Source organism: Desmodus rotundus, chromosome 4 (genome assembly GCF_022682495.2).
Source record: "Desmodus rotundus isolate HL8 chromosome 4, HLdesRot8A.1, whole genome shotgun sequence".
NCBI lineage: Eukaryota > Metazoa > Chordata > Mammalia > Chiroptera > Phyllostomidae > Desmodus > Desmodus rotundus.
Window position 1 is genome coordinate 108208351 of NC_071390.1, and position 264622 is coordinate 108472972.

General features: G+C 41.5%; 3 protein-coding genes, 3 long non-coding RNA genes, 1 other non-coding gene and 4 pseudogenes across 15 annotated transcripts; 5 read left to right on the forward strand and 6 right to left on the reverse strand.

Annotated features, from left to right (window-relative positions):
- Positions 1–18254: 18254 nt before the first annotated feature.
- On the reverse strand, positions 18255–19778 carry LOC123478552 (uncharacterized). Its single transcript, XR_006653776.2, has 3 exons — positions 19597–19778; positions 18791–18895; positions 18255–18641 (listed from the first exon to the last, which is right to left on the reverse strand). It is a non-coding gene; the product is annotated as an uncharacterized lncRNA (long non-coding RNA).
- Positions 19779–21102: 1324 nt separating this feature from the next.
- LOC123478553 (uncharacterized) lies at positions 21103–38366 on the reverse strand. Of its 2 annotated transcripts, none has more exons than XR_006653778.1 (3): positions 38261–38366; positions 23923–24006; positions 21103–21284 (listed from the first exon to the last, which is right to left on the reverse strand). It is a non-coding gene; the product is annotated as an uncharacterized lncRNA (long non-coding RNA). The 2 variants fall into 2 exon arrangements; XR_006653779.2 differs by lacking the exon at positions 38261–38366 and adding an exon at positions 33830–33914.
- A 4583-nt stretch (positions 38367–42949) lies between these two features.
- On the forward strand, positions 42950–43043 carry LOC112296466 (U6 spliceosomal RNA; annotated as a pseudogene).
- A 21734-nt stretch (positions 43044–64777) lies between these two features.
- Positions 64778–65995, forward strand: LOC112321110 (guanine nucleotide-binding protein G(s) subunit alpha pseudogene; annotated as a pseudogene).
- Positions 65996–72493: 6498 nt separating this feature from the next.
- On the forward strand, positions 72494–72613 carry LOC112296482 (small nucleolar RNA SNORA61). The gene has a single exon (XR_002973923.1). It is a non-coding gene; the product is annotated as a small nucleolar RNA SNORA61 (small nucleolar RNA).
- Positions 72614–73279: 666 nt separating this feature from the next.
- Positions 73280–105153, reverse strand: ASB13 (ankyrin repeat and SOCS box containing 13). The gene is made up of 6 exons (XM_024580685.4): positions 104872–105153; positions 90123–90310; positions 88775–88925; positions 85727–85861; positions 76381–76572; positions 73280–75134 (listed from the first exon to the last, which is right to left on the reverse strand). Exons 1-6 carry the CDS (start codon positions 104912–104914, stop codon positions 75007–75009), a joined length of 837 nt encoding a protein of 278 aa, XP_024436453.1. The 5' UTR covers positions 104915–105153; the 3' UTR covers positions 73280–75006.
- A 3912-nt stretch (positions 105154–109065) lies between these two features.
- LOC112321261 (DDB1- and CUL4-associated factor 13 pseudogene) lies at positions 109066–114535 on the reverse strand (annotated as a pseudogene).
- A 3922-nt stretch (positions 114536–118457) lies between these two features.
- On the forward strand, positions 118458–187938 carry TASOR2 (transcription activation suppressor family member 2). 8 transcript variants are annotated; one of them, XM_045186685.2, is made up of 25 exons: positions 118730–118862; positions 120887–121014; positions 129966–130099; positions 134338–134483; positions 134776–134871; positions 135907–135979; positions 139462–139553; positions 144079–144216; positions 144347–144471; positions 144554–144573; positions 144672–144771; positions 146598–146701; positions 147479–147582; positions 150725–150797; positions 150895–150957; positions 154940–155656; positions 158751–158993; positions 164515–165385; positions 167288–167717; positions 170532–174317; positions 181381–181506; positions 182140–182293; positions 183411–183516; positions 185884–186065; positions 186804–187938. In XM_045186685.2, the coding sequence occupies exons 3-25, from the start codon at positions 130087–130089 to the stop codon at positions 186920–186922; spliced, it is 7881 nt and encodes a 2626-aa protein (XP_045042620.2). In that variant the 5' UTR covers positions 118730–118862; positions 120887–121014; positions 129966–130086; the 3' UTR covers positions 186923–187938. The 8 variants fall into 8 exon arrangements, with proteins under 8 accessions (XP_024436409.2, XP_024436393.2, XP_045042620.2 ...); XM_024580641.3 differs by lacking the exon at positions 120887–121014 and having other exon boundaries at positions 118458–118862; XM_024580608.3 differs by lacking the exons at positions 118730–118862; positions 120887–121014 and adding an exon at positions 122350–122368.
- Positions 187939–189807: 1869 nt separating this feature from the next.
- On the reverse strand, positions 189808–221140 carry GDI2 (GDP dissociation inhibitor 2). The gene is made up of 11 exons (XM_024580666.4): positions 220794–221140; positions 210767–210874; positions 208703–208802; positions 205596–205730; positions 197551–197749; positions 197163–197294; positions 194345–194444; positions 192757–192928; positions 191103–191247; positions 190854–190908; positions 189808–190770 (listed from the first exon to the last, which is right to left on the reverse strand). Exons 1-11 carry the CDS (start codon positions 220836–220838, stop codon positions 190624–190626), a joined length of 1338 nt encoding a protein of 445 aa, XP_024436434.1. The 5' UTR covers positions 220839–221140; the 3' UTR covers positions 189808–190623.
- A 53-nt stretch (positions 221141–221193) lies between these two features.
- On the forward strand, positions 221194–231252 carry LOC112322975 (uncharacterized). Its single transcript, XR_002976671.3, has 2 exons — positions 221194–221312; positions 228921–231252. It is a non-coding gene; the product is annotated as an uncharacterized lncRNA (long non-coding RNA).
- Positions 231253–252519: 21267 nt separating this feature from the next.
- LOC112321067 (chromatin target of PRMT1 protein pseudogene) lies at positions 252520–252714 on the reverse strand (annotated as a pseudogene).
- Between the last annotated feature and the right edge of the window lie 11908 nt (positions 252715–264622).

A 264622-nucleotide genomic window follows, 5' to 3' on the forward strand; every position in this document is an offset into this window, starting at 1 on the left:
AGTGTGGGTGTCCCTAGGGGACATGGAACAGTGTTAGCGTGACCACCATCAATACTGTCAACCATTCACAGACTGTTATGGACTGAATATTTGTGCCCCCACCCCCCCGCAACCAAATCCATATGTTGAAACCTACCCCTCTGTATGCTGATATTAAGAAAGAGGGGCCTCTGGGAGATGAGGAGGTCATGAGGATGGAACCCTGATAATGGGATTAGTGCCCTTATAAGAGAGACTCCAGCAGCCCTCTTGCCCTTCCGCCGTGTGAGGACACAATGAGAAGACGCCATCTACAAGCTAGACAGCAGGCTCTGCGTCGAATCTGCCAGTGTCAAGACCTTAGACTTCCAGCCTCCAGAACTGTGAGACATGAATGTCTGCTGTTTGTAAGCCACCCAGTCTGTAGTACCATTTTATAAGTGAGAAACGAGCTCACACTTACCTGTCATTCTAACCATCCTCCATGTGTGATGACCATGAGGACTGGTCCCAGAGAGAGCTACACTGTCTAAACTAATGCTCACCTCTCTGATGAACTCCAATCCTTCTTTAACACTGACTTAAGCATGTAGCCGAAGACACAAAGAAGCACAAGACAAAATTACTATCCTCAAGAAACTTTTGCTCAAAATGGGAATTGAAATAGGCACAAAACAGAAAATGCAGAATGTTACACTCTCAATTGTGTGAGTGTGTGGTTACAACCCAAATAGTATTGGAGTTTAGAGGGAAGAGAAGACGTCAGCATCTGGAAGTCTAAATTATAGTAATCGGGGAGGCTTCCTGGAGGTGATGAGGCCTGAGTGAGTCTTTGAATGACAGGTTCAGGAGAGGGGAAATGAAATTCTAGGTGGGAGGAGCAACATGAATAGTCAGTCCTGATACATAGTTAGCTCTAGCCATAGGAGGTTATGCATTTCTTGACCCCACAATTACATTCTACTCAAATAGTAGATGGTAGTATGATAGAAAGCCTTGAGGAGAATGAGAAGTTGTGTTTCATAAAAAAAAAAAAAAAAAAAAAAAGAAAGAAAGAAAGAAAGAATGTGTGTCTCTGACAGACATCTCTGCATTTCAACTCAAAAATAGACAGGGCAGATTCCATTTCTTTACTGTCTACCATGTGCCAGAAATTAACTTACTTAGTTTTCACAGCACACCTGGGGCATACTATCATTATTCCCACTTCCCAGATAGGAAAACTGAAGCTTACAGAGATTAGGGACCTTGCCCAAGGTCACACAGCAGAATGGCAGAGAAAAAAGCCACAATCTGGGCCTGTTGGTGCCCTTTTCACTGGGCTCCTGCCTCCCCAGCCAGTGGTGGCCAGCTTACCTTTGACCGTTGCCAAAGGTGACTTAGGGGTAAATGCTTTTTCCCTTATCCCAACCACCACTCCCTCCAATGCTCGTCCACTATGAGGTCCTTCCTGACCTCTCTTCAGCCAGCCTTGCTCCTGCCTACTTTGGATCTGAAGATCCCTGCGATCACGGTGCATCTTAGGATGGAATGTATCTTTAAATTAACATTGATGGTGGTTCCCTGGGCACAGGGGCAGGAGAGGCACGAGTAAACTTCTGGGGGTGATGGTTATGTTCATTACCTGATGTAAGTTGATGGTTTCACTTGTGTATTCACATGTCAAAGTGTATCAAATTGTCCATTTTAAATATGTGCAGTTTTTGTATGTCTGTTATTCCTGAACAAAATGGTTTAAAAGCTTTCTAACTTGGGCCATCTTACTCCAAAACAAAAAGTTATGATGAGCAAGATATTGCCTTAGTGGCACGAAAGAATGGTTGTGCTGGGCACAGAGACAACCCCGGTGTTGCCCCTCAGGTCCCACTGAGGAAGCCTGATCCTGTGTCAGTGCCAGCTTTCCCCGCAGGGACAGCCGGGCACTGTGCCACACGGGTATGGTGACCTCAGGCTCTGCCCAGTGATATTTCAGAAAACCCAGCCCTTTTCAGCTCTGTTTTTAAGAGCAGGTGTGGGAGAGGCTCTGTTCTGCCATTTTTTTAACAGATAAGGAAATGGAGCCAGAAGAAAAAAGTCTCATAAACTTTCCTGACGTCACCTCTGGGTCAAGACAGAAACAACAACTGACCTTCTTCCTTCTTTTGCTGCCTTGGGACGAAACCAGAGCCTGGTGGCTCCACCCCATCGGAGCCCCCCAGAAACGCCCTCCTGTCTGCCCACCAAAGGACCAGTTCACCTGGTACTCACTCAGAGCCACCAGCCCAGACTGCTGAGAGCACAGGTCTGCCTCCCGCAGCAGGGTGTCCAGGAGAGGGAGGCCCTTGCTTTGTTGCCTTGCTGGTTTCTTTCAAAGCAGCTGGGCTCAGTTCCTGGGTAATGTGACTTAGGACCACCAGTCTTAGGAGCAAAGGCACACTTTCCCCCTAAGGACACCATTCCATGTGCTGGGAGGATGAATTTTTACCATTGGATTGAACCCGGAAGCAGGATCGCTACATTCAGTCTCACAGGCTGCACACTGCACAGTGGCCAGGGGTGCCAATCACAGAGTGACTTGCCTGGAGGGATTTATGATTTAATGGGAACAAGCTGTAGTATAGACCTCCCTTTACTGGAGACTATAAAAGAGTTAGGAACAAGCAGACTTGTCCATGGCAATGTCAGGAAAGAAAAGCAGTGTAGGACAGGAGGCTAAGCCCAGGCTGAGGCCCAAGGGACCTGGTTCTAGCCCCAGCTCAGCCAGGAACTAGCTATTCGACCTCAGGCAAGAAGAGCCTTAGTTGCCTCATTCCCAGCTATATAAAACATATACAAGTACTGCAGAAACTATGTTAACTTAGTAAGTATATATATCATTATTTTGAAAGTTAAAATCCAACTGTACTAAAATGCCTTCAAAGTCCCTGCTGGCTGGGTCATTCTACAAGACACAAAAGGTAGAATTAGAACTGGTAGAAAATTCAGTGATGGGGGAAGAGGAGGGAGAGCCAGGTGGGGCTAGTCTTACCTAACTACTCTAAGAACATGGAAACCAGTCCACGCCCTCTACCACTTCTGATTTCTTCACCCGCCTCAGATGGAACAAAGAGCCTTTCTGTGAGTTTAATGGAGGCTGACTTAACAAACTTTTCCGTCTCCTTCTGTAGGAGAGGAAAAAAAAACTTTTTATGCTAGGCTCCTTTGAAGGCCTTGCAGCTTTGGTTTAGGCAAACAGGAACCTGGCTGGGACCGCCCTGCTAAATGAGCTTTTTGGCAAGACTTTCCAGGAGGCCTCCTGTGTGCAGAGACTGAGGAGGGGGCAGCAGGAGGGACATGAACCATGAAGGGGAGAGCAGGTGCTGTGCCAAGCACATGGGGCTCTAAGTTATTGTGGCTGGCATTTCTGAGCACAGGTACTTAGCAAGCCCTTCATTGTATTCATTTATTGGAACCTACCTACATTAGCTCATCTAATCCTCTCCGCCAACCAAGCTGGTGAGGACCACTGTCCATTTTCCAGATTAGGAAACGGGGACTCCAGAGGTTGCGTTACTTTGCCAGCGGCCATATCACCAGGTGAGTCAAATCCAAGGCTTGTGCTCCTTCTACTGGCCATGTCTGCTCTCCAGAGAACCCTCAGGCTCTTCCCATTCTTCTCAATCCCCCAGAACCCAGATCGTCCAAGCAGGCAGCTTAATAGTCATGCCTGAAATCATCTCTCAATCACTCGAGCCAGGGCACCTTTTCCCCCAGGAAAAGAAGCAAGTTCAAATTCCAGCACAAGCACCTGTAAACTCTACCTCCTCCACGCTGGCCTCCTGCTCCAGGGGGTGTCAGCCCCTACCTGCCTGCCCCACTCCACACTCATCTACAGTCACACTCACTCCTGCACATATACACACTCTCTCACACATACACTCACAAACACACCCCTCCCAGCACACTACAGTGAGATAAGGCAAGGGCACCTTCCAGGAACAAGCTCTCTATCTCCAGGTGACCTGCGGCCCTATAAACAGTTTGCCCATTCATCCTGAGTGACTAATGATGGGCGTAAACTCAAGGGGGAGGGATGAAGTCACTTATTTATTTAGGTTTCCATCCCCCCACTCACTTCCCCCTTGGCAACCCCAGGTATATCTATTTGTCTGTTTCTATTTTGTTTTGTTTATTCATTTGTGCTTTTCTTATTTTTAAGATTCCACATATAAGTGAACTAATTACATGGCTTGGTCTTTGTCTGACTTATTTCACTTAGCATAATACACTCTAGGTCCATCCATGCTGTCACAAATGGCGAGATTTTCTTCTTTTTACGGCCAAGTAATATTCAATTGTACATATGTGCCACATCTTCCTTATCCAGTTGTCTATGGATGGACATCTAGGTTGCCTCCATATCTTGGCTACTGTAAATAATGCTGCAATGAACATAGGGTGCTTACATCTTTTCGAGTTAGTGTTTTTCCTTTCTTCAAATGAATACCCAGAAGTGGGATTGCTGGATCATATGACAGCTCTTTAATTTTTTGAGGAATCTCCATACTGTTTTCCATAGTGGATTCTCCCATTTGCAATCTCAACAGCAGTGCTCGAGGGTTCCCTTTCCTCCACATTCTTGCCAACACTCGTTTGTTCATTTATAGATGATAGCCGTTCTCACAGGTGTGAGGCGATATCTCACTGTGGTTTTAATGTGCATTTCTCTGATGATTAGTGATGTTAAGCATATTTTCATTTGTCTGTTGGCCGCCTGTATGTTCTCTTTGGAGAAGTATGTATTTAGGTCTTCTGCCCTTTAATTAAATTGGGGGTTTTTTTGGTTTTTTTGTTTGTTTGTTTAGGTTTTTTTGGTGTTAAGTTGTATGGGTTCCTTATATATTTTGGATATTACCTCCTTATCAGATGTATAATGTTCTAATATCTTCTCCCATTCAATAGCTGTTCTTTTCATTTTGTTGATGATTTCCTTTGCTGTGCAAAAACTTTTACTTTGGTGAAGTTCCATTTGTTTAATTTTTCTTTTGTTGCTCTTGATCGAGGAGATATATCAAAAATATTGCTAAGATTGATGTTAAAGAGTTTACTGCCAATGTTTTCTTCTAGGAGTTTATGGTTTCAGGTCTTACAGTTAAATCTTTAATTCATCCTGAGTTTATTCTTGTATGTAGTGTAAGAAAGTGGTCCAGTTTTTTTTCATGTGTCTGTCAGTTCTCTCACCACCACTTATTGAAGAAACTGTCTTCACCCTATTGTATATCCTATCACCTTTATCATAGATTATTTGACAATATAAGCAAGGATTTATTTCTGGGCTATTTTATTCCATTGATCTATGTATATGTTTATATGCTAGTACCACACTGTTTTGATTATTGTAGCTTCATAGTATAGTTTGAAATCATGGGGCACGATACATCCTGCTTTGTTCTTTCTCAAGATTTCTTTGGCTATTTGGGGTCTTTCGTGATTCCATATAAATTTTAGGATTAGTCCTAATTCTGAGAAGAATGCCATTGGTATTTTAATAAGGATTGCATTGAATCTGTATATTGCTTTAGTTAGTAAGGACACTTGAACAATATTAATCCTTCCAATCCATGAACATAGTGTATTCTTTTATTTATTTGCATCTTCTTCAATTTCTTTCTTTAATGTCATGTAGTTTTCAGAGTATAGATCTTTTACATCTTTAGTTAAATTTATTGCTAGATATTTTATGCTTTTTGATTCAATTATAAATGGGAGTCTTTTCTTAATTTCTCCTTCTAATCCTTTGTTATTGGTGTCTAGGACACAACAGATTTTTGCATATTGATTCTGTATCCTTCAACTATACTGAATTAATGTATTAGTTCTGATAGCTCTTTGGTGGAGAATAAAGTCAACTTAATGCCATTTCCTATGATTGGATTTGCTCAGAAATAAGGAGGGGGAAAGGAAGTACTTTCAGAAGCCCACATTTGAGGTGGGGGCATGTGAGAGTCCCTCACAGGAAATTCTCTTTGTGAGAGGTACTGTACTGATAGATTCAGAGACTCCACGCTGCCCCAGGACCACCAGTCTCATAGCCCACCCTACACACATGCGCACAGGCACACACATGCTGCAGCAGCATAGCCTGCTTGGTTCCCCATGCACTGTAGTGCTAAGCAGATGAAAGACTAGAGATACTAAACGTTATCATTATGACTAGCATTTACTGCACACTCAGGATGTGCCAGACATTATGCTAAGCTCTTTCCATGCAAAAAAAGAAATTTCCCATTAATTCTCACAACAACCCAATGAGGCAGAAACCATTATTCCCATTTTCCAGATGAGGACATTGGGGCTCAGAGCTTGGGTAACTAACTCTTAAGCTCCCACAGCTAATGAATGGCAGAAGAGCCCCTGATTAACCAGCTGACTCTTCCCCTCCCATATAGGGACCTCTTAACACTATAAAAGCCTCCACCGTATGGGCTACCTACCCTCAGGTGACAAAGCTATTTGCCCAGTCTCTGGCATTAAATAATTACTTTCAGTTTCTTTGCATGTCTAATGCCTCAGTGGATGGAATTCCAGAGCAGGACTAGACCAAGACCAACCCAGGGCCTTTTCTGCCCTCCTTCCCTTTCCTCTGCTCTGTTCTCCATGGTTTCTCATGGACTGCACACAGTGGACACCAAGTGAGGGTGCAAGTGGTGGCCAGGGTGGGAGGCCAGAGACCCTATTATCTTTTGTTTCCTGGCTAACTTCTGATTTTCCCAGCAACTTCTGAGGACATGCAAGGAGGTGTGAGTTAGGGAGCCAGAGTGGAGAGGGGGTATAGTCTCCTGAATCACACCTCCCCACCAAAGATGTCATCATCCTAATTCCTAGAACCTGTGACTGTTACTTCATATGGCAAAAGGGACTTTGCAGATGTGAATAAACTAAAAATCTTGAGATGAGATGACCCAGTTTAATCACAGGGTCATAGGACATGGGACCCCCATCTTGCCCTGCCCTTGCACAGCAGCTCCCTGGTGCTCGGGCCTTCAGGTTTGAACCGACCACACCATGGGGCTGTTCCTTACAAGAGCCAGGTCAAAGGGTCAGAGTCAGCAGTAGGGGTTCACAGAGGGAGGAATAACTGTTTCTAGAGGAAGAGGCCTCTAGAAAAAGGCAAGGAAGTAGGTCCTTCCTCGGAGCCTCCAGAAGGAACCAGCCTGCCAAAACTATTCTTGCATAGTTCTGGAGGTACTTCTGACCTCCAGAACTACACAAGAATAAATTTGTGTTGTTTTAACCACAAAGTTTATGGTAATTTGTTAGGACCTCAATAGGCAACCCACACAGAAGAAAACCAGAACAATGGAGATTTACATCAGGAGAAGATAGTGGGGAATCTCTCAGTCAGCTAGGGCGCCATTTACATCAGGAGACGATAGTGGGGAATCTCTCAGTCAGCTAGGGCGCCATAACAAAATACCACACCATGGCTTAGACAACAGACACTTTCTTTCTTACAGGTCTGGAGGCTGAAAGTCCAAGACCGAGGCACCAGCAGGGTTGGCTTCCTCTGCGTTTTCTCTCCTGGACCAGCAGACGGCCATCCCTCTGTGCACTCGCACTCCTGGTGTCTCTCTGTGTCCTAATCTCCTCCTCTTATCGGGACACCAGCCCAATTGGACTATGGGCCTCGTTTTGTCTCAGTAACCTCTGTAAAGACCCCATCTCTAAATCTGATCACATTCTGAGGTCCTGGGGGTTAGGACTGTAACATGTGAATTGGGGGGACATAATTCAGACCAAAGAGGGTTCCTCCATGCTTGCCTCATTCCTGCGAGGCCCTCACAACTTCCTGAGGGCTTGGCTTGAGCCCAAGCAGCCACTGCTGCAAACTGGTGTCAGCTTGTCCCAGGGAACCTTGTCAGGGTAGGCCAGGGGGACTGAGGATCCTGACAGAAGACTCAGGTGAGGGCAGAAGGACAAAGGCACCAAGGGTTCTCAGGGAATAATTTAGTCTGTCTTCCAGGAAGACCCTCACAGCCTCCTAGTCCTTCAATGGCCCCTGGAGTGAATGAGCACACATCAGAATGGCTGCTGCTCAGCACCATGCGGAGGGGCCGCGGTTTAGACCTTCTCTGACTGAGCAGCTCTTTGCAGGCACAGTGGCAAAGGGGAGAAGAGACATACCTATCAGCAGTCCCCACAGCAAGCCCAGGACTCCTAAATCCTGAGAGAGGAGTATACCTAATTTCTCCTCCCCAAACCACCCGTGCCCCCTGACTGACCTATGCCTGGCCTCAGGCAGGATTCTCAGGCAGCATAAGTGACTGAGCTGCCTTCAGAGCTCGCTCCTCCTTTCCTGCTCTTCACTGACCGATGAGGCCTCTTGCCTCCACAGGGGTCCCAGCAATATCTCCTCTCTCCCCTCCACTGCAGGCCTCCTCCAGGCCAAGCGGGAATCACTCCCACAAACTGGGAAGCTCTGAAGCTCATGGTCATGCTTCAGATAGGACACCTGCCCACGCCAACGACTTGAATAGAGAAGAGTTAATACAAATACTGGCATAGGTGTGAGATTGCTAATCTGGTGACTACAAAGGTAAAATGAGAACTCTCTGTATCACCTCTGAGGCTGACGGAGCAAAGGGGAAAGGCTGGGATGATTAAAACTTGCCAACTTGGAGAGGGGCCTGTGGGCCTGGGACCCCACCTCAGAGGATAGGCTTCAGCTGGTGCTGGTATGTCTGAAGTGGGGTGCAATGAAGTTTTTATAAGTTTTGTAAAAGCTGCAAAATGCATTCAGCTCTCCTGGCTGACCCTCTGCCTCTTAGATGCTGAGTATTTCCATAACCTCTTCATAAAAACACAACTCACATTCATATTGGCTCCTTCATCCTGCATCTTCAGCAGCCCACAAGGCTCTGCCAGGGTTGGAAAATCTTGCAGCCCACTAAGATGATCCTAGAACCCAACTCTGACATTTTTTCTGTCTTGCTACTTCGGCTTATGTGATGATAAATTTGACATGTCTTCCTTATGGGCCCAACGGATATCCAGAGAGCTGATAAAACATTATTCTTGCAGATGTATGAGGATGTTTCAAGAAGAGACTAGCATTTGATCCAGTGGACTGAGCAAAGCAGATCCCCCTTCCCAATGTGGATGGGCCTCATCTGAAACATCGGGGGCCCAAATCAAACAAAAAGAAGAGCAGATTCTCTTTGCTTGAGCTGCTGCATCCATCTTCTGCCATCAGACATCAGTGTGTCTGGTTCTCAGGCCTTCAGACTTGGACTGGGCCATATCATCGGCTTTCCTGGGCCTACAGCTTGCAGATGGCAGATCATGGGACGTCTTGGCCTCCAAACCATGTGAATCAATTTCTATCATAAATATCTTTCTATATATCTGTATATAATATTGGTTCTGAATCCCTGAGGAGCCCTGGCTAATGCACCAGCAGGCTCTCTTTAGTCTGACATCCCCCTACCTGTGGCCAGGAGGCCAGTGCACACAGGACCATGGGAGGTTTTCAATGCAATTATCAGACAAAAGATTTCCATTTACTTGCCAACAGTCAGTGAGGGATTCCAGGAGACAAACTGGCACTCCTGTTCTTATCCACCCTTCTGTGAAATGGATAGAGGCCACCTCACCCAGAGGCTCAGCCACAGCTGTAACACTACTCGGCTTGGATATGCAGTCTCCCGACCCAGCATCAGACCACTGATACTGCAGCTCTGTTCCCCAGGGTTTTAAAAAACTTTCCCACCAGTTGTTCGCTTTCCAACACATATGTTTGAGGAGCTTTGTCCTCAGAGAATGAGACTGTCAAACCTCACTGATAGAAAATTCCAGAAACAATAGTTTTCCAATTGGGATAATTTGAGAAGGGCATACTATAGGGACTGGCTAAGAAGGTTACAAAGCATGTAGGAAAACCATGGGGTCAAGTTGTGCCCCATACAATAATGTCAGAGACCCGAGGAGATAGGGGAGTGGTCAAGGGAAAAACAGAAAGAGGGTTGAGAGGAGCGGTGACCTCTGGGTGAGACACAGGAGCCTGACTTGACTCAGCAGGGAGGGAGGCAGAATAAATACCTGAGCCTCACTCTCCTCCCTCTGAGCTCCAGCTGGGGTTTCCCACTGCACACCCCAACCAGAAGGCAGAGAGTAAGTGCATCTGAGGAGACAGCCCACGCAGGTCATCCTCAGGGGACGGAGCAGGATGGACCTGGAGCGGCGACTAGAATGTACCCAGGACACCCAAAGTCTCCTGGAGAAAAACTACCTTTCTGTAAACAATGGTCCCTGGAAAATGTCAATTCTACCTCCACAGTGACCCTAAGGGCTCTTATCCCAAAGGCCTGGTGGACACAGGCACAGTCTGAGTCCTCAGAGGAATTCTGGAGTGACAAGGATGGTTCTAGGGTCTGAGAGGGATTTGGGCCACTCTGTGGGATTCTGACATGCCCCAGGGTGCCCTCACTTCCCGCAAGATTCCACAAATGTGCTTGGCACTGCCTGTTATGAAAAGCACAGCGTCTGACAGCGCTGCGTCGCACCCTTCCCTCCCCAGCAGTCAGACTGGAGCTGGACACCAGTTACCCAGTCCCAAACCGAACACAGTCCTGCAGGAAAACTCATCAGGCTCCACTCCAGGTCGGCCAGTTAAAAATGGATTCTGATCCCTTGGAGGCGCACACAGGTCGTTTCTGCTAATTAAACAAATATTTTTCCAGAGCTGTCTTGGTTTCCGCTGTTGCCATTGGCTCAAGTTGCTGGCACACCACTGGAGCCATGCCCTGAAAAGCAGCACAGATGAGAGGAGCTTTTGGCAAAAGACAAGGAATATGTCTTCTGAGCAGAGGAGCTCTGAATCCAAACAGAAAGAAGGGGGAGGAAATGAGCGTTCGAGCTCTGAGTCACAGCCAGCTTACAAATGCCTGCTCATTCACAGACACACACACTCACACACGCGGATGGAATGCACAGTCTCTCTCTCCCTGAACTCCACTGTCCTCCTCTCTCCCCCCCACACAAATAGGCAATCCGGTACAGAATAACAATCCCAAATTTGGATGCTTAAGAGTGGCTTTTGTTCCCACACTGAAGGAAGTACAGGGTCAGTTAAAGAAGTTACTAGGAAGAAAGAATGCCAAGGTCTGCATTTGGTTCTTAACCCCTGTGACTGTGTGATTATCACAACCGCCCAAGCCTCCCCCACCTAACAACCCTCTTCCCAGAGAAGTACCCACACACAGTGTTCCCGTACAAGGTCAGGAAGTCCGGGACTTTCTGAGGCTGGCTTAGAGTGGACCACTGATGGCAGCTCCAGGACCCCAGTGTCGGAGCAGTCAGTCCCTGAATGCTGAGCAGAGTTGTTGAAGACCCAGTTTGTCTTCTCTCAGCACACCTTGACTGCAAGCATGCAGCATCCTGGATCCTTCCACTGCCATGCGCCCCCCCACCCCCAAACACACACACACTACCCAAGCTGCCATTTTAAACTTGGGGCCCTGGCTTTTCTCAGAGAAGGCTCAGTATCTCACTGGTCCTTACATCACACAGGAGCATTACGGACACCTGCCAGGCCTGCCTGCTCTGAAGGCCCCTCCGGGCCTGCCTGCCCTAAAGGCCTGAGCACGGCCCCAGCTCTGCACTAATGACACAATACCCACAAACCTTTTCCCCTCTTGACCTCCAGACTCCTCGTCTACAACATGAGATACACGGGCTGCACCAGCAGCTTCATGCTCTTTTTAGCCAAGAGCCCTTGCTAGGCCAGACTATAAAAGCAAAGCAAAGCAGAGGGCCTCTACTTGAAGGGGTGGGGGGAGGGGAGGAGACCTCACTGGCCCCTAGGTCTTTGGGAAACACAATAAGAAAATGCTGGACTAACAGATTTCCTGCTAAGTGCCCTGCAGCCTAGGAATGTTACAATCCTGGGTTTCCTTGGAGACCTGCATCTAGAACATCCCCCTCCCCACCATCCCACCACCCATCACTCATAAAGCCATTCCTTCTTTCTGTCCATTTTGGGTAATCTGGTGAATAGCCAGGCTCCAGGGCTCAGAGGGCGTTGTTAGGTTAATAAGCCAGCACCACCCTTAGAAGCCCTATTTTATAAGATGGATCACTTCACTCCAAGTGAGAAATGTTAAAATGTATTTTTTGCATTTTTAAATTTAGTGAGGACCATTATTTTTATAAGCAACTGCTATACTATGGAAATATATTATGAAAGACTTGAAAAATTCCCCCTTTGCTCCTCCCCCCACCTCCCACCCCACCCTCCTGCCAAATCCAAGGCCTTGAGATAAAGAAATGCTTGAGTGACAAGCAGTCCTAGCAAGGCCTGCTGGGGAGAACTGGGCAACTTCCCCTCCCCGGGGAGGTGGCTACCTGCACCCTAGGGCTCTGGCCTGTGCAGGAGCTGCTGGGAGAGCCTTGCTCAGGGGTGTGTGAATTCCAACCCTGAGCCCTTCGGGTCATTCCTCTCTAGCTGTTACCTTCCTGAGATAATGGGTTAACTCCCACAAGGGTGGGAGCAACACCACAAAAGAATCAGATACTTCCTGATGAAGAAATGGTGATCTAGCTCATTAAGACCAGATAGTCAGGGTTGGATAATAACCAGAGCTTCCAAACCACCAGGGATCTGAGGGCTCTAAGGACCTTTAAGCAGCTTTCAATTTAGTAGGGTTGGTGAGAAGCATCAAGTCTGGGGCCTTGTAATTGTGCAAAATCGGCTTAAACACTTCTGGTGAAAGGGAGCTTCCTACCTTGCACTGGAAGAAGGTCCTTGTAATTAGGAAGACCCTCCACCTCTGCTATGAGTACCTTTAAGGGCTCCTGCTGGGCTCTCCATGTGTGGAAGCATCCAGTGGACACCCAGGGACACCCTGATCCCTGTGCTGTACCTCGATATTTCACCTAATAAACAATTCCCATCAAAGAAACCTCGCAGTGTATGAGCAGCTCAGCATCTTTCAGGCCAGATGTTTTCTCCCCTAATAACCAGACCTTCCCTTGAGCTCAGCTCTGCCAAGTGTTTCATCTCCATGTCCTGTTTGTGGAGCAGGGGAAGTATGGGTACATCTGATCTTAGCATGTGGACCTGCCACCAAACAATGCATCAAAGTCTACTTCATTGGAAAGCAGAGACTTCTTGTTACAATTCCAGAACAAAGTCAACCTAGCATTCCAAGAGGAAATCTCAGCTGACCTCTTGTTCCCTGAGTTCCTAAGACATTTACCTCTCTGCCTGTACTGCCCATTGGTCACTTCGTCATGTGGTTTCTCAGAATCTTTTCTCTTGGGAGAGAGTCCGGGTGGACAGAGTATTTCTCCCGTTTCCTTCCCAGCCCCACATCCTGATGACAAGCTAAGTGAGGGTCGCAGAAAACTCCCCAATTAGGCTGCAGGCTGAAGGGTTTCACCCCAGGGTCCCTCCTGGCATCCACACTTCCAGAAAGAAGACCAATCCCAGTGCCTGCCTGGGGGCGTCTCCTGCCAGGACCAGGGGAACTGGCTGCCATGGTCTGAGGGAACTCCTGCCATTTGGCATGGTGGGTAGCACGAGTCTTCCCATGTGCCGAGTGGATTCTCATCTCAAAGCATCCTGAGGTGCAGAGGTGTGCACTGGAGCAGAGCCAGAGCAGGAGATGAGATGGCTAGAGAGGGCATCACCCACGTCAGGGAATGCTGCTGGGCGGGGACCCTGAACGTGTGTTGCGGGGCTCCTAGGTAACAAATGTTCCCTCTGGAGAAGGCCAACAATGGGTGCCTGGGCAAGAAGGCCACCCAGGAACCCATGGCAACACTGCCCCTTGAGCCCTTCTTCATTCCGACCCCCAAAGGAGCCCAGGGCCCCAGCAGGGGCTCCAGTCCAGAAGCTGGGAGGGCAGCTGTGAAGGCTGGGTAGAGCTGGATCCTGTTCTGACACTGCTGGGAACATCTTTCCATGCATGCCCGTGCATGACTGGTGCCCCCAGCCTCCTTCCAACACAGGAAAGGGATCATGCACTAGAGCTTTCTACTCTGGAAGCAGGCTGCTGGCCAGCAACGAAGGGCAAGGCCACTGTCTCCACAGGACCTTGGAAGGAGACCAGCCCTGCCTTGGTTCCCTCAGGCTTGTGCAGGCACAGAAAGGGCCTCCACCATCCTGCATGCCCTTCTCCAAAGACACCTTGGCCAGAAGAAGAGGGTCTTGTTAGAGCCCTTATAGCAACGGGGCTTCTCCCAGGGGACTTACTCGGTGTGTGTTGGATCCCATCATCTTTGAATCCCAACTGCCCTGGACAGAGAGTCTCCAGCACATAGAAAGTGCTCAAAAATATTGATTGAATTGAGTTTAAAACAAGGAGCCCACTGTCTGGGGACGGCATCATGGAATTAGCAGCTGTGTGTTTCTATTGTCCTCTATAAGTGATAAGGGGCAGCCTGTCCCAAGTCCCTGTCTTGGAGGCAGGAGAGACTTTGGAGGGCATAGGTGTTGTTCCAACTCAAGATTGTTGCATGTTTCAGTGCCTTTGGACCCCGATAAATCACAAATGATATAAGTCAGAATTCTCTTCCAAGAGTTTCTTATGTGAGAGATTCATCCAGCAGCCATAATTCAGCTTTATGTAGACGCACGTTTTTTTTAAGTGCACAAACTTTTTAATGAGACCTCCCCTTCAGAAAGACTGCCTCAGTATCATGCTTAACAATGGAGAACAATGTGTTCACACACATTTTCCAGTGGTGACCCTCGTGAAAGTTGTGCACCGACTTTGCTGTCTAAGAATTTCTAATCTTTGACCAAGAGGCATGGGCACTTTTTTACTCATCCAGGATCCACAATACCTCTGGGAACCTGGACGGAATCAAAATTTAATCAAATTGTACCACATGGGAATTTCAAGTATGAATGATGCAATCTCTCTTGTAATAAAACTCTATTATTTCCTGATCTGGCAGTCACACCACCCTCCGCAGACCCGCACACGCCGCCTTTCCCTTACCCCACACACACTGTCTGGAGAGAGAGCCAAGGGCCCTCCTGGGAAGGAAACCGTGGAGAAACAGAATGTCTAAATAAAGTCAAGTCTTCTCTGAGCACCTTGAAGTCATTATTCAAAGAGCCTGCATGCACACACACTCGCTCTACACACAGGACACCTTCCTGGGTGGCTCGGAGACTTACAGGCAGCGAGGTCTCATCAGGAGGCACACAGCTCCTAATTTAACTGCAGTCTTGGAGGAGAAATGCAAAGAATATTTAAACTTTAAACACTGACATGTAACCAAAACTAACTGGCAGGGCTTAAAGGGCTAAGTTGGGATTTATCTAAAATTAGACTCTATTCTTTGAAGAGCTCTGACTCAATCACTCAGGTTCTTGTCTGAAATACATCTGAGTCTTGGCCTCTTTCTCTTGGCCCTTGGCTTTGTCTCCAGACAGAGTGTGTGATGGGGAAAAGGTCAGCCAGGCCTCTGGGGACAGGGGATGACCACAAGGCCAGGAATAATAGATTGTTCTTGCCCAGCAATTCTTTGGAAACAGGTTGGAAATGACCTTCTATGGGATTTGGGCGCCTTAAAAGAAACATATTCTATTTTACTTACAACAGTGTTGTGAGTCAAGCAATCAACCAATGGCTGTTTACTGAGAATAGCAGAAAACTGAAGCCTAACATTGGCTCTCAAGATGCTTATGATACAGTTCCCCGGGGGTGAGGAGCAGAGTTCACCAACCCAAAACTGAGGGAGGGTGAGGTCCAGCTCTGCCACTTACAATGTCTGCATCACGCTGGGCCAGTCACTGAACTCCTGAAGCTCTGGTTTCCCCATCTATGAAATAGGGATAATAATGGTTCTTGGCTCAGAGCTTTGTTGCAAAGGTTAGATGAGGAGGTACGCATGAGGCCTGGCACATGCAAGTTCTCTGTAAAGGTGGGGTATTACTATCATCTACAAAATAAAACCCCAAGGCTCCATCAGCATAGCAAATTAAGTGGCACAGTTATTAAGCTGTGGAAACTCAGGCTTGGAGAGATGGGAGGGGATTAAGGTGACACAGAAACCAGGGAGGAAGATGCCCACAGAGGAAATATTTAACAGTGACTATGGTTTTTAAAAGGTCTGATGAAGAAGCTGGTTACAAAGCATCATAACCATGACCTTTATTCTTCCTTAGACATGGCCAGGCAGAATTGCTTTCTTGTAAAAGATGGGATTCTGGGCCATCTTCTTCCACTCTGCTGGCTTGCCTTCCTATCCCAGACACCACACCCAAGGAGTGACTCTCAATGAGAGGGATCCTCAAGGTGCCCCAGGACAAGGCTGCAGAATGTCTTCAGTGGGTGAAGTGAGACTCCTCCCAGGGGAGATGACCCCCATCTTCCTTCCCATCAGAAGAGGTAGACATGAGGCGAGAAGCAGAGTGGGCAAATTTCAGGCCGTGTCCTACAGTTCGTACTTCTTCAGCACATCCTTTCCCACCACCTGTCTGGCCCTGGCCCAGACCTGGGGAGAAGAATGTAAGCAGACCCTTCTCAGAGCTCCAGCTGTCCTAGAAGTCCTGCAGGATGGCTTAGCCAAGGGTCATGGTGTGTGGTAGTCTGCAGAGAGCCAGATAAAAATCTCAGTTGAGCTAACGCTCTCTTTTATGCAAAGTGCTCATTGAGCGGCTGCTGATATGTGACAGTATGCCTTGGGGAAGATGCGAAAAATCAAGAGTTCACTCCTCTGGGTTATCAGAAATCTTGGTTCACATCTCATTTACCTGGTATTGAATCTGTTGACCCACTGCTTTCACAATTGGATGTTCAGATCTGGTTGCATCTTTCTCCTTTGAATCCCAGTGCCCAGCTGAGGGCCCAGCACATGGCGGCCACCACTTAATGTTTGTTGGATTAAACTGAGTTTGTGTCTTCAGGACTTACAGTCCTATGCTGTGGTTAGCATGGTTCTCAAAGGCATAACACAGTCACATCGGCCATGAAAGCAGAGGCCATAGGAGTTGGCAGGAAGGGAGCTCGTGCTCTACAGAGAAGGTGATGTGTGAGAAAGCCCTGGAGAAAGGATTCAAAGTGAGAACTGGAGTTGCCATGGGTGGAGAGGAGATTCCTAGGAAAAGAGGCAGGAAAAGGGCACCAGGGTGCATGAGAAACAGCAGGTGAATCTGTTAGGAAATGATAGGCAAGGTGAGTCAGAGCCGGTGGGAGTTTGAGCAGGTGCTGAAGGAGCTGGACTTTACTCAGCGGACATTGTTCCCTCTTACTTCTTATCCTCATTTGCCAATACTGATAACATTAATAAAAATAACAACAATAATACCTAGCATTGCCTGAGTGCTTAACATGTGCAGGGTGCTGTACTAAGCATTTTGCATGAATTAATCCTTTAATCCTCAGAAACACTCCACGGGGAGAGCCTTCAATTTTACAGATGAGGAAACAGGTGCAGAATGGAAGCTTCCCAAAGTCAAAAGCTCCAAGTGGCAGGGTGAGAGTTCAGCTCCAGACCTGCAGCTACAGAGTGCACTTCCTGATTCCCCTGACCTTCTCTCCCAAGGTCATGATTGCCTCCTGTGGCTCCTCCTTGCTCCCAGCCCAGGCCACCACCCTGTGCTCCAGTTCTAATCATCCTCCTGGTTTTATCTCCATACCGGATCCATTTTCACCACACCTTGCTCTCAAGGCTGGAAAGCAGACTGACTGACACAGCCCTGTCTCAGAATGATGTAATGGCTCTTAGGGGTGTCACATATGCCCTCTTCAACTAATCCATCAGCTTCCACCAGCAGCAGTGGCTGCTGTATCCTGATTGTCTTATTCCTGAAGCCCTTCATTATCTTCTGCTTGAAGAACAGCCTTTCGAGCATCATACCACAACTGCTGCTGCTGCTGTCCCCCGTGAGAGTAACACAGGCTGCTGCCTCCCAGTGTTCCCAGAGCCCAAATCTCCAGGGCCTCTTTGGTGCCAATACATAATGCCTGTCCCCACCTGCAGGGTCTCAAATGGCTTCCATGAATCAGCTGCTTAAACTTCTGGCTGAAACTCTCTTACATGGGGCACAAAGGTCAATTTATAGGACCAGGGTTGACTACCCGCTATCCTCCATCTCTGCCTGAGGAACCAACAAGCAGAACTCCTCCTCACTGCCCCCCACCACTTGAATTCCTCACCTCGACAGCCAGAAAGGAGCGGGTGAGACTTTTGGGGCCCACCCTGACTTAGCCTCAACAGAGATCACCCTGCCACCAGCAAGCCCCCCTTATTTATGCGTAAGACTTCAACATGAATCATCAATGTCTGTTTTTCCTCTTTTCAACCTTTATTTAGCATAATAAGAAAAATTTAAATCACTTAATTTTCTCCCTACCCAGCAATTCAAATAAAAAGCTTTGATCAAAGTTCCATACTGAAATTTTAAAGACTGAAATGATGAGTTATCTAGATTTGCTTAAAAATAGTATGGGCATTTAGGGGACTAGAGATGAAATAAGGTTGGTTATGAGTTGATCATCGGTGATGGAATACAGGAGTGGTATATAGAGGCTTTGTTCACTTCTGCATGTATGTAGAGTCTTCCAAGTACAGCAGAGAAAATATAGTCAATATGCTTTAATAATTATATGTGGAGCCAGTTGGGAGCCAGAAATGTCAAGGGGAACACTTTATAAAGTACATGATTGTCTATCCATTATGCTGTACACCTGAAATACAAAATACAAAATAATACAAAATGATGTTAAATGTAAACTGTAATTGAAAAAATTTTTTAATTAAAAATAAATAAACCTTCCAACAAAAGCAAAAGGCATGAAATTTAAGAAAATATTGTGGGCAAGAGGTCCAAACTTACAGCAATAACACCATTTTGGAGTTTCTCTTTTTGATTGCATTTCTTCACAGAATCTCTGGCATCCTTTTAGCCATAAACAAGTGGGCCTTGGCTGGCTGCGTGTTCCTGGTTCAACAAAACCAGACATAGTTAGAGTGAAATCTGTGAGTTGATGCCTCCCAACCCGCGATCCCAGAAGTCCTGCCTACAGTGTCCCCCAGGCCCAGCGTTACAGCAGTTTCATCAAAGCCACTGCCCTGGGTCCAGACACAGGTTGAAGTGTCAGCGCTCCAGCTTCTTCTGGGTCAGTGTAATGCTGACATCGACAATGAGGTCTGTGATACATCTCAGAGGAATGACATCCTGGAGGTGGCCGCCAAGAGCAGATGCCAAACTAACAGACTGCCAGAAGGTGTTGAGATGGAATGTTGAGAAAATAGTGTCATAGGAGTTCTCTCTTGGGCTATTAAAGTGTCCACTTTCAGATGAAGGAGCCAAAGGGACATCTGATGGCTCAGTTGAAAAGGAATTCCAGCCCCCTTGGGGAAGCCAAAGCATCTTAAATCCATAGCTTTCTGTGGTCCAGGCCTGGCCCCTTTCGTAAATATGGCAGGATGGTTCTCAAGAAGCTGGTGCTGGCCTTGGGGAAATCTCAAGTTGAATTAAGTTGGTGTGACTCTAAGAATGAAGTGCCCCAGCCAGTGGGGCAGCCCATCTGCTTGGAGGCCTGAGTCTTCACCACCTCACCCAGCCCTGCTGCCATCTGTGAGTGCCTTGGCAGAGGGCAGTGCCTTGCCTCACCTACTTAGAGCCCTCCCACTCCTGACCTTTTGGGTGCTATCCTGTGACTCCACCATGAAACCAGAGGGCACCTTCCCTTTGGTTTCTGAGGGAGTTTCAGAGATGTGAGCCACTTCTGCAACAACATTGTCTGAAGAACTGGGTCCGGGCTGTCCCCTTCCTCCTCACAGAGGCTGAAAGAAACATGGAGAGGAGACAGCAGAGAGTCCAGCTTGCGTCTGACCCACACCCAAGCCTGACCCCGGGCGAGCTCCTAGCAGGGGTGTAGGTGCCTTAATTCAGTCTACTGTCATCTGTCACCAGGATCACTGCAAGGGGTCTCCTTGCAACAGTTTTGATTCCTCCATTGTGTTCTCTCATAGCAGCAGAATCATGTGTCTAAATGGCAGGTCAGATTAGGTCACCCCCAACTTGCAAACCTTCAGTGCCAGCTTATTGTCTCAAGCTCCCTAACAGAGTCCTCCAGGCCCAAGAGACTCAGCCCCACAACTGCAGCCCTCCTCACCCTCCTCTTTACTGTCCTCCCTGGTTCCTCTCCTCCCCTAAGGGCACCTCTGCTCTGGCCTAATTGGGACCCACTCTTTGCTTTGCCTGTGCCCACCAACACCAACTCTCCAATAGGGTTCCTGATCTCCAACATTGGATTAATGCTATTCCTTAGTGGGTGATCCTGTGTGACCTGCACAGCCCTTGTCATGCTGTGCTGTAATTGCTGCTCTATTTCCCTCCTGCTGTAGACCGAGTGTCTGTGTCCCCGCAAAATTCATGTGCTGAAGCCTAACCCCAAAGTGATGGTGTTAGGAGGTGGAGCCTTTGCAAAGGGATGAAGTCTTGAGGGTAGAACCCTCAATGCAGATTAAAGAGAATTAAGGAGTCTGTCTGTGGAGATGAAGCCATGGAATGGGGTGTCTGGCTGAGAAGGCGTGACTCAGGGTGGAGTCATGGGCTTTAGAAGGCTGGTGCAATGAGACACCTCTGAGGTGAGAGGCAAAGGCCTAACTCTTTCTTCCTCCTCTCTTCTGAGGCACGTGGATGTACTCGGGGAGGAGGATAGATAGGGGTGTGTTGACCAACAACCCTGTGTCTTGGGGGCAGAGACTCGGTTCTAGATATGAAGATGAGAATGGGTGAGCTTGTAGGGATTCAGACCATTCTCCAAGGAATGAATGGAGCTTAACTTCTACAGATAAATCAGGAAAAGGTAAAGGAAAAGACCTTTGAGGGGGCCCCATCCCTACCATGGTCCAGTGCTTACTCATCTCTGAGAGTTTATCCTCAAGGCTGATGACTTTGCTGCGCGATTCATGGATTACTGGCTCTGTTGTCCAAGAGGGGCCCCAGGACTTCCTTGTCTTGCCTGGGGGAACCTATTGCTAATACCACTATTTGTTAAGGCAGCACCAAGTTCCGGTTATTCAGTGACCCCTCACACATCCAGCTTCCTCCTCCCCACCCCCATCTCACCAATGCTCTCTGGGGACATACTACCCACACCCTGGACTTCTTGGTGCCTGCACCCATGGGTCCTTCAGGCCCCTCAGATGCCTTCTCCCCATACCTGTTTCTCACTTGTCTCTTGGAGGATAAGCAGAAGAGCAGGGAAACAAAGCCAGGAGAATCCATTCTCTGGGGTGATTGTGGTTCCTTTATCTCCTACAGTGTGGAAGGTGAGGAGGCCCAGGCGATCTTTAGCCTGACAAGAGGTGAAGAGCCTCTGGTGATGAGAATCCAACAGTAAGGAGAATGGACATACCAGGGGTGGGCTTTCCTGTTACATTTCCAGAAAAGCCACAAGATGGAAATACACATGTGTTCAAATTCAATCCGGACAAAACTGTATGGACCCTAACACAAAAGACGGGGACATGCCTGCCGATTTCTCATCTAGCTTCAGGGCACCACTTCACTCCGACTCACTTTGATGGCCGTCTAACGGCTATGGTTTCTGTTCCACAGGCCAGTTATTTTAAAGGCCAAGTTTCCATAACTATGTGATAGACCCTGTCTCTAGGCCATCAAATACTCCCACTGCCTTTCCCCCAGCTTTTCCCATATCCACGCTTTCTCCCTTTAAGACTCATATTTCATTTTAAACCAAATTTCTCTTTTCTCTTTCATTATGTTGGCTGGCAATCACCATGGCAACCCTCCCCACCTCATCAATCTCCCTTAGGAATGGGCCCCTGGGCAGGGGCTATACTCATCATTGTATTAGTCACAGCAGTGATGAGCTCAACATTCACCCATGATCACCACCACCACCATCATCATCATCATCATTGATGAGTGCTCCCTCAGTTTGTTTGTTTGTAGCTAGGACAACTCTGTGACAAGTGAGCTTTGGGAAGGCAGGAGAGTCTTTCCTGGAGCAGGAATTAGGTAACTTGCCTTTGGCATTAGCTCCTCCAATGATAAAATGGAAGCTGCTCTGGGTCCCCGCACAGTACAAAACGGATAATACAAGACCATTAACCATATGTGTTTTTTTAAAAAACTGTATTTTGGGAGTGGGGTCGAGGGATGGGGAGAAAATGCAGACAACTGTAATTGAATAACAATAAAAATTTTTAAAAATAAGAAACTGTATTTTACTTATAAGGAAAACTACTTTGAAGATTTTTCTCACACTCATGATCACAAACTGCTTTGGTGGGTGATTTTTCTCAAAAATAAAGCTAGCCATAAATCCACAAAAAACAGGTATGAATCAAGGTCATTTTGCCAACCTTGCTGTATCTTCTGAGAGAGAAACATATTGCAGTTGACTCCCCAAGATATTATAAAAATACTTGTGAGCCAAAAAGTACTCAGAAGGTATAGAGTTAAATAAATTTTGTTAAAGTACTCCTCTATAAATATTTAGTCAGTGATAAGGGAATATACCACCTTGTTCAAACCTTGTATTCCTTAAGTAATAGTTTTAAGAGACTCAGCTAATTAAATAATACCAATATCAATTTCTACTGATGTGTGTGCACATTTTGTTTTGTTATATGAATGCTATCACATGTTTTATGAATATATGGCCATAATGAGCCTAAATAGTAAAACCACACCTCTGCTATGGGTGTGGGAAGTGAATTCTCTCTTGAAAGATGAGGTCATTCCTAATGTCACTTGCCAGGTATAATGAGGTCTGTTGCTCAAATCTAAAATGATCAGTGGAATATTCTAAACCTTGATCAAAATGGTGATTTCACAGGTATACAAGGAAGGACCCACAAAAAACCAGAATTACCTTCTGGAAGGTGGGTGCCTTGTTGTACAAGCTTCCCTTGCTAGGTGAATGTTCTAGGAACACATTTGTATTGGTGTACCAGCTGGCATTGTTGTGAGAGGCTACATTAGGCTTCAGGGAATTTTTCTGAAGACTCTTTCAATGCGTTTGCCCATTTCCTAAGGGGTGATTTACGAGCGCACCTGCCCACACTGCACTGAGTGTTCAGTAGTCTTTGACCAAAAACAACATGACCCCTGTGCCCCACCCTCCCTATTCACCTGATCTCACCCTAAGCGACTTTTTGTTTGTTTGTTTTCCTGGGTGAAAAAAAAACCTCAAAGGGAAACAGTTTTCCTGATATGGAAGAGATAAAACAAAAAACAGCAGAATCACTAAAAGGCATCAAAATCAATAATTTCAAGAACTGTTTTGAGCAGTGGGGAAAAAGTCTTGATAGATGTACTGCATCAAATGGAGATACTTTTTTTTATCTTTAAATTTTTTTTAATTGTTGTTCAATTACAGTTGTCTGCATTTTCTCCCCACCCCTCCACCCTACCCCAGCCAAACCCACCTCCATCCCCCGCCTCCACCCTCCCCCTTGGTTTTGTCCATGTGTCCATTATAGTAGTTCCTGAAAACCCCTCTCCCCATTGTCCCCTCCCCACTCCTCTCTGGCTATTGAAGGTGACTGAAGTTTAAACATGTAAGGGTAAATACACAATTTTTTATAAATAAAAATATGTATACATGGGGGGGTCACCCTTCGTATACATATGTAAGAATCCATCACCCTATATAACTTTGTACACTTTATTATGTCAAGATCCTGTAGAAAAATAGAAAAAATGATCAGGGAGAGTGCCGAAGGTGAACCTGAGAGGTGTCAAAATACCCCTGAACTGTGGAGGGAGAGGGGTGGGGTTACATCAAGATGATGATGGTACTCCGGATGTTAGTTTCTCTCACAAGATGTGACGGTGAACTGTCCATCTTTTTTCCGTCTTCCCCTCATCTCTTTGTACAGGTTCTTAGCCTAGTTAATCAGAGTCATCCACTTTGCCTCAAAGAGGGTTCAGATTTTTATACAAGAATTCAAGTAGGAAGAACTGCCCATGGTCCATTTTCTTACTTTCCAGTACGCCTCTTGACGCCCAACTCAGAAACAGCAGTTTTGAAAGTCGAAACTTTTGATTAATTCCAAGAGGTGAGTCGCCTTCAGAAGAGAAAAAGGCTCCTTGATAATCAAGGGGGAAGGCATGGAAGGAAGTAGGCATAAGGCTTGCCCTATAACAATAAGCCAGAAACTCAAGAGGGAAACCTGGCTGCCCAACCCTGGAAATGGTCCCTGCCTGAGGGGACAGAGGATGGGGTGGGAAACATTGGAGGGGCCTGAGATAAGGGATCGGATCTGGTGAATCTCATCCCTTGCAGCCAGGATAGAGTTGGAGACCAGGAAGCCACAGTGGAACTGAGCTCATGCCCACAGCTCACAGTCTGATCATGCAGGGGAACCCGCTCATCCCACTGAGGGTACACTCTCTGTCCTCAGTGCCACTGGCGAGGACTGCCTACTCCCCACTCATTGTGTGCCCTGTGGATTACTTTGCAGAATGGACACAACTTTCCAGAGATTCATCAAAATTCCTGCCTGTATTCCTTTTTGAATAGCCCGGGGCAGCTTTAAGTTCCAAACCAGAAGGTCAAGTCCTTGTTATCCAGACGGGAAGGGTAGTAGAAAAGGGAAAGAGTCCCAACACCTAAGCTCTGGGGGACAACCCTATGACACCCCTGAATGTGGCCTCTGTTAGAGGGGCCCCAAGGCATTTCACCCAAATGTGAGGCAGACACTCATGAAATGAGTCTTTTGTTAGAAACGGGGGATAATAAAATTAACCATGGGGAAAGGGTTTTCTTCCCTCTAAGTCAAAGAGCAAACAGGTTTCCTGCCTATGTAACTGGGCCTGGGAGAAGGTTCTGAAACACAGGACAGAGCAGGAATCAGGCCTTGCCACCCAACCCAAAGTGTCCAGGCCTGGCCCTAGCTCAGAATTCCTCTCCCCTCAAAGCTTCAGTCTCCCTGCCCCAGGCACTAAGTTTTCTTCTAGATGACAACTAGCCAGAGATATTACAGAGTGAGAGCTATAGAGAGCCAGGGGTCCAGTGACCCAGAGCACCACCTAGCACAGCCTGGAACCCTCCTTTGGGCCCTGTCTCATTCCATGCAGCCCCATAACAAAACACCAAGGGTGAATGCCTCCTCGCTACTCTTCCATGCTGCCGAGTCCCACCCTGGGAATGAGACCATGGGTTATGTGGCCTCAGAATGACAGCCTGGGAATGTGAGGTTATAATTACACTGAGGGACTTCACACAATGTATGTCAAGAGGGCCCACAGGAGCAAATTCTCAAAAGAGAACAATTTTTTGAAGAAGGTTCAAGAAGGAATTCAACAAGTTTTGCTCCAAAGAAAGACCTGGGTGGGGACCACCAGCACTGGAGACTTCCACACAGGAGACAAGCCATCCAGAATGATGCCCACACAGTGGTGTGAGTGACCACTGGTGCCGGCCAACCATGCATCTGAAAGGAGGGCTGGGGAGAAGGGAGTGACTGAGAGAACCATGAGAAGTGGGACGGTGGGCCTGCAGCCCCAGCTGGTGTCTCTGGTCATGGTCAGAATTCCACAGCAGCCACCCACTGTAGGAGATGACAGTGCCCCACTTCTCACTTCTGTGTCCACCCCAGTCCAAGCAAAGATGCCACCTGCAGGTCCTTGAAGGTGGCAGCAAGTCAGGTCAAAGAGGGGAACCCAAACAAGGCAAAGGTATCTGGTCCTGTGGAAAGGGAGGCTACGCACTGTTTCTCTTTTTTAATAGTAATTCTAAAATGTCCATGGCCTTTGTCCTAGCCGGGGGGGTCTCAGTTAGTTGGAGCATCATTCTCTAAGGTTTCAAGTTAGATTCCTTGTCAGGGCACATACCTAGTTTGTGGGTTAGATCCCTGATCAGGGAGCATACAGGGAGCAACCGATCAATGTCTCTCTCTCTCTCTCTTTCCCCCATCCTCTCATCCTCCCTCCCTCCCCCTTCCTCTCACTCTCAAATCAATAAATATATACTTGGGTGAGAATTAAAAAATAAAATAATAAAATAAAATAAAATGTTCAAGGCCTTTAATGCAGTCATTTCACTTCTAAGGAACTATTCTTAGGAAATTATCAGAAATAAGGACAAAAGTATATACAATGATATTGTCCTGTGTTGTTTACACTAATTGTTAAAAACTTTCAACAATGGGGCAATGGTTAAATAAATTATGCTGCAAATAGCCAATAAAAGATATCATCAGAAACCATTTTTAATGAATGTTTACACTAAAGGTTTACTTCTTTATAAAAGTAAGATGCCAAACCATCTATGTGGCAATTACGTTGTCATGTGTATTCAAAGTAAAAAGACTAGTAGGGAATACACCAACATACACCTGGGTGCCAATGATTGCTGTCGTGATTTTCTTATTTTCCAAATTTTTCTTATTGTTATCTTACCTTGGATTTGTTCCAGAAAGCAAAGCCTAAGGCTGAGGGCAGGTGGTTTATTTTGGGAAGTGATTCTAGGGAGCAGGGTAGTGACTGAGCAGTGAATCAGGGCAGGAAGAGATGAGGTGATGCATAAGGGAGCCGGTCACTACTGGGGGAACTAGGTCTCTAGTCCCCTGCAACCCTAACCTCAAATCCTCGCTTTGTGACCCCAAGAGCAACCATGTTTTTCTCCACAGAGGCTGTTGTCTGGGTGTGTGCTTTACAGCTTGACCACCAGCACAAAGGTGCCCATATCCTCATAAATTCTACATCGACTGCACAATACGCCAGTAGTAATAATGGCTAACACTTAATATATAGCAGGTGTTTTTCTAAGCACCTTGTATTCATTATCTCATTTAATCCAGACTACAACCCCACTGAGGAAACCGAGGCACACAAGGGTGAATAACCCACCTCTGCACACAAACTGACCCCCAGATTCAAGCTAGACAGTTTGACTCCAGGCACTGTAACAATTACCTTGGCACCCCTTCAAATGGGCCCATTTAAGGTGACCTAAGGTGGAATCTGCAAAGAGAGACCTCCACCAACCCGAGCCTGCTCTTCTGCTGTGCCAAGGACTGATTTGCCCCTTTCTCCTCTCTTTTGAACATCACACCTAACAGGAGCCCTGACTTCTAATCCAGCCACATTTGGGGTCTCAGCTGCAGAGGTGTGACTTTGAGCTGGGCCTTGCAGGTTTCTTTACACACAGTGGTCACTCAGTCAACCTCGGGTTGCTGACCGTTGGTTTATTCATTAGATGAATTCATGAATTCTGTGCTACAGAAAGCCTACCTTCCCCCAAATCTCTTCCCCACCAGTCTCAAGATCTGCCATTTCTAGTATTAGGATCGCCAGTTCAAAAGCTTAATGGAAACAAATATTTTCACTGGATCACAGAATTATTTTCTCAGTGAAGTTGGGAATATGTAAACAAGCTAATAAATTCCCCAGGACTCATTTCTCTAGTCCTTCCTCCTTTCCACCCATGGCACCCATACCAAGGATAGGCGCACAGTGGGTGTGTTTTGATGGAAAGGAGGGAAGAAGTAAGAAAAGGCCTGGAGCAAAACTTCCCACACCAGTTCCAGAAAAACTGGTGTGTATTCAGCTGCTTCTCAAATGAGCTTTTATGTTCTTCTTTAAGTGATGGAAATCTGTTGTCAGGGCCCATGCTACCTTTTTTTAAACATCCTTATCCAAGGACATGTTTATTGATTTAAGAGAGAGAGGAAGGGAAAGAGAGAGAGAGAGAGAGAAATATCAATCTCTTGCCTCCGATATGCATTCCATGCCCCCCGACTGGGGATGGAACCTGCAACCTTTCGGTGCATGAAATGACGCTCCAACCAACTGAGCCACCCAGGCAAGGCAAGGTCCATTCAATCTTTAATATGTTACCATGATCACAATTCTCCCCAGAAGAAGAATTTCATAGGCAAAATTTCTCAAAAACACTTCACCTTAGAACCTCAGCCCAGCAACGTGCTCACTTTAGAAGCCCAGCATGGGAAGTGTATCCTCAAGCAGAGGGTTCAGCCTGGTGGTGGCCTGGACCCCACAGGACTCTCCCAAAACACAGATTTCCAGGCCCCACCCTAAACCTTTGGGAACAGTCTTTAGGTTGGGACCAGGAAAACGTCCTACCCGATGATCTGAAGAAGAACCATCTGGGTATCTCAGCTGAGGGCCTGGGACACTGTGTGAAGGCCAGGGTGGAAGAAGCCATGGGGATGAAGTGTCGGGGAGAGGGGAGAGCTGCTTGAGAGACCAGAATGAGGAATATACTCAGAGGAAGGGTGTCATGTGTCAGGGCCAAGCTCCGTGCAGCTGACAATCTCCCTGCCCTCTTAGGAGCAGAGTGGGGGCCACAGACTTAGAAGGAGCAGATCCCCCACTTAAAGTGAAGGGTACAGGAAGAGTGATGACATGTTTTCTTCATAGACAAGCACAGACATGATGTCCACTGGCTGCTGATACAGCCAGGCCAGCCTTGGAGGAGACGGTGGGCCAAGAGCTTTTGCCTACTCCTCGTCTTTCTCCATCACACACGATGGGTTGGGAGACAGCCTCAGGTGCCTCCAGGCTCTGGAACAGGTTTCAGGCTGGGGCTCAGAACCCGTTTGGGCTGATGGCACCAGGAGGACTACAGGTCCATGTTGGGATGAGACCAAATGCCCAGAACTTTGCATTGTGATTCTCTGTCCTTGACTTTGGTCAACCTCCCTCGCTGCCCTGCCAACCATTCCTGCCTTACTTTTTCAGGTGCCCGGTGCCTAGCACCAAGCCTGGCTGGCTCACAGTAAGTATGCGATAAATACTCACTAAATTGAGTTGAATTCTCCTTTTCAATTGGCCTCAAGCTCCTCCATCTCTCTCATTCTGGCTTCTAGCATTGTGCATTTGGCTGGAAGAGAGCCGTGGTCCAGCCAGCATTCTACACACAGGAAGTGCTCAGGGTAAGCTGGAATTCTGGACTTGGAATGAGCATCTGCAAAACCCTCTCCCCTTTAGTGTGGCATTAGTCTGGATCTCATGCATCCTGGTAAACTTAGCTGCCATTTTTGCTGGGGGACACACTACCATGTTTTCCTGTCTTCCCCCCTTCTGTAACTTCTGACCTTAGTGTGAACTGGCAAGAAGACTGTATTGTTCTTGTCTCTATCTGATCTGGGGAGAGGCAATGAAGCATCTCTGTTCTACCAGCTGTGTGATCCAGGACAAACTGTTCAACCTCTCAGCAGTGCAAGGGCTATGCATGAACATCACTCTGCAGGTCAAGTTGTATTTACTAATAAACATGTGGTTCACAGATCATTGCATTTTTGTTCATGCATTTGCACCAACGTGTTTTGTTCTTGTTTGTAAACATGGGTGGAGTGTTTCTTGTGGGGAATGTGCACCCTCCAGGCTTGGACATGCAAACCAACTGTCTCCCAGGCCCAGTGCCAGGTCCCTCCTGTACAAAGACCAACATCCTTGTCCAAGGGGACCCTGTGTTCCTAAGTCACAGCCTTTGCTCTCAGGACCACAGGGGATATAGGTTGTTGGCTGGCAGCTGTCACTCTCAGGTGGCAGGGCTGGAGGGAAGAATTCTTGGAGCAGAATTAATTCAACAAATATCAATTGAACACCTTACATGTAGTATGAACTGGACTTATACTCTTTAGGTGAATGGGGACTGAGTCAGGACATCAGAGCTATTAATGCTTTTTTAGAGATTTGATACAAGTTTATTGATAGTTATTGAGCACTAACTGTGCCTGGGCTTTTCAAAGCAGAGAAAGAAGAACTCGAGCTGTGGACATACCAGGGCCCAAGTTTTCACAAACCCTGTAGGACCTGAGAGCAAAGGAGAAAGAGCTCCTTCTGCCCACTACACCTGTAGAGGTGTAGTCACATCTGGTTTCACACCTGGGGCCCATGTGTAGGTTCACAAAGTCCTGGATAAATGCACCCTTAACAGTAGATTCTGGGCAGGGGGAAAGGAGAATAACCACAGATCCCGAAAGCATTCCTTCGAGATTTACTTCTCCTGCTCCAGGCCATGGACTTGATAAGAACAGGCCACCTAGCAGAGTTCTTTCAGTAACACCTGCTTAGGCAATGGGAGAGGGCTCAGACAAACCCCCCTCCTCCCCTGCAGAAGGAACTGCTCTTATCTTTCCTGAAATTGGGTTGGAGCAATGGGAGAGGTTCCTCAGAGGACAGCCAGCTCAGCAAGATCTGTGCCAACTCCTTCCCCCAGGAGGAGGAGGAGGAAGGCAGGACAGCAGTGGCCTTTTTGAGGACAGTGATCAAGGTTTCCAAAGAATTGCAAGTCTGCTTGGGCCTTGTCCGTGGCAGGAGATCCTGAGAGTGTGCGCGGGGGGCAAGGAGGTAGGGGCTCAAGGGTTCCCAGGCTTAAGGGAGACATGTCAGCCCTCTAACCTCTCTCTCATTGTCACCTTTATGTCTTTTCAGGACTCTGAACAAGTAACCAGACTCTCAGGTTAGCCTGGCCCTTAAACAGACAAGACCCTGATGGTAGAAGGTGTCTCTCTGGGCCTCCTTGTGGGTCGGTCCCCATGGGCCCAAGCACTTTCTCCCTCTTCCACTCATCCCTTCTCCATGCAAGCACTCCACTTCTTCCTCATGCCTCTCCCTGGGACGTGAGTATAGAGCAATTATTCATGGAGCTTTTAGGCCCACAAAGTCTGGACCTGATTAGTTGTGCCACGCCTGCCTGCATTACAGAATCTAAAGTTCAGGGAGATTAAATACATCACTGAGGCCATGCAAATGGCAGTCCACTGAGTCATCCAGCTGCCTCACAAATGCTGCTTAAACAAGGACAGAACCTGAGGCCAGGGCCCCCAACAGAAATTAGACATGAAGGGAGAGAAACTATGCAACGAGCAAGTGACTAGCCAAAAATAAACTGAGACGTGTAATTATGAATACGCACTGCATCTCAGATGTTTTTATCATGTGACTGGTACTTTACAGGAATTGTGTGACAATTGAGCAAGCAGGAAGGAGAGGACTTGAAGGCCAGTGGAATATGTAGGTATTTAAGTCAGTGTAATCGGGTCTTCCCGGTCAGAGAGATGGGAAAATGAATGAGTGTTCAACCCAGAGCTTGTGTGTGCTAAGCTTTCTGTGTGTTAGCTCAGAAAATGTTCACAGCAGCAGTAGCAGATGGTTTTGTTGTGCAACCAGGAACCCCTGGTGATCAGCTGTGGTTCAGATGTACAGGGGCCTTTTAAAGTGCTCCCAACAGCAAATCTGGCCTCCAATGTGCCTCAGAGGCCCCATCGCTGGTGTAAGATGCTGACTCCGTGCCTGTCACATTTAGAACAACATCTCTCCTCCGGGCACGCCTGAACCTACTGCAGCGTGTACCCACCCTGTGACATTCACCCCGATGAGTCCTCTCCTCCCAGCTCTGAGGTCAGCCCGGAGGAGGCTGAGGACACCATGCAGCTTCTCCCCCTGCAGTGACCAGCACATGGTGTTCTTGTGCCTGAGAAATATACCAGGAATTTTATTATCTGATGAGGAAAGCTCCGGGCTACCCACGCTTGCTGCAGAGCCAGCTGAGGAACCACAGCCAATAGGAAGGCTGGGCATGGCTCTGTGATTGAATGTCCCCCAGTGAGGCCAGATTTCTGTGAACTAGTCTCACTCTCAGCATAAGGGACCAATGGGGACTTTGGAGAAGTCTGAGGTGAGCTGAGAGGTTATGGAAGTATCACCAGCTGGATAAGAATCAGAAACAAGATGGGGACCAGTATTCGACCTTGGTAATGCAATACCACTCAACACCTGGAAAGAACAGCTCTTGCTCACACCTATTCAGTCCCCTCAGCAATCCTGCAAGTCCAGCACTGCTACTGTCACCGTGCCACACACGAGGAACCCAAGGCAGAGAGAAAGAGGCTTGCCCAAGGTCACACCAGCTAGTTTGCCTCTTTCCCATCACGGCCCTGTGGTTCTTCCCTGATCCTGCAAAACCTCAGCCTCCTAGCCAGGGGGCCACCTGGTTAATAATTGGCGTATTCTTCAGGATCCCAGGGGCTCAGGCAGCATGCCCAGCTGGCGGCTCAGCAGAATCTGCTGTTTCATAGGAAATCATAAATGTCTTGTGACCAGAAGGACACAGGTTAGGAGACTCTCAGGCACACAGCCAGCCCAGGCAGACACTCAGACACTTCCTCCTCTCATCCAGCCTTTGCCCACACACACGCTGCACATCAGGAGTGGTGGCACACCGTCCCCCCGCCCACCCATGCACGACGCACGTCCCCCTTCTTCATGCCTGCCTCCTCCAGAGCACCTCCCACTGTGACCCTCAGTGAGCTGTCCGTTCTGCTTGAAAAACCTTCCCTGGCCCTCCACTTCCACAAGGCCACAGGGGGCAGTGCTTAGGAGCATGGCTTGCCTCCAATCTAGTTCACTAGCCATGTGACTTTGGGTTTTGGAAGCTCTAAGACTTCTGTGCCTGAGTTTCCTCATTTATAAAAGTTGATGTCCATTGGATTAGATGACCAAGTGTGTGTGAAGCAGGTAGTAAGCCCTGTGTCAGCATGACACTCTCTCTTCCTGGCTCCCTTGGCCCCTGTCAGCACAGAACTGGTCTCTGTCCCAACCCAGCAGACCCCTGATGTCAGGGACTGTGTCTTACCATCTCCCCACAGAGCAGGGGCCCAGTAAGTGATGTCTCTTTTAGTAGAGATCATTCTTGAATATCTGTGCTGAGGGAAGGAAGCATAAATACCCATAAATAAAAAGCATTCCTCTGTCCTGGCTGGTGTGGCTCAGTTGGTTGGGCTTTGTTCCACAAAGCAAAAGGTCACCAGTTCGATTCCTAGTCAGGGAACATGACTGGGTTGCAGGTTCAGTCCCCAGTCAGGGCAAGTACAACAGGCAACCAACTGATGGTTCTCTCTCACATCACTGTTTCTCTCCCTCTCTTTCTCCCTCCCTTCTCCTCTCTCTAAAAATAAATAAGTAAAAAATGAGAGAAAATGTTCCTCCTTAATGACAGGATTGTGCTCATGAAAAGCAGGAAAGAGCACTTCATGCATTCCCAAGTTAGAGAAGGAATTTTCTGTTTTCTCCTGGTAAGTGTTCATCCTTACAAGGCTGTTTTCAATCCCTTGTAAACTGATGGGGCAAATGATTCATACGCAGGCTGTTGTGCATCCTTCCCTAAAGGGAAACCACCTCAGTTTCTCAAATCATTCATCTAAATGCTCAGTGTGACTTGACATAAGGCTACCCCCTCCCCCAGGGGCAGTGTGGTGGCCCCCAAAGCAGGGCTGGCAGAGAGAGTCTGGATTCACAGGATAATCTTCACAAGAATCGGATATGCTCACAGAAGGCACCAGGCTGGAGGATGGGCTGCCAGCTTGCACAGCCATGGTGAAGATGGAAGAGCTGTGGGAAAGGAACTGGCGTAAAAGTTACAAGAGGGACACTAACGAGGTGCCTGCCTATCGTAGCTTCTCTCCACGCTGCACTCTCACATCCAACACCCTCCAACTGAAATCCGGACCCAGTGCCTGAGCTCATGCACATTGCTCAAAGGAACCATGGGCCTCCCTGACTGCTTTGTCAGTGGCTGTGGCCAGGGTCAGAAGGGACAGCTGTCCTTGTTTGCAACCGGCCTCCAAGCAATGCCCTGCTCTGATGAATGGTCCCCTGCCCTATTTGCTTGGAACTGAGTTCGGTCAGATGAGGACAGGGTGGTCTCTGCCTCAGGGGGTACAGGAGCAGCTCAGGCAAAGCCAGGCCCATGCCTCAGTGGGCTGTGCTGCCTGCTGTGCCCCCACTGCCCTCTCCCCTCTTCCTTGTGCCCCAGGCCCTCAGGCCTGCTGGTATCTGTCCATCTCCTCCCTCCCTCCTTCTCTTCTCCACCCCTGTTTTCTCCTCTGAAGAGGCCACAGCCTCCGCCAGACAGCTTACTTTGCTCTTGGCCTCCCTCCAGACATTTGTTTCCATTTCTCCTCAGTGGGTATGGTGGGGGGCTGTGCAGAGGGGGAGAGCCGAGACCTGCTCTCCTGGATTTTCTCTGAAATGTGAGCATTTCGGGTGGGGTTACTCGGCCTTTGCAGAGAGCATCTCCTGTTTCCTCCTCTGCCACCTTCAGATCCGAGGCTCTGAGGCCACATTGGCTTCTGCCACACTGCCTTGTCTGTACATGTCTGTGTGTGTGTGTGCATACTACAGGCACACATGGAAACACATGCATCACAGGTAGGCACTGACATGCTCACACACAATCACACAGGCACAGACGTCTAGTGCAGATCACACAAACACGCAATCACACTCGAAATCTCATACTCACTGACACACTCGCACATGAACACACATGAACACACATACATGCAGACATATGTACAAATGTGCATATGTGTACACTTTGTTCTTCAGCATTTCCATGGAGGTAAAGGGTATACATATGAATCAAACAAGCCTTCCTAAATAATGCAAAATATGCAAAGTAAAATATCCAATTTAATGCAAATTTCAGCAAACCAAAAATTACAAATTACAAAATTACAAAATTACAAAATTACAAAAAACCCAAACTGTGGTTTGAGGCATTAGGTGCCCTCCATTATTCTCTGTCACTCTTCCAGTGACAGAGTCCCCTGACTTAGAGTTTGGAGCCCTGGCCCCTGAACCCTGACCAAGCCAACACAGGTGCACCTGTCGAAACATCACAGGGCACTCTGCTGGGGGACTGGAGGGCAGAGCCAGCAGAGGGACCACACTTGACACTTGAAACAATTGCTCCTGAACGGTGGACCTGGCCCAACCCTTGACCTCCCCTCAACTCTGTGACCCAGAGGCGTGTCCAGAGCCTCAGCCTTTTTTTGTTGCTCTCTTCTGCACCACTGGTTGCCTTGGCAACAGTTGCTGCTGGCCCCTGGCCTCCCAAAGCTCAAACTGTAATGTGATCTCTGGCAGGTTTGTTCTGCTCTGCTGGCTTTGAAGACAAAAGGCGGGTGCTGGGCAGGAGCTCTAGTTTCAAAACCTGTCCCCAAGGACCTCCCAAGTGAGGGGAGGGAACAGGACCTGGGAGGGAAGGTGAAGAGAGGGCCACAGAAGCAGCTCTGCTAGGAGAGAAGCAGCTGGAGGAGCCTGTGTGAGGAACTTTGCTAGGACACCCTTTGCATAAATGGGCTGGATGCAAGTCCACAGTGGGACTGATATGTCATTGATTAAATAATAATAACTGAAGAAGTTGTCTTGGCCAGTCCTGTTCTTTCATTGTTTTAATCAGTGACTCAATGAAAACATGCTTTTAAGGCCACTGTGGAAAACAGTATGGAATTTCCTCAGAAAACTAAATATGGAACTGCCCTTTGACCCAGCAATTCCGCTGCTGGGAATATACCCTAAGAACCCTGAAACACCCATCCAAAAGAATCTGTGCACCCCAATGTTCATAGCAGCACAATTTACAATAGCCAAGTACTAGAAGCAACCTAAGTGCCCATCAGCAAATGAGTGGATCAAAAAAGTATGGTACATTTACACAATGGAATTCTACGCAGCAGACAGAAAGAAGGAGCTTATACCCTTTGCATCAGCATGGATGGAACTGGAGAGCATTATGCTAAGTGAAATAAGCCAGGCGGTGAGGGACAAATACCATATGATCTCACCTTTAATTGGAACATAATCAACATAAGAAAAAAAGCAAACAAAATATAACCAGAGACATGGAAATTAAGAACAATCTAACAATAGCCAGGGGGGAGTGGGGTGGGGACAGTGGGAAGAGGGGATTACAGGAACTACTATAAAGGACACATGGACTAAATCAAGGGGGAGGGTGGAGTCAGGGGAGGGAGGTGGGATTAGCTGGGGTGGGGTGGAGGGATGGGGAGAAAATGCAGACAACCGTAATTGAATAACAATAAAAATTTTAAAAACAAACAAACATGCTTTTAGACTCACAGGTGACACAAAGCTGCGAGGCAGAGCCCATGAGCTTTGACAACTGGAGTGCATTCATAAAGGAGACTTTATCAGGTTGAAGTAATGAGAAGTTTGGCTGCACAAAAATTGTCTTAGGCATGCTAAACACTCATAATATTTTACAGAACAGATGCCACCGGAACACACTGTGTGCCTGTGGTCACCTGCTCCCTACATGTGTAGTGGCTGGCAGTCTCTCAGGTAAAGTGTGTAGGCCTTAGAAGCTCAGAGGGCTGATGGGATTGGAATTCAGCCTTCAGTATTGTTTTTAGAATGTTAGTATGTAATCATGTAACTCAGAAACAGTTTAATATTGCTCTTATAATTAATAAGAGCAAGAATTCTGGAACCAAACTAGCTGGGTTTGAACCTTAGCTCTAGTATTTATAAGCTGTGTGTCCTTGAGGAAATTACGAAACCTCTCTGTGTGTTAGATGCCTCATCTATACAGTGGAGACAATAACACCCCCACCCCCTATCTCCTATGGGTTAACAAGGATTGAGCCAATGACTCTACATAAAACACTTAGAAGAGGCCTGGCACACAGTAAATGCTTATAAGTGGTTGCTACTGGTATTAGTGAGTTGGCTGTGCACTTTTAGAAGCTTGATGATTTATTTTTGCCTAGAGGGCCAAAGATTCTGGATGTGGAGCCAGTCTCAATATGCTTGGACAACTCAATCTCCAAACTCCTTGTTGTCCTGATATGGTCAGGCTGTGCCTGGCCACTCTTGAGATAAGTGTGAGGGTCACACCCAGGAAGCCATGTCAGTAAGGGGGACCAGGACAGCTTCAGGCTATAAGCCCCCAGCCTGCACATTGCCCTTGGTGGACCCACTCATGAGAGGGCCGTCCCTCCTCTGGCTGGTCCACAGGACCCACTCTTCTGAGGGTCACTCTGTGGATGTCAGGAAAGCACATCTTCCACCCCAATTCCACACCCAAATGTCCTGGAAAGGATGGGGAAAGCCGCCATCTCTCTTTTTTTTAATCTTTATTGTATTTTTCCATTACCATTGAGTCACCTTATATCCCCCTCCCCCTGGTAATCACCACACTGTTGTCCATGTCTGTGAGTCCTTTTTCCTTTTTGCTCAATTTCTCCACCCCCTAGCTCCCCCACCACTAGCTGTCATCTGTTCTCCATCTATGAATCTGTCTGTTTTGCTTGTTAGTTCAGTTTGTTCATTAGATTCCACGTATGAGTGAAATCATGTGGTATTTGTCTTTCTCTGCCTGGGAAGCCACCATCTTTATCTCCCTTCCCTAGCTAGTGGTTTTTCTTCCCCTCTGGGTCTTGGGAAGTCTGGAGGGGCCAACACCCAATGGGGATGCAACATCATATAAACATCTGCTTGTCCAGAGGGGGAAAACACTACTCTCAATCAAATCCTACAAGATTTCTCTATAATCATCCCCACACACTATCTCAGCCAAGACCTTTTTCATTGAGAATTTCTCCTCACCAACATGGCAGTGCTGATTTGGGGAACCTGGAACCCTCACTCTCAGAGAAGTGACTACACGATGCTTTGCAAGAATGTAGGTCACTGCTCCTAGAACAGAGGCTGTGAGGCAGGCAGGACCGTGGTCTTCAAGTGTGTTTGGGAATCACATTCCTTCCTATGTGCTTCTCCCACAAACCAAAACAGATTTGAAGCAACTGAAACTAGGCTTAAAAAACAAAATGCATGCTGGGTAACTGCCAAACCTCATCTGAAAAACTGAGTGCGGTCTCTTCCCATCTGTTGTGGCCACGTTTTTATTTTACTTATGTTATTTATTTCACCAGACGCTGTTCTGAGAGCTTCGCAAACAGTGCCTCCTCCTTTAATCCTCCTAACAGCAGAGGGGGAAACAGGCGCGGGGAGGTTAAGTAACATGTCCAAGGTAAACAGCCAGGAAGTAGTAGAGTCAAGATTCAAACTCAGGCAGCGAGCTCCAGAGTCCATGGTCTAACCCACCGTGCTGCCCTTCATTCCACCATGCTACTCTGCATTTTCCATAAGTATCCTGGAAACTTCTAGGATGCGTAGATAGTGGCTTCATAAAAACATTTTATAGTGGGTACTGCAGGCAACCAACAAATGCTTGTGATGCTCTTAACAATAGTGGCAGCAGTGACCAGGCAGTGTCATTTACCTCCACGCCACTGTGGGGAACTGTGGCCCTGGAGAGCAGGAATAACCGGCTCCTCTCCACAGGAGCTGCTACCCCTACAGCTTGCCCGAGTGCTTCAAGAACAGCGACAGCGACTGGTGTCCCAGGGGTCCTGCGCAGGGCTGCGCAGCAGCGCGATGCCTGCTCCAGCAGTAGAGGCAGCTTCCCTGCCGCCCTCGGCCTGACCTCTCCAGGAACTGCAACCACCCCACCCTTCCAGCTTCCCCTGCTGAAAACAGTACCTTCTCTTCATTGTTCTTTGAGGAAGTTTGGCAGCAGCACAGAAAGTGTTTCTTCCAGGCCCCAGGCAGACTTGCCTCTGGACTTCTCTGCCGGGACCTGCTGCTCAGAAAGCAGCCTTTGCTCTTTTGTGGTGACCCATCCTCACCGGAGATGCTGAGCTGGGAGGGGACAGGAGCTGGCTCCCGGTTACAATTTCAGTATTTTGCCTGACCTGAGCCCATGGGGCTGGGAAAGGACAGCGGGGGCACCTCTAGGTGACACAGCCCCTCTTCCCATGAAAGGCACCTACTTGTGGGAGCACAGGCTGCACCGTGCTCGACCCTGTTTCTGTGGGAGGAGTGACAGCTTTCATGTCTGTGTCACTCGGGGTGGGGGACATGCGTCTCCCCGTCCCGGTTCCAGTTTACTCCCTGACCCATTGCTGCTCAGGGGTGAGGGTGATGTGTAGCTCACATGGGTGTTTCTTTTCTGGGAGCCCCTAAGGTTTATAGAGCAAAGTCTGTCCTGAAGAACACAGCAAATGGGAGCCCACCCCTTCTGTAGGCTGGGTGCTCTCCTCCCACAGACTTGCTATCGAGGCTGGTGGGCAAGGATAGATATGTGATCACAGGGAAAATGAGGAGGGGATAGTCACCATCCGCTGCTCTCTGAGTCTCTACAGTCAGCTAACCGGCTGCTTCTTTCTGGGGTTGGACTGTTTCTGTGTCCCCTTCCGGAAGGTGGGACATTTTGCAGGTGCTGCGAACACCTCATGTGCCCCATCAAGTGTCAGGTCATGTGTTCACAGCAACCGTGCAAAGTGGACAGGCAGGGTCACTGTGCCCCTTTCCCAGATGAGAAACCCAGGACAGAGAGCGATCTATCGAATGGCACCCACCCTGGCTCACCCCAGGTAATTGTCCCTTGAACACGAGGCTGTGGCGTGAGGTGACTGTGCAGGAGCTGAGGGACATGAGGAGGGAACTGCACAAACTTGAGTGAGAGCCTCTTTAAATTTGGGGCCCAGGGAACCCTGCTTGCCGCACCCTAGTCTCAGCCCTGTGGAACCCTGCTGCTGTGTAAGTAAAGGCAGACGTCACAATGAGGATCCTGTGGTCACAGGCCCTGTTATTCTCCTTCTCCACTCCAATGAGAGCCCACCCAAAACTTAGCAAATATTTCCTCTCTGTGGGAGGAAATGATCCCCAGTCTATCTCCTCAGCTAGACTCCAGAATGCTCCCAGAAAGAGCCACCTTCCCTTTAGAAAACCAAGGGACACACAGCAAGTTGGCCCAGGGAAGTGAACCTGAGGGACATTGGGAAGGTGCCCTAGATGAAGGGTCAGCATGCACTCCAGGCCTTTGAGTGACAGCCTCCCCATGGGCACAGCTGGGACTATGTGATGGAGAAATGGGTCAACAAGAGGCAGGAGACTGGGTGTCCCCAGTGGGCTTAGCAAAGCTATTTTGAAACCCGTTCGTTTATTGAGCGGCCAGGACAGCTCCCCCACGCTTGTGTGGTGACTCAGGAGGCACTGGGTACAGGGAGGGGATGGAGAGAACAGCTCAGGAGGATGCCAGGGCAGCCAGAGGAGGGAGCAAAAGGCAGAGGTGGTGGGACTTCAGGGGGCATCTCACCAGCCTGCAGGACCACCTAGCTAGCCACCTCCTGCCGGTGGCAGGTGACCAGAGCAAGCAAGCCATGACTCCAAGGGGAAGGTTCTGCCCTGCAAGCGGGTCAGAGACATGCCAAGTGAGGCTCTAGTGGCCATGGTACCTTTTGTCCAGCCACCTCCTCCTGAGGCCTTCCGGGCGGCTCCCAGACTGCTGGCTAAAAAGCCTGTGCCCACCACCCAGCCCTGCCTGAGGTTCACAGAGCTTCCTTGGCACAGGGTTCCATAGGGAACAACCAAGATGTAAAGGTTCTTCTGTTGCAAAGCATTATCTGTAACAGTCTGGCTCCCCCACCCCACACCTTGAGGTCCTGGGGCAGCCGTAGAGGAGTCAGCTCCAGTAGTTCCTGCCTGTCCCCAGTTGCGTGGGCATGGTCCAGCCCCTGAATTGTGATAGCCCTGGAGCAAGCACTCTTTCAGCCTTATCCCCAGCATCCGCCTATTATCCCCAAGCCCCAGGACCGGCCATGTCTGAGAAGGAAATGCCCCACCACCTGGCCTGTGTTGCCTTGATTGGCAGTTTCATGATAATAATTCAGAAGCTAGTGATACTGTTGAGAAACTCTGACTCAGATGTCCCAAAGCTTTGATTGTATGAGACACAGACCTTGACCAAAATGGGACTACCCTCTAGTTGGATAGAATATGTGAGAAAAAAATGAATGGCATTACAGCATAATGAGTAGGAAGAAGCAAACCAGCCATTGCTACAATAAGAGTGGTTACAAGAATTCCAGAAAGGAGCCCTGGCTGGTGTGGCTCCGTGGATTGAGTGTCAGCCTGTGAACCGAAGTGTTACTGGTTTGATTCACAGTCAGGGCACATGCTTGGGTTGCAGGCCAGGTTCCAACAGGGGGCGCATGACAGGCAACCACACATTGATGTTTCTCTCCCTTTCTTTCTCCTTCCCTTCCCCTCTCTCTAAAAATAAATAACTTAAATCTTTAAAAGAGTTCTAGAAAAGGAAAATCACAGCTCCCAACACTGTCCAGGCCTTAGGGAAGATTAGAGGCCTGAACTGAACTCAGACCCCAGTCTCAGCACAGGACACAAAACAGAGGTTCAGAGGTGGGAGGGGAGTGCAGGGGAGCGGAGGGGAATGGAAAATGATGGCTTCACAGTTTCCAGACTAGAAAATCTAATAAAGGGACGCTTGCTAATTGCCCATTCAGATGACTTCAGCAGCGTAATTAAATGGCCTCTTTTTAAACAGTTCCATGAGGAGTGAGGCTGATGCCAGGAATTTCTAACACTGGTGGAGCAGAGTTTGGGGAAAGCTATCCCATCTCACTGCTCTCCTTCTGTGCACAGACAGGACCAGGGACTGCCATCTGGACTGGGGAGACCAAGCATAAGGAGAGGGGAAAACCCTCGGGATGGAAGAAGAAAGCCTTGTCCACCCAGTGGCAGGCCCCAGCCCCAGCGCCCCCGCTCCATGGGCTCCTCCTGTGCCCGCCTTTAGGGAGCACAGGCTGTTTCTGCAGAGACCTCTGTGCACAGAAAGGGCCTGCTTGGACTCGGATGCAACCAGCCCCAGGCCTTTCAGCTAGGAGTCACAGGTTTTACTTAAAGTTTGATTTGATGCCAAGCTTAGATTCACCCCTGCTTTCTATTATTTAGCATCATTCTTCTCACGACCTGGGGACCCAACTCCTGCCCAACTGCCTCCCTTCTCCAAAATTTATTCCCAGTCCCCACCTCACTGTTATCACTGTTACTCGTATCTACTCATTATCATACCCCCTCTTTACTTCTGCATATTTTGCCTCATTAGTGTGCCCTGACATTTAGAATGTTCTCTTTCTCTGTCATATTAAGCCAAGTGCAGCCAGGATGGCTTGAAGTCTTCATCTTACAGATTCTCAGAATTTAGGCAGGATGCTACTAGTGCAGTTCAAACACAATTGCATTTTGCAGTCATTTCTCAATGCTGAATATGTAAAAACGAAGTACCCAACTAACCCATTAGAAAGAAAAGATGACAATCACCACTCTCAAGTGTCCTGCTTGAAGATTTGGGGAGACCAGCTGACCAACTGAAATACTAAGTGCCTCAGGCTTCCTGGCAGGTGCCAGGGAGGCTCTGGCCTGGAAGTGGAATGTGCTCCCTGACCTGCCGCTCTCAGGGCCACTGGCTGAGCTCCCCAGGGACTGTCCCCACCTGTCCCTGCATTTCATCCTGGCCCTGAAGAGGTCCCAAAGCAGCTTCCCAGGCCCAGACGTGGACAACTTTTGAGGGCTGGCTCTGGAACGAAGCCTTTCTGGGTCACAGTGGCTCAGAGAGCTGGCCTCCCAGCATGAAAGCTCTAAGCTGGAGGTCTGCACAGGCCAGGCAGAGGGGGTAGCAGGCGTAGCGAAAGGCTTCCTGGGAACAATGAGCGAGGCCTGCTTTCACCTGTTGTTCTTTGCCCTGACAGCTGTGGGAGATGAATGAGCCGTGAGCTCGGCCAGCTGCGAGGGGAGGCTGGCTGTAGCCCTTGTGTGGCCTGTGGACACACACACACCGCGGCAGTCACATCCTTTGCAGTGTGACTGAGATTCACAGCCTCCAATTCGCAATGCCACCACGTCTAGGAGCTTCTATCGACAGAGCCTGAAGCTGTGTTGTCACGGGATCTTGGGTTGTGTTCCTGCTTGTTGTGCCTCGGAAGGATCCCTCCCATTCTGTTTATTATATAAGCGGATCTCCTGGAGGAGTCAGCATAGCTGTGGCTGTGCTTTCCATCAAGGCTGTTTCGGGAGCCCCTCCAGGCCACACTCACAACAACTGTTCCTTGACCACCCAGGAGGCAGAAGCAAAGGCAAACAGGTGGCATATGATGACTGCAGTTTCATGCCTTTCCCTTATATTTTGCCTGCTAACAGTGTCACAGCCCCACATGCAGAACTCTACTTCTTTTCTGTCATATTTAGCGAACATCGTCCAGGATGCCTTGAAGTCCTTATAGAGTCCCAGAATTTAGGCAGGATGCTATCACCATTGAATTTTGCACTGATATCTCATTGTTAGATGTATATGAAGCACCAAGTGAGGCCATTAGAAATAAGTGCTAACATTGGAACAATCTAGAGAAGAAGAGAACAGCCCCTGTGCAAGGATGACACAAATTATGAGGCATTCCATATTTTTGCATGAGTTAACTGACTTTATTGTGATAATCATTTTGCAATATATACATACATAGTACCACTACTTTGTATACCTTAAACTTACACAATGTTTACATCTCAATAAACATGATGTCAACTATACCTCAATAAAGCCAAAAACAACCAAAAAAAGGTACTTAAAAGGAAGATAACACAACTACCCCTCTCAAGTGGCTTGCTTGAAGATTTGGGGAGGCTAGCTGACAAATGAACCTGAAATAGTGCAAGGACAGCACAAGAAAGAATACAGTTTAGTGTCCAAAGGATGCTTCAGAAATGCTGTAAAAGGACGGAGAACTCACCCAGGCGTGCATGTCAGAAAAATCTGACTGTTATGATGGATGAAGAAATGTGTTTCTATGTGAGGTGCTGATATCAATGCCAGAAATCAGGAGTTTTTGCTTCGGGGGGAAGGAGTGTGTAGAACCGCCCAAATCCCAGTGAAGAGGGAGCAAGAGTAAGCGTGATATGTCGCTGGAGGCAGCAGGAAACCCCTTTCCCTCAAGGTCTGTCCCAGAGCCCGTCCAGGCCACACCTGCAGCAATTGCTCCTTGGCCACCCAGGAGGCAGATGTCCCCCATCCCCACCTCCCACCCTGGCTCTATCATTTCTAAATTACCGGTAACAACTAAATGAGATTAAATTTTTTTCACTACCAAAATAATTCATCCATGTTTATGGTTGAAAATTCAGAAAATTCAAATGAACAAACAGGATAAAGTATAAGTCATGTATATTCTCACCCACGGTAACAATGCCCCTCTAAGTCTTTTCTCTGTATGAGCAAAGTTTTGCTAAATTGTCATTTGTTACCATTGTTTATCTTAGATTGTGCTATTGTTGCCCATGTTCCTAGGTGTCTCGGTGACAACGATGACTCTGTGTGCAGGTGGGCTGGAAACAGTTACCTTTGGAAACGATGACCATTATTTGTCACACCGTCCCTGGATGTATCATCCACCTGGACGTCTCAGTATGAAGAAAGGCAGGCCTCTCTACCCGCCATCCCCTCTGCCCATGCCACAATCATTCACATTATTGTTCCCATTGCACCTTGCTCTCCTTAGTGCACATCTGTGAGAGAGTGTGCACTGTGAGGTGTATTTAAAATACTTCTAATTACCTCTCTGCCTCTTATTTAATCTCTTTGGTTCAAAAGTAGTAAACCTACAAGGGCAGGAAGACCTAGAATAATAACCACATGCACGCAGACGTGGCCCTTGACCTCAAGGCAGCGTCCACACTGGCAGAGGCAGTATGTAGACTGAACAGTCACATAATACATAGCTGAATACGCTCGTCGCCTTGCCTGCAGTAAGAGCTGGAGGGGATGAAGGAACCATCTGGTCTGCCCACCCTGCCCACCACCACTTTGATATCACAGATGAGGAAACTGCTAGAAAGAGATTTACCCAAAGGCCTCTTGCAAAGCCCCAAAATGTCTGTTTCCGAGCCCTGATGTAATTTCTTAGCAGTTTTTGTGCCTTGTGATTTGGGCGCATACGCCTTAGACACATGTGAGTTCATAGTAAGTCACCGTGACTCATGTCCTCTTCCTCCAAAAGGCAAAATCGGCCAGAGCAAGTTGGAGGATGCAGGACCTTCTCCACCCCAACGGGTTAACTGATGTAAGTGGTGAACCCACTGATGTTTGGACAGGAAAGGACCTCGGGGGCTGTTTTTCTTCTCTGAAAGCCAATCCCAGTGGAGTCGCAGGGGGGTTTAAAACTGAATGTCTCTAAAGCTTGAAATGAGAAACCATGACCTCAGCCGTCACACACGCAGCCCCTGCTGTGATACATCGAGCACCACGCGCTCCAGGCATCCTGTAAATAACCCACGTCTGTGGGGCACATGTGGGGCCTATGAGCTGCCATCAGACGTGGCTTTAGCTGGAAGGCTACAGACTCCAGCCCTATGGACGGTACAGTCATCTGTTAGTGATTTCCCACTCCCATTAAAACCAGACGCTGGGTGCAGGCACGTCATTGCAGACTGTCATGAGGGATTCGTTTTTATTGCTGGGACTCTGGTTTCTGAACCACATCAATTACAGCCCTTTGTGTTACCATCGGGGGTGTGACATGGAATGATGACAATCTCTCTGCAGTGGAACAGTTCACAGATTGTATGGAGATGGAATCCCACCTTCGTCATGAGAACAGAGCAGGGATAGAAATCCAGATTCTAGGTCACAGAGAAAAGTCTACTCCCCAAAATACGAACGCCTAGTCACTGTCTGAGCAAACCAGGTCGGGAAGCTCAGTCTGCATTAAACCTAACTTCACCAGTGTCAGGCAATGGGGACTTAAGACCCAAACTTAAGGAGTAATGTTCAGAATTATGCCATTAGTATTATTCATAACAGCATATAAAAAATTTAATTATTATTAACTAGCCTCATGGAGACTAAAATACACAAGGGACCAGCCACAGAGAAACGGGTTTGTCCTGGTTTTCAGTGAATTTGCTCTGTGAAGTTGGGCATGTCGTGGACATTGGTCCTCACTCTCCTCTTCTAGAGATTAAGGGTTTAGAGGATGCAAACTTCCCTCCACCTTTCACTTCCTAGGACTCTAAGAACCTTTAGGAAGTGTGCAAATAAAATCATAACAGATAAAGACACGTATGACTTGAGAAATCCCTGTCCCGCAGCAGTGAACGGTGCAGGGCTACCACCACCCAAAGCAGTTAGACAGAAAGCCCTTTGCCTTCCCAGAGTCCACGACCTAGGACAGCTGTAATTGCAGTGACAAGAACCCCTGGGCACAGGATTAAATTGGGGTTCAAACTCACAAAGTGTTGCATCGTGAAAGCCTATAAAGGGCTACTTCACCATGCAGCAGGGTCTTCAAACCGTTGGCAACCATGTTCTGACTTCAAGGTGACTCCACCCCCACCCCCAAGAAGAGCGAGGTTACACCATGGGAGAAGGGATCTTGGAAAGTATACAGACAATAGTCTTTTGTCTTCAGGGAACTCCTAGACCTCAGAGAATGGGCCTGAATTGGCTAAAAGATACCCCAGCTCCCCCACAGAGGCTCACCAGCCACAACAGTTCCATCAAATCCTAGAAAAAAAGGAGGTTTGTAGCAAAGAGTTTGCAAAACTGTCTTCTCTCTTGCTCTCTTTTGTTTTCGGCAAGTGACGGATGGATGTGCAGGTAAGGAAGGTCAGTGTGATAAGTCATTTCCTCCTCCAAAGGCATTTGACTCACCTCTGCTTCACCTCACACAAGTCTGCGCAGAACCAGACAGCGCCAGGGCTTTTCCTGAGCTGTAATCTACTGTAGTTCTTGACTGAGCCCCCACAAGTTGTGTAGCTTGTGCAGGAGGCCCGGGTCTGGGCCTGAGTCCTAGCCTGTTTCTCTGCTCTTTACTTGGCAGAGACCTGGAATGGGTCCGCTCATCTCATTTCTGCTCCAGGCAAACACAAGGGTAAGGCTGACCAGACTCACGGGAGCATGGAGTCCAGTCACAAGGTCCAGCTGGGACAAGATCCCACTTGTCCTTAGTGCACAGGAGTCCAGGGGCCCTTGCTTGTCATCACCTGGCCTTACAAGGAAGCTCAACAGCAGCTCTCACCAGACTGGACACCTACCCAACCATGAATGTCACACCCAGAGGAAAAAAGTCTTAATTGTCCACCAACCCCGTAACTTGCAGACTTACCCCCAAGGCTTGGCGGAGGGAACTGCACCTGACAGCCTAGGAGAAGGAAAGCAGACACTCCATACTATGCCTTTTTTTCTCTCTGCCATGTGCCTGTGGACACATGTTATCTAGGGGTGACCATGCATGCCCAATCAGGTTGGGCAAAGGGAGCAATGAACAGAATGAGTCTTGGTAAAGACAGATCTGCCCATGGGCTCAGCTTTGTTGGGAGGAGAAGTGGCACTTTCATCTGCATCCCATACAGAATGTTCTCGGCCTACACAGAGACACTCCCTCTGTCCATTCAAACCTGTCATTCTGTGAATCATTGCTGACTGCCTAGAAGATGGACCGTCATGGTCTGTCTGTGCCATAGAAGTGGCCTGGGCCTGGCAGACAGCGCCCATCAGATTGCCAGGGGTGCCTCCCAGAGGCACTGAGCTCAGAACAAATGCCACTGAAAACTCCAAGGGCGTCAGGTTATCCCTTGAAGGAGAACGGAGGTGCTGGAGAGGCTGTCCCTGCAGATTTGCCCACCACTGGAGGGGCCTGAGCACAGGCTGGGTGCCCTCAGCAGGGGACCTGGCGACTGGCAAAATCTTCCACAGGCCCCACTGATTCCTACATTCCAGGATGATCCCACCTGCTAAGCATCTCAAAGTGACCTGTGTCAAACTTCTCCATAAATAAAACATGTGCTGCGATCTGAGAGAGGGGAGTGGCCAAGGAGGCAGAGGGGACTTGGTGACACTTCTCAGTCCTTCACTTCAGCCTTGAGAGGCTACTAAGGCAGCAGGTGAAAAGAGGAACCAGGCAGCAGTGTTACAGGACATGTGGGAATGTGAACTCTGGAGGGTTTTTCTCCTGAATTTCCCCCTTTCCCCATTCAAACTTTGTGCCTTGATATCCCTGAGTAAAAGTGGCAAGAATATTAATAGCAACATTCACAGGGTACCTAGTGTGTGCCAGGAACAGTTATTAGTAGCTCATTTAATTGAGGCAGAGTAGGAAGCAGAAGTAGCCTGCACATTTTTCTGGCTTTTGTTGGGAGAATTGGAGAGAGAGACCATCTTCAAGAAACTTGCAAGTGAAAAGATTTCGCCCTGACAAAAGATTCATCTGGCCTGCGAGGAAGAAACCAAGGGAAGAAAGAAGGAGTGAGAGAGAGGGGCATGGTTTGGGGGGCTGGAAAGGGGTGGGGAACCTGCACCCATGTTCTTGCCAAGGAAGAGAGGAGGTAGACACATGAGCACATGCCCCCCACCTCCAGCCGGACAAAGAAGCTCAAGTCCAGAGTGGTCATGGGTCTAGGCAGTGGCTGTCTTAACCGTTCCCTGGTGCACTGAGCACCAAGGGCCACACAGCCGCCCCCAAAGCTTTTGCATTATTCAAGACCCCCAGAATATGCCACAATCTTTGGATGGGGAAGCCTGAGAAAGATTGAGGTTAAGTTTCCAGCAGCCTGGAAGAAGATGAGAATGAAATCAGGTATTACTGATTGTTGTCTATAGAAAAATAAACTCAGCCCTGTTTCTTTAGTAACCAAAATTTTGGACTAGATTCACATGTGCTACATTTGTCTAAATTTCCAACTTAACACCCAGAAGTTCTTCCATGAAGGTTCACTGAGTGATTGGGTGAGCAAAAGGAGAAAGAGCATTATGAAGGAGGAAACTGCAGATACAGTTCCCAAAGTGTGGTACAGGGACCCCTGGGGGTGTCCAAGGTCCTTTCATAACAGTCCAGAGACATTAAGTTGCTTTTTTACCCTCATCCTCTCCCAGTAGCATTTTCCAGAGGCTACATGACGTGTGATATTGCAACTGATAGGATGCAGAAGCCAATATAACAATCCCGCTGTCGCCTATGAGGACAGATGTTCAAACCACCTTCAAAATGTAGAATAAGGCCACTCTTTTCACTAATTTTTGTTTGTTTGTTTTGGAAAACATAGTTATGTCATAATATATTTTGTGGTATTTTTAATGAATTAACAAAGCATGTTTTTAAAATTTCTCAGCTTTAATTTAATTGATCCCAATTTATTTAGGAACTGTTGTAACAGACAAAGAGTGTGAGGGAATAAGGTGGAGGTACAAGATGGTAGATTTGCAACTGGCTGTTTGACCTTGAACAAGCCATTCAACCTCTACCATATGAAGACACTGGGCCAAAGTCTCCAAGGTCTCCAGTCTTAACAATCTCTAATTTCACATGCAGAGGCAGAGATAGAAGCTCAATGAAGTCAAAGGGGCCCTCCTTAAAATTCCGGCTCCCTTTAGTGCACCATGGGAATGCCACAGCATGGGTTTGCTGGCTAAAAATAATTGCCCTAAGACCTGGGGGTCAGAGGGCTCCTCCCAGAACCAGGAGGGGGATGATGTCAGTGCCTGGGAGCCCTTAGCATTCCTGGGCAGCTCAGGTCTGTGAGTGACTGCTCAGGAATCCGCCATCCTTTTGTGCTTCCAGAAATGTCACCTCTAATCTCTGCCTGAGCTGTGTGTGTGTGTGTGTGTGTGCGCGTGTGTGTGTGTGTGTGTACACTACATCAAATGCTAGGAGTTAATCCAATTTAGCCTCTGACGTCCTTTTAGGGAAGGCTCAACAGAGAAACAAAACACAGAGCGTTATTTTTCAGTCCAGCCACCCCTTGCCCCATGTTTGGCCTCAGCAAGAAGAAATGCCGAGGAGAGGGCAGGGCTGTCCTTCCCAGCAGCAATGGCCTCCTTCCTCTTCTACCCTGGCCCTGCTAGTGCTGGAGCCCACACTCCTTTGTGAGGTTATCGGAAACCTTCTCTGAAACATTGTTATAAATACCCAATAATAAATAAACATGAGTTATTTCTGAAATGTACCCAGGAATAGCCAACTGCCCAAATAGCTAAGGTTGTTCTTCAGATCCTGGGAAAAATAGAAATGTGGGTATGATTTATTTTTCCATTGCCCAAAGCAGAATCATTGCTCGTACATGTCTAATTATAATTTTATGTTTCCATATTTTTATATCTTATCATCGTGTAGCTTGGGGAAAGAGAGAAGAAGGTAGAGGGAGAGAAAGACTATGAGAGGAAACTTTTTAAAAAGCGGAAGAGAAGAGTCTATTTTCCCCTCCAGCTCTCTGATAACACTTAAAAAAACAACACGGTCTAGGTTTTCATATTTCGTTGACCCTGGTAAGCATGAACGGGAAAGGCCCAAGGTTGTGGGTGGGCCTAAGGGGAAAGTTATGAACTTCCCAATGCCCAAAAAAATCAGGAAAAAAAAACAAACCAGAAAGCTGAGAAAGAGGAGAAAGGCCACAATATACACTAGAGTGACCAGAGGCTGTGGGTCACTTCAAACTTCTCGCTTTGCCCCTGTGATCGGTGAGTCACCTCAGGTCCTGCCTTTAAAATGCCTGCTCATTCAGCTGACCCCACCTGGCAACTTCTGGGTTTACTTCTGAGCCACTTAGTCACCAAGGTGCTGTCAGGACCATGTGCAGCAACCCAGACAGGTGCTGCTCACCTCCCCACCGTCAACACACAGCACATTTATTTATCAGGCACTCTCAAGCACAAGTCCAACAGCCACAGCCATCAGGATCCTCCCTGGAGTCCTCAGAGTTGGGGGAGCTCGCCCAGGCCAGCACCTGGCATGTGGTCAGCTACAGTCAGGTCAGATTTCAGTCTGCAGCTCAGAATGTACTTACTTCTTAGGAGGAAGGAGCCGGGCAAGAAGGGGCGGGTGCAATCGATGGTCCACAGGATGCAGCCTGCAGACTGAGGACACTCAGTCACGTCTAAGCCTTGTTTTTCCTCTGGATGACTGTGCATACCGCTCAAATTCTTAATTTATCGTTGGACAAGTTGCAACAGGGAACGTAGCAAGGCTGATGCTTTCCTTCTAAAGAAGAGACAACTAAGGCCCAAGAAACCCAGCAGTCTATCAGTGACAGACCGGAGGGCCAAGCGCAGCCCTCCCACACCCGGGTCTCCCCCACACTTGTTTTAGGAGGCAGCAAGGCCTTGCCATGTTCTGTCCCACTCCTCACTGTCTGTTTGCCATCTTGGACAGCCTCCCAGTAGCAGGAAGTGGCCAGGTTTGCAGTAGAGCCTGAGTTACATCTCCTAAATTCTCCACACACCCCTGTGCCTATGACCCTAATCAGGGCAGAGTAAGGGTCTGACAGCAAGAGACCATTTATCACCTGAACGATGACTTCTCCAGGTCCCCACTAAAATGCTTGGGAGTTATCAGAAATAACCATAAGAGAACATCCATTCCAGCATCTGAGTCCCCAGGCTTTGTTCATCCTGTTAATTGAAATGTTTATAGACTTACGCATTCTTCCTGTCTGCTCACCAGTGCAGGAGCCACAGGGCACCTTTATCCTGATCACGGTAGCACCACAAAAGAGAAGAAGCATCTCAGCAAATCTCTTGTCCACCTGGCCTTATTCTTCCAGATACCCCAGCCCTGCTGGACCAGGGCTGGAGGAAGCATGGGCATCAGCTCCACTGTTGGTGTGTCAAGTCTATACACTTGTGGTTATACACTGTGTGCATGTGCCTGGGTGTATACCCACCACTCCCTGGAAGGCAACAGTGGTGCCAGGAAGAAGGTGTGACACTTCTCTGTACCAGCCTCACAAGCACAGAGGCCTGTCAGGAGCTCTCCAGAGCCAGGGCCTCTTAGTGAATGAGGACTGGCTGTGGACCTGAAGGCCAGCTTACTGTGGGCCAGCGCCCCTGCCCATTCCCTCAGCCATCTGGGTGATTCGTGGCCATGAGAAGAGAATCCTGGTGTCTCTGGGTCTCTGTTTGACTTCATAAGTAAATATGCAGGAAAGACTGCAGAAGGGGAATCAGTGAGATTGAAAAGGTGGGTAACATCCCTGACCTTAAGGTAAGCAGAGACCAACCAGGAGAGAAAGCTTCACATCATGTTGATCATCGGGGGCAGGGGAAAGAGAAACCAAGACCCTGACCACTGCTTTTTGCAAGTGAGCAGTTCAAAGAGAAACGTCTCCAGCTCTGGGTCTTCCTTGGAAACCTGCAGACAGTGCTGGGTATGAGGCATCAGCATTTCCAAACAGTTCACTGCATTGAAATTATATTTGTAAACTTTGTCCTGCCCATGCACCACTGGTCACCCACAAACAACCCTCTTACATGTAGAATCTATGAGATGGCCTCTATGGGGTGGTCCTGCACAGCCAGACCTCCTGACATGGTGACACTAGTCTAGAACTGAGCTGGAGAGATCTGGCACCTGTACACAAAAGCGCAGAAGGAAGGAGGGGAGGCCTGGAGAAGTTTTGAGCCCAGTCCTAGCCCTGGCGTGGTTGTGTGTTCCTTACTAAAGCCAACAAGCCAAACCATCTTGCAGGATGACATTTAACTAGTCAGGAAGCAGGGAAGAGACCTGTGTTCACAACCCCCGTGAATCTGGCAGCTTCTCCATGGGCCAAGAAAGAATTTTCCCCCTAAGCAGTCAAGATGTGGGCAATGGAAGAATTTTTGTTTGCTTATGTGATTTCTTTTGTTCGGCAGGTGGGGGACAGCCTGGAGGAAATCAAGGGTGACTGCTGACTTTTTTACCCAGTTAAGGTCCTAAGGGCCCAGTGCCCAGCATAGGTGACCAGAGGGTTGGTTGAGAGTCTGGTAGCCAAGGGACAGTCAGAGCCCTTAGCCTGGCTGATCTGGAAATGTAATGGAGACAAACAGGCAATCTCTGAAACCCCTGAAAAGCCATGCAGGTGGTCTTCATTTCTGGTTTGAGCAGAATTGGGGTGGAAGACTGGGAGACGGCTCCCAAAGAGACAATCCTTGATCATTCACAGCCTCTCCCACCCGGAAACACGCTTCTTCAGTACTGGAGCCCACCTGACATTGAACCTGATACCTATCCCGTTCTCTCCTCCACCCCTTCCCCTTCCTGCAAGCACAAGGAAAAAAAGAGGCACGTTTACAAGGATGGGTTGAAAGCTCTAGTCCAGGAGGTTATGATCACAGGTTTTCTCTCTCCTTAGAATTCTGGGTGAGCAGGTTCTGGGAAGCCCCAGCCAATTGGAGAGCTTGGGTGGTTTCCCTGGGGGTGCTGGGGAAGGACATAGGCCCAGTCTGTGCTGGGGCCACAAGGTACAGGCACAAACCCAGAGAGCCCACGTGGGTCTGGGAAGGTGAACAAAAAACTCTGGAGGTCTTAAGGAAGCCTTATTTATCACATGCAAATTCATCAACCTCAAGGCTTATAATTATGGGGGTGGGGGGGAGGAAGAGTTATCACGGCCATTTAGCTAAAGCTTTGGGATCACTTTGTGGAGGGTTCTCAGGAAATGGAGCTCTGCCAGGAACCAGGAGTCTGGGTGTGCTTAGCTCTGCACACTGCCCTTGACAGTCATGGAACAGTCCTGAAACCTACCATGCCCGACCTACCACGCCCGACCCACCCTAAACTCAGTATTTTGGTTAGGTTTGTTTTGCACTGTCTCATCACTAACCCTGTGGTTTTTCAAATGCCTCCTCCCTGCCCCTGTTCCACTAGGTTTCTCTGTCCCCACAGGGGTCTGCTGCCCAAAGCCAAAATAAACACTGGGAGTTGGAAAAGAGGAGGGCTGAACGGGAGCGGTTGCCACAGGTCCTTCTCCCTGTAGGGTCGACCCCATCTCCACCTGCTTCTTAGCTGCACACCATGCCGGTCAAAGGCGCCTCCCTGGCTCCCAGCTGCTAAGGCTCCTCAAATTTCTTTAGGTTGACAGCAAAGGGAAAGAGAGGCTGCCATACTGGAAAACGTCGTGTTCTTACATCTATCTCAGACCACAGCTCTGTGATTACAGAGGAATTGATTTCTTCCCTTTCCCCCAATCGTCCCAAATGTAGGATCTCTGCCCTACCTGAGGGAAGAAAAGACAAACCATCAACAGACACTCCAAGTGGTGGGCTTGGTTCACCAAACGGAGCTCCAGGGTGATCTTTGGCTGCCTTGGGGAAGGGTTCTGCTTTTGTTATATTCCTAAAAGGTGAAGTATGGAGCTCCCCAGACCTAAGCTTTCAGAGTCACGGCCCAGGCTCAGTCCATACTTTCCCACAATAACCCAATGCAAGGTAGAGAATCTTAGTTAAGTCAGCAAATATTTATCATAATAGAGTCAAATATGAGCCTGATTAGCAATTGGTTTTCATTCTTCTTGTGATATTCTAGTTATCTCTTTTTTATTTTTAGCCCTAACTTTCTTATTATTTTTAAAAATATTTAGATAAAGTGAGGTCTGGAAAGCCTAATGTCATTCCATAACCACAGTCAGCAAAGTCTAATTTAAATTACGTTGGCAACTTAAATAGGCATGTTTTCTCTCAAAAGCATGACTGTCTGTGTTAAAAAGCCTTAGCTGGGCTTCCACACATGCCATTTGGCATGGACATGGGAAGACTTTGAAACCTAGCCCAAACTTTTAGGAAGAAACAACACCAAAGGGGAAATGATAAAATGCTATCTCAGGAGATGGAGTGAGAATCTAAGAGGTGCTCGCAGACCCAGGGTCGGAGTGAAGCTCATGAAGTAATTCATTGAATAATTGGTATATATAGGGCCAGCCCTGTGCTGAGCAAGTTTATGTACTATATTATTTGATCCTCCCAACAACCCTCTGAAATAAATGTTGTTATATTCATATTCAAGCAAATACATGCAGAGTCTGTGACCTTCCCAAGGTCACACGGTCACTCATAGACAGAGCCAGGTCCAGGCTGAGCTCTCTGGTTCTGAGGCTTGGACTTTTGACCCCTGGGGCCCTGGGGTCTGTATTTGATTCCCTTGCTCATATACTCAGCAACTGGTAATAAATTATTTTTATTCTATGGCTTGAATATCCTTATTTGCAATGGCAGCTTGTCAACCACTCACTCAAGCACTGTTGGGAAGTGCCTGGCACTACCCTGAGTGCTGTGAAGCGGCTCCAGGGTTGTTGCAGAGATTCAACACGATGGTATATGGCGATCAGGTAGCACAGTGCTGGCACACAGCTGGCCCCAAAATGATGGGGGCTAGCTAGTGATGATGACCCCGTGAAGCCTGGCTAGACCGCCCGTGGCCAGCAAACTGCTCTTCTGAACTCACTGTGTACACTCAGTCAGCACCCGCCCTGTGTGCAGCTGTCACTGCCACGACACAGACACAGGCACACCACTCACTGATAAGGTCAGGCTCTGGCTCACCTTTGTATCCCTCCCGCATCTCGCAAAGTGCTAACGGCATAGAAGAGGCCCAGAAATGTTGCTTAGTCAATTCCCAAGTGCCCTCTACCCACAGCACCGGACACCACGCAGCTGGTGTGATGGTTGATTTTCTGTGTCCACCTGACCAGGTGAAGGGACACCTAAATAGCTGGTAAACACTATTTCTGGGTGTGTCTGTGAGGGTGTGTCTAGAAGAGACTCACTTTTGAATCACTAGATTGAGTAGAGAAGATGGCCTTTACCAAAGCAGGTGGGCAGCATCCAATCCATTAGATAGAACAAAAAACATGAAGAGAATAAAAAACTGGAGGAAAGGCAAATTTGCTCTCTCTGAGCTGGAATGTCCGTCTTCTCCTGCCCTCAGATATCGATGCTCCTGGTTCTCAGGCCTTCAGTCTTGGACTAGAACTGACACCATCAGCTCTCCTGGACCTCAGGCTTGCAGAAGGCAGATTGTGGGACTTCTCAGCCTCCATAACCGTGTGAGCCGATTCCTGTCATAAACCTCTTTCTGTATTTGTATACATGTCCTGCTGGTTCTGTTTCTCCTGAGCACCCTGACTAACGCCACTGGGTTCAATTCCCTCTCCTCTTCCCAAAGCTAATATACAATAACCCCCGTGGTAGAGAATAAAATGATTTTTGAATAAAATGATTCAAAAAGCAGTTTTTGCGTAACTGCTTTTTTCCCAGTCATTTTTTCCTGTGGGAATTCAAGTGTTTTTAAGGACCCTTGAAGGGGGAGGAGACTTCAGTCATAACAACTGTGGGAGGGACTTCCTGGTCCCTCCACTGTCAGTCAGCAGCATCAGGTGCAGGCCTCTTAGGAGAGTCCAGGTTTGGGTCTTCGGGCTTGGGACTGGGCAGAGACCCCTGGCCCAGGCTCACCCTGAGGCCATGGGGGAGGGGGTGATGAGATCATGTCTGCAGAGGCCCAGCCCCTTGCAAGGAGATCCCTCTGTAATTTCTTGGAAAGACCTCTCCTTCCAGCCATGTCTGCTCACACCATCTCAGCTTCCCTCATTTGGCTGCAGCCACAAACAGCAGCCAGCACGTTCCTGCCAAATTTCCACGTGCTTGCCCTCTGCTCTGCTCTGCTCATGCTTTGAGTTTCTCCCCTGGGGACCAGGTGCATGCCTGACCACATGAGCTGGGATTCTAAATTATATGGTCTCCACCAGTTATTTATTATTCTTTGGATAACTGTAATAAATAGGGACTGAGGGCTTGGGGTGCATGTTTCATTTTGTTTCTTGTTTGGTTTTTTTTTCATTTCTACACCTTCCCTTGCTCTGTCTGGATATAGGAGTCTGGGGAGTGAGGGAGAAAGAAGGTTCTCCTGATAGGAGGTACTTGCCCATTGGGAGTACAGTCATGTAGGCTCTGGGGACCCTTTGCCAGCCCTCGGCTATGTGTGGTGAACCTCCTTCTGTGGGTTTCCTCTCAGTGAACTGGGGTGGACACGGAGAGGAAGCACTGTCGTTTCCCTGAACAGCTCTAACCAGGTCACCGCAGAACCGAGTCCTCAGGTAGCGCATCCTACCTGTACACAAAGGCTTACAGGCAGGCCCTGGTTCATTGCGCGTCGCAGGTGCTGCATTTTTACAAATGGAAGACAAGGCCTCCACCAGCAAAAGGGTTGTGACTCACTTCAGTGCGATACTCACTTTATTACTGTCATCTGGAACCGAAAACAGTATCTCCGAGTTGTACCTGCATGTCGGATGTATCTCGGTAATGGAAATCAAAGAGCGTGGGTCCTTGGGCCCCATTCTTTTGGAATCACCGCTATGCCACTGACAGGTGTGTGACCTTGTGCATATTCCTGGGTTTCCCTGGGCCTCTGTTCCCTCATTAGCAGCTAGGGGTCATAGTAATATCTACACCATACAGTCTGAGGATTTAATGAGATAATGTAAAATACTTAGAGCCCCACCTGGCATATTATAAGACCATAAAATGAGCTATTAGGGTAATATATTTCTCCAGCATTTGGCTTTGAAACTGTCTTTGGAAAACTGAATAAAAGTGAGCCTTTTGAGAATTTTTGTGGTAGAAACTACAATTATCCCTAAGTTCTGGATGAAGAAACCAGACCTCAGAAGGCTAAATTACATGTAGAATCACAAAGCTGTGCAAGTAGCCAAGGTCAGTTAGGAGGCTGGCACCCTCCTCATTGCCAAGCATGGCAGGGAGCAGGGATGTGCTGGCCTGAGCTTACAGAGTGTCTAGTGTTCAGGAAGGAGCACAGAAATGTGAGCGGCCATGTCTTGGAAGGCTGAGTCCCTGGAGGGTGCAGAGGGGCAGAGTTACAAGAGGCGGCCATGAAGGCAGGACCCTGGGTGGCTCCATCACACCACATGGGCCCATACTTCTCCATAGCTGCTGGCAGCACCCAAATTTCCTCTTCAGAGGAAAAAGGACCACTGACCCCAAGGTCACGGAGCTCTCTGTGCAAGCACGTTGATCGGTGACCAGTCACAGCTGCGACTGTGGGTCAGCCAGCCCCTTGTGATTTTTCAGCCTGGCCAAGCTGTAGCTCCGAGCTGCCACCAGAGCCCAAGTCTCTCCAGCCCTATGTCTGGAACAGCCACCTGTCTATCTAAGAAAAAGCCTGGGTCAGAAATACTGCAATGGTGGATGAGTGACTGAATGAGTGAATGAAACCTCCCACTTCTTCTGTGGCCCAGCTCATGGGCTTTTCCAGCAAGTGCTAAGGAGGGGAGCTGCTGTGCCAGAGGACCCACCCCACAAGCCTCACAAATCAGAGCAGCAGCGGCAGCAGCAGGCCCACCTGAGCCTCCAGCTCCTTCCTCCGGAGTGACCACTCCTGCTGCTGTGCACTGCGCCCCAGCAGAGAGGGCACTTCAGCACCCTAACAGCGTCTCCAAGTCCCAGCATGGGGCCCGCCAGCTGCTTCCTGGGAAAGGTGAGCAAAGAACTCAGGGCTTCCCTCCAGAAGGAGGCAGAGGGGCCAGGGCTAGGGGGGCTGGGCCCACGCTCAGCATGGAGGAAGGGGCTGAACTGCTAAGCCTGGGGCAGAGACACACATGCAGAGAGTTAACAGGAAACCCACAAGCCAGACACTGCTCTCCAGGGAGGCTGGGGTTGGCTGGACAGCTGAGGAAGGGGAGGGGAACAAGAGATTTGATTAAAAAAAAAGGCAGGTCTGACACTTATTCCAGTTCCTCCCCTTGAGTTCCTGCATGTGAAGGAGGCTAACCTTTCAGCACTGCTCGGTGGGGATTGTCTCCTCCCAGCACTTCATTTCCATGCCACCCCCCCCACCCCCAGCAGAGACCTTTCTCTGAGGTAGGGGGACCCCACCAAAGTAGAGCCCTCAGCCCACCCATAGGGGCCTCGTCATGTCCCTCTTTTAAGTGGTTTGGAAATGAATTCAGTTCTGGGTTTTGAGGCCAAGATACATTTTTTAACTTCCCTCCTTTCCTCTTTTGTGTGCTTGTTATGACTGGTTTTGAAGCCTGGGTTATGAAGAGGGAGAGAATGCCCAAGCCGTGGGGGCGGTGGGAGCCTGAAAGGGGTCTGGGGACCCCTGCCTGGCATGGGCGGAGGGGTGGGCAGAGGTCCCAGCAGTGCCCATGGGGCAGGTGCCCCTGGCCCAGATGGGGCTGCATCCCCAGGGCAGGAGGAAAGGGTAGCGGGGGCATCACTGCCTAGAAAGTGGCTTGGGGCTCAGGAGGTCGACCAAGTGAGTGGAGAGGAAGGAGAAGGGAGAAATTCCAAAGAGAGAGGCCTTTCTTGAGGTGCTTCATGCTGTGTTCAGACGTGCTCTGAGCACAGACACTCTTCATCCGCTCTGAACCGAGTGTTTCTCAGATACTTGGGGTAATTGAGGAGCAGGATTCAGGTTCCAAACTCCAAGGTGGTCCAAGGAAGAAGGGCCATGTGTGCCCTCAGCCAGCTCTCGGGGACATACCTGGTGGTGACTTAGCTCCCTGGCCTTTAGGTAGAGCCTGAGTGCCCAGGAGAGTGAAGGGTGCTGGGGTGCACAGTGCCACCAGCAATGCACAGTGACCACAGCCCGGGAAAGGCCAAGAATGCTGCCCCAGACCGAACGTGCAACGGGAACAGGCTGGCTCTGAAAGCTGGCTATTTTTGCATCACCCTTTGCAGAATTCCAAGGTACCAAGATACAATTTAGAACAAAAGAAACATTAGCGCCACCCAGGTAGCTCAGTTGGTTAGAGCGTCACGTGGGTACGCCAAGGTTGCGGGTTTGATCCCCAGTCAGGGCACATACAAGAATCAATCAATGAATGTGTAACTAAGCAGAACAACAAAGCAATGCCTCTCTCCCTCTCTCTCTCTTTTTCTCTCCCCTCTTCTTCTCTCTCGAAAATCAATTTTAAAAATTAAAAAAAACACCAAATAAAAGATAGAAAATAATAGCACCTACTAATGAACATTATTGGTGCTTTGAACAACACTTCCATGGCATTACTTCACCGGGGCAGCTGGTTAAAAGAATGCAATTTCTGGACCCCACCTCAGACCTACAAAATCAGTCTCAGGAACAGGGCCTGGAACTCTGTATTTCAGTCAGCACCCCAGCTGATGTTTTTGCACCACATCTTAGGGGATTGCTGCTGCCCGCCCCTGGGCCAGGGGCTGGAGACTCTGAGATGTCCAAACACAAGAGAATTTGCAGCAACGTGAAGGCACTTCAGATGCAATAAAAGCAACCAGTCAGTGTGACTCACTGCAGTGCGGTCTGGGCAGAGCCAAGTGAGAGCTCTGGTTGGAGGATCTGGATGAAAGGTAGATTCTGTGCCCTGAGCTCAGCTCTCCTGCCTTTTCTGCACCCTCAGAACACAGCAGTTCCTACAGGCCTCAGCAGTGGCAAGGTAGAAGGTTCTAGTTTTCAGGTGTGGATTACCTGGAGGCCTGCATCCGGCCAACCCCCTTCTCCTGACAGGGCCCCAGCCACCCCTTTCTTAGCCAGCATCTAGAAGGGAGGAGGCCAGGGTCACCTGGGCCCCAGGGACACTCCCAACAGTCTGGTGGCTCTTTCTTACAGACGAAGCAAGTGAGAACCAGAGAGGGAAGGTGACTGCCCTATGGTCACCCAGCCAAGACAATGGCACAGCAGAAACAGCAAACCAGCCCTTCTGGCCCAGAGCGGTGTGTGCAACACACGCTCCGCCCTGCTCCATTTCCTGCAGAATTGAAACTTGAGAGCAGAGAGGCCTGAGAGATCTTTGTAGTCCACCCCAAGTGTTTCAGAGTCGCCTCCCTGGGCCCAGGGAGGTGACTCTCCTCAGAACCACACGACTCAGTGGTGACACGTGAGGTGGCCACCCAGCCCCACGTCCCTGATCAATGTTTTCCTGGAACGGCATTGCCTTCAGTGTCTCAGAAATTATGGGGGTTACTGAAGGTAGCAGAGAGAAAGGAGCCTTCTAGACAAATACCCTGCTTGGGCCCAGGCCTCAGACAGGGGGAACCCCAGCCAAACAGATCCAGGTGGGCAGAACCAGGCCTGGGGGTCAGGGCAGCAGGCCAGAGCGTTAGTGCCCCCATGTGGCTAAATACTAAAACACCAGGCTGGGTACCAGTGCTGCAGGGGCAACTTCCCCTGAGCTTGGCGCGCCTTTCACCCTAGGACCATTGGCCAGTGAAGCTGAGGAAGTGCGTGCATATGGAGACTCAGGACATAAATGTGTGCCTACCACTGGCTGACCATTATTTGGGGATGAACCCTCTGCTCATTAATGAAATCTGAACACATGCAGAGGACCCCAAGCTTAAATGAGCTTAATTGTGACATTAAAAACCTAACCTTGCCATGGCTGGTGTGGCTCAGCTGGTTGGAGCATGGTCCTGTACACCGAAAAGCTGCGGCTTCAGTTCCCTGTCAGGACATGTGTCTGGGGCGCAGGTTCAGTCCCAGCTGGGTCACATGCAAGAGGCAACCGATCAATCTCTCTCTCTCTCTCTCTCTCTCCCCCTCCCTCTCTCAGAAATAAAAAAATGTCCTCTGGTGAGGAAAAAAAGAAGCCAACCTCAAGAATCTCCCCTATGGCTCTGTCTTCAGCAGGTACAGAATCCCAGAATAGGCACTTCCCCCAGAGCAGCCTTTAAGACTCATCCCAGCACTGACTGCCCCACTACCAGCCATGGAGCTAACTGATCTCCAGTCACAGTGGGGGCAGTGCCTTGGGCCCATGACACTTCTAAGGACCCGTGAAAATATTTTTAACTTGTCTTTAAATAAGAGGGGAAAATGAATACAATAATAATGAATGCAGCCTATGTCTGGGCAGACAGGCTATGGGACTCGGACCACAGATGTTGAAGTAGTAAGAAGAAACCAGTTACATGCAGGTCCCTCTTTGCACACTCTCTCTTTCTTAGAGTGTAATCTTGGGTAAATGGTTTAATCTGTCAGGATCTTCTCTCATCTGGAAAACAAGGAAGATAGGAATACTTCCCTGACACAGCTACTGTGACACATGGCAGATGCTCAAGAAATAGGAGCTTAATAATAAAGATGTTCAAGGACTGAATATCTGTGCCCCCATGGTTCCTGTGTTGAATCCCTAACCCCCAGTGTGATGGCTTTAGAAGTGGGGCCTTTGGAAGGTGATTAGGATTAGACGAAGCTGTGATGGAGGAGCTCCCCTGATGTGCCCTCATGAGAAGAGGAAGAGAGACCAGAGCTCACTGTCGTGTGAGGACACATTGGAAAGGTCACCATCTGCAAGTCAGGAAGAGGGTCCTTATCAGAAACCAAATCAGCCAGCACCTTGATCTTGGACTTCCAAGATTGGCATCAGGGAGAGCCAGCAAAGGTATATAAAAACCAGGGATTCAGACCACCATCTGGGGACACTCCTAAATCAAGGGGAAAGGCTCAAAGTGTACGTGGTTGTCTCCTATTCCACACCAGCCCTCCAGGGTTCTAACGCTAACTTCGAGCATCTTCTTGTCCTGTCCTTGTCACCACAGACTCAAAAAACAAACAAACAAAAAAAAAAAACCCCTACAACATAAAAACAAAATGCTCATTCTGGAAACGGATAATGGGAAAAAGAACCAAGAGAGACTATTACACTTTAAATCTCAGGAGGGCCTGGGTCTCTGCGGGTCTATGAGTTTAGGAACTTTCTATAGCACAGAGCCATCTTGACCACGGTCCCTTCCCTTCCTGACCCTTCCCTCTGCCATTCGCTCTTCAACCATCTGTGTTTTCCAGAGCATTGCTATGCATGCTGTTCCAGACTGCATCGTGCCCCCCCATATTCCCATGTTGCAGCCCCAACTTCCCAAGTGACAGTATTTGGAGATGGAACCTGTTGGGAGTTGATGAGACGTAAACAAGGACCAGGAGAGGGTCTGCTGGGTCTCAACTCTACTTGGGAAAGACAGAAAACAGAACAAAACCTGGGGCTCAAAAAGAATTCCTGCCTTTTCATAAAATAATTTTGGATGAGGGCGTATCGAAATGATGGTCAAGAGATGCCATGGACTCTGCTTCCCCAGACTCTTGAACAAGCAGGACAGACAGTTCCTGGTCTCTGTCATTCGTCGTCAGTCATGCCCATAGGCACAGCAGCCTGCCATCCCTGCTCTCCTCAGGCTGCTGACGATCACTGCTGCGCCAGCACTGCGCGACATCCTCTCTCTCCTGCCTCTTTCCGTCTCTGTTCCCCACCTGGAAATCTATGTAGCCTGAAAGGAGTTATTGAGGTGTTTTATGTGTCTCTTTTTTAAATGAGGATCAGAAAATTTGAGTAGTCTTTTTGCAGAGTTAGATCATGAAGGTTGTATTCTTCTCTAAGAATTTCATAATGGAGAGAAGTTAGAGATAACCAGAAACAAATAAAATGAGGAGCCTTTAGTGACTGATTAATTGGAGACATTACAAAAATAAATAAATAAAAGCAGTGGTGGTAGGAAATACTAGGTACTACTTACTATTTATTCCTCCTTTTTTTCTTAATAAGAGAAAACATTTGGGATGTCAATGTGTCAAAACTAAAAAGCAAGCACTGTATTTCCCAGTTTCCTTTGCATATATGGGAGGCCAGTGAAATAGAAACAGAAGGCTTAATTAACTGGCAGACACCCCTTTGTCTCTTCTCCTTTTTTGTTTCTTCCTGCCTGGAACACAGACATGACAACTGGAGCTGCAGCAGCCATATTGGGACCATGAGGGCAAGACAAAAAATTTGTAAAAACTTTGGCCCTGGCGTACTTGAGCTTTTATACCAGGCATTGGCAAATTATGGCCCATGAGCTGAATCTGGCCTATAATCTATTTTTTGTAACCAAAGTTTTATTGGAACACAGCCATGCTCATTCATTTGTCTGTGGCTGATTTGCCCTGTAATGACAAAGGAGGGTAGTTGCAACAGGTGACTGACTCTGAAACATGCTAAAAGTTTAAGAAGCACTGGAGTAGAAGATTAGGAAAGTTCCATGACTACCTTCATAAATCAGGGAGTAGGATTTGATATTTCAGGTTCATCTGAACCTGAGTCCTGGAAATCCCAACCTAGCTGTTCTCCTGCATTGCCCCCTGACAAAATACACTGCTTAGTAGGTGGTAGACTACACTACATAGTTTAATAAATGCCAAATTTTAAACTCCGTTCTTTTTTTTTTTTTTTAGATTTTATTTATTTATTTTTAGAGAAAGGGGAAGGGAAGGAGAAAGAGAGGGAGAGAAATATCAACATGTGGTTGCCTCTCACATGACCCCCACTGGGGACCTGGCCTGCATCCCAGGTGTGTGTCCTGACTGGGAATCGAACCAGCGACTCTTTGTTTCATAGCCCATGCTCAATCCACCAAGCTACACCAGCCAAGGCTTAAACTCCATTCTTGCTTGGCAAAAGATGGGTCCTAGGTTGATGTTCAATGGGCACCAACATGTTGAACGATGACAATCAGATTTATAAAATGCTCCTTTCTTGTGTCAAAGTTCTCCAGGGAAACAGAACCAGTGGGTTGGAGAGAGAGAGACAGACAGACAGAGACAGAGAGAGAGAGAGAAAGAGAGAGGGAAGTCCCACCATCTGCTGTCTGCAAGCTGGAGATGGAAGAAAGTGGTGGTGTAGTCTAGTCCAAACCTGGAAGGCCTGAGAACCAGGGGAGCCAATGGTTTAAGTCCTAATCTGAGGACAGGAGAAGGTAGATGTCCCAACTCAGCAGTCAGGCACAGAGAGCTAATAATACACCCTTCCTCCACCTCTTTGTTCTATTCAGGCCCAAAACAGATTGAATGAGGCCCACCCACATTGGGGCGGGTCATCAGCTTTACTGATAAGCATTTACCAATTCAAATGCTTATCTCTTGCAAAAACACCCTCAAAGACATGCCCAGAATAACGTTTTCCCGGCTACCTGGGCATCCCTTGGCCCAGTCAAGTTTACGCTTAAAATTAACCATCTTACTTCTCATAGAATCCCTTTCTTCTGACCCAGCCTGAGGCATCCTCTCCCTGACAAGTACTCTGAATAGTAGCTAAGCTATGCTGGACCAAATTCCAACATCTCTTTAACCTATAAATCAGGGCTGTCAAACTCATGTTCACTGGGGGCCACATCAGCCTCACAGTTGCCTTCCAAGGGCTGAAATAATTTTAGCACTATATAAATGTAACTACTCCTTAACTGTTAAGGAGTTGAAATTACATTTGGTCCTTTGAAGGCAACCACCTCCGAGGCTGATGTGGCCCCTACTGAAAATGAGTTTGACACCCCTGCTCTAAATCATTCCCTTCTCATTCAACCTTTGTTCAATAATTTGAGGAACTGAGAGCAGGGGGCAGTTCCCTAAGATTACCAGCACTTGAAGGGCAGGCAGAGGAGGTGCTGGAGAATCTGACAGAAGCACCATTGTGAAGCAAATGAGGATCCTGCATGTTAATGGGTTTAATGGAGAGAGCATTGAATAGGACTGCAAGCTGCCTGGAGCAACAGGGAAGGTGAGAAGGCCACTAAGGTGCAAGACATCAAAAACAACCTGAAGGAGGTCATTGAAACCATTGTGTCTGCCCCAAGCGACCTGGTGCCAGCTGTGGAGCTGGCCAAACCAGAGAACAAGTTCCAAGTGGACTATATTCTACCTGTGACGAACGTGCCTGACTTTGATTTCCCTCTGGAGTTCTAGGAGCACGCCAAGGGTCTGCGGGAGGACCAGGGAGTGCGTGACTGCTACTAACGCTCCAAAGAGTACCAGCTGATTGACCGCACCCAGTACTTCCTGGACAAGACTGATGTCATCAAGCAGGCTGACTAGTCCCCAGCAATCCGGACCTGCTTCGCTGCCCTGTCCTGACTTCTGGAATCTTTGAGACCAAGTTCCAGGTGGACAAAATTAACTTCCACTATGTTTGATGTGGGCGGCCAGTGCAACGAACGCCACAAGTGAATCCAAAGCTTCGATGATGTGACTGCCATCATCTTCGTGGTGGCCAGCAGCAGCTACAACATGGGCATTTTTGAGAACAGCCAAAGCAACCGCCTGCAGGAGGCTCTGAACCTCTTCAAGAGCATCTGGAACAACAGATGGCAGCGCACCATCTCAATAATTTTGTTACTCAACAAGCAAGACCTGCTCGCTGAGAAAGGCCTTGCTGGAAAATCGAAAATTGAGGACTGCTTTCCAAATTTTCTCACTACGCTATTCCTGAGGATAGTACTCCCAAGCCTGGTGAGGACCCACACGTGACCCGGGCCAAGAACGTCATCCGCGAAGTTTCTGAGAATCAGCACTGCCAGCAGGGAGGGGCGCCACTGCTGCTGTCTTCCTTCACCTGCACCCGGGACACCGAGAACATCTGCTGAGTGTTTCAATGACTGCCACGACGTAATCCAGCGCACGCAGCTTCATCAGTATGAGCTGCTCTAAGAAGGGAAGGCCCAAATTTAATTAAAGCCTTAAGCACAATTAATTAAAAGTGAAATGTAATTGTACACGCAGTTAATCACCCACCATAGGGCATGATTGACAAAGTAACCTTTCCTATCCCCTTTGGGTGATTTTGCAGAACGCCCTTCCTCCTTTCAGCTTGCTTAAATAGTCCACATTTAGAAAGCTTAAGGTGACCTTCAGATAAAAAGGGGAAAAAAAGGCCACAATGGTTCCCTCTCTCTTTAAGTAATTCAAATAATAGCAGCTAACAGAATTAGATAAATTAAACTAAATGAAATAAATATTGTTTTGTGCAGCATTCAAATCAATAAAAATTAAATGCGAGCAAAAGTAATAATAATTTGAGAAACTTATTTTCCACTCTCATTCATTTTATCTCTCACTTTCTTTTCCATTCTTGGCCCCAAACCTGCCTTTCTGGTGATGCACAATAGTCCCGGAAGCACACCTGTGACAAGGAGAAGGAACCACCTCTACTTTGAAGTCACATTAGAGGAACAACCCATGTTACAAACATCTAAAACCCTTCCAAGTACCAAGATGCCTTTGGTATCTTGATAAATGTTTCTATCCACCTCTTGAAACTCCTCCTGTTCTTTCTCAAGTTCAACATAAATCAAAAGTCAATATTTGAAATATGTTGTTTTGTTTAGTCTCAAGTAGATTTGGTCATGTCCCTTCACCACCCAGCCTCTGGGCTCCACGTATATCTCTATGGGAGGCGGCTGTTCACTCCCGACTAGTCTTCCTGGCACCCTGAGCAGGGCAGGCAGCCAGCTAAATCCTGTGTGCAGTTAGCTGGCTGCTGTCCTCCAGATTTTATTCCTCTTGATTTGGCCAGACCCTAACTGAATGCTCTAACCATCGCAGGCAATTGATTAAATGTTTCTGGAATGCAAAGGAATATGTTGTTGTAAGCTGGCCTGGGATCTTGTGACATTTGCTTCCATGAAGAAATATGTTTACATAAGAATAAAAGGCCCCATCTTATTAGAAATGTCATTTGGCTTTATCAAGTTTTGGTGATTGTGTTACCCTGCTTTAGGGCCACTAGGTGGGATAATCTGCAGAGGCCTCACAGTGTTTCAGGTGCAGCTACCTGGGCCTGGGGGTTATAGATGTGGGGATTTGGGTTGAAGTCATCCAGACTTTCAGATAATATCTCTGTAATCAGTTCCATATTGTTCAAAAACTGCACCCTACCACCAGCCCGTTTGGAGGGGAAAGTTCCTGTCCCTGCAGAGCTTTGGCTGGTGTTCCTCTAGCTATGCCACAAAAGGGACTTGACAGACTTGTTAAGCCCGGCAACATGGCCCAGTAACCACCCCCCCCCCCCACCCCGCCGCCTTGGCTTACCAGCACCCTCTCTTCCCTTCCTACCTTTCCTTCCCTTCCTTCCCTTCCTCGGTGCCTCCATCCTCCATCCTCTCCCTCTTCTACCCTTCTTATCCCATTTCCAGTTGGCTATTATGTTGCGTTAAATCATGTTTTTGCTATATTTCTTGAATAAAATGTTATGCTTCTTGCTTTTTCATAGAAAGACATCCCTCTAGCTCCCCAAAAGAAAAAACTAACACTTGACACTTTGAAATTAGCTTGGGATAGATTTTTTTTTTGTATGTCAGTTTGTTTAAATTTTTTTTAATCCTCACCCAAGCATATGTTTTTATTGGGGGGTTTGGGGGTGTTGGGTTTTTGTTTTTTGGGTTTCTTTGTTTTAGAGAGAGAGAGAGAGAGAGAAAGAAACATCAATCAGTTTCCTCTGGTACGCACCCTGACTGGGGATCTAACCTGCAGCCTAGGTATGTGCCCTGACCAGGGATGGAACCCACAACCTTTTGGTGCACAGGATGATTCTCCAACCAACTAAGCAACTCAGCCAAGGCTCATTTCAACTTTTTAAAATCACCCATATATGCTCTGCAAGGTGTTGATTCTCACAGGAGGTAGGGAAAATCCCCATGCTCCTTGTTGTAGCCCACCTGGTCCTTTGTAAAATTCTCTTCCTGGTCTTTTAAATCCATAAGCATAAGAAGGGGTTACAGTAAACTCTTTACACATGTAAAATGGGCTTAAACATCATTCTCTTATTTCAGTGCTTAGGGGGAAGGGTATGAAACAGAAGAGAAGTGCATCCATGAGTCTTTTGTATTTTCACACTCACTCTGAGGAAGTGCTATCAATAACCCAGGTCCTTATGTTAATGACAAATGGCAACAGATGTAAGACCTCAGTCCTTGAGTTCTGGCTGAGAAAGAATTCAGAGCAAAGATGCAGGTACAAGCTAAAGTTTATTTAGAAAGTTATAGAGGTAGAACTGAGGCATAGAAGAGCAGAGCCAGCTAGGCTGTGTGGACTCTGGAAACAAGTTACAATGGCAAAAGAAGGGTAAGATCTGGATAGAATATTCATCAGCTTTCCAGATGTGTCCTCTTAAGGTCGTGGTCTCCACTGATTGGTCAGTTCCAGGGTCATTAGTCATCACAGCTGGTCCTGAAGTCAGCCATGATGTTGCCCTGCCTGGCCCTGCTGCTCTTCTGGGCCTGGAGCTGAAACACGGCTGAGGTCTAGACGTTATCTCTCGTTTGACCAAACCTCTGTTGCTGTGGTCAACAAACCCGAGGCTTGGCTTTATTCCTAAGATTATTTGATGCAGGCCAGAACTTCATTGTTCTGAGGGCTCGAGGCTTAAGGGAGGGGTTGTGCAAGTGCTCAGGTGGGGGCCATAGGAGGCTATTCTCTGGTCCCCTTATTTCTCCTCCAAGGGGGTCTACCACATGACTAGCAACATTCCAGGGAAGGGAATGGCAGGGGAGGGTCCAAACCACATGACCAAGGGATATGAAAGTCAGGGGATCTAAACCACTTAATCAGCTGTATGAAAGGTCAGGGGTTCAAACAGCATGACCAGCAATGTGCTAGAGGAGGAAAGGTCACCCTGAGGGAGAGGTCCCACCCGCAATACTTGCCCTCCCAGTTTTGCCTGTTGCTAGGTGCCCAGGGCCTTCCACCCCGGTGACCTTCTGTACCTGGCCTATTGTTCCTACTCTGCTCATGCCTGTCTAAATGCCTATGATATCACTTACAAAGCTTTGTAAACTACACAGCACTGTGAATATAAAAATATGTTTTTTATACAATTGAATTTATTATCCCAAGATTTGAGAAAGTCGAGGCCATCTTTCTGCTCTTCTCGTCCAAGAGCAGAGTGAGCTCTTCCTTCCTGTCTGTTGCTTCTAGATACAGCACTTGTTCCTGTGTCTGCTTCCTGAGAATCAGTGAGGTCCTTCAGGGCCAAGATTTGTGTTTATGTTGGCATTTCATTTTGTTTTGTTTTGTTTTTGTATCCTTAGTGCCCAGCAGAGAACATAAAACAGAATAACTGCTTAAAAAGGAAAAAGAAAGGATGGGTGGATGGATGGATGGGTGGATGGATGGATGGATGGACAGAGAAAGGGGCCCAAGGAGTGAGTTAATGTTGCTGCTTCTTGTCTCACCTAAACCTCTGTCTCTAACAGCAGAATGAGCCTCAGGATTCAAATCAACAGCAAGAAGCAATGAGAGTTTTCTTGTCGATCACACAGAAAGCAGAGAGCTAAGCTAATTGTATGTTCTGGCTCAGAGTTCAGTTGCTAATTCTCTCTCACCCCTGAAGTCTGTGGTTTACAAGAATCACACACCTGTGGACCAGCTGCTGGAAAGTAACTTTTCATATAAATAAATGTATGTGTGTGTAAGAGAGAGAGACAGCTGCCATGAATCTTTATGCTTTCAAGACATTCGGCTTTTAGGAGGTACCCAACTTAAGACAAATTTTCATTCCAATTGCCAAAGATCACAAGACTTTCACTCCAACATAACTGGGGCCAAGCTGTCAATGCCATGTGGCACCAACACTGAGAAAAGAGAAAAAGCAAAGACTCCAGAGTCTGGAAGTACTTTCCCTCCATTACAGGGGGAAAGGAAATGCAACAGTGCTGCCCAGAGGGGAGGAAGGCACTCCCAGCTGCTACTCCCTCAAGACTCCACAACATGAGCGAGCTGGTAAGCATTGCGTTTGGAGCTAGTTTAGGGGTCATTTTTGTGAATAAAGGACCTCAACTGCTCAAAAGTAACAAATGTTGCACCCTGGAAAGAAGGCATGAGCAGTAGTTCTAACAAAGCAGCCCAGGGAGGGAAATGGACATACAAAGCATTCTTTCTGTCCCAAACAACTTCCAAGCTTCATGCAGACTCATCTAGAAGTATGGATGGATTAAGACATGTGGCATTTTTGTTGAAAGTGTCAGTGAGGAAAGGAGCAGGAGAGGAGACTCTACTTCCCTCCCTGGAGACTAGAGGAGGAGACTCAGGGATGACAGGAGAGAAGGCACAGCTGTGTGACCCACTTCTTCCCTACACCTCCCTCGCCCCACCTGCAGAGGGCAGGCAGCACCCAGGAGCAAGGCTGCATCTTCCGCTGTGAAATGGTTCCTCAGTTTAGAGGAACTGGTTTCTATCTGCCCAAGGGGTAGGATCTGAAACTGGGGATTTGGCCCAGAGCCGCATTTAGAAGCTTCACAGTATCTAGGGAGTGAGTCATGCCAAAGCAGAACAGGCTAGGCAGAGGGAGGGAAAAGGGACTGGACCCGCCACTCCCCTTCCCTGAGATGCAGCCAGGCCGTGAGCCACAGCATGCCCTGGGCTTTTGAAGTGTAGTTTACCTAAGAAAGTAGCTGCAGCCTGTTTCCTCATTCAAAAATGAGATTGGTCAAAAAAATAAAAGGTGGGGGCATCAGCCCCTGTTGTGGAATACAAAATCTTTTAACCCAAAATATGACTTTGTAGCCAATAGGAATCTGAAAGTTATTCTTAAACATAATCCACTTTATAACTGTCACACAAGTATGTTTCTTTCTTAAAAAAAAAAGATTGTATTTATTTATTTTTAGAGAGAGGGGAAGGGAGGGAGAAAGAAGGGAAGAAACATCCATGTGTGGTTGTCTCTTGAGTGGCCCCTATTGGGGACCTAGCCTGCAACCCAAGCATGTGCCCTAGACTGGGAATTGAACCAGAAACCCTTTGGTTTGCAGGCCGGCACTCAATCCACTGAGCCACAACAGTCAGGGCTGTTTGTTTTTTTTTTAAGGGCATTTCTGCCCTTTATCCTTCCTCTGTACATTAAATTTTTATTATTAAAAAAAATATTCTAAAACACTTGGAGAATGACACCTATCTATCCACCACCCACCATGAACAAATAGCATTCTTCATATTTACTTCATATCTTTTTCTAAGAAATGAAATATCGAAGAGAAATGAAGTCCCTTGTGTTCCTGTCTCCAGGTCACAGGTCCCTTTCTCCCTGAGAGAAAAGCACAGCATGATGCTGGCATCGGGGCCCCACGATTGCATACATTTACTACACACATAGGTGTCCTCAGATACCTACGCTGCTCTGTTTTCCTGCTCATACAAATAGATCTCTGGTGTATACAAATATGTTAACAACTTCTTTTTTTATCTGCTGTTATAATTTTTAGGTCTATTAGTGTTAAAACACATACTTCTGGTTCTCCTTAACTTTTGCAGCACAGAGGTGTTGTACGAACATCTTCTGCAACCTCTCCCCTCCTGATGGGGTCTTTCGCTATCACAAAATTGCTGCACTAAACATCTACACGTTCTCATGACATGTCTGAGAGTTTCTCTAAGGTGTGTTGTAAAAGTGGAAGTGCTGGGCACACGTGCTATGCCCCTTTAATGGTCCTAGATGTCATCTAATAGCTCTCCAAAATACATGAATCAACTTATACCCCATTAGCAAGCCATGAGTTCCCATTGGCCTGTATGCCCCATCAACATGAAGAAACTGTCAGACCTTTTAATATTTGTCAAGCTGATGGCATCAGTTTGTTGAATTAAATATTTACTAATTTGCATTTTCCTGGTCATGACCAGCCATCCTTTCCTGTCAGGGGACATTTAAGGTTTCCCCTTTGTAAATTTCCTCTTCATAGTCTTTGCCTGTTTTCTTTTCCTATTGGGTTGTTAATCTTTTTATTACTGATTTATAAATGATCTTTATTTTTCTTTTTTTTAATTTTTATTGTTATTCAATTACAGTTGTCTGCATTTTCTCCCCATCCCTCCACCCCACCCCAGCCAAACCCACCTCCCTCCCCCACCTCCACCCTCCCCCTTGATTTTGTCCACATGTCCTTTATAGGAGCTCCTGTAAACCCCTCTCCCCACTGTCCCCTCCCCACTCCCCTCTGGCTATTGTTAGACTGTTCTTAACTTCAATGTCTCTGGTTATATTTTGTTTGCTTTTTTCTCTTGTTGATTATGTTCCAGTTAAAGGTGAGATCAAACGGTATTTGTCCCTCACCACCTGGCTTATTTCACAATCATTTATCTATGTTGCAAATGTCTTCTCTAAATTTGTCAGCTGCCCATTGAGTTTTAAAACATAAACTGAGAGGTCTTCTGAATATATTCCTCCTGAAATAAGGTACTGTCCCAAAGTCAGAAGGGAGTCATTTACACAGCTATAAGATCTACAAAGACCAACAAAACCACAGTCCAGCCATAACCATATAACTTTTATGTTTGGGGAGCACTTTATATTTTTCAGGGCACCTTTTGTTACCTTGTTTCAGTCTCAAAAAACCTGACCCTCCGGTTCCCTTTCCCATCGGATCTGCACACCGGTCTTGGTGGTTGTAAAAGGAGGGAAAGGAATACTGAAGCTGGCCTCACAGCTCTGGAGCATGTGGGCTGGTTTCAAACGAGGTTAAATTCTTTGAACTTGTTTCTTCCTCCCCTGTAAAATCAGATAAAGGGAAGAGTGATGTGTGTGACTCTCTGGGCAGTTGGTATAGTGATGGCTGACTAATAGTTCTGTGTTTGGAAGGAAGGGATTTATCATTGGTTTTGTTGCCTCTTGATTGAGTGTATTCTTATTTTCTAGAAAAAAACAAAAACAACAACAACAAAAAACCTATGAGGCTCACAGGGCCTGACTTCTCATCTCTAAGATTTGGTGGTTAATCATAAACATCCTTTTAACGATCAAAGTCTGACCTTCTATCCCTCTTCTGCAGGTGGGGAGACCCGTGCAGAGGCACAGAGGAGTGGAAAAACTTGTCCAGAGTCACACCCCTGCTTAAGGATTCAGGCAGGTTATTTGTTTATTACAGCTCACTGAAGCCGGGGGTGGGGGGAGTAACAGACTGGCAGGAGGCGTCTAATCATAGTCACCTGATCACTTGGGCAGTGTCTCTCCACTGCAGCAGGCGGCGAGGGAGACAGGAAGGTGAGGGTCAGACAGGCACAGCTCTATTACTTGAACTTCCAAAGTAGGGGGAAAAAGACAGTGGCCCCTCTGGACTCACACAGGATGAAGCCCATCCAGTGTTTCTGCTCCCAGCAAGAAAAGAGCCGTGTGAACACAAGGATGGACTCTATGCAACACCTTTTATTGAGCAGCGAGTGTGGGGCAGGACTCACTGCACCCACTTATGGAAATGCTACCAGCTCGTTGCTAAAGGCAAGTCCCTGTTACAAACATGAAAGGACAGAATCCAGTGCTTTTCTTTTTTCATTGTTATTAGTACAGAAACACTGATTTACCCAGAACTTGTATTTAAGACTGTAACCAAATGGGAGTGGCTCTTACTCGCAGCACAGAATTATGTAACCATGGGTGGCACAGTGAGATGAAAAAAACCTGCAACCAACCAGCATGAAACTTTCCACCAGATCTGGGGCCCCAAGTAACTGCGCAGACGCTCTGGTTGTGTAGTGCACTTGGCATTGCCTTGGCCAGTTCAGGCTCTTTCTATTCCATACTGTCTGGAAGAATGTAGTGATGGCCATATTTCTGGGGTGTTTACAAGGGGTGCCTTCTCTCTTTCCCCAGAAACCAAATATACATGAACTAATTATGCAGTTTCCTAGTTTAACTCCCTGGTTTTTGGTTGTTTTGTGTTTTGTTTTGTTTTTTTTTAGTTACACTATAGACTCTTAGGCAGACAAATGCAATCTGAATATTCTTTATAGTTCACTGCATGGCTTATAATGTAGAATTACTTGTTTGTGTTGCTACAGGAAGAGATTGCAAAATTCTTTCTTTCCCTGTCTGTGATCATGAGTCTGATTCTTATCCACTTCAGAGCACCGAGACAACGCCTTAAGCATAATAGATGTTCCACAAGTATCTGCAGAATGCACGCATCGATGGTTGATAATACCCACTGGGTGCTGGCAACATCTTCTACCAATTTCAGAACTTCAAGGAGTAAGCAAAATTTAGGGTAGGAAGGAATTCATTTGGAAGCCGTAGAAAGATGAAAAATAATCTCCACAGCATTTCCTAACAATCCTTCACACTGGAAATGATTGCTCATGGAAATATGCGCTGACACGCCTTCACATTAACTTTTGCTTTAATTCATTAAATAAACCTAAGTTACAGCCTACATATCTTCTAAAAGTTTTTTTTTTTTTATCCCTGACATAAACTTTTTAAGTTGAGACCTAAAACTGAAGCAAAACTTCCTGTGAAACACTGTCCTACTTGGGGAATGAAGGCCCTAAGCCTTCCTCCATGAGACCCACACAAAGCCCCTGAGTGAATGGGTACACCTGGGCACAGGTGGACCCCGGAAAGTGCCCACCCTCAGCTCCAGAAAAAAAAGCATCCAAATGCAGGATCATCACCAATGCAGCCACCCCAGGCCATGTAGTCAGGACCTTACCTCCCATGGCCCACCCTCTGTGGCACAGGGCTGCCTAGTGCTGAATGAATCAGAGATGGCATCATGCTCCTGGACCTCCCAGGCATGTGGAAATCAACAGCAGTACCCTGGCCCCCAGCCTTGCCTGGACTTCCCCTCTACTCCCAGAAGAGACTTTCCTGAGAGTCCTTCTGAGGGACGTCAGTGAAAAGAGGACAAATGGACAGCTGGAAACCCCAGAGTTAGAGCAAAGTTCCAGGAGAGCCAGAACAGGGCCATGTCCCCAGCAGAAGCTGAGGCAGCGCCTTTCCAATGCCTTGGAAATATTCTCCAGGAGTCTGTGGAGAAGACAAAACACGATGGCCAACAGACATCTATAGCAGCTGAGGGTTTCAGACAAACAGCACTGGGCTCAGCAAAGCCAGCTCCCACCTCCCATGCCTGTGGCTCAGTTGTAGGAAAGGTAATTGATGAGCCGGGAAGGGATGTTCAGCTTGGCGATTTTCTCCAGGCCTCTGACACCGGTGGCCCTCCTAAAGCTCACCCTGCAGAGCTGTAACAGGGTTAGGGGTGTCTCTGGAAAGAGGGAACAGGAAGCACAGGAGGTTAGCTTAATCTTGTTGAATAGAGATTAACATCCTTCAACTTAAAAAATATCAAGAATTGGAAACACCTCCCTTTCCCTGGAAATAGGACATGCCCTGCAACCCTTCTCTGGAAGGCTACCAGGAAGGGAAGGACAGGTCCAAGGAAGCAAGAGCAAGAAATGAAATTCCAGTGATGCCCAGAGGGATTTAATTTTGCGGGGGGGTTTGTGGGTTTATGCTTTTGTGTGTGTGCACGCGTGTGTGTGTGTGTGTGATTTTTGTCCCATAATATTATAACCTAGCACAAGGATTTGTCAGCCAAGCACTAATCTACAGTTACTGGCCTTGTTTGTCAAACTTCCAGACAATGAGAGACGACAGGGTGAGGGTTAGTCCTGGGCTAGTGCTGGCTGCTAGCTCCTGCTGTTCCAGGCCACAGGCTCTGCTCTGGCTACTGAGTGCCACAGGCCCAAGAGAAATGACACACACAGCAGCTCCAGAAGAATATGCAGTGTATGTCCTAATGCAGAGGGTCAGGACCTCAGGACTAAAGACAAGCCTGGAGCTGTGGCTCAGGAATGCGAGCAAACCAAGGCCAAAGATGGAAGATGCCTGAAGGCACCTGGCAGCTGAGGCACAGACACCCAGCCGCAAGGACCTGTCTTTTAGAATGATCTCTGTTTAACAAAAATGTAAAAACCAAATAGAGTCTTCTCAATTTATCAAAAATTTTTAAATAAGGTCTTTGAAAGAAAAAAATAAGAAGAATTACTGGTGAAATTCATTTTCCCATGTTACCTTTTCCCAAAAAAATTATTTGGAAAAAACCCATCATCTGCCAGGAAATGTTAGCTGACAGATAGGGATGGAGTTTGCCTCTAAGTTCATAATGGATTTTGGGTGGGTAGGGTTGGCAAAAACTTGAATAGTTTTTTTCAACTGGTAGGTGTTTGAAAGCTTCTTATGAATCTAATTCTATGTAAACTCATTTAAAAATTGTGCCACAATTTTTTTCTAAGCCAAAGAAGACACCTCATCCTTAGCCAGATGGTTTGTTTCCTGAAGAGTGAGGGCTGAATCTATATTCTCAGCCTTGTATGGACTTAGCCTGAGATTATGTATTTACTCCTCAATGCTCTGATATATTGTCAGAACAGAGCTTCTTGCCTAAGTATCTCCTGTGCAATTCTACAATGCATTGTGTCATTCAGACAGCAAGGAGAGTGGGGCCTCACTTTCGTAGTGCTCAAAGCACTTGGCAGGGGCACTGCTACTCCACGTGTAGTCAGAGGGCTTCTTCCCCCGGTTGTCCCGTGCATAGATGTTGCCTCCAAACTCAATCAGCATCTCGATAAGGTCCACGTTCTTCACCTTGGCTGCATGATGAAGGGCTGTCTCGTGAAGCTTTGCTGCATTCACATTAGCCCCTGCAGGTAAAGTGGAAACAAGTATCACCAAGGAGAGAACTTGGAGCCAAAAGAAACATCCGCTTTGACTTTTCCCACACAGTATACAAAAGCCATCCCCATCCAGGAAACAAAATCAAGATAGACTCTGCTGCAGACTTTTCAAAACCCGAAAGCACTAATTACTGTTTTTTCTTATGACAAGAAAGCTAAAGAAAGGTAGCAATAATAAAGAAATGTAACAGGAAATAGAGCCAAGAATAAGAAAAATAAAACAAAAACTTCCTTGTGAATTGTGAGACAGACCTAATGTCCTCTACAGTCTGTCCCCAAGGGTCCTGAGCCTGGGAGCTCAGGTTGACCTACTCAAGCTCTCCTGCCTGACCTTGTAAATGCATGCACACACATGTACACTCAGTCATGCACACACACATGTGTGTGCATGGACACACATGTGTGTGTGCACCCTGCCAGCACAGAATGGAGGTTCTAACATTGTGTGGTGCATGAATAAGTGAATATTCCTTAAGTATAAACATTCTTGTACAAAAGGGAAACTCAAAGAGAAAATAGGTGAGGTTCCCCAAACACCTTGGAGTTCAAATGAGAAGTGAGGTCTCATAACCGTGAGTTTAGCTCTGCTATCCACCTCTTTCCCATGATAATAGTAGATATTCAAAAATATGCAAACAAGTAGTAGCTAAAGACAACATTTTTAGATGGACTAAAAAAAGACAGATTTGATAAAAACATGATTGGTGTAAAATGTCATACTTAGGGAACAGTCATCACAATTTTTTTTAAATACCAAGTTTTTGCATCAAAAAAATAAAATAAAATACCTAGAAATAAATTCAACCAAGGCTGTAAAAAATCTGTACTCAGAAAATTAGAAGACACTGAAGAAAGAAATTGAAGAAGATACAAATAAGTGGAAGTGTATACCATGCTCATTGAAAGGAAAATTAACATCACTGACTGTCCATACTACCCAAAGCAATCTATAGATTGAATGCAATTCCCATCAAGATACCAATGGCATATTTCACAGAACTAGAACAAATATTCCAAAAATTCATATAGAACCACAAAAAAACCCAAATAGCCACAGTGATCTTGAATAAGAAAAACAAAGTAGGAGAAATCATGCTATCTGACATCAAACTAGACTATAAGGCCATAGTAATAAAACAGCCTGGTACTTGCATTAAAACAAACACATAGATCAGTGGAACACAACAGAGAGCCCAGAAATAAACCCAAGCCTTTATGATCAATTAATATTTGACAAAGGAGGCAAGAACATACAAGGGGGTAAAGATAGCCTATTCAATAAATAGTTTTGGGAAAATTAGACAAATACATGCAAAAAATGAAAGTAGAACACCTTCTTACACCATTCACAAGAAGAAACTCAAAATGGATTAAAGACTTAAACATTAAACTAGAAACCATAAAATCCTAGAAGAAAATATACGGAGTAAAATCTCAGCTATTTATTGTAGCAATATTTTTCTTATATATCAAGGGAAACAAAAGAAAAAAATAAACAAATGAATATATCAAACTGAAAAGCTTTGTACATCAAATGAAACCATCAACAAAATGAAAAAACCCACTAATGGGAAAGTACACTCACCAGTGATATATCTAATAAGGAGTAAATATCCAAATTTTATAAAGAACTTATAAAACTCACCAAAAAACCCAAACAATTCAATTAAAAAATGGGCAAAGGAACTGAATAGACACTTCTCCAAAGAGGACAGACAGATGGCAAATAGACATATGAAAAGAGGCTCAGCATCACTAATCATCAGAGAGATGCAAATTAAAACCACAATGAGCTATCACTTCATACCTGTCAGAATGGCCATCATCAATAAATCAACAAACAAGTGCTGGGGAGGTTGTAGAGAGAGGGGAACCCTTTTGCACTGTTAGTAGAAATGCAGATTGATACAGCCACTGTGGAAAGCAGTATGGAGTTACCTCAAAAAATTAAAAATGTAACTGCCTCATGACCCAGCAATTCCACTTCTAGGAATATATCTGAAGAAGCCCAAAACACTAATTCAAAAGAATATACGCACCCCTATGTTCATTACAGCGTAATTTACAATAGCCAAGATTTGGAATCAGCCCAAGTGCCCATCAGTAGATGAGTGGATAAAAAAGCTGTGGAACATTTACACAATGGAATACTACTCAGCCATAACAAAGAAGGAAATCTAACCTTTTGTGGCAGCATGGTTGGGTCTGGAGAGTATTTTGCTAAGTGAAATAAACCAGTCAGAGAAAGACAAATACCATATGATTTCACTTACATGTGGAATCTAATGAAAACAAACAAACAAACAAACAAAATAACATCAGACTCATAGATACAGAGAACGGCCTGACAGCTGTCAGAGGGGAGAGGGTCGGGGCCTGGGTGAAAAAAAGTAAAGGGATTAAGAAAAAAAAAAAAAAAAAAAGACCCTCATAGACACAGACAACAGTATGGCGATTATGAGAGGGAACAGGGCTGGGGAAGTGGAAGAGGGTAAAAGGGAGGATAAATAGTCTCCTTGACTTGGGGGAGTGAACACACAGTAAAATATACAGATGTATTGTAGAATTGTACACCTGAAACCTATATAGTTTTATTAAGCAATGTCACCCCAATAAATTCAATTAAAAAATGCCAAGTTCTAAGCTTGCTCCTAAGTGGCTAAGAAGGTTATACAGAAATGGAATAAGGGGAAAGTTTTTTGTTTTTGTTTCTGTTTTTGCATTCATTGGGTTGGACCTTCTAAGTCCTGAAATCCTACTTTTTAAAAAAATTATAACAGATCTGCAATATTTTATTACTTTCAGGTATACAGCATAGTGGTTAGACATTTATATAACTTATGAAGTGATCCCCCTCCACTAAGTTAATACTCACCTGGCATCATACATAGTTGATACAAAATTATTGACTGTATTCCCTATGCAGCAGTTTATATCCATATGACTTTTTTTTTTGCAATTGTTTTTCATTAAATTAATTTGTGTGACACTGGTTTATATAGTTATATAGGTCTCAGGTATACATTTCTATGATACATGATTTGTATATTGCAGTATGTTCCCACTAACCAAAGTCAAATCACCTTCTGTCACCATATATTTAGCTCCCTTTACCCTTTACTATTCTCCCACCCTCCTTCCTTCCAAAACCACCATAGTGTTGTCTGTATCTATGAGTTTCAGTTTTATATTCCACATATGAGTGCAGTCATATGGTTCTTAGCTTTTTCTGATTTATTTTGCTTAGCACACTATTCTCATGGTCCATCCATGTCATCACAAATGGCAGTATTTCATCTTTACTTATGGCTGAGTACTATTGCATTGTGTGTGTGTATGTGTGTGTGTGTGTATACACACACACACACACACCACATCTTCTTTATCCTCTATCAAAGGACACTGGTTGTCTTCATGTCTTGGCCACTGTTAATAATGCTGCAATGAATATATCTTTGTGAATAAATGTTTTTGAGTTTTTCAGGTAGACACTCAGAAGAGGGATTGCTGGGTCATATGTTAACTCTATTCTTAATTTTTTGAGGAATCTCCATACTGTTTTCCCTAGTGGCTGTACCAGTTTACATTTACACCAGTAGAGAATGAGGGATCCTTTTCTCCACATCCTCTCCTACACTTGTTATTACCCATCTTGTTGATAATAGCTATTCTAACAGGTATGAGGTGGTATCTCATTGTAGTTTTGATTTGCATTTCCAGCTAGTGAAGTTGAATGTATTTTCAAATATCTGTTGGCTGTTTGTATGTCTTCTTGGGAGAAGTGTCTGCTTAGGTCTTCTGCCCATTTTTTAGCTGGATTGTTTGTTTGGTGTTGAGTTGTTTGAGTTCTTTATAAGTTTTGGATATTCCCCTTTGTTGGAGCTGTTGTTAGCAAGTATTATCTCCCATTATAATTGGCAATTAGTACTTCTTAATCCCTTCATCTTTTTCACCCAGTCCCCCAACTTCCCTTCCATCTGGCAATCACCAATTTGTTCTCTGTGTCTATGAGTTTGTTTCTGTTTTGTTTACTTGATTTTTAGATTCCACATGTAGGTGAAATCATATAGTATTTGTTTTTCTCTGTCTGGCTTATTTCACTTAGCATAATGCCCTTGAAGACCATCCATGTTGTTGCAGTTGGCAAGATTTCCTTCTTTTTATGGCTGTGTAATATTCCATTGCTTATATACATCACATTTTCTTTAGACATTCATTTGTTGATGGACGTTCAGGTTGTTTCCATATCTTGGCTATTATAAATAATGCTGCAATGACTATGCAGGGGCATAAGTCTTTTTGAGTTAATGTTCTTGCTTTTTTTGGATAAATATCAAAAAGTGGGATCATTGGGTCATAAGGCAGTTAGTTCTACTTTTAGTTTTTTGAGGAACCTCCACAGTGTCTGCACCAGTTTACAATCCCACTGTCAGTGCATAAGGGTTCCCTTGTAGAAAAGTATTTTAAAGAAGTCAAGCAAATGGCCCAGAAGCAGTGAAGTCATCCCTCAAATAATAGATTCAAATCATAATCATAAAATGCCATTAAAGTGAGGTTTTTAAAAATCAGATCACCTGCATGTCACTATGTAATGATAAATTTGGAGGGCCAAAATAGGAGAATATGAGAAAGTATAGGGCTATTAAATTTTGTAGTCCCACTGCTCGAAAATTTTTAAAAATCCTGTCTCTGATTTCTGATTTAAAATAGTTTCATACCCCTAGTAAAACATAAAAACTTGTTCATAACGGTGTTCACCATACGACCCTAAGAATGCAGCAAGCACTCCATCGTGACAACACAAGTGAGGAGTCGTTCTCTCCACTTCCCTCCGCCAAACTCAAACGTTAGGTCAGGAAAAACAATCCCTCAATTAGAAAGAAGGCTAAATTACCTAATTATTTAATTTGGCAGATATGTATTACAAACATAATATTTAAAAGGAACACATTAAATAAAATAAGCATTTTCCCTGCAATCTGCCCACTGTGCCATGTCAGGGATATTGCTCCAATACTTGGTGATATGCATAAATAAGTGTATAGTGCTGCAATTGTAATGCAGATATGAACTTGAATGCTAAACACAAACTTGTAATGAAAAATAAATTGTAAAGTCTACCAAATCTAAAGTTCAAGTAGCTTTCTCTCAGGTCATTAATTCTTGCAATATTCTTGCCGATAGGAAAGGAAAAAGATTGTCTATTTTAGTGTCAGAGAAAGGGACACAGGGGAAGTATAAAGCTACTCTCATGGTCAAGGAGAAAACTATGGCTGGAAATAGCTCTAAAAATCATACCACCCCTTCCATCCCATTCCATGTGGTTTCTCGGTATAGAAGGCCTTGGCAGGGTGACTCCAACAGGTGACCATCCCAAGGTGCCTCTTAAAAATGTGTTCTTGATGTCATTTGATGGGGTATAAAGAAAAGACTGGTGACTAAGAGGGAAGCTGGCATACTCTGCAGCAGTTGGAAACAGCAGACCAGAAGCACACAGGGCAACATGGGTGGGTCTTGAAAACAGGCAGGGCTGAGTGAAAAAACAGGAAATATAACACAATGCCATTTATCTCAATTAAAAATATATGCCTCGACCGACAATGTGTATCTTACAAAAACACATACAGACAGAACACATACAGATGCACATTAGAGTGGCAGCACGGGGGCCAGAGGAAAGAAGCAAGGGAGGGGTGGGAGCAGGAGTGTCTTTGCGGGGACTAATGATCATCATGTGCCTTGAACTGAGTGGGGAGAGGGAGAGAAAGAGGGAGAGAGAGAGGGAGAATCAGCACAACAGCTAAAGCCATCTGGGCATTAAAAATTCTCAATTTCATGCTTCAGAGAAAATGGGTCAAAGTCTGATCATTACCAAAATCCTGATTTAAAAGTATAGGGAACCTATCCACGTGGAATGGCAAATGTAGCCCAGCCCTATTGGAAAGCCCATAGGTGCATGGTGGCACACAGGACACCAAACCCATGGATTGGCTCTCCCGTGGGAAACCAGGCCTGCATTATACCTAGGCTGCTTTGAGACTTGCTCTTGCTAAAACTCCCTCACCCTGAGTTGAGGCAGCAAATGCGTACTGCATATCTTTAAAGTAACTTCCTGAAGTCTATGCTAATTCTCCCAAGGACTGAAGTGTAACCAGACCAATTATTCTTATTGTTCCCTTGCATTTTCTACATTTTTTCCTTGTTAATCTGTAGGAAGTAATCAGTAACATCCTTTCCTTTGCTATCTGTAAAAAGTGATTACCTAAAGCAAACCTAAGCATAATGAATGAGAACCTTCTTTGATGTATGCTATTAGAAAGGCAATAAAAGTCTGTCAAGGCAAGGGTCGAGGCGCTCTCCCCTTGAGCCAGTGGTCATGCTGTCCCTTTTCCTCTACAGGACTTCAGTAGTCCATGTGAATTTGTCTCATCTCATCCACAACACCGTGGACACTGCTGGCCAGAGTCCAAATCATCAAAGCAAAATAAGATTGCAGTGGACTGAGTAAAACTTTAACTAGCAAAGATGAGGGACTGTCATCAGCTTAGCACACCAAGAACCTGGTGCAATTCCTGGGCAGAGCAGGCACACATAGCTTGGTACTCTGCTGGCTGAAACAGTAACTGAGAAACATGTGACAAGCAGTGGGCTGGGAAGGTGGAAGCAAACACTGCTCAATTAGCCCCTCTGAGTGCCTCCTACAGAGTTAAATATTTACTGCCAGTGATCAGATTAAAAATTACCCCACGTGATAACTGGACTTTCCCCTTCCCCAACCCTCCTCCTCTACAAGAATCATCCGCAGCTCAGCAACTTAGCCTCACTGCCCACAAAACACCAACAGCTCCTATCCACCCCCACGGGCCCCCCACAGCTTGGCTCCTCCCCCAGGGCTGGGCCCTGTCTGAAATGGAGTGCAAAAGCTCCTGCATGCTTATTTTCCTAGAGACATGGTCAGTGGCCTACATTTGACTTTCCAAAGAGGTCTGTGACCAGCACCCCCAAAGTTAAAAATCACTATTTTAAAAAGAATCCATATACTGTCCTCTTCTCTCCACTTTTCTGGATGTTTGAGATTTACCATGGTTAAATAGTAGGTTTCCTAAATAAGAAAAAGACTGCATGTGATCTAAGAAGAATGTAGAGGCAACAGACCACCTGAGAAGAGAATAGCAAGTACTGAGTCTACAGCTGACAGCTCAGTGGCAGTCAGCAACAGCACACGATGACACTGACACATGGGGAGCTGTCCCAGGAGATTTCTGGTCTTCCCTCATTCAAGTTCCCAGGTGTATGGAAACTCCCTTTAAAATTTACCAGGTCCCCTGCTTCAGGCTATAATGAACATTATGGACCCCTTCCCACTCCTTTCCAACGCCACTGAACTGCCACCCTGCAGTGTGGAGAGCAGTCCTGGGGTGAGAGAGAGCAGGGTGACCTAACCTCCAGCTCCTGGTGTGGGCCCTGACTGGGTTCATCCCGGTTCCCACCTAGATTCAAGCCAATTGGAATTTGTAGAGTCAGGCCAAAAGGACTGAATAAAGTTTGGACGAGGCACCCAATTCAGGCTGATGGGACATAAGGGGAGGTGTAAGGGACACATCTGGAAGAGTTTTCACTCTTCTAAGGAAGATATCAGAAGCTTCATGAGGTGAAGCTTTTGGATTTCAGCCCAGCTCTGTTGTATCCATCCTACCCCACTGGGGATGCCAGGTGAATGATCAAGTGAACACTGAGGAAAGCAGTAGAATTGCAAAATTCAAAGAAAATTGATGACCCTGTTGAACCCCAGGGTCAAACTGACTCTGAAACTGGCTCTAGGTCTAATCCATTAAGTTATCTGAAACAAGAAATAAAGCCCCTCACCCAGGTGGAGTTGGTCTCTACTAGTTACGAAGGAAAAATCACTGCTGTCAAGACCTAACTAATGCAGAGAGGATGTTGGGGTTAAAACCTCTAATTTGGCCCTGGCCACCATGGCTCAATTGGTTGGAGCATCATCCCATAAACCAGAAGGTCACAGGTTCGATTCCTGCTCAAGGTACATGCCTAGGTTGCAGGTTTGGTTCCCATTAGTAGTGCACAAGAGGCAACCAATCAGAGAGAGACGACCCCTTCCCCTACGTCCCTTGACCTGAAGCTAGTTAATTCAGTTCCTTCTCATATGTCCCTGGACTCTTCAATTAGCTGCCCCCACACCAAGGCCCAGATCAAGTGCATTTGTGAGTGAGTGAGTATATGAGCAAGTGAATATGTGCTTGGGACCCTCAAAAGGTACACTTTGGTCTCCCACAGCCCTCCATCCTCACTCAAGCATAGTCCTTTCTGGGTTTCACAGCTAGATGTCATGGGGACTCCTTGTCCCTGAACTGATGGTCCAGGCTGGGGGAGCCTGATAGGGCTCTGAGACCCCTCACTCCTCAGGGGGGGCCTCTGCAACCAAGATAACCCCCCTGATTCTTAATCACTATACTATCAGTGTGGGGCCTGCCCTTTCCATGTCTCTACCCCTCCCCGCAGTCTTGATGTGGCTTCCTCTGTATATCCTTAGTTATAGGACTTCTGTTCAGCTAGTCCTCAGGTAGTTCTCAGTGATGGTGGTTCTATAACTTAGCTGTGATTTTGAGGTGGTTGTGGGAAAAGGTCAGCATGTTTTCCTACTCCACCATCTTTACCAGAAGTATCCTGAGTACTTTTGGATCAACTGACAATGACCTGGATTCCAAATGCTGTGAACCCCATTTTCCATTAGATCCCCATCTCTTTCTGGTTTAGACAGCAACATTATCAGGCAGGCTTTATGGGTGGTTTCCTGTAGTTACTAAAAATAATTACCAGCATTTGTTGAGCACTACTATGCACCAGGTACTGCGGAAATGTTACCACAAATTCTCCCAACAAACATGCAAAATAAGTTTTTCTTTTCCAGTTTTATAGATATAGAACTGAGGCCCAAGGTCTTAGCTGGCCAATGGGAGAGCTAACTTCAAACCTGAGCTGACTCCCCCACCTAGCTCTCTGCTGGCACATAGTGCGTGTACACACAGCACACCTGCATGGAGCAGCTCAGGTAGACACCAACATGCCTGCATTGAGCAGTGCAGCTACAGACACAACGCACCTGCATTGAGCAGCAGTTTGACACAGTCCAGATGCTCCCGGGCACAAGCAACGTGCAGGGGGGTCCCAAAATGGCAATCATGTGCTTCCAAATTGGCCCCAACATCAATTAGAAGCCTCACGCATTCGGAACTTCCTTAAGAGAAATGGGAAAAATGAAAACGGTCATCGACTATATACCGGCGATTTTCAACTTTTTTCATCTCGTGACACACATAAACTGTTAACTAAGATTCTATGACACACCCAAAAACTATATTTTTTGCTGATCTGACAAAAACTAGGTATAATTGTGATTGATTTACAAAAAATAATAGTAATTACCTACACTTATTTTTTAAAGATTTTATTTATTTATTTTTAGAGAGAGAAGAAAAGGGAGGGAGAAAGAAAGGAAGCAAAACATTTATTGTTTGCCTCTTGCACATGCCATGACTGGGAACTGGGCCTGACCTGGCATCAAACCAGCAACCTTTCGCTTTGTGGGATGATGCTCAACCAAACGAGCCACACTGGTCATGGCAATTACCTACCCTTTTTGCTCCAAAGTGAATTTTTAAAATATCAGTCCCCAGTGCTTGTACATAATGACATCTGATATCAGGAATTAACCAATCAGACGCAACCTCATTATGCAACATGACCAATGAGATGCAACTCTGTTATATGACCTATATATTTATGGTTCAAGACAGGGCATTCTTCACACTGGATGGCTTGATGTGCTGGCATCTAAGAAAAAAGAGGTCAGTGCTCCTGACTAAGTAATCAGGTACTGCATGTTTTAAAAATTCTTCCAGCATGCAGTTGAAAATCACTGATACATATTTGAAATAACAAGTATGACAGAACCAATGGAACAAGAAAGCCCCTTGCTTAGTTGCAGGGGCAAAGAGGAGAACCAGGACTACATCCCAAGCTAAGAGCAGTTCATAAGCCCATGAGCAAGTGGATGGTTGTCCTTTCTCCTGAGGACACAACAGTTCTCCAAGCCTGCCTGGCAGAAGCAAAAATGGAGCACATAGCCAGCCCTGTTGCTGGGAGAACAGAAAGTTGGGAAATATCACTTCAGAACAGCCAGAAGACTCTTTTCATTGCTCCCCAGCTCCTCAGTGGGAGAGAAGGTGCCTCCCTTCGGGGCTTCCTCCTAAGCTGTGTTGGGTGCAATGAGCCTAGAGGTGATGACATAAAGCTGCTGGCATCCCCAGTCCACACCTCCTAGGTGAACTACCTAAACTTTCTTACCACGGGGTTCCCAGCCTACAGACACCTTTCCTGCCTCTTCCCCTGCCACCTCTACGGGTATCTTTAACACGGGTTAGGGTCAAGGTTCATTGTGTATCAGACTCCATCCTCTCTCATTACTTGATCATACTTCCTGTTAGTAGCTACCAAATTTCCTCTTCTAGCCCCTGAAACCCAGCCCCTCAATCTACAGCTGTCTGCTGGCCTTTCTTGTTTGGATGTTCTAACCACTATCAGGCTTTCCCCCTCCCCTCCCTGGGGGCACATCCTCCTGGCCAATCCACCTCAGTCATTGGCCTCACTCCTAGCTCAACTCTGAGTAGGTTTTGACCCCACGCTCTCCTTTCCCTCATATCAAGCCCATTAATTCTTCTCTCAGTTTTCTAAATGAATCCATCCCACTTGAACTCTAAGAGCTTTGCACTTGGATCACTATGATGGCCCTCAACTCATGTCTCTACTTCTAAAATATTCCACCCCCCCCACCACCATTTCAGTCTGTTGAAGGGTAGCAGAACATGACACCCTCAAAATATGCCACTTTAGCATAAGGTTTATTTTGAGCTGAAGATAATTGAGAAGAAACAGATATAAGAAAAGCTCTCTGCCCTCCCCTAAATGGCTTAAAAGAAGGACATATATTTGTAAAAGTGTTCCCCTCCCCTCTCTACCAGAAAGGGCAGAAGTTAATCACCAGAGGCAACTCTAGGTGGAGCTGCTAAAATTAGCCCCATCTACCATTCGTTCCCTCATATATATGCCTCTCCATAACTCATCATCCTAAATCTCCACATCCTTTTCCCTCATCTTATCATTTCTCTAAACACTTATTGTTCTATATAATCCCAAGTTCTAATCATCCCTTTGAGTGACACCTTGCCAAGTTTTCCCCTGTGTATGCACAATGCACTACTCACATTAACAAACTTCTGTTTTTCTCTTGTTAATCAGTCCCTTCTCACATAAGTGATGGAGCCTAGACAGTGAACCTAAGATAGGCAGAGGAAAAACTTTTCCTCCTCTACACTATACATGGCCACTACACTAACCTTTCAAAAAGCTGTTTTTTGGTCATTCAACATGTGCTCAGAAACCTTCAAGAGGCACCTGTAGCAATCCTCAATGCCTGCAAGTGATGACCTAACTGTGAGAATCAGGGAATAAGGCTGCAGAGAACAGCGGCCTTGCATGATGGCATGGAAGAGGGCACAAGTTTGCAATCTTTTCTCAAGAGTAGAATCCAAAATCTTTAGTCTGTCATTTAAAAACTTTCTACCAGCTGCTCTCATCCTGAATTTCCAGTCTTATGTGCAATTGCTTATGTGTTGGGAGCTTCTGATCCAGTGAGACTCGATGTCATTTTTCCCATGCATGGCCTTCCTCTTATCCTCCCACCTTCTGAAGTCCATCCACTCTGGGAGGGCAGTTGAAATCCCACCTGCTCCCTGAGATGGCAGGACCAGCTCCCCCACTTTGAGAGCACCTATCCTTAAGGGTGTGTCTGGGTCTCATCTCCCAACTAGATCAGGTGCTCACAAGGCAAAATGACAGCAAAGACCAAGAGAAAGACTGCATGGTGGACCGAGCTCCAGTGTTAGTGTCTGAAAGGCACTAAGCTTCTGCTAAAAAATAGAATCTTGTCATGGAAACAACAACCCCCTAGTCCTGGGTAAGGACTGTATCTATAGAAGGAAAGCTAAGCATTTCTATGAATGACCAACAGCCAGATACAGACCAGGAGCACTCTTGGGCCAGCAATGGCTTCCACTTCCTTGACCACAGGGCTCCCTTCCACTTAACTCACCGCTCATGCAGGCCTCATGCAGTGGGGAGGCTGTGTACAGGGGTGGGTTGACCTTGGCCCCATAGGAGAGTAAGAGCTTCACACACTCGATGCTGCCCGAGGCACAAGCATCGCAGAGAGGGGTACTGCCATCAATGTTCCGGGCATCCACCTTGTGGGGAGGAAGAAACAGATGTTACAGGGCCAAGGGGAAAACAAAGACACTTCTTAGTTTTTCTAGGATGTGCTAAGACACCGTGCCAGGCAGGGGAGTTTACAGATCACAGAAACTTGGGTTGGAATCGCCTGCTAACCTCTTCAACACAGGCGTCATTCTGTCTGAGGCTCTTTTCTTTCTGGAGCAGGACCAACTCAACCTCACTCTCACCACCACCCTAACACTTAATATGCACAGAGCAGGAAAGGAGAGCTCCAGGTTCCAGCTGAGGCAGGCAAAGCATAATAAGGGGCTTTAACTCCAGTCTCAGCTAGGAATGCCTAAAACTGCTTAACATGCCTCCTCTAGTTGGAAAATCATAGGGAAGGAAAAAGGCAGTTCCCCAGCTGGCAGATTCTGTCTAGAATGTGTCCAAATTCAGCCGCTGTTTGGGTACATGCTGAAGCTTGTTCCATTTCCTCTTGAACTGCCTTCATGGTCAAGCTTTGGGCTCTTTACTGTGCCCTCACCCTGAACCCCAACACCATCCAGTCCAGCGAGTGTCCGGGGCAACTCCCTCAGCCCACTGTGAAACAGCTAGCAATTCTCCCAGCCAGAAAGCACTGGGGGCTGAAATCAGTGTCATGTAAGTATTTACACCAGGAAAAGCAGCAAATCAGACAGAATCTTATTTTTGCTTCTTTTTACCTTTTTTCCAGAGAGCAGTTTGCCAGGATCCTACTTAGTCATCCTGCTGAGCCCAAACCGCAGCTCTTGAACCAAGGCCCACAAGCCCTCCAGAAAGCCTGTGTGTGTGATGTGCTTGGCCTGCCAGGCCCCCTGCCTAGTACAGAGCATGGCACTCCCTCCACCATTTTTCTAAAACTACCTTCTCTTTAGCCAGCAGTGACCCTCTGACAGCCAAGTCTATGACCACTTACTGATCCTAGTCTGCAGTTGACATAGACCTCCACGCTCCTCCCTGGGCTTCCACCATACCCCATCCTGAATTCCTCCTTCCTTTCCTGCTTGGTCATCTACAGTGGTTTCTTTACCATTGTCTTTACAGTGGTTTCCAGTGCATTTAATTCCAGTGCACTTGATGCAAATCCCAAACCACTTATTTTCCTCCCTTTACATGTCCCTTGAGATGGTCCCATCTGCATTCGTAGCCACAGCCAGGCTCAGCAGATGTCCTAAAGTGCCGCTCACCTGGGCCCCAGCAGCCAGAAGCAGCTGCACACACTGTGCCTGGCCCTGCAGACTGGCTGCGTGCAGGGGTGTGATGGAATCCACCATGACCTGGTTGACACAGGCGCCATTCTCAATCAACTGCTGCAGTTCCAGGGCCTCACCGCGATGGGCAGCCTCATGCACGGGAGTGCGCTCCACCCAGAAACCTGGAAAGGAAACAGACCTAATGCTGAGACAACGTCACTTCTATCCAGACCAAATAAATGCATGTACAAGTCCAAGGACCCTTGACTAAACCTAGACACTGCACATGGTCATGTAATTGGTCTTTGGCAGCATATAAGGGCCTTGTTCACCTCCTTGACCTATTTCCCACACTACCCCACAAACCCCATTCTCCAGTCACACTCACAGCTCATCATTAACCCTGTTTTATCATATTGAGTTTCTCTGCATGTATTCTTCTCTGCTTGAAGTGCCCCCCTTTGTCCCTACCCCAATTGTCCATCCTGCTATCTCCCATTTAGATGCCTACATATTCTACATGGACCCAGTTAAAATATGTGCTTCTCTGGAAAACAATTCTCCCACACTACTCACACATACACATTCATTTATGCTGTCCCCCTCATTGCCTAAGAAGTACCTTGAAAGTAGGGACCAGGTATTAGTGACTCAATTTTAGTGGATTCCTCAGGATTTTCTACACAAAATCACGTCATCTGTGAACAGGGATAGTTTTTCTTCTTTCTTTCTAATCTGAATGCTTTTATTTATTTTTCTTGCCTAGTTGCTCTGGCTTGAATTTCTAGCACAATGTTGAACAGAAGTGGTGAGAACAAACATCCGTGCCTGGTGCCTGGTCATTGAGTGAAAGCTTTGTCTTCTTCAGTTAAGGATGATGAGAGTGTGGGTTTTTGTAGACAAACTTTAGCAAGTTGCAGACATTCCCTTCTAGTTCTAGTTTGTTGAGTGTTTTTATCATGAGAGTGTGTTGGACTTTGTCAAATACTTTTTCCGCATCTATTGCAATAATTACACCAGCTTTTTTTCTTAATTCCATCAAAATTGTGTATTATGTTAATTGATTTTCAGATGTTAAACCAACTATGCATTCCTCAGATAAATCCCAGTTGCTCATGGTGTATAACCCTTTTAATATGGTGCTAGATTTGCTTTTCTAGTATTCTGTTGAGGATTTTTGTGTCTATATCATAAGTGTCATTTTTCTTATGATTGATGTATGTGTCTGGTTTTGGTATCAAGATAATACTGGTATGAGTCATGAAGTATTCTCTCCTCTTCTAATTTTTGAAAGAATTTATGAAGAATTTGTATTAAATCTTTCAATATTGGGTCAAATTTATCTGTGAAGACATGTGGGCCCAAGCTTTCCTATCTTAAGCTTTTTAGTTACTATTTCAATCTCTTCATTTGTTATAGGTCTATTTAGATTTTCTATTTTTTGAGTCAGTTTTGGTAGTCTGTAGGTTGTGCCTTTCATGAGCCTGTCTACTTCATCCATATTATCTAACTTGTTGGCATATAATTTTTTATGGATGGAAATTTGCTCCCCCTACCCCGAAATTCATATGTTGAAGCCCTAACCCCTAGTCCCTCAGCATGTGACTGAATTTAGAAAAAGGGCCTTCACAGAAGTGATTAAGTTAAAGTGAGATCATTAGGGTGGGTTCTAATCAATCTTACTGGAGTCTTTATAAGAAGATGAGATTAGGACACACAGAGAGACACTAGGGATGTGCATGAACAGAGGAAAGCCATGTGGTTACAAAGAGAAGGTGACTGTCTACAAGCCAAGGGAAGAGGCCTCAAGAGAAACCAAACCTGTCAGCACCTTGGGCTTGGACTTTCAGTCTCCAGAATGTGAGAAACAAGTGCCTTTTTTTTTAAAGCCATCTAGTCTGTGGTATTTTGCTGTGACAACCCAAACTGACTAACCCACCACTGTTCATACTATTCCCTTATAATCCTTTTATTTCTGTAAGGTCCACAGTAATGTTCCCTCTTCCATTCTTAATTCTGGTAATTTGAGTCTTCTCTCTTTCTTTTTTTCTTGGTCAGTTTAGTTAAAGGTTTGTCAATTTTGTTGATCTTTTCAGAGAAATAATTTTTGATTTTGTGGATTTTTAATATTGTTTTCTGGTCTCTATTTCATTAATATCCTCTGTAATCTTTATTTCTTTCCTCGTGCTTGCTTTAGGTGTTTTCCCATCTTCCAGTGTCTTAAGATAGAAAGTTAGGTCATTGATTTGAGATCTTTCTTTCTCTTTAATACAAGTATTTACCACTATAAATTTGCTCTAAGTACTACTTGAGCTGCATCTCATTAGTTTTGGTGTGTTGTGTTTTCATTTTTACTCATCTCAAACTATAATTATTTATTTTTGCATTCCAACCTCATAAAATACATATTCAACAAATATGTTAATAAATAAACAAAGGCATTCTCCTATCCCAAAATGAAGTAAAATTCTTCCTCTTTCATATGCAATGGCTTATCTCCTCATCACTGCCTACCCATCACCCACTTTCAACTCTAGAGAATGAGGTACACAGAACGCAGCATTCTAACTTCCCTTTAACCAGGAGTGCTCACACTTGAGCACCAGCGTTACCTGGAGGAACAAGCCCCACTACTAGAGTTTCTGAGTCAGTCAGTTGCAGGTGGGGCCTGAGAATCTGAATTTCTAAAAAGCACTCAGATGATGCCAATGCAGCTGTCTGGGGACCAAACTTCAAGAACCACTGCATTAGACAATACTTTTCTCTCTGAATAGAACCCCTTGTCTCCCCAGCTCTGCCTCTTTAACTCAGTCCCCACCCCTCCACCCAACTCTCCCTGCTCATCCTGGATAACCTACTTGCACCTTTCTTGACTGAAATCCAATGGCTATATTTTCCAGGAGGCTTTGCCCACTCTAATCCCCCATCCACCCTGGGTTAGCAGTCCCTCATTTGGGTCCCCTCAGTAAATGCCCTCTGTCTATAGCATTTTACCTAACCCCCCAATTGTACCTATCCATCTTGCCCACTAGCCAGAGAACCTGTGTGACCCCATGAAATGAGAACTTGATCATGGGGGTAGGGAAACAAAGGGAAAGCTAAAATGTGGAGGAAATTTTAATTCCCACAAAATATATAAGCCAAGCTAGTGGGACTTCATACTTACCATCTCAAGAAGGGGCCCAAGTACGTTTCCCAGTAGTACTAATTAACAGTCACCAGCAGGCCTGGCTTGGGAGGTAACAAAAAGTAGCTATTCTAAAGTTATTCTAGGGAGAGCAACATCCCAAGGGCAGAATGAGAAGTTACAACTCTAAAAGGGAGAGAGAAGGGTAAGACCCTGGGACTTGTAGCAGAAAGGGAAGTGCAGCTCAGGAAGGCTGGGCTCTGGGGAAGCCTGTGGCTGAGTGGCAGGCAACCTGGCATGGCTCCCACATGCATCCATCCAGCAGCTACCTAGAGAGATATGGCATCTTCCACTGTGGTGTACAAAGATGAGTAAGATGTGACAATAAGCAGTTCATGGTCATGGGCAAGAGGGACATGCAAATAATTCAAAACAACGTGATGACTGCGATACTGGAGGAATATTTCAAGTTATAGGAACTCAGAAGCAAGATCCCCCAAGCACCCATGGCCAGTCAAGAGAGCACCACAGAGACGACAGACTGCAGTGAGCCTGTGACAAGCATCACTAGTTGGCTCTGTATTCCCAGTACCTGGCACAGAATATAGCTCAACAAAGATGCTCATATTCACCCGCTTGTTGAATGAATTACCAAATGAATGAATGGAGAGAATCACTAAAAGAAATTATAAAGCCTGGACAGAAAAAACTTTAGAAGAAACTCTAATTTTCTTTCTTTATGACAAGTCTGTAGAGGAAATGCAACTTACTGGTAACCAGCAGCAGTGATGCAGGGCAGAGATCAGAAGCAGCAGATATGATAACAAAGCAGAGAAAAGAAACATGTGCACGTCAAAGGGCATGAATCAACAGATTGAAAGGTCACCTATGGAATGGGAGAAAATATTTTCAAATCATATATTTGTAGGGGTTAATATCCAGAATATATAAAGAACTCCTACAACTCAACAACATAAACAATGTAGTTTAAAAATTGGCAAAGAACTTACAGATATTTCTCCAAAGAAGATATACAAATGGCCAACAAGCACATAAAAAGATGTTCAACATCACTAATCATCAGAAAAGTGCAAATCACAATCACAATGAGATATTGCCTCACACCCATTAGGATGGCCACTATCATAAATAAATAAATAAATAAATAAATAAATAAATGTATGTATGTATGTTGGTGAGGATGTGGAGAAATTGGAGCCCTTGTGCACTGTTGAATGTAAGATGGCACAGCCACTATGGAAAAGAGTATTCTGGTTCCTCAAAAAATTAAAGATTTTACCGTATGAGCCAGGAATCTCAATCCTAGGTATATGCCCAAAGGAACTGAAATCAGGATATTGAAGAGATATCTGCACCTCTATGTTCACTGCCGAACTATGCACTATGGTCAACAAGTAGACGCAACCCAAGTGTCCATGGACAGATGAATGGATAAAGAAATGTGGTTTATCCATATAATAGAATATCATTCCGTCTTATAAAGGAGGGAAATTCTGTCACGTGCTTCATAAATGAACCTTGGGGACATTTTACTAAGTGAAACTTTAAAAGTCACAAAAAGACAAATACTTAGATGATTCCATATATAAGTCATGAACTTCGCACAGACAGAAAGTAGAATGGTGGCTGCCAGGGGGAGGAGAGAATGGGCAGTTTAACAGGTGCAGAGTTCAGTGTTGCAAGAAGAAAACGCTCTGGATACCATTTGCACAATGATGTGCATATAGTTAACGCTACTGCGCCATAGACTTAAAACTTAGCATCTTATCAATTTCTATGTGGTTTTTTTAAACTGCAATTAAAACTTAAAAAATTATTTTTTCATAAGTAACAAAAACATAGAGGAGTCCCTCGGGATGAGGAGGTTGTCACCTGCAGCCAGTACCAACCACAGGCTGTCATCAACAGAGGACAATTATAGTGGGGGGAAGGGGAAGTCGGGGGAGAATGTGACTTCAACAGCTTCTGGTGACTCCAGGAAGGGTTGAGAAGCAAGGGAGGGGAGAACTAGTCAAACACAAAGAATGTGGGGGATGCATGTGCCCCACAGAGCTGTGTGAATGAGCACTGGACCTCCATGGGAAGCTCAGCTTTCCCCCAGTGACACCTTAAAGCAAAAAGTGAAGAGCATGGGAAAAGACTACATATTAGTCAGCCCACTGCCAGGCCTGACCTCAGGCTTTGTTTCCACCCCTGTGCCTGAACCCCCAGTAGTGACATGATGCCCATTCCCCTGAGAGAGGGGCCAGCCAGGAAACCTGAGAACCTCCAGTTCTGTCAAGTCCCCTCTGGGATGAGCATTCCCCCAAATCCCAGCCCTGCCACTTAACCTGGCTTCTTAGCTTCCCTCTTCCCATCACCCACTCCCTCTCATCACATCCCTCTCCAGTCTTCCCATCCCTTTCCTGGAGCTAAATCATAATGCAGCTAAATCATAAGTGGGTCATGTGGGGCCTTCTCAGGATCCTTCAATTGTCCCTTTCTTCAGGACAAAATTCATGGTCCTTTAAAAACAAGGTCCACAGGCCCTCCAGGATGGAGTCCTGGCTTCTTTTCCCAGTCTTCCTTCCCCCTCACCCCCACCCTTCCCCCTCCCATCACGCCCCACCACACACACACACACACACACACACACACACAATTGTCTCCAATTATACTGAACTTCACATGGCTCCCATAGGGTCTAGTGGTCCAGAACCTGTGCCTTTGTGTTTGCTGTCCCTGCCTGAAATGCACTCCAGCTCCCCATCCCCCTCCCTCTGCCTGAGTAAATAATTTCCTCCTCACCCAGGAAGACCCAGTTGAATGCTCCTTCAGAAGCCTTTCAACATGCAGCCCAACCACCCACTCCCTTCTGTATGCCATCTCTGTACCAATTGCTGTGCACACCCTCACACCTGCACCTCATTTGCACTCTTCTCCCATCCATCCTCAAGCATCTTTAGGATAGGACAAGCCCACCCTCTGGTTCCAGCACAGAACCTGGCACATAGGTATGAGATGAATAAATACTTTCCAGAAGCAGGTTTGACTTGCCAGACATCTTCCCTCTGCAGTTGGGTCTGCCCTCCCCCGACCCTCCACATGCCAAAGCACAACCACCTTCCCTGCCCCTCACAGGCCTGCCCAGCTCCTGGCACTGAGCCAGGTGCCAGGGCATCAATTAAATAGGAGTCTGTTGTAACAAGAGCCCAGGCTGCAGTCCTGGAAGAGCATCTGGGCACTTGAGCTCTACGCTGATAGCTGCACCCCAGCTTGTTCCTGCCTCTTGCCTGTGCTTTGGTTTGAGGGCATGGTGACACCTGTGTCATTTTTCATGTCGACCAGCTGCTGGCAAGTCCAAGCTCATGAAGCACTAAGTAAGACTGTCTTCTTGAAAACTACAGAGTTTCGCCAGTGTCATCTACAAATCTACTGCCAGACGACAGTCAGAATTACCCAAAGAGGAATGGCAGATGCTTGAGAACACTTTTGCTACCTTTCTGCCCCATAGTATTCTACCCCCTAATTAACTCAGCCTATGTACCTGATGTGCACCTTTCTGGTTCCTAGCTCTGACATCGTCATTGCCTTACCTGTGGCCCCTGACATCTCACATCTGAGGGTCTCAGGTCCAAGCCCATCCTTTGGGAATTAAGAAGCACCAGCTGAGTACTTCAAGTGGTTCTGCATCAGCCTGCCTTGAGGGAGACCATATGTGGTGACCAAGAAGCCTCAGAAATCACCCAACACCTGTCTCTGCCACTTAGGAGCTCTGTGACCTTGTGCTAGTTACCCTCTCAAAGCCTCAGTTTTCTCACTTATAAAATGAAGATACTTTTGTCTACACCACAGGGTGGCTGTGAAAATTGAATGGATGCTGTTTTGCACAGGGCCCAGCCCACTGTAAGCACTCAGTAAACGGCAGGCATTGTGCCTGAGATAGGATCATTACCATCATTATGACTACTTCTGCTAGTCCTGTTGGGATCTTGGGTCCCAGCTCTGTCATCTGTCCTTGTTCCACAATAAGCCCCATCCTGGACCTCAATTTCAGTACATGGATCCTGTGTGAGTCCCCTGTACTGAGTCCCTGTGTGGTTTACCTGCACATCTTCTGGCCCCTCTGACACAGCAGCCTGTATTCTACCAGGTCCTACCAGCTTGCCAGAGCCAGCTGCTAAGTAAGTATCCAGGAGTTCTGCCAACCAGAAACCATGGGGGGGCTCAAAGTCAGCCAACATATGAGTATTTACACCAGGAAAAGCAGCAAATCAGAATCTTGTTTGTGTTCCTTCTTTCTTTCCCCATTTTTTGTCCAGGGAGCCCCTTTACCAGCATCCCACTTAGTCACCCAGACACTAGAACACTGCTCTGTGGGCCCAAACAATAGCTCTTCAGCCAAGGGTCCACCAGGCCTCCTAGAGAACCTGTGTCTATGATACGCATGGCCTGACAGGTCCCCTGTCCATGTAGAGCTGAGGTCTCATCAGCCCTACCAAACTCTCCAATGACCAAAGCCCAAGCCACTCCGTCTGTGCTAGCCCTGTCTGTGGCCCTGGCCCTGCTGCAGACCTCTCCTCCCCGAGCTGGGTGGGCCTCTCCACAGGCAGCAGCCCTACTCTAACAGACTATTTTCCAAATGCCACAAAGAACACCTTCACTACAAAGCTAATCCAACACATTGGCTTTGAGTTGGGGTCAATTTCCACCATGCACTTTTGTATGTTGCTTGAGCCAAGAACTTAGTTCCAAGTACGTCATTAAGGGCAGCCTGAGGTCCTTGCTGCAGAAAGGTCCTTTTCTGCCACAGCTGCAGATTGAAAATAATCTGCCAGCTCTGGCATAAGCCCTTCTACCAAATACCCCAGTAAACATTCTTGAAATGGTGGCAGAGCGAGATAGAAGGGAGGGCAGGCCATTCCTGTGGGGGAGCCAAGTGTGGGGGACATAGCGGCCAAGAACGAGCACTGAAGTTACGGAACATGGTTTTCTGAGGTCTGCTCCCTGGGCTACCTTCAGCTCTCAGGGGAAAGTCAGAGGTCCTGAGTGACTCATTCCCCCACCATTCCCAAAGGACAAGGATGTTTGTGTAAAATCTACCAATGAATAATTTAAGATGGAACTGAAAGGACCTTAGAAATCCTTTACAATCAACACTACCAGAAAAGCACAGCAAAATATACCCATCCCTCTAATAGTAAAGGAACAAAAAAAGAAAAGGGTCATAAACCCATAAGGGCAAAGAGACCAGCATCTACGGATGACACTACCTACCCTGCAGGATGCTCTGAGAACTGGCGCCATAATGTGAAGAGCCTGGCACAAAGTGGGTGCTTAATTAATAGTGATTATCACACCCACCAATTTTGAATAGCACAGTCTGAATTATAGTTTTAGTGTACTGGAAATTACCTTGGTTCTCAAGGGAAAACGGAAATCTTTATTTTTATATGTAGAAACCCTTACTTAGGAATTGGGGTCAAGTGTTCTGTTGCTTTTTTAAAAAGATTCATTTATTTACTTATTTATTTATAGGGGAATGGAAAGAGAAAGTGGGGGAGAGAAACATCAGTGTGCAAGGGCAACATTGATCAGTTGCCCCCTACTGAGGACCTGGCCCACAATCCGGATGTGTTCCCTGACCAGGAATCGAACCACAACCTTTCTGTTTGCCGGACGATGCCCAGCCCACTAAGCCACACCAGTCAGGGCATTCTGTTGCCTTTTAAGAGATTTCTCAGCAAGTTCGTTTTCAATGTTTTCATTATGAATACCCAAAATATTGTTTGTCAGTAAACAGGCGGTCGAGTGGCCTACAGTGTGGTTTAAGATGAGTAAAAATTAAATAGAAAAAGTTACCTTCCCAAGGAGACAAAACAGTCAGGACTTGGTAAAGGAGGTAAGAAGAAAGTGAAAGAGAATAACTGAAAGCAAAAGAGAAAGAGAAAGGAAGTGAAAACAGATTACTAAGAAGAGAAAGACAGCCAGGAAAGAGGTCTTAGTAGGAAGAAGCAGACTGAGAGACAGACTGGGGATGAATTAGTAATCGTGAATGGAGAAAACTAAACAAACAGAACAGAACAGTCGTTAACCTCTAAAAAAAGCAACAAGTTACACAAAGAGAGAAATGTAATCCTACTATAGCAAGGAGTGCAGCTGGGGACAATATTCACAGTCATAATAATGTGAATGCCAGATACTGATTTAAAGAAAATGTAATTATATTAGAGGATCCTGGAGGGAAGTGCATGGAAGTAGAGGAGCACGGAGAAGGCAAGGGCTTCATCTCCCACAACAGGATGTCTGCCAGGAAAGTAAAGTTTGAAAGTCAGGAAATTGCATTTTCAGCATGTTAGACAAATGGAGGTAAACCAGATGAACAGCTGGAGGAGTTGAAGTATGTAGTTGCTTCTAGGTAGTGGAAATCGACGAGGATTGAGGGGGAATTGGAAGAAGACAGAAATGTTTCATGGTAAATCTTGTGGTTCCATTTCATTTCTTAAACTATGTATAGTATTACATCTATAAAATACATGTTAAATACTAACATGAAATCCTTCATAATCTCTCATTTAACCCATTTTAGAAAACAAATACAGCAAAAGGCTTGCCTAAGATCACACAGCATAGGAATCTCTGCTTCTCAAACTACACCAGGCTCATGCGTATGTTTGTGTGTGTGTGTTCCATTGTCTAGGAACTGGCCCATCTGGACATGGGACATATTTCCTGTCCCAACTGGGATTCTTGGCTCTGGCTCCCAGTAAACATGTTAAATATACTCCAGCCCAAATAGTACATACTGATTTCTTGCTTTGCCTTTCCAATCCACCAAAGTCAAATTCTCAAAGCTCGACCACTCAGAAACAACTAATGAATTTCACTGTTTTTTGTTTCACATACATACAATAAGCACAGGTAACTTCAGGTTTGCATCCTTGAACAATTGCTTCCTGTTCTCTTTTCCAGTGGGTTCTGAGTGATCATTCCTATGACTGCACATATGATACTCATTGACCCCTGAACCCTGACCCCTGACAGGCCACCATTTCTAGAATTGCAGGGGCTTCTATACATGGAATATAACACAAGCTTTAGAGCCCCCTTTTCCTTTAATTCTATCGTCTGGAACCATGCAATGAAATTCACCTCACACAGTGGGAAACTCCTTATAAAAAGTCCCTTTTGGCATTTGACTTGCTGTAAGTACCTTTGAAAGAGGCCCAAAACTAACCAACGCACACAAAATTGTGTTGTCTTACAGCAGGATGCATGTGTCTGTGCTCGTGTTAAAAATACACTGCTTCAATTGCAACCATGATGGGACAGGTGAGCTCACTCCAATCTACTTTCGGAACATCTGCTAGCCTCAGCAGGTGGAAGAGGTCATTTTAAATGGCAGGCACGTTAAAGTGCTTGCTCCCCAGCTCTGAGATCTGAGCAGAGGCTTAGAAGTGTTTTCTCAACTTTTGCCTACTAGTAGCCTAATCTCCATCCATACACTGGCCATGAAGGGCGATTCAGAGAATTTAAATTATCTTATCACTTCTATAAACTCTGCGCCTTAAAATATTGGTAGCGATTTGTGCATCTCCAAAGACCTACTTTTCAACCGTTACTTCAATACACTGTGTCAGACCACAATTTGATGCTGTTTAAATCTTTAGGAAGGTAGAAACCGGAGAAGGAAAACATTTCTCCTCCCTTCTTCTTACCTGATGCTATCAGATTACACTGATTAAAATTGTGGTTGACATCAGCGCTTACCTTTGTTTCTATTTCATCAATACAAGTTGCAAAGTGAAGTTTTTAAAACCCAAATATGTATAGTATTTCCAAAGGTGAATCCCAGGAAGGCCTGGGGCCTGCTAGCAGCCTGAGGAATAAACCAGTCCAAAAGGCAAGGAGGAGAAGGCCGTGGAATTTCTCAGCCAGAATTTCACACAACTTCACCAGCTTATCGAGAGTTGTAAATTTACTGAACATACAAATAATTATAAAGAAAAAAGTTATTTTATCCTGCCTGTTTATTTAGATAGACACTGCCCTTTTATAGTCTAAATTCATCACTTTGCCCTTTCATGCCCCAAATTCCTTATAAGCATTAGTACCGATGGGGCAACATGAGAGTCCACTCCTAGAATTTGGAATAAGATTATCCTCTTCATAAGTAAGACTTAGTAAGAAAAACAGAAATTGCGAGCCATTTGCAGAAGCAATTCAGCCCAAGAAATGGGCTGCAAACAAGACCTAGCTAGAAAGGTTTAGAGAGAAAACCCAAGAAGGTGACTGATTGTCTCCCAGGAACAACAATGTAATTTTTCCACAGCAAGCTTCTACGGAGCAGTGAACTAGGTGATAAACTCACTTTCCTGCTGGGCACCCAGAGTCTCTATGAGAGATGACTCTAATTAATGAAGAAGCTTAAATTTCTCATCATGTTGTGACATTCAGCCCAATTTCATTTTACCTATTCCATTCTGAACCAAAAATTTACCTCTTTTTGTGCTGATATGTTTGGGTTTGCTTCACCTTCATTCAGTTGTCCTCCCTGCTTTCATAAAACTCTTCCAGATTTGCTCAAATTTTTCAAGTTGCAATAGGCCAAGACTTCCTCTACTTCAGTGGTTCTCAACTTTGGTTGCAAGTTAGAATCACCTGGGGCACTTTCAAAATGCATGGTAGCCAGGCTCTACCACAAAGCAATTAAATCAGAATCTATGGGGGTGGGACCCAGGCATCAGCATTCTTTAAAGATCCTCAGGTCATTCCAGTGTGCAGCCAAGATTGCAAATCACTGTTTAGTTATTTCTCTACTGTAGGAAAGCACTGCCTTTACCTTCCACTGGGTCCTGGAACCAGTTTCCCCGAGCAGCTAGCTATCCTTTCTCCTTTCCTCCGGGAGGATCTTTGTGGTCTAGCCCACAACACATGCTTTTATCTACTATTCCTTAATCCCCAACTATGAGACTCCCATCCCTTCCCCATTCTCCAAGGCAGGAAAGTTATACCAAACAGTTAAAACTCATTTGTACTGCTACAGATGGCAGGCACTACCAGCCACAGTGACTGCCTCAGAATCCCAGTGGGTGTTAAAACCATCCCAACGGTTTCCTTCAGACGTTTCTGTTAGCAGTATAACACAGTGCCCAGAGAGTTCTCCATTAAAAGACATTTCTAGAGAGTTCTAGAATGCAGCTCTCTGTAAGGCATAAACAAAAACATGATTTGAAAAGATTTAGAGGAAGTTGACTTCTCAGCCAAGGCACTGATTATCTAGATTTCTCAAGGTGCTTTCAGTACAATGGTATTTTTTTAAAAATCAAATTCTGCAGACACAACAGAAGGATGAACTTGTATATAGGTTCCCAGGCACAGGCGTGCTCCTGACTGTGGACCCCTGAGGCAAATACATTTCTCACAGCAGGAAAGGCCATATGCTACAATGGGGAAATGGCAAGTAAAGCACCCCCAGGTCTCCTGAGAAACCCACAACAGGCCTATTTGTCCATGCAGTCGCAAGACCAGGCCAGCTCTTCAGGTAACCTTACCAATTGATTAGTACCTATTTGGAGTACTAATTGTACCTATTAGTACTCCAATGGACCTATTTGATGGGACCAGTGTGAACATTTTAATGTAATACAAGCAACAACCAAAAAAACTAAACACTCCACCTGGGTTTAAACCTCAGCTTTCTTCTTTCCAGCTGTGTGAACTCAGTTTTGCCTTAAATTATCGACGATAACTGTCTAGCAGCTCTCCCAGGGCTTGTGGCTGGTGCCTGGTATATAAACTAGGAACTCAGTGGCTCTTACTGCTGTCCCAAGAGCTGCCTCTGCTTTTTCTCTCTCCATCTCATCTCCTGAACGCTGTAGACAGCAATGAATTGTGTTTAGACTTCTTGACTAAGGATAACTGAAGAACTAAGCAGCTTTGCCTTGCTTAGAACACAAACTCCCTAAGGCTCCCTTTTATTTTCTGCCAGCCTCTTCAAACTCAGAACCTCCTGAGGACAGACGCTGAGTATGGGGATCACTTTTTCAACTTTGCAAATAGACACTTACCTTGGGTCAATAACACTCAGATTCACTTTAGGATGTGACTTGCCCTACAATCTTTGTACTTATTTACAAGGCCATAATGTAAGGCAGCAATCTTCACCTCTGTGAGGTGTTATTTTAGAAACCGGAAGCTTACATCCTTTGGTTGGAGTTCACCACTAGAATTTGAGATCGAAATGTCAAAACAGCCCTACAATGGGCCTATACTTCTGCTGGGATAGCAGTGTTATTTGGGATTCAATAAATTCAGCTTATTCATTAGTGTTGAAATAGAAGTATCAGCAGGACATATCTTGAAGAAATATATATTAGAACACTCAAAAATAGTCACAAACTGCAGAAACTGTTTGTCCATTAGTTTAGAATGTGCTTTTCTAAAGTCTCATTCCTTAAACTCTGCCCCCAAAAAACAAAACAAAAAAAACCTCAGAAGTTATGCTGTGCTACTGAATGCTCTACATGAATAAAAATGTGTTTAAAGTGACTTCCATGATTAGCTGTTTGTTGCTTATTTAATTGATCCAACAAATGTAGATCACATTGGCAGGGTCAAAGTCTTGTGTCTGCCTGGGGCAGAATGTCAAGTAAAAACGGATGTTTATTAAATGCTTTTGATGGAGTTGAAGGTAGTTCTTTTGCAAAATCAAAACACCTTTGCCTCGCTATGACTGCAGTTCCTCTTAAGCTAAATTTACCTTCAGGACTTCTCACTTTTACTCCCACTTGTTTTTACCAGTGTAGAAATACTTCAGATTTTGTTTTCTTTCCAGGCTTTCGAAGTGCTTTCACTGCTCATTTTATTTGCCATTGACTTAAAGTTTGCTCCTGGAAAGAATGTCCCTTTGCCCTCAAACCCATTTCATTCTTGGGTAGCCCGGATGGTAAAGAAGCATCAGTGAAGAACCAAGATTTCATTTTTTACACAGTTTGACAATGTCACAAGGGCACATCCTCCTTCTGGGGCTGATTCCTTCTGTCACACCTGCGTGAGGGGGGTGGGGAGCAGTGCTTATTACACTGCGGCACTGCCTTCTCACAGGGCACCCAGAAGATGTTCCAGCTCCCACCCTGGGCTGGTACCCCGACTGCGTTATAAATGGTCCCTCATGTGCATTACCTAGCTTCTCCTTCAACTTGACCATGACTACCCACCCCACTCCACCCTCATCCGCATCGTCCTCAAGGCTGCCAGAGCTCTGGTGGTGGGTCTGCCGTTCGGAAGTCCCACTACTGTCGCGTCATTATCGTGACCAATACTGTAACGCGCTGGTGGGGGACGGGGGTGGGGCACAGAAACCCCGTGTCTGAAAGCAGGGAATCACCGAAATGTCCTCCTTTAAGGACAAGGCCCCCCAGCCAGGGCCCACCAAATCGCCCCTGACGACACAGGCAGAGGGCGCATCACCGATCACAAAGCCAATGTCATCAGATGCACCTCCTCAGTCTCCCAAAGCCCGCTCCGGCTGTCCTCGCCCTTTTGCCAGACCCCGAGCTCCGTAATCCCTGTAACGCGGCCCCGCGCCCGCACGGCGCGGCGACCCGCACGTACCCACGTCGCCCAGGAAGCAGGCGTCAGCGACCCGGGGCTCCATGCCGCTTGCTGCCAGGCGCCCCCAGCTGCGTATCCCGGCGACTCTCGACGCTGGGGACAAGGGCCTCTGGCCGAGATGGCCGCGAGCGCCGGGAGTTGTAGTTCCCCCGGCGGTGGTGGCGCACCTCCCGGGACTCCGGGCCAGCGCCGCGTGGTGGTCACCTGCGTCCAACTCCGCTGTCGCTGCCGCTGCCGCCAGCTTTGCTGGGCAAAACAGTCCGTGTGCAAACTATGTCCAGGTGCAAAACATGCCCGTGTATCCATGTGCAGAGCGTGTCCATGTGTCCAAGTGCAAAGCATGTGCTGTGTGCAAAACATGTGTCAACGTGTCCATGTGCAAAACGTGTCCAGCTGCTAAACCTTACTACCATCCTTTGCAGTGATCGCACTCAGCAAAGCTCCAGAGTCCCTCCATGTTTTAATTTAATTATGAACTTCCTACTGGAGCTGACATACTAACTGTTTCTTTCATCTTTTAAGAGGAAGACCTAAATTCCAAATCGTTCACATGCATTAGAAACACACACGCACACACGCCTTTCCAAGTCTCGTGAGGGAAATGAATAACCTGTTTCCGAGTGACTCCAAGTTGACAATTGGGTAAGGCTGCTTTTGTTTTTTTCTTCTTTAACCCACCCTGACCTGACCTAAGCCTAAATGTAGAAGTTAGTTTGGGCTGGAAAGTAAAAATATCAGGAACTGTCCGATCTGGAAACAACATAAGGACAAGCAGAGAGTAGAACGTTTGACGGGTCACGGGGGCAGAGGCTTCCGCAGAGCACTTGCACGTCCAGTCCAGAAAACAGGCACCGTATTTAGCAGGGTTTGAGCTCTGTCAGAACCCATAGCTGCTGGGAACTAAGAACCCCATCAGTAGTATGTATTTGTACTGTTGCCACTTTGTCTACCAAAATTAGGCTCTTGAATTTTCTTTGCAAGTTTCTTTACTAAATGTGGTACATTTTTGAATTAATACATTTGGAATGTTACATTTCCCCCATGACAATGCCATGTGCTTGTACATTTGTCTTTTCTTTAATATTTCTTTCCTGACAGAGTATCTAGATCTGATTATAGATCATATGTTTGTATGCATGTGTGTACGCACATATATGTATATGTGCACACGTGTGTGTGTACACACATGTTTATAAACAATACAACCCTGACCAGTGTGGCTCGGTTTGTTGAGTGTCATCCTGCCTGTTCGATTCCTGGTCAGGACACATGCCCGGTTTGTGGGTTCGGTCCCCAGCCAGGATGAGGCACACATCAATATTTCTCTCCTGCATCAATGTTTCTGTCCCTCTCTTATCCTTCCCTTCTCCTCTCTTTAAAATAAATAAATAAATAAAATCTGTTTTAAAAATTTATTTAAAAAACAATACATCTTTATTTATATTTCTATACTTAAGTCTATATATGTACTCATGCAAGTATGCGCTAAAATATTACAGAGCAAATATTTATTAGTTTATTATGTTGTAATTTTTCTTCATTCTGTTGCTCAGTTCAATAGTTAATTGCAGATAAGCTTGTTAAAGTTTTTATGTATTCAGGAATATATTATCAAAGTGTTTCCCCTTTGTTTAATATTCAGAATGTATTTCCCCACCAAGAGTCAGAATATGTATATTATTCTGTTTTGTTGTTATTAAGCCTTTTATCCATGTGGAGTTTGTTGCAATGTATAGGATCTAAGTTAATTTTTTATCTAAACTAGTAGTTTATTTGTCTAATTTTGTGTTAATCTGCTTTTATTGCATATTAGTTTCTTTTTTCTTTTTAATTAAGATATAATTGACAGATAACATATTAGTTTCAGGTATACAACATAGTGACTCTATATTTGTACATATATTTGTATATATTTGTGACTCTATTTGTAAAATGGTCACCAGTCTAAGTCCAGTTAACATTCTTCACCCACATATAATTACAAATTTTTTTCTTATGATGAGAACTTTTAAGATCTACTTTCTTAGCAACTTTCAAGTATTCAACACAGTATTGTTAGTCATCATGCTGTACATCCCCACAACTTATTTTATGACTGGAAGCTTTTACCTTTTGGCCACCTTCATCCACATTGCGCCTCCCACCTCTGACTATCATCATTTGGTTCTCTGAATCTATGAGTTCATTTTTGTGTTTTGTCTTGTTTTGTTTTAGATTCCACATATAAGTGAGACCATACAGTATTTGTCCTTATCTGCTTATTTCACTTAGTATAATGCCCTCAAGATCTGTCCAAGTTGTCACAAATTGTAAGATTTTCTTCGTTTTATGTATGAATAATATTGCAGTGTGGAGTTTGTGTGTGTGCATGTCTGTGTGTGTGTGTGTATCACATTTTGTTCATCCATCATCCATTGGCGGACACTTAGGTTGTTTCCATGACTTGACTGTTATAGATAATGCTGCAACGAACATGGAGATGCATTTATCTTAACAAGTTTAAGTGTTTTCATTTACTTTGGATAAATACCAAGAAGTGGAATTGCTGGGTCATATGGTAGTTTTATTTTAAATTTTTTGAGGAACGTTAACACTGTTTTCCATAGTGGCTGCACCAATTTACATTCTCACCAACAGTGTACAAGGGGTCCTTTTTCTTCAGTGTCGTATCGTTGCTTTGCAGCAAGTTTTTAAGTTTAGAAGTATGAGTCCCTCTACTTTAAAGTTCTTTTTTGGAATTGTTTATTGGATATTCTGGGTCCCTTGCAATTTCATATGAATTATAGAACTAGCTTTTCAATTTCTACAAAGTTATCTGGGAATATGATAGACATTGTATATAATCTGTAGATCAGTTTGGTGAGTATTGCCATTTTAACAGCGTTAAATCTTCTGATCTAAGAAGATGAGATGTTTTTCCAGTTATTTACATTTCTTTAATTTCTTTCAACAATGTTTTGTAGTTTTGAGAGGATACATTTTGTTATATTTACTCCTAAGTATTCTGTTCTTCTGGCTATCATAAGTGGAATTGTTTCCTTAGTTTTATCTTCAGATTGTTCATGCAAGTGCGTACAAATACAGTTGATTTCTGTATATTTATCTTGTATGCTGCAAGCCTGCTGAACTCATTTATTACATCTAGTAGTTTTTTACTGAATTCCTTAGGATTTTCTATATACCAGATCATGTCATCTGAAAATAGAGATAGTGTTACTTCTTCCTCTTTTTTTTTTTTGCTGAGAAAAAGGATGCTTTATTACTGAGACTTGACCATAAATTATAATTATTATCATTTATGAAAGTTACATAAATGCAGGCTGATCATCTTTAAAGTCTCAAAAAGCCAAATATAAAGCACAGAAAATAAATTTGATTGACAAATGTGCTGACATAATTCTTTTACATATCATGTGAAATCCTAGGAAGAATCATTGCAATAATTATTCAAAGTAATGTTGAAGGTAACAAAAGAGATGTTTGGTGTTAAATGTAAATTTAAATGTATAGTGTCTACAATTTCTAACAGAAAAAAAAAATGTTAGTCTGCAAATACTCTGCATTCTTCAATGAAATAAGAAAGCAGATCAAGGATGAACCAGGCTGCCTTTTAAAGATAATTTTTCAGGGTAGCTAAAATGAGTAATGACAAAGCTCTACACATATAATTAAACTGTTTGTTGTACTGGAATCAGTAGAAGAGACCCTTGAACAATGCAGGAGTTAGGGGCACGGAACCCTTGAGCAGTCGAAGATCCACATATGCCCTGCTGGGGTGCTTAGTTAGTTGGAGCCTCCTCCCCTACACCTAAAGGTTTAGGGTTCCATCCCCGGTCAGGGGTCAGGCTCTCTCTCCCTTCCTCTTACTCTAAAATCAGTAAGTTTATCCTCTTATGAGAATTTAAAAAGAAAAAAAATACATATAACTTCAGTTGACTCTCTGCATTCCCGGATTCCCAAACTTGGATAGAAGATACCATTTGGGCCCACGGTTTGTTGAATCCATGGTTGTACAACTCAAAAATATAAAGGGCCAACTGTGTATTTATTGGAGGAAAGTGCTGCATTTAAGTGGATCTGGCCAGTTCAAACCCATGTTGTTCAAGGATTAGCTGTATTTTTATTGGCAAAGTTTGCAAACCAAAATGTTACAAATAATAATACATCAGTATTGGTGGGAATGAATACCAAATATTATTTCACAACTGCCACTATGTGTTTCTTCTCTGGCATGATTGGCACAGATCTAAGCTTGCTATGTTTCAGACATTCACTTCCTTTAGTCGACGAGCTTCTTTCATAATGCACTGTTCTCAAAGCTAGCTGTAGATAGATTTTGGTAGGTGTTGGTGAAGAGAGATACATTTTATATGAAAATGATGTTGACATTTCTTCTTCAACTTGTGGTTATAATCTTTGGCTGACTTTTCTCATGATGTAAGCATACCCAATGTTTCAGAAGCATTAGCTTTCCGTAGATGAATTTTCATTTAATCAGATCCACACACAATGTATTGTACTTGCTATCAGAAGTCCATTTTACACAGATAACGATGTTGCGATCTCTTTGTGTGATATACTTCCCTGCTTCTACTTTTGTCCACAGGAAAGATTTGAATAGATTTATCAAAACTAGTGGACCAAACTCTTTCCCAGAGAGAGAGAGTAACCCCACCAAGCACCACAGATACATCATCCATTTGCACCATTACAGGAGTGTCTAGTGCACCCACATCAAAAGTATATAAGTTGTAATCTTTGTTTGCTACAATAAAAATGAAAGCTTTCATAGGGTTTCAACAAATTGTATTTGTTCTCATATCTAAGATTTCCTTTTCAGAGGAGTAGCTCACTTCATATCATGTAGTATTTACTATATTCCTGTCAGAAGCACAACTTCCCAAGAGAAATGTCTCAATTGGGTTAAATTTAACACAACTTATACTGTCAAATCCCCAGGCCATTAAACATATAGAACTGATTCTTTGTTCATCCCAAATGTCTCCTTGCTGTCCACGTGTAGCAAAACTAACTTCTTTCCAGTGTGATCAATTCCTGTATGCACCATCTTTCCTAATATTCAATACAATGGTACCTCCTCTTCTCCAAAGCCTGGTCCATCCATTTTCCACTACTTCACAGGTTCGTCATCACCAACAGTAAAAAAAGGACTCCCGCAGAAATAAGCACATTTTCCTCATACAAAACCTTTATGTGTTTGTATTGTACAGATATAGTTTCATTTGATCAAGTTCCAGATTCTAACCTTTCCATCACATGCCCCCGAAAGGACATTTGTCAGGCTCTTTGGATGCTTTGTCCAAGCAATTGATTCCATCTTGGTGACCACCCAGAGAGGCAAGAAATGATTTCGAAAATACCTGTGCCAGTTTGGTAGCAATAGCCACATGGCCATGTGACTTTTGTTTTGTGTTCTATTGATATGATTTATTACATTAATTGATTTTTTGATGCTAAATTCACCTGGTATTTCTGGGATAAAACCCACTTGTTCATGGTGTATAATTCTTTTTACATGTTGCTGGATTTAGTTTGCTAGTATTTTGTTGAGAATTTTTGTGTTAATATTCATAAGAGATATAGGTCTGTGGTTTTCCTCTCTTGTCATAATTTTGTCTTTTTTTTTTTGTATCAGGATAACACTGCCCTTATAAATGAGTTGGGAAATGTTTGCCCCTCTTTTATTTTTTAGAAAAGTTTGTGAATAATTCATAATTATTCTTCTTTGAATGTTTGCTAGGATTCAACAGGGAAGCCTTCTGTCCAGGCTTTTCTTTGTTGGTGTTTTTTAAATTGCTAATTCAATCTCTTCACTTGTTAGAGTTCCATTCAGGTTGTTTATTTCTTCTTGAGTCAGTTTTCAGTAGCTTTTTGGTACTTCTTGGTATACACCCAATTTATCTAATTTGTTGGCACACAGTTATTTATTACTCCCTTATAACCCTTTTTATTTCTGTAAGGTTCATATTGATGTTCCCTTTTTCATATCTGATTCTAGTTATTTTAGTCTTCCCTTTTTTGTGTGTGCCAATCTAACTAAAGTTTTGTCAATATTTTCATATTTTCAAAGAACCAAATTTGAACTCATTGATTTTTCTCTATTTTTATTCTATACTCTATTCCCTTAATTTCTTTGCTAATATTTATTATTTCTGTGTTACTGCTTGTTTTAGGTTTAGTCTGCCCAACTTTTATCAATTTCTTGGGGTGATGGTTAGATTATTGATTTGAGTTTTTCCTTCTAAAAAAGCCTCTAAAAACTTTCTAAAGTTTTTCTTTCTAAAAGTTTTTATCTTCATCCAAGGATATGTTCATTGATTCCAGAGAGAGAGGAAGGGAGAGAGAGAGAGAAACATTGATGTGAGATAGAAACATCAATTCATTGCCTTCCATATACACCCCAACCAGGGATCAAAACGACAACCTAGGCAAGTGCCCAGACTGGAAACTGAACCCACAGCCTTTTGGTATATGGGACAATGCTCCAACCAACTGAGCCAATCAGCCAGGGCAAGTTTTTCTTTTTTCTTAACATAGACATTTACAGGTACAAATTTCCCTTTAAACATTTCTGTAGCTATGTCCCATAGGTTTTGGTATTTAGTATCTTAATTTTCACTCAAGGAAAAGTATGTTTTTTAATTCCTTTTGATTTATTTTTAATCCATTAGATACATAGGACTGTGTTCATTTACATGTATTTGTAAGTTTGTTAATTTTTTCTAGCTATTGATTGCTAATTGTATTCCCTTGTACTCAGAGAAACACACTGAATTTATTAAGGTTTGCTTAATGACCTTGTATATAGTAGTCTACTCCATAGAATGTTTCATGTACACTTGAGAAGAATGTATATTCTGTTGTTGAGTGGAGTGTTCTATAGAGGTTTGTTAGGTTTGGTTATGATCTCCTATTTAGTTATTTTATCCCTCATTTAAAATGAAGTATTAAAATCTCCATCAACTATTGTTTATTTATTTCTCCCTTTATTTCTGCAGTTTTTGCTTCATGTGTTTTGGACTTCTGTTTTTCTGTTTATAATTGTTATAAATTCCTATGAATTGGCCCTTTTATCATTATAAAATTTCCCTCTTTATCTCTAATATCTTTTTTGTTTTAGAGTCTATTTTGTCTTATATTAGTACAGCTATTTTTACTTTCTTATGAATCGTATCCACATAATATATCTCTTTTCACCTATTTACTTTCAATATATTTATATCTTTGAATACAAAGTATCTCCTGCAGGCCCATTGGGGGTAGTGCCCACAAGCATGTGGGGGAGGGGACACTGGCACTTCTTCCCCTTCCCAGGGTATCGTGAGCTGAGCTTGAAGAGGAGATAGGATTTGCTCCCACACTGCAATGTAGCAACAAATCTCAGAAACCATCTTGTTCCTGGACAAAAGCTTTCCCAGGACATGCAGTCTGAAAGTGCTGGCTCAGTGGGGCACTCTGGTCCCTGGGATACTGAACTCAGCAGAACAGGGCTGGCCAAGTGATTCAAGAGGTGGAGGAAGGGTGCCAGCTGTGCACTTGAGGTGGGGGAGACAGGCTCCCTTTCTAAAGCCACACAGTTTAGTTACTGAGTCTCTGCCAAAATCCTCCCTAGAAAACAAGGGCCCCTAAAGTCACTGCTGAGGGCAGCCAGCAGACCCCTCTGTAGGAACTAAGTACAGCAGCATGACCTCACCAGCAGTGAGAGACAGAGCAGTGTACTTCCCACGGTGGCACTGTAACAATAGAAATGCTCATCCTTGGGAAGGTGGTGTCTGGGTATTCCAGGCAAATTGAACCACCACTGATTTTCATCACCAGATGCTTTGCAGGCTCCTCTTCCTGCCTTTGTTGCTCTGGTTTGGGGATCCCTGCATGGGGTCAAAACCCCATGCTCCTAGGGAGGGAGGAAGTGTTGCAGCTGAAATATCCCTCCCACTTCTGAGTTGCCACTGAACCTGGGTGCAGGGAACAGCCCTTTCCATGCCTCCGCCTTTCTTACCAGTCTCTGTGTGGCTTCTTCTGTAAATCCTTGGTGATTATATTTCAGTTCAACTACCCCTCAGTTGTTATTCAGATTGATTGCTGTAATTTACCTGTAAATCTTGTTTGGGGCCAGGAATGGGTGAATGTAGCTTCCACCTACTTTGCAGCCATCTTGAAATCTGGATCTTTTTAATAATTTATGTTTATTGATATTTTCCATCTGATCTGACATTGTCATCATAACTTCCTTTACTTCTTTAGACTTTCCTTTAGTTTGTTGAACACATTTATAAAGGTTACTTTGAAGTCGTTCTCTGGTAAATCCAACATTAAGCACTGTCATAGGAGTTTCTTTATTTTCTTTATTTTTAAATAAATATTTTATTGTTGTTCTATTACAGTTGTCCCAATTTTTGCCTTTTGCTCTCCTTCACCCCCCACCACAGACAATCCCCACCCTGTTGTCCATGTCTATGGATCATTCATACGTGTTCTTTGACTAGTCCCTTCCCCTTTTTTCTACTCTTGTCCCCTACCCCTCCCTTCTGGTCACTGTCAATCTGTTCCTTGTTTCCATGCCTCTGTGATGCAGACCCTGGCCAGCATGGTGCAATGTGTTGTGGCTGCGATGGACAAATTCACACGGACTACAGAAATCCTGTGGACAAAAAGGGACAGCATGGCCGCTCTCTAAGTGAGAGAGAGGGTGGGAGGGCCTCAACCCCTGCCTGGACAGGTTTTTATTGCTTTTCTGGGTACATTACATTGAGGGTGGTCCTCATTTACTATGCACAGGTTCCCTGTAGGTGATTACCTTTTACAGATAACAAAGGAAAGAATGTTGCTAATTGCTTCAAAGATAAGGATGTTACAGATCAAGGGGAAAAGTGGTTGAACTGGTTACACTCCCTACTTGGGAGGGTTAGCACAGATTTTAGGAAGTTACTTTAGAGATATTCAGTAAACATTTGCTGCCTCAATCCAGGGTGAGGGAGTTTCAGCAAAAGAAAGTCTCATAGTGGGCCTGATTCCCCACGGGAAAACCTATCCATGGGCGTGGGTCCTGTGTGCTGGACTTCACTCCCCAAGGGACTTTCTGAGTGGGGGCTGGGCTACATTCTCACGACAGGTGGAAAGGTTCCTTATACCTCTGGTTCTATTTTGCTTGTTTGTTTTGTTCATTAGGTTCCTCTTACAGATAAGATCATATGGTATTTGTCTTTCCTGCCTGGCTTATTTCACTTAGCATAATATTTTCCAGTTCCAGCCATGCTTTTGCGAAAGGAACTGGAGCTCTTTCTTTATGCTGCATAGTATTCCATTGTGTAAATGTACCACAGTTTTTTTGAGCCACTCATTTACTGATAGGCACATAGGCTGTTTCCAGCATTTGGTTATTGTAAATAATACTGCTATGAATTGGGGTGCATAGGTTCTTTTGAGTTGGTTTTTCAGGATTCCCAGCAGTGGAATCGCTGGGTCAAAAGGCAGTTCTATTTTTAGTTTGTTGAGGAAATTCCATACTGTTTTCCACAGTGGCCGCACCAGTCTGCATTCCCACCAACAGTGCACTAGGGTGCCCCTTTCTCCACAACCTCACCAGCACTTGTTGTTTGTTGATAGTGATGGCCATTGTGATCAGTGTGAGGTTGTCTGTCATTGTGGTTTTGATTTGCATCTCTCTGATGGCTAGTGATGTGAGCATCCTTTCATATGCCTATCGGCCTGCTTTGTGTCCTTCATTGGAGTTTCTGTGGCATTCTTTTTTCTCAATGTATGGGTCATAGTTTCTTATTTCCTTGTATGCCTCATAACTTTTGGTTGGAAAGTGTACATTTTAGATAGTAAATTACCCTAACTCTGTGTACTGCTCTCCCCTCCCCACACTGGGACTTGTTAGTTATTTATTACTTTATTTATACCTATTTAGTGACCAGCTTATTTATTTTAGTGGTATCTATTTCCCCATAGATACAGTATTGAGTTTCTGTTGTTTCTTCTCAGGGAGGCACAGCTTTGGTTATGCCTACAGTCACCGTGGTATGACAGTAGTATTGGTAGAGGTTTGGGCTGCTGGTTGGATTCCTATTTGTTCTACATATGTTTATCCTGAGGGCCCAGGTGAAAGGGGGAATGGCCACATGAGACATGGTTTCCCCGTGTGCATCATCCGAGCTCAAGAGACAAATAAAACTATGCAAGCATCCTGAGACTCCTGTCCATATAATGTCTGCTTATATTCTAACAGGCAAAAAAAATTCACATGGCTGAGAACAGTATCAATGGGGTAGAGAAGGAAACTTTGCCAACAGTGGAAGGGGGAAGAGAATAAATATTTGTTGAAATAAAAATATAAATTATCATATCCAGCATGTCAGCATGGTATACACCTAATAGTAATGATGCATGTGTGCACCGAGAGACATGAATAAGAATGTGCAAACAGCATTATTCATAGCTGCCAAGAACTAGAAATAACCCATATGTCTATCAACAGTACAATGGATAAAGAAAATATGCTACACCCACACCTACATGTACAGATTTCCCCGATTATCTCAAAATAGAGTGTTCCTTATGAAGCATTTCTTAAGCTGAAATAGTGAAAAGTAAAGAGTATCCCTTGCTTTCCAAAACATCACGTTATTCCATCCTGCTACATTAGTACACCAATGGTTTTTATTTGTGGTGAAAACAGGTACTAATGTAAGTCTTTCATAAAAACAAAGTGGCACCATGCAAACCTTCTGAAAGTGAGGGATACCTGTATGACAATGAAAGTGAAAGAATAAGTTCACATGAAATCATGAGTCTCACAATTTACTCCAAAGAAACAAGGCACAAAATCACTCAATTTATATAAATTTCAAACCACTAAATGATGAAGTTTAGGGATGGTCATTGGCACCAATAACATGCCAACAGGAATCCCCAATTTGAGGTGCAGTGAAGAAGGAAACTTTATTCCATGCAAAACAGCTCAATTGTGGTACAGTGCAGCTATGAGGCAGCCCTGGGGCCAGGCATCTCTCCAGCTAGACAGCTCTGTTCTGCTCCTCCATGGTTTGCACTTCTCACTGTTCTGCTCTGCTCTGTTTGGATAAAGATGTTCCATGTTTCAGCTCAGCCAAGGAAACACAGTCTTCATTGGAAAGGGGAAGTGCATTTCCAGAGCCAGAGAGGAGCTAACTTTTACAGACTCCCTGGTCCCTGATTGATCTGTCATTATGCAAATGAGGACTCCAAATCTTTGCAGTTTGATTGGTCCAAAAGGCACTGGCCTGATTGGCCAGAATAGAGTCATTTTGGTTGATGGGTGAAGAAACTGATGGAGATATAGTTGCACCAGCTGCAGCTGGATGGAGAAGACTTAGTATTCCAGGAACTCCTTCCTATGGGCTGGTTCAGATGGCATAAACAGTGCAGGCAGACATTTCAGTCCAGTGGCAGGTAGTTCAGCACAAGCTTCTCCCTGAACTGCAGTTTGCATGAAAGGCACCTGTGTAGGCATGGCTTTTTTTTTTCTTTTTCTCAAATTTGAGCCCAGTTAAGATGCCAGGAGCCCTTTTCAGTAGGTACCTTCTTTCTCAGGGTCCACAAAACCTATTAAGAAAAGTAAAGAAGAGATTACAATGGAAGTTAGAGTAGTGGTTAGGTTTGGTGATAGGGAAAGGAGGTGGGTATTGACTGGGAGATGTCACAAGAGGGAGCTTCTAGATTTTTGACAGTGTTCTATTTCTTGAACAGGTTGTTGTTTTCATAAATATTTGCTTTGTGATAAATTAGAGATTTGTACAAAATTAGAGATTTTGGTTTTGTATATTTCAAAATATCTGTTGTATTTCATTCTCTGCTTCTACAGCCAGCCTTCTTCAGTTCCTGAGCACATTTAATTTCGCTTCTAGGGCCTTTGCCCTTGTTTTGTCCTCTGTTTGAAAAGCTCTTCCTGTACATCTTCCAAGGACTAGTTTGGTTTGTTTTTATTATTGACGTTTAACCTGAAATGTCCTTTTCATTGAGATTGTATATCTCTGCCTGTTCTGCCCCTAGCCTCCAACCCCATCTTCCAGCACATCCAGCTTTTTTCATAGCAGCATTGTTAAATTAAATTCTATTTTTGTTGTGGTGGTGATGGTGTAATTTATGCCTGTTTTTCACCTACCTCTAGAATAAGTTTAATTATGTGAAGGGTCCTTGTCTAACTTGTACACGGCTGTAATCATAGTGCCTAATTCAGCATCTGGCCACAGTAAACAGGAAAAGATGCTATTGGGTTGGCCAAAAAGTTCAATTAGCTTTTCCCCAGAAAATGGCTCTAGTAGGCTTATCTTTAAGATCATTCAAAACCATTTCGTTAAGTTGTATTGTGATAGCTGTCATATCAGCATACATTAAAAAAAACCTTAATCAAACTTGGTGAATTTTTGTGCAGCCATTTTAGTATTGAAGATGGAAGGAAATAAGTAACATTTCCAGCGTATTATGCTTTTTAAAGAAAGGTTGCAATGCAACTGAAACCAAAAAAAGATTTGTGCAGTGTATGAAGAAGGTGCTGTGATTAAAGTGTCAAAAGTAGTTTGATAAGTTTGTTGGTACTGCTGACAGTCTGGACAAATAATCATGCACTGTTGGACTGTCTCAGGAACTGGAAGACCTATAGGAGCACCCCCAGCCTCTATCCACTAGAAGCCAATAGCAAGAGACAGCTGACATACTCAAAATATCCAAATCAATAAAGTTATTGGTAAAAATGAAAAATGTGTTTTAGAGAAAAAGCTAAACAGACTTTTTGGCCAACCCAGTATTTAATAAATGAATCTTTCTATATCCACCATGTGACACAGGACCCAGTTCACAGTGTTTACAGTATTTAATACCTCTCATTGCTAGAATTAATCTATTTGTGGTCCTTCCAGCCCTCTGCATAGATCACCACTTCTAGAGGTGTTTTACTATGGAACTATAACGGAAACAAGGATTTACCATTTATGTTTCATGGATTTACCATTTATTAAGTTAAAACAAGGGTTAGGTTTCATAAATATAGCTTTTGACCAAAACAAAACAAGGCTCACTGGGACAGCTGCAGCAGACTACAAAAAGGATAGACAAAAACACCACACCTAGGCCAAACGAGCCCCCAAAAGCCAGCGCAAGCGCGCCACAGCAGCGTGTAGGCGGATTCGGGTGGGCAACCGACGACGTCCCAGCCCCGAGCAAAGACCGTCAGGAACGCTGCGCGCGCTAGTTCCGTTATCCAATCCCCGGGCGCGCCGCGGGATCGCGCCTGCGCAGAGGGGAAAAGCGAGCGCCGCGTGGACGCCTGCCGCAGCCTGCGCTTGCGCGTCGGCTTCTCCTCAGTGATTGGTTTCTACCTTGCGCGGGGTACGCCAATAGTTCAATTTTCACTTTCTCTTCCCCTTCCTTCCTGAGGCGACTGTGTTTTACTTCCGGTTGCCAGGTTCGTCACTGAGAGTCGACATGTTCTTTCAGGCCGCGAGGCCTCTTGGGTTCTTTTCCTTTCTGTGTCCTATGAGGGAGAGACGACGCTAGGCTGATTAGCCCGTCGGGGCTTGAGCGTTCCGAGCCTGGACGCCGGGCCGCGTTCCTCTCGCCGGCGCCTTGCGCCGGCCCTTCGAGGCCTTCCCCGAGCTTTGGCACAGAGGCGGAGAGGAAGGTCGTCTTGCGACGTGGTGGATCCTGAGCATCTCTGATGAGCCTGTGCTAACGGGGAGCCAAGGCCACCCACTAGAAATCCGGGTGGAGGGGATCCCGCAAGAAGACAACTCAAGGGCTTCCTTTGCCGTGAAGGAGGCAAAAAACGACTTACTAACAAGGTCCGAAAAATATCTCTTGTCACATTTGGCCGCGAGGGATCGGGAGGAAGGAAGCGCGTGTGTGGAGGAGCGGACAACGTATAAAAAGCATGGGGAAGAAATCGAAAAACAATCCCAGATTCTCGGGAGTGCCGGCAGCACAAAGAACAGGTAAAACTTCCCCTGTGTGGGGACCTCAGTTTGTGGACCGTTGTAGACACCTGGAAGGAATCAGGAGACCCTGTCCTCCAAGACTGAGGTGCATGGTGTAGCTGTTTGGGCGTTTGTAGCTTCTCTATTATAGTTAAAACTTTTCAAGTTGCAATTTGCATGCTTTTTATGAATGATGAATGACTAACGCGTTCTTGCCTGTTTGCCCTGCTCTGGGGTGAGTAGGGTGGAAGAGGACGGTGGTTGTCTGAATCGTTTTTGCTTTGCTGCTTTTTAAATTTCTCCACTTTTTGCCACCTGTGGCCATTCTCAGTTACATATTAATTTGTTGCTAGGAAGTCAGCATTTTACAGGTTGATATGGGGTTTCAAAATTTATCTTTCCCCCTTTTTAAGGCAGAAAGTCTAGAACGGTTTAAGTTATTTCCTTTGAGTTGCTTGTCAGAGGACAGCTCCATTTTTATGGACGTTATGATAAATACTTAAAGCTTTGCTCATTTGGTTTGGACGGGCTGTTTAGTTTTATAACGATTCTCTAATCCTGAAACTTGTGGTTCAGGATTCTCTAAATCCTGAACCACAAGTTTCTTTCTGTAGAGAATGTCAGTACCTAACACTTCGTTCCTTCCTGCCTGCCTGCCTGCCTGCCTGCATGCCTTTCTTTTCTAGGTATTAAAGGAAGAGATCTATTCATAGGGTGGATTATTTAGCGAACAACTGAAGTGGCGCAAAAGGAATGTCATGCTAGTTTGGTACCTGCAACCCAGCTGTTTGAGTGTGGCACCAAGCCGCATTTTGTGGGAGAGCTTGCAAACCTCAAAATTTGAGGAAGATACTTTGAAGATCTTCAAGTTTTATTTTAATCACCATTTGTTTGAAATCCAAAAATTTATGTAGACATCCCTGGCCCTTATTTATTCTCCCTGTAAAGTAAAATTAGAATGATAAAGCTTGTAAACTTAAGTGTTGTACAAGTTTATAGTGTTATTGTAATATTAGCGCTCTAAGGTCCCATAATGTTCCCCTGAAAAACCATTAAAGGGAAAAGGGCGTATATATGATATGTAATATTATTGGATCTGAGCTTGGTACTAAGCCTACTCAGGAGGTTTATAATAAAGGACATATTCCTTGATAGTGTAAGAATAGTCCTGTGTTGAAAAACCTCCTTCTAGAACTGTGTAGCACTATACAATATGTTCAGGACATCAGTAAATAATTCACCCAAACTAGAGAAAACTAAAAAGTGACTGTTTTTAGACAAATATTGTAGGAATGACAAAGAACAGCATTTGAAATTCTGTGTTTTCAGAACATTTGCCAGGTGTTACCAGTTGTCTTTAAAAAGAGCTGTATCATGAGTATCTCCTGTAATCCAAACAGTCGCTTAAGTGAATTAAAATGCACAGTACCTAAAAACTTGCCTGAGACAGTAATTTGTTAAATATATATAGTATATTTATGTAGAACAATTAAATAGATAAGGCATCTATTTATTGAGTGAGCTTTCATTTCTCCATGAATGGATGTTTATTTTCAAGGTTTCCCCTACAACTAACAATGCTGCAGTGATTATATTTTTTGCTAATATAAACCATGCTTCATATGCTCGTGATAGTATTTCTGTAGAAATGATTCTTTATGAGAACGCTGGATAATAATACTGTTAACTTGTCCTCAAATGATTGTACCTTTTTATATTTACTCTCTCAAAGATGTTTTTTTTTTAATCTCCCTGCCAGCCAGCAATGGATGGTAACATCATTTCTTTAATATCTTACTAATTTTCTAATAATTGAAAATATCCCATTTTAATTTTTATCTACTTTGGGTGACAAGAAAGTTAAACATTTTTGGCCAGGTCATATCCTTTGCTTGATTATTTGGGTGGGGGATGTGGTTCTGAACTCTTCTCTGAACCATTTCTCTATTGCCATACTGTTTTAGTTATTATAGCTTTATAATGTATTTTGGTACTTTTTTTTGAAAAACACTTTGGGCTCTTCTTTTGCATTTTTCTTCCAGATGAAATTTAGAATCAACTTTTCAAGTTCTATAGAAAATCTTGTTGGGATATTATTTGTGATTGCTTTGAATTTATAGATTAATTTGAGAAGAGACATTCTTTTGAGTTTTTCCTTCTAGGAGAATAGGTATGTCTCCTTGTTTCTTCTATTATAACATCTGTTGTAAAATATACCATTTATGTGTACTGTAAAAAAAAAAGCGTATGTGTACTCAGCTTCATAGAACATTGCAAATACCGTATTTTGCTGTGTATACACTCACTTTTTTACCCAAATTTTTGAGGCGAGAAATAAGAATGCGTATTATACATGGGTATAATGATAATGTACCATGGGAATAATAATCCCGTGTATAATGCACACAAAGCCGTGGGTGCGCATTATACACAGGAGGACATTATATGCGACAAAATACGGTACCTTAGGAGCCTTTCGCGTGTGCCTCCCCCCAGAAGCAAAGTATTCCCTGCCCCATCACCATGCTCATTTTGAATTTTGTGTTAATTACTCCCTTATTTTTCTTTACAGTTTTATAATATTGTTTACTTTCACCTGTTTTTGTATTTATTTAAATAGAATCATACAGTATATTCTGTGAATTACTTGTGTTAAACATGTTCCTGAGATTCATCCCTGTTGAAGCATGTGCTCATATTTCAGCAATTCAGAAATTTTTCAGTCTCAGGACTCCTTTACTCTTTTAAAAATTATTGAGGACCCCAAAGATCTTTTGTTTATGTGGATTATATCATAGACATTGAAAATGGCCAATTTTAAATATATATGCCATCTATTGGTATATTTATTATATATAACAGTAAAGATAATATATATTTATTGTTACCTCTAAATACTATAAATACTACATTTATTGGGGTCCCCTGAAGTGAAAAGACATGGATTTCCAAGTAGGGCTGGGATTTACAATCTGACCTTTGTTAGTGGTTACCTGTGGACCATACCCTCCAGGAAATTGAAGCTCGGAGTGATCCTCGTAAAATAATAATAAAACCTTCCACCTTCCTCTAACTGGTGTGGCACAGTTGGTTGTACTTCCTCCCTCCAAGCAAAAGGTCGTGGTTGGATTCCTGGTCAGAGCACCTGCCTGGGTTATGGCAGCCTATAGATATAGATGTTTTTCCCATTCTCTTTCTCCCCGCCTTCCCTTCTCTCTAAACCATAAAAAATAAAAATAAATTTTTTACAAAGTCCACTTCTGGGAATTAGAAGACTACGGAAACAGAGGATCAAAGTCACTCTGCTTGTTTTTCCTGCCCTCAGACCACGTTGCAGCTTCCACGAACCCCCCTGCACCCGCTGGCTCGCGGTCCACAGCCCTCGTTGAGTTTTAAAAGGCGCCACCCCGTGCCTCCGCGTGCCTGTGCGGTGCCGGCTGTACTGGCCTTCACTGGCGGGAGGGGTCTGGCGGGAGGGGGCCCGTCGAGGCATTGGCACAGCCCCCTCCCCCACACACCATGAGGTAAGGAGGGCCACTGGGCCTCCACCCCCAACTCTGGCTCCCCTCTGGTGCCTGGGGCACCTAAATTGCCTGCGAGTTGCCTACCAGAACGCCGGGTGCAGAGGAGACTGGTAGAAGGTACAGATTAGGTGCCCAACTGTGTGTAAGGGGGTTTAGGGAGTAACTTTGGTGGGGTCACAGAAATGAGACGGGTGATGACACACCCCACACTTGGTCATATGGTACTTAAAGGTTTACAGAGTGCCTTTGCTCCTAACTCATTGGATTCTGTGAGTATGGTAGTGGGGAAACCCTTGCAGAAGTGCTAGAGAGATGGCATCACTTCTTCCAGTGTTTCTGTGTGTGTAGACTTAACAGTATTTTAGATCATCTTTTGAAATTTAAAACTGATTCCAAATGGGCTTTGCACTTCATATAACACCAAGAAGTATCTTGGTTTTTACTCTTCCTGTACATGATTATCTTGACATTAGAAAACACTAAAACTTGTATATGGCAAACATTTTCAAATGTTCATGAAAATCATAGATTTCTCATTCTATAGTATTTTCTGGTTTTTTTTTAATGGGGATACTTTGTTTTATGGGTCTTTTTACTACTGTTTTGGTTTATGGGAAGTACTATTTCCATTTGTTTTCTCTACTTTGTCTTCATTTAGTAAACTAACTTGCTGCTACTTAGGACTATGGGAGATCTTGTTTTCCAAAATTAAAATAACTTTACTTCCCCCAGGTTATATTCTATGCTTATGTGACATTTTGGATGATAGTACATAAAGCTGTAAAAATGTTAGAAAAATTACTTATACTCACCTGCTGTGGTGCTAGGTGCTCTGCTGGACACTGGGGGACTTTGGTGAATAAGATAAATAGTATTTATCTCTATGGACCTTACATTCTAGTGGGGAAGATAGACCCCCCCAAAACTAATCTTATAAAGTAATTGTAGTTACAATGAGTGCTTTTAAGAAAACACCTACTTTAGGTGATCAGAGGTTTATCTGAAGGGCAACTTACAGATTACACTAAAGGAAGAGAGGGGGTTAAACCATGGGCAAAATGGGAGAAAAAGCATTCCAGTCAGAAATAACCAGTGCAAAGGCCTGAAGAGATGAAAGATCTTGAATTGGAAAGATCAGCGTAGCTGGAACTTAATAGTAACTTTGTTAGCAGGGGCTAGATTTTACATGACTGAGGCAGGAGTGTGCATTGCATCTGAGGGCAAAAAGAAGCCACTTCAGGGTTTTAAGTAGAGAAATGATCAGGAAAATGAATTCATTCATTCATTACATAAATGTTCATTGAAAATTTACTGTGTACTAGACACTATTGTGGGCACTGGAGATACGGCATGGAAAAGGACAGATTCCCTGTGTTTATGAAGTTGTTAATCTGGTGGTGGGAGGATAATCAAACAAAAATATCAGATATTGATAAGTGTTGTGCAGAAGACGATCATTATTTATGTATTTATTTTTGTAATCCTTACCGAAGGACATGCTTACTGATTTGAGAGAGACAGACAAACATCGATCAGTTGCCTTCCGTACGCACCCCAACCGGGGATCGAACCTGCAACATAGATAGGTGTCCTGACTGCAAATTGAACCCTCAACCTTTTAGTGTATGGGACAGTGCTTCAATCAGCTGAGTACCCAGCCAGGGCAAGATGACTACTGTTTAAATTGTGCTGTATATTCTTTAAGACCACACACACACACGTGCATGCACACAGAAACACAAACACACTTTTCTTTCCCTGAATCAATTTATGGTAGGACAATCTTCTGTGATAAACAGCTTTCTTTTATTTGGGAACATATTAATTTTGTTTTAAAGATTAAGTATGGCAAAAGTAATAATACATAAGTGAAAAAATACTGTATAGCAACAAAAATTTACATATAAGGTCTGTCCAGAAGGTATCCAGCCATGTAATATATAAAATAGAGACATTTATTAAAGAAGATAAAAGATACAAGAAACATTATACACAGGACAATGATGCTTCATTCCCCTTCAAAGTAGGCACTTTGGGCCCTCACACAGTTCTGCCAATCACCATCAACTGCCCAGTTGTATTTTCCTGAATCTCATTAACAGTGTGAAATCTCTTCCCTTTCAAAGGTGATTTTAGTTTTGGGAAAAGCCAGAAGTCACAGGGCACCAAATCTGGGCTGTAGGGGGTCTGAGTCACCTGGGTGATTTGATGTTTCATCAAAACACTCTGCCTGAGGCATGATGCATGAGTTACCATGATGAAGCTGCCAATCACCAGTTGCACACAGCTGTGGCCTTCTGCATCATCTGAATAGTTTCCTCAGAGGAATGTTCAAGCTTAATGCAAAATTTGATGCGGATTCATTGCTCTGTTCGCTCAGTCATTTTGAGTGGGACAGCCACACAGTACCCATGCTCACTCAGCGGTGTCTACCACCCCCACACTGAAGTTGTCATTGTTCATTTGTGCATTCCAGTCCTCTCCTTGGCTGCCAAATGTGGCTGGGTACGTCGATGTTGCACAAACTATTCTCACTATATTAACAATGGCTGGACTTTTCCTGGACAGACCTTATATATACCTAAGAGAAATAAAAACATGCCCATGTAAAAACTTGTACACAAATATTCCTAGCACCATTATTCTTAATAGTCCCAAAGTAGAAACAACCCAAATGTTCATCAGGTGGTGATTGGTTAAGTAAAATATGGTTTATCCATAAAATGAAATATTATTTGGCCATAAAAAGGAATGAAGCACATGCTACAATATGAATGAACCTTGAAAACATGCTAAGAGAAAGAAGCCAGTCACTGTGTGATTCCATTTATATGTAATGGTCTAGTATAGGCAAGCCTTTAGAGACAAAGTAAATTTAGTAAGTGACGTAGGCTGAGGGGTGAGCAGGACAGCTAAATGATACAGGGGTTTGGTGGGGGGTGATGAAAGTGTTCTAAAAATGACTGGTAATGGTTGCATAACTGTGAATATACTAAAAGCCATCAAATTGTACGCTTTAAATAGGTGAATTGCATACTATGTTAATTATGTATTTTAAAATAAATTAATGAAGCATAGAACTTATTAAGAAAGACCACAAAGCAGAAATATAAAAATTTGAGGAAAAGATAGCCAGACAGCAGGAAGATGTAAAATGGGAACTGGCAGAACAGAAAAGAAATGGAAGAAAAAGATTAAACCCTTTCAGAAACAAAGAATAAATGATGAATACATATGGAAGACAAGGCGCCATGACAGAGGACATAAAGGTAGAAATGAAATCCTATGTATATTTTGCCATAGTTTTAAAAACAAAAAAAGAAGACATGAGAAATAAAAACATACTTTTAAAAAGTAAATAATGAGATAATGATATGGGAGACAGCCAAAAGAGTTCTAAAATATGCTAAACTGGAGCACCCAAAGAAGAAAATCAAAACCCTGCAATAAAAAATATATATATATGGAAAAGATATATAATTATATACATTTTACATATAAGAAAATAAAGTATATCAAAATATATATAATAAAATGTTATATTTTAATACATGTTATATATTTTTATATATATTCATATGTATATATATGAATCTACCTAATGAAAGGGTACATCATATTCCAAGGAAAACTGGCCCAGCACTGGGACAAGCTGGTAAAAAATTTTGGACTGGCAAAAGATCATATTGTAAGGGAAAGAAAAGCAAGTTGGTGGCAGAACACACCACCAGAAAACTGATGAACCATGTGCAAGATACTCAAGGAAAAGTGAGCCAAGGAATTTTTTTTTTTTGTCCTGCCAAGCTGGCCTTTGGGTATAATGACTATTGATGAGTAGTTTTGAACATTCAGGGCTTCAGGTCTTTTTTATATGAGTCTTTCTTGAGGAAGCAACTGGAAGACAAACTCTAGTTGATCAGTAAATGAGAAGGGAAACTTCAGCCAAGGAACTGACCACTAAAAACCTATAATTAATTAGAAGGTATTACTAGAGATCACTGTCTGTCTAACTTTAAAGGAAGTACTTTTTATGTTACATATCTATTTTTGTTGGTGACATTGCTTTAAAATTTTTTTTTATACTTTGTATTTTTAATCCTTACCTAAAGGACATATTCACTGATTTTAGAGAGAGAGGAGGGGTGGAGGAGAGAGAGAGAGAAACATCAACGTAAGGGAAATACCAATTGGTTGCTCCTGTATACATCCTTACCAGGGATTGAATCTGAAACCCAGGTATGTATGTGCCCTGACCAGGAATCAGGCCCGCAACTTTTGGGGGTATGAGACAATCCTCTGACCAACTGAGCCATCCAGCGAGGGCTTATACTTTATAAATTAATTTTTTAATTTACACAGTCTTACATTGGTTATATTGGTTTCAGGTATACAATATAGTGATTCAACATTTTTATACTTTACAATATGATTACTCCACTAATTCTAATTAATCATCTGTCATCTTTCCCCTTTCATCCCCTCGCTTCTGCTTACTATTCCTTTGGTCTCTGTTTCTGGTCTCCGTTCTTGTTTTGTTTGTTTTATTTTAAGATTCCACATATAAGTGAAACCATATGGTATTTTTCTTTCTCTGCCTGACTGACTTCACTTAGCATAATACACTCTAGGCAGGGTCCAACCGACAGCCCGCTGTGCCCAGGATGGCTATGAATGCGGGCCAACACAAAATTGTAAATTTACTTGAAATTTTTTTTTTTTTTTGCTCATCAGTTTTTGTTAGTGTTTGTGTAATTAATGTGTGGCCCAGGACAACTCTTCTTCCAGTCTGGCCTAGAGAGATGCCAAAAGGTTGGACACCCTTGCCTAGGTCATCCATTTTATCGCAAATAAGATTTCCTTTTTTATTGCTGTGTACTGTTCCCTTGTGCGTGTATATATCACCTCTTTCTTATCCATTCATCTGTCAATGGACACCTAGGTTGCCTCCCTATCTTGACTACTGTAAATAATGCTGCAGTGAATATAGGGGTACATACATGATTTCCAATTAGTGGTTTCATTTTCTTTGGATAAAAACCCAGAAGTGGAATTGCTGGGTCAACTGTTCTTTTCTGGTTTCTCTATCAAGGTTAGGCTAGCCTTATAAAATAATAAGATTTTCCTGTTTCCTGTTCTTGAGAAAAATTTTTATTTTGAAAACTTCTGGGCATGACACTTACATGCCTATAACAATTAAACACCTGTTATATCAGTTACTTAACAATGATAGGTATATTCTGGTTTCCTAATTTTCTTAAGTAGGTTTTGATAAATTGTATTCTAGGGAATTCTTTCATGTTATCAATTCACATTTTGTCATATAATTCTATTATTTTTTCATGTTTATAGTATATATAAATCACACCCCTTTTTATTTCTAATGTCTTATATGCCTTTGTAAAAAATAATTTTATAAGCCCTGGCTGGTGTGGCTCAGTGGATTGAGTGCCAGCCTGTGAACCAAAGGGTCACTGGTTTGATTCCCATCAGGGCACATGCCTGGGTTGTGAGCCAGGTTCCCAGTAGGGGGTGCAGGAGAGGCAACCACACATTGATGTTTCCCTCCCTCTCTTTCTCCCTCCTTTCTTAAAAATAAATAAAATCTTTAAAAGAATAATAATAATTTGATGGTACATTATTTTTTCAAATAACTTTTTTTTTTACCCTACTCTGTTTTTTTCTTCTATTTATTTCAGATTTTACTATTTATTTCCTTCCCTTATTTTCTTTGAATTTACTGTTTCTCTATTTTTTAAGTTCTTGAGTTCACTCTTTAGTTCATTGATTTCTCAAAGGTTTTCAATTCCAAACATGGGCTCTTGAGATTAATTTTTTATGGTTGCATTGTAATTTTACTGGATTTTGGTCAGAGATTGTGTTCTATATACTATCAATATTTAGTACTCAAACACATTTTAAGTATGTAGTTCAGTGAGACTCCAGAAAGTTCCCTTGTGCCTGACTCACTTGCAGTCAGTTTCTGTATTTCTGCCCTCCACCCCAGGCAACCACTTGTATGATTTTTATCACTACAGATTAGTTTTATTCTAGAATTTCATATAAATGGAATTCTGCAGTGTGTACTCTTTTAGGTCTGACTTATTTTGCCCAGTTTAATGTTTTTGAGGTTCATGCATGTATCAGCAGTTTTTCTTTTTTTATTGCTGAGTACCACTATATTGCGTGAATGTACCACAGTTTGTTTATCCACTCACCTATTGATAAACATTTAGGTTGTTTCTAGTTGTAGCCTACTATGAATAATGTCACCCTGAACATTCATATACAGAACATTCACGTACAGCCATATGTTTCTTTTCTCTGGGGTTACTACCTAGGAGTAGAATTTCTGGGCAATATAGTAAGGGTATGTTTAATTGCAAAACTATTTTCCTAGTTGACTATATAACTTTATATTTGTATCAGGAATGTATGAGTGTTCAAGTTGTTCCTCATCCTTGTCAACACTTAGTATTTTCTGTCTTTTTAATTTTAGTCAGTCTAGTGGGTGAGTAGTATTTTATTTTAATTAGCACTTCTATGACAACTAATAATGTTTGCTGTTTCCCTGTGTACTTTTTTATGTCTTTTGTGAAGTATGTCTAAGAGTTCCTTATATATTTTGGACACAAGGCCTTCTCAAATATTTTCAACTTCTTAATGATGTTTTTTGGAGATCAGAAGGTTTTAATGTTTGTAAAGTCTAATGTCTCAGTTTTTCTTTTGTGGTAACTGGTTTTTGTGCCTTTAGAAATCCTTACATGCTCCGCCATCAAGAAGGTTTCTTTCTGTGATCTTTTTTAGAAACATTAGAGTTTTAGCTTTTATATTCAGTCTTATGATTCATTCAGTTGGATTTATAGTTTTAGTTAGGGGTTGGGGTTTGTGGATTTTTCCATTTTTGGTTGTTATAGCACAGTTTGTTGTAAAGAGGCTTTTTATATGGAACTATATTGACATTGTTGCTGAAAATCAGTATCTTAGCTCTCTATTCTGTTTTGTTGATCTGTAGGTATTATCTTTACATCAATACGACAGTGTTGACTACTTTAGCTTTGTAGTAATTCTGGAAATCAGGTGATGAGTTTTTCAGCTGGATTCTTCTTTTCCAAAATTATTTTGGCTGTTATAATTCCTTTGAATTCCCACATAAGTTTTAGAATCAGGTCATCAGTTTCCACAAACTGGGATTGTGTTGAACATCTATTGATCAGTGTTGTATCTCAGCGTCCCCTAGCAAGATCACAAAGGTAGTCAGTGGTGATCACAAAGGTAGGCAGTAGTGTTAGAGGGCACAAGTCCAGGGTGAAGCTGAACACTCCAGTGAGACAAATGGGATTCCTATTAGCATAATTTCTGTGGACAAAATGTTCAATATATTTTTTTCAAATATATTGGAGGAAGAGCATTTCATTTATTGTGTTGCTGCTTATAGAGCAAATTTAGCTCTTAGTTTTGTAGAATTGTCAAAGGGGATAAACATAGAGTAGTACCTAATGCAAATTAGATACTCAGTAAACATTTGTTTATATAGTAGATACGCTGTAAATTTAACTACTCACTTTATGATTTATTTTTTTTTCTTTTTTCATTTTAGCATTTATGACATTAACAGAGAACAGAACTGTGTCAAGAACTCTGGGGGTATACTTGGTGAAAATGAATTAAGACCACCCTCCCAGCTACATTCTCTCTTAGAGAAGACCAAGACAGGGTTCATGTCAGAAAAGAGTGGGTATTAAACTAAATGCAATAAGTTATTAGTAATGAATTCAAAGTAGACCAGTAAAACTTTTAAAATTTTAATTTTGATCATATTAAATGAGAGGACTTTTAAAAAATTATAGTCCCCAATAGCTACAAAGTTCTTATAATCATTACTCCATAAGTGATAAGTGATTAAGTTTTCAGATTGCATCAGAAAAGGTATTTAAGGAAAATTGTCACATTTCCGTATTTGTGTTTTTTTGAAATTATGATTCACTTTACTTGATTCCAAATTAAGATATTTTAAATAGAAATAATACATGCTTATATAGGAAAAACCTAAATTGTAGTAATATGTATGAAGTAAACAGTGTAAGTTCCCCTTTTATCCACTTCGCAATTTCAATAATCATTGGTTTAAACACTGTTAACAATTTGGTTTCCCATTTTTCTAGATTTCTGTCTGTATACTTTTAAACACATAATTTGTAATGTATTTTTTAACCAAAATGGCATGATATAATGTATGTTATTTACTCTGTAGTATGCAAAAGATATCTTTATATGTCAGTATGTGCAGATTTATTCTAGTAGGTGCAATGCAGCAGTTTCCCTTTTGATGGCAGTTTAGGTTATCTCCTGTGTTTTGGCTCTCATGAATGCTGGTGCATGGAACACCCTTGTACATATATCCTGTGCTCTTATGCTAGTATTTCTGAGGAATAGATCTCAAGAAATGGAATGGTTATTCATTGTGCACATTTAAGTTTTGTTAGGTCCTGCCAAATGGTGCTCTATCTTAAACTGGTAATTCTTTAATATTTTAAAAGGTAATATATTTTAGGACTAGATAATTAAGGAATGGGCTAACCCTTCCAACAACTATCCAATGGCCTGCTTAGACTCGATAAAGTATATATAGACATATTAGCAGATGTAGTTTGCAATCTGTAGGGAACATTAATAAGGGCCTTTAATGGCAGGTATTGTTGGTTTTGAGTGTTTATGTTGATGATGAGTACTGTTGTTTAATGCAAAAATAGGAGATGTAGTCATGAAAGTCCTGGGAGATGTAGAAGTGGTTGGTTTTTGTCATTTTGGTGACACCTGAGTTGTTGGCATTAGTTCATGTCATTATTTGATTTCAGACCAGATGCTTATAGAATGAAAAAGATACCTGTGACATAGAATCAGAAATTGATTTATTATTTTCTGATCCCTTTTGTTAGATGTTAAAAGAGGAAATCATCAAAACCAGATACACCCTGTCTCTGTGATGAATTTTCAGAAGGGGAGAATAGCAGGGTGTTGAGCAGATTCCACTTCGTGTTGAACTTGACTTAACTTTTCAGATTGAATCCACAAATAAAGAAATATGCCCAAAGCCAGGGGCTACAGGAAAGCATTTTAACTCAATTTCCAGGGCCATTGTGATTGGACTTAAATTTTCTCCATGTGTTCTCTATTGGTCACTTAAGCCCTTAGGGACACTTTTTCTATTTTACAGGCAGGTACTTTTCAAGTTACCTTTTTAGATGTTTTAGGTGGGATTTGTTTAATTTGGTTTTGTTTTGTTTTGCAATAGTCCCCTCTTCATTCTCCTAATATTCTGATAACCTTGAATATATAAATCATGTGTATTGCTCAGCAAAAATAAGGTCATTAATTTATTTGTGCTCAGATTGTTTTGTACTCTCGTTAGACTCTTAAAGTACATTGTGTTGTGTAAGAAGGGACAATGTCAAATAACATCAATAAATAAAATTCTCATCTGTCTCTTTATTTATAGAGCAAGAAACTTGTGCTTTCTTGAGAGAGTGTAATTGAAGTAATTTAATATGAAGTCATGAAAGATTCAAGATTTACTCTGGTTTTCCAACAACTTGGCTTTTGATACACTTTTCCTTCTAACCGTAAAATGACTGCTCTTATAAATATGTTGCTATTTGGAGGATGCTGACCTAAAAGGAAAGCATTTTTAACCATAAAGAAATAGTTTTAGAAATAAAAATACATATGCACGAAGTAATTTCTTTCCTACTTGTTTCTCCTTGTTTATTTTTTTAAATTATAATTTCTTTTTTTCTTACTTTTTTTTATCCTCACTCAAGGACATGCTTATTGATTTTAGAGAGAAGGGATGGGAGGGAGACAAACAGCGATTTGAGAGAGAAACATGAATCGATTGCCTCTTGCACACACCCTAACTGGGATGGAATCTGCAACCCATGCATGTGCCCTGATCAGGAATTGAACCTGTGACCTTTCAGTTTTCCAGACAACTCTCCAACCAACTGAGCCACACTGGCCAGGACTCTCCTTGTTCATTTTAAACCATTATCTTTATTAATAGCTTTATTGGAAACAGTTTTCTACACACTGGTATAAAGTGTTCTGTGACCCACACATATCAGGGAAACACTATGTTAGATAGGTTTCTTTTTTAATTGCACTACTTTTACAGTTTAAATTTATTGTACATTGACACTCAAAAATAGGAATATATGTAGTATTTAGTGCTTCTAAAACATAAAACCTGTACCCACCTATTAGTATTTTGTGGAATTTAGAGAAGTTGATAATCACAGAAGATTGCTTTTCAAAGCTGTGATAACTTTTGTTTCTATCACTGTCAGCAATATATTTCTCAAATATTGAGCCTCGGAATATACTTACATTTTTAATATATTGCCTTTTTTAAAATACTAAACACAAAGTTTCCAAAATTAAAATTTTTAAATTTTAATTTAAAAACCCTGATTTTTATTTGATTTGAATCCTGATTTGTATTTGAGCTATCAGTGAAGATTATTTGTAAGATGAGTTTGCAAAGGCATAGGCTTCCCAGTTTGTTTTGAGTAATGTAGCTCTCAAAAGCCATAATTTTAATTACCACAGGTGTTTTGCTATTTTAATCTCTTTAGAATATCTTTATTTTGCACAGCACTGGTATACTGATACTGAAGGAGAAAGTAAAATTGAGAAAAAGTAAAACAGAATTGTAATGTATCCGATGTACCACTTGAAAATATTCTTAAGTATTTCATCCCCTTTTCTTTCCTTCCTTGCTATTTATAATCTTTCATTATCGATAAGGGGAAGTTTTGTTTAAACTACCTTTATAATTGAAGTGTTAGGACAGTTTAGCCCAGATTAATTTCACTGAAATGTTTGTTTTAATTTCTGTGAGAGTCTAGTTTCTTTTTTTCTTACCTATCGTTCATAAGTTAATTTTAAATAATATGGTTTTTTTCTTTAACTTTTGAATTTTACCTTGCAGAGTTCTGGTAAGAGTAGGAAGCTATATTAATGTACTTATTTGTACTGTATGAGTTAAACATACAGTGCTATGTAAATTCTTCCATTCTCTTTATTATTTATAAATTATCAGTTTGTACACCCTCCCCTTCCTTGTTAAAGAAAGTAGAGAGGATAAAAATAGAAGGGAGTAAACAAATCAAATGGCTAAACGTCATGTGAATTGATTAGGCTTGGTTCTTGCTAAAGAGTTACAAAATCAAAAGCCACAAAGGCCTCAACATCAGGAGAATTACTGGATTTAGTCAGCAATTCTCAATTAGGAAACATGCCTCTTGTGGGAAGGGCATATCAGAATAATGTGGGATAGCACGTGGGTATGGTTTGAAAAAAGTACTTTAAAAAAGTAATAAAGTTTTATTTTTGTAAAAATGAAAAAAGTGATTTTACAATACAAACCATAAGTAGTAAAGTTCAATAAACATATCTAAATGAGTGAGAAACCCCAAAGATAGCAATGGTTTCTAATATGTTTGCTGAGTAGGCCCCTTAAAAAGAACTTAACAGACTGACTTGAGGATTTGATAAGAAGACGGGAAGAGTAAATTTATCAAAATATGGCATAATTTTTAAAAATCATAAAGATGAGAAACATTGGTCTGAGTGATTGCTGGCCTTCAACTTGACAGTGGAGCCACATCTGCTTTACCAGTTGCCGTTTCAGCACCCAGCTTTAAACCACAAGCCATAGGGATCTGGCAGGGTACATTTACTCTTGTATTGAAAGTAATTCCCCCTAAATCGTGATTCATTTACATTATTTTTTTCACATGAGAGGTCTTTTAAGTTAAGATAGTACATATATGATAGCTAAAACATATTGTGAAAATCTTAGTTGTACAGGAAGAAAATAGATGAAGTTTCAGTGATATTTAGTGTACCAGTTTTAACCCCATCCTTTGGTTATCTTAAACAGTTGCATTATTTTTGTTTGTGTTTTACAGTTTTTGAGACAGTGTCCTTGAGTTCAGACTCTGTCTTCCAGAGGGCAATTTCAATTCTCCATACTTCTTACTTGGACTCTGCATCTGAGCATGGTTTTCAGTACAGTCAAGTGACTTTGGTGAAAAATGACATTTTCTTAAATGAGGTGAGGTGCTTGGTACACACTGTGTCTGTGTGTTAGTTTTATTTTTAGCTTTAAAAAACCATCATTTGTAGTGTATTAGCCTAGTTCTTTTAAGCTGTTACTTTTCAGATTAGATAAAAGATCCTTGGAAACAGTCACTTGAAAGGTAATAATAATATATTTATCCTAGGGAATAGAAAAATAAATTTTATTAGTTTTTTAGCAGGTGAAATTCAGATGATACATTTCTGAAAATTAACTTGCAAGGCAAAATAGCATATTTATAGCATTTGGTTTTTCTCTCTTTATGCAGTATAAAACTTTTTACCAAGAAAAAAAAGCAAGTAACTATACTCAGGAAGAACTTCAAGAAACTTATGGGTTTCTTCTGTTTGAAACTGAAAATCAGGTAAGGGAATTAGGTTGTATGACATTAATTTTGTGAATTAATATATACCATTAATGATTTGTCATTAAACTTAAATATAGGTGTTTTAGTTGTGTAAGTATTATGAAATTACCAGTTCATTGGCCTGTTTTTGTTACTTAGTTTGTTGATAGTGTAAATGCCAGTGAAAGCTAGTTATGAAAGAGATTTGATTTCTATAACTTTTCATAGGTCCTTTTTATTTTTAGATACATTTGTAAGCTCTCATGGTGAGATTTGGATTAATACATGTTTCTTAAGTGTCAGTAATGCGTTTTAATGGAATGAATGGATGTTTCTCCATTCTATCATTGTTTACATAGATAGTCTCTATTCTTTATGGAGGTTTTTCAAGTTTAATGACATAGTTTTGGGGGTAAGATGAACATTTTCAGCATTCTAGTTACTGGTACTTGAAATTGTTTCATAAACATCCACATCGTTGCTTGTATCTAACTTGTGCAAGAAGGAAACTGTGTGCAGGGTACATTTCCAAAGATGTGTTTGGTACCTAGATACAATTTTAACACAATTCAAAGGTAAGGCTTTGGTTGAGTTAATAATTTTTAAAGAACAAGAGTAGATCTGCTTAAAGAATGTTCAATATTAGTATATAACAAAGATAGTAATACCACAAAAGTTTATTTATTGGCTTAATCGTCTACTTCCAAATAAGATATGCTGTAGATTCATACTACAAAACACATTTGGGAGTAAGACATTTCCAAAGCTATATTTGAAAAAGATATCTTTAAGAGAGGACTTATCTGTGATCCTATTTATTTTGGTTTTGGTGGTGATGTTTTTGTTAACAGAAATGGTAAATTTCTTGAAAAACTTTGAACTATTAACCAAATACAGTTGCTTTACATAATCTTGCTTTGTGCCATATATACACACACACACACATACAGGGTAAAGATTCTTTATTTATTTGAAGACCTGTAGATTATAGTGTTATTTCATTACCTCTCCCAAGACTAAAATGATAAGCAAAGTACTATATTTTGTTTAAAGGCAAAATTGGTATGTCAGCGTGGACTCTGTATTGGCAGTAGTGCTATTACCACTCTGGGTGACCCAGCAAAAGGTAAGAAAAAAAAAATCTCTTATTTACAAGATGAAGCAAGTTATAGTTTATTTCATTAAGATACCCATATTAAAAGCCAGTTTCATTAATGATAAATAATCTTTAGGATCAGAACTTTATAGTATAAATGAGCTTTGAGCCTAAGACTTAAGGTTTTCCAATAGAAGTTTCACAATCAGAACTTGTTTTCAAAGGTTGGTTGGACTAGAGCAGATACTGAAGGTATCTTTTGATGCCAAGAAATTATTATAGACATCCGTGGTTAGTGAGGCTCTCTTCTACACCATCATAATGACAATAGGAATAGAGAACAGATAGAACTGACCAAACTTGGCAACTATGGAATGTGAGGAGTAAGAGAAAGGGAATAATCAAAGGTAAGGATTTAAACCTACACTGCAGTGATATTGCTGATAGAAAAGAGACACAGAAAGAGAGGAGATTGGTAGGGAAGCTGATAAAAGAGAAAGGTAATCTATGGTTAAGAGTATGGATTAGCACTAAATTTCTTTAAGCTTCAGTTTTCTCATTTATAAAATAGATAAAACTATCTTCTATATTTGTTATGAGGATATGTGAGACTAAAATGGTGAGCACAGTGCAAACCTAGTAAACTCTTAACAAATGGACTCTACTACTTTCATGAGTTAAATTTGATAAATAATAAAATTTTCAGAAGTGTTTCTGAAAGATACCCTAGTGGTGGTAAAATTAATTGGAAAAGGAATTTGGAATCGAGATTGGGGGTCAAGATGGGAAGGTGGTGTTAGTTGAAGCCAAACATACTGTTACATGGTCAGTATAGAAGGAAAAAGATGGCAAAGAACAGAACTTTTGTGTAGGGGTGGGGATAGAGGGATGTAGAAGGAGGAGTCAAGAGCAGTTCATTGAATGAAGAATCAGGAAATAGTTTTATAGAAAACTGGAGGATCTGTGGAGGGATATTTGGCTGTGCTGGGTGTTATAGAATTTGGAGATGAAGATGGAGAAAAATTGAGCTTCATGACTAGATACCTGCTACCCTTTTTTAAAATACATTTTTGAGGTAAAATTCACATACCAGACAATTCATCCATTTAAAGTGTACAATTCCATGCTTTCTAGTATATTCGCAGAATTGTGCAGCCAGCAGCACATGAATTTTAGACTATTTTTATCACCCTAAGAAATCCTGTACCTGTTAGCACTCCCCATTCCCCACTTCTTTTAGCCCAGGCAGTCACTACTCTGCTTCTTGCATCTATGGATTTGCCTGTTCCAAATAGTGCATATAAATGGAGTCATATATGATCTTTTGTGACTCTTTTTTTACTTAGCTCAGTGTTCTTCAGATTCATCCATGTTGTACATGTACTAGTACTTCATTCCCTTTTTGGCTGAATAATATTCCTTTGTATGGTTTATACCATGTGTTTTTATCCATCAATTGATGGACATTGTTTCTGCTTTTGGTCTATTATTAAAAGGGCTGCAGTGTACATTCACAACAAGTTTTGTATAGATGTGTATTTTTATTTCTCTCTCAGAAGATGTGCTGTTTTCCAGGCTTTGTTGTTCCATTTATAGAGCACAGGCAGAGTAGAATTAGCATAATTGTTAAGGGCTCTATGATTTTCAGACTGGTAAATGAGCATTGGCTTTAACTTAATGTCACCAGCTGCAATAGCCTCTAACAAGAGAGTCAGCCCATCCTTTGAAGTTTTGAAGCCAGGCATTGACTTCTCTCTAGCTGGGAAAGTCCTAGATGACATCTTCCAGTTGAAGGCTGATTTGTCTACACTGAAAATCTATTGAGTATAGACACTTTCATTAATTATCTTTGCCAGATCTGGATAACTTACTGCATCTTCTTTATCAGCACTTCCTACTTCACCTTTCACTTTTATATTGTGGAGACAGCATCTTTCCTCAGAACTAATCTCTGCGGGCTTCATACTTTTCTTCTGCAGCCTCCTCACCTCTCTTAGCCTTTATAGAATTGAAGAGAGCTAGGATCTTGCTCTTTATGCTTTGGATTAAGAGAACATTGTGGCTGGTTTGATCTATCCATACCACTAAAACTTTATAACAGCAGTAAGGCTAATTTCTTTCTTTCACTGGAGTGTCACTTTTAATTTCCTTCAAGAACTTTTCTTTTGCATTTACAACTTGGCTAATTGGTGCAATAGGCCTAGCTTTTGGCCCATCTTTGCTTTTGAAATGCCTCTTCACTAAGCTTAATCATTTCTAACTTTTGATTTACAATAAGAGACATGTGACTCTTTTTACTTGAACCCTTAGAGGCCATTGTAGGGTTATTAATTGGCCTAATTTGAAAATAGTTGTGTCTTAGGGAACAGGGAGGCCTCAGGAGAGAGAGAGAGAGAGAGAGAGAGATGGGGAATAGCTGCTCAGTGGAGCAGTCAGAACACAAAACATTTATCCATTAAGTTCACTATGTTATATGGGCATGGTTTGTGGTGCCCTAAAACAATTATAATAGTAACATCAACCATCACTGATCACAAATAAACATGACAAATATAATAATAAAGTTTGAAATACAGGGTGGGGCAAAAGTAGGTTTACAGTTGATTGTATGTAAAATAATTCAATAATTAGTAAATAATGCAAGAATAAATTCTGTGTATTTTGTGTACTTAACAACTGTACACTACTTTTACCTCACCTCATATTGTGAAAATTAACCAAAATATGATACAGAAGCCCAAAGAGAGAAAATGCTATTGCGAAAATGGCAACAAAAGATTTTTTTCAATGAAGGGTTGCAACAAACCTTCAATTTGTAAAAAACACAGTATCTGTTAAGCACAAAAAATGAAGAGCAATAAAACAAGGTATGCCTGTACAATAAGATATTTTGAGAGATGAGATACCACATTTACATAACTTAATATAGCATGTTATAATTGTTCTATTGTATTATCAGTCGTTGTTTGTCTCTTACTGTGCCTAATTTATAAATTAAACTTTACCATTGGTATTTATGTACAGGAAAAAAATAATATATAAAGGGTGATACTGTTTACCATTTCAGACATCCACTGAGGGTCTTGAAATGTGTCCCCTGTGGATAAGGTAGGGCTGTTGTACTCACTGATATTTTTTTGCAAAAAATAACTTGAGAATCAGATTACCATAGATCTTTTCACAGGATGATTGCATGGAGGGGGAAAAACAAACCAGAAAAACTTAGAATTTTCCAAGAATGTGAAACTATCCCTTTTCAATTATTAGACCCTAGTAGAAAATTGGTTGTCAATCAGGTATGTTCTGTCTTATCTTAGCTGTAATGTTTCTGTGCCTTTAGGGTAACTCAAATAGTTTTTAAAAAGTAAGCAGTTTCAAAATAGTTTTTAATGTTGACTTTAACTTATCTTTTGTTTTGTCTTGTTCAGTTAAAGATAGTCCTTCATGAGAATTGTATATGTGTAAATAGTCTTTTAGCAGTGTAAATTAATCTATATTTTATACTTTTATAGGTGTATACATTTCCAAATACTCAGACTGTCTTCATGCAAGACCATGGTATCATGGAAAGTCTGGTTATGTTGTAATTTTTAATCTAATTAAGGTAAAGCTTAAATGTGCTTCTGTATAATTTCTTTCTGATAATGTTCTTTGCAGATCATTTGCTAAACATAGTACTCACCAAAAACAGCCGTTCAGAGTCAGAAAATGCAATTGATATTTCTGCTTTCCTTTGAAGACAAAGATTTGTTTATGTAACAGATGATCTATGAATACATTAAAAAACCTTGAAATAATACAAAAGGTACTCAGTGAAAAGTGTTCCCCTTACTCCTGTCCCACAGCGCTGCTTTTTAGACATCAAAAACAGAAAACTAGCTGCTTGTAAAACAATATGGATATAGTTATAAATGATGAATTTAGGAAACAGCACTTGTTGTCTGGTTTAAAATGTCAAAATAAGAAATCTTTATTTTCTTTGTCCCTGAAACATCCAGACCTTGTTTATAGCTTCATGTGGCACCTATAAGTGATCTCAGAAGTTCTTTTTTTGTTTTGCTTTGTTTTTAATTAATTTATTTTTTTATTCAAGTACAGTTGTCTCCATTTTCCCATCACCTCTTTCCTCTACCCCATCCACCCCCACCTACCCTTAAATCTTACCCGCTTTGGCTTTGTCCATGGATTCTTTATACTTGTTCTTGACAAACCTTCCCTTCTTTCCCCCACTATCCCCCTCCCCTCTGGTTACTGTCCGTTTATTCTTTATTTCAGTGTCTCTGGTTGAATTTTGCTTGCTTGTTTGTTTTGTTGATTAGGGTCCACTTACAGGTGAGATCATATGGTATTTGTCTTTCGCCGCCTGGCTTATTTCACTTAGCATAATGCTCTCCAGTTCCATCCATGCTGTTGCAGAGGGTAGGGGCTCCATCTTTCTGCTGCATAGTATTCCATTGTGTCAATGTACCATAGTTTTTGATCCACTTATTTACTGATGGGCATTCAGAAATTCTTAAATGCCCTTAATAGTCCTGCGATGAGAATTTTCACTCAAGTAGTAGGAAAGCACTGATTTTAGAGGTTGGTGGGCTTTTTGAGGACATATTCTGTGAGAGTTTTTTGCTGTTTTTGCTTTTCTTTTACCTTTCTAAGTTATATGGTTATAAATCTAACAACACGAGATCAGAGGAGAGAACCAAGATGGCAGCGTAGGTAGACACACTGCGCCTCCTTGCACAACCAGAACTGATAGGAAATCGAACGGCAAGGAAGTCCACGAACACCAAGGAAATAAAAAATAAACATTCATCCAGACCGGTAGGAGGGGCAGAGATGGGCAGCCGGGGCAGAGAGGACTCAGTGGCTGTGGCGGGTCTGAGACTGGCGGAGTGTGGGACGAACGGGGCAGGCAGTCCGAGCACTAGCAGACCCTGCGGCCCCACATTCGCGCAGATAAACCGAAAAGGCCGGACTCAGAGTGGCAGAGAACTGGGCAGGCAGAGTGGCGGAGAACTGGGCAGGCAGAGCGGCGGGTAGCACTCTGCAGCCCCACATTCGCGCACAGATAAACCGGGACTAACGGTGGGGAGCAAAGCAGACCGCGCAACCCAGGGCTCCAGCGTGGGGAAATAAAGCCTCAAACCTCTGATTGAAAACGCCCGTGGGGGTTGGGGCAGCAGCAGGAGAGACTTCCAGCCTCACAGGAGAGGTCCTTGGAGAGACCCACAGGGGCCTAGGGCATGCACAAGCCCACCCACTTGGAAACCAGCACCAGAGGGGCCCAGTTTGATTGTGGGTAGCAGAGGCAGTGACTGAAGTCCGGTGGAGAGTGGAATGGGCGCCATTGCTCCCTCTCGGCCCTCCCCCACGTACAGCGTCACAGCACAGTGACCAGCGTTACCCCACCCAGGTGAACACCTAAGGCTCCACCCCTTTAAGTAACAGACGCGCCAAGACAAAAAAAAAAAAAAAGGCCCAAATGACAGAACACTTCAAAGCTCCAGAAAAAATACAACTAAGCGAGGAAGAGATAGCCAACCTATTGGATGCACAGTTCAAAACACTGGTTATCAACACGCTCACAGAATTGGTTGAATCTGTTCGAAAACCAGATGAACAAATGAAGCCTATGCTAAGAGAAACAAAGGAAAATGTACAGGGAACCAATAGTGATGCGAAGGAAACTGGGACTCAAATCAACGGTGTGGACCAGAAGGAAGAAAGAAACACCCAACCAGAAAAGAATGAAGAAACAAGAATTCAGAAAAATGAGGAGAGGCTTAGGAACCTCCAGGACATCTTGAAACGTTCCAACATCCGAATTATAGGGGTGCCAGAAGGAGAAGAGGAAGAACAAAAAATTGAAAACTTATTTGAACAAATAATGAAGGAGAACTTCCCCAATCTGGCAAAGGAAATAGACTTCCAGGAAGTCCAGGAAGCTCAGAGAGTCCCAAAGAAGCTGGACCCAAGGAGGAACACACCAAGGCACATCATAATTACATTCCCCAAGATGAAGCAGAAGGAGAGAATCTTAGAAGCAGTAAGAGAAAAGGACACAGTTACCTACAAAGGAGTTCCCATAAGACTGTCAGCTGATTTCTCCAAAGAGACCTTACAGGCAAGAAGGGGCTGGCAAGAAGTATTCCAAGTCAGGAAAGGCAAGGACCTACATCCAAGATTACTGTATCCAGCAAAGGTATCATTTAGAATGGAAGGGAAGATAAAGTGCTTCTCAGATAAGGTCAAGTTAAAGAAGTTCATCATCACCAAGCCCTTATTATATGAAATGTTAAAGGGATTTATCTAAGAAAAAGAAGATAAAAAATAGGAACTGTAAAAATGACAGCAAACTCACAGTTATTAACGACCACACCTAAAACAAAAACAAGAGCAAACTAGGCAAACAACTAGAACAGGAACAGAACCATAGAGATGGAGATCACATGGAGGGTTGTCAATAGGGGAGTGGGAGGGGGAGAGGGGGGGAAATGTACAGAGAATAAGTAGCATAGATGATAGGTGGAAAATAGACAGGGGGAGGGTAAGAATAGTGTAGGAAATGTAGAAGCCAAAGAACTTATAAGTATGACCCATGGACATGAACTATAGGGGAATGTGGGAGGGAGGGGGTGGGCAGGATGGAGTGGAATGAGGGGGGCGGGAAATGGGACAACTGTAATAGCATAATCAATAAATATATTTTAAAAATAAGTAAATAAATCTAACAACACTAATTTTTTTAAGAGTATAATAAACACTTTATATTTCTAAATTTGTCCCCAAGAACTGGAGGGAAAGTAACATTGCACTGGCACACAGTCACTGCTTTTCCTCTGTCAGTCCTCCCTCTCCTGTTCGTGATAAGTACTGTAGTTCTGCCGCAGAAAGTATGCCTGTCAGCTCAGATAACAAATGTTTGGTTTCTTAATTATGTCAGATTGCCTTGCCCTTGGTTTCTTGCCCCTGTATACCACCATGTTTGGTGGATTCTGCTATTTAGTTTTTGCCTACTTGCTCTCAGTCCTCCTTACTTTATTGCTCAAAAGCCAGCCATGCTCAACATTGTAAGATAAACGTTTAATGGAGAGAAGATACAGGTTGTGGTACATACTGTTTACATTCCTTGGCTTTTTAAACCAAAGAATTGCCTTCGGTGGTGCTATAAATGAAGAGGCAGGACCCTAACAGCAAAAAACAAAACAAAACAAAAAATTTATTTTAAATAATTAAATTCTTATAAAAATAAAAACAAAAGTTGCAGTCTTATACCTCATTTTGGTATATATTTTGTATATTTTTATTTTTCCCATCTATGTCACTATGTTTTTCAAAACAGCCTTAAAAATCATTGTATAGTATTTCATGATATGGTAAGGTCAACTGCTGTTTTTTTTTCTTCTTTTTTCTGGAAGACATGTAACCTTTGAAAAAGATAAGTCTTTAAGGGGAAATACTGTTGGCTGTTTAAAAATCAGAGCCAGTGGTCTGTTAAGCACTTTATTGTGTATTTTCTTCTTGCCGAATTGTGGGTCCTGGTGTAATAGATGTATCTTGGTCTGTAATTTACAATCGATAACTTAACATTCAGTTTGGAAACTTAGCTTCAGGAATTTTAGATTTCATTTGTCATTTTTTATGTTATAGTCATTGAATAACCAGTCTGTCTGGTAAGCTGTATAATTTTTATTTTAAAGAAACGGTTCTCTTAAATATGGGATAATTCATGTATTCCTTTGATATGGTGATAAAAGAAGTGGATAGATTGAGCAAAAAGGAAAAAGGACTCATGGATATGGACAACAGTATGGTGATTGCGGGATTTAGGGCACTGTAGAAGAGGACTAACTGGTAATGGAAAAAAATAAAATTAAAAATAAAAAAGTAGACAGCTGCCTGAGATGCCCAAACATAGCAATTTTTAAATACAATTTTAAGGGCTTCATGAATAATTAAAACTGTTGTTGATCTTAAAGATAATTTTCCAGGAACTATAGTTCTGACTTTTATTATAGTTAATTGTTAGTTCATATATATCCAAATCTTTATTCGGCTGCTTGTAAATGAATCCTAGAGCAAGGCTATTGCTATTTGAATACATGTGATTAGTTATAATATTTTCATTCTAGGGAAAAGTCAAGTTTGTGTCTGAGAATTATACAGCTAACTATATTAGCCCATCTTCTGGCTATGATTGCCACGTGGCTGCAAATACTAACAAGGTTTCTCACAAGACAAGTCATTTTCGCGCCTTTGAACTGAGTCAGGTATAAATCATTTTTAAGGTACATTTATGTGTCTAATGTGTTGAGTTTCAGGACTGGGTGGGTTGCCATCGGTTTGGCACATACAGTATTCTGTATAGTGCTACCCTGATTATAAATCTTTTTCTTTCAGTATTACCTGTATGAACTTTCAGGCAGCACTGTTACTGAGCGACCTAGACAGATTCATCCTTATGTAATTGTCGCTTTTCAGTACAGAGAACCTAAAAAGATGGCAGCACCGAGTCATAAAAGCATGTAAGTAATTTACGTACATACTTTGTTTTACTGGATTTGTTTACTTTGCTCTTACAAAATTACTTCTTTTTTTTTTTCCTAGACCTGAACTCAGTGAAAATGGTAAGGAATTATTTAATTGATTCTTTTAAGTTTTTTTAAGTAAATGTTTTGTTCATAAATAAAATAATTCATTTTTTCCTTACCCTCGTTTCCTAAAGTCCTCATCTCTCCATGGAAAGGGAAATTAATTATTCAAGGCTGTTTGCTGTGTGAAATAACTCTGTGGTCCTCTTATGGTACGGTGGTTCCAACACAACTGTAAGTACTGAATTTGTGTTCTTTACTAATGCTTGTATAATTTTTTCAATTCTCATTTTTGAATTCTTGCTTGTTGGCACTGATATGAAATATGGCAATTGTATTTGGTTTTAGATTAGAGTACTTCTGGGCCAGATGCATAGAGTATCTAGGATCATGACACAGGAGACCTAAATTCATATCTAAATTCCGGCCTTGGCTTTAAAATAAATGTTTTATAACCTTTGACAGCTCACTTTTTAAATTTTAGTATCTTAATCCATTTGTGGGAAAATGATTTTATACTAGAAGTTTGACTTTCCCCCCCAAAATTGGGTTTGCCTAGATAGTAGATACAGCAGATTATAGCCACTTAATTATATTACTGAGTCTTTTATTAAGATTTTCAGTATCTGATTTTCTAATAGTCACATGATTTTCCTAGACTGGTATAGTATTAAATAGAGTAGCTGCTGTGTATTTACATTATAATGAATTATATTTTCTTCTGGAGAACAGTGAAGGGCATCTTACGAAATATTTTTTAATCTATCCTTAGTATTGAAAACCATTGAAAGGTAGACTTAATTTAATTGAAATATAAGATGAAAAATAATGTGCTATTTGAATTAATTTTTTATTGGCCTTTTTTAAGGAGAGAGATAGATATTATCCATAGGATAAAGTAAGTATTCTGTGAATAAATAAATGACAAAGAAGGGAAAGTTCTTTTTTACTATAGAATGCAACTAATAAGTGTAGACAGAATGATGCAATTAGAAAATCACGATTGGCAACACCATAATAATGAGTGGATGCTTAAAATAGTAGGTGAAAGTTTGATGGTATGTACTTATCTCACAGTGTTTTCCCACAGCTTGCTTACTTATTACAAAGAGAAAAATACAGGTTTTACAATGGAAAAAAACCTGCAGATACCATCTTAACTTAGCACTTATCATTGTCAGAAATGGAATTAGTATTTTTGTGCATCACATCAGAAAGCACGTGAAAACCATGATATCATTTCTGTGGTATTCCTGCCACTCTCAGATCAGGAGGAAACAGACATACCAAGCTTGAGGGACATTCTGCAAAATAAATGGTGTACATTGTTCAGAAATACAGGATCATTAAAGATAAAGACAGACACTTTTTCTGTTTGAAGGAGACTAAACAGACATACACTAAATGTCGTGTTATCCTAATGGGACTCTAGACTATAAAAAATTTTTCTTCTGTCATAAAGGACCTTAGTGAGACAGTTGGCAAAATTTGAATAAGGTCTATAGGTTAATTAATTGTATTATATATACCATTGTTAACTTCTTGATTTTGCTAATTGTTTTGTGGTTGTATAGGGAAATGCCCTTTTTTTAAGGAAAAACAGAGACGTATTGAGGGGGCAAGAGGGCATCTGTAAGTCTATAAGTATTTCAAAATGAGTTTTAAAGAAGGAAAAAATTCAGGTGAAATTATGCAAAAGTCTGAGTGTGGTTTGTTCTGTGACATTGCGTGGTAGGCAGTGCAATATTGTCAAAAGTTTTCAATCATTACAGTATGCATAATTCTTCCACACATTTGAGTATTTTGGTTATACCAAAAATACATATATTCAGAAAAATGTGGGCAGATTTGCAGACCACAGTTTATGGTGTCATATATTTGAAAATCTATAATATTTATTAATATACATATTATTTGACCTGGAGTTTACCAATTTAAAGGTTGTTTTTTGTGGTTACAATATTTTTGTTGGCGTTTATATTAGAAAACCAAATATTATGTATGAAGCTATATATAGTTTCAGTGTTTATTACATTGCATGATTTTGTTTTGTTCTTTAGACCACATGAACTAGATTTTAAGTATGTAATGAAAGTGTCATCTTTGAAAAAAAGACTACCAGAAGCTGCCTTTAGAAAACAGAATTACTTGGAGCAGCAAAAAGGTCTGTTCAAATCTAATGATAACACTATATGTCTGGAGCTTTGTTCCAGTTATTTATTCCTCTTATACATACACTTAATTTTTTGTTTTTCCTTAAGTGATTCTTAAGAGTCTTTTGTGAAAGTTGCAGAGTTGCTATGTGATTAAGTTCCTTGGAGGCCAGCTAGAAAGTATGTAAGGTATTTTCATCTAAGATTGCAAAGTCTAGCTTTAATAGAGTATTGAGGGCTTTAAATAAACAGATATGCTTACAAATAGTTGAAGACTCATAACCATTTCTTTCAAGGAGAACAGTTTTTATGATTGTCACTTTCATTTATGCATGTACTTCTTTTTTATTATTCTAATTAAATTTACTGGGGTGGCATTGGTTAATAAGATTATATAAGTTTCAAATGTACTGTACCTATATACATCACCTATATAGTGCATTGTGTGCTTATCATCCTAGTTACATACTTCTAAATGAGAGGGGGAAAGCAGAAAGAATGAAAAGGAAGTGTCTCTGTCATTTAGATTAATTCACTGAACATCGATGTTCATATTATTTATATAGTGTTTTATTTGCCTTGTTATAGTAGTATCAATATAAATGAAAGCATTGTTTTCAAATACTGTATACAGTAACTTTATTAAGGTGTTTTATAACTAAGAACATTGGTTGATAATTTTTTTGAATCGTATTCTTAGTTTTTCTTTTGTCTTATATAAAATGAATAAATTGATTATTAAAAAAAAAGCATTTTGAAGTAAGAAATGTTTTTCTGATTTTGTCCAGTCTGTTGCCAAGATATGTGCTTCAATATGTATGAAGTTGAACTATCAAACAAACAAGGAGAAAAAATAGATAAAGTAACAGAAGTCATTAAAAATAAGCAATTGGTAAGAATGATCAATTTAAAATAATTTTTTCCTTAAATTAAGAATTTGATGTCAAATTACTAGTTGCTGTGCCTAAATTAAATCATTTTAGCTTGCCGAAAGGATTTTTATCCTTTAATATTTATTGACATTATTGACATAATATTTGTGGACTGACATTTTCATCTTCTTTGCATCTTAGTTTATGCTTCACTAGTCAGTTTATACTACGGATTTTAAGAATAAAAGGACAGTTTTTCTCATTCCTTTTGTTTGTTTTATGACAAAAGAATTGAGTAGATCCCTAGTGGTTTTGAATTAATCAAAGGACCACTTGTGAGACAGTTCTTTAAAAGTGACCTGTGTCCATCCATAGGTTTATAATGGGGGAAAAACATTGCTGCTTCTATTGTTTTCCAGTATAGAAAGTAATACTCTACTGAGAAATAGATAAGATCTAAAGACTTCTGTTAATGTTAACCAGGGTTCCTCAGTGTGAAGGTAGGAGTAGATGCTAACTCTTTCCTGAGTGATTCCTAAACTTCCCAAAGGAGATGGTGTGAGTGTTAGGACAGTGATCAAACAAGTTCTGAGCCCTTTACTGACATGATGGACTGTCCCCCATAGTAAGTAACAAGAAATCAGTAAATTAAAGTAGAACATGTGTAGAAGCTTTGAAGATAAGCTGTCTTAGGGATAGCGTCAGTTCACATACTTTAAGTTGCTTGTAACAGAAACCCAAACTGGCTTAAACAATAGAAATTTAACAGGCTTGACTTTTCAATTCTAGGTGATAAGGCAAGTTGAAGTACTGTTTGCTCAGGATTTTCTCTTTCAGCTCCACCCTCCTCTGTGATAGTTTCATACTGAGACTGCTAGTCAGGGCTACTGCTCCCTTATTTCAGAGAGAGAGAGAGAGAGAGAGAGAGAGAGGGAGATGGGGATGGAGGGGAAAAAGGGGGGAGGAGGGAGGAAGGAGGAGGGAGGTGGGGGAAGAGAGAAAGATCTGTACATCTCTCAGATAGTAACTGCAAAGGAAATGGATTACACTAATTAGCTCAGACCATTCAGAGCTCGCCTTCCAGAATTGGGTATGAAGTTAGTCCCACCCAAACTGCAGTGGTACTCCACAGCAGAGAACTCTCTGTCTGTAGTAAGGAGTTGGAATGGGCAACATTGGATGCGGACTGGATAGCTATTCAGTATCTACTATAGAATTGTAGGCTATAATATTTGAAGAACCATAGTTGATGTTATTTTTGGAAGTTAGAGGAATAAAGTCCAAAGATACTTTAAGAAAATGCATTAGTGAAGGACTACTTGCGAGTGCTTGTAGTATTGAAAATAATAGAGACTTGGTGCAGAACTTGGCTTTGAAACCTGTTAAGTAATAATAGTTATAGAAATTACACATCATTTAAGGTCCTCTTCATTGCTCCATACTTTTCTTCATATATTATGAATAATTTTACATACCAGTCTCCCCAGCTAGACGCTGAGTTTCTTGAAGGCAAGTATCATGTCTTAAGTATCTTTGACACCTTGGTGTATAGTGGATGAGCAATAAATAACCCTAGAATAAACTATGTGTGGGCTTGTACCTAGAACACTGAACTTCAAGAACAGTACAGAGCAAGGTCTCTTTTAAAAAGGGTGTTAAGCACATGTGTGGCTAGATATTTTCTGTGTGTAAGTAACTAAGAGTACACATTTAAAAAATTTTATGATTTCTCCCCACAAAAGTTAAAATAGGAACTTTATGTAGCCCTGTCAGCACATAATTTAAGAGTCTAATAATTTATACTACGTATTTTTGTTTCATTTGCACATTTTTTTTGTAAGATAGGTATGGTTTTAAGTAGATAGGGATTTTACTTTTTATCTATTTTACAAAACTAAAATGCAGAACAGTGTAGAAACTAAATATTGTCAATTTTTTACATCAGTAGAAAATGAAACAAGAACTATACCTGTTTGCAATTTAATAGATACCAAAGCTGTGGGTATATGTAATTATTGATATATTTATTTAGTAATTCTTTCTTGAGTGCTAACTATGTGCCGGAGGCAAAAATAGAAAATAGTCCCTCCCATCAAGGAACTTTAAGGCTGTGGGGAGACAAAGATGTAAACTATTAAGTGCATAGGGGCTATAATAGAAGGGTATGGAAACTCACTATGAGGATTTTTATGTGAATGAATTGTCAGTGTCAAAACTTAGTTCTACTATAGTAATTAGAACTAAGAAATATTAGAAAAATATTTTTTCATACTTGAAATGTTATTAATTTGTCTATTTGCCTTAGTTTTAGGCTTCTGACCTATCAATTTTTAAAATAGAATGTTTTATTGGTATATTTTGTTTAGTTTTTTTTTAACTGAAAAATTATTGTATGAGCTTTGGGTTTTATCTTTGTATAGGCTTTAGAAATGGTGAGTAACGGAAAAGAGGAACTATTTTTATGATTTAGAATGATGGTTTTTAGATAAACTCCCCAATTTGCTGTAAACATTAAAATGTCATGGTTTGTTTCTTTTGTTTTTGTTTATTTGTTTTGTGTGGGGGTTTTGTTTGTTTGTTTTGAGTTCAAGATTCTGCTGAAGACTGGTGGAGGGCAAAAGGAGAGAAAAAATTTATTTTCATCTGCATTTTCTGTTGCCTCAGGAGCTAATTATGTTATTTTCTATTATTTTCCATCTCAAAATGCTGTGGAAAGGATTCTTTCATTAGATAGAATCTTCTAGTCTGTCTAGTTCAGTATTCTGTTGACATGTTGTATGTAAACATGAGCTTAAGATGCTAATCATAGATCTAATTCACCTTGAATTTGTAGTAGCTAAATGGTAACAAATTGGCTACTTAGCTGTATGAAATGTTAAACATCTCAATGAAAAAATGAAATAAGTCTTTTCTGATGGGTTTGTCATCCTAAAACTAACCCTTGATGTCCTAGTTATTATATGTAGCCCTAATTGGGCCAATATTAATTGAGTACTGAAGGGACTTGCAATTCCTAATACTGGGGGCAAAATTCTCCTGGTTCCAATAAACACTAATATTTCAAGATATTTATTTATTTACTTTCATTTATTTATTTTCAGAGAATTTTGAGTGTGGTTGAGGGAGGAAAGGAATTGAATTTTTTTTTCTTTAATGTTTAAGGCACTCATCAAATGCTTAGAAGATCGTGGGATTTTCATTTTACTTACATCATCAGCCTTAATATCAGAAACAAGTAAGGATAATTTTTTTAAAAAACTATTTTCAGCATGTTTACTTTTATTTTATAAGGTCAGCAACCTAACTTGTCTTCTGATTGCCATTCTATATAGATTTTGGAGATGAGCATGTGGCTATACATGGATTACATTTATTCCATTCATCCCTGTCAACAGGTAAAGGCACAGTGTCTTTCATTTCACTAAATCTGTTGCATATTTTTTGTCCTCATCTAAGTTACTGTCAACCCTAGTAAGTATTCTTTTAAATAACTTTTCCTTTAACCTCCCTGGTCAATTCTTCTTCGTCCCCTTTGCGTGCTTACTCTTCCCTCTGAGCTTCATACCCAGATATCCACCTATCAATTAACTTTTTCAGTTAAGATGTCTCTGATGTTCCTCAGATTCAGCATGTTCAAAACTGAATTTATTTGGTATTGAACAATGATAGCCAGGAGAATAATATTGTAATAACTCTGTGTGGTAACAGGTGGTTACTAGACTTAATGGTGATTGCTTTGTAAGGCATATAAATGTTGAATCCCTACATTATACACCTGAAACTAATACAATATTTCATGTTAACTATGATTAAAAGTGATTTGAAAATAAAAACTCATCTTTATACCCTTTGCAACAGCATGGATGGAACTGGAGAGCATTATGCTAAGTGAAATAAGCCAGGTGGTGAGGGACAAATACCATATGATCTCACCTTTAACTGGAACATAATCAACAAGAGAAAAAAGCAAACAAAATATAACCAGACACATTGAAGTTAAGAACAATCTAACAATAGCCAGAGGGAGTGGGGAGGGGACAGTGGGGAGAGGGGTTTACGGGAACTGCTATAAAGGACACATGGACAGAATCAAGGAGAACGGTGGAGGCAGGGAAGGGAGGTGGGTTTGGCTGGGGTGGGGTGGAGGGATGGGGAGAAAATACAGACAACTATAATTGAATAACAATAAAAATTTTTTTTTAAAAATCATCTTTAAAAACACCCTACAATAGCTAGGAGGTGCTTTTATCAGTCTACCAAATAAGTAGGACTCATGGCCTTCTCACAGATGCAGTTCTCCGTCTGGACTACTTGTCCTTCCCTTTTATTGGGTGGTGTTTACCTCCATAGTGCAAAAAATGTTACTTATACAGTAAATAAATAGATATACAACTTATCTGTGGTATTAAAATTTTAGAGGGCAGTTAGGAAATGAAGTCTAAAAAGGTTCTTGGTGTGGGGGACTAGATAATGAATAAAATCAAGAGAAGCTCTGACCTAGTCTGGTCTGTTATTTATACCTGTCAGGTGTCAGTTTAAATATCACTTTATGATTCCCCGTCACCACTCTGACCTCAGTGAGTACCCTAGGCTTATCATTAATTAAATTTAAGTATTTATTTGTATATGATTCAATGCCTGCCTTTCTTGTATCCTGTTGTATCTTTACTGCCTAGCCATGCCAAGCACATAAAAAATAATAAATGTTTGCTGAACAAGTAAATAAAGTAAGATGAGTCATTTCTTTTTGTCATCTGAGGAAATTTTCCTCGTTTTATAATCACACTGTAAACATAAATTTGTGTGTAGCATTTATAGAGCAACAACCAATACAAAAATGTTTTTAAAGTTGATTTCATAAAATTGCATTCCATTATTCAAAACTGAGAACTGCACTTTCTTCGGCATCACTTTTTTTGGACTAAGCAATACATTACCAATTATAACAACATAATTGCAATAGCTGTTTGTACTTTTCGGGCATTTACTATGTCAGGTTTTGTAGGTATGCAGTAACTGATTTAGTAGCCCTTAAAATAGGTATTCTTATTATGACCGTTTCAAAGATGAGGGAACTGAGGCTTAAGTTTGCCCATGGTCAAACAACCAACTCTCCAGCTGGCTTCTAACTCCTTTCCAACACTCCTCCCTCTTCTGTCCAGAGCTCTGACTTCATTCTTATTTTTGAATGTAAGCTACTGCCCTGGCTGGTGTGGCTCAGTGGATTGAGTGCCGGCCAGCAAATCAAAGGGTCATCGGTTCTATCAATTCCCAGTCTAGGCCAATTGCCTGGGTTGCAGGCTAAGTACCCAGTAAGGGGCGAGCAAGAGGCAACCACACATTGATGCTTCTCTCCCTGTCTTCTCTCCCTTCCCCTCTCCAAAAATAAATAAATGAAATCTTAAAAAAATTTTTTTTTAAATGTTAACTACCATTCAAGTAAGAAACATCACTGCCTGTACCATTTGGTGTTTAAGAGCACAGGATTTGTTTGAATAAACATTGGAGAGTTATGTTGTAGTGTGTACCCCCTCCAATTCATTAAGACATTTTCTGTATATGGTTTCTCAGAGCGTCAGAACTATGGTTATTTATTTTAAATTGATAGGTACTTTACTTAGCAGACTTAAAAAGTTCTATTTCATAGGTTTTATAATAGTCTATTACAGATTATTCTGGGTTCCACCTTTCTAAAAAATTTTTTAAACTTACCAGAGAGCATGCTTACTGATTTTAGAGGGGGGAGGAGAGAGGGAAGGGAGGAAGAGAGAGGGGGAGAGAAACATCTATGTGAAAGAGAAATAGCAGTTGATTGCCTCTCGTACATGCCCCTACCATGGACTGAACCTATACCTAGGCATGTACCCTGACCAGGAGTTGAACTCACAACCTTTCAGTTTGCAGGACAGTGCTCCAAACAATTGAGCCACACTAGCCAGGGCTCTAAATTCTTGAAATAATAAAGTTGTCTGGAAAAATGCTACTTTAGTATGAACTGTTGGTAGTACATTAGTACCTTTTTTTTCTTTAATCCTCACCCAAGGATATGTTTACTGATTTGAGAGAGAGGCAGAGAAACATCGGTCGATCGCCTCCAGTATGTGCCCTGATTGGGAATCAAACCCATGACCTAAGTATGTGCCCACACCGGGAATCAAACCTGCAACTTTCTGGTGTACGGACGATGTTCCAACCACCTGAGCCACCTGGCTAGAGCAAGAACCTTTTTATATTTTGTTTTTCTTTACTTGTTACTTTTTAAATGATAAAGAAAGGAATTTTAATGTCTAGATGTCTAGCCACATTTTTGTTTATTCATGTTTGTATTTTTATTCCTTTTTACAATACCTGCTCAAGTGCAGATATATTTAGCTAGGACTAATTTGATGTTTTCTTAATTTTGCAGTTACTTTTTCTTTAAAAATAATGTAATTCATACTTCAGTTTAGTAGGTACCAGAGGTCTTTGACCTGAGGGTCTTTATTATTGATAACTCATAAATTTTCTAGGACTTTATTACTCACTTCTCAGTGATATGGTAACTCTTACTTATTAAGTTATTATGATAACTCTTAATTTTTTTTATATATCGCTCTTTTCTCTTAAGGTTATTGATTTGCTGGCAAACGTGAGCATTTCAAAAAGCGAGAGGAAGTAAAACACAGACTAGTTGATTTAATTACTTAATTTAAAAAAAAATTTTACTTGATAGAGAAGGTGATGAAATTTGGGGCTTACTTAAGGTTCTTACTTTTTTCAGCTCAGTTGGTTAGCATTGTAACTTCTTTTTTTAATGGTCCTAGCTGGGTAGCTCAATTGGTTAGAGAATCATCCTGATATGTCACAGTTGCCAGTTCAATCTCAGGTCAGGGCATATGGAAGAATCAACTAATAAATGCATAAATAAGTGGACCAACAAATCCGATATTTCTCTTTCTCTCTCCCCAAAAATCAGTAAATATTTTTTAACAAAATATTTGAAATTATATAAGGTAAAGATAAATAAGACATTTTAAAAGCAGAAAATGATCATTAAAAAGTAGTATAGTAAATTTGCCAACTCTAAATGCCAGTGCTATTGCTCTGATGGCACATGGAGCTGATGCTGGGCTCCTGGTCAGATGAGATCGAGCTTGGAGGCAGGTCATCCCTCTTCACTCTGACCTGGTGATTGCATTTCAATGCTTCTTTTCCAGTTATCATTTTCTTTGTCTCTCTCTCTCATGTGATTACATATGCATGGATATATATATATGTATATATATTCATTAAATAAGTCTTTTGATATCCATTTGGAACACTGTATTATATTTAACCATCCTATAATTTTGTAATCTAAAACATTGTAGGTTTTTAACGTATGTATATATATTTTAGGGCTTAAAGACTTGAAAGTTGAAGATGACATCTCATTGAAGGTGGTACCTATTTTACCTGCCCTTAATTGTGCCCTGCTAGAAGCAAAGAAATCACTTACTGAAGAAGGAATCTGTCTAAACACATTAGTAAAGCATAATTTCCAAGAATTTTGCAAGATGGAGAGAAGTCCTTTGACTACCACTTCTCAGGATGGAATGAAAGAGACTGCATTTTTTGGCAGACTGTCCAATAGTTTTGACTTGGTTCCTCCAGCTGAAAAGTGCCCATTAAAGTCTTTAACTCAGTTGAAGTCTTATTTTTCAGATCCTAGTAGTTACATTTTGGAAGTATCTATGGCGTTAGATTTATTGGCAGAGTGTCCTCAGTCTCCTTGTATTTCAGATGGAATTTGTGATGCTGGATTTTCTTTAGTTATGACTCCAGATTCTGAATTTCTTGACTCAGAGGCAGAAATAAGAAGAGAAACTGAAACAAAAAAGAATTCTGAAGGAACATTTAAAGCTAGGAAGAGAACTATGGTTCCATTAAATCCAGCATCAAATCTTAGAGTTCAGCCGAAGAGAAAGGCCAGCACGCCACCTGTGGTGCAGAGTAAAAGAATGAACTTGGGCCGTCCCTTCCTCAAAAGAACTCCTGCTGGAGCAAACAAGGGCTCAGTCCCTCCAGCAACCCTCAAATTAGTTAAAGGACAGTTTCCTCAGAAAAGAAAAAGAGGTAAGCATGACTTATGGGGACTATTAAATGAGTTAGTTGTAAGTGTTGTATTCTAACACTGCTCCTGTCTGATCACTGTGGACCACAGCTTCGCAGTATCAGAAGTTTGTTAGAAATGTCAACATTGCTCTCCAGGTGATTTGTGTGCATGCTTAAGTTTGAGAAGCATTAAGGCAGATGACAGATTAAAATCAAGAAACAGGAAAAACTGTAAGATAGCTCCTCATAAGCCCACCCACCAAAAGCATATTTCACTTTAAAATTGCTCAAGCCATCAGTTATTTATGTGCCATTCTAGAAAGATGGTTTTACTGTTTCTAAGCTATACTCGGACAAGTAAGAGTGAAGGATGAGAATTTTCTAAAATCAGGCATACCAATACCAGCAAAAAGTAATAACCAGCAATAGCCTAAACAGGTATAAAGAGGGGAGGAGAAATGCCTGGAACCTCCAAAACTAAACAGTCTGGGGCAGAATTTCTAATCCTTTATCTGTGTCAGAGGTTTTAAAAAAGGTGACCTGGATCCTGCCATAGACCTATTGAAACAATGTTTAGTGGCCCTAGGGACCTATATGTTGAAACTGTTGCACAAGTGGTTTTGTTGCCCTGTAAAAGTTGAGTGAGAATCAGTCTAGAGACATTTAGTATGTAGTTAAATGTACTTTAATGAACATAGCACAACAAACAACACGATTTGGCCTTAGAGCCATCTCAGATTATAGGTAATGTATTTTGTTGAAAAGTAGGGCACTATATATACTATGTGACATCTTAGAGAAGGGATCAGCAAAGTGTGGTCAAAGGGCCCCTCCTCAACCAGTTGTCTCTGGCTACATCACATGACGTTGGCAGAGGTGAGTGGTTGTGACCAAGAACATAGGACCTTCAAAGCTGAAAATGTACTGTCTGGTCCTTCACAAAAAGGTATGTCAACCCTATCTGTACTATTTTGATTCTAGAAATTTTGGTGCCTAGAGAAGAAACACCAGGCCTATGTAGAGCCCCAGGATTCTAGATGATTAGGGTTTTACCCTGTGGTTCAACAAATAGCTATTCTTGGCCTTTTACAGTTTGTGAAAATGGTGTTTGTGTATGTGTTTAGGAGCATGCTGCAAAGTATGGTAATAGAAAGCAGTGAATCAGACATTATAGCTACTTACAAATAAATTCCAGGCCAACCATACTGAGTTTCTGCTGTGTATGAACCAATTTACTTTAAGATGTTAAATAAATTATCTGTAATTCAATGTATATATAGTCTGTTTCTCAAATGTTTTAAATTTCATCCACTATAAGAAATATGTTTTATTTTGTAGTCCAGTACACACAAATTCACACATGACTGAAACAAAAATTTCAAAAGACATTTGCCCTGTGTGTAATACAATCTGATATTTTCTATACCATTCTGTTTCATTTAAGAATGAATCTGGTTGCAACCCATTAAATTTACTTTATAAACCATCAGCTGATTATTGCATGCAGTTTGAAAACAGTGGCATTGAATGCAGAGGAGTCCCTGCAGGACAACCTTGTTTTTTCATGTTTCAGTTTTTCCTCCCAGGACCCGGGTTGTGAGAGATTTCCCTCCCTGTTGTGTATGTGTTAAAAACTTCCCCCTAGGTCTTGGTCATCTCATCTTATTTTCTTTCTTCTTAGTCTTAACTGTTTCCTGCTTTATATTCTTAATTTGTTTATATTCCTTTCTTTATGCTAAAAATTTGTAACTGGCTGAAAAATAGATCTTATTCCTTTTTAAAAAATTCCTGCTTTATTATTTAGTAGGGAGGGAAATAATTAGACCCAGGGACATGGGGTCTAATAGGGGTACAACATGAAGAGATTCTAAAGCTTTTTTAAACCCACTCCTTTCTCTAACTCCCCCTCCTGAAAAATGAAATGAGTTGGTCTCTACATTTCACTAGCAATCATCACAATTTCTTAACTGTTCAGTATCATGTTTTCTGTTCTCAATTAGAAATATTGTTTTCTGTATAATGTAATTTTAAAATACTGATACTTGCCAACATTAATATGTATGATTATATGATACCTTGGGGCTAATTTTTTTTGGTGGGAAACAACTGAAGTTATATAAAGTCAATGGGTACAATGTATTAATAAGTGTCCAAAGGGAGCATTTACTATACTATTTTAACTCATACAAGGTTAAAACACTTTATACTATGTTATATAAGCAGGTGGCCACTAGTTGTGTTTTCCTCTTGTGCCTCCATCTTTAGCTATTTCGTTTTTTCCATGTGAGAAGCAAAGCTAAGCATTTTGTAAGAGAGAGAGCAGTTATAACACATTTGTAGGAAATTAAATCAGGTGAAGACTTTGTTTAGTGTGCTCTTTTCTGTCTTGTCTTTAAAAATGGGTTTTTGGGAGTGGTATTAAGACTTAAATATTTAGGATTAGTAAAGGGAAATATATAAGATGGCACTTTATAAATGTATAATCTCTTCTATGAAGTGTGATTATAGTTTCAACCACATTACCTTATAGGGTCTGTGTTGCTTTTGTGTACAATGCATTATCTATTTCCCAGTGTTATGAACTAGCATATTCAGCCTTAACCTGCCATATTTGGAAAGATGGAGATTTTTTTTAATCTCTCTTAAAGATTTTATTTATTTATTTTTAAAGAGAGAGGGGAAGGTAAGGAGAAAGAGAAGGAGAGAAACGTCAGTGTGAGAGAGAAACATTATCTGTTGCCTCTCGCACACACCCTAATGGGATCGCACCAGCAACCTTTTGCTTTGCAGGCCAATGCCCAACCAACTGAACCATACTGTTCAGGGCAAATTATGGAGATTTTTAGAAAAATTAAGTCAAGTCATGCCTTGTTTTTTAAAGTTAGTACTCTGATAATTTTCTTCTTCACCTGATAGGGATACAGACTGACCCTTAGCAAATTCATAGTTTTATATTTATGTGAGAACTTTGAACTCTTGCTTTGTTAAAAAAAAAATCTTTTAATGAAATATCCAAAAATTTATATTTTATTCCTCATTACTAAAGTTACATCCTAAAAAAAGGAAAAGCTATGCTGATAAATATCTGAGCCCCCTACCCCTTTTTCTACATAAGGTGCTGAAGTGCTGACTGCACTGTTTGTACAGACAACCAAATTGGATAGGAAAAACCAAGAGGCTCCTATTTCTAAAGATGTTCCAGTTGCCACGAATGCTAAAAGGGCAAGGAAGCAAGAGAAATCTCCAGTCAAAACTGTTCCGAGGGCTAAGCCACCTGTGAAGAAATCTCCACAAAAACGGAGGGTAAATGTAGTAAAAGGCAATCAGAATCCCAGAATCAGAAAGCAGCCACAACCTGGTAAGAAATACTCTTCCTGTAAATTTAAACACCACATACAGAGTAATTAAGGTTGCAAGATAGTGTATTGAAATAATGAACAATTAAAAATCTATCAACAATTCTTGCTATATTCTTTAATTCAGACACTAACAGGACTAAGTAACTTGATTTTCTATTGAAACTAAATTAGGAAAGTGCAAAGGATTCAAATATCACAAAATAGACCTACTTTTTAGTTGCATAAAGCCTGAACATGAACTGTCTACAAGAGTCATAAATGGCCATTTTTAGGACTAAATGCACAAGCAAGTAGTATCTCACACTGTTTTTGTGGACCATATCAGTTATAAAATGTAAGCTATAACTTTTATTTGTCCAAGGAAATTGTAAAAAGATTGTTCAAAATAGTAATACAGAATCCTGTATTTGGTTTTAAAAGGCATTATATTTATATTAAAAGCAACTTTACTTTCCTAATTTTGCTAAGTAGATAATGAAGCTTAATTATATGAACAAACAACTGACTGCTTAAGTTCTGTGTTTCAAACTGCTAGACACAGCCTGTTTCCATGAAAGTGCCATTGTCTCCACAGACTTTACCTCTGAAACTGAACACACACCCACTCTTCTCCCAGGTCCACGTCCATTCTTAACTTTCCTTTCTGTGCATATGTAGTTCTACTTATTTCCAGTATTGAGTCCTATTGTATTGTGTGTGTTTTTAAATTTGTTTTATACCTTTATGTTTCTATCAATTTTCTGTCTAATCTTGCTGATATCCTTTCTCCCTTAATGTGTTTTTAGCTTTTCAAAAAATCCTGTATTTAGTGAGATTTTAGAGAAAGAAACTGTGGTTTTGTTGGGGTGATTGCATTAGGTGTGAGCTTGGTTTTTGTTTTCTAAGTTTTTTAATATTGATGACTGAATATTTTTTAAAAGCTCATCATATTGTAAAGCCCATACTGTTGCAATTTTGGAATCCATACCAAAATCTCTGCATCTCTTTCAAGGCAGTTAATGTGCTCTTACCCCTAGGGTCCATATTTCTCTCCTGCTCTTTCTTAACATGTTCCTGTCTTGCCAGTGCCTCCCCACAGGCATCACTCCTCTTTACACTCCAGTGCCCTTCCCCTCTACCACTCCAGATCCTGCTCACCCTAAGTTGTCTCCATAGTGAGTCATTTTCCTTCTGCTCTGATCTTCCTGATCTCTCCCCTTTCTCTTATTTCCTTTTGGGTTTTTGAGAACATTGTGGAATTCATAACTTGTTTTCTGATCGTTTGCTGTGTAACATGAGGATATATTCATATATAATAACTATGTTCTTAGCCATGCCATTTGAATGCTTTATAAAATTGACTCTCAGATAGTTGTAGACTAATTAACTAATGGGAAAAAGGTGTATGCAATTGAGTATTGGAGAAAAGTGAGCGCAGAAAATGAAAAGTTTTCAAAATGTATATGCAAAAATAAGCTGACCTGTGTTTCAAATGTCTGTATATGTTGTTCAGCCCCTTTGAAAGTTAAAGTTTTAAGATTATGACCTTTTAAATAATCTCTTAAAATTTCTTTTATTCCTTAATCATCTGTACTAATCTGTTTCATATTTTATGCTTGAAATATAAAGAGTTTAAGAAGGTTCAATCATTTTATTACTGAAACTAATGCTTTTTCTGTCCTTTCTAAAGTTTTCAATATAGTTTTATTTACAGAACTCTTTATATTTTTTACATAATTCATTTGGCATTCTCTTACCTGTATATTATAAGATAGATATCAGTATTGTATTTTCAATTGAGTGAGAACCTCTAACGAGTCAGTAGTTAAATGATTTACCTGAGACTGCATATTCATTAACTCAAACACTTTTTCTTGACTTTAGTACAGTATTCTTTGTTTTGACCATATTTATAGGTGATATTCTGTATAAGAGCCATACTGTTATCATAGAATGAAATTAGTCTCAATAAGTGTCAAAAGCATAAAATGAATTTTATGTTTCCAATACACGTGGAGCTAATGAGGCAGTTCTAGGCTTTGAGTCACTTTCTTCCACTGAGCCCCTTGGGTTTTCATATTTTAAATAAAAACTGGACAATGATTGATTAATTTTTACCCTCCCTATCATACACGCACACTTTTCTTACCTAGACCAGAGTTTTCTTCTTTTTAAATGTATCAGTCATTGGCTTTTTAAAAAAACTATATTTTATTGATAATGCTATTATAGTTGTCCTGATTTTCCCCCTTTTCCCTCAGGCAGTCCCCCCAACATTGTTCATATCCATGGGTCATGCGTATAAGTCCTTTGGCTACTCTATCTCCTGTACTGTACTTTATATCCCCTATTCAGTAACTACCTATTTGTACTTCTCAATCCCCTCACAACTTCACCCATTTTCCCCCACACCCCCTCCCATCTGGCAGTCATTAAAATGTTCGTATCCGTGATTCTGTCTCTGTTCTTGTTTACTTAGTTTGTTTTTTAGATTCAATTGTTAATAGATATGTATTTATTGCCATTTTATTGTTCATAGTTTTGATCATCTTTTTCTTAAATAAGTCCCTTTAACATTTCATGTAATAATGGGTTGGTGATGATGAACTCCTTTAGTTTTCTCTTGTCTGGTAGGCTCTTCATCTGCTCCTCACTTCTCAGTGATAGCTTTGCTGGGTAGAGCAACCTTGGCTGTAGGTCCCTGCTTTTCATGACTTTGAATATTCCTTGCCAATCTCTTCTAGCCTGCAGAGTTTCTTTTGAGAAATCAGATGACAGTCTTATGGCAACTCCTCTGTAGGTAACTAGCTACCTTGTTTTCTCTTGTTGCTTTTAAGATTCTCTCTTTAACCTTTGGCATTTTAATTATGATGTGTCTTGGAGCCGGCCTCTTTGCTTCCATCTTGTTTCTGAGTGTCTGTGCTTCCTGGACTTGTATGTCTATTTCCTTCACCATGTTAGGGGAGTTGTCTTTCACTATTTTTTCAAATAGATTCTCAATTTCTTGCTCTTTCTCTTCTTCTGGCACCCCTATGAAGAGAATGTTGAACTTCTTGAAGTTGTCCCAGAGGCTGCTTATACTATCCTTATGGTTTTTTCAATTCTTTTTTCTTCTTACTGCTCTGACTGGTTGTTTTTGGTTCCTAAAGTTCCATATCATTGATTCTTGGCTTCATCCACTCTGCTGCTGTTTCCCTGTAAATTGTTCTTTATTTCAATTAGCATATCCTTCCTTTCTGACTGAATCTTTTTTATGCTGTTGAGGTCCTCACTAAGTTCCTTAACATCCTTACAACCATTGTTTTAAACTCTGCATCAGATAGATTGCTTATCTCTGTTTTGTTTAGTTCATTTTCTGGAGTTTTGATCTGTTCTTTCATTTGGGCCATATTTCTTTGTCTCCTCAGTTTTGGCCTCCTCCCTGTGCTTTGATTTTGTGTCTTGGTAGTAGTGTGGCTTAAAGGCATCCTGGAGGGTCCAGTAGCACAGCCTCCTCTCTCACCCAAGCTGGGTACTCGAGGTGTGCCCTTCGTGTGGGCTGAGTATACCCTCCTCTTATAGTTGAGCCTTGGTTGCCATTGGCAGATCAATGGAGGGATTTACCGAGGCCAGTCAGCTGCAAGGATTGGCTGTGACCACTGACCACCAGCCTGCACCCTCTGTAGAGGATCAGCTATGCAGAGGGAGGATGGTGGTGTGGTCTATAGCTGTCCATTGAGTGTGCAGACCTTGGGGTTTCCTAGGTGGTGCAGGCCAAAGTCAGCCCCCACTTGTGTTTTGCCTGGGGCCACCTTGCCTGAGTTCTAAAATAATCTGAGATGGCTGCTACTTGTGCTGGGCTTGGAAATTCCCAGGTGAAGCCAAGCTGTGACTCTAAGCTGGCTGTTGCTAGTGCTGGGCCTGGGGCTTACTGAAGCCAACTATTGTTGATAGGATTTAGGAAGTTGTGGAGCATAAGGCAAGACAAGCCATTCACATAGAAAAGCAGCTTGGGTGGGCTGGTGTTTTGGGTGGCAGGGTCTCTGGGGATCTCCAAGGAGGGTCAAACAGTGTTAGCCAGGTTAATGGAGTCTCAGATATGGCATCAGCTTACTGACTCTGTGGTGGGGGGTGTGGTTTAGAAAAGGGACAATGGCTTCTGCTCACATTGATGGCAAATACTTAGTTCCTCCCTGTATACCATTGGTGCCTTTTAAGCTGTTCCCCTGGTACTGGAGCTTAGAGGGAGTATGTCTGAGTATGTGAGTCTGTGTGTGGGTTCTTTAAGAGGAACTGCTTAGGGATTAAGCAATTTCTTCCACCAACCCAATTCCCACTGGTTTTTGCAGCCAGAAGTTGTGGGGACTTACCTTCCTGGCACTGGAACCTTGGGCTGGAGGGCCTCATGTGAGGCTGGGACTCATCACTTCTGAGATATTCCTCCTCAATTTTTATCCCCCACAAGTGGGTGTGGGACTGGCCTGTTCCTTGTCTCTGCCCCTCCTATCAGTCTGGATATGGTTTCTCTAATTCTGTAGTTGTCAGACTTCCATTCAATTTGATTTTTGATGGCTCTGAGTGATGGTGGTTCTATATTTTAGTTGTAATTTTGATGTGGTTGTGTGAAGAGGCGAGCCATGTCTGTCTATGCCTCCATCTGGACCAGAAGTCATCATTGGCCTTTGCAGGGAGGTTAATAATAATTCATTCCAGACTTGCTGCTGTTAATTATGAAGGGGGCACAGTTAGCTTTTTTGTCCATCTACCCACTTGCTACAGGGAGTCGTTGCCTAATACTATGAATTTTGTCCTTCGTGATAACTGCAATTAAGAAGGTTGAGTCTATGTCCTAAGAATGGAGGTAAACCACTTGAGATCGTCAGTTTTCTAATTAAAGGCAAATGGGTTAGGTAGATTTGATTATCAACAGAGAGTATGATCAGTAGACAAGGGGATTTGCTGTTTTGCAGATAGAGAGGAAATGTTTTCAGTGCAGAAATTAAAGTTTTAAAAAGGGATGAAATTGGTTAGCTATTCTGAATACTCATGACTTTAAAAGTTTTTATTCATACCATTGCATATTTTAACTAAACATCAATATGGTTAAAATATCATCTCCAGTGAACTTGGGTGATTAATCACTTGTCAAGGGAAATGATTTCTAAGAAAGTATGTTAACATACAATTCAAACTTAAAGATTACTATATTTGCACTAGATTGTAAGCTCTCTGAGGGCAGGACTCTTTGTTTTCTGCTTTTGGTATATTCACTCAGCTGAGCGGGATGCCTTGTATGTAGTTTGAAGGGTGATTTCTTGTTAATATGCACATTCCTTAGGACTCGTTTCTCCAGTAATTACATTATAATAGATCAGAGTGGGAAGAGACCTCAGACTGATAGTAAAATTTTAATATACCATTTATGCAGCATATCAAGAGGTTTTTCTTGAATGTGTTGACTTAACCATTGATTTTCAGTAAGCCATAGTAATATATATGGTAAAGATTTAATTATATGGAAATCAAATGCTATGCTTTTTTGTTTGTTTGTTTATATTGAAGCCAAAGGAGAAACTGTTTCACAGCCTCAATCAAAAATTTCATCATATGGTCAAGAAGATGTTAATACTATAAATACAACTCAACCAGAAAATATCACAGTGGCTCAGAAAGCTCCAGCTGAGAACTCCATTGTCAGTTGTGACTCCCAGGCCCTCAATCTGTTAGCTGATCTAGCATTAAGCGCTGCTACCTCTACCACACCACCATCCAAGCCCAGAAACCTTCCCTGCTCTTCTGAATTGCCACAAAACAATGTTTTGCTTTCCAAAGAACATTCTCTGAGCAGTACATCTGACCATGAATATCATAAAGGAGTTAGAAGTCTAAAAGGTGGACCATTACCTCAGCCCTCCTCTGAAAGGAAGAGTAATCTGACGTCAGGCTCCAGTGTCAGTCAGGAGGAGGTTTCTATCAGTCAGGCCCCTGCTGAAGCCCAGTCAGCACTTCTTGAAGAGACACTAGAAACTTCTGGTGCAAGCCAAAGTTCGTTTGTTGCTGTGGAACATTCTTATGCCCTGCTCCTTGCAGAACATTCAAAGAAGCTGCTGCAGCAGAGAGGAGTACCTGGCCCTGCCTTCACCAAGAATGGCACAAAAGGTCCTGAAGCAGGAACCCCAGTGGGGAAAGTAATGCCATTTCGGCATCAGCAGAACATCTCTCCTCTTCAAAAGCTTTCTGAGGACCCGGTACTCAAGCGCAGGAGCAGATTGCTGTCCTCCAGCTTGAGAGACTTCTACTGCTCTCATACCGTGTTCAGCTGTAATGGCTCCTTCAAGGTCACTTTCAAATGTGAAACAAACTATGTATTCAGCTTAGACAGCAAATACACCAACAACCCACTGGAGAAAACTATCCTAAGAGCATTGCATGGGTAAGTAGTAGTGAAACTTGATGAAATGGAGGTGAATTTCCTATTGAGATAGGTGTAGTGAGTAGAAATGCTTGTGCCAAACTTTGGGAAAGGAGAAAGCAGTGTTGTATGTAAATTCAGTGAGTCAAGCAGTTGTGTTTGCTGACACTGAAGAATATGAGGCTGGTTCTACCATTATCTATCAGTGATCACATGGAGAACTTTTTGCAGGGTAACTTTAGCCCTGTAAATGGCTTTCCACTTTGAGATGTTCTTTCACAAGCCTTTGCAGTCTTTGGATTATATTTACATGAGATCTCAATGTAAAATAGTGAGATACAGAAATAATGCTTTAAAGACTGAATTTCAGAAGACACATTTAAAGAATTGCTTCTAACTTGTGAAGTTGATCATATTGCTATGAGTGAGAGGTTTTACAAGGGGTTGTTTTGTAAATCTTCCTCAAAAAAGGGGTCAAGGCAGTAATAGCAGAGTGGCAGGAAGCATTGGCTTTGGAGTGTGGTCTAATGCAGTTTTGGATCTAGGCTCTCCCACTTACTGGCTTCTGTGACCCAGAAGTTCCTGTGTTTTAAGACGGTGCTTCTCAGTCTTCATTATGTGCACAGCCCATTTAGGGATCTCCCTGAACTGTAGATTCTGACAGTCTGTTTGGAATGGGGACTGAGAGTCTGCATGTCTAACAAACTTCCAGACAGTGCCAGTGGAGCAGTAAACACTTCTAAGTATGAGTTTAGTAGTAGCTACATTATGAGGATGTTAACAGTGGTACCTCAGTACTCATTGTTAATTGTTTCTGGAACTCGTGATAAGTGCTGAAACTGACAAGTTCCAAGCAAGCAATGAGTGATGAAACATTTTTTTCTTGTCAAAATGTGATGAGTACAGGATTTGACGAGTTCTGAAGCCAGCGAGTACCGAGGTATGACTATATGCATTAGTGATTTGCACAGTGATTGGCACACACTAATGAATGGTAACCCTTACTATCAATAGGAAGCATTAGCTGTATTAAATGACATTGAGCTACCTATAGTGGAATATTTGATATGTGAATGACTAAATTTTGTGTCAGATTTCTTTCCTTGCTCCAGTTACAAGCTCACACTCAGAAGAGCATACATACATTTCTGTTCCTATCCACTGATGAGGGCCATTTCAAATCTTAGCCTTAACTCTGCTTAACTGAAACCTAGCTCTGTAGACCCTCTGACTCATCCCAGTCCAGCTCTTTGCTATCCTTTTGTCTGGCAGTGGCCAGAACTGTTTTTGTATCTCCCTTTTTGGTTTCAGGAGATTTTCTAGAACTGACTAATATTAAGTCAGTATAGTTTTAGAACTATACTGTTCTAAAAACAGTGTAGTTTTAGAACTATACTGTTCTAAAAACAGTATAGTTCTGCTGAATTGCCCACAGAGATAATTTAATCTTCATTCTTTCCCAATTATTGGAAGAGAAATGCAAAAGTAGAAATGAGTAAGCCAGACTTCTCAAAAGCAAGGAAATGAGGATTTGGGTAATTGCTGAAACCATTATCCACATAATAGGTATACTGTGTCCAGGAGAGTTTGCGTGTTAGAAAAGAAAAATCAGAGGCTAGCAGTTGGAGACCTAATATTTGATCATGTTTTCTACCGTTTACAGGTTTTGTGATTTGAAAGAAGTCACTTAAAGCTTTGATCTTCAGTTCCCTTCTCTGTCTATGTAAAATGAGTAAATTAGATTCATCATAATTACTTGTTAAATCAACTTCATTATTATTTTATTCATTGTTTCATGTTCATGTAATTTTTAAAATAAAAACACTAAAAACTAAGGTTAATAATAAAAGCACTTGCTTAGAAGATAATCATCTAAAATAACCATTTTCAGTGATTTTTGTGTTTTTTTCTTTACAATCTCAGGCCCTGGAACACTGATTTACCTGATAACGTGGAAGAAGTGAAGCTTTTACTTCATACGTGGGTAGCTTTGTTTTACAGCAAACAAAACAAAGTCATACGATCATCCCGAAAAGTAGTAGAACACAGCAACCCCGCTAAATATGTGTCTATAAATAGCACAATAGAATCTTTTGAATTCAGTGAAATTGAGGAGTCCCCCAGTGTGGAAAGATGTTCTGTAGCCCCTTTGTTGGAGACAAAGAAAGCTCCCAGAGGTCAAAATGCTGAAGCGTCCTTCCCTGACACTAACTCCTTGCTTCCTTTCATTAAACCACCACCTACAAGAGGCCTGGAACTCTGGGTACAGAATGAACAGAAAGAAATTTTTGCAAGAGAAGGTCATCCAGATACCCCAGAAAACCAGAATTTTATCTATTCTTATAATAATGAGGTAAGTAAAGCTGAATACTACAAATCCTAACATTACTTTTGAAAACATTTTCTTTCCTTTTTTTCCCCTTTATATGTAAAATCACATCCAAAACAAGGCATTCATTTCTTTTAGGAAAGTAGATCCTCTAGTTTTTGTAAAGGATTATAATATCCAAAACTTAGTTTTTCTAAGTGTCTCTCTAGATAGTTTGCAGGTGGAGCTTATTTGTCTTCTGATGGAAGAAACAGAAGTAAAAAATCATGGGGTTCACGTGATCTGGGAGCCAGCCATAATTGTGTCACTTGTTTTTTGCATAACAGGGCAAATTACCTGTTCAGTCTGAGCTTATTTTTCTTATAAAAGAGGTGAATAATACCCATTATGTCTTCCCAGAATGGTGTTTAAGGATCAGATGTGATATTAGAAATCTTTGATAAACATTAAAGTAAATTAATTGAATATATTAAAACTATTTTTGAAAACAAATACTAGAATAGTAAATAAAATACCAGACCTCTCATAAGTCTATAGATAACTAAATGCACTTTGTTTCATTCTACTTTTTTCAAATGCTGTTTAGCTAGGCCCGATAATTAAATTTTAACTGGAGCAAATAAAAAAGTTGTATTAAGATTCTAAGTAAATAGATTGACAAACTACCTGCCTTTTAAGCTTTGGGCCCAGATTTATTTCAGAATAATTTTGCATGGGTTTGTCTGTCCTGTCTTCACATGAACAGACAGTGTTTCTATACCTGGGGTTACTTGAGAATTTGCAGGTAGGTCCAAGGGTCTGTGAATGTCTTCTAATGCTCATATTCATCATCAAAATGAAGACTGATGGAGTGCTATAGGCCAGATAGTGGTCTGAGCCCCTGCCTCATATTAAGTCAGTTAATTCTCACAAAATCTGATGAGGTAAGGACCATTCCTCCTTCTCTCATAGACAAGAAAACTAAGGCATAGAGGAGTATGGAAATTACATTGTAAATTGTCAAGCCAGGGTTCAAATATAGGCAGTCCAATTGTTTCTAAATGTCAAAGTCTGTGCACATATCTGTGTTTGCGTGTGTATACATATATATGTTTTATGTATGTATATGATTTTTCTCTTGATGGGGTTCACAAATATCATTTGATTCTCAGAGAGACTCTTTAAAATTCAGTTAAGAATTACTACCTTAGAATAAGAAAATATTTATGGTTTAGTCAGGCTGAATCTAATACACACACTAAATTCTTAAAAAGTATTTTTTATTGTGGTAATATCTAGTTAACTATCATCAGTACTAATTTTAGGAATGGTCTTTTGCAAACATGAAATATAGAATATTAAGGAGGAGGAAGAGTATTAAAATTAGTGATTCCTAAAACTTTCTATTGTATATAGTTAAAATTTTTTCCATCATCTTCCTGAGTACTGTACCTGTACTTTAAAGGTACACACACATGCGCTATACCAGTCCCTTATTCTACAAGTGGGCAAACTAGGATCCAAAAGAATGCTAGCACAATGGGTATTAGAAACCAATATAGCATGTTGCTTTTAGTTGTGTGTTTAATTCTGCAGTTCTTTCAAATGATCACACTTTACTTTAGAAACATTCTACTTCACCTGTAGTCAAAAATATATATATCAGTCTAAACATATCAAGATGATCACAATTTGCATTTTCCTAAGACTACAGGCACGGTGAGACTCGGGACTTTGGTCAGAATTAACAGTCACGGTGTGATTAGGTGGGAGGGTCACAGAAAAGTTCTCAGAATGACTCTTAGCATTAAGATTTTTCTGTGTTTGTGCCTGTCCAGTCATGTTCTCTGAAAACTCTGAGTCTCTGTCTTGGGTCAAGATAGAAACGTTTTTAGTGAGGTTTGAAACACGAGTCCTAACTTCTAACAGGGCTGTCTCAAGATGTGGCAGGAAGTCTGTGACCGTAATGTTCCCAAAATTACAGGTGTATGGTCAGTTGTATGATCAATCCATTTTACCCTGTTCTGTACAAGACTATGCTTCAGCCTTTAAAAAACAAACAACAACCTGTGTACAAGGGGTACGAGGTTTTGAACAACCTGTGTTCAAAATTATCCAGGGGTAGTAATGTTTAACCTAGATCCACTTGACCATCAGTCTCTTTGGTTCAGTTTATTCATGTAAACTGTGCTTTTGCTCTGTTGAATAGGAGGTAACAGTGAGTGAGAAATTACCTCCAGTTATAAGCAAAGAAGATAGCTGAGGATAAGGGGCTTCATTTACTAGAATGGTACTGATACCACTGTATTCTGTGTACAAGAAATAGTAATTAATTTATGTTCTTATGGGAAATTTCCGGATGACAGTGTATTTATAGTCTGTTGAAAGCTGGTATTCAAAATAAAGTTGTTCTTTGCTTTAAAAAGTTATCTTTTAACCTTACTAAAAATAGTGAAAATTAGCTGAGTACTTTTTCTCTAGAGCTGCATTTCCAAATTAAGCAATGCTGTTTAGCAAACAAGCTACATTTTCAAGGCTTTAAAGTGTCAGTGGTCAAGCCACTTTCCATCCTAAAAGTCCTTTTAAAAAAATGGGCTGTGTAATTTAAAAGTTTTGGATATACAATCTTTGTGTTGCATGTTTAAAGAAAACAAATTCCTTTTTGTGGGGTATTTTAAACCTGTCTAAAAAGAGAGGGATTTACTTGATCTTTACCCTGTCTTGTTCTTATAGATTAGAAGACTCAAAAGGCTAAAATTAAAATTAATCCTTGTCTATTCTGTTTTTCACATGTGTTTTTAAATCTGTTTCAATCTTGTTTTTTGTTTTTGTTTTTGTTTTTTAATTTGGTCATTTCAGATAACTGAGGAGAAAGCCAAACCAGAATCATCAGATAAACTAGAGACTTCTACTCTGGTGCATTCTAACATTGGAAGTACCCAAATTAATGGACCTTCTACTCCTGGTGAAGAGAAAACCTTTGAGCTACTTGATAGCACAAGAGTGACTTCTTATGATACTGTCACACAAACAACATTCACCAAGACTTGTGATGGGATTAGCAAGCAGTCAGTGATTTGTCAAAAATCTGCATATAGCACCCTTGAGAGCAAAGGTGATATTTTTCATGCAACAGTGCAAGCAAAAGCAAATGGTTTACAGGCCCATAGCCCCCAAACCAAAGACTGCCAACCTTCATTGGAAAAGAAGGATGATATAGGGTATGTAATGATTAATCTGGAACCAGTTACTCTCACTTTTGAAAAAAATGCCTGTATACCAATACAGACAGAAATTATAAGTAGAGCTGATAAACCTGTGACCTTTAATATGGAATTGATTAAACAAGTATCACCTGCTACAAGTCTTAGACTTCCTGTGTCCACCTTTGAAAAGGTACAAACACAAAGTCTTAAAGACATTCTGTCTCTAGCAACATCAGGAGAAAAAGGTGCTAAGTACCTTTGTGCTTCATCAGTAAGTGGAGAGACAGTAGCTAATAACAAAACGTGTTCATTACAGAAAGAGAGTCCTGTTCCAGGCACATCATCGTCATCTGAAAATTCATTGGAAAAGGAGTCATTACCATTGATTAAAAGTTCTAATTATTCATTACCTAAAGAAGAAATGAATCTCTCTCAAGAATTTTTTCTGCAGCCGAAGAGTCTCGTAAGCATGTCTTCAGAAGAGATTCTGGAGTCATCACAGACTGAAGAAGAAGCCTCATCATCAGCCTCTGCCCTGCTGCAAAAAAATTACTCACTTAACTGCATTCCATCAAGAAGTAATACATCAAATGGCTCTATAGAATTAAAGAGTGACAAGAGTGGTCTAAATGGTGAAAATAGGAACTTTGAATCATTTAATTCAACATTTGCTAAACAAACCAGCCTATCTGTAAGTGGAGAGGAGGTCAGCCTGGAGTTAGAGGAAGATTCTGACATTGACCTAACTCTCACAATATCACCACCTACAAGTCCCAGAGAAGAAATTCCAGCTGGTGAAACAGTGCAACATCAGGAGGCCCCATTATCAAATTTAGAACTCCAGGATATGGATGAAGACATAATTGAGCCAGAAAAGATGACTTTCATAGAAAATAGAGAAGTGAATTCTGCTAAATACATATCAGTGTCAGAGAAACCATTAGAAAAGGAGAGAAGAGATAATTTAGAAGGGGTTACTTTAATGCTTCCTAAAGAAACTTGTGCTCTTGAGCCCACAGAGGAAGTTAATGTTATCTCAGACTTTCCCTTTGGTTCTTTAATTGAGGAAGTATCACCAGCTTCTAGTCCTGACCCCCAGGTACCAGCTGAAGAAATAGAACTGTCTCGGGCTGTGTCTCCATTTAGTTTAAAACATCCTAATACACAGTGTGAGAAAAGTGAAAAATTCTCTCGGATTACGTCATTAGATTTGGCCTTAAGAGAAAAAGAAAATTCTTATGTTGGTCCTATCCATCCAGTGGGACAAGATAACTTAACTCAGGTACAACAAATACAACTTTCTGCTGAAATACCTCTAGTATTAAATAATCATCCAGGAAAAGAAGATAGACATTTAACATTTCTGGGTAATGTAACTGAGGAAATTGTCCCAAGTGAGTATGATAAGGGTTTCTCTTTCTCAGAAAAGGTGCCATGCTTCCATACAGAGTTAAACCAGCCTGCATCAACTGCCACTTACCGAACTGATTTCAAGACTTCTCCGGAAAAATTGATGATGTCAGGAAATCCATTACAGCCAATTAGTTTAGAGAACAGAAATTTGGACTTAAATCACCTTGCGTTGGAGACCAGTAAGCCTCCGTTTAGTCCTAGAAAGATTATGGAAAATAAGTCTTTGGTTGACACATTTGTTTCTACAAATGCTCAAAGTGATAGAGAGAAACGCATTAAGGAGACTCTCTTTAGCAGTGATTTCAAAACAAATGAAGGTGATTACATGCAAGCTCAGTCCTTGAGCTCAGACTCAGTTGATGGAGCTGATAATACACAGGTACAAATGCATTCAGACTTAGGTGGCACTACCTTAACCTATTGTACAAGACCTATAAACATGGAGGAAGGGTTTCAAACACAGGAAATATCAGTAGTCAGAATGGCCAGTTTGCTTAAGAATAGTGAAACTGAAGCTGAGTTACATGAAAAAAACATGGATCTCAGTTGTGTTGGCTCTAAATCAAACACCATGTCTCCAAAAGGCAAGCACAACATCCATATGCTGCAAGATACGTCAACATGCAAAACAAAGGATCTGTTGAATGGCAGGCTTTCCCCCATGTATTTATATGCTGATTCGTACCAAAGTACAGCAGTCACCAGTGAAAATGTCAGTAAAGAGCCTTCTGCTTTTTTTGTTTCCAAATCTTGTGCTCCTCTTGTTTGTGGAGTCTCTAAAGAACAGATGGAGAATAAAAGCTCTGGTGACCATGTCAGGGCTGAGGAGGACTCTGAAACCCTGGGTAGAGACATGGATATTAGTGTGAATTCTGACATCCATTATGAACCACTTTCTGGAGACTCTGATCAAGACTCTCTTGGTGATTGCAGAAATTTCAAATCAGACATGGAGGGTTCCTATACTTTGCAATGTAGCCACAACAAGAAAGAAGGTGCTTCAAAAGATGGTTATGACTCTTTCCTGAGCCCAAACAATAGTGATAATGAAGATAGGGGCTACTCTAATCGAGTTCCAGGGTTGGAGACCAGTATACCTCCCCGAAACTGGTCTGTTGGATTAAAAAAAGAAAATAAGTGTGTGCCATGTTACGTACAAATTAGAGATCTTCATGGTATCCCTAGGACTTATGCTAACTTTACTATAACTAAAGAGCTCAAAGATACCAAGAGAACTTTACACAGCCTGAGGAGGCATTCAAATTTCACAGCTAAACATGGCTTGGTTAGCTCCTGGACAAATACTTGGCAGGCGGCAGATGACCTTACACAAAACACTTTAGATCTAGAATATCTGCGCTTTGGACAGAAACTGAAACAAATCATAAAGAGTGGCAATTCTAAGCATTCTGCCTTTTCCACCAACATCTTTCTTAAGGAGCCACCACTCCAAATTGCTGCCGGAGCTTTCCCTTTGCCAAAAACAACCGAGTCTTCAGTTCTCCATCCTCCCTCTCGGAGCAGAAGTCCCCTGGTGGTAACAATCATGCACTCAGATGCCAGAGAACAGAACCAGCACCTGAGAGGCCATATGCACAGCGATTTGGACAGTTCTTCCTTTTGGGAGGAAAGACGTGATCACAGGAGAAATTATCTTACAAATTCTGAAAGAAATCAGACTGTTTCCTTCCATCTCAACAAACTGAAATATAATAGTACTTTGAAGGAATCTCGGAATGATATCTCCCGTATTCTCAATGAATATGCGGAATTCAACAAGGTGATGATGAATAGCAACCAAGTTGTTTTCAGAAATACAGGGTCAAATGTTAGTTCTGAAGAAGCCACATCTCAAGAGATGTATTCATCTTTCCCAAGAAGGTCAACCTCCTATGAAGACATGATTACAGACATGTGTACCAGTTTGCATGTCAAACTAAAAAGTGTCGTGAAAGAGGCTTGCAAAAGCACCTTTCTGTTCTACCTCGTTGAGACAGAAGACAAGTCATTCTTTGTGAGAACAAAGGTAAAGTGCCAGATTTTCCTTACAGTTTATATTATTTTGTTTGCTGTTTAATTTTAGATTATTTTAAAAGTAATAAATTTAGGATTCTTGGCTACAGAAAAAGATGATATAGGAAGGTGTTATTTGAGTTTCACAGCTCATTTTTTATCCCCATACTAAATGTTATACTACAAGGATCTGCTTTTGGTACTGTATCTGAAGATATCTATGATATTCCAGAATTAATGCAGTTATTTTCAAAAAAGTTACCAGTATAGACATACTTAAATTCAAATGTTAAGGTAAAATTGATACTTTAAAAAATTACTACCTGTCTTTCTTCATTAATATGGATTGTTGAAAAGGAACTTTTTGGGGTTTAGATACATTATTTTACTTTTTAAGTATATTTTATTAATTTTGCTATTACAGTTGTACTATTTTTTCCCCTTTATGCCCCTCTGCCTTGGACCTCCCCTCACCTCTAGCATCTTTCATACTTCATTCATGTCCATGGGTCATACATATAAGTTCTTTGGCTTCTCCATTTCCCATACTATTCTTAACCTCCCCTGTCTATTTTGTATCTACCAATTATGTATATTCCCTGTACCTTTTCCCCACTCTCCCCTTCTCTCCCCGCTGATAACCCTCCATGTAATCTTCATTTCTGTGGTACTGTTCCTGGTCTAGTTGTTTGCTTGATTTGGTTTTGGTTTTGGTTTTGGTTTTTTTAGGTTCAGTTCTTGATAGTTATGAACTTGTTAGATTTTATTGTTCATAGTTTTGGTCTTTTTCTTAGATAAGTCCCTTTATCATTTCATACATATAATAAGGGCTTGGTGATAATGAATTCCTTTAACTTTACCTTATCTTAGAAGCACTTTATCTGCCTTTCCATTCTAAATGATAGCTTTACTGGATAGAGTAATCTAGGTTGTAGGTGTTTGATTTTCATGACTTGGAATACTTCTTTCCAGCCTCTTCTTGCCTGTAAGGTTTCTTCTGAGAAATCAGCTGATAGTCTAATGGGAACTCCTTTGTAGGTAACTCTCCTTTTCTCTTGCTGCTTTTAAGATTCTCTCCTTATCTTTAATCTTGGGTAACTTAATCACGATGCATGTTGGTGTATTCCTCCTTGTATCCAACTTCTTTGGGACTTTCTGAGCTTCCTAGACTTGCATGTCTAGTTCCTTTGCCAGATTGGGAAAGTTTTCCTTTATTTGTTCAAATAAGTTTTCAATTTCTTGCTCTTGTTTTTCTCCTTCTGGCACCCCTCTGATTCAGATGTTGGAATGTTCAAAGTTGTCCCAGAGGTTCCTAAGCCTCTCATTTTTTTTAAATTCTTTTTTCTTTATTCTGTTCCAGTTGAAAGTGTATTCCTTCTGTTTCAAGTAATTGATTTAAGTTCCAGTTTCCTTCCCTTCACTGTTGATTCCCTGTATATTTTTCTTTATTTCATTTTGTATAGCCTTCACTTTTTCCTCCATTTTGCAACCGTACTCAACCATTTCTGTGAGCATCCTGAATACCAGTGTTTTGAACTCTGCATCCAATAGGTTGGCTATCTCCTCCTTGCTTAGTTCTTTTTCTGGAGTTTCAATCTGTGCTTTCATTTGGGCCATATTTCTTTGTCTTGGCATACCGGTTATGTTGTAAGGAGTGGAGCCTTAGGTATTTGCCAGGGAGAGGCAACCTACTTTACTGCATTATGGCACTGTATGTAGGGGAGAGGTCAGAGAGGGAACAGTGCTGTTTGCCCAGATCTCATCCACTTTCAGTCCCTTCCCTTGCTACCCACAAATGAATTGCCTCCTTCTGGTTCTGATTCCTGGATCGAGTGGGCTTGTGTCCATTCTAAGACCCTAAGGGCCCCTCCAATGAACTCTGCTATGAGATGCGCAGTTTGTCCTGCCACCACATCCCCCACAGGTTTTTACAGCGGAGGTTTTGAGGCTTTATTTTCCCACACTGGAACTCTGGGTTGGGCAGTTTGTCTTGTTCCACAGTTGTCCTGGTTAATCTGCATGCAAATGTGGGACTGCCTGGTCCACCAGCCACTGCCTTGCCTTGTGTTCTCTCCACCCTGGCTGCCCATCTCTGCCCCTCCTACCAGTTTGGATGAATGTTTCTTTAACTCCTTGGTGGTCGGACTTCCATGCAGTTCGATTTTCTGGCAGTTCTGGGGGGCTTTTTGTTTTTAAATTGGTTGTTAACCTTCTTATAGTGTATCTACCTATGCCTCCAAATTGTCCAGAAGCAGGATATGTTGATTGATTGATTGTTCAACTACAATTGTCTCCATTTTCCTTCCACCACTTTGCCCTGCCTCACCCACTCCCACCTCCCACCCTCAGTCATTCCCCGCTCTGGCTTTGTCCATGGGTCCTTTAAATATATTCCTTGACAATCCTTCCCTTTTCACAGATATGTGTCCCCTAGATTAAGGGACATAAAGGAAAGAATAAACAAATAGGACTTCATTAAAATAAGCTTCTGCCCAGCTAAAGAAAACTTTTTTTTAATATTAGGATAACTTTTGTGCTGGTGAGGACATAGTCCTAAATTTTAAATGATGTAACCATGGTAAAATTCTAACTTCACAGGAGCCAGAATCTGTCTCAGTTCACCATTAGCTTCCTCATTTTATCCTCAGATTTTTATTTTATTTTTGGAAAAGGCAGCATTCTGTCTTTTGTTTTAACTTTTTAAAAAATGTTGTATTTATTGATTTGTTGTTCCACTTATTTATACATTCATTGGTTGGTTTTTGTATGTGCCGTGACTGGAGCTCATACCTGTAGCCTTGGTGTACTGGGATGACACACTAACCAGCTGAGATACCCGGCCAGAGCTGTCTTGTTTTAACTTTTAAAGTATAATTTCAAATTCACATAAAGATTGTGGAAGTGGTAACCTTCACCCAGATACTCCACGGTTAACATTTCTGAACCATTTGAAAATATGTTGCAGACACAATGTCCCCTTACCTCTTAACACATTAGTGTGTCATACGAGACTACTGCAAGGACATTTTTTATATTGTCACAATACAATCCTAAAAATCAGGACCTGAGCATTAATGTAGCGTGCTTATCAGGCTACATACCCGACCTTTAGTTCCGCATCACATGTTGTCTTTGCTTGTCATGCCTCTCAGTTTTTGTCAGATTCCTAGTGTATTAACATTTTTCATTTGGTCAGGGTGGTTTCTGCAAGGTTCCTCCAATGTACGATTAGTAAGCATGTTATAGTTACTAATAAGTGGGAGATACAGTAGGACATGTAAACATCCTATTCTTTGTGAGACTTTCACCTACCAGATTGATGATTCTTGCCTGAATCACTGATGGTTGCCACATACTGACCTTCTAATTCCATCATTCCTTGTAATTCATTAGTTCATTGCTGTAAGGTAGATTTTTACATTCTCTTTCATTTGTTTATTCATTTGCTCATTTATTATCACTGTGGACCCATGTTCCATATTATTTTACTCAGAGTTTCCATTTGGTTATGTTAATGCTCAGATTGTCCCAGACCTAGTTAGTGGGAGTCCCTTTAAGCTGGCTTGTGTCCTTTTGACAAGTGTCCATAATTTTTCAGACACTTCTTGTGGTGCAATATGATGATACAGGCTTATCTTGTATATTCCCTGATCCAGGGAGCTGTGATTCCTTTTAGTGAAGAATAGCATTTGGAATCAAGACTGGACAGTGAGTGACCAGAGTGCCGCCAAATGTCATTGTATCTATCCAGCAAACAGCCAAAAAAAAAATAGATGTGTTAAATGTACAAGGAACATGTGTGTTTGTTTTAAAAACATAAATGGATGCATGCTCTTCCCAATTCCAGTTCAATACCACCAGGTCTGTCCTGACCTTTGCCAGAGTGGCAGCTTCCTTCTCTAGCTATGAGGGCTCCCATTGCCCTCAGTGTACCTATTGCTTGGCTCAGCCCTGGTCATGCCAGCCCCCTCTTCACCTGCCTGGAGCACCAGCCCAAAGCAGGGCCCCTCCACACTTGCAATAGGAGCTAGTTCAAATGACAGCAGTCCTTCTCAGTGTCTATTTTAGAGCCCTGATGTGTGCAGATGATAAAAGAAACAAATAAATGTAAAACAAAATATGGTAAGTGTAATGGTGCAGGTGCTTCAACATTGTTTTGAGGGCAATAGGCACAGCCAGCGAAGTCAGGGGCATTTTTCTAAAGTTAGCAAGGGTAATCCTGGCTGGTGTGGCTCAGTAGATTGAGTGCTGGCCTGCAAACTGAAAGGCTGCAGGGTCGATTCCCATCAGGGCCGGTTGCTTGGGTTGGAGGCCAGGCAGCCAGTTGGGATGTGCGAGAATCTGATCTTTCCCTCCCTCTCTTTCTCCCTCCCTTCTTCTCTCTAAAAATAAACAAATAAAATCTTTAAAGTAAATAAATAAAGTTAGCAAGGTTGACCTCTTATATGGGTTATGGACGCTGGACTAGTAAGTGTTCTGGCTCTAAATGTTTGACGAGATTTGCTGCAGAGTTCACTTTATGTCAGTACTTCTGAGAAGTCCTGTGTCAATTTCAGAGTATCTGTCACATGATGTGTCCGTATGATAAATCCATAACTGTCGAAATACTGAGAAACATTAGACACCCGAAGATGTTTGTGATGAGTGTGACAGTCATCACAGAGGGCACATTAGATAGATGCTGATGAGGCCTGGATGAGGTCCCTGTTTTTCCCAGAAGCAGATGCGAAGCTGGTAAACATGAGGTTGTAGGTGTGGAGGATGCAGTGGATACAGAACAGACACTGTCCTCACGGTTTGGGAGTCTGTCAAGAGACAGTGGGCAATTTCAATCAAAGGCTCAGCGCTGTACGAAGAAAAGGGGACTCTGAGAGGGTTTCCAAAAGGGTCAGAGGGGTACACAGGGGCTCAGTGAAGAGGGCCAGTCAGTATGCTTGGAGCATAGAAGTCACACTCAGGCATTTAGACTATCCTGAGGTCATTTGAGAGGCACTGAAAAGTATTTCTAAAAGGTGAATGGCATCTTTCTTGCATTTTAGAGAGATCCCTTCATCTAGTATGGAAAAGGGATTGGAAAAATGATAGATAACGGGGTTTAACTTGAAGCTATCCACACTTTCTTTCCAAAGATGACTGATGGCTCTTACTTTGTATCATTTAAATATGATCTTAAAATATTGGGGGCTTTTTCCAAATTTACGGAGTTTGATCTTTTGTATAACAGATTCTTTTTTCTTGTCATGGATTCTTCTCCAAGGTTCTTCATAAGTGATTGCCAGATCTATTCCTATTCCCTCTCCCCATAGTTTTTTTGTCCCACTTTTATGCCATTTGGTAAGCAGTGTAGTTAAAAAAGCATTAAATGACCTTCAGTCTACTCGAAGGTGGTTGGCCTCCAAAAGTAATCTGGAAATTATTTTTTTTTACCTTGAATTAATTTTATTTGGCTAACTATCCCTGAGGCCTGTGCTAAAATAAGTCTGAGATTGAGTAGGCATCATGGCCTTGTTGCTGTTTTGCCACAGTGAGCAGAAAACTTGGTTTCTTTTTGCTTCCATCTTTTCAAAAGCAATAGTGCAATATCTTTCTTCTTACACCCTTTACAGAGCGCAGACAGTACTCATTTTCATATAGGAGACAGATCATGGGTCTGGTAGGAATACATCAAGATACCGTGCCTGTTTCAATAGTGAATGTGGTGTTTCACAATATGTTATCATGTGGCCACTGTTTACAACAGAAAATAAATTGTGGGCAAAGGTAAAACTAATCTTAAAGTGAGAAAGGTGACACATAAAATAAATGGAATAAAGGAAGTCCTGTCAAAGCAAAGCTCAGAAAGCTATCCATATAATTTTTCATCCCTGGAGAGTCCTGAAGCATTCGTCAGTGATTGGATGTCAGGCCCCCATTTATTTGTTAAGATGAGGAAGATCTGTGAGGTCCTTTATTACTGTCAAAATTCAGAATGTATGACAACTAGCCCAGGACAGCAGCATAGGATTTGATGAAAATGTTGAACAGAAAATGTAGTTACTCAAATAGTTTATTACTAAAATAAGTAATAAAGATTTATATTTAGATATTTTAGTGGGCTCTGTTAAAAGACATCTTGCCTATAGAAATTTATTTGAAAATACATTGCTGTACAAGAGTCAAATTTGAGTTGAATTGAAACAGCCAAAGTTTGAGTTGTTTTGAGATCCAAGGGAGACTGGCAGAAGTAACGCTTTATTTTTATTAAGGAAATAGCAAGTGGTCATAAGACAGTGTGTTTGGTGTGACTAGGAGGTGTGCAATAGAAATCTCCACCATCTTTTAGACAGAAAGTGTCAAAATCACAGAGGAGGACAAGGTTAAAGAATGTTTTTAATTACATGAATAAGGCTATTTCAATGCTATTCTGTGTACATTAGTGCCTAACCACCATGCACAGTTTAACATACATCTCCCATAGTATTCAAATCCAAGTCTCCATTAATGATACTCATAGTAATGCTTATGTTATGGGTATTATTTTCAAGAGTTAGTGCATCTTTGCATCCCCAAGGATTCCCTTGAAGAGGGTGAAACTCAATGTATTAGTCTAATATTTTAAAAAGAATCAGCCTTTTGCCCTGACGGGTTTGGCTCAGTTAGTTGGGCATTGTCTTGCAGAATGAAAGGTAGCCAGTTTGATTCCCGGTCTGGGCACATGCCTGGGTTGTGGGTTCGTTCCCCAGATGGGGCACATACCAGAGGCAACTGATTGATGTCTTTCTCCCTCCCTTCCCCTCTCTCTAAAAAAATAAATAGAAAGAACCAGCCTTGGATACTTTATGGACATTAGAGATTTATTATATGGTAGGTTTTTTTGCCTTTGAAATAAACTTCTAAACTCAGCTGTTTGTGATACCAAGGAGTCATCTCTTTTACAGGTGAAATCTCACCTAGTTAAATAAAACAAACTGCCATTTATGTTGACTTATTAGGACATAATTTAGTAAATAGGATGTGTTTTTAGTTCTTAGTAAGCAATAAAAGTAGTTCTGTGCAAACATCGCTTTTTTAGTAATGGCGATTTGTAAATCTTTCAGAATATTCTGAGGAAAGGAGGCCACACAGAAATTGAACCTCAGCATTTCTGTCAGGCTTTTCACAGAGAGAATGATATGCTAATGGTCATCATCAAAAATGAAGATATCTCATCACATTTGCATCAGGTAGGTTTGGAAGTAACTTCTTACAAAGAAATGTATTCCAGGCCTTTTGTTATTCTATAATTATTAGACTTGTCACTGCCTTTTTAAATTCATAGTAACTAAGAGAAAACTATGAAGACATTGGTAAATATTCATCTAATAGGAATAAATCTGCTTTAAAAGGGACTTGTAAAAATTTTCTTATGATACTTACCTGTTAGTTGAATAAAGGTGATTGCTTCTCCCAAGAAGATCTAACTTATGGGCATAGCTACAGCCCTGCTGTCAGGAGGTGGTAACTGATATCCCTACAGCACCAAAGCACCAACACCAGGTGAAGCTGGAGACAGGGAGTGATGGTGTTAGCTTGTTACCTGCCTGATGACAGGTCCCAAAACCTCAGGTATACTCTGCCCTCTCTACCTCCAACTTGTAGAGTTGTAGAGACCACTTTGTAATTAACTAGCTTTAATGAGTTTGTAGCATTGATGATGAACTGAGTTAATATTCCTTACGTGTGGTAGAATTACCTATCAATCAGTCATCAAGGTTAAAAGTATTTTTAGCTGTCCTGAATCTTGAAACTTTTGGGAAAAAGTGACAAAAGCGACCCAGTGAACCTATCTTCATTTGGGATCCTTTTATGTTTAACAGATTCCTTCTCTGCTGAAGCTGAAGCATTTTCCCAGTGTCATCTTTGCTGGAATAGACAGCCCTGAAGATGTTCTCAATTACACCTTCCAAGAGCTGTTTCGGACAGGCGGCTTTGTGGTATCAGATGACAGAATGTTGGAAACTTTAACATTAGGTTGGTCTTTTGATTTCTTTGTTTGTTTCTTTGAAATCTAGTCAAATCAATTTCTCCTCACCCAGTGACCCAAATAATTGCATGGAAAAAGAGCAGTTTTTGTATAGTCCTCATTCCCAGTGTACATACTCTTAACCTCTCATTTTAACTGTCTTTACCACCAAACCTAAATTCCTTCCCTCTAAAGTGTGGCTAGAGTAGTCATACACATTAGAGAATTTTTAACATTTGACTTCTTCGCTTGCCAAATCAAGTCAGCTACAGAATTTTTGTTTATAATCAGCCCTCTTCCGTATCTGTTGCTGTCACCCTTACCATCTTGCTGATATGGAAATCTTAAAAAATGGCTACTGAAAGTTGTGTCAGTCATCTGCTTGAACACTAATACATAGTTGGCCCTTGAATGACGTGAGTTTGAATTACATGCATCTACTTAGATTTGACCTGAGTAATTCAAACCATGTTGTTCACGGGTCAACTGGAGGCTGGGGATATGTGTATACAGGGAACCTACTTAAGTTATACACAATTACTCCATTGGGTGGGCAGTCAGTGCTGCTAACTCCACGTTGTGCAGTGGTCAACTGTATAATCTGCTTCTCAGGGCAATGACCTGACCTAGAAGAATGTCAGAGCACAGGGCAGACACTTTTATGTATGATCAAAACCTGCCACATTAGAACTAAATGTCGATACATCATTTCTAGGGTTAGAGGGTCAGGAGGATTATCTTATTAACAAACATGAATCGTGCATGGAAACTGAAGTTGAAAAATATTTGTACATTCTGTATTTAGAAACCTAGATTTGTGCTGTTGCAACTAAACCTCCTATGTAAGGTTTAGTGATTTTTGTACTACATTCAGAGCTTTAACTGCTGTTAATCGTAGTGCTCTTTCCCTATACAGTTCTCTACTACTGCAGTATGAGTAGGTAGGACTGAGGTGAGGGTCCACAGGTCGCTGTATCTTTGAAATGCAGTATGGGATCCTCCCCAGCTACAAAGTGGCAATGATGGGGTACACTCAAGCATGGGTCTTATTTTTTTTACAAGTAATAAATTCTAGGCTTTGAGTAGACAAGCCAAAAGCCTTAAAACACTTTTTCTACTCTGCAGTTCAACTAAAGGAAATTGTCAAAATCCTGGAGAAACTAAATGGAAATGGAAGATGGAAGTGGCTGCTTCACTATAGGGAAAGTAAAAAGCTAAAGGAAGAAGTAAGGTAAGGCCTGTAGTCAGCTGAGGGCTTGGGGGTGGAGGGAGTAGGAAGTTCTTTCCCTTCACCTTTGCCACGTGAGTCACCCTGAAATGTTCAGCGTGCTCTGGACTGGTACTCCAGGTGTGTGCTGGAATGGAAATCATCTGTATCACTAAACACAGTATTTAGTTCGATTGACTGCTTTTTTGGATTTTGTTTTTGTAGCAGGGTCTTCAGTGAAGGAAGCTGTATATTGTAATCAAAAGTTCATAGGCACAGCCCTGACCAGCTGCCTCAGTGGTTGGAGTATCATCCTGTACACCAAAAGGTTGCAGGTTCAATCCCCAGTCGGGGTGTGTATGGGAGGCACTGATTTATGTCTGTCTGCCTGTCTCTAAAACAATAAATATATCCTCAAGTTAGGGTTAAAAAGATAAAAAGTTTACAGGCATACACTTTGAGTAGCCCTCCGTAGACCAACAGAAGTAAAGAAGTCAGATGTAAGGGTCCTAAAATGTCCATAAAGTTCAGGCTCTACTACCATGAACTATAAAAAAATAAATTGAAGTATGGGCTTGCCACATTAATGCTTTTTAAGTTACCTCAGTTATTAAGTGTGATGGAAAATTTGGGATGAGACTATATCCAGAATTGAATTTTACCCTTTAACAATAGCTTACCAATGGGCAAACCTCTTTATGTAGAGCTGGGATTCTTTTAAAGAGAAGTATTGATTCCTCAGCTAAAGAGACTTGGGGTCTGAGGGTGCCTCCCGGGTCTAGTGAGGCTAGGAAAGGAAGATCTGGAGCTCAGAGACAGACTGGAAAAGGAATAGATTTAACAAAGGCATTTGTTAAATGACTGTTTCAGGCACTGTTAGAGGTGTTTTACTTCAATTATCTTGTCCTGACTTTATACAGAATAGATAGATAGGAAACGGAAGCAGAGAGAGGGGGAGGACAGAACAGACCTGACTCAGGTCAAATATAGTATCAGTTGTGAAGCTAGGCTTCTATCCTAGAATGATTGTCTCTATTGTAACTGTTACTGTGTTTTACAATACTGCTTTCTTCAAAGAAACACAAACCTAGCTGTAAAAACAGCCAAATTTGTAGAAGTGCATGAGATGCTGAAACATGACTTAAGAGTTCAGGAAAGGCTTGTACTTAGGAGAGGCACTAGGAAAAGAGGACAACCAGGAGCTAACAGGGTCCAAGGCTGTGCCCACAAGTTCACAAGGAATTAGACAGCAGTTTAGAGGAAGGTTCAACTCAGGAATAAGAGAGAAGCAAACTAAAGCACTGAGGTACCAGAGCAGATCTATAAAATTAGTAAGAATAAGTTTATTTAGCACTTGTAGAATTGTGGATAAAGAGAAATACATCACTACTGGCACTGTAATATGCTCTTCAGATAGCACTGAGCTGTTGTAATGAGAGCTCATCAGAAAACTCATCATATCCTTTGAGCTTTGTGGGAATTTATCTAAAACTAAAAGCAAACTAGCTTTTAAAAACCACCAAGGGGTTTATAGCCATGGGTAGCTGTCAGTAACTATGAATCCTGCCTCAATTCCATCTCTAGGTTAATTTTATAATTCTTCAATATTTGCAAAATAATGCCATACAAAACAGTAAGTAGAAACTTACGAGTTTCTGTTTATAGCAGTAAGGAATATAACAGAAAAGTTGGTTATTAAAACTATGTACAGTATGATGCCAACCATAAATTGGTATGTACAAAAGGTAAAGCCTGGAAGGAAATTCATCATGATGATATTAATAGTACTTGTCACTCAACCAGAATGGTGGGGATACATACAATTTTGGCTTTCTCCAGCAAGCAGGAGGAAGGTAGAAGTGAGTGATAGGGAAGACTGGAGAGATGGAATCAAGAGCAGAAGTAGAGGTGTTAAAACAGTTGCCTCTAAAAGAGGAAGAAAAAGGTAGTAAGATTTAAAAGGTGAGAAATTAAGGAAAATCTAGCCACGACATAGTTTGAGTCAGAAGAGAAGAGGTTTTGAAGAGACTGAAAAGGTTTGGAGCCATTGCAGTAAGAGGGCCACTTGTGACATTGTTGGAAGTGGTAGTAAATGAATGTGTAAATGTCCCTCTGAGAATGAGAGGGCTACTTTTTAAAAATATGTATTTGCAAAAATAATACATTTGTAATGTTGTTTTGATGGAACACATCAGGACAGTGACATCTAGGAAGGCAAGTATATGGTGGAAAAGAACAGGAACAAAGGATGTTGGGAGTTGGTTTTATCAGAAGTGGATATACTAGAAGTACAGTAAAGTCAAGAGAAGATCTAGAAATAAAACAACAAAATTATCTTGAACTTTCACAAACTTACACTGAACCTAAATTTAACGTTTATGTATTTTCCAGAGTGGATTCAATTGCATATAAGAAGAACTTAATATTGAAGTCATATCAGAGTGCAGATATCATTGAGTTGCTTCATTACCACCAGTGTGACTCTCGGTCATCAACAAAAGCAGAACATTTAAAATGTCTGCTAAACCTGCAGATTCAGCATGTCCACGCCAGGTTTGCTGTCTTCCTAACAGGTAAAGTCACACAGCCTTAGTTCTGCATCAGTTTCATCTTCTCAATCAGTTAATGCCAAAATAGGTCAACTCTAAAAATGTCCTTGCAAGTGGATCCATTGGATACCATAAACAGAGGTGTCAAACTCATCTTCGCCTGGGGCCACACCAGCCTTGCGGTCACCTTCAAAGAGCCAAATGTAGTTTCAACTCCGTAACAACTAAGGAGTAGTTACATTTATACAGTCCTAAAATTACTTCAGCCCTTTGAAGGCAACTGTGAGGCTGATGTGGCCCCGGGCAAAAATGAGTTTGATGCCCCTGCCATAAGACGCATGTGGATATATCCCAGATCAGCTGTTACCCTGATAAATGCTGGGTAAGGGGTACTGTCTAGTTAATAATCCTCCAACACAGTTGCTACTATTTTCATCATCTCCTACAAGTACTAAGTAATTTTATAATTATCCCTAATTTTTCATGTTTTATGTGAGTCTTCACCAAACCTTTAAAAATTATTAAAGGAATGACTATAGTTGTCATTTATCAATGGTTTTCACCACCGCTACCTGCCCCTATTAAGGAGTTTCAGAAAAGTTTTCTTTTTTTTAAACAAAGGAGTTTCTGCTACTTTTAAAAAGGTACCTTAATATGTTGAATGACTCCACTGTACACTTGAGAATGATATTGTATGTTAACTACACATTTTAAAAAGTACATTAATGAATTTTTCACCAAAAGATATTTTTCTTTCTACAGAAAAGCCTGTTGTCTCCAGAGAAGTCTTTGAAAATAGTGGCATCCTCATTACAGATGTAAATAACTTTATTGAAAATATACAAAAAGTAGCAGCTCCATTTAGGAGTAGCTATTGGTAAGCACATTTTTTCTGTAACTCTCCCATGTCAGCTGGAGTTGAGGGTAGATAATTTACATTTGTGTCTATGAGAACCAGTTCAAAAACTGTTCTTTACTTTACATGTTATCATGCTCTAAATTAAAAATAACTTAGGGGTAGAAGTTGTAAAGTATTTACTAATAACCAACCTTTGAATTACCCATTTTCTCTATAATGTGCATTTTTGATGATGCAACTTAAAATGCACAGAAGTGTTCCCCATTAGGTAGCATGCTATTTATGAAATAGTTGGTTATTTTGTTTCAAAGCTAGAATTATCAATTTTGAGTTTACCCAGATGATTCAACTGCAGCTTGCATAGACATCAATGATGCCAACAACAGATTAGTATTTTCCCTTTTGTTTAAAAAACTTTTAAGACACACGTAAGACTCTTCGCTTCTTATAATTGAAAAATCAATGTTCTGCAACTTATGGGAAAGTTTTCCTTGGTTTTTTTTTTTTTTTTTTGTATTAAAAAGCTGACGTCATTCACAGTGACATAGTAGTTGTCCGTTAGCTTTGGGTTGCAGTGTTATTTTGTTTTAAATTATTTTAATTTAAAGCTATTAATTGAACTTACTGTTAAAAATAGAAACACGTTTACTCAATTGTAGCAAAAATGAGTCTGAACCAATAGCTTTGTTTTTGCATGTTAATATCAGCAGGACACTGCATGTTAGTCTGTTTTAAAGGTTTTACCACCCTTGTAAAAAACTACAGCCGTGTTTCATTTGCTGTTACTCGAACAACACTACATAAAGTTAAACCTTTTTTCCGAAATGGTACAAATTTATAAACTGTCATTTTTCACTTTATAAAGAGTGAAAACTACAAAATCAACTCTAAGAAATAATCACTTATTTATGACATTAGAAATAACTTCTAGTTATCTTTAAATGAAAACCAAGCAAGAAACATTTGTAAGATACAGCAGCTCTTTGGAATAAAGGTTTTTATAACTAATTTTTAAATAAAGACAACTAAAAAAATCAACTGTTTCTGCAGTATCTTTATAGCAAAAATTGGGAGTTTGTCAGGAAAGTTTTAGCACTTTTTACGCCACTTAGCAGGAACAACTAGGTTCCAGAGGATTCCTCCCATGTTTATTATCACTTTGGCCTTGATCCATCTAGTCCCAGAGACCTGCCCAGTGCCTTCTGCTCCCACACTTATGTGCACTGAGCAGGAAACTACAGAAAGAGGGCATTCACGGGACTTTCCAACTCACTAATTTTTTTGGTTAAATTTATTGGTGAGAGGCAGAGAGAAACATCCATTCGTTGTTCCATTCACTTATGCATCCATTGGTTGCTACTTGTATGCATCCTCCTGACCAGACATCACACCCACAACCTAGGTGTAGAGTACAGTGCTCTCTAACTAACTGAGCTACCCAGCCAGGTCCACAAGACTTTTCACCTGGCCCTTTTCTGGGGCTGTTCAGTACAGAAACTTCTTTCAAAGGCCATTCATCTGCTTTGTATACTTCCTACCCAAACAAAAGTACCAGTTTCACTCTTTGTTATTTCCATACAAGACTGACTTAAAAAAGTTTATTTGGCACAGCTTTTGCTTGGGAACCCATTTTATTTTTACCCCAGGGATAAGACTCTCGTAAGTGGTACACCAAGGAAACTACCTACTACTTACTACCTGTCAGGTGCTGTCTGCCCAGCAGCACCTGTCTCAAGTTGTACCTCAGATGTTCAGCTCCCTTTGCTGGAAAGTCTTCCAACATCCTACCCACAAGGCCATCAGTTTCCATACCATTTTTTCTACATTTTAACACTTAACCAAGCCACAGAATGATGGGTCTAATCTGGACTATGGGCTCTTCCAGAATTTGTGCCTTTGTCATCTTTACCCCCTTGGCCTGGGACAGAGGTAGTATAATTAAATGAGGAACATGCAAAAGTGCTGGTATTTTTTTCTACTTCTTATTAGTCTAGCATGTACATCTGCCTGCATTAATAGTTGACAAATTAAAATATTATGGGGTGGGGTAGGGAAGGGAAAGACTTGCTGGGATTTTAGATCATCTTCTCACATAAAGCCTGGAAGTTCTCACCTCAGGCGATTTTGTGACCTGGGAAATGTTGTAACATCTGGAGACATTTCTGGTTCTTGGGCTAGGGAGGTGCTCCCGGCATATAGTGGCTAGGTCAGAGATGCTAGTAAACATCATACAATGCATAGGACAGTCTCCCACAACAAAGAATTATCTGGCCAAAAATGGGTAGTGTGAGATTTAGAAACTGAGTTCAAGTAAATCAGACAATTTGAATAATAATATAAATTATTACCCTAATTGCTTTAACAGATTACCTACCTTAGTCATATGTCCTTCAGACTTAACCATAAGAATCAATATTCAGCCTACAAGAATATGGTTCTTCATTCATCTGACAGCTATCACTGTATGCTATCAAAGGGAATGGAGGTACCAGTTAAAAACGATGTCTAATGCAATTTAAATTATGTGAAAATATTAAAGCACCTATTTCACTTGACAATTCACTTCTCTCATGACATTATAAGTAAAATTATCAAAGCCAGTAACTTGCATTTGTATGGAAAACAGTACTTGTTGTAAACCACCAATAAGAATATCTGGAGTTTCGGTTATATTGAGTCAAAAGAATGTAATTTGGGGCCTACTCACAGTGAAGCCAGGTAAACTGTTTATCCATCCAAGTTTGAATCCGCACAAGCTGTCAGTGACTAAGTACACGCTTCACTCCAGCATCTCTCCTAGCATCAGTTTCAGCTCTACTGAAGGAGATAAACAGCTGTGTCGTAGCTGGCACATTACTTACATAGTTCTTAAACACCAGGACACACACAGACTAATTGAGAGGGAACTGGTTTCCAGAGTTTGGCTTTATTTTGCAGTACAGAAATCATTTGGAGCCATTTTGAGGCAGACATCATTGAAGGAGAGGCTCTGTCAAATCAATACTGCATTTCATTGCAGCTTGGTCCGTTGAAGAAGCCACACCTGGGATACAAAGAGGCTTCTACGTTTACCTGCTTTATGACAGTTTTCTTTTTCCTTCGCTCTCACCAATTTTATCAGGTTAAAACACCACACACAGGCTTCCTCCAAAATGACTCGAAGTCTGGAGTTCAGTTAGAATTTTAGGCCCACATGAACCAATCTCTATGGCTAGGCTACAATGGGCACTATCATAATACTTGACAGGACACAAAATGTAAAGCTATAGGGAAAACTTCGAGATGCTGTCCCAAATTATGGAATATTTGATTTCAAATCTCCTTAATGTCAAGAGGACAGATGGCACGCAAATTGTATTGATCCAGCTCTTGAGCAGCAGAAGCACATAACTGCAAAGGCTACATTGATTAAAAGATACAAATACTGTATCAAGTTCTCTGTATCAGTATCACAATGTTTTTTTTTTTAAAACTTACCCTTCACTAGAAAAAAAAGCCAGCATTGGTTAAACAGTACAGAATGTGGTCACCTGTCAATTCTGAATAGCCACTCCATGAAAACAAGTTAATACACAATATTAGAAAGAGAGTTGTATTTTACAGTGCTCTGCAATCTCTCGATTTGGATTACAAAAGCAGGCCTTATAATATTGATTTCATACAATATGCATTATTTGCCAAATTTTAAAGTTTGTCCTAATTAGATGATAACATGGACTGCTGTTAGTCTTCCCCATAGATGTCATTTTTCTTGCGCTTCATTTCCTCAAAGTCAAACTCGGTTCCTGTCATCCTCTTATAGATGTCTTTAATGTCATCACAGGTTGTCTCAAAGTGAGTTGTAGCATCATATGTACGGGAAATAAAGATCTGGAAATAAAAATCAGAAAAACTTGAAACTAGGGAAGTTTCCCAATAAAATCTGATAATACCCTTTTCAGATCACCACTCACCTGGCTTTCTGTTCCCAAATCTTTTGGTACAAGCAGGTCACTGATGCTAACGAATCTGGAGGAGAAAAAGAATTCAGTGAGCAGGTGAGCTGACCCCACACCCACTCACTGCTTCCCCTGAAATGCAAATCCCAAAGGATGAGACTGGTGGACACGATGGCTGCTTTCTTTGTTCTCATGGAGTCTGCCCCACCATGAAGCCAAAATCAATCTAGGATTTTATCTGATGTAAGTGAACACATCACTTACTTCTGTTCAATTGGTTCCAAGAGCTCCAAAGCTGGTTTGATTTCTTTCTCGGGTTCCTTGGTCTCCACAGTGGTACTGACTATGGCAATGTACTTCCCTTGTGCTGCCACGTTGTGCGCAGAGGAGATCATGCAGACGTAGATATCTGGGAACAAGTAATGCCAACTCACTGCCAAAGTTTGTAAACCTTGGGCATGTGGGCACATTCAAGTCTCACTTGAGAATTAAAATTACTTGGAATAGACAATACCTTGTAAGCTTTACGTCTATGGAGGCAAACAGGATCATACATAGAATATGCAAATATTCAGCAACATTCAGCATTTTGGAGATGAAGGGTTTATGTGGCAGTGAACTGCTGGACTTGGAAATGAGATTTCTCTTCGCAAGTCTGTCACAGCTAACTATGGAAACCTGGTAAACCATATGAACTGCTCTAGGGTCTTCTGTCTCGCTGAATTCTGCATTTAGAAAGGTTTTGAATTGCTAAGAAAGGTTTTATTAAGTACAGCTCCTCTAAAGCCCATGGCAGATATCATTACGTCAAAAGGCACTTAATACACTTAACCTACTAAACATCATAGGTTACCCTAGCACCCTTTAAATAAGCTCAGAACACTTATATTAGCCTACAGTTGGACAAAAACTCATCTAATTCAATACTGTACTGAAAGTGAAAAGTAATGGTTGTTTGGTTATCACTTGTACCATCTTAAAGGTAAAAAATCGTAAGTCAAACCATCGTTAAATGGGGACCTTCTGTACTAACTTTTCATTTATTTAATATAACATTACAAATCAGCAAAAATTGTTCTTGAGTTGGCGTACTAAACTCACGTAATTCCATAGGTTCGTCTTGTATGTATACCACTAAGTAACCACATAATTTCCAATACAGAAAGTAATTGCTGGGCGCTCTTTTCCCTTTTCTTTGACTTTCACAGACCCAGGTGTCTGCTTGGGAACCCTTTACCGATTACTGTAGTACAAATCCCTTGTTCTAGTAGTAATCTGGGATTTGGATTCCTATACGGAAAAAAAATACAGGTAGCTTTTAACTGTATTTAAAAGCCAATAACCCTTTTAAAGTTGAATTTTTGACTAAAGATTTTGGACTTCAGAAAGAGGTAGTGGATGAAAACTACTGGTTAAAACAGATTAGGAATTACGATTTTAAAGATAAATTCTGATCTTAATCAGAGGAATTTCAGTTGTGTTCTAGCACACTGTTAAAATAGAAGTATTAAGTTGACAAATAATGACATTAAAAATAACACTGTCATCATTTCAAAATAGTGTAGGCAGGTCACTAATAAGCTAAACATTCATAGGCACATAATGTTGGAGCCAGGAGACACTGGGCTGCTCATCTTAGCTCAGACTCTGAGTTCCACAGATGAAGAATCAGAGGTCCACAGCAATGGATGCAAGGCTGAGGCCAGGTTCCTAGGCTAATTTAATGTGTCCATTATTCAGGGTGATGATCTAGGATCTCAGCTGAAAGGGATCTATCACATTTTGTATTTCCCATGTGTTAAAAACTAAGGCTTCTTCACTATAATAGAGCAGATAAAATCAGGAATTTGGGATCAAATGAAAAAGTAAATGATGTCTAACAAAATTCTACAAACATCTGCTGATCTTCCAAACTCACCTGATTTCCTGTTGACCTGGTTCTGCGGAATAATGATCTGGCAGGAGTTGGCGTCATTGGTGTTCTTGATGGGGTGACTGAGGATACAGATAACTCGAATCACCTGACCCACTTTTTCTACCCGATCTTTTACATAGCTGGGGTCACAGATGAGCTGCTTACAGCGAGCAATCTGTAATAAAACATTTTTAAAGACTTTATAATTTTCAGTGTCCACCGTGTTTTTAGACAGTATACTGAAGCCACTGTCTCTTGAATATAATCTGTTATTTTCACAAAGTTAACTGCAGACATTTATTTAATTATAGATAACTATTAAAACTAGCTTTACAAACAATCTCCACAAATTTGCCTGGAACAGATCCATTAATTCTAAATCCTATTCAAGTATTAGGAAAATTGCTGCATAATATTCAGAAGTTTCAGAACTAAGTAGACCAGAGTTCAAATTCTAGCTCTATGCAATCTCAAAGAGGAGTTGTTAGCCTTAAATGAAACACTGTAATTAAGGGCTGTCATTATATGAGAATGTACCAAGTAAAGAGTAAATGTTCTATAAATAGTACCAGTATTACAAACCAACCAACACCACTGTGTCTCTAAGTAAAACTTCAGTTACAAGATATACATGATAATCTTCCCCATTATATCAAAGCCTTGACACTTCCTAAGGGGAAGCAGCTGTGTGACACAAAGAATGGGTAAAACTGCAATAAAAAGGACTTTGAGATACCACATTAAAACATTTATCCATATTTCCTAAACATGTGTTATGCAGAAAATAGTGGTTACAAAAGATCTGCAACAGTGATGAAAGTTCAGAGAGCCCCCTAGTGAGTGTTACTTATACAGTCCTAACCCATGGAGTAACATCAGAAATACCAAAACATTTCTTCTTAAACTTAGTTCTTGAGTTTCTTTTTGAGCAGTTCTATTTGTTAAGAGTTGATGAAAGAGAAATGATCTGGTTTTTGCAGACCGACATCACTGGCATCACCTGAGAGCTTACAAAAAAAATGCAGCCCCGCCTCTGACCAGTTATGAATTAAAATGTGCCCTCCTACAAAATTAACAATGATTTATATTCAAGTCAAATTTGAGAAACACTGTTTAAAACTCCACCTAGGCAGCTCCACAGCTAAACCCCAAATTAATACCAAATTAATGTTAATACTTAACATTAATCTTCAATAATTTATTAATAATAACAAAATGGTTAGTACTGCCCAAGCCTGATTTCAACCAGTAAATTATAAGTGATACAAATAAAGCTAAATTTAAATGAAAACTTGAGAAACGGGCACCAACCCACAGTCCATACAGGATACTAAACCACTTAGAACCCATCCTATTGCATATTTTAGTCTTAAGAGGAAGCAACAATCAACACTATAGAAAGTATTGATGTGTTTTCTTAAAACCCGGCCTCGGTAACTAGTCCTTAGTCACAATGAATATCAATTTACTATAAGAAATCACATATAGTCTGAAATCTACCATCAATGTCCATACCAAATAAAGTACTTACTAGATAATAAAGTGTTTTTTCACAAGAACACAGTACTTTTAAATTGTAGAAGCTACTTACCTCTCCTTCAGATTTAACACCAATCACTTTTCCATTTTCCACAATGATTTCTTCAATTGGTTTATTCAGCATGTAGGTACCTCCATAAATAGCACTTAGCCTAGAAAATTTTTAAAATTACAATTGGTACTTTATAATTGTTTCAGCTACTAAAGTCTCCTTTCTTAGATCTTAAAGACTTATAGGCAATATATATTTGCTCATTTACCTTCTAGAAAGCATTAGTTTAAGTCATTAAAGCATCAATTATAAAACAATCAAAACCATGAAGTGATGTCTCATATTCAAAAACATTAAATCCACGCCCCCCCCCCCCCCCCCCCCCCGCAAAAAGACTACTAAAGGAGGAACAGTTTAAATGGGTCTAACCTTCCTGCATATAAATGAAACTATCAGGAGGCACTGCATAGTGACCAAAAGCAGGCAGAAACTGGGTCAGAGACTTGAAAGGAGACAAGGGGATGAGATCTTTATGTGATTTACATGGATGCCGCTTCCCCTGAGGGAACAAACTCCCCAGGCCTTATAACATGGAGCAGCTAAACAGAAGCAAAAACTCTGGGATCTTACTGATTTAAAATGACACAGGATAGAATTTGGGGTTGTTAACAGAGATGAAAATTGCCAGGGGAAATCCTAAAATGGCAGCCACCAAAGCTGTAAAATCTCTTCCAATCCTTAACTAACTCCAGAAATGTTTGTACATGAGGGAGATTACAAGGAAGCCAGCAAAGAGCAACAGCTGAAAAACAAAAAGACTTGAGCAGAGATTACAGCTATGAGTCATACGGACAAAGGAGTGTGAAATTTGAAACTGCCTTATTTGAGGAGCTTGGCAGACACCCTGGACTTCCCACAAACGCCCTAGGACCACACACCTATTGTACCAAGACTAAGAAGTTAGCCAAAACAAAAGACCCTCCTGAAAGAGTGTAAAATCAAGCCTCCAAACTTCAAAGTGAACTTATCTGCCTATTCAAATAAAATAACACTCTTCAGAGAAAGACTCTAGCAACTCTGCAAAGTATCAGTACATTATGTCCAATATATGATCAAAAATTTAAGAAACAAGAAAATGTGATCCAAAGAGGAATTAGCAATCAACACATAGAAAAAATTTAATAATAAAATACAAAATATTTAATAATAAAATATATGTCTGTTCTGACCACTTCTATTCATCATTTTTGTGCTAGTCCTGGCCAGTGCATAAAGGCTAGGAGGGCAAGGGAACACAAAGGTTGTAAGAGAAGAAGCTAATCTCTATGTTCAAAGATAATTGTGTACAAAGAAAATTCTAAGAAATCTACAAAATAGTAGAATATGCACAAGGTCACAGGATGTAAGTTCAGTATACACAAATCAATTAATGTGTGTATATTCACAGGAAATGACTGTGAAATAAAACAAACTTTCATTAGCAGTAACATCAAAATAACCAAACACTCTGAATAAACTAGAACAAAAAAGGTACTTGATCTCTACAATGAAAAGCTACAAGACATTGCTGACAAAGAAAATCTGAATACATGGATGGAGCACATTCATGGATTGGAAAATTCTCCCCCAAATTGAGGTATAGATTTTCTTATTAACTTTATTGGGGTGGCATTGGTTAATAGGATCACGTAGGTTCCAAGTGTACAATTCTATGCTACATCATCTGTATACCACATTGAGTGCCCACCAACCAAAGTCTAATCTTCCATCACCACATATTTGGCTCCCTTTGACCTTTGCTATCCCCTGATCTATATTTAATTCAATCCCAATCAAAATCCCAGGAAGCAAGTTTTTCTAGGAATTGACAACCTGTTCTAAAATGTATACGGAAATGCAAAGGACCTCAGCCTAAACAATTTTGAAAAAGAACAAAGTTGAGGACTTGCACTACATGATTTCAAGACTTACTATAAAACTGTAAATAACCCTACCTCACCCCAAACACTATTATTATTTCCAGATGAGTCACAGATTTAAACCCAAAGCTAGAACTATAAAGCTTCTAGAAAAAGACATTAAAGAACATCTGTGCTCCTGAGGTAGGCAAAGCTTTTGTAGATAGGACCGCAAAAGCACTAAACAGACAAAAAAGACACAAAAATTTAAAACTTCTGTCACAGACTGGAAGAAAACATTTATAATTAATACATCTGACAAAAGACTTGCTGCCAGGATACATCCAGATTTCCTAAAAATCACAAAGACAACACAATCTTTAAAAATGTGCAAAAGACATGAACAATCGCACCACGAAATTATACAAACAGCCAACAAGCTCATGAAAAGGTGATGAATATTAGTCCCAAAGAAATGCAATTTAATGAAATAGCATCTCACACTGATTAGGGTGGGTAAAGAGACTGATGACACAAAACGCTGACAAGGAGGAGGAATGACTAAAATTCTCACACTTTGCCGAGTGTTTATGAAATGGTACAACCACTCTCAAGTTGTTTCGCAGTAGCTTACGAAGTTAAACACCCGCCCTGTCAGCAAGTAATTCTCACTCCTGGATTCCACCCCAAAGAAATGACAGGTGTGGAGGGTGGTGACTATGAGGTCATACAAGGGAAGTTTCTGGAGTAAAATGTTCTGTATCTTGATTCTGGAGTTTTGATCACACAAGTTCATACATTTATCAAACACAACATTTTTATTATAGATCTGTGGCTTCATTGAATGTATTCAATAAAAAAGAAAAACATCTCATCACTCACGGGAATATCCTGTCTCATTTTTCACAACCATATCGCCACTGAAGATAAGATTCAAAATCAGCGGGGTTTTATCAAACAGGTTAAATATGGACTCTTACCTTGCAAATCCTTGTGGCAGTTCTCCAAGACCATACAGTGGATAAAGGTATGGGCTTTTGCCATATCTTGCCAAAGACTCACTGTAAAGTTTAATCCTATTAATGGTTTCACAACATGGCTGATCTAAATAGCTGAAGAAGAGGAAATAAATATTACAAAAGGGCTTCAGTTTTCATTCTTGTGTCCGATTTAAAATCTTTTTCTGAAGTGAATTCAATACCTTTTTATTTTACTTAAGAGGTTCTAATATTAATTTGCAACTAGAGCCTCTTCTTTCATTATATAACATTGCTATATATTTGTTTTGTTAGAATTTCCACATTGGAAAACGAGCCAATTCAGTTAGCGTTCCAAAAAATATATAAATCTAAAAACGAAAAAACTTACTCATCGGTTCTGTAAAGTGCCAGGGCATGACCAGTAAAATCTATAACATCTTGGCCCAAGTCAAATTTCTTATACACCTCTCGCATTGCAGTCTTCTTAGGATCAATGCCCTCAAAAGTTCTAGCATCGTTTTCATCGAAGTTGGCAACATATACTAGGAATTTTCTGAAGCGGCGTTTTTCAAACAACCCCATTAAACCTAAAACAGAATTTTTCAGAAAGCATACACTCACAATAGGACACTGGAGAAAAGAGTGAAAGAAAAAGTTTAAATATGCCATATTATTGTCTGAGGCTCTTCTAGCACAATGTGCAGTTTAAGATACGAGAGTTTGGACAACTTTAAAATAAACTGACGTAATTACAAAAGATCAGATAGGTCTTCAATTTTACAGTACAGTTACAAGTAATTAAATGTAGTATGTCTAATTATGTCTCTTACTAGGTACAAGGTAAACATGACTTTGCAAAACTACTATGTATGAACACATCCAGCTGAATGTTGTTTTAATTACTCTGATCGATACTCAGCCAACTGCCTAAAATTCTAAATGCTCTTCCCTTTCTTTTTTCTGTATACTAAGATACATTCCGGCATTTAAAGGGAAAGAAGCTTAGCTACCAAAAACAAACTGACTTCAAAGAAATTTAGAAGTTGATTATACTGCTAGTCACTTACTTTAATGAAGTCCTAAATAATCAGTTCACTGCTTTGCACACTTAAAAAGCAGATGAGTAGACAGCTGTGAACTACCACATAATAAATCCTCAGCTCTTCCTACTAGTCAGTATTCCTACTACTAGTATATAGCTGGCAGAAAGACACAGGCAAAGGAAAAGAATTTATTCTGGTTTTACAGTCTCCTCCTTCCCCCTTTCCTAAACTGTACAGTTACTTCCAAAAACAATAGCTTTAAAAGTAACAAACTCTCAAACGTTTCTTTTATATATTTTGATGGTTTCATGTTTTGATATTTTTAACATTTCCCAAGACTATAATTGAAACCAACAAAAATGAAAATTCAAATGATCATGAGGCTATTAATGACAGCTGACTGAATTAAAAAAAATATTTACAACTCAGCTTTAAAAAATGGACAGAATGCACACACAGTAAAAGGCATAAGGTTAAAAGGAAATATTCTATCACCATATCAGCACCATAGTTAAGACACAAGCTTAATTGTCAGGGGTAGGAGTAAGGCAGCCAAAAAGAAACATAGGTCACTACTATATGCACTTGTAACTCAGGTGTCACATGTGGACAGTGCCTGTTGGAACCTAGAGCTGCCACCAACAGTTTACTAGGGATTACTGCATAACTTTTTTAAAAATCAGAATAAAAATCTTTAGTGTTTTATAAACCTTCCCTTTCCTCTTATTTCCTTCCCTCCTTCCACTCATCCTTATGCCTGATGGACAGAATCAGCCCTGCTGGTTACTCCTGTTTCACAGAAAAAGAGATGCTCCAGTGGCTTCTCCACCCCTTTCACATTGCTATGCATGGTGCCAACTTGCCTGGTGTTGACTAGCGCTTATGGCATCAGAACCAGATACCACTGCAACTACAAACATTTTGGAGATCCAGTGCTCATTCTGAAAATAATTGAAAGAGTTCAAATTATACAGTTCCTAATATATAATTTTTGTAACAGCTACCTCTATAATTATGCCTTCCTATCGAAAACTGTAGCCCCTCCATACTCCCTCCTCCTCTCAACTTTCTACACAGTATTATTATCACCATGACATACTTTTCCTTATTTATGGCCTGTCTCCCACTAATGTAAACTTCATCAGGAAAGCATTTTGTTTACTTTCGTCCTTCTGCTGAACCCTCCCCTACTCCCAAAACCAGAAGGGTATCTGGCACATAGCAAGTGCTCAATAAATATTCAATCCATATAATTAACATCTGGTAGGAACAAATATAAAATAAGTTTATTTATTCATATACTGCATAAACCATATAGAAAGAAAAAATTCAAATTAAATAAAATTAGGAAAAAGTCTTTTTCCGAATTAGTCCCCTGAGTAATCTTACCTTCATTGCAAATGGTTTGACTTTACTTCATTCATTTGCACAGAGGTTTACTTACAAAACAAAACAAAAACAAAAACAAAAAACCCCCCACCACATCAAGACTTTTTTTTTTTTCAAGACTTAATACAATGTTATATTAATCAAGATTGTGTTAAACTGACAAAAGTCTAGAGATACAGATCAAGGGAATAGAATTGAGCTTTCATAAATAAACTTTTACATTTATGATCAATTGATTTTTGAAAAGAGTCCTAAAAGAGTTCACTGGGGGAAAGAATAGTCTTTCTTTTTTTTTTTTTTACTATTTTGAAAGCCATTCTTCTTCTTTTTTTTAATATATTTATTGATTATGCTACTACAGTTGTCCCATTTACCACCCCCCCTCACTCCACTCCATCCTGCCCACCCCCTCCCTCCCACATTTCTCCCCTATAGTTCATGTCCATGGGTCATACTTGTAAGTTCTTTGGCTTCTACATTTCCTACACTATTCTTACCCTTCCCCTGTCTATTTTCCACCTATCATCTATGCTACTTATTCTCTGTACCTTCCCCCCCTCCCCTATTGACAACCCTCCATGTGATCTCCATCTCTATGGTTCTGTTCCTGTTCTAGTTGTTTGCCTAGTTTGCTATTGTTTTTGTTTTAGGTGTGGTCATTAATAACTGTGAGTTTGCTGTCATTTTTACTGTTCATATTTTTTATCTTCTTTTTCTTAGGTAACTCCCTTTAACATTTCATATAATAAGGGCTTGGTGATGATGAACTCCTTTAACTTGACCTTATCTGAGAAGCACTTTATCTTCCCTTCCATTCTAAATGATACCTTTGCTGGATACAGTAATCTTGGATGTAGGCCCTTGCCTTTCATGACTTGGAATACTTCTTGCCCAGCTCCTTCTTGCCTGTAAGGTCTCTTTGGAGAAATCAGCTGACAGTCTTATGGGAACTCCTTTGTAGGTAACTGTGTCCTTTTCTCTTACTGCTTCTAAAATTCTCTCCTTCTGTTTCATCTTGGGGAATGTAATTATGATGTGCCTTGGTGTGTTCCTCCTTGGGTCCAGCTTCTTTGGGACTCTCTGAGCTTCCTGGACTTCCTGGAAGTCTATTTCCTTTGCCAGATTGGGGAAGTTCTCCTTCATTATTTGTTCAAATAAGTTTTCAATTTTTTGTTCTTCCTCTTCTCCTTCTGGCACCCCTATAATTCGGATGTTGGAACGTTTCAAGACGTCCTGGAGGTTCCTAAGCCTCTCCTCATTTTTCCGAATTCTTGTTTCTTCATTCTTTTCTGGTTGGGTGTTTCTTTCTTCCTTCTGGTCCACACCGTTGATCTGAGTCCCAGTTTCCTTCTCATCCCTACTGGTTCCCTGTACATTTTCCTTTGTTTCTCTTAGCATAGGCTTCATTTGTTCATCTGGTTTTCGAACAGATTCAACCAAGTCTGTGAGCGTGTTGATAACCAGTGTTTTGAACTGTGCATCCAATAGGCTGGCTATCTCTTCCTCACTTAGTTGTATTTTTTCTGGAGCTTTGAAGTGTTCTGTCATTTGGGCCTTTTTTTTTTTTTGGTCTTGGCGCATCTGTTACTTTAAGGGGCGGAGCCTTAGGTGTTCACCTGGGTGGGGTAACGCTGGTCACTGTGCTGTGACGCTGTATGTGGGGGAGGGGCCAAGAGGGAGCAATGACGCTTGCTCCACTCTCCACCAGATTTCAGCCACTGCCTCCGCTACCCACAATCAAATTGGGCCCCTCTGGTGCTGGTTCCCGAGTGGGTGGGCTTGTGCACGCCCTAAGCCCCTGTGGGTCTCTCCAAGGACCTCTCCCGTGAGGCTGGGAGTCTCTCCTCCTGCTGCCCCAACCCCCACGGGCGTTTTCAATCAGAGGTTTGAGGCTTTATTTTCCCGCGCTGGAGCCCTGGGTTGCGTGGTCTGCTTTGCTCCCTACCATTAGTCCCGGTTTATCTGTGCGCGAATGTGGGGCCGCAGGGTGCTACCCACCGCTCTGCCTGCCCCATTCTCCGCCACTCTGTGTCCGGCCCTCTTGGTTTCTCTGTTCGCGAATGTGGGGCCACAGGGTCTGCCAGTGGTCAGACTGCCTGCCCCATTGGTCCCACACTCCGCCAGTCTCGGTCCTGCCACGGCCACGCGAGTCCTCTCTGCCCCGGCTGCCCGTCTCTGCCCCTCCTACAGGTCTGGATGAATGTTTATTTTTTATTTCCTTGGTGTCGGACTTCCTTGCCATTCGATTTTCTGTCAGTGCCCGTTGTGCGAGGAGGCGCAGTGTGTCTACCTACGCTGCCATCTTGGTTCCACCACATCAAGCCTTTTAAAACAAAAAAAGCTACAAAATCCAGAGCAGTTTCAGTAAGAACAGATAAAAGCTTTCCAATTAACTAACAGGTCTAAGATTTGACCACAGAATTTTAAAAATAATTGGAGTAGAATTATTATCATATGAAAACTCAGATACAACACGGCATACAACACAGAATTCTAATGAAGGACCTAAATGACCTAACTCCAGATGAGCAGCCGGCTGCTGCAGCAAACACAGCTCCTCAGAACACCACAAGCCTGGGATTCACTTAGATCTGTTTTATCAAAGGTGACTTGTTGATGTCAAGGTGCTCCAGATAAAATAGATGCCTCAAACTAAAGATTTAACTTAAAGACGGAAGATTTTACTGGGCACACTTCAAAGCTATTCATGAAAACTTCTCTGAACATACTATTTGATTTTAACATTACTCTAGCGGTCATATACATTTCTCATTGAATTAACAAAAATAACATCTCCCTGAGCAACAAATATTTACTGGAAATTTGGAGTTTTGGTTAGTACCATGAACTATATCTATCACAAGAACCACTAGTGTCTACCGTTCCTAAAAAAAGCCAATGGTAGCAAGCTACATTAATAGAAATATATTGTCTATATTACTTTCCTAGTAAGTGATAGTCCCACTGATACCAACCAAACAACATTTAGAGTATTATGTCTGGTCTGGCAAACAGAGAATTTCCCCCAAAAAGCGGCCAAGAGATTTAAGACAGCATATTATATGAAAAACAACCTCAGGAACTAGAAATGTTTAACACAAAGAAAGAAAATTATAAACTATGTGATTTGTTAAAATATTTTTTAAACCCTGGCTGATGTGGCTCAGTGGGTTGAGTGCCAGCCTGTGAGCTGAAAGGTCACCAGTTCAATTCCCGGTCAGGCCACATGCCTGGGTTGCAGGCTGGGTCTCCAGTTGGGGGTGCGTGAGAGTCAACTGATTTGATGTTTCTCTCATATATGTATGTTTCTCTCCCTCTTGTTCTCCCTCCCTTCTCACACTAAAAAAAATAAATAAAATCTGTAAAAAAACACATTTTTCAAAAATTGTATTTCTAGACTATATACAGTACAGTAGTAAGAGTGCGGGGGTCTAGAGTCAGATAAATCTGACGTCCAAACAGTTCTACCAGTCAGGAGTTACACTACTTTGTGCTTTTCTTCCACACCGGCATACCTCAGTTTTCCCATCTGTAAAATAAAGATAATGGCACCCACATCTCACAGAGCTATTTTATAGTCATAAAGGACTATAAAATAAATCTAGATCACACACATGAAGTACTTAGTACATACATGCTGGCACATAATGGGCAGTAAATGTGAGCTATAGGTAAAAATTCATATACCTATACTAAAACAGGTAAATTCTACCGTATGAAAATTATACCTCAGTAAACCTAAGCTTAAAAATACACACATTAACATATTAGCTTATTTTTGCAAAAGGACGGATAAACCAGAAACAAGTAAAAATGATTACTTATCAGGTTAGAAAGAACGGAGTGAAAAAGGTAAGAATAAGAATTGCACTCTAAAATCTTTTTATTTAATTTTGACTTTCAGGTCATGTAAACATTTCATATATTTGAAAAAATTAAACTAAAAAGGGAAAAAGAGAACTGCCACAAGTTAAATCCTTCAATTTTTGTTAAATGAAAGAGGTAGTTAAAGCTATTAATATAGGTAATAATAAGGCTATTAATATAGGACTACCATATGACCCAGCAATCCCATTTCTGGGGTATTTATCCAAAGATATTGAAAACACTAATCTGAAAAGACGTGTACCCCTGTGTTCATTACAACCAATAAAGCGAGCTAGGTATCCATCAATAGATAAATAGATAAGGAAGACCTCTCTCTCTCTCTCTCTCTCTCACACACACACACACACACACACACACACACACACAGGAATATTACTCAGCCATCAAAAAGAACATTTTGCCATGTTACGGCATGGATAGACCCAGAGGTGAAATACATCAAAGAAAGACCAATACTGTATGATTTCACTTATATGTGGAATCTAAAAAACAAATAAAATACCAACAAATACAGAGAACAAACTGATGGTGCCAGATAGAAAGGAATAGGGGATGGGCAAAAACGGTAAAGGAGATTAAGTACAAACTGCTAATTATAAGTCGGGGGAAATAATGTACAGCATAGTGAATATAGTCAATCACATTGCAAAAACCATGTATGGTGCCCAGTGGGTACCAGACTTATTGTGGTGATCACTTTTTAAGTTATATAAATGTCTAATCACTTTGTTATATACCTAAAACTAATGTAATATTGCATGTCAACTATAATTAAAAATGAATTTAATGATACATAAATAAGAGCTCAAAGAGGATAAAAAATGAAAGAGCATAAACTGTTTAAAAGGATTGTATTCAAACTCTTGAACTATTTCTATAACAATACTTTATTGGATTAAATTGTCATTTAAAAAGACTGAAAATATTTTCTAACCCATGACTACAACACTAACTCCTTTCAATTTAATTAGGAACCATTCCCTTCCTTTCCCAATTGTCAATTCTAACTAATTGTTAGTGGGTTTTTTTTTTTTTTTTACTATCCAGCTATAGTATCTTTCAACATTTTAGGCCCAGTATTTTCTCCCCTAATAGCAAAAAGTAAATACATGGAGTCAGAGAAACTGCCAAAATAAATGAGAATGTTTTTCCATACTTATGCCAAAATAAAATTACTGGAGAATTTATCAATTATTTTCCTATACTCCCAACCAAACCTTTCCCTCCTCTAAACTCCTAAAACATTTAGTATATAAAACTCAACTACCCTTTTGTTATACAAATTTGCCCTTTCTCAAACTGCTCTGATCAATAACTACAACATTCTAAAGAACAGAGGTCTTTTTTAGGGGTGTTTACTATTTAAAAGAGAGATTGGAATAGAAAATATTAACCAGGGATCTTTGCTTGACCCAGCGGAGGAAATATTTAGGGCAAAGAATAAAATCACTTCATTCTCACTGGAAATTCCTAAAAATAGAGATTTTGGAGAAAAACACCACCACCAATTAGAAGATGGGTTTTGCCAAACCAGAGGTCTTTTCTTTTTCAGGAGGCTGGCTAACATAGGCTAGGAGATCAGCTTAGTACAGTGATTAAATACAAGGCTCTGGAGCAATCTTACCAGGGTTTCAACTCCCATCCTTCTACTTAAATCACCTATGTGATTTCAGGGTTGAGATTCCTCCTCTATTAAAATAAAAACTTACCTCATAGGTGGTTTTAAAAGCCAAATAAGAAAATGTGAAATGTTTGGCACAAGGCCTAACACACAGGAAACAAAAAAAAATAGCTCCTATGAATTATTATAATAAAAAGAACATTTCTAGACCTAGATAGGCTCAGACTCACCAGCAACGAGCTACATGATATGGAGATGGTCATTTAAACTCTCTTTACACTTCAAAAGGGTAGACAATTTTGAGCCTCCCATTCATTGACGTATTCTCAACTGCCCAGAATGCTGTCTGGCACATAATAGACATTCAGTAAGTGTTTGTTGATTGAATGAGTGGATGATGGGTGATGTAAAGGGACATTAAATTTAATCCCTAAGATTCATTTGCCATTGACAAATCTTAACATTCTGAGAAAATAAAATAAAATCACTTACTAGATGCCAGGGCTTCTGCTTCAGTGGAAGGAACCTTGTAGATTTTTCCTCCCTTATACACAAAGCTGCCTTCAGTCACTTTGAAGTCCAGGTAACGAGTGACCTCTGTATAAAGCAGCATCTTAACCAGCTGACCTATAAATGTCACACAATTAAAAACTGTAACCTATATCCTACTACCCTTAAAAACTAGAAGAAATAGTCCTGGCAGAGTATCTCAGTTGGTTAGAGTGTTGTCCTGCTACACCAAGGTTGTGGGGTCAATTCCTGGTCAGGGCACATACAAGAACCAGTGAGTGCAAAAGTAAGTGGAACAACAAATCGATGTTCCTATGTCTCTTTCCCTTCCTCTCCCTTCTTCTCTAAAATCAATTAAAAAAAAAAAAAAGCCCTGACCAAGTGGCTCCATTGACTAAAGCACTGTCCTGCACATCAAAAGGTTGTGGGTTGGATCCCTGGTTGGCGCACATAGAGAAAGCAACTAATCGATGTTTCTCTCTGTCTCTCTCTCTCTCTCTAAAAATCAATTTAAAAACATTCCTCGGGTGAAGATTTAATGAAAGAAAGGAAAGGGGGAAGGGGAAGGGGAAGGGGGAAGGGAAGGGGGAAAAAAGAAACTGAAAAGCACAAATTCCTCAAAAGTTTTGCCTGAGTTGCCTCTCTTTAAAATATAATGGAAACTTTAAAGAAACCCAACCTATTTGAAGTAGTATTATAATTCTGAATCTCATGCTTGTAATAATTATTGTGTGGCTTTTACAAAAGCAAGGAGATGAAGTTATTAATCTTGAAATTGAAACATTAAAAAACACTTCTAAATATGCTAACAACTAGGTATGCATTCTGATTGTCTCATTTAAAATAAGACTTTGGAGACTTTTTGTAGGAGTTACTGGACAATGTTAAGAAAACATTGGGAAGCCATTAGTATTAGTAAATGCACTTTTATTTCTATTTTTCTTAAAAATTGATTTGAGAGAGAAAGAAACATCGATTTATTGTTTCACTTAGTTATGCATTCTTTTAAAAACCAAATAAAATTAAAGCTCATTTGAAAGAACACACTTAAGAACATGAAATAATGAGAAGAGCTTTATGCAGCCAGATAAAGTTCACTGTACAGTTACATTAATTAGTGCACATATTAGTGAAAAACAAGGTAGACCCACATATAAGAATTTAATATATTATAAAAGTTTAAATCCAAGTGGAAAATATAAATGGTATTGAGGGACAACTGACTTGCCATTTTGAAAAAATAAATTTCAGTCTCTACTCAAACAGGATAATAAAATAATTTATAATAGAAAATAGGTGAAAAAATAAAACTATAAAACTAATTAAAGCGAATATGAGTATCTTTATAACCTTAAGGAAAAGAGAAAAATTTTAAGCATAGTCTTTCAAATCAAAAATAATGTAAGGAAGAAAGATCACCCTAAATGACTACATGAAATTTAAACGCTTTTGTACACACACACACACAAATACAACAGTAATATAGACGGCCGATCACAAACTGGAAAAGATATTTTCAACATATTTTTAAAGGGGATTTAATAGCGTTTATAAAGAGCTCATTACATCAGTAAGACACAAAACTTCAACAGAAAAATGTGCAAAGCACAAGGCTAAACAGTTCACCAAAATAATATAAAAGCCAATAAACATCTAGAAATCATTTCAGCCTCTAAAAGATATTTTAGAAATCCATTTTTTGTCTTTTAGTACAACAAAATGACAAAAACTGAACTGAATATCTGGGTTTGGCAAAGATACTAAGAAAGGGACAATCTCAGTCTACTGGTGGTTAGCAATACAAAGGAAAAGCCTTGCGAATTCATTCCCTTTATCCTCCATAATACACTTCAAGGAGTATACAATGAGATTTACCACACAAACTCTCCCTCAGAAATTCAGTTTATCTGTTGAAAAACATATTGATTAGAGAGAAAAAACAAGAAGAAATATATATATGGCTTGGTAGGTTATACACTAAAATATTAACCATAATTCTAGATGGTGAATTCTGGTTATTTAAATTTTATTTCCTTTCTATTTATCTATGTTTTCTAATTTTAGTTATTTTATTACTTACATTAAAATTTTTGAGTGTACAATTCACCTCAAAACAATTTAGTTAACATTAAATTATTTCGGAAAAAATTCCAATAAGATCTTTGCATTAAAACAAATTATAGCCCTTGCCAGATAGCTCAGTTGGTTAGAGTGTCATCCCAATAAGCCAAGGTTGTGAGTTTGATCCCTGGTCAGGACACATACAAGAATCAACCAATGAGTGCATAATAAATAAGAGAAACAGCAAATCAGTGTCTCCTCTCTCCCCCTAAAAAAAAAAATCGATAATTTGTTTATTAATTATAGAATATAAACTCAAAAAAGGGGGAAAGGATGGTGGCACGTACTTTATTTTAGTGGACATTATACTAACAATTTAGTTTTTCAATGTTATCTCAGAAAAAGACAATATAATATCACAGCAATCTCAAAAGATACTTAGTTCCTCTGATTAAAAATGAGAAAAAATATTTTAAAAAATAACTTTAAAAGCCTACAAACTAGAAAGACATTATTTCTGAAGGCCAAATTATCTAAGTGTCACCAAAGCATCAAGAGGAAAACCTGTCATAAAGGCTTACAGTTTTGATATATATGTCCTATTGTGCCACATCATAATTTTCTTTCTTCAGAACCAATAATTAATAAGTCACCCCATTTCCCTCCATTTTTTTTAATCCTTACCTGAGGACATGCTTATTGATTTTAGAGATGGGAAGGGAGGGAAGAAGACAGAGAAACATGTGAGAAACATGGATCACATTCCTCTCATATGCACCCTATGCACCCCAACTGGGGACCAAACCTACAGTCTTCCAGTTTACAGGGCAACACTCCAACCAGCTTAGCCATACCAGCCAGGGCTCCCTCCATTTTTACTGCTTCCAGATACCTCTAATGCACCGTACTACTCACCATGCTGTAACCGTTCAAAAAAATCCATCTCCACATACCTGGAATAATACTGTTAGGACTTAAGTTTCTACTTTTAAATCAGATTGTCATAAATTTAAATTAGGATGATTTACCATTAGCCATAAGGAACTTGGGAATTAAGTCAACATTCCAGTCTCTTCCTCTCCCCATTGATGCTGGTGGTGCTCCTGGTATTTTAAATCTTTTGTATAACTGAAACCAGAACAAAAAATAGCCATAATGTAACAAAATTTAATTTTCAATATACTGTGCAACTGTTTTTTTGATGACATGATTTTGATATAGTAATACCACTACATGAGGTAAATTATAGCAAGGGCATTTCATTTTTAATCATATAAAACTGTCAGTGAAGTTACAATACACAGGTAAACTAAATAGTATTATCTACTCAACTAATGAATGCTAAAATAAGTATTGCAAAGGTGGTGTTTGTTTTTACTAGCAGAAAGCAAGAACACAAAACAATTTGTCAATAATACACTAGTTCTGCAGATACGTCCCTTATTACTTGTAGAAATCAATTAAACTCATTCTCTCCTAAATAGAAAGCTATCAAAAGCTTTGACAGTTTAAGGCTTAATTTTGCTTCTGTAGTTATATAAGGAGTTAGAAATAAATTTTGGATTCTTCATATCAGAAAAGACAATTAAAATTAGTTCCAGTTAATTTATAATTTTATGAGATAAGTAGAAGCTCTAGGTGTAAGCTTGTCATTTAAAATTTGAGAATATTCAAATTCACATACTGCTAAGGTGGAGCTGAATAAACAAAGTGAGTACATATTTACTTAATAAAAATCCCCAAGTCCTTGCATATATTCACAAAAAAAATAAAATAAAATAAGACGACGAAAAGAGAGAAAAGAAAGGAAAGGAAAAGAAGACAGCTTACTCATCTTACTGAAGATCAACTAATAAATGTAATAGGCATGGAAGGAATGGTGCCAACACATCACTCCACAGATTACTCATGATGAATAGTTCTGGCGGTAATCATCTTACCAGGGTCACACTTACCAGCATCAGCAGTGGAGCCATGCTGATGTGACGCCATGTGAAGTACCCAAAAATATTTTATTACAAACTAGCCTGGACTTTTCAAAGGAAAAAGGAAAAAAAGTGGAGAGACTTTGGTAGATTAAGAGAATAAGGAGAAACAACCCAAAGGCAATGTTTAAACTGGTTGGAAACAACACTACTACACAACAATAACATTCTTAGAAATCACTGGAAAATCTGAATATGGTCTGGATATTATTAATTTTCTTAAATATCATAACAGTATTACATAGGAGAATGTTATCCTTAGCAGATGAATTCTGAAATATTCAGATCAGTATCATGCTATTAATGTCAATGGTTCAATACTAGTAACACAAAAAGACATTAAACAAATATAGCAAAATGTTAACTGTTAAATTCAGATGGAGGGTTTCTGATTCAGTAGTATTCTTTCAACTTTTATGTATACCTGAGTATTAAAAAAAACTTTTTGATATAAATATTAAGCTTATTTCATCAAAAGCATTATTTAAGAAGTAATTGATATCTACATATCACCTATTAAAAAACAATAGTTCATATCCATACATGTGGATGTTGAACAAACGTCATATAGAGAAATAAATACATTTAGTAAATTAAAACGCACTTTGGAAATGCTTCATGTGCCCATGTTCTAAAAGAGTAGGGAATAGGGCACATGTATAGCAAAAGGAACTAAGCTTTGTAGTCATATAACCTAGGCGCATAACCCATTTCTGTCATTTTTAACCTCACCAAGACTATTTTGTCTGAAAAAAATGAGGATAAAAATCTCTCTTTGAGTGACTGGGGAAATAAATTAGACCATGAGGAAAGCACTGGCACTAGTTAAATGGCACCCATTAGGTCATTATCAAAAGTCTGTACTTCTGTTAACTCTGAGAGATAACTGCTCCAGATGGCAACAAAGGGCACAATTTCAATTTCTGCAAGTCCCAAATGAGGAGCTCCTAAAAATTATGATAGTAGAGCTAATCCAGTTAATTAAAAATGAAAACTACCTCTAAGGAGTAAAGATGAGATTCACAAGCAAAAGATTCAAAGTATAAAATTATAAAGTATTACAAACTATAAAGTATTAATTAGAATATTAATTATTCTAATACTTACATCTTCCAGAGGTGTTATAGATGCACTTTCTCCTCCATAATATGGGTTTCTATCCATGTGAAGAACTTTCTTTCCATTCACTGACATTATACCTGATAGGATACATTCCTACAAGGAAAACATAAGTATCTTCAAAAGAAGGAAAGTGTTAAAGCACGTTTCAAACAGGTACTTTTTTAAAAGCCTCTCATGACACATTATTTTAGTAACTAACACATGTAGGTGCAATATATGATGTACTTTAAGGATAAAGCCCTGAAGTGTAGGGTCCAAAGTGTAGTCTATAGATCCCTATGGGTCCCAACATTAATGCTATTTTTATAATAACACTACTTTCCACTGTGTTGACATCAGCACTGGTACAGAAAGATCACTACTGGATAAAATGGATTAAGGCAGTGGCTCTTAACTGCACATTATATTCTGTACCACCAGGTACTCACACTTTTAAACAACAAGGCCAATTTCACTTAATGTCCTTGATGAAGCACTAAAAATTACCTGTTATATATACACACAAAGCCACTCTGGCTAGAGGAAAACCTTTTGTGTGACTGATTTATATGCTTAACTGCTACTCTTTTTATGAACCATCATTTTTATTTGAAGAACCACTGACCAACAAACTATGATTACTCTGAGACTTAAACATTTTCTCAAAAATTAATGTCAAGGACATAACTAACAATATTTGTTGCCAAAAACAAAAAGTCAAAATTTTGACTGAAAATTTGAATTCTTATATGTGTGAGATTCCCAATACTTAAAAAATATCAGTGATGATATCTACAAATATGAGTTTCTGGTAATATATAATGAAATGTATCAACAATTCAGAAGCTCTGCATGACTTAGTAAACCAGTATTTTCCAAACGACCAATGAAATGATGTTTAAAATCACAATGGGGGATAAAAGAGGAATTCTAAGTGCAAGCTAGTTCAATGGACTTTTATGTAATAGAATAGGAAATGTTCGCTGATATGATTTCAGATTTTTTGGTGGAATTTATATTAAAAAAAAACAGTTGCCATTTGTGTTTTGGTGTGAATCAAAGAATTCACAATCTGAGAGGCTACTAAAACACTTCTCCCTCTTCCACCTACACATCTGTATGAGTCCTAATATGCTTCATATACTTCAGCTAAGAAAATATATCACAACGACTGAACACCAAAACAGGTAAGAGAATCCAACTATCTTTTAAGCCAGACATTAAAGAGATGTGCAGAAAATGGAAAACAATGATACTCTTCTCATAAAGTTATTGTTTTGGGAAATACAGCTATACTTCATCAAATGTTATACATGTTAACATCTAATGGGTTTATCATTGTTATCTTTGAGTAAATTAATTTTTAAAAATTGCTCAGTGTTGATTTTTAATACAATAACTATTGATAGATACAAACAAAAGCTCTTCAGGGTCCTCAGTTTTTAAGAGTGTAAACAGATCCTGACAGCAAAGAGTTTGATACCTACAGCCCTACAGGAAACATCCAGGATAATCACTAATAAATTGACAATCAACAGAGCATTATAAACGACCACTCTCAGGAAAAACAAGAAAGCATACCATTAGTGAGAAGAAACACAGAGTTGGGATACACATTCACTCACAACTGTTAGACCAGAGGGTTTTGGGGATCAGAGCTTTATTTTTTTTAAAAAAGACAAAGAAAAGTCCATGTATCTTTATAAATTCTTAGTGCTTCTCAAATTTATCCAAAAGACCCTAGACAGTGAAGAACAATCCATTTGTCCCCTAGAAGTCTGACTTTGAAAACTTTATTTTTAAAATTCACACATAACCTATCTACTCATTTTAGCATTTTTATGTTTTAAATCACTTAGAACATTATGAGCACCCCACAAAGCCACCTGGTGCTCTCTTCCAGTCATCACCCTCCACCCCCAGCCACTCTCATGACTTCTAAGAACAAAGATTTATTCTGCCTGTTTTTGAACTCAGAATTAATGGATTCATGAAGTATATACTTTTTGTATATGCCTGTTATTCAACATTGTTTCCAAGATTCATCCATGTTTTGTGTGTAGTCAAAATGTTCTTACCACCACTGCTACAGAACACAGGTCCCCAAAGTACATGAGCCAAATCCAGCCTGCAGGCTTTTTGTGAATTAGTTTTTACTGTTAACACACACACTCACTCATTAGCATATTGTCTATGGCTTTCAAAGTAGTTGTGCCTGCAGTTAAGGTTGTATGGCCTGCAAAACCTTAAAATATTTACTATCTAGACCTTTACAGAAGGTTAGGCTAATCCTGCAAGCAGTGAATCTCAAAAGTGTGCTTTCCAGCTGGAATCACCTGTGAACTTCTTGAAACTATAGATTCTAAACGGATTCTCAAACCTCAGTTTGAATCCTCATCATCTGGAGGGCTGTTAAAAGAGATTGCTAGGTCCCCCAGAGCATCTGCACCAGCAGGTCTGAGGAGGGGCCTGGGAATCTGCATTTCACATCACTTCCCAGGTGCTGCTGATGCTGCTACTGCAAGACCAATACCAAGAACCATTGCACTACTAAAGCAGTGCTGTTCAACTTTTATTTCAACAGGAGAATCACCTGGAGATCATGTTACAATGTGAATTTTGATTTAGTATATCCTGGGTGAGACCTAACCTGCATTTCTAGTTCTTAGGTGTTGCAGAAGCAGCTGATCAGTGTGGACTACACACTGTGTAACAGAGCTGTAGAGGTTTCTGATGAATGTATATACCACACAGATAATCCACAATTTATCCATTCTACTATTGATGGACATCTGGACAGTTTCCAGTTTTTGACTATTCCATAGAATGCTCTACAAACATTCTCAACATGACTTTTATGTATGCATTTGTTGTCCAACAAATATGTCCAACTTCAGGACATACTGTCAGCTTTCCAAAAGGGCTATACCAATTTACACTTTTGTCAAGTGTATGAAAGTTCCTATTATTTCAAATCCTTGATCAATGCCTGTATTGTTACCCTTTTAATTTTAGCCATTCTAATTAGGATGTGGTTTAATTAGCATTTCCTGACAACTACTGAGGTAGAGCACTTGTTTAAAGTTTACTGATAATTACACTATCTTCTTTTTTAAGTGTCTATTCAAATTATTTGCCCATGTTTAAAATGGGCTTTTTTTTCTTACTGCTATATAAAAGTTCTTTATATCTTCTGAATATATAAAAGTCCTTTATTGGTTATATGTATTACAAATATCTTCTTCCATTGTGTGGCCTGCCTTTTCACTTTCCTAATTAGTCCTGATAAGTGATAAACATCTGAATGTATTTTTACCTATACAAACCAACTCTAATACCATCAAAAAAAAAAAGTAATTCACTTGATCAAAAAACAAATAAAAATTCTAAAGAAGCACTAACATATGAGGGATCCCCCTAAAAATGGAATTACTTTATTAAAAATTGTGTATATTCTCACATGTGTAAACTTCAGTCACCTTCAAAGTACTCTCCATTTGATGCAATTCATCAATCAAGCCTTTTTTTCCACTACTCAAAACAGTTTTTGAACTCTCAATTTTGATGCCTTTTAGTGCTTCTATTTTTTTGTTTCACCTCTTCCTTATCGGCAAAACATTTCTCTTCGAGGACTTTTTTCATCCAGGAAAAAACAAGAACAAAGGTTGCTGGGGCAAGACTGGGTGAATCGGGAGAGTGGGGCAATGGGGGTCACACTGTTTTTGGTCAAAAACTGCTCAACACTCAGCACAGTGTAGGCAGGGGCGCTTGTAAATCCCCCATCAAGAAATGGGCAAGTGTGTTCAAAGAGTCTTCAAAAAAAATTCACTGAAGCCAAATGCAGACTCTCACAATGCCAGCTAGTACTGATACAGATGGGCTCCTAAAACACTCACCTAGTGGGTGAAGCCTGTGTACTACAAGGGGCCTGACCTCCAGAAAATCCAGTTTGGGGAGGATCTCCCCTCATATATGGTTCAACATATTTACATGAAAGTAGAATAACATTTACTACCTCAAAAATAAGTTATGAAATAAACAGAGGAAGACCAGTCACCATTCCAGCTGACAAAAGTACACTTCAGAGTCCAACTTTTGGAAGCAAAAACCACAGGAAGTAATTTTGAGTGTTGCAGCACTTCTATGTATAACTTCTCACACTCCACTGCAAATAAGCATTACCCACTCACTAAACGGTGGCTCCCTAGCAAGCACTGAAAGCTGAGGCCTAACAAAGCACCCAATCATTTAAAGATTCAGCAGTGTCCAAAGAGCTGGTACTAACTGCCTTTTGTCATATTTGTAACAAACACGACAAAAGCTAATTAAAAATCCTCAGGCCCACTAATTCTTTTAAACCCCTCAGAGAAAGACTGCTTTTGCATTGCCAAGGAATAAAATACACAGTAGCATAAATGTGACACTTTAAATTTTGCTTTAAAACATGAAATGAGATTGGTGGTTAGAAAATCATATACTTTACACAGCGTTCCCCTCGATATATCTAGTACCCAACTGGCACCATACATACATATTCCCTTTGTTTTACCTTACATCCCTATGACTATTTTTTTAAAGATTTTATTTATTTGTTTGTTTGTTTTTTTAAGACAAGGGAAGGGAGGGACAGAGAGAGGGAGATAAGCATCAATGTGTGATTGCCTCTGGCATACCCCCTACTGGGGTGGGGACTTGGCCTGCAACCCAGTCTTGTGCCCTGACTGAGAATCAAACCAGCGACCCTTTTTGGTTCACAGGCTGCCACACCAGCCAGGGCCCCGCCACTATTTTATAACTACCTACATATACTTCTTATCCCTTCATCACCCACTCCCCCAACCCAACTCTGCTCTGGCAACCACCAGCCCTTCTCTGCGTCTGTTTCAACTTTGTTTCATCTTTGTTTATTTTGTTTATAGAGTCCACATAAGAGAAATCACATGGTATTTATCTTTCTATGACTGACTTTACCTAGCAGAGCATAATACTCTCGTCTATGTCCATCCATGCTGTCTACTTCATTTTTAAATTCAGTTATAAGAAAAAAAGGTAAATGCAGAAAGAATGTGATTAGGAAGGCAAAGTGCATTAATAACTAATATTAAACAAAAGTGCCTTTTTAAAGATACTTATCTAGAAATATGAGGAAAATGTATTAACTATTAATAGAAAAAATTTAAATCAGCTTATCTCATACCACTGTCTTACAACAATAACATCATAAAAAATGACTGTTAGTTTTCAGCAGCATAAGTGTTTGTTTAAATGTCTCTGTTCCTCTAATGCACAGGTGGCAAACACAAGGCCTGAGGGCTGAATCCAGCCCCCCACCTTGTTTTACCAGCCAGCACCTTGTTCCTACCTTGTTTCTACCTGGCGGCAGCGCCAAGCTCCTTGCCATTGTTAAGGAGTAGTTACATTTATACAGTCCTAAAATTACATTCAGCCCTTTATGTGCCCCCCTCACCCGTGAAAATGAGTTTGACACCCCTGCTCTAATGCATCTCATTAAAAGCTGTCAAAAGACCACTTTTCTTGAAATTTGGCTAATTATATTTTTTCCTGCTCAAAATCCTCTCCCACTGCCTAGAAGATAAAAGTTCAAATTTCTTACCCTAGTATTTTCAACATTCTTATGATATGCCTTCTTTCCAACCTTATTTCCCATTATGCCTCTTCATATCTCCTGTTTCAGGCAAAATAACCCCCCTATTTTATGTACCTATACACACACACACACACACACACAGATTTATACTGCTCTCTGCCCAGAACATCATTCCTCCTCACATTCAGAGCTTACCAATATTTTTAAAAGCCAGCTCTCTTTCTTTATGAAGGTTTTCCTGATTCCCTAGTCTGAATTCCCACATGTGTATCTCCCCAATGGCACTTAGTATTTTCTCATATTAATTCATTAAAGTTAATCCCCTACATGAAGAGCTACTTACAGAAAGGTGTGCTTACCTTTTTATTGCCCATAACAGATCACAAAAGTCACATGTAGTTTAAATAATTCAATTTGGGGAAGCCATCACTCCAGTAAGAATCTTTAATCAGGTACTAAATATGAGAGGGGAGATAGTGATACAGACATACCTCATTTCCTTGTGCTTCACAGATGGTGCATTTTTTACAAATTAAAAGCAAAAAGACCATCCACCAGCAATATTTCTGAGGTGTGCCTATATTACAGATTATAATGTATGTGAGCCAAAACATTTACCAAGTGGTCCTTCAACTAAATGTCTCACTATTACCTATGTTAAAATGTCTGATTTTACTTTTCTTCTTTTGGGACAGTATGCGTAAAGTTGATTGATTAAAAATACAGACTACCTCCGAGATATTTTATACCTTCCAAAAGTAAGACATTTTTACAAAAAGGCTCACATCACTGACACAATCGATAAAGTTCTTTGCCTACTGAAGTCTAACACAGCAATGTCAAGGATTTTCGAGAAGCAAATCTAAAAAGCAATTTATAGGGTTTTTAACCTATAAAATCCTCTTGGAAATCACAAAATTTTAATAAAGAGGAAGGGGAAAAAGTATGTCTGAGATGTAACACAATTTTCAAAACATATGCTGAGACTAATATGGCTAAATATCAATAAAGTGTACGTTTCTATTCATACCTCCTTATTAGAATTACTACGGAAAACAAATACTTTGGGGGAGCACAAATAGCTGTGGAGCTAGTTATCCTTACTTTATACACTACTTGTAAGGAAATTCATGAATTTATTGCCAAGCCCCAAGTCAATCAGAAGAAGCAAATTAGCAATTCAGAGGCTGTCTGTACACACTGAAATCAAAGAAGAGTAAAAGTTGCCAGCCGAACAGCAAAGTAAGCAAAGAGGGAAATGGAAAGTAAACTGAAGAATTCACGAAGCCAAGCAGTCTGAGACTACTAAGGAGGGCAAGTTCCTCACTGGGTCTCAGGGGCTTCATTATGTTGTAGCACAGGGGGTTTTCAACCAGTGTGCCACAAGAATTTTTAAAACATGCAATACCTGACCCCTTTTTCCTTAGATTATCAAATAAAAAATATGACAACAGCCAGCACAACAATAGCCATCTGGTGTGAATGAATCAAAATTATACTTTTTTCGTTGTTGTTAGATTGGCAAAAAAAATGTATTTTTTGGTGTATGTGTACCATGAGATAAAAAAGGTTGAAAATCACTGTTCCAGCATAACACAGTGATTAATCCTCATGGTGTGAAATCTTAGTTATCAAGTAAATTATGTTCCTGTTTGTTCAAAAAAACATCGTGATATCATTTGGAAAGGCTTTTATCTAAAAGTTGTGGTTCTTTAAAGGGATAACCCTCAATTCCTTAGAAAATTCAAAATATTCCATTTCTCCTAGACAGAAAATTTTGCTTTAATTCATACCAAATTTTTTATGCCTTCTTTATTAAACTTCCTATCGATATCTGTAGATTAATGTTTCCTTATTTTTTATCTTACAGCCAGTACAAAACCATAACAACACTAGGCAAAATAATTTCCATACTTCCTTACATTTTACTTTAAAAGTAACAAGTTAACTGCACTAAAGTAGTTGACATGCTATTATCATGTAATATTTGGTACCCATAACTGAGAGCGTATATCTGTTTTTAGGTTCTTAAACCTCAGGCACTCAATATTTATAAAATAAAAATTAGTAAAATTAAATGGTATGTTTACTTCAAACATGCAAAGTTAATTTTAAATTGAGGGTTTTTAACTTTGTGGTTTCTTAATTTATCATTAAGTAATCAGAGTCCTTGTATTAGTAGAAATGAAAGTGAAGACTTATCAAAATGATCCTATCACCACTACTCCCACCCATGATGATAATAATGTGATCCATGATGATAATAACATGATTGCTCTGAATTGACATAATTCTTAAAGAGTATCTCATAAAACAATCTAGAAAGGTTTACAGGGGTTAATATTAATATTGTAGCTATAAAATGACAGAAAAAAATTGGTCTAATTTCTAGTTAAGTATGCATCTACCACTCATCAATGAATCCAAATGGAAATCTAAATAAAGTGCATTGTCTTAACTTGGTTGTTGCACAATAAGACTTTGCACCTTTGATCCAAAGTAATGGTTCTTAACTAGGCATGTGGAAGCCTGCATGATGATGAATCTGCACTCATTTGTTCACATTCAATTGACCTTAATCAAAAGCAAATCTGAAAGATCAGCAATACTGTAGAACTAACTGGCTCTTACAATATACTGCTAATGGGCAAGATCCATCACAAACTACTAAACTCAGTTCAAAATCCCAATTATGCACTTAAAAAAACCCAAAAAAACAAAACCCTGCAGTGGGTAGGCCTATTCAGTTAGGCATCCAACAGTCTTCCAACTCACCAGAAACAAAATTCAACCTAGTATCTCAAATTCAAAATGACTAAATAGCTTTCTAGGTATGTAATCTCATCTATTTGGTACTAGTTACTAACGAGCCACAAGTCAAGTGGCTGGAGCCACAAGTCTCTGGACTGGTCAAACATAATGAAGCACTCAGAAATGAATATTCTCCAACAATCACCACAAATCACTATGAACAGAGAAATGACAGGCCAGAAAAGTGTCATTCTGGTTCCTAACAACTTTCTCCTAAAATATTAGCCAAATGGAAGTTCAATGGTTTTCTCTTGTCTAGAGAAACATAAAAAGTTAATTTAGGGTGTTACCTAAAATACATATATATTAATTTGATCCTGAGAGATAACATATTTCATCAAATTTGAAGTAGTGGGTTACAGTAAATGATTCTGGACTTTAAGGACTTTGAGGTCAGAGTATATAGGATACACAAGATAAACATCAGTGTTAATCTTGTTAAAATGAAGTAGACCAAAAAAAAATTGATAATGAAAATGGTCCTCTCTTCACATGGAATTCTTTTACAAGATGAATAGTCTTAGTCTTCATTGTCTTTTTTTTTTTAAGAGAGAAGTACAAGATACAACACACCTCCCAGCATTATCTGCAGAATATTATTATCTCATAAGGTCCCTAAGCAGACACCCAAGAAAATAAATTTACCACAGTATTAGGAACACCTGCCATTCACAATCTGCTTGTATTCTGTGTTGTTACTGATTTAACTTCTAACTCCCTGAAGAAAGCAAAGGAGTGGAGAACTTGACCTCCAGAAATCCATCACCAATCATTACTTAGGGGAAAGCATTGAGAAGAGACAATGGAGGGAAGCGACAGACCAAACAAAAGAAAAAGATGGCAAAGTTTAGGTGAGAAAGCATTTGATAGGCAAGTTTTGAGAAAACATTTCCAATTCTGCAGATGCTCAGTAAGTGAAACTGGAGGGTGGTTAAAAAAAATGGATAATGCTTCTCACTTGGAGTGAGGGAGGGGGATAAGAACACTAAGGTTCTTCAAAAATTCAGGTTAATGTAACTCTAACAATTACAATACAGTAATTATCCAAGACTTGTCACAAAACCTTCTATCTTTGGCAGCCAAAGATTGACTAGTAGTGACTGATGGCTAAATAGGAAATGCAACTGAGTGTGGCTTCCACCCTCCCCCACTCTGCCTTTTCCGTTTCCACTCGGGAGAGGCCATCAACCCATAAAGGAGGTGGGACAGCAATTCCTCAAACCTGGCTTTTTGGGGTCTTTCCTGTAGCAGAATGAAACTCATTTTCCACCCACTTTATTTCGCCGTCACTACTCATTAAGTCACATACTTGACTTGGTTTTGCATCTCCTCGTGTTTCCTTCCACAGTTAGAGACGAGCCATTCGTCCCTGTGCAGACGCAGGCCCACAGGCCGCGCAACGTGCCTCTCGCACTCAGCCTAACGCCCTTCCCTGACTCCCCTCCAAAAACAAACGAAAAGACGACGAGATACTGCATCTACAAGGGAACCCTGAGGCGCAGACCGGGATTCACGCAGCCCGGCCCCCATCTACTCTTCCCTCGCATCCGGCCTGCACGCCCTCCCCGGCTCCTCGGCTGTCGCCACCGCCGCCGCCAGGAACTCCGGACTCACCGTCAGGCCGGTGCCCAGCACGATCACGTCGTACTCCTCATTCATGGCGGGGCAAGCGCGGACAGAAGCCCAGAGAAAGGCGAAAGCTCAGGATGCTAAGGGCCAGTGGTTATGTGGCCACTCCGAGGATGCGGGGGAAGCACCTCAGGCCGGCTTCGGACCCCGAGACCAAGGGGAAGTCAGGAGCAGAGGTAAAGTGGAGCTAGAAAGGAGGGAGGCCAGCCGCCTACCCAGACGGAAAAGGAAGAGCGGGGAACTGCGAGGAGGGGCAGGCGGGCGGTGACCCGGACCTCCGCAGCCGGGCGGGGCTCGAAGGAGGAGCCGGAGGACCGTCCATCACACGCTTCCCATTCTCTCATTGGCCACGTCCCCATTGCCGTCCAACCTTCTTCCTTTTCGAGTTCTCGCGAGACGTCCCTCTGTTGGATTCCGGTGCTGTGCGGGGCCGGTGGAGGTCCTCGGGCTACGGTACCCGAGCGACGGCCCTGAAGGGTTGAGGAGGAAGGGTCCTGGCGGCAAGTGAGTGGCTGTCCAGTTCTTTACTCCCGCCGCCGTGTGGCGGCCGACGCCCGAGGCGCCATTGAACTTTGAGCCTGCGCCGGCCACGTGGACCGGAACCGTCCGGCGGGGTCTAGGCGGGTGCGGACACGCGAGAAAAGCAGGCGGCAGCCTTGGGTTCAGACCCTCCCACTCGGGAGGTTACGTAAGGTGACCCGACCCCCGCTGTAGCGGCTGGCGGCCGCAGGCCTGCGACCCGCCCCCCTTCCGTACCTACTGTGGCACGTAGTCTTACCATTTTCAAGTTGTTTGGTTTTTCTTTCTCGCCTGCCTCTTTTCTAAAGGAAAAATATCCCAACACGTTTTAAGGAGTTCAGAACTCGCGTATTTTTAAAAATCTGGTTTCCCGCCTATGTCATTCTTCCTTGGTGTTGCCCTGTGTGCGGCCTTAGGGATTTTACAAGAAAAAAACTAACCTTTTTTTTTTAGAAAGAGAATGAGAAATATGGATTTGTTCCACCTATTTATGTATTTATTGGATAATTCTTCTATGTGCCCTGACTGGGATAGAAACCTCAACCTTGGCTATCAGAGGATGCTCTAACCAACGTAGCTACCTGGCCAGGGCAACCAACCTGCTTGTAAAGTGTAACTTTTAGCATAAATAAAGGGAAGGCCAGATTTGACTAGGAATTAAGTTTGTGCCTAATGAGAGCTACAATTTCAACCAAATATAAAAATAGTAGCTGACCAGTACATGAATAAGTTTAGGCCATGAGTGTAGAAGAAAAGTTGCCCTGTTTGCCTTCCATGTCCTCTACCCCTGTCCCATCCCACCCCAATACACACACCCTTTTTTTAGGTGTAAGAGTCTTACGGTCTCATCGAGCACGGACCCATGGAGGCCTATACAAGTGATTTTCTTAAAGGCGTTCACAGCCAGTGTTTTCAGCCTGCATATTCAGCAGCAAGAGTTGGTATTTTCTTCAAGATTTACTCTGAAATACAACTGGAGAAGAGCTATTTAAGGCGAATCTTGGTAGACAGAACTGCCTTCCTTCATATTTAAATCATTCAGATTCAGGAAAGAATATAATAACTTTATACAGTGTTTCTTCACCCCATACAGAGAGTTTAAGAAGGTATGTTATATTGAGCAATGGATCCTTATCGAGGAGAGGGAAAACAGTTTATATACAACCTTAACTGGATTTGTGTTCTTTAGTGACCAAATAAGTTTTTAATTTTTGTATTTATTGATTGAATTTTAGAGAGAGAGAGAGAGGGAGGGGGAGAGAGAAGCATCTATTTGTTGTTCCACTTATTCATTTATTCATTGGTTGATTCTTGTATGTGCCCTGACCAGGGATCAAACCTGCAATCTTGGTGTATCCAATGCCCCAACGAACTGAGCTAATTGGTCAGGGTCTCAATTAATTTTTGTAAGTAGACAAAAGTCAAGTGCAAAGTTTATTAGCCTGCTGAACAGATTGTATAACAATGTAACTGATTTTTCTGTTGGCTAAACAGATAATGGGTTAAGAAGGTCCTGCTGTTCCTCCTCAAGTAATCAGGAATGTATGTACATATACATGTATATATATGTACATATGTATAATAATGTGTATACATTACACATAACATATATACACACATATATATAAAGCAAATTTATTTCTTACAGTTCTGGAGACTAGGAAGTATAAATCACATTGTGTCTGGTAAGGGCCCTCTCCCTGGTTTAAGCTGTCTTTGCACTGTGTTCTCATATGGCAGAAGGGGCAAGTGATCTCTCTGGGGCTGCTTTTATAAGTGTGTGTTTATTTATGTATTTGTATTTTAGTTTCCATGTTTTCTTTATTTTTTCTTTTTTTATTGTTATTCAATTACAGTTGTCCCCCTGACTCTCCCCTGCCCTACCCACCTCCACCTCCCACATTCAGTCCTCCCCCTGTCCCGGTCTCGCCCCTTGTCTTTGTCCAGGGGTCCTTTATACCTGTTCCTTGACTTGACCCTTCCCATTCTTTCTCCTGTTATCCCCCTCCTCCTCCTCTCTGGTCACTATCAGTTTGTTCTTTATTTCCATGTCTCTGGTTATATTTTTCTCACTTATTTGTTGTGTTGATTAGGTTCCACCATATGGTATTTGTCTTTCACTGCCTGGCTTATTTCACTTAGCATAATACTCTCTAGTTCCATCCATGCTGTCATGAAGGGTAAGAGCTCCTTTCTTTCTGCTGCATAGTATTCCATTGTGTAAATGCACCACCGTTCCTGAAACACCAATTCAAAAGAAACCATGCACCCTAATGTTCGCAGCAGCGTTATTTACAATAGCCAAATGCTAGAAACAGCCTAAGTGTCCATCAGCAAATGAGTGGATATTTTATTTATTTTTAATAGTTTATTTTTATAGTATTTTTCCATTACCATGTCTCTTCTTTATACCCTCCCTATATTTTTGAACTGACATGAAATACTGACTTTTTCAAAAAAATAAAACCTGATAATAACAAGAGCATTTTTTGCATTTTTGCCATCAGCTTCTGAATGTTGTGACTTTTAAAAATGTCAGCATCACCCTGGCTGGTGTGGTTTGGTGGATTGAGCACTGGCCTGAGAACCAAAGGGTCATAGGTTTGATTCCCAGGCAGGGCACGTGCCTGGGTTGTGGGCCAGGTCCCCAGTAGGGGGTATGTGACAGAGAACCACACACTGATGTTTCCCTCTCTTTCTCCGTCCCTTCCCCTCTATCGAAAAATAAATAAAATATTATTTTTTGATTTTTAAAAAAGAATGTCAGCATTAATAAGTAAATAAGTGGCACAACAAATTGATGTTTCTCTACATTCAATAAATATTTTTTTTTCAAAATGGAGAGAGGGAGAGAAACATCAATTTATTGTTCCACTTATTTATGCATTCATTGGTAGATTCTGGTATGTGCCCTGACCAAGGATCAAACCCACAACCTTGGCCTGTCGGAACAATGCTCTTAACCAGCTGAGCTACTTGGCCAGGGCCATGTTAGTGAGTTGTTTTTTTTAATATGTTTAATTGATTATGTTATTACAGTTGTCCTAATTTTTCCCTCTTTGTCCCCTTCCTCCTGGTACCACCATTCCCTCCAGCTATCCCCGCCTTAGTTCCATGTCCATGGGTCATGCATATTACAAGTTCTTTGGCTTCTCTATTCCCTATACTATTCTTAACATCCCCCGTCTATTTTGTACCTACCATTTATGCTTCTTATTCCCTGCTCCTTTTTCCCCATTCTGTCCCTTCCCCCTCCCAGCTGATAACCCTTCAAATCATCTTGTTCTGGTTGTTTGCTTAGTTTGTTTTTTAGAGTCAGTTGTTGATAGTTGTGAATTTGTTGCCATTTTAATGTTCATAGTTTTGGTTTTGTTTTTCTTAAGTCCCTTTAGTATTTCATGTAATAATGGCTTGGTGATGATGAACTCCTTTAGCTTTACTTTGTCTGGGAAGCACTTCATCTGCTCTTCCATTCTAAATGATAGCTTTGCTGGATAGAATGATCTACACTGTAAATTCTTGCTTTTCATCACTTTGAATATTTCTTGCCAGTCCCTTCTAGCCTGCAAAGTTTCTTTTGAGAAATCAGCTGACAGTCTTATGGGAACTCTCTTGTAGGTAACTTCTGCTTTTCTCTTGCTACTTTTAAGATTCTCTCTTTATCTTTAACCTATAATGTTTTAATTATGATGTTTCTTGGTGTAGTCCTCTTTGGGTCCAACTTGTTTGGGACTCTTCTGTGCTTCCTGGACTTGCATGTGTATTTCCTTCACCAAATTAGGGGAGGTATTTTTTTCATTATTTTTTCAAATAAGTTTTCATTTTCTTGCTCTTTCTCTCCTCCTTCTGGCATCCCAATGATTCAGATGTCAGTATGTTTGGAGATGTCCCAGGTGCTGCTTATACTATGCTTGTTTTCTTGAATTCTTTTTCCTTATTGCTGTTCTGGTTAAATGCTTATTTCCTTCTAATGTTCCAAATCATTGATTTGACTCTTGGTGTCATCCCCTCCATTGTTGGTTCCCTGTAGATTTTTCTTTATTTCACTCAATGTAACCTTCATTTCTTCCTTGGTATTTTTTATGCTGTTGTCATACTCAATGAGTTCTTCGAGCATCCTGATAACTAGTGTTTTGAACTCTATATCTGTTAGATTGGTTATCTCCATTTCATTTAGTTCTTTTTCTGGGGTTTTGTTCTGTTCTTTCATTTGGGCCATACTTTCAATCCTGAATTTGGCAGCCTCCCTCAGTTTGTTTCTGTGTCTTAGGTACATCTGCTTTGACTCCCTGTTTTAGTTGCATGGCCTATTGTAGAAAAGGACCTGTACATTGTGTGGGCAGGAGGCTTAGGGAATTGCCAGGGTAGGGCAACCCACTTCACCTTTTTGTGGCTCTGTGTGGGGGAAGGGTTCAGAGAGGGGACAGTGCCTCTGCCTGGTTCCTGGAGGTTTGCCCAGCACTTGCCTTGTTTCCAGTCACTTCAAGTACTCCCTGTATGCGACTGATGCCCTTCCAGCTGTTGCGCTGGTGCTGAATCCCAGAGGGGATGGGTCTGCGTATGTTCTAAGTGCATGTGGACCCTTTAAGCAAGTCTCCTGAAAGTCTGGCAGTTTCTCCCGCCACCCCAACCCCACTGGTTTTTACAGCCAGAAGTTATGGGTATTTATCTTCTGGCACTGGAAGCCTGGGCTGTGTAGTCTGGCCTGGGGCTGGGATCCTTTACTCCTGGAGTATCCCTCCTGATTTTTGATCCACCTCACATGAATGTGAGACCACCCATTCCACTGCCTCTCTGAACCACACTGGGTCTCCACACCTCTCCACCCATCTCTGCATCTCTACACCTACCCGTCTCCATGAATGTGCCTTCTTTAAGTCCTTGGTTATTGAATTTCCATATAGCTCGATTTTCTGATGTTTCTGGGTATTATTTGTTTTGAGGTCTGGTTGTAATTTTTTCTGTAGTTATGTGAGGAGGCAAAGTGTGTTTACCTACACCTCCATCTTGACCAGAAGTTCTGAGATTTGTTCCATGTTATTAAGTGAAGGATATTTCAGCTGTATTCAGATGGAATTACTGACAAACTGAAAGGCATTGGATAAGGGAGCTGAATTTAAGGCTAATAAGTCTGTCAATGTGATCCCTTACTCTGAAGTTTAGTTTTATTGGCAGTACAAAGACTATGGCCCTGCCAAAGGACCAAAACAAAAACAAAGAAACAAGAAAATAAAACAACTGAACTCATCTTTAACAGATGGAGTTCGCCCAAAATTCTGCTCTTGCATCTTCTACCCCATCTATTCCAGTTGCCAAGAAACTTGGTAGACAACAACTACTGTTCAGAGTGAAGTGGCTTGAAAGCCAGTGACTGGTTCAGTTTATCAAAAACCACAGGTGATAGTTCCCGTTAGAGGGAAACCTTGGGTGTGGGGGAAGAAAGAGGTTGGTGGGGAGGAATGGAAAACACCACCAGTCTTGAAAATATTTCAAATCTTTATACAAAGCGAGAGTCCAGTGGGCATTGGGTACTTGGGAATAATTGGTGATTCGTTTCTACTAAGCTTCCACGTACACTTTGCAAAGGAAGAGGCTGAGTCCGGGGAAAAGAAAATTAGAGTGAACCCTAGTCCAGGCCATCTTTCTCTCTCATGAGCTACTGCAGCAGTTGCTCAACCAATCTTCCTCCTGTCTGTTTTGACCATTATCTTCTTAAAGTGTGAATCTGATCATATTTATGCTTTTGCTTATTTTTTACATGTAGAATAAAGTGCAAATCCTTTAATGTGGACTAAATTGTATTGTTTAATCTAGCATCTGCATCTCTCTCCAACTTCACCTTGCTAGTGTTCTTGCTGACTACACTCCAGACACACTAGTCTTTCAGTTCCTAGAATGTGGTTAAGCTTTTAACCACTGAAGGGCCTTTGCACTCTTGAGTCTCCCATAGCTACCAACCCTCACTCCTGCACCTCTTCTCATGGCTAGTTCTTTCCACTTCCTTAAGTTTCAGCTTAAAAATTTTTCCTGCCCCTGTCAGCATGTCTTGGTTGGGTATCGTCCCACAAAGTGAAAGGTTGCCAGTTTGATTCTCAGTCCCCAGTCGGGACAACCAATTGATGTTTCCCTTTCTTTCTCCCTCCCTTCCCCTTTCTCTAAGAATAAATAAATAAAGTCTTTTAAAAAATCTTTCCTGACCGCCTTATCTAAAGTAGTTTCCCATCAACTTCCATTCTTGATCAGCAGCAGCTTACTTATTTCATTGCTTTTTATCAAATTGGTAATTATTTTCTCAACTTGTTTTTTTGTCTGCCTGCCAATTAGAATGTAAACTCCACAAAGGCAGGGGTATTATCTGTCTTATGCACATTATGCCTCTAACACCCAGAAAAGTACTGGCAGATGATGGGTAAGTATTTGATGAATAAAAAAGAGACCTGGAAATTGATATCCTGATCAACAAAACAAAATGTGATGAAATAGGTACCAGTTCCTCTCGATACTTTTGAGAAGTGCAGCTGTTCTTACAGCAGAGGATACTAAAATTCATATTGTAGAAGGTCTGAAGGATAGGTATCTAAAACCTGGATAGCTAATGCTGAAGCTAAAACATCATAAGACATCTAGGAAAAAAGTTCCAAAAATATATATTTCCTAGTTTATGATAGATCATTTATCCACCCCACCATCACTAACTGTTTCTCTGCTCTCCTTCCCCATCTCAGCAGTTACTGTCTCCACCCTGGGATCAACCCAGCATTCTACATATCATCCTTGATTCTGCCTTCTTTCCTTCATGTCTATTGCTGTTTTCTTTTGCTGTGTAACAAACTATCCAAAACTTAGTGACTTAAAAAAAAAAAAACCTATCAGCTTAAAACAAAAACACATTATTTCTTATGGTTCTGTAAGCTGAATGGGCTCAGATAGGTGAGAATTGCTTGGCTCTGTGATGCAGTTGTAGTCATTGCCTGGAGTGGGGTCATCTGTAGGCTTGACTGGACAAGACATCCGCAATGGCTCACTCACATAGCAGACAGTTGATGCTGGCTGTCCGCTGGGGGCTTAGCTGGGGCTGTCAATCACAGCAGTTATGTATGTGTGACCTCTCCACTTGGCTTGCATTTCTCCAAGTATGGTGGTTGTGTTACAAGAGTACAAGTTCCAAGAAATAAGAAATGGAAGCTTTGGGTCTTAGTGTCCAAAACTAGCACAGTGTCCCTCCTGTCATTTTCTATTTGTCAAAGCAGGTATAGAACACAACCAAATTCAAAAGGAGGAGCTATAGATCACACCTATCAATGGAAAGAGAGTGAATGAATCTGTAGCCATCTTCAATCTGCCATAATTCCTCGTTACTTTCTGGCCATCGCATCTCAGAAAAATCCTTCCAATCCCTTCTTTTCAAACTCACTGCCTCTACCCTAGTATAGACACCATCAAATTGTTTCTTAGATAATTGTAAAAGCTTCCTAATTGGACACCTGGCCTTCAATTGGGGTGTCTCAGACCTGTTTCCTATATTATAACCTAAGTGATCTTCATAAAAATCAAAAGGCACTAAGGTGGCCATGTCTTTAAAATCTCTGATAGGTCTCCAGCTATCCCTCTTGGACCTGGCACAATGGCTCCCACAAAGAAGGCTGGCGAGAAGAAGGGCCATTCTGCCATCAGTGAGCTAGTGACCAGAGAACACACTGTCAACATTTACAAGCATATCCATGGAGTGGTTTTCTAGAAGCATGCCCCTCAGGCACTCAAAGAGATCTGGAAATTTGCCATGAAGGAGATGGGAACTCCAGATGTACACATTGACACCAGGCTGAACAAAACCATCTGGGCCAAACACAAGGAATGTCCCTTACCATATCCAGGTGCGCATGAGGGTGAAGATTCACCAACTAAGCTCTATACATTGGTCACCAATATACCTGTCACCACTTTCGAAAATCTACAAACAGTTAATGTGGATGAGAACTGATTGTCAAAGTTAAAGTTGTCTTTGAAAAAAATAAAATCTTTCATGGATTCCAGTTGCTCTTAGAATGAAGTTCAAACACCTGATCATTTCCTGAGATGAGCTTGAACGGTCTGGCCCTCAGTTACCTAGTCAACCAAATCTCTCACCACAACCCTCCTCCATCCCTCACCATATTTTCTTATTCATTGTTGCATTAGTCATGTCCAGTCAGAACAGTAGCAATATAGGGAATTGGTTTCAAAACGTGAAAGAGCTAGAGGGGCAAAAAGAATGTTACCCACAGTTGAGAAACTACCTGAAACTCCAAGCTGGAGCAGGAGTGGCAATAGTGTTACCCAATGCTTACGTCTGCTGTGCATCTCAGGCCAACCAACCGCCATTACTGCCACTGCTAGAGCCAGTGACATGGTTGAGGTGACCACTGTTAATACTGTTGTTGGAGCCCAGGAGTCCCTACTCACTGCTGTTGCTGCCACGACTGGCGATGCCACCGACAGCAGGGAGAACATGGCCTCCATCTCCCTCCTGCCTCCAGTCGTCGACCAGTGCCTCCATTGGCAGAACGTCTCCAGAAGCCAGTTGGCAGAGGGATCTGGGCAGTGTAATTTGCAGACTCAGTCCCTTGAGATACAACAGGAATGGAGTTGAGAGCCAACAGACAAATGATTAGCAGAGCTGCTCTAAGCATTTTTCCATGTCATGAATTCACCAAGTTCTTTCCCTTCTGGGCATACTTTTCCCTCTGTCTGTATCATTCTTCCTATCCTACTTGACGTTTTTTTTCTCCTGCTTAGAATTCTCAGTGCTGATGTTACTTCTTCCAGGAATCTTTCTTTAATTCCCAGTCTGGATTAAATTCTGTTCTGGGTTATCACAGTACTCTTTATTACCCTTCTCTTAACATATATAACTTGGGTTGTAATTGGGTGTTACTGCTCTGTCGTCTTACCAAGTTGTATTCCTCTCAAGGGTAGGACTCTACTTTTTCACCTTATTTGCCTTTCCATCTAGAACATAGGAGAAATAAATATATAATGGAGGGTTAATAAGCTGGGAGGTAATTATGATGGCTCTAAATAGTCTATAAAACCTCAGCTCTGTATGCAAAATACAGTGCACAGGTACATTTTTTTAATCCTCACCTGAAGACATTTTTCCACGGCTTTCAGAGAGGGGTAAAGAGAGAGAGGAGAGAAACATTGATTGCCTTGTATGTGCTCTGACTGGGGCTCAAACCCGTGACCTTTCAGTCTACAGGACAGCACTCCAACCAACTGAGCCACACCGGCCAGAGCCACATATACATTTCTTGAGAGAAGATCCACCATGAGATTCCCAAAGGGGTTAAGGACTCCTAAGTGATTAAGAAATCGTTTATGTATGCACGAAGGAATGAATTCACAATATTCCGAAGACTTAGATAAAGAAAAATGTAACTTCAAGGATGAAACTGAGTATCAAAGACCATTTCAGTGGCTTACCCTAGATCACAATTTTTACTGAATTCCTGTGTATGGAGAAATGAAATCAGTATCAGGACCAAGTATATGGAAATAAAAAATAATATGCAAAATAGAAATCATTAGCAAGTGTCATTAGTAGCAGCTCTGTGGAGCTATGTATATAATGACTAGGAGTTGGTGAATGGAATGGGGCTCAGTGTAGTGGCAATGCTGTTGAGCCAGGTGTCCTGATTCTCGGAAAACTCATAAAGTGCAGGCGTATTTTAGACCCCTTTTCCTCCGAAAGGCTGCAGTTCACTCTAGCACCTAATTATAGAGTAGTTGTGGTGAAAAACATGGCTGCCAAGGAAAAGGAATGACAAAAATGAACTAAATGAATTATTTCATCTTATTTATTTGTTCTATCCTGAAAGACCAGAATGATCTCTAAACTGTATGAGTCTTAATGTCTCTTAAGTCACAATAAAATCATTTACTTGAATGTTTCTTGTATTTATTTAAGTTACTTTGGTTTTAAGCAACAAAAACCATGTCAGGCTATTTTAAGTAGAAAAGGAGAATATATTAGAAAGGTATAGGGGCAAAAATGTAGACAAGTCTCTGGGAGGAACTGGAATCAAGAATTGAAACACTTTCTGTATCTAAACTCAGCTCATCTCTGTGCCACTTCATTATTTTCTCTCTCTCTGCAAGCTGACTCTGTTTCCCTTGAATCTGGGGGGTAGATGGGTGGCAGCACCAGTCCAGTGGATCACACAGTGTGTTTTCAGGTGCTCACACTCTACAGCAAGGTTTCTCAGCCTCACACTATTGACATTTAGGCCAGATAATTCTTTGAGGGCAGGCCTGTGCACTGTAGGATGTTTAGTAGCATCCCTGACCTCACCTATGAAATGCTGTAATACCCAGCCTCTCCCCTGACCTAGTTATGACAATCAAAATGTCACCAGGTCTCGCAGATGTCCCCAGGGAGCAAATTTCACCTCACATGAGACCTGCTGGACTAGATCATCTAGGTTTTCATAATTCAACATCTAACTAACAAGAAAATCTGATTGGTCCATCTTGGACTTTATGTCCAACTTGATCCAATTAACTGATCCAATAGCCAAGACATAGAGTCATACAGCAAAAATATTGCTTCCAGGAATCCACACCAGTGGAAGGGGTGGGGTCAGTTCCCAGAAAAGGGGGATGAAAGGATACTCCAGTAGGTGTATATTACATTTCCTTAACCACAGAAGAAAGGTGTTCTAGCCTCACTCTACTATATTTGCAGGTGATTTAGGGGAATATTTTTTTCGTAGATGTATTTATGATATGTATATACCTTTAAATTTTTAACCCTGATCTTCTATCAGGTTTTTGAAATAAAAATAGCTGATCTTTTCTCTTTTTTAAAAGATTTTATTTATTTCTTTTTAGAGAGAGGGAAAGGGAAGGAGAGAAGCATCAGTGTGTGGTTGCCACTCACATGCCTCCTACTGGGGACCTGGCCTGCAACCCAGACATGTGCCCTGACTTAGAATCAAACCCACGACCCTTTGGTTCGCAGGCCAGCACTCAATACACTGAGCCACACCAGCCAGAGCTGATCTTTTCATTTATGTATTCAACAATTGTTTAGTGTGTCTTCTCTGGGCTAGGCCCTAGTGAGCTAGGTAGATTGGGTCCTGTCTACGGAGGTTACATTTTAATTTCAGGTTGATTTATTTAATGGTTACAGTGGTATAGTCCTACTTTGGATTTTTTTTTCATTTTCAAAGCCATTTTACCTTTGAAATCTAATTACTACTTTTAATTTTAAAGTTTTAAAATCAATTCATCTCTTCATATCACTGTGGGATTACTGGCCTGTCAGAACTGAGTGTTAGTCTTGGCATTCTAACCAGCAGTTTGTGAACAGATGCCTGTGTTTTACTGGAAGAGTCACAATTTTGACCACTGAATCTCAGTTGCCCACAACCTTGGAAAATTCCAAGGTTAGTCTTGATTCCTACCAGAAAAAAAAACTATAACAAAGTATTAGGAAGAACATCTTGACATTCCTCCGGTAACAGAAAAATAACTTACTGGGTTATTGGGATGCCAGCAAATAAGGATTTACTATGCAGTGAAGGTTGTACAGAATAACTGTTGTGTTAAACAAAAGCTGGGTTTATAGTTACTAATATGACCCCATTTCCCCAAACAGCATGCTGCTCCTCTAGCCCTGTGTGATCTTTTAGTATCTCCAGTGTATCGGGAGACACTGACGGCTCATGGTGTTTTTCAAGGAAAGAGTTCCATGGTCAAATGAGTTTGAGAAATGCTGCCTGTTCTATCCTCCTTATGGAGAGTCACACTTAAGATGTCAAGGGCTCTGAGAAGTTTTCACTGCCATAGCCATGTTGGAGAGAAATCTGGCAATATTTAATAAATTTAACATGTGTGAATCCTATCTCCCAGCTCTCTATTCCTGGGTACGTATGGAAAAGAAATTTTCTGGTGTAATAGATGTGCTAAAATGTTCATCAAATTCTAATACATGGTAGCAAAGCCAGAGGCAACCTTCGTGCAGCAATCAGAAGGATTAAATTACAAGGTAGTGAAGTGGAGGAAGCTGAAAACAGTGTTGAGAAAGTGAAAAACAGCATGAGATTTCTAGTACAATACCATTACTGTAAAACTTAAAACACATGCATATGTTATACCACGTTCAAAACATAGTTACCCAAGTGGAAGCTGAACAGTAAGGGCACTCATTAGAGTGGGTACATGTGTGTGGGGCGGGGGGAGTGGGGAAACAGTAATAAAAGACTGAACTCAAGATGACATTTCACAGATTGGACATGTGCTTTTAACTTGATTCCCTCCCCAAAGTCTGCTAAAATGGCATTATAGTATTAAAAGGGATAGAGACCCATGAGTTCAAAGAGAATAAAAAAGGTCCGCCATTGAAAGAAGATGGTCACATCCATCTGACCTATTAGGCCAGAGAAAGCTGAAACCTCAGGGCCTGCATGGAGCTAAGGCATTAAGAAGCAAACTCAAGCTAGGCAAAGACCAGAAGTTACAGGAAACAGGTACCTGGAAGTCCAGGCCATGAGCTGGAGGTGAAAACAGAACTGCTTACATGAAAGGACCACTGGGTTCCTGGCTCCCCTCCACCAACAAAAGGCCAGCAGTTGGCTGTGGACAGACAGGTTGAGGCAGAAAGTTCCTGATTCTGGCACACTGAGCACGGAAAAGACACACCACATCCACACAAGTGGGATTCTGGTGCCAGATGTTGATAATGGGGGAGGCAGGGATGTATATAGGAAATCTCTGTGCCTCCTACTCAATTTTGCTGTGAACCTGAAACTGCTCTTAAAAAAAAAAAAAATAGTCCATTAAAGAAAATAAACCAGCTCTGGCCAGTGTGGCTCAGTTGGTTGGGGCATTGTCCTGTACACCAAAAGGTTGTGGGTTCGATTGCTGGTCAGGGCACATACAGGAGGCATTTTCTCACACGGATGTTTCTCTCCCCCTCTCTCTAAAATTAATAAACATTTTAAAAATTCCTTTAAAAAGTAAACCCAGAAGTTTTAAAAATGCTTTGGGAGAGAAGCTCATGTTAAGAAAATGTAGCATTTTTACTTGAAAAAAAATAACAGATTTTGAGGCTGGCCAGCAGGCTACCTGGTTTGCCCTGGAATGTGGAAGCACATCCACTAGTCCCCACTCCTTCTCTTCTCCCTTTGCCTTACTTTTCACGCCCTTTTCTCCCCTTTTCTTAGGCCATTTGTCCTGTGGCACCTGTGACACTTTTTCAACTCTTGACATGAGAAGGTAGAATCTGCTTAAGTGTACTGTTTGGAAACATGGCATAATTAAGTGCTTCTGTCCTCTGAAATGTGCCATGAACTTCCTCTGCCTCTCTCTGTCCACTTAGCGCTGTCAAATGATATGTTTGTCAGGGCTCTATTATCTCTCCAGGGGGTCTGTCCACCCCAGTGCGAAAAAATCCTCATGGTGTGGAGCAAAAGTGACCTGGGATGTGGACTTGAGGGGCATGCCTAGCTCTGTAGTACTCCTTCATTCAGCTCATCCAAGTGTCTCCTGGGAGAACTGCTCTGAAGATGAGCATCTTGGTCAAACAGCTTTATCTGCATATTGAGGTCACTTGGCACATGTCCTTCTGTGGGAAGTATCTGGGTATCCTGTGGTGCAAGAGTACCTTCCCCTCCCTTTGTGTGATGCACAAAGCTAAGCTTGACTGACCCTGTGGCTTAGCCTGGTTGGAAGGAGAGAAATCCCCTGCCGCAGACTTGTGACCTTAAGAACCTAACATTTCCAGGATGTTAGAAAACTTACATTGCAGATTTTGCCCATCAAAAGCCAATGTTATATATTTTGTATTAATTTTTGATTTGACAATTACACAATTTAAAAAAATAGATGATATTTAAGAGTATACAATGGAAAGTATCATGTGTTCCTTCTCCCCAGATGTCCACTCTCCACTGTTAAGTTTCTTATGTGTCCTTCCAGAAACATTCTGTACAAACATAAGCATATGTCCACCTGTTTATAGATGCACAGTAACACCAAGGGCAGTGTAGGTAACATTATTTTGCTCCTTTTTTCACTTAACATATTTTACAGATTGTTTTGTTTCTGCATATATAGAACTCATTCTTTTGAACAATTGTATAGAATTCTATTATTCAACTATACCTTTTTTAGGCTATGGTATATAGGGTCTGGTCTTGCTTAAGACCTGCTTGAGTGTGGTTGGTAGGGTGATAATATGGGTGTAATAATTTATAGTTTTAATTTGAACATTTCACCTAAAATGTTATATGGTGTGCTTGTGCAATATTGTTATGTTACAGAATTACATGCTTATGATTTTGTAATAAAAAAGGGTGCTATTTGTGCCAAATCCTATATACTTAAAAACTGAGGGTAGAAAACAGTTTGGAGGCACTCAGTGTAAACACCTAAATAAAACAGTAACTGGCACCTTTTCAGCAAAGCTCTGCATTCCTGGAAAGACAAGCAATTTCCCCCAAGGGCATGTAGTGGGTTGAATGCAGGCCCCCAAAAGCCTCATGTCCTAACCCCCGCAAAATGTGAATGTAATCTTATTTGCAAAAAGGTTCTTTGCAGGTATGACTAAGTTAAGGTTCTCAAGATGAGATCATCCTGGATTTACAGTGGATCCTAAATCCTTAAAAACCAGAGAGAGATTTGAGATTCAGAAACAAAGGGAAGAAAGCCATGTGAAGAGAGGGGCAAGTCACATTTCCCCGCACCAAGGTCTGGAGCCACCAGAAGCTGCAAGGGGCTACGAGGGATCCTCCCCTCCCCTAGAGCCTTCAGAGGGCACATGGCCCTGCTGACAACTTGATTTCAGACTTTTGACCTCCAGAATCATGAGAAAATACATTTCTGTTCTCTTATGGCCCCCGGTTTGTGGTAATTTGTTAAGGCAGCTGTAGAGAACTACTATAGTGCACTAACCTAGATGTCAGGAGTCCTGGCCTCATCCTTTTAAATCATGGCACTGAAAGTATGTCCAAAGCCAAGCCACATACTTATTCTGGATCCTGGTTTTCTTCATATCTAAAAATGAAAAGATTGGGCCAAATAATCTACAAATTTCTTTGTAGGCCAAACTGTTTCCAACCTAATTACATAAAAGATATGTACCCTTAGAAGGTGAAACAACACAAGAGCATGCATGATGGATGATAAATCAGTGAAAGGGCCAAGCACCCCAAGTTCAGATGAGAGTGATTTCCAGGTGTGAAGTATGATGAGTGGTCTAGAGAAAATTTGATTCAGAAGGGCTCTTACACTGAACTGGGATTTGTAACCATAAAATTATTTCCCTTACTTTGGGCCAGAGATAAGTGGCATTAATGAGCAGAAATTTGTCCTGAGGAAGTTAGCTTTGACTCTAGAGGGGACAAGCAAATTTGGGAAATTTTAAGTTTGGGGAAGCAGGGAAACACTTGAAGAATGAGCTCTAGTTTTCCAACCACATGTAATTGGGTAAGGTAGATGGGGGGGTGGGGGTGGGGATATCTTCAAAATTGCACACAGATCTTGATCATTAGAAGGAAGCCAAGAAGAGAAGTACTTATTTCACCAATGGGGTTTATTCTGGGTGATGAGTATATTTTGGAAATAGATAGAGGTACTGCTTGCACAATATTACCAAATGCCACTGAATCATTCCATTTAAAATGGTTAATTTTATGTGATGTGAATTTCACCTCAATAGAAAAACAACACAAAACCCTATGAAGTTGCACGTGAATTATACAAGTATAAACCACAGGAAGAAGACAGGTGATTAAGTGTGTGTTGCGTTCAGGAAGGTCTCTGAATAACAGATTTTCTCTGCTAATGTGTTGTCTGAGTGACTAAGTGCAGCTATATGCAGGGCCCCAAAGTTCTTGTTTCTTCTGAATTTCCAAGGAGGCCAGTGCTTCTCACCATGGAGGTGGGTCTTCGTTTCAGGGTCAGACCTGGAGTCTGGTCTGGGTTTGCTTGAGCCATTCTTCGTGTGTGTGTTACTGTGATTTAGAAGCCGGGATAAAGGGCTATTATCAAAGGACTGCATGTCCCTGCTCTATCACAGCGGGCCTACACAGCATCCCCGGAGGCCACAAGTTTACTAGACAGGAACAAAGCTGCTGTTGTGTGGATGAAGCAGCTAGAAAGTACATTTTTCTCGGGGGCCAACTGCTGGCCCTGCAAGGCAGAAAGATTTCTTTCCATTTCCCAGAGCAACTTGCTTCATGTCTGAGGCATAGTGGGCCATCATGTCCACTCAGGTCTAGTCAGCATGCTGCAGAGTGAAGAAATGGGGAATCGAGGGGCCACTGGTTGCCCTGATCCCCAAGGTTAGGTTGTTCAAGAGTTCAGGCCAAGTCTGAAGCTTTCCTGGTAGGTCCTGATTGGGTAGCTCAGTTGTTTAGAGCATTGTCGAGATACTTGCAGGTTCAGTCCCTGGTCAGGGCACATACAAGGATCAACCAATGACAGAATAACAATAAGATATGGGTTTTTAAAAAAAAAAAAAAAAAGAATCAACCAATGAATGCATAAGTAAGGGGAACAACAAATCAATATTTCTCTCTCAAAAAAAATCAATTAAAAAAAAGCTTTCCTGGCAATCCCTTGATGACTGAGGAGAGAATCAGGAAACCAAATGGCATACACTCCCCTAAAGGAGCTGCAGTTGGCCTGGCAGAGGTGAGGCAGGGCCAGTTCTGCCTTTGATCACCTCCTCCGTCATAGTAAAGCCCCCATTCAGTTGCCTGGCCAAACTCATATGTTAATAAACACCGGACCACTCCTGGCTTCTCTTCTTCACTAATGCCATCCCACCTGTTTTGCATTCCATTGCTCCATTCTTGCAAGGTCTTCTAACACAAAATCAAACTATTTTCAGGTTCTATTTTGGCCAGGCACTAGTAGATATTTATCATATGATGGTTCATTTAATCCTTGTTATTACCGCATAAAGTGATATGTGTATTACTACATCCAATATACAATTAAGGAAACAGATTCAAAGAGATTGAGTTTTGGCCAAGGTAAACAGCTGGTGAATGGTGGGATAGGATTCAAACTCCAAATTTAATGTTCAATAAACTGATCCCTGCTAATAAATCAAATATTGGAGAAATTATCCCTTCCAAGTGACATAATGTTTCAACAGAGAACAAATAACAGACTTTTGTGGTAGTAGTGGTATGCAGTGAGTTCTCACTTAACAGCATCAACAGAATTCTTGGAAACTGCTACTCTAAGAGAAACAACACACAAGAAAGCCAACTTTACCAGAGCCTAATAGGTATAAACAAGAGTTAAGTTCCTATGGTGTATTCCTGGTCACAGAAACATCACCAAGCTTCTTAATAAAGACCCCAAACATTTCTAATAGTAAACATTGAAATAAACATGAATTACACATATATTTAAGAAAAATGACTATAAACAAGTAAAATTATTATTTTCCTACCTGCTGATTCCAGTTCAGGGTCACAGGTGCCAGAATCCTTCCAGAAGCTCAGGGCCAAGGTAGGATCCACCCTGGAAAGGTAGCCCTTCCATCACAGGGCCACTCACACCCATCCAGTCACTAGTCAGGAAACAATGTAGACATGACATTGACTTCATTTGGATATCTTTGGGATGTGGAAGGAAGCTGAGTTCCCAGGGGAAACCCATGCAGAAATGAGAACATACAGATGAGACTGAATGAGCACAGGTACACTGAAGGCACTTCCTTCACCTTCTCCTTACCTTGTATGGCTGGTCCCTGACTTAAGACTTTTTGACTTTATGATGGTGCAAAAGCAATACACCTTCAGCAGAAACTGGCCAAGCTAAACTATGGAATCTACTATCCTTCAGTAGATTAGGTGTATTAAATGCATTTGACTTAACAATATTTTCAACTTATGATGGGTTTATTAGGATGTAACCCCATCCTAAGTGGAGGACCATCTGTATACTGGAGAACTGAATCAAGAGTAAGACTCACCTGAGCTCAAGGTGAACTGGAATGCTCTTCCCAACTCACTTCAGGTGCTGTCTACTGTGAAGCCCTTAGACCCCCACAAAAGAAGTTAAAGCATACGAGTATGTTCACACAAAAACCTGGAAAAGAATATTGCCGTGGCTAGGTGGTTCAGTTGGTTGAAGCATCATCCCATAAACTGAAATGTTACGGGTTTGATCCCCGGTTAGGGCACATACCTAGGTTCTGGGTTTGATCCCCAGTCAGAGTGTGTGTAGGAGGCAACCAATCAATGTTTCTCTCACATCAATGTTTCTCTCTCTCCACCCCTCCTTCCTCTCTCTCCAAAAGCAATGAAAAAAATGTCCTCTGGTGAGGATAAAAAAAAAACCTTTAAAAGAATGTTCATAGCAGCATTAATCATAATAGCCTCAAGATGAAAACAACCCAAATGTCCATCAACTAACAGATAAAAACAGTGTGGTCCATCCATGCAGTGGAAATTCTGATACATGCTGTAACAGGAACCTTGAAAACACTGCCAGTGAAAGAAGCCAGTCAAATAAGATCATGTTGATCTATTCTGAATAGGCAAATCCATAGAGGTGGAATATAAAATAGTGGTTGCCAGGGGCTGGAGGTGGGAGTGAGGAGGAGCGAGTGTGGTGGCTAAAGGCATGTGGTTTCTTTTGAGAGATGAAAATGTTCTAAAATTTGTGGTGATAGCTACACTTATTTGTGAGTATACTAAAAAACACCGAATTATATACTTTAAATGGGCAAGTTGTATGGCATGTGAATTATTTATAGCTGTTTTTTTTAAAGTTTCCAGAAGCTACCATACTCCTTTCCATATTTCTTTTTATGCATATTAAACTTAATTACTTGAGCCCTGGCTGGTGTGGCTCAGTGGATTGAGCACCGCCTGTGAACCAAAAGGTCACAGGTTCAATTCCCAGTCAGGGCACATGTCTGGGTTGAAGGCCACATCCCCAGTAGGGGGTGTGCACAAGGCATCCACACATTGGTGTTTCTCTCCCTCTTCCCCTCTCTCTAAAAATAAATAAAATCTTAAAAAAAATAAACTTAATTTCAATTTTTAGTAACCTGATATATATTTTTAAATGCCTCATAAGTATTTTAATACTAAAATAGTATTTAATATCAATTCTTGAGTTTTCTAAATATATAAGCCATTTAATTTCTTAACATATGGTTTATATTTTCACAAATAAAATATCTACAAGGAATTTTACATCCCAACTTCTTCTCATAATAATCCAGGCCCTTGATTTTTTTAAAAAATTGATTTTAGAGAGGGAGGAAGAGAGAGAGAGAAATATAGATTTGTTGTTCCATTTATTTATGCGTTCATTGGTTGATCCTTATATGTGCCCTGACTGGGAATTGAACCTACAACCTTAGCATATTGGGACAATGCTCTAAGCTACGGGGCCAGGGCTCCAGGCCCTTGATTCTATCTTTAGGTTTAGTGTTAAGAGTAATGTGTTTTCAGCATCTGCACTTGACAAATCTTGTAGGGTGCCAGTAGCCTGGGGGTTCTGCAGGAAAAAACAATCTATTTCCTGCCTGACGCCAAAGGAACAGAACATAGAGTGAAGTAAAATTACCAGTTAGCTATCACAATGCAATGGATACCCAGTCTAGCAATGCCCTCACCACTCATCCCTAGTGTTCCCATGGGCTGTTGACCGAATAGATTCCCAGAAGGGAAATGAATTCTACCCTTGAGAAAAGTGTCTGACAAAAAGAGCCTCCTCCATGCACCTTGACTGGGGATTAGAGCCTTTTGATTTTTTAGGAAGACATTAAGTTATAAAACAACTAAAGATTCTTAAAAGTGACATTTTGGCATCACTGTTGCTGTGTACTTTATCATTCCTTCACGAAACTAGCCATGCCCACTTCCTAAGAAATGGCAGGACCTGGCCTTATGTAGAGGGATTCAGAGAGAAGTTCTTGGTTAAATGATCAACTGATGAAAACCTGTGTACAGATGGACAGAGGTATGAAAAAAACATAAAAAAGTAATAATACTGTATTTTTGTAATGAGAATATGATTAAACTGAATTCCCTAAAATTGCCTTTTGGTATGATTAGAATAGTGTTAAATAAAGTTTGGGTTAAAATACTTGTACCCTGACCTGGGTGGCTCAGTTGGTTGGGCATTGTCCTGCAAAGCCAAAGGTCACAGGTTTGATTTTCTGTCAGGGCATATGCCTGGGATGTGGGTTCAGTCCCCTGGTCAGGGCACATGCTAGAGGAAACCAATTGATGTTTCTCTCTCACATCTCCCTCACTTACCCTCTCTGAAAATAAACAAATAAAATCTTTAAAATATACTCACTTGCAGTTATAACCACTGAGTAGAACCCTTCACAGCAGTTAAAAAGTATAAAGTATGTATATAAAGTACTAGAATGGAAGCATGTCCAAGATATAGTTGTGAGAAAAGAGAAAGTAAATTTCAAAAGGAAGTACTTAAGTACAGTGGCTTTTTAAATTGTACCCTCCCTGCAATGTGTGTTAGATTGCATACATACAGAGATCTGGAAGCTGTCCCCTAAGCCATTAACTCTGGGTGTTCCTGGGAAGGAGGAGAATAGGGAACTTTCCCTCTCCGTGTTCATATTTCTATATTGTTTGCATTGTTTACATGTATACACATATATCCCTATTTGAGTAAACTTTTAAAGTGTATTCCTTAGGCTTTATTCTTTTTTACATTTTTCTGAATTTAATTCTGTATTAATACTGTGGCTAGCAACAAAAAAAATGGAAATCATCCATTTCAGCAATACTTTTGGGGGGAGGAATTTCATTTTAAAAATCTAATTCTTAGAACTTGTGTTGAAGTTGAGGCTTACAATTTCTGATTGAACAATTTCAAACCAGCTCTGTGTGTGACTTTTCAAAGATCCCCTAGCTCTCATGATGGAAAGAGCAACTGTTCTTTTTTTTTTTTTTTTTCCCCATTGTAATCTAATCAGGTTTATTAGAACACACAGCTACATTTTAACTTTGGGGACAATGTGTATTTAGTGCTTACTATGACTTAGAGACATCGTGCTAATTGCCTTCCCCATGTTATTTTTTTTAAATTTTTATTGTTATTCAATTACAGTTGTATGCCTTTTCTCCCCATCCCTCCACCCCACCCCAGGTGAACCCACCTCCCTCCCCCACCTCCACCCTCCCCCTTGGTTTTGTCCATGTGTCCTTTATAGTAGTTCCTGTAATCCCCTCTTCCCACTGTCCGCGCACCCCCTCCCCCCTGGCTATTGTTAGATTGTTCTTAACTTCAATGTCTCTGGTTATATTTTGTTTGCTTTTTTCTTCTATTGATTATGTTCCAGTTAAAGGTGAGATCATATGGTATTTGTCCCTCACCGCCTGGCTTATTTCACTTAGCATAATGCTCTCCAGTTTCATCCATGCTGTTGCAAAGGGTATAAGCTCCTTCTTTCTCTCTGCTGCGTAGAATTCCATTGTGTAAATATACCACAGTTTTTGGATCCACTCGTTTGCTGATGGGCACTTAGGTTGCTTCCAGTACTTGGCTATTGTAAATTGTGCTGCTATGAACATTGGGGTGCACAGGTTCTTTTGGATTGGTGTTTCAGTGTTCTTAGGGTATAATCCCAGCAGCGGAATTGCTGGGTCAAAGGGCAGTTCCATTTTTAGTTTTCTGAGGAAATTCCATACTGTTTTCCACAGTGGCCTCACCAGTCTGCATTCCCACCAACAGTGCACTAGGGTTCCCTTTTCTCCGCATCCTCTCCAACATTTGTTTGTGGATTTGTTTATGTTGGCCACTCTGACTGGTGTGAGATGATACCTCATTGTGGTTTTAATTTGCATCTCTCTGATGGCTAGTGATGCTGAGCATCTTTTCATATGTCTCTGGGCCCTCTGTATGTCTTCCTTGGAGAAGTGTCTGTTCAAGTCCTTTGCCCATTTTTTAATTGGGTTGTTTGTCTTCCTGGAGTGGAGTCGTGTGAGTTCTTTATATATTTTGGAGATCAGGCCCTTGTCTGAGGTATCATTGGCAAATATGTTTTCCCATACTGTTGATTCTCTTTGTAATTTGTTGCTGTTTTCTTTAGCCATGCAGAAGCTTTTTGTTTTGATGAGGTCCTATTTGTTCATTCTTTCCTTTATGTCCTTTGCTTTAGGGGATGTGTCTGTGAGGATGTTGCTGCGTGGAATGTCTGAGATTTTCCTGCCAATGTTTTCCTCAAGGACTTTTATGGTGTTATGACTTATATTTAAGTCTTTTATCCATCTTGAGTTTATTTTCGTGTATGGCGTAAGTTGGTGATCGAGTTTCATTTTTTTGCACGTAGCTGTCCAGATCTCCCAACACCATCTGTTGAAGAGGCTGTTTTTGCTCCATTTTATGCTCCTGCCTCCTTTGTCAAATATTAATTGACCGTATAGACTTGAGTTTATTTCTGGGCTCTCTGTTCTGTTCCATTGGTCTATGTGCCTGTTTTTATGCCAGTACCAGGCTGTTTTGATTACCGTGGCCTTGTAATACAGTTTGATATCAGGTATTGTGATCCCTCCTGCTTTGTTCTTCTTTCTCAAAATTGCTGCTGCTATTCGGGGTCGTTTATGGTTCCATATGAATTTCTGAAATGTTTGTTCTATATCTGTGAAATATGTCATGGGTACTCTAATAGGGATTGCATTGAATCTATAGATTGCTTTGGGTAGTATGGCCATTTTGATGATGTTAATTCTTCCAATCCATGAACATTGTACATGCTTCCATTTGTTTGTGTCTTCCTTAATTTCTTTCTTCAGTGTTGTGTAGTTTTCTGAGTACAGGTCTTTTACCTCCTTGGTTAGGTTTATTCCTAGGTACTTTATTTTTCTTGTTGCTATATCGAATGGGATTTTTTTCCTGATTTCTGTTTCTGCAGTTTCGTTGCTGGTGTACAGGAATGCCTTTGATTTCTGGGTATTGACTCTGTATCCAGCTGTTTTTCCAAATTCATTTATTAGGTCAAGTAGTTTTTTGGTGGAGTCTATAGGGTTTTCCATGTACACTATCATGTCGTCTGCAAACAGTGACAGTTTCATTTCCTCCTTTCCAATTTGGATGCCTTTTATTGCTTTTTCTTGTCTGATTGCTGTGGCTGGGACTTCCAATACTATGTTAAATAGGAGTGGTGAGAGAGGGCATCCTTGTCTTGTTCCTGATCTTAGTGGGAAAGCTCTAAGTTTTTGTCCATTGAGTGTGATGTTGGCTGTAGGTCTCTCATATATGGCCTTTATTATGTTGAGGACTGCTCCCTTTATTCCCACTTTGCTGAGTGTTTTTATCAGAAATGGGTGCTGTATCTTATCGAATGCTTTTTCCGCATCTATTGATATGATCATGTGATTTTTGTCTTTGCTGTTGTTGATGTGATGTATTATGTTTATTGATTTGCGAATATTGTACCATCCTTGCATCCCTGGGATGAATCCCACTTGGTCATGGTGGATGATCTTTTTAATGTATTGCTGGATGCGGTTTGCTAATATTTTGTTGAGAATTTTAGCGTCTATGTTCATCAGCGATATTGGCCTGAAGTTTTCTTTCTTCGTTGTGTCTTTATCTGGTTTTGGGATTAGGATGATCTTGGCTTCAAAAAAAGAGTTTGGGAGTCTTCCATTAGTTTGGATTTTTTCGAATAGTCTGCGAAGGATAGGGGTTAGCTCTTCCTTAAATGTTTTGTAGAAATCTCCTGTGAAACCATCTGGTCCAGGGCTTTTGTGTGATGGGAGTTTTTTGATGACTGCTTCAATTTCCTTTGCTGTTATTGGTCTGTTCAGGTTTTCTGCTTCTTCTTCATTCAGTTTTGGAAGATTATATTTTTCTAGAAATGTGTCCATTTCATCTAGGTTTTCAAATTTCTTAGCATACAGTTCTTCACAGTAATTTCTTACAATCCTTTGTATTTCTGTGGTATCAGTTGTAATCTCTCCTCTTTCATTTCTAATTCTGTTTATTTGGATCCTCTCTCTTTTCTTCTCGATGAGCCTACTTAAAGGCTTGTCGATTTTGTTTATCTTTTCAAAGAACCAGCTCCTGGATTCATTGATCCTTAGAATTGTGCTTTTAGTCTCTATGTCATTTAGTTCTGCTCTGATCTTGGTTATTTCCTTCCTTCTGCTTGCTCTGGGCTGTCTTTGTTGTTGTTCCTCCAGTTCTTGTAGGCGTAGGGTTAGGTTGTTTGTTTGAACTGTTTCTATCTTCTTAAAGTAGGCCTGTATTGCTATGAACTTCCCTCTCAGGACTGCCTTTGCTGTGTCCCATAGGTTTTGGGTTGTTGTGAGTTCGTTTTCATTTGTTTCCAGGAAGTTTTTGATTTCTTCCCTAATCTCGTTCTTGACCCATTCATTGTTTAATAGCATGCTATTCAGTCTCCATGATTTTGAGTGTTTTGGGTTTTTTCCTTTGGGGTTGGTTTCTAGTTTCAGACCCTTGTGGTCAGAGAAAATGCTTGATATGATTTCAATTTTCTTGAATTTGTTGAGGCTTGCTTTGTGTCCTATCATGTGGTCTATCTTTGAAAAAGTTCCATGGACACTTGAAAAGAATGTGTATTTTGCTTCTTTGGGATGAAAAGCTCTGTATATATCAGTTAAGTCCATTTCCTCTAGGGTATTGTTAAGTGACACAATATCTTTGTTGATATTTTGTTTGGAAGACCTGTCCATTTTTGATAGTGGGGTGTTAAAGTCCCCTACTATAATTGTGTTGCTGTCAATATCTTTCTTGAAATCCTCCAAGATTTTCTTTATGTATTTGGGTGCTCCTATTTTGGGTGCATATATATTTACAATGTTTATGTCTTCTTGGTGGATTCTTCCTTTGAGTATTATGACGTGACCTTCTGGGTCTCTCTTTATGGCCCTTCTTTGGAAGTCTATTTTGTCTGATATGAGTATTGCTACCCCTGCTTTTTTTTCCTGTCCGTTTGCTTGGAAAATTTGTTTCTAGCCCTTCACTTTCAGTCTGTGTAAGTCTTTTGTCCTGAGATGGGTCTCTTGTAGGCAGCATATGTGTGGGTCATGTTTTCTTATCCATTCAGCTATTCTATGTCTTTTGATTGGAGCATTTAATCCATTTATGTTTAAGGTTATTATCGATAGGTAGTTATTCATTGCCATTTTTTCCTACCTGTGTTCCTCTGTCTTTCTCTTTTCCTTCCTTTCCTTAAAGCAGTCCCTTTAGCATCTCTTGCAGAGCTGGTTTGGTGGAGCTGTATTCTTTTAGACTTCTTTTGTCTGGGAAACTCCTTATTTGGCCTTCTATCTTGATTGAGAGCCTTGCTGGGTAAAGTAGTCTTGGTTGTAAGCCTCTAGTTCTCATTACTTGGAATATTTTTTGCCATTCTCTTCTGGCTTGGAGCGTTTCCATTGAGAAGTCAGTTGCTAACCTTATTGGGGCTCCCTTGTATGTTACTTCCTTTTTCTCCCTTGCTGCCTTTAAGATCCTCTCTTTGTCTTGGAAATTTGCCATTTTAATTATGATGTGTCTTGCAGTGGGTCTCTTTGGGTTCCTCTTGCTTGGGACTCTCTGTGATTCCTGGATTTGGGTGACTTTTTCTCTCCTCAGATTAGGGAAATTTTCCATCATTACTTTTTCAAACAGGTTTTCTATCCCTAGAGCAACTGTTCTATAAAATAGCTTCTTCTTCTTGCCTCAGTGAAAGTATGGAATCACTGCAGGCATTTTCATCTGCATAAGTAAAATTTCCTTCCATTAATCTGCCTCCTATTTCTTATTTGCTATTTATTTGAGAGGAAACCTATGTGTATATTTGTCGTTGGCCATCAGAAAGAATGATGACCAACCTTAAAGGAGATAACAAGAGAAAATGGACTTAATTGCTGATCATTTTTTTTAATCCTCACCCAAGGACATGCTTATTGATTTTAGAGAGAGGGGAAGGGGGAGAGAGAGAGAAACGTAACTTAACCGGAGATTGAACTTGCAATATTTTGGTGTATGGGATGACGTTCAACCAACTGAGCCACCTGGCCAGGGCAGTGCTGGTCTTTTTACTAACAGTTTTCATGTGAAACGCTCTCATGTGTTAAAGAAGAAAAAAAGAGTAGTTAATTGTGAGTCTTTGTTTGTTCCAGGTATCCCTCAATTTTGAGGCAAGGGAGTTGGTTGAGTGGCTCCTAATGATTTTTTCTCATCCTGCATGTGGCTCCGCTGAAAAGGTACCCCTTCCCTCTGGGTGCCTGCTCTTCCCTCAGGGGACACAGAGCAAATGGAATGCCATCATTATTCCTTCACAGGGAATATTCTTTCAAATATTGTTCCAAAGAAACACTCTAAATCATAAACTTCATCTCATTCTTGTCAAAGGTGTTTTTTGAGCCTTCCTGTAGAACTAGGTACTTCATTTATAATATAGCCTTGAACATATTTACTTGCCACTCTGCTAGGGGGGCAATCTGTATTGTAATTTGCCCTGAAATCTCTAGACTACAGAGTGGTATCTTGTTTTGCACTGAAAGTAACTTGTAAAGAACTAGTTCTAGAAGTTCTAATGGGCTGATCGTTTTGAAGGGCATTATTTGCCTACATATTGAACCACCTCATCTTTGGGTTAAAAGGGAACTGTCTATCTCTAAGATCAGGGAAAAATTTTTATTGCAACCCCTGCCCCATTCTTGGACACCAGCAGATAGGCAAGATCACCCCAATAAGCTAGCCAAAGTTGCTGCAATTGGTTACAAAGCTGAGATGTCTGAGAAGTTCATGTCATGTCAGTGGCTTCTTTTCCTGACCCACCCAAACTCCCTTGTCACTTGAGAAAATATGGTGAAGATACACACACCCAATAATGCAGTGCTGACCTCAGAAGATTCTGAGTTACAGGGTCTTAGGTCCTGCTGTTGGGTCATGGCCAGTTGAGCCCCCTCAGCTGGTTCCTTGACATGGCATAATGAAACTAAGTTCAAAATCAAAAACACCAATAAGCAAAACAGGGGGAAAGTGTGGTCCAGTGGGTTGTCTGTTGTCACAGCAAACCATTTTTGGTCCAGACTGACCTCTGAAATCTGAAGAGTGGAAGTGTTTTGTTACTATGATGGGGGTGTCATATGTGCTGGAAAAAATGAGTAAGATCTGTGGAGGGTAAGTTTGGTCCCACTGAGAAGTTGCATGTGGTACTGAAGCTAGTGAGGAAGGTCAGAAATTTGTCAGGTTTTCTTTCACTGGATTATATTTGTGCAATTGCAGTGAAAAACTGAAATTCTAGCCTAGGCACAATTCTGATACTTAAAAGAAAGAAAAAAACCTCTCAACTATTTGGAAAAAGTAGCAAATGCAGCCAATCCATTCATGTGGAACCATGCGACATTTGTGAACGTTATACCCTGTTTACTGAGGGCAGGGCAGCTGCTGCTCTTTGAGACACTTGCTCTAAGGGCTTGGCCAAGTTACTGAACTTTGCTGAGCCTCGACTGGAATCCATGGTGTCTTAGATTGAAAAATCTAAGTCATGAAACATTTTGATACTGCTTTCTATGTTGCTATTGGGAAAACCAACACCACACAGCAAGTCATGGAGATATTTTAATGACAGGTCACAGACAAAATAATAATGCTGTAGTAACAACTCTTCATCCAGTACTTTCTATGTGCCAGGCACTGTACTGACAGTACTACAAGGTAGGTCTTGTGGCTTTTTTACAAATGAGAAAACTGTGTAACTTGGTCCAAAGTCTCATGAACAGTGATTTAAACACAGAGTTCTCTGGTGCCAAAGCTGTGTTCCTTCTTCCCATTCTACCCACCTGCTCTCTACTGAAGGTCCGGGCTCTGGGAACACAGGAAGACGTTTCCCAGCACTCCTGGGTCCAGGTGGAGCAACCTGTTTGGTTTTGCTACTGGAATGTGGCCAGGGTTGAGGTGGGCCATGTACAGGCCTTCCCACAGAAGAGCCAAATGACTTTTCGTGTTGTCTTTTCCCAGCTTGTGAAACCAGAAATCAAGATCTTCAGATGGTGGTACCACTTAGGGGACAACTGCTCAGAAGTGGCAAGGTTGCTACGTGAGTTAGCATCTGATTCAGTCAGGGTTGCCAGACCTTGAAAATGAACCTACAGGACACACCCAAATAATTTGAATTTCAGATCAACAACAAATCTTTCTTTAGTGTAAGTACATCCTGTGCAATACATGGGACATACACTAAAAATGTACTTGTTGTTAATCTGGAATTCAAATTGAACTGCATCTTATCTGCTGCAGTATTTGATTTATGAAATAGTGGGTTTTCACCAATAGTTCCTGGCTCACAGTCCCCCAGACCCTTGGAATGTCCTAAGTGTTGAGAGTGAAAAAGATGTCTTTTGTTAAGGAGTGACTTTAGATCCTGCCCAAAGGTGGGGGTTGGTTGTCAGGACAACCAGCCCTATGATTAGAGGGTTGGAACTTTCAGTCTCATCTCCCTCACCCCTCCAGGAGGAGGGCAGGGGCTGGATGTTGAGTTCAGTCTCCAGTGGGCAACGACTTAGTCAATCATGACTACGTCATGATCCATAAAACCCAGGACAGCTCGTTGGCCCTTTTTTGGAACTGACACACTAGAGAACAAGAATGCTTCCCAAGCTTCTTCTTTGGGGACCTCACCCTATTTCTTCATCTGGCTATTGATTTGTACCCTTTATTTTCATTTGGATAAATAGTAATCTAGTGAATAAACAGGTTTTCTGAATTCTGCAAGCCATTCTAGCAAATAAATTGAATCAAATGAATTGATTCAGGGGTCGTGGGAATCTCTGATCTAGAGTTGGTTGGTCAGAGGTACGGGTAACAACCTGGACTTGCAATTGCCATCCTGAGTTGCAGGAGGTTGGAGCCCGGACTTGTGGTTGGCATCTGAAATGTTTGTGTGGGGGGCACTAGTGGGACTGAACCCTTAACCTCTGCTGTGGACTCTAACGCTAGCCCCTGGTAGAGAGTGTCAGAATTGAGTTGAAATCCTGGACAAGCTGCTGGTGTCTGAGAATTGTTTTTTGGTGTGGCAGAACCCAAACCCAAGTTGGGACTGGGTCCAAGAAACCTATTCACCTGACCACCCCAGTCTCATTATATCACATCCTTGCTGTTGACTCTGTTTAACTAATTAATGAATTAGTATTGAGAGAGGGAAGGAGAGAAACATCAATGCGAGGGAGGAACATCGGTTGGTTGCTTCCCATACAGGCCCCAGCCAGGGACCAAACCTGCAACTTAGGCATGTGCCCTCACTGGAAATCGAACCTGTGACCTTTTGATGTATGGGACAGTTCTCCAACCAACTGAGTCACACTGGCCAGGGCTGTTCTGACTCTGTTTAGAAGGCTCTTTCCCATCATCTCCACAAATCAAAATTATTTCCATCCTTGAAATCCCATCCCAAATGTCACTTCTCTCATGAAGCTGTCTCCCATAGTCCTTCCTGTGCACAGTGGCTCTTTCATGGCCCTTATCCACTAGGTCCATCACACAGTTCACGACAACTCTTGCTCTTTTAGACCATTTTCTTTCCTGGGCGCATTTGAGAGAACAATTTCTTGTTATAATAAACAGGAAATATACAGTACAAGATTCCACTGAAACTCGAACAGTTGACAGAATATGGTTGAACTTGAACTTTCAAGGGAAATAAGAGGGTCAGACAAAGCCAATGTATGAAGAAGGTCAAGATTGGTTTGGGATAAACGTAAGAATTGCATTCAGCATGGGTATCTTCTGAGCCTTCCCTAGTAGGTATCTGCTGTAGTTCCCCTACCTCTTTCCCTTCTGAACTTTTTACTTAACCAAATGACTTCTCCCTCTCTATTGCAGGTATACAGCAAACCAATAGTGCCTCTTTATACATAATGCAAAGCCAAGAGGAACGTTTATAAATCTTATTCCAGGGTAGAAAGTGTGCACACACCCAACCCAGCAAACATTATGTAGTGTCAATGTACATGGTAGCAACTTTACTCAAATGAGAGCTGCTACCACGTATAACCTGTTGTGTAGCCCTGTAGCTCGGTCAGTGTTTCTAATTTACTTTATGTGACAATGCATTTTTGAACTCGATTTTCTAAACACTTCTAAGAGGCCTGATACAGAATAGAATTGTATCTCAGAAACCTAGGCATTAGGGAGGAACATTGATGGGTTCTCTCTGGGAATTTTTCAGGGGTACAGAGATAAACAGAGGAGATGTTGATGTTAGAATGTCAGAGCATGGACGGCAGGTGAAGGGAGGCAGAGATGGACAGAGGATCAAAATATGCAAAAAGAAGTCTTGAAAAAGGAAAAAGAAACTGAAACAATAAAACCAAACCAAACCCAAGTCATAGGAAAAACAGAGTTTCATATAATACTATATCAAAAAAGTAAAAGGAACACACCAAATGCACAAACTGGTGACAAGGCCATAGCTTATTGTGATAATATTTAGAAAGGGAGAGAGAGAGAGAGAAAGGGAGAGGGAGAGATCAAGATCAGGTAGGTTTCTTTTCTTCTCATCTATTATCTCATGGTTTTACAGACTTAATAACTTTAACAAGAGTCTCTTGGAGGAGGTCAGGCAAGCTTCAATGATTGGTTTCGGGATCTGTCTGTGCCACATAGGTGCCCAACTCAGCATCCCAGTGTCCTTTTGTTTTTGACACGTATGCATTCAGTTGGCTGTCCAGCTGCTCCTTGGTTAGTATAGGGAGAGCAAGAGCACCTCTCCCTTGCCCACAGCCTCAGCCTCAGCCTCCAAAGCTCTCTTCCCCAACCTATTATACCCCTACCTCTACCACCAATTCCGCCAAGACCCATAGTTCCACTTTCTTGAGTCTGTCTCCTAAGGATCTCTACAGCTTCTAAAACTACCTCTTCTTTAAGCCCACCTTGGGAGCTTTGGTTTGTCCACCTAGGAGTAGGCTTTGACCTCAGAGTGACATCCTGCCCCTAAGCAGGGTTCTCGTAGCACGTCCCCATGTAGTCCTCCTCTGGGCAAGCCTCTCTGGATTACGGGCAGGCCTCGTCCTCCGGCCGCTCCCCTGGCCAGGCCCCTATACAGTGCCTGGATGTTACTCTTACCCAGGTGCTGCTTTAAACTCTTAGTTGCATGGCTCCACCCTGCAGACGCCCAGCCACTGCTTGGACATACCCTTCCACAGTCACCGTCCGGACTTGCATGTAAAGTCTGCTTAAGTTTTAGTGCTGCCTAGACAGAGGGTCTATTCTCCATCTGCTGGGCCAGTCTTCTCTTTCTAGCACTGGCTAGCTCCAGTTGCTGCATGAAAGCTGGAATATTCACTGGCATCAGCTGTTTGTTTTTCAGCATATAAGCAAAGTGCTCATTTACAGACATCTTGGTGGTGCTTTTTAGCACAGATTTTGGTGCTGAATGTGTGGCCATCTTCAAATTCGGAGGATCAAAGGAAAAAGATGCCGGTGCCCCTCTCATCATGGGGTGTCACCATGGTGGCAGCAGGCAGGTCAGGCCGGCCGAGACTGAGTTGACAGTGGAGGTGCTTGGGTTAACTTGTTTGGCTGTTGGTTAGATGCAGAAGTGGTCGACTGCTAGGTTAGCTTGTTGTTGGCTGGCTATATGGTCAGCCCGTCTGCCTGCTGACCTGGCCTGCCCTTTCCTGCCTTTCCTCTGTCCTATCACAGCTGCTGCCTGCTTGGTGTCCAAACCTAGACCAGATAGCTGAGGGTAGAGACATTCTTTGTGCAGTAATCCTTGCCTTTACCATCCATTCATTTAACATATTTACAGAGGGCCTACACTATGCTAACCACAGACATAAACACTGATCTTACAGTGGGGTTTACAGTTTTTTAGGAAAGACAAATTTTATTCAAGCAATCATGAATAGTTACATAAAGAAATATTACAAAGTGCTACAACAGAAAGGCCTCATTTAGACTGGGGTCAGGGAAGACTTCTCTAGGGGCTGATATTCAGGGACCAGTATGAATAGGAGTAAACCACATGACAAGGCAAGAAGAGAAATTTCCAGGAAGACAGAGGTAGAAGAAAATTTGGTCTGTTTGAGGAAGTGAAAGAAGGTCTGTGATGTGAAGTGTGACGTAGAGAGAGGGGCTCTCTACACTGATGTACAGGAGGCAAGCTGTGCTTTGTGGCCTTGTAGGCAGCCTACAACTGAGTTTTATCTCAAGTGAAGGATTGTGAGCCAGGAAGGGACATGATCTAATCTGTCATAGGCTTTTTCAGGCTACATGAGAATTATATGAAGGGAAGTACAAAAGTGGAAGTAGCAAGACCAGTTAGAGGCTATTATAGTAATTCAGGCAAGAGTGGCCGAGTCTAGGTTTGAAAAGAAGTCACACACTATTTCTGGTCCCACCTGCTATTTCAAAACTTGACCACTCTGTGAAGAGGAGGAGTTTATTTTCCTTCCCCTTAAACCTCAAACCCAGACTGCTGGGTTTAAGATAGTTGGTCAGCCTCGACAAATGGGATGTGGGGAAGTGAAAGTGCTTGATTCTCAACTGGGTAAGAAAGGCAAGCAGCTTCCGCCTACATGTACACATACCCCTTCCCCGCGATCCCATATGTTTGCCCTGGGAACCAGCCTCCACCCTGTGAAGCTCACGCCAGTCTGTATGGAGAGGCCTCTGGGAGGAGCCCACGTGAAAACCTCAGGCTCCAAACAAAAGCAGCATGGACCACCAGACACAACTGAGACCCCAGTCACCATGGAGCAGATATGAGTTACCCCTGTCATGCCTTGTCTCCATTTCCGACCCACAGAATCCATGAGTGTGTTTTACCCTCTTAAATTCTGGGGTCAGATGTTATGCAGCCACAGCACCTGGAACAAGAGGACACTTGCTGGAACTTGTGTAGGGACAATGGACGTGGAAAAAAGCGGGCCTATTTGAGATGCTTAAAGGAAATAAAATTAACAAGACAGTCACGGAAGGGACAGAAAAATCAATTACGAAGGCTTGAGGGAAGGCCCAGGTGGAATACATTTAAAAAATCTTTCTTTACATTTTTAATGATGAATTTCATCTTGAGAGCTTCATTCATTTGGTTTAATAACCTGATCTCAGGGATTGCTAAATGTTTACTAAGGTCATATCCTCTTGTTGGATTGTTCCCTTTATCATTATGTAGTGTTCTTCTGTGTCTCTTATATAGCCTTGGTTTTAAAGTCTGTTTTGTTGGATATAAGTACTGCTACCCCAGCTTTTTTAGTCTGTGTGTATCTTTCAATCTGAGATGTGTCTCTTGAAGGCGGCATATATACAGGTCTTGTTCCTTATCCATTCAGCTACCTTATATCTTTTGGTTGAAACATTTAAGCCATTCACATTTAAGGTGATTTTTGATAGATATGTATTTAGTGCCATTTTATTGTTAGACTATTTTCCTCTGTTTTTTTTTTTTCTTTTCTTCTTCCTCTTAAAGCAAGCCCTTTAACATTTGTTGCAGTACTGGTTTGGTGTTAACAATCTCCTTTAGCATTTTCTTTTCTGGGAAGCTCTTTATTTCTCCTTTGATTTTAAATGTAGCCTTACTGGTAAAGTAGCCTTGGTTGCAGGTCCTTGCTTTTCACCCCTTTGAACACTTCACGCCACTCCCTTCTGGCCTGAGATGTTTCTGTTGAGAAATCAGACTGCAGTCTAACTGGTGCTCCCTTGTATGTAACTACCTGCTTTTCTCTTGCGGCTTTTAGGATTTTCGCCTTGTCTTTAAGCCTTGACATTTTAATTATGATGTGTCTTGGTGTAAGCCTCTTTGGGTCCAACTTCTTTGGTACTCTCTGTACTTCCCGGACTTGTGTGCTTTTTTCCTTCACCAAATTAGGGAAGTTTTCAGTCATTATTTCATCAAATAGGTTGTCGATCCCTTGCTCATTCTCTTCTCCTTCTGGTATTTGCATGATGCGAATGTTGTTATGCTTCATGTTGTCCCAAAAGTTTATTAAGCTCTCCTCATTTTTTAAAATTCTTTTTCTTTTTGCTGCTCTGCTTGGGTGTTTTTTTTCCTACCTTGTTTTCTAAATCACTGATTCAATCTTCTGCTTCATCTACCCTGTTTATTCCTTCCAATGTATTATTTATTTCAGATATTGCATTCTTTATTTCTAACTGTTCCTTTTTTAATGCTGTTGAGTATCCTTATAATCATTACTCTAAATATCTCATAAATTGCTGTCACCATTTCATCTAGTTATTCTTCAGAATTCTCTTGTTCTTTCATTTGGGGCCTGCTTCATTGTCTTCCCATTTGGCTGCCTCTTTGTGTTTGTTTCTATGTATTAGGTAGATCTGCAAAGACTCTGTTGCAGACCTATGTCAAACCCTGCATGTGGCTGGCCCTGGGCAACCTCTTTGGAGCTATCAGTGATCCACAGCTTGTGTCTCCCTCTGCTGGGCCTGAGTGTGTGCAGAAAGAAGCGGGCTGCACACCGAGGCTGGCTTTTACCAGCACCAGGCCCAGGGGAGGGTCAGCTAAAGTCTCAGACCTCTCAGAGATTCACCTCTGCCTGCAAGCTTTCTGCAGGAGTGTCCAACCCACAGCCTGTGAGCCAAATGTGGCTCAGATAGCTGTAAATTAGGCCCAACACAAAATTGTAAATTTACTTAAAACCTTTTTTTTGTTCATCAGTTTTTGTTAGTGTTTGTGTATTTAATGTTTGACTCAGGACAACTCTTCTTCTTCCAGTGTAGCCCAGAGACACCAAAAGGTTGTACACCCCTGCATAAGATTAATCAGTGAATGTCTTCCAGCTGTACTCCTCACATCAGGGCTTAAGCACCACAGGTTGGGGCAGAGTAATTCCTGTGGGTGGGGCTATTGCTTCCCCTCAGGCAGATGCCACTTGGAGAAGAGTGGTCTGCCTGAGAAAGATGGCCGCTGCAGTATGGGGAATAACTCAGCACAGGGATCCTAGTAGCTCTTCCTTCAGTTCTCTCCCTAGTGCCACCAGCCCCAGATTCTCCTCACATGTCTCAAGTCTACTCTGAACCTCCCTCTGCTGGAGCCCAGGGTAAGTGGCTGCAAATGGAATTTTGTCTGTTGGCCCTTTATAAGGCTCTCTGTGTCACCAGTTATATCTCCCTGGTGGACAGAAACCTCACTGCTTTTCCCAGCTGTATGTTATTTGGGTTCCTTTCCCAGTTCTGGTGCTATAGGCTGGGGAGCCATGCTTGGGGTTAAGACCCCACACTTCTCAGGGGGAGCCCCCTGGCTGTTGAAATATCCCTCCAGGATTTCAGCTGCCACCTGTGCAAGTCCAGCCAGCCCTCTTGTGCCTTCTCTGAACTTCCTACCAGTCATGTTGTAGTGATTTGGCTTCTCTCATTTGTCTGTAGTTACAAAGCCTCTCTCCAGCTAGTGTTCAGTCAGTTATTCAGGATGATTTCTCTACAATTTAGTTGTAATTCCAGTGTAGTCCTAGGAGGAGGTTAGTGTAACTTCCAGTTACTCTTTGCCATCTTGGGTCTCTCTCAGGGATTGGTAAAATTTGATATTTTTCATTCATTAACATGTTGGCATGGATAAAGATTGAGCCCAAGTTTTCTTTTTGATAAAGAAAATGGAGCTTCTGGCCAAGATGCAGATGTAAGTAGATACACTGTGCCTCCTCACACAACCAAAAGAAGGACAACAACAAATTTAAAAACAAAAAACAATCAGAAGTGCCAGAAAATAGAACTGTATGGAAGTCCAACAACCAAGGAGTTAAAGAAGAAACATTCACCTAGACTGGTGTGCTGAGACAAAGAAATATGGCCCAAATGAAAGAACAGATCAAAACTCCAGAAAAAGAATTAAGTGGTGAAGAGATAGCTAACCTATCAGATAGAGAGTTCAAAACACTGGTCATCAGGATGCTCACAGAAATGGATGAGTATGGCTGCAAAATAGAGGAAAAAGTTAAGGCTATGCAAAGTGAAATAAAGAAAAATATACAGAGAACCAACAGTGAAGGGAAGGAAACTGGGACTCAAATCAATGATTTGGAACAGAAGGAAGAAATAAACATTCAGCTGGAACAGAATGAAGAAACAAGAATTCAAAAAAATGAGGAGAGGCTTAGGAACCTCTGGGACAACTTTAAACATTCCAACATCTGAATCCTGGGGGTGCTAGAAGGAGAAGAGGAAGAGTGAGAAATTGAAAACTTATTTGAACAAATAATGAAGGAAAAATTCCCCAGTCTGGCAAAGGAACTAGACATGCAACTGTAGGAAGCTCAGAGAGTCCCAAAGAAGTTGGACCCAAGGAAGCACAGAACAAGGCACATCATAATTACATTACCCAGTATTAGAGATAAGGAGAGAATATTAAAAGCAGCAAGAGAAAAGGAGACAGTTACCCACAAAGGAGTGCCCATAAAACTGTCCGCTGATTTCTCAAAATAAACCTTACAGGCAAGAAGGGGCTGGAAAGAAGTATTCCAAGTCATGAAAGGCAAGGACCTACATCCAAGATTACTCTATCCAGCAAAACTATCATTTAGAATGGAAGGGCAGATAAAGTGTTTCCCAGATAAGGTCAAGTTAAAGGAGTTTATCATCACCAGGCCTTATTATATGAAATGTTAAAGGGACTTACCTAAGAAAAAGAAGATCAAAACTATGGACAATAAAGTGACAACAAATTCACAACTACCAACAACTGAATCTAAAAAAACCCCAAAATAAAAACAAACTAAGCAAACAACTAGAACAGGAACATATTCACAGAAATGGAGATCACATGGAGGGTTATCAGTGGGAATTGGGAGGGGGAAGAATGGGGAAAAGGCAGAGGGAATAAGAAGCATAAATGGTAAGCAAAAATAGACAGGGGGAGGTTAAGAATAGTATGGGAAATGGAGAAGTCAAAGCACTTATATGTATGACTCATGGACATGAACTAAGGAGGGGGGAATGCTGGTGGGAGGAGGTATAGGGCAGAGGGAACAAAGGGGAGAAAAAATGGGAGAACTGTAATAATATAATCAATAAAATAATACTTCAAAAAATTTTTTAAACAAAATTCCAAAAAAATAAAAAGAAAGAAAGTGGAGTCACCTGAGCACTAAGAGGGGGACTTCCTGAGGAAGAAAGGGGTAAGAAATACAGATGGTGCCTCCATAACTACTCTGGTTTCAGCCCTTCCTCTCAACCTAGCTGCTGTTAATGGTGACAGTGCTGGTGCTATTGTTATTAATGACACCAATGGCTAACATTCACAGCGCCAGGCATCACAGGCATTAGCCCATCTCATCCTCACAATAAGCATGGGAAGCAAGTGCCATTATTGCTCCTTTTACAGGAACTGAACACTAAGGAGTTGAAGTGAGTTGCATAAGGTCACAGGGCTGGTAGCACTAGTACAGGGACCCACACTCAGCTCTGTGTGGCTGCAGACTGTTCCTCACCCTGACACCACCTTCAGAGATGGCATCATGTTCCTCAAAACTTCAAAAGTCTTAATAAGCAGCATTCTCTGCTCTCTAGAACTTTAAAGCCTGAGCTTAAGGAGTGAATGTGTGTGTCTCTGCTCAGGGCATGTGGCAGGGACCCTAACTGCCCCCCACCCCCAACTTTACTTCTCTTCTGGGATAGTGTGGCTAAGCTGTGGTCAGTGGGACTTAAATGGAAATGATACACTTGCCTTCTACCCTTGTCCCCTTCACTGGCTGACGAGCAATCCTGGACCCCCCGAAAAAGGGCCCTGTGCTCAAGATGGCAGAACCACCAGGAGTCTGCCTTACTGGCCTAACTCACCCCAGGTTGCTTTTGCCCAGGCTTTTCCATAAGAGAGAAATAAACTTGTGTTTATGCCTCTGTTATTTTATGTCTTAGCTATGGAGAATTTATATTCTAATGTAGGCTACCAAGAAAGTGCGAATAGAGTGCTGTGGAGTCTCTAAGAAGGAACAATTTTTTTTTGGAGTGTATGTTTTTCTTTACTTGCACACCTCTCTTACTGAGTGTTTTTTATTTGTCTAACATTAAATAGTAAAGTTGAATTAGCTAAGCATTGGAAGAGTGTGAAACACCCAGGGTGATGTTCCCAGAGGCAGGATTATCTACAAGGTGGATTTTCTCCCTGGGTTTTTACATATACCTAGATCTTAGTTGTGGAATTTCAACAAAGCAGGGAAAATAAGGCCTCTGCATACTATAGGCTGGCCCCAAGGAAAGCTCTAAAACTCTGAGAGCGGCTTTACAGTTATCACAGACTATAATCAAAACAGAAATACCCCACCTGATCCTTGTCTGTCTTCCCACTTCAACCATTTAGTTATTAGCCTCCTGTAATATCCACATCAAGAGGCATTTTTTAAAAAGGAGATGTATAGGTTATTTCTGCAATGCTATAGTCTGTTTTTTCACTTATAAATATATACCAACAATTTTACAGTTACTATCTGAATTTTGTGTAGAGATAATTCAATATAAAGAGGATTTTTATAAATCAACAGGTCAGACAAAACACCAGTAGACATATAATGCAAGAGATGAATTTCATAAATGGTCCCAACCAATGGCCTCTCTGTATCCAGGCATGGGGTGGTACCCTGTCACACTGATGCTGAGCTTTGGCTAATGGGATGGGAGTATCTGCTCAAACATGGACATGAAAATAAGCCTGGGTCAGCCTAACAGAGGAAGAGACCACATAAGGCAGCCAGCTCCATCTTAACCCGCCAGCTGGAGTGACCCACTGGCTGACCACAGATGCGTACGTGAGCCCAGCTACAGGCTGTGCTCAGCTAGGATAGGCAACACCACCAGGCTGATCTACAGACTCTGAGAAATAATTAAGTTGTTGCTGTAGGTCACTGAGTTTTGAGGTAGTTTGCTACTAGGTAGTGGCTTACTAATACAAATAAAAATAGGAAAAAAATTTAAAAAATGGCCAACAAACAAATCTAAAGATCTTCAATCTGATTCATAAGTAAAGAAATGAAAAACCAAATCAATGAAATATTATATCAAGTTAGTAGAAATGAAGAGTGGTAGCACACAGCTTTGGGGAAGGTGTGGAGGAATCAGCACTTTCATAAAAGGTAGATTTTGGCGATTCCAAGTCTGGTGGGTGGACATGGCACTCAAGATCCACTCCAATCTCCTTGTAATGATTTCCTACATTGCAGAAGCCCTAAAGTTATAAACTACATTTCCCAGGCTCTCTTCGAGCAAGATTTCTGGATATGAACTGGATTCTGCTAATGGCTTCAGTTTGGAGAGGAACTGTGCTCCTGCGGGCAGACAGTGCTGGTCCATAGTCTACACTGATAACTAAGCTCTGCTGCCTCTCCTCCACTCTGTGAAGGTCTCTGAAGCAGTAAAACCCTGCACAAGGGTTAATTAGCACTGAAACCTTCTTTTGTTGTTTCAAGTGCCCCAGATGTACCTCTCCTCCGTGATTATGCACTGAGCCATTACCAGCCTGGGAAGAAGCAACAAGAGATTGGCAGATACTGAAGGCTGGCTGAGATGCCTGCACTCAGGCCAGATAAGGTGCAGTGGCAGAACCTGGGTGGCTGATATCATAATTATTCCCTGGGGTTTTTCTCAGGAATGCCTAGGCCTGCCCACATTATACTGTGAATTCCCTTTCTCATGGATGTTGTAAAAAACTTTGTCACGTACACCAGGCAAGTCCTTCCTGTTCAGCTAAGGTCAGAGGCTAGCCCTCATTTCTTTTTTTTCCTTTAAAAATCTCAACAGAGGAAAAAGCAAACAAAATATAACCAGAGATATTGAAGTTAAGAACAATCTAACAATAGCCAGGGGGTATCGGGGAGGGGACAGTGAGGAGGGGGGGATGACAGGAGCTACTATAAAGGACACATGGACAAAATCAAGGGGGAAGGTGGAAGTGGGGGAGGGAGCTGGGTTCAGCTGGGGTGGGTTGGAGGGATGGGGAGAAAAGGCAGACAACTGCAACTGAATAACAATAAAAAATTTTAAAAAAGAAATCTAAAGACTATCAAATATTCATTATTGTTATTCATTATTGTAGAAACTGTATTGGGTTGGCCAAAAAGTTCTTTAGTTTTTTTCTCAGACAATGGCTCTAGTAGTGCTTAGTTGTCTTTAACTTCATTTGAAACAATTTCTGACAGCTGTCAGCACCATCACATTGTCATGCATTTTAAAAAACTTATCAAAATTGGTGGATTTTTGTGCAGCCACTTTAATACTGAAGATGGAAGAAAATATGCCACATTTTCAGTGCATTATGCTCCATTATTTCGAGAAAGGTAAAAACGCAACTGAAACACAAAAAAGATTTGTGCAGTATGTGTGGAAAAGGTGCTGTGACTGATCGAACGTGCCAAAATTGTTTTGCGAAGCTGCTTGGTACTATCGACATTTTAGCCAAATAGTGCTTTGCTGAGGGTCTGTCTTATGCATTGGAAGATGTTTAGCAGCACTCCTGGCCTCCCCCAACTACAAGCCAATGTACTCAAAATATCCAAATCAATAAAGTTATAGGTGAAAATGAAAAGTGTGTCTTTTACTTTATGGAAAAAACTAAATGGACTTTTTGGCTAACCCAATAACATACACATTCCATAAGTCCCACACCCTCCAAATAGTGATGTTAAATGAAATATGGGGGTGGCTTCTACCTGAAACTTTCCCATATCTTCAGTCTCTCTCTCCTTCCAAATGTTCCCTCTGTACTGGGAGCTCAGCCTCCCCCAACTGCCTGTTGGACCTGCCCCATCAATGAGCCTTTGCTCTCTCACTGCTCCAGTTTCCTCGTATCACTGGATCCTTCTCCATGTCTCATCTTTTCTATAAAAGTCTGTCTTGTCAAACTACCTTCTTATGTATTTCTTTTTCTTCACCACTTGACACATCCAAAGAGCAGAGGCATGCATAAGCCCCACCATCTCCCCAATCCCTTGCTCAGCCCTGACATTCTGGGGATGGGATCCAATAGCCTTTCTTTAGTCCCCACCCCCTACATGCTTGCTTTAATACAAAAAATAAAACAAAAAAACACCCCCAATAATTACAATATAAAAGAATAAATATGGACAATAATATGGTGGAGTACTAGGGAGTAACAATAACAGCTCAGCATCTGGCTGGTGTGGCCCAGTGGATTGAGTGCCAACCTGTGAACTGAAAGATCGCTGTTTCGAATCCCAGTCAGTGCACTGCCTGACTTTTGGGCCAGGTCCCCAGTTGTGGGTGTGCAAGAGGCAACAGATTGATGTCTCTCTCACACATTGATGTTTCTCTCCCTCTCTTTCTCCCTCCCCTTCTCTCTGAAAATAAATAAATATTTTAAAAATATAAAATAACAGTTCACAAAGTTTTGAAGAGCATTAGGATATGTTTGCAATATAACATTAGGGGGAAAACTGCATATGTAGCATCATCTCAACTATATATATTTAAGAGACTAGGAGGAAAAAAAGCAGACTTCTGAGTAGTGGAATTACAGGCTATTTTTGTTTTCTCCTTTACTTGTTGTGTATTTTACAATGAGCCTTAAAAAATCTGCAAGAATAAAAGGGACATTTCTCTGACCTACCACCTGCTCATAAATTCTACCAATGCCACAGTTAACTCTAGTGCCTGACTCTCCTTATCTCATTACCTGAACTTCCTTCACGAAAGTTCTCCCCCATTTTTTTTTTTTGGCCAAAGTTTTGTCATTTCTTTTCCATTTTGTAACCCCTTTTCTATTTTTGTTTTGTAAATACTTTCTTGGTAATTGATATATATCAGGTCCTGGTACAATTCTTACTGATTTATATCTCTTCCCAGGACTTCTGCCTGATCAGTCTCAGGAACAGACTGTCACAGTGGACCAGGTGCTCTTTCAGGACCAGCCAGAAGCTCTGAGGAAGCAACTCTTGGTTAGGGCACTGAAACCCCAGTGAGCATGCAGGCATGTTCTCTGGAGGGGAGACTTGGTGAGCCACCCGCAGCTCAGTGCACTTGGTCATGTGAGTGGGAGCTCAGAGCTGTGTGGAGGATGAGTTTGAAGAGAACAAGACCGAGAATAGGAGGAACAGTTAGGAAGCTGCCACAACAGTGGTCTGGACAAGAGTCTGAGGGCTTGAACCAGGGAGTCTTAGTAGGGCTGGGGTGGAATAAGCTGAGCAGGGCTTCCTGCTGGAGCAAGAGTCACAGATTCCTGGTTTCCAACCTCGGTGACTGGGTGACTTGCAGTCATCAAGTTAGGCAGTGAACATGGGCACACATGTAAGCACGTTAAGAGGAAACCTAGGTTTTGAATTAACTGAGTGTGGGACAGTCTAAGAATATCTATGCAAAAAATGTACAGCAGGCAGTGGAAAATAAAGGTTAGAGACTGGAGTGTCACCAGCATTAGGGTGCAGGTGAAATGAGGAGAATGGATGAGATGGCTCTGGGAGCATAGGCAGAATATGGACAACAGTGAGTTGGAGACAGAAGCAGGCACACTAGCATTTACAGGACATTATGGAGATGAAAAAGGAACAGTCAGAAAGAAAATCCCTGGAGAATGCTACTGGGGGTGAGAAGACAAAACTTCTAGAAAGTGGGAGTGATGGATAATTAAAATGAATGGGTCAGTAATGTGGCTAAAACTGTATTACTTGATTTGGTTATTGGGAAGTCTCTGGTAACCTGATAGAGAAAAGCTTTGCACAGAGTAGCAGCTAGGCTGGACTGCAATGGGTTGAGCAGTGCCTATGAGTTGATGGAACCGAGGGTAGCCCCTTTAAAGGATGCTGGGTGAGAAAGGATGCTTGGGATGGAACAATAAATAGGAGGGGCTGCATTGTGCAAGGGCCAAGGGATAAAATGAAACTATCTAGGTAAGGTGCTTGGCAAAGAATCTAGGATATAGTAAGTGTTCAAGAAACATGAATTGATACCATTCACTTGTTGATCATATAATAATTTCAAACATTACAGTGTGCCGGGCTCTGTTCTGGGCCTGCAGATTTAGTAAGTAAGCAAGAGAGACAAAAGCCCAGCCCAAGGAGCTGACATTCTAGTGGGGAGACAGACAAGAAACAAGATGAAGTAACTCAAAATTTATAGTATACTTGATAGTGGTAATTGCAAAGGAGAAAAAAAAAACTAAGGAAAGGAGTATAAAATGCTAAAGGGAACAAAATTTTAGATTGGGTGGCTTGAGGGGGCCTCACTGAGGTGACTTTTAAGACTCAAAGAACTGAGAAAAGTACCTGTAATTAGAAGTAGGAAATACTACTAATTATTATCACTATAGTCATTATCATTCTTAATACATTATTACAGTAAGATGGTTATTATATTTTCACTATATCTTTGCCACAATTGATGTTATCATCATTACTGCTAAC

Bases quoted from the DNA above. Each gene is read 5' to 3' on its own strand.
- ASB13 (XM_024580685.4), bottom strand. From the start codon at position 104,914: ATGGAGCCCCGGGTCGCTGACGCCTGCTTCCTGGGCGACGTGG. The intron at 90,311-104,871 runs GTACGTGCGGGT...TTTCCTTTCCAG, and splicing joins CTGCTTCCTGGGCGACGTGG to GTTTCTGGGTGGAGCGCACT. The intron at 85,862-88,774 runs GTGAGTTAAGTG...ATTTCTCTTAAG, and splicing joins GCATGAGGCCTGCATGAGCG to GAAGTTCCGAATGCGTGAGG.
- GDI2 (XM_024580666.4), bottom strand. From the start codon at position 220,838: ATGAATGAGGAGTACGACGTGATCGTGCTGGGCACCGGCCTGACG. The intron at 197,295-197,550 runs GTAAGTTTTTTC...CCTCTTCTTCAG, and splicing joins GCACTTTACAGAACCGATGA to CTATTTAGATCAGCCATGTT. The intron at 190,771-190,853 runs GTGAGTGGTGAT...TTTTATTTCCAG, and splicing joins ATTTGGGAACAGAAAGCCAG to ATCTTTATTTCCCGTACATA.
- TASOR2 (XM_024580608.3), top strand. The intron at 150,958-154,939 runs GTAAAGGCACAG...TATATATTTTAG, and splicing joins CCATTCATCCCTGTCAACAG to GGCTTAAAGACTTGAAAGTT. The intron at 155,657-158,750 runs GTAAGCATGACT...TTTCTACATAAG, and splicing joins TCCTCAGAAAAGAAAAAGAG to GTGCTGAAGTGCTGACTGCA.